A 288,358-nucleotide genomic window follows, 5' to 3' on the forward strand; every position below is an offset into this window, starting at 1 on the left:
GAATGTTGCTGCCAGCCACTCACTTGTTAGATGAGAACTGACTTGGCCATGCTCATTATAAAATTAATTTTTAGGTCTTGGTGGTTTTAACAAAGCATGTGAATTGTAGGTCTCCACAGGAATCATAAACTTTAATTTAGAATGCTTTTGAATCTAATAAAAATCTATTTTTACTTGCATTAAGATAGCAGAGGAAAAAACCTCTGGAAAGGTTCTGGATGCCTCAAAGGAAAATTCAGTTAGATGGTTCTGTGTTTCAGTAACACACATGAGAAACTTCTGAATAATTTGTTAAAATGGGATGATGTGCCCCACTTTTTAAATTGAAATTCCAATGCACTTATCTCCAGGAATTAGCAAAAAATACTTTTCTAATAATAAAAATCATTAACAGCTATTTGACATCATAAAGAATAACTTATTTGAGCATAAAGTTGATCCTGATACAAATATTCGTTTTGAAAATGAAAGCATCAGAAATTCTGTGTAACTCTTTGCTAGAAGAAAGATAACCCTAAGGCTACTCCATAGATATTTTTCTTTTTCATGATATAGAATGAGCATGATATTTTCATTTTAGAGTCACAAGGACCGTTAAGGAGAAAAACTTTTTTGAAATATAGGAAAATATGATTGATTTACACTTTTTATTGGCTCTGCGTATTTGGAGTTCATTGTAATTCCATGTGGATTGGGATGCCATTTCCCTTTGCTATATCTGTGATGAAAGGATCTGTTAAATAAATTCCTGCAGCAAGTAAGGGAGGAGATTTTAAAGCAGTCTAATCATTTTTGTCTGCAAATGGTGCCACTGATTTTGAGTGTCTTTTCTTTCCTTCTTATTACAATAGGCCACCAGGTCTCTCTCCAGGCTCATGGCTTTACCCTCATCTGCCTCGCAAATGCGCGTCTGGCGCACAGGCAGATCCCACAAGTCTATGTATAAACCAAGCGTCTCTTCTTTGCCTGCCTGGAGCAGGCTCCACTGGAGGACTGCCTATTTCTATCAGTGGCACCGTCCCTGTTTTCCAAGCGTATCAGTGAGGAAACCACCTTCGAGTCAAGATTCCTTCTCCCTCATAAGGCCATCCTGGGATTGTCTCCAGGGTCAGTTCTGTCTTTCAACTGTCTCTTCAGTTTTCAGTTCTTCTTCATTCCGTTTCCTAGCCCTTGAGATAGCTCCATTGTTATGCAGTCTTTAAACCCTAACACCTGACCTGACATGTGACTCTCACTCTTTAGACTTGGTTAGGCTCCCTGAACCATCAACCCATCACCCCATTCCTGGATTAAAGCTGTTCTGATCTCATTGGTTTTGCTACTTGTATCATACGTTCTCCACAGAATCATCAAAGTAACTTTTCTAAAATACTTATGTTCATACCATTTTCCTGCTTAAGGACCTACAATGTCTTCTTATTGCATATTAGATAAAATATAAATGTATCTTCCCTACATGTAAAGCCCTACATCACTTGATCCTTCTTTGGTTATTAAATGTTTCCTTTACTAGTTTTTGAGTAGTTCTGAACCAGTCAGGTCATTTCCCTTATCTCTGCCCGCCCCACTCCACCCCCGCCACCCCTTCTGACTCTCTCTCTCTCTCTCTCTCTCTCTCTCTCTCTCTCTCTCTCTCATACACACACACACACACACACACTGCCCTATGCTCCATTCATCCAAATATTGTCAAATTAAAGATGATTTCTTTAAAAGTCGTCTTCTCCAAAAAACTACCTGAGATTAGCTTTTATCCCACAGTAGACTTCTAAATAATCTTGGGACATATAATCTTCTGTATAATCTTGGAATGCCAGAGCTGGATGCAGTCACACCTCCCATCGAGTTTAGCACTAGCTCCCACAGCAACCCTCCAACCCTCATTCTTCCCTCCACCCTGGAGCTGGACCAGCGCTCTGTGATGAGCTGTGGATGCAAAGATGAAACAGGTGCCTGCTCTCAAGAGGCTTACACTCTATCAATAGGGGAGACAGGGGCTTCCCTGGTGGCGCAGTGGTTGAGAGCCCACCTGCCGATGCAGGGGACGCGGGTTCGTGCCCCGGTCCGGGAAGATCCCACATGCCGCGGAACAGCTGGGCCCGTGAGCCATGGCCGCTGAACTTGCGCGTCCGGAGCCTGCGCTCCGCAGCGAGAGAGGCCACAACAGTGAAAGGCCCGCAAAAAAAAAAAAAAAAAAAAAAATAGGGGAGACAGACAAACAGTTCAGTTATAAAGCAGGAAAAGTAAAGGGACAGAAGATTGTACAAGGCAGGGTAGTGACTACATCTGGGCAGTAGGGAAGGAGAGGTGATGCTTGTGCTGTGTCCTGAGGGGTGAGGAGGGATTATCGAGCAGACAGGTCAGAGAAGGCATTCCCAGGAAGGGAGCAGCATGGAATGACCTTTCTCTTTCTGAACTTTGCTAGTACATGTGCATCCAGTTGGCTTCATACCACCCTTGTTTGTATATCACCTGGAAGTCAATTTGTTTAACAAACATCTTGATGTCCTCTAAACAAAAGATACTTTTTAAAAGAATGGTCATGTTTTCTATTGCTTATGTGCCCCTCACATAGCCTAGTAGTATCAGGTGCAAAGTAGGGGCTACTTTTTGTTTTGTTTTAATGTAAAGGGATACTATAGACCTATTGGAATGATGGATTTGCCCTGCTTGTCCGGCATTCTAGATTCCAACCATTTATTCCTCCTTGCCTCTGTCTCTTGTATCTATCCTTCCATTTACTTTTGTGACCAACACTGTGTGCACGGGAGATGACTGGTCCGTGTCATGGAAGAGCCTTTGGCCGTGGAATGAAATAGAACTAGTTGGGCTATGTGGGAATGGAAGCTATGGTCTTGAATTTCCAGATTGATGCATTTAAACAAGTGAGTTAACCAGCCACAGACTGGTGCTACATAGTTGCTTGTTGAATGATTTGCGTAATCCCTTTATAGTAGTCTAGACATGATAAGCTGTGATCATTCTGAGCTTGATAAGTCATCACAAAAGAATTCTTTCCTTATCAGTGATGCTTATTAAGACCCTTAGGTTCTTGAAACAGGCCTGCTTCTGCTCTGAAGCTCCACTCATCACTATCTCCCCTCAAAAATTTTGGCTCTGGTGTGGCAAACTAACAGAATTGAGTACATGAAGATTAGTTTTTTTGTGGGAGAAAAGAGATTTGTGGCAGTTTATCCTTTTAGGTTGGATGTGACAGATGTAGCAGCTAATTGTTCCTTAATATCTGTTCTCCTTTCTTCTGTATTAATAGAACCTCTGATTTTTAGCTGGATATGTGCTTGCCTGCAGTAAATATTCCATTTCCCACACTCCCTTGCAGCTGGTTGTGCCAGTGTGACTAAATTCAGAGCATGGTACGTGGAAGGTGATCTAAGCAACCACTAGGTTGAGTTCTTTAAGAAGGAAGCATGCTCTCCCCTTCCTGATTTTTCTTCCTTCCCACTGACTGGAATGTGCCTGTGGTGGTTAGCTCTCCTGGACCCTGGAGATGTGGGCCACGCCCTCACGGTGGAAGAGCAACAAGATAGAAGGAACCTGGGGCCCTGACTGGGGCTGCCACATGAGCCCCAGCCTGTTTGTGCTTGCAGCTGTTATGTCAAAGAGAAAGAATTGTCCCTGTTAAGCTAGGATTATGTTAGGTCTCTGTGTCAGCAGCTAATTAACACGTTGGGGGTTAAACAGTTATGAAGTTCAAACAGTGTCAGCTGAGTGATATGAACAAGATGAGAAACATACTTTTAAAGGTATTTAATAAGACTTTTTTTTCAAATCAGTACAAAAATTTAAATACAAAAATGATTTGCTATTGACATGTCTCAAATCTATCATGGAAACTCAAAGTTACCAGTCTGTTCACCATTCATGGTATTCTGTAAAATATTTGAGAACAGTCACCCACTACAGACATTCTTTTCCCCTGTAGGATGTCATCCTGCATTAAAACTCTGTATTTAAATAACAATATTGTCAGTTTGGTCCATTTCACATGGAAAAGTTCTAGTTAATTTTGAATTAAATAGGGATTGTAGCACTATCCCTAGACTTTAGAACATGTGGTGGTTTCATCTGCTTTTACACTAAATGTGTTAACATGATGTGCAACATTCAAAAGGGAAACAAAGATACATAGATAATTATTTTAAACTCTTTTTAAATTAAATGGAGTAATTCATTTAGCTCTGAGATTAGCACCATTGTAGAATATACAGTATCTGGCATAGATTTTTCTCCTCCCCTGTCTAAAAGTTAGAAGCATATGCCTGATAATACACACATGCGCGCATGCACGCGCGCACACACGCACACACACACGCAATTGAGTAACAACCAATAAATAAGTTGGAAGGTATTTGAAAAGTGAAATTTGGTTTTGACTAAAGAGCTACTTTCTCTCTTGGTGGAAATAAAAAGCCCATACATGTACAGATAAATACAGTTTTATAAATCAGCTGATCTGACTTGCCTCCAAGTCATTTCAATGCAGCTTTTCAGCAGACAGAGCCCAGTGGATCCATGTGGCTCTCATAGCCATCGGCCCAAAACCAACTCAAAGGATATTTAGCCACATAAATGCTGTCTGCTTTGAAAATGAAGGTTGGGTGGGATATGTTTTTGATGGGAAAAGTTTGTCATATAATTAGCCATGAGTAAGAAACCACGTGGTAATGAACTCATTTCTCTTTTTAAGAAATTGAGAAGAAATGGTGCTTGTATACCATATAGGGAAAAGACAGATATTAGGCTGAGGAGAATATTCTTGATGGTTAAAATGATTCAGATTTGACATAGACACAATTCCATGTGTGTTTATACCGTATTTATTTGTGTATCTTCCCATCTGTACCTATCCCCTCATTTCATCACTCTTAACTTTGAGGAGTAGATACAAGACTCCACCACCATAGCCCCACATTATTCCCCCCAGTGGCTTATAGTGTCAGCAGCAGACTCATAGCCAACTTGAAATGCTTTATCTGTGTTTCAAGACCAGATTTGAATGTGCAAAGCAATTAGTATGTACCTAAATGAAAACCTGGAAAAAATTTACTCTTCTCTTTAAATTTGTATTGACTCCTGTACTTGTGGGGTGACATAAAAAGCATGGGCTGTCATTGCCCTCTGACATTCCAGGTGGCTCTTCCACAGGTTGCTTCCTGCAGTTTTAGTACCTACAGCAGGAAGTAATACATCTATTTTTTAATTTTAAACTTCAGAAATTATTTTTTCAAAAAAATTTATTTTCCTATGTAATTCTGAAACTCCCCCCTCTTTCCCCAAACAAAGGATGGCTTGGATTTAGGAAATTCACTTTGGAACTTCAGATGACACACCGATTTGTATGTGTACTACACAGGGAAATTTCTTTGAAATTCAGTAGCTACTAAAAAGTACTGATATCCCCTTCGTGGGTGAAACCTCGTTGTAGTCATTTGTGTGTGTAGGCAAAGGAGGGGGATTATTATATGCATGTAAACACAATTAAGAACTGCTATTTATAATGAACATTCCGCAAAACTGGAAAGTTATGAGGGGAGAGGGTTACTTTTTCTCTTATGACTTCCAGGTGTTTATATTAGTTGGGTCATAATGGAAATTACATGGAGACAACAAGAAAGAAAAAATAATCACAGGAGAAAAAAAAAACAAGCAAAAAGAACCCGTGAGGAATAAATGAGTTACTTCCTGCTCACGTCTCCCAGCTGGTTTGTTAGCTCCCTACGGGGCACTGTCTTAGGCCCCACAGAAGTGTCTCATCCAGTGCTAGGCACACAGAAGGCACGAGTAAATACACTACAGTTGTTCTTCTAGGGACACTAGACACACAATTCTGAGTAGAACTCTTGTTGTAAAAGACACAGCCTCCGACAGGGGAGAAACATCCCTTGGAGTAAAGCTCTACCCTGGTTCTCTGTCCACGCCTCACTGGGGAAAAGCACTGCAGAGCTCTCCCACATCCCATGGCAAAGTATCTGCACAAATACAGAGGAAATTATGCAAGTAAATACGGTATGTAATTGTTATCATTGACATTTCTTTAAGCCATATTTATAAATATTTTAAAGTAAACAGTATGAGCGAGTGACTTTCATTAGCTATGCTCTTTCATACTGAAATACTTTGATCTGAATAAGCAAGTTATCATGGAAGCACATAACATAAACAGCTAATACGATTCCAGTGGGTACAACACAAGTGTCAGTACTTGATACATAAATCTATCCCATCATTTTCCATCACAAGCTGCTGTGCAGAGCACTAAACATGCATCGTAGTTTTTATATGTACACGATGGTTCAGACTTTCACTTAAATATAACTTTCCAACTGTATAAATGTTTTGAAGCAATTATGTTTCCCATTTGGACTTTTCGGTGCATCCTTTTCTTTTCTTCTATTAAATTTCTCTCTTTTTTTCTTTCTTACATGGGATACAATAAATACCCTGAAAAAGAGGAATGGACGTACTGCCCAGCATACAGTCCTGCAGCCTGTTCAGAGGGCATCTGGAGGAACACCCGGTCTCCGGGCCGGAGCAGCAGCACCGCGCTCCCGGACGCCTGGTCCAGGAAGCCCTTCTTGTACTCGTCATACGTGTACATCATGGGCTCGTTGTTCTTGAACAGAGCAACCCACACGTTGCCCCCCTTGCAGTGAACGTGGTATGCAAAGTAGTAGACCCCAGGGACCTCACAGGTGAAGATGCCCGTCTGCGGGTTGTAGTTCTGTCTGCCGTTATAGAGCAGTTTGTCAAACTTCACTGGGGCCCCCACGGGCGGGAAAGGCGCAGTCAGCTCAGCGGTAAATGCAGGCATCTCGTAGGCTGGCCCTCCGTTCTTGCCTTTCTTAGCCCCATAGGCATGGGGGGGTTTCACTCCGTCAATTCCCAGCCCCATATCTGGTAGATACTCTCCATGGGGTGGTGGTGTCGGGGGCATCACAGCTGGGAGTCCCGGGGGCCCTGGAGGGCCTGGGGGCCCTGGAAGGCCAGGCTGGCCTTGGGGACCAAGGGCACCAGGCTTCCCTGGGGCGCCATGAAGTCCTGCTACTCCGGGCTTCCCTACTCCAGGGAACCCAGGGGGCCCTGGGAGACCCGGTTCCCCTTTGGGGCCAGGAATTCCAGGCGGTCCAATGGGGCCACTCGGGCCTGCAATCCCTGGGATACCTGGGGGGCCTTGTAAGCCCTGTTCCCCTGAAATTCCTGGCTCGCCCTTCTGTCCAAGCAGCCCTGGGGCACCAGGGAGCCCTGGCAAACCTTTATGCCCAGCTTCCCCCTTGGGCCCTATGGGACCTGGCAAACCCCTCATGCCAGGGGGCCCAGCTTCACCAAGGAAACCTGGCTTTCCTGGGAAGCCTTGAAGCCCTGGCTCACCCTTGGGACCTAGTGGCCCCTGTGGCCCCACAGCCCCACCTTCTCCTTTGGGTCCGGGGAAACCGATAGCCCCTGGAGGGCCCATGGGACCTGGGATTCCAGGCAGGCCTGGCTCTCCTGGGGGGCCCCCCAATCCAGGGGCACCTGTTGGTCCTCTCTCCCCTCTTGGTCCCAGAGCCCCAGGAATACCCGCTATGCCCCTGTCGCCTTTGGGGCCTGGGAAGCCGGGTTTCCCGATCCCTGGAGGGCCTGGGGGTCCTGGCAGTCCTGGCAGTCCTTGCTCCCCTTTGCCACCTGGAAATCCTGGCTGCCCAGGGATCCCATCCTGGCCTGGTTTTCCAATTCCAGGCATCCCAGGAGGTCCTTGAAACCCTGGGACCCCTATAGGGCCTTGTGGCCCAGGTTCGCCTGGAGGGCCTGGCTTTCCCAGGGGGCCCTGGGGCCCAGGGAAGCCTGTCACTCCTGGTTTGCCCACTCCTGGAAGTCCGACAGGGCCGGGAGGGCCATGCATCCCTGGAGGACCCTTCAGGCCTGGCAGACCTGGCATCCCGAAGCCCTTCTCTCCTTTAGGACCCTGAAGGCCTGGAGGTCCTGGTGGTCCTTTGGGTCCTCGCTCACCTTTGGCACCTGGTTGCCCTGGTAACCCTGGCCCACCTGGCTTCCCAATGCCAGGAAGTCCGTGAGGCCCTGGAGGTCCTTGTGGTCCTGGGATCCCCATGGGTCCCATCTCCCCTTTGGGTCCAATTTCACCTTTGGCCCCGGGCATTCCCATGGCTCCTGGCTTTCCTGGCATTCCAGGCATACCTGGCTTTCCAATTCCTGGATATCCCTGTGGCCCTGGTTTTCCTTTGATTCCAGGTATCCCTTGACCTGGTAAACCAGGGGGCCCAGGTGGTCCTCTTGGGCCAGGCTCTCCACGGGGACCTTGCTCCCCCCGTAAACTGGCTAATGGTATTTCTGCTGGGAGAGGGGGGAGAGAGAGAGAGAGGGAGGGAGGGAGGGAGAGAGAGAGAGAGAGAGAGAGATTAATATTGATCATCCTTCACTTCAATCATTATTTAGTTCTGACACATTTGCCTATTACTTATCAAGAGGAAAGACTAGGAATAATGTGCTTGTGTTCCAGGACTGTATTATCAGTACTTAATGGACAATCAGGCTGATAATTTCTTTGTCATATTTGAGATACTGTTTTGGGAACTGATATCTGTGGCTGCTTTTATCAGCATTAGTTAAGTAAAACAACTAAAAAGTAATGAAGAAACATTCTTCCTAGTACAAACTTGGAGATATTATGGTGTATTCACTATAAAGAGTTCAAAGAAGGACAAAGAAAAATCAAAGTTGCCTATAAGCCCACTACTCAGGGATAATCGCTTGACATTTATCTGTATTTCCATCTCATGTGTTCTATATTTATGTACATATGTATGTATATATGTGTGTGTGTATATATATATATATTTGTGTGTGTGTGTGTGTGTGTGTATTTTAAACAATGTTGGAGCCATTTTTATTTTTTCCCTATTTAATGTTATACTCTATTTTTCTATGTCCTTGAATTTTAAATATAATATATGGAAAAATAATGTTTCCTCTTGTGCTGAAATATACTGTGATGTAGAGGATGATGGTCATTATCATGTAGACTCAAGAATAGAAGCATTTTATTTTTATTTTGTATGTGGTTTAATATCTTAAACAACAGTCCTCTAGAGTCAAATGGATGTGTTTTAATTTCTTTAATATGCTGTAGGATTTCCTAAGCCTCAAATATTAATTCTTCAATTTAATAAGTTACTTCTCACTTGCAAATTTGGTTTTTAAACAGGAGTAGTGAATAAGGTATTCTAGGATGATAAACAGTGCGGAAAAGGAGTTAAACTGGGATTAGGAGCAGGAAGCTCAGCTTCTCTTTCTGGCCTTGAAATGAGATCTTGACTGGGTCACTTAAGCCATCAGCATCCCTACTTGCCTGTCTGTACAGCAAGAATAATACACCCACACTACAGGATTAGAAAATAGATGTGAAAGGCGTTATGCTTTCTCAAATTGTTATCGAAATACAAAGCACATGTAATTATATTGATTATGCTATGCCTTGCAGAGAAACACAACTCTGGATCTCTCATGCTACTGGGAGTAAGGAATAACATAAAGAAATGAAATTCATGGTCCCAAAGTCTTACATTAACCATTAGTTGCATCTTAATCCTGACCATTGTATTTTTCACTGAGCTACTGTCAGGGAACAAAATAGAACGACGGAACTCATATATTTTCCAAATTCCTCAGTTGCAATCTGGTACCCATCTGAATAAGTACAGGAAGTTTCAAAATAGGCAGGCCATTCAAGAAAGGAAGGAAAACAAATGACTGAGATAATCCCCTAAGTGGAATATCAGCTCCTAAAGGGAAGAAAACTGGAAATACTTCTCTTACGCTAGTAGGATTACTACTGTACAATTAGGGTGTGCTCTTGCTAAGCAGGAACCGTGTAGCTCCTATGTCAAGAGAGCGTCTGGGGCAGGGTCACATCACATTCATCAGGAATCCCTAATGTCTAGCACATGCCTGGAGTATGTTCTGTTCTTCCTTAGGTTTTGTTGAATGACCAACTGTAGCAACTCAAAGTTTTTATGGTACTTTAGCATTTATTTAGTACTTACCTTATGTCATAGACTCTCTCAATAATCCTACTTTACAAGCGAAGAAATGTAGTTTCAAAGAGGTTAAATGACTAGGTTTCTCTCCTTTCTGGCTTCTAGGCACTCAGGCCTATTAGCACCAAATCCAGTAGTTCCCCAGAAGCAGAGCTTCCTGCTTTTGCAGGGACCACTGGGAATGGCCTCCACCGCCTCAAAGGGAATTGCTACTCTGATTGCAATCCCTTTCCAGCAAGTGCTAGGTTTCCTACATTTCTTATAAACCAACTGAGTTTATAAGAAAATGTCTCTCGGGAATTCCCTGATGGCCCAGTGGTTAAAACTCTGTGCTCTCACTGCCAAGGGCCCGGGTTCAATCCCTGGTCAGGGAACTAAGATTCCACAAGCCACGTGGTGTGGCCAAAAAAAAAAAAAAAAAGACTTAAAAAAATTTTTAAAAAAGAAAATCTCTCACAGTGATAGGCATTTTGCTGGTGTTGAATAACTAATGAATATGCCTAGAAAGTAATGGAGAGATTTTCAGGTATCATCATCTCTAGGTAGGTATATAGTCTGTACTCTTCGGGCTCCTTCTGTAGATTTATTGATTGACATGTGTAACGACTTAATTAGAGCAGTCTTAAAAACACATTTATCTGGCACCTAGTTTACAAAGTGCTTTCATATGATTTTTTTAACACAGCAGGTTCTTATAACATTGCTCTCCTAGTTCTGAAGACTGACATCACTTCTTTTTTTTTTCCACTGCTATATCCATTTGATGCTGCTGAAATAAAAAAGCACAACGTACAATAATTTTGTCTTTCTTCAAGACCTGAACTTTTCAAGGATAGAGTTTAGAACACAGTAGGCAGTTAGTGAATGTCAGTCACACATGCTAAAAGAAAAATGTCTAAAATTTAGCTCTCCCCACCCGCAGCGTATTGTTTAGGGGTTTGGAAAGCTGCTGTCTTACAGCAGAACCGAAGTATGTTACCTTTGCCTTTCTTGGGTGCTGCTTCCTTGCCCATTCTTGGTGCCGGCTGAATTTCCTTCATATATTGGGGTAGATGTGGATACTCTTTGCCATACTGCATGTGGGGCAGCTCCTTGCCCATGTGAAGGCCATCTTTACCCAAAGGCATATGAGGTACTTGCTGGCCCAGGGGCTGGTATTGTGGAATTTGCGGTGGAATCTGAGGAATTTGAGGTGGCAGCGGCTTGATGCCATAGTAGGCACCAGCTTGGATGAGCCGGACGGAACCCAGGGAAATGGTAAGCAGTACTCCCAGCAGCTGCAGACGGGCAGGTGGACCAGCCATCACCTGTGGAGGAAGGTACGCACCAACATGATGAAAACCAGCAGGCCAGGTGACCGGAGTTTACTTAAAAAAAGAAGGGAGAAAAAAAGAGAAGGAATCATGGTCTTTATTAGCAGAACTTCATGAGTGGAAGACAGATGGAAGGGAAGATGTCACCTTTCAATAGAAAACAAACAGACAAAACCCAGGAAAGAGTAGGATCTATCAAATGAAGGCAGCTGGTGGGATTGTAAGCTATGGGGAGACTGCTGGTTGTCCCTGAACATGAACTCTGCCCTCTTCCATAGTATTGGCACCCCTGACTTTCAGCTGGAACAGAGCAAGCCTAGAATGAAGACATTTCATTTAGAAGTGGCCACGTGACAAAGTTCTAGTCTGTTGCGTGTAGTTGTAATGGGTGCAACTTCCAAGAATGCTCCTTAAGGGGAGTGAGCATGTTCTTCCTCTTGCTTCTTCCCACTGGCTGGAATGTGGATATATATTACCCGGAAACAGGCCAAACACCATGAACCATGGAGTGAAAGCTGTGCATTGAGGATGGTAGAGCAACAAGCTAGAAGAAACCTGAGACTTGGTTGAACTTGGAGGCGCCATATATTGATATTCATCCTTAAGTTTGGAATTTGTTTATGCAAGAGAGAAATAAAGATTTACCTTCTTTAAGCCATTGTTATTTTGGGTGCCATACATTTGCACTGAACTTAATCCTAACAGATAGAATAGATTCTCCAAAATGAAGCAAACTTAGTGGCAAGTCATACTTTGTTAGTAAGTGCTGAAATTCTATATTCTCTTGTAAATGGAAACAGTTAATAATTTATAGGCTTTATGCCAGGGGCAGTAGTTTTTCATATGTCAGATGTCCTTTGGCTGCTTTGGTGTCATAAACATATAAAGGTTAAAGAGCAAACAAGAACAGCAATAAAAACCGAAGATATCTTCTGAATTGGAAAGAAGGTACTTCATGTGACAGCCCCAAAATGTCATTAAAAAAAAATCACCATCATAATTATGTACATACAAGGATACCATTTCTTTCTTCTAATTATGTACTATGAAGTCATTTGTTCAGAATTAGGTTAATTGGACCTGGAGATCAGTATAGTTTATCTTTGTAGTATTATGAAGAAAGGAGTTTACAAAGCAAATTTGTTGTGTAAATAAGATAGAGATGTTTACTCACAAGAATAAGCTGTTTTTAAGCCTTTTAGTAGCACCCTTTGCAAATTAGTAATTAGTAGAATAAGTATAAATGAGGTTTATCTGTTTGTAAAAAACAGCTTGAGATGGGTGTTTGGAAACGCGCAGGGTTGAAGACCCAACATCCCAGGGAACTGCAGTTTTCACAAATTCCCGCTAGAGGGCAAGTGTGGTACACATCGACGTCTGCTCAATTACCCGGAGGTCCTAAAACTACACATAAGGCTTTGCTCCCACATCTTATAGAGGGACTTAACGAAAATCCGAATCCTAAATGGAGTGTCATAATAATGCTGCAGAGAGAGAGATGGGACGTGGCGGGGTGGGGGGAGGGGGGAATTGGGGGGATGGAGAAAGAAGTGGCAAGTTTCTCACAATTTTTAATGTAAATGTCTTCTGGAAAACTTTGAGTAAACTTGAGTAAATAATTTAATTCAGTAACTAACTGAGTAAATAATTTAAGTTCCATTCTCCTAAGAGTTTGTTTTCTTTGCTTCTGCCTTACTTAATTCTGGATCACAGTTTTCCACTTCTTAGAAAATGTGGGTTGACTTTGCAACATCGTATTCAAGAGTAATGCCAAGAGTATGAACAGGCTACAGAAGAATTGGTTAATAAAAAGCACCTAAGAAAATATTTAGTAAAAATCTCCACCATGAAATTCACTGCATTACAATTTTTCTAAATATACTAACTAATCATTTTTTCCCCTTTGGGGTGAAAATGAAGAAACATCTGTCAGCAAAATGATTTATAAAACTTTCTCCATTTCATAAATCGGAGTAGTCTTCGAGAACTATTTGTTTCAAGTGTACTCTAAATGAGAGAAGGTAGAAAGCTGTTATTTTATGTCCTTATATAAATGATTAATTGTTATAAACCATTTGGAAAGAGCCACAAAATTAATATTGATTTATACTCAATAGTCAAATTTATTTTAAATGGAAAAAGAACATCTGTTGTAGTTTATTGAGTGCTTACGAGACACAATGAGAGACCCACCCAGGGATTACAAAGATGACTATAATATGGTCAATAGGCCCTGTCCTCAAGGAGCTTACACTTCTTTAGTAGGAGTGACAGATGTGTAAACTATTAATGAGTAGCAAAGAATATCGGGGGAAAAAGTAAATTTTCCTCTCACTTCTGTTCTTTAGTATCTAAAATCCTTTCCCTTTGAAGTAACAACATTTCCCATTTTCCTTCATATTTTCCCAAAGATATTCTCTGAATATGCACACCCATTTAAGACAAATTACAGCCTGTTCTACGCACCACTGTTCCTTACTTTTTTTACTCATAAGACCAGAACTTCATCTTAATTTTGTGTATCTGAACAGATCCCTTCAACTTCTTTTGTTAAAAATAAGACTCAGTTGTTCTCTAAGCCCCATCTGTCTCTAACATTCAATGTCTAAGGCAGTCACAAGAGAGCTGACAGTGGTAATATCTGGTGATGTGTAGCCTGGGATTTAATTCTATCTTTGGAGGTTAATGAGTTTCACTATTAAACCCTGAACTTGGAGTGTTAATAGAGAGCATGCTTGGTCCTTCACCCTTCCTTCCATTCAGTGGCTGTGTTGGATTTACTTAATAATCTTCAAACCAGGACAGTCTAATGAAACACTGGAAAATTGGAAGGGGGTGAAATGCTTGGAAGAAGACCAGTTGAATACCAAAGGCCCACTGGGATTCTGCTCTACAATTATTTCCTCTCATAGGCTTGGCCTTTCTCTCCTGAAAACTACCTCTTTCAGTCTGCCATCTGCCATTTCTCTGGATCTTTATTTAAATAAACTTCATTCAGTTTTATCTTGAATGTTTATGTAGGGGCCCTGGTTAGAATTTACCACTTGACTTATCCTTACTCATTTCCCTCTTGTCCCTGAGGATATTTTTGTGATCACAGTGGTGTGGAGAGTCTCCCCAAATCACTCAAAAGACCATCAGATTTGTGTAACACTGTACAAACACCTGGTGGGAAGAAGGAGCCTCAGAATTCCTGCTGGGGAGAAATGGTCGTAGTGGGTTTTCTTGCCTCTTTTTTCTTTTTGTAAGGACGTAGAACACAATAATGCTGTGAGTTCTCTTTGATGTGTTCTTGGGTTTCTCTTTGATAACCGGTATGTGGTGTGTGTGTGCTTGAGTACATGTGAACATAAACATACATACTGTGTGTGAACACTGGATCTTTGCCAGCCAGGCTAGCTTAGTGATGGGTGTCATGTCATACAGGAAGCGCATTGTAGAAGAAACCAAAAGGCAGGAGTTGAGTTGTAGCTCTTCCATTCTCTATGTTTATGACTTTCTGCAAGTCCCTTATCTTCACTGAGCCTCAGTTTCCTTGCTTATAAAACAGAAATTATAATCTCTGACTCTCCCACAGTGCTGTTCAAGGGCACAAATGATACTATGAATTCTTTGTAAGCCGAAAAGCACTCCTCGCATTTGTTATTATTAATGGAGTGTGACCAAAAAGACAAATCAAAACCAACTGAAATGTCAAAGACTTTCAAAGAAGGATACTAGCCAAAGTAAATGTGAGGTTAACTGCAATAATGATAAACCTAACATGAATAAAACAATAATGGCCATTAAAATGTACTTGTTAAAAATGGCAAAAAAAACCCCAGCTGAACCAAGGCAGTTATTCACTCTGGGGTCAGAGTTGCCAGTCCTAATCATTTTGAACAGCCCTAAATGGTTTCCTATATTTGGGCAGGGCTGCAGAGAGTTTCAGTTTCCTCATGTGATCTGTAATGTATATAACAGAGTAATGTGATATATATTATTTTAGACGCTCCTCAGCATTTTATTTGTATGTTGATCCTCATGAGATTTTGGCTTACTGTCTGAAAGAATGTTTAAGTATTTAAACCTTCAATCCTTGCCCTAAATCCAACTTGCCCTTTCACATGGGACAGATTTCCCTTTCCCTTTCCCAGCATGTCTGTATTTGTTTATGTGTGTGCATGTGTGTCCATGTTGTGTGTGGTGTGGACAAGCCTCTCTCATCTGCTGCCGGGTGGCCCTCCTCTGTGCCCCCTACTTGCCCCCTCACACAGAGTTTGTAGTTTCTCAAGGCTTCAGATTCACCACACCTAAAACAAGGGAAAGTCATGCAGTATCCCACTCCTCCAATATTCACCAGAATTGTTTTCTTGGCTTTTCCATGCCTCTCAAAGAAAATTCTCTCCCGATTGATTGCTTTTCTCGGGGAAATTCATTCACTAGATACAGATATTTATGGTATACCTACTAACTGTTACAAACTGTTCTGGGGATTAGACAAAGAGAGGTGAATTAGAGAGGTAAGTCCCTGATCTCATTGAACTCACATTCTAGTGTGGGAAGACATGTAATTAACAAGTTAAAAATAAATTTTGTAATCTCAGATTTAAGTGCTGTGAAGAAAATAAAGCAGGGGAAAGGGCTTGAAAATGGCTTGGGGTGGCAGATGCTGTTTTGGAAGGATGGTGGGGGAAGACCTCTTTGAGGAAGTAAATTTTGGATAGAGGTGTGAAGGTTGAAAGGTTTATTTATCTCTCTTAAGACACAATACTGGAAAAAAGAAAGAGTCTTATTAATGACAATGGTAGCTGTATGTGCCATTCATTAATGTAAACCCCTGTTTCAAGACTCTATTCCTCATCTATGTCAGTCCTCATTTTGACCTCTTTTTTCATGCTATTCTTTTTTTTCTGGAGGATTCTTATTCTTTTTAAACCCCTCTCCATATTTCAACCCTACTGTATTGGTTTGCTGGGGCTGCAATAAAAAAGTACCCCAGGCTGAGTGGCTCAAACAACAGAAATTTATTTCCTCACAATTCTGGAAGCTAGAAGTCCAAGATAAAGGTATTGGTAGGGTGGGTTTCTTCTGAGGCCTCTCTCCTTGGCTTGTAGATGGCCATCTACTCCCTGCGTCTTCACATGGTCTTTCCTCTGCGTGTCTGTGTCCTAATCTCCTCTTCTTATAAGGACACCAGTCATATTAGATTAGGGCCTACCCTTAATTTCCTCCTTAAAGACCCTATCTCCAAATGCAGTCACATTCTGAAGTACGGGGAATTGGGACTCCAACATATGATTTGGAGGGACACAACTCAGCCCATAACACCTACCATTCCTCCAGACCAACTCAATTCCTACCTCTTCTGTAAAGTCTTCCCTACCTACCTCCTCAAACATCATTATTCTGCTAGTACTACTGAAAGTTTAACACAAAGTTAAATATAATTCTAATCAACCTTATGTTTTTCTCCTATTGTTTTTTGTCCATTAGACCTCACCATAATCGTAAGTTTCCTGAGAACCAGGAAAATGTGTGATATTCTTTTGACTTCCTCAACATTTATTGATGAACCCTTACAGTCAAAACTTGCAGTGTTGGTAAGGGCTTTAGAAATATCAAATTCAGCCTCATTCCCCATTTGGAATCCTTCCTACAACAGTTGTTGACAGAAGGCCTTCATATTTCCTACCTGAATATTAATAATGATGGAAACATTCATAAGGCAACTTATGACCTTCTTGTGCAACTTCTGTTGCTGTTTTTATTATCTGAGCAGCTTGTAGGGGAGACCCACTTTTTTGATTCATAAATGGCAGTGCACATGTAGGTTACTTTTAGTGGGAGGTGGGGAAGGGGGTATTAAGAAATATATCCCCCAACTTGGCTAAGGCAAAAGATAGATGGTCACATGATCCTTTATTGCCATGCAAGTAAGCCCACCTTAGGGTCATCGAACTAGGGATATGTAACTTTGTTGCATGATTTATTAGTATTACAGGACATTAACAACTCTATAAACTATGTTGATTAACCCCACTCAGGTTATGGTTTTATTGCCCTTTAGAATGTTAACCAGTTTTGTATCAAACTTAGCATTATCTCAGCATACTTTATCAGCTCATTACAATGAAAAACCCAGATTTTTAGTATTTTATTTCAAATTGACTTTGTCATCATTTAAAACTTTGACATGTTCACTTACAAATGAGAATTGTGTTTTTAACATTTTGAGGATTATGCTTTGATGGGGACACAAACTAAATAAAATCATAAATGTACAGTGTGTTGGATGATAGGGAGAAAAACAAAGGAGAGGGTGGGTAAGGATGTTGAGGTGGTGCTCTTTGAAACCCACTTTACTGTAGAAACTGAGCCTTGTGCGTTTGGATGGGCTGGCACCTGGGTTTTAAAGGAAGATAGAAACAACTCTAAAAAATAGAGGGTATGGAAAGTTGGCCTTCTGGGGGATTCCGGAGGAGATTAAGTGTGATTGCTGTGTGGCAAAGAGTCGGAGAAAAGATCTCCAATGGAGGAGCAGTCAAGAAGGGAAAAAGTCTTTTCAATTGAACTTTTTGTGTTTATAATAGGATACATATTATAAATTCCCTCCTTCATTTCCTCAGAGATGAAGAAACTCTAACTCTTCTGATGATACCTTCAGAAAACCTAATTCTTTGGGGGGAATGGATTTTTTGGGGGTAGGTAGAAGAATGGTTTAGTGCTGTTCCGTATTAGCATTGGGCAAAATCAGTGACTGTATTTAGAAAACCAGAACCAGAGGATGGCTAGGGGAGGAAAGGCAATAAACATCAAAGTTATAATAATATTAGCAACGTTTTTGAGCACTTACTTTATGCCAGCACCATGAACATACTTCAAATACATATGATTAATCCTTTGTCCACTTACTAGGTCTTTTATTTTTATTTTTTTAACACTAAACTCTCTCAAATGATATCTCCCCATCCTGTATTTATACAGTTGATTATTTTACTGAAATTCAAGACTGTTACATTCCAAGTTAGAAATTTTAAATTCTTATTTGAAAAGACAAACATCATACAATATCACTTATTTGTAGAATCTAAAAACTGATACAAATAAGCTTATTTACAAAACAGAAATAGACTCACAGACATAGAAATCAAACTTATGGCTACCAAAGGGGAAAGGGGGGAAGGGGATAAATTAGGAGTTTGGGATTAAAATATACATACTACTATACATAAAATAGATAACCAACAAGGACCTACTTACTGTATAGCACAGGGAACTATGCTAAATATCTTGTAATAACCTATAATGGAAAAGAATCTGAAAAAGAATATATATATAAATATATATGTTACATGTGTAAATTTCATATGTATATAAACTGAATCACTTTGTTGTATCCCTGAAACTAACACAACATTGTAAATCAACTATATTTCAATAAAAATTTTTAAAAAGTAATTCTCATTTGATTATTGTTAGGAGATATCATCAATACATTAGATAACAAGGTACAGATCTAATTATACATCCACTTTTCTCCATCTTGTCCTCCAAATTCCAAGGCTGCCTTTTTCGTTGAAATAAAGAATTTCCCTGTATATAGGAGAAGATCCTGGACTGGATCCCTTACTTTTTGCTTTGTGGACTAGGGACACAAGCTTGGAAGGTATTAAGGAAGTCAAGGTGAATATGCTGAGATGGATCCCAAAGAAATTAAACCATCAGATATTAATCAATCCAGTGAAGGCAGTGGGCAAAAATATCCAATAAGCATTCATTAGTTTTAGTCAGTCTACCCAATTACACCTATTAGGACTGATACATGTATAAAACTGAACTTGAACATGTGCTTCACTGATGAATCCTGAATTTTGCTATAGTTAAGAGGAGCGAACAACCCCACCACCTAGCTATGGGCAGAGCATGACCTCTTGGGACCTACAGAACTTGAGACGTCAATTAGGTTGTGCCCTTGGCTCTATGGGCCACCCACATAACCCCTCTGAAATGGATGGCCAACTGCCACATTCCAAAAGTTCTCCAGAAGAGGAGATTTCACAACATTCCCTGGTAACCAATTGCAGGATTCACAGACCTACATTTCCTAATATCTAATCTGAATCTTTCTTGCTGAAATTTAAGCTCATTTCCTCTTTTCTATTCTCAAAGGAGGTGGGAAACATCTGGAGAATATTTTTCTTAAAATAATAGTTCACATACTTGAAGTCTGCAATTAACTCCTTTTGTTTCTCTAACTGGAATCACGTCAGCTGCCAAAGAGTTTATAAAACACTTGAGAGAATCCCTAAAAGGGAAGTTCTAAAGTGAAACCCTTTTTTCATTTTTAGCTTTTCTTCCCATAATATGAAGGCATCATTGTTTGCAGAGCACAGAGCACCTAAATGCTGGTTCTGACCTAAGCAAGCCACCTACTCTGAGTGGGCATCGGTTTCCTCATCTGCAGAACAGGGACATTGGCTAAATGACCTCAAGGTCCCCTCTAGTTCTAAAATTCTATGGTAGCTGTGAACATGAACAACAAATCCACACTTCATGGACAAATGATTTCATGAATGTACATGCTTAAGCCTTTTGGACGTCATCTCACACTTCCGGTTACTTTTCAGCATTTCACTCCCCCCACCTTCTACAGGTGGAGATGGAGGGAGAAGGGTCTGAACAGCCCCCCTGCAAGTATCCCTCTGATGAAAGAAGCTGTATCTGACAAGAAACCAAAGAAAGAACCTAAATAAGAAATAAAATTTACAGACAAAAACGTGATTTATAACCTCTTTTATACCATATTCAAAGATTGACTAAAAATTGAAGCTTATTGAGAAATCTTTAAAAAGTGGCTACAAATGATAAAACCTCCCGACAATGTATAGGCTCAAAATGTCCCCCAGAGTCATTCAGCAAGTATCGATGCATGCCTCCTGTCATAGGAATGACAAATGAATACAAAGTATGCGCCTTGGGAAGGCGAAGTAGGAAGTGAATAGGATGATGCAGTCGTTTTTAGGAGCTATAATGTTCATTTTTTAAGAAAAATGGAAGATCCAAAATTTAGAGGCAGCTCTATAGTAAAGCAGGCAAAGATGAGGGCTCCTCAAGAATAAGGCCCTCCCCATTCCATGGGCCCAGCGATGTGCATCAAGGCAAATTCCTTCCTGGTGTGACCGAGAAAGGCTGGAGAGAACTCTACCATTCACATGAGCATCTTTCTGCCTTCTTGGCACTACTACAGCTTGTGTAAATGACACAATGTAAAATAACTGTGTTTTCAGGCCTCTGCAAGGGAGAGACGTGTGAGGAAGTCTCATCTAATGTAAATCACTGAACTGGACATTGTAAAAATATATGTTTAGAGCAACTAACTATAATGTATTTTGTAAAATATAAATATTATGGACATGGAAGTATAGACTTCCAGTTATAAGACAAATAAGTGCTCGGGATGTAATGCACAACATGATAAATGCAATTAACACTGCTATATAGTATCTATGAAAAGTCGTTAAGAGAGTAAATTCTAAGAGTTCTCATCACAACGAAAACAATCTTTTCTCTTTCCTTTGTATTGTATCTATAGGAGAAAATGAATGTTCACTCAGCTTCTTGTGGTCATCATTTCATGATGCATGTAAGTCACATCATTACGCTGTACACCATATGTCAGTTATATCTCGATAAAAGTGGAAGGAAAAAAATATATAAATTTCATGGAAAATTTGTTCACTGCAAACACTTTTATTTAATCCTGAACTCTGTGCAGACCAATGGGATTACAAGTGAATTTCAACCAAACAGAATTCAGCCATTTCCTTGTCATATGCATAGTTGAAATTTGGTAGTTGTGGTAGAAGTTGTTCTTAGTAAATAACATGAATGAATTGAATAAAGTAAAATGATAAAATCACACTCATTCCCAAAATATCTAAGGTTGCAGAGACTAGAAAGTTTAAACCAAGTTAGGTAAAAAGACAAAAGCACATAACTTGTTTCCTGAATGACCTTTATCCAGGTCCTGAACTTGAAGAACTTGGGGTCCTAGGGTAGCCTCTAGATGTGGGAGGGAGTCATACAGAGGAGGAGATGGCCTGCCTTTGGACTCCAACTTTTCCTGAGGAAGGCTGTCATATTAGAAGCTCTTGCCTTTTCTACTTTTCTGCAATTCTCTGTGTCTTCTAGATGCTTCACTATTGCTCAGCATCTTACCCAAGAAAAGTTGAGAGATTAGGTGACACTCAAATGAGTTAGTTCTGGTCAAAGTTTTGAAAATTGAGAAAGTTGAAATATAAAGTACAGCAGGCCCAGTTCCCAGCCAGCCTGGGCACTTCCTGGAAGCAGGATGGAGAGCCCTTTGCCACCAGGGATGTTTCTCCCAATATTTTCCTACGATGGTGGCAAGGAAGGACTGAAAAGCACAGGAAGGTCTCTTTTCTCTGTCCCATTCTGATTGGTACTTAGTATTTACTCTATCAGTATATCCAGAAGATTAAGCAAGCAAGCCAACTTCCTGTGCTAGCATTTTCTTCTAATTAGCTGGCTATTATGGCGGGTAGACTCTTCATTTTGGTATTTTTATAGGAAACTGTGAAACAAACCAAAATTCCCTAAACCAAGCAAGAAATCCTAGCCTTTTCCATCTTCCATAATACTAAGATATTTATTAATGAAATTACTGTATGGATGCATATGTGTCTGTGGATTGAAAGGCGAGAGGTAGAGGACACGAGGCTGCCAACTGACATTTTTTTCACTTTTGAACTGGTGATTTGGGGGATTCAGGTGTTGAAGTTTTATTTAGCTAAGATTACTTTGAGCCACATAACCTTGAATGACTTGATGTTAAAAGTCAAGCTCTAGAGTTTCTATCACACATGGGCAAAATATTAAATCAACAGCACTTGGAAATAAAAATAATTAATAAATTTCCTCCATAATTGCTCTCCCCTCCCCCTGCCCACACACAATAATATGGCTAATCTCCAGTCAGAACAGCAATCCTACTAAAGTTACAACATGTACCCCTGAAAATTTCTGAATTATATAAGAACTAAAAAGAAAATCTCAACAATTTCTTGGTCAGTAAAAATGTGAATTTGTTCTTTCTCTGTTGCACGGTTTAAGAGTAGCAGAGATCATTCCACAGGACTGTTCCCAAAAATGAATTTAAATACAAAAAAAATTGAGCTCTCAAGCTGGGGCTAAGCCTAAAATGCCAAGTTGTGATAAACTGTCAGCCACAGAGAGGGCAGTCTGTAAATCCACCACTTTTCAACCACAGCTCCATATAGATAATTAGCCCGCGTGGTAACATCCTGCCCTTTGAACACAGGCAAAGCACTGAAAGCAACCAAACCACAGCTATCTTGGTATTGGAAGTTCTGCTTCTTTCAGGGGTGGAATTTATTTTGAGGGAGAAAGAGATGGATGTGCTGTCTGGGAGGAAAATCATAAGGCTTTCACAGTTAATCCACTGAACATTTTTCAGAGAAAATGGAAGTGGAGAAAGGAAAGGACAAAAATTATGTAATACATGCCAGTTCTTGGAGATGCCTAAGTGAAGGAGGCTGGGAGTGTGGAAGAGACTTTCCTTTTTTTCAGCAAACCTTGCTACAGGGTACAAAGAATTCACAAAAATGAGGAAATGCACTGATAACCATGCTTTATAAATGCTATTTCTTAGGACTTAGTGGGGATAGGAAACTGATTTGGAGATGAGAGACCTGGGGTATATGTAGCTACCTCTCTGTCATGATATACTCCTGTGCTTTTCAGGACCTCCTCTTCCTAAACTATGAGGGGAATGAATCAAAGGGGGAAAGAGCCTAAATACCTGAAGGAAGCAGAGAGACCGGGGAGTGAGTGGAGTCGGCTGGCCAGAGTTTGCAGCGAACTAGGGAGCACTACCCTATCCAAGGGGGTGGTAGTTGAACTACTCACTTGTTTGCCTGGTTTGGGCAGGTTTTCCAATTTTTCGAGAGAAGCCACACACTGGGAGATTTTGTGAAACCTATTCATCATGACACTTGGGGTTGATTTCTTTAAAAATAGTGTCTGGTAGAAAAAACAAATGCCTCCCTGCGGGCAGAATCCAACATTTAGGCTGCTGGGTGCCTTGGTATCAGATGGTTTCTAACATCTCTCTTGCGCTAAAACACTCTAGGGGGAATTCCCCTGACTTTATTTGCTTAAATTTCTAACTAACTCCTGGCATTGTTTCTCTCTACTGTGTCAGTTGATTTGTTTAATTATTAAATTCAACAATCTTATATGGAATTTTTAGGCACTACTATGTTAGTGGCTGGCTATATATAAAAATAAGTGGGGGCTTCCCTGGTGGCGCAGTGGTTGAGGGTCCGCCTGCCGATGCAGGGGATGCGGGTTCGTGCCCGGGTCCGGGAGGATCCCACATGCCGCGGAGCGGCTGGGTCCGTGGGCCCATGGGCCGTGGCCGCTGGGCCTGCGCTTCCAGAGCCTGTGCTCCGCAACGAGAGAGGCCACAACAGTGGGAGGCCTGCGTACCTCAAAAAAAAAAAAAAAAAGTGAAAAACAAGGACATACTCTCAAGAAGTTTCCAGTCAACTATTGAAAGTTAGATCTTAATCTGGTGTAAGTGCTTCAATAAAGACAAAACAGACTTTAACCTGGACGGGGTGTGTGGGTGGCAGGTTGGTGAGACACAAGGTCCTTGAGGGACAGTGTTAGAACTAAGGTTTGAAGAATAAATGGTAATTGCTCAGCAGAGTAAGGAGGGAAGTGGAGGGTGTTATCTAGAAGCAGACATTGGCAGCTACAACAGTTAAAGGGGCAGCTGTAGGGGATAATGGTTAAGAGCAGCAACTCCGAGCTAACCTGCCTGCATTAAATCCTGATTCTATCATGTACTAGGTCTGTGATCTCAGACCTAGTTAAGGTTAAGTTACTTAACCTCTCTGTGCTTCCATTTCCTCAAGATAAGTTGGGGATGATGGTAACATTGTCTGTCTTGTGAAGTTATGGAGGATGTGAAGGGAATTAATACAGGTAAAATGCTGAGAACAGTGCTTAGATATAGTAAGCACTGTATAGGTCGGTGTTAGCTGTTATTTAAAGAGGGAGAAGGGGCTTCCCTGGTGACACAGTGGTTGAGAGTCCGCCTGCCGATGCAGGGGACACAGGTTCGTGTCCCGGTCCGGGAGGATCCCACATGCTGCAGAGCGGCTGGGCCCGTGAGCCATGGCCGCTGTGCCTGCACGTCCGGAGCCTGTGCTCCGCAACGGGAGAGGCCACAACAGTGAGAGGCCCGTGTACCGCAAAAAAAAAAAAAAAAAAAAAGAGGGAGAAGGAGGATGAGGAGAAGCAGTAGCAGTAGAGGGGATTATGGGCACCTATTCCACCACACTTAATTGCAGTCCTGTTTTTGAAGAATTTGAAAGATAATGATTTTTTGTCTTCACTTTGCTCCAGACCTATTATGAAAACTAGGCTGCCGAATTGTCCCCTTGCCTGAGATACCAAAGACAGGTCAGGTATAGGTAGTTCCTACCAGGTGGGTAACAAGTGTAGCATCTGAGTTCCCACCCCTCAGCCCTTGCCCCACCTGCTTGTCGCACGCGAGCACTCGGTTCAAATGCTCCATCTTGTCTCCCCTTTCCGTAGAGAGCTGGCCACTGCAGCCTGTCTTTGTATTGACTGCGAAGGGCTTTGGCTTTAACATTTAGAGAACCAAAGACATTTCTAGGCGGTGATGGCATCAGGTTGGCCTTGTGGGAGCGGCTGCAGGACTTCAGCTATATTTTACTGTTGAAGGAAGTAAGATCCACGAGTAATAATAGCTATACTTTTAGGTCAGAAAAATAATCAGCTTAAGATCACTTTTTTAGAAGCTTGATCTTTTCGTACTATTTTCAGGAACTTGAGGAATAATAATATTGGATAGTTCACATTTATTTAGTGTTTACCATATTCCAAGACTTGTGTCTGAAAGATTCATGTCCCCCTCCCCCCCACCATAGACCCTTGCTTAATTCAAAACTACATTGAGTTTTGTATCTGAAAAACCACAGACTCAATTCAACATATGCTTCTTTTATAGTAAGTGCAAAGTAGTAACCTCAAATCCAAAATACCAAATAAATCCCAAATATTTTTTAGCCACAAGCATTTATTTAAATAGAACATATTAATTTTCCCCCAAGTGAAGCAAATTTGTAATGTATTTTATTTTGAACAATGGTCATAAAATCTACCACTGGCTATGGGGAGCGGGAAGTTCCATATACGAACTCTCTCAAGTGTCTGGAGCCCTGGGGTCAGATCTTTATCTTTGGGAATTCTCTGCACCTGGTTCATAACTGTATACAAAATAGGCTTTATAATTACTTGTTGGACAAACATTGGGTTGGCCAAAAAGTTCGTTTGGGTTTTTCGTAACATCGCACAGAAAGACCCAAACGAACTTTTTGGCCAAGCCAATAAATGAATGGCGCCATATTTTTATCCCGTCTTCTCCCGCCTTTTCTAAATGTTTAAATAAGATCTTGGGTGGTGGGAAGGCTGAGAGAGCATTACGGTTTCTGAATACTGGATCAACGTGCCTCTTCTCTCTGTCCACGGTTTTCATTCTCACTCCTGATTTTGTGTTCTAGTGTCCCCTGCCAACTCACAAGAAGGGAAAATCCTACATATTAGCCTTGCTTCCTTAGAAATCGAGTGCTCTTTTTGCTTTAAAAATAACAAACTTTGTAAGGACAGGGAAGAGTTGACTGAAGGTAACATAATCTTGAGATTGGTGATAATTGTCATTCATCACAGGATGCTTGTAATAGTCTCTATGGCTGCTCTAAAGGTCTTAGACTTGGCCTGAGCTGAATGACAGTATCACGGAGGCATTTTTCTAAATCCCCAGTCTTAATATTCAATTCAGGACTCTAGACCTCAAGTGGAAAATCTCTGAAGTTCTCACCCTCCATAAAGGTAATCTCTGAGACTCCATTTCCTTGTTTGTAAAACCGAGAGTGTCAGATTAAATGATCCTCAATGTTCCTTTCAAGTCTAAAAACTCACTGTCCTTGGCTCTACCCAGTCTAGTCCTTTTTTGTTCTGTCCTAATTATGCCAGACACTGGAAAGAGTCAGGCAATAGGCTGTGGAATCAAGTATTACCATGAAATTGGATGGAGGGTGAGAAGGAGGAGGACAGGTGAACATGTGATGATTTCATACTCATGTGAACTCTTCAACAACACTTTGCAGAGTCCCACGATTCTTTTCTCTGTGATTGCCTGTTTTGTGGGCCACATCCTTGCCATGAATTTCTGTCTCCTCACTGTGGAAACCAGCCAAGGACACATTACGGACCACCTGCTCACTTTCTTACACAAGATGACTCCCCAGACTTATTTTCTTTGCTTTCTCCTCCTGCTGGTTTATGGCTTTCCCTTATGTAGCAATAAAACTCTTGGAGAGTCCTCTTAGGGATGAATTAATGCCACTTAAGTATAGTTCCATTAGCTGCCCTTTGATGATTCTGCTTAAAAATAAAGGGGGAGTTGGGGCAGCTTGGTTCTTATTGAAATTTTCCTTCCCTTTGCTTTAGTATTACCACTGCTCTGAAACTCTTAGTTACACTCCAAGGGAGCTTTGCTAACAATAAAAAAGTGTCTGGGAAATACTGTCAGAAGACAAACTCACCATCTTTCAGTATTTTTTTCCCCATTGGAAAGGTATTTACATTATAAAGAGGCCCAGCCCGGCTTGGGCTTGTATTCCTTTATATATTCCTTGTATTCCTTTAAATATTCAAATTTATAAATAATAAATAGAAAGTATGTCTGAATTCCAGAAAGCAAAGCACTATCTTGTTCTCCACCCTAATAGCAAACAGATTAAGGATTGGGTGTCATGATCCCATTTCAGCTTTGTGTAGTCTACAATTTATTTTTACTTTCCCCACGTTTTGTTTTATATTTTATTAATTCACCTGAATCTTATACTTAATCTGTGTCTGCTCTGGAACAGAACATCCTATGGGGTTCAATTTCCCCTTTTCACAGTCCTAGCCCTGAGAGTTGGAAAACAGGAGTGTCTGGCCTGAGCTCGACACTTGCCTCTGTGTGGCCTTGGGTAAGCCATTCAGCTTTTCTAGGCTTCTAGCTTCTCTGCTGTAAGAGTAATAGAATCTGGATATTGAGGGGAAATAAAATCCCCAAAGAGATGGGGTTTCGGCTACTGTCATGGAAATTACCATTAAAATAAAATATTTTCATTTTTTTCCTTCTTTTGTTTGCTTGAGAAGTGAAGCTGACCAGATAACATGCAGTGAGGATGTTGGGGTAGTGTCACTATGACCCATGACCCATTTCACTGAGCTTATTACCACATACCACTTTAATTTTCTTATTTATCCCATTCAACAAACATTTTGTGAACCACCGTGCTAGGAACCATGAAGGATTCAAGCACAACTAAGATGTCACTTCCACCTCAATGGCAACCCAAGGCAAAGACAAAGTCTGAAAAAAATGCAAAGAAACTGGTCTTGCTTCCTGTTTTGATCCCGCTTCCTGTTTATCCCCTTTTCTCTTATACTTGCTTCTTCCCTTTCCCTTGTCCTTTCCCAACTCTATCCCTAATTCCTTTTCTCTTTTCCAGGTTTCTGATTCCTACCTGGTGTTTACAACCTCATTAGCCCATTTCGAACCTGAGTCTGAATAAAAGCCAATGTCTTCAAGGGCCAGAGTGGGACACATGAACCAAATCATTTTTCCTCTTCACTGGATTCAAGGGCAGGGTCTTTATAAGCAAGGAGGAAATGCCATGTGGGATGACTAGGGTGGTGTTAAAAAGCACCCATCCCTACCTGGTACCAAAATACCTCCTCCATAGGTCTGCTAAGTGCCCACAATTTCTGTTAAAGTTCCAGAACCTGGGAAAGCTAATACATTCCAGAGGTTTTTAATGACAAATGACTGATCTGTAATGTAGAACAGGGCCCAACGCACTGGGACTCAGGCAATTGAGAAGAATGGGGCCTGGGACAGTTTAGGGGCTCTGGGTGCGTTGACCTGGCTGGGAATCGGTAGATAGTAAGATGGAGGTACAAGGTAATAGGTATCTTAGGGAAGTCAGAGGCATGAGGTGGAGGCATGAAGCTTAGCCTTGCCACAAAGAATCTCTAGCAGCTCCTGGGGAGAAGGGCTGGTCATGATGGCATGATGAATTTTTGTCTACCACATCCCCACTGAGAGGCAAGAGCTCATGTATTCAAGAAGGGTCCCCTCCAGTAAAGCTCCATGGAGATTGACTATAGCCCAGCCCTAACGTGCTTGAGATGAACAATCTTGGTCATTTGCAAGACTCAGACCCCAGCCCTCCCTTGCCCCATCATGCCAGGGGAGGGACCAATGCTTCTCAAACATGCACATGGATGGGGCAAATCCTGCCACCAGCTCACTGCATTATTTATCTGGAGGTGCAAGGCTAGCACCCCATCTCCCAGATAGGAGAGGTGCTAGTGCTCCCCTCAGTCACAATTGATGAGTATCCAGGAAGGGGATTGGAGCCAAAGTTCTGCCACGTTGTCGAGCTATTTGATCTCAGCCTCTGATCACACCAGAGGAAGGGCTGGTGCTTCCCTAGTCACACAGTTTAAAAGCCTCACAGGCCAAGGGGAAGCTTCCTCTCCTGGAGTCTGACTTCCAAGCCTGCTGGATCTTTGTGCATGACCCTTGCCTGGAATGTGCCAAGGACAAGGGGGAACCCTCACACCTGCTACTGCTCCTCCCTCTGTAAAATTTCCCTATAAACACTACTTGGTCAATTGCCTTTGTTTGTACAACAACCTCCAGATCCTCCCCCAGTGCTCCACTTGGGGATTGGAATTCTAAGATATAAGGAAGGCAGAGAAATGCTTTCATCCATTAATTACTTAATTCATTGATCCATCCATTCAACAGTGTTCAGTGCTTAGCAAGTGCCAGGTGCTGTAGACACAACACTGAGTGGAGAATGAGGTCCCTGTCCTGCAATGACTCATCGTCTAGAGAGGTTGGCCAGCTGAGCAGTTGACTGCTCAGACTTCTTCCCTGGGTCAGTTTCCATCTCAGTGAAATTAGTCACAGGGAAACATTCAACTCCTGTTCATGTGTGTTGGGCTGACCAACTCACTTGGAGGATAATTGCCAGCATTTTTACAATCTCATGCTGGCTTCCCTCCATCTTCCAGTGTGTGATTGGGCTTTTTCTGCACTCTAGTCCTTGATGTGTATCCACAAAAAACAAACTTATTTTAATATCAGTCTCAACAAGACTTGCAAAGAATGCCAATGGAAGACATTGCATAGCGAACATAACTTTTGAATTATCTCTATGAGCATCTGGCCTTATACAGAAGCATATTTAAAAAATAATGAGTTATCCATGAGAAGTCTGAGTCAGGCAAAGAATTCCTAAACCTACATATTATTTAGCATATAATAATATATTTTGAATTTTTTTAGAGTAATCTGATTCTCACTGCTGAACTCTACTTGTTCCAGCTGCTACCAAAATCAAATGATAAAACATTTTCACAAACGTGAAGAAAATTCCTTTTTATATATGTTTATCATCTACCCACCTACCTATTCATCTTCCAATCTATCATTTCTCTCTCCATCCACCTGTAGTTTTCGATGTGGACATAGTGGTACAGAGACACAAAGGCTGGCTATTTGCTTGGTTCTGAGTTCTGACTGGGTAGAGAAATGGGTATTTCCAGGACCTGTTAAAGGAACTTTTGGATTGAACATAAAAAGTGTAATTGTGGGGCTTCCCTGGTGGTGCAGTGGTTGAGAGTCTGCCTACTGATGCAGGGGACACGGGTTCATACCCCGGTCCGGGAAGATCCCACATGCTGCGGAGCGGCTGGGCCCATGAGCCATGGCCGCTGAGCCTGTGCATCCGGAGCCTGTGCTCCACAACGGGAGAGGCCACAACAGTGAGAGGCCCACGTAGCTCAAAAATAAAATTAAAAATAAATAAATAAATAAATGTAATTGTGTATTACAATTTACATGAGAATTTTACTTTAAAGAGCTCAAGTTACTATAAAGTTAATTTAAAATAAAGATCGTCAAAATAAAGATCTTTTGCGACTAGAAATTATAATAGGTAGCCTGAATTTTAATTTACTTTGTGTCCTGTCAGATTCATGAAACATACAGGTATAGACAACAATCAGAGCAGAAACAATATACTGAAGTTCAGCAGAATCCTGTTAGAGGAGGGTTTGACTCACTCCTGGCTACCACTGACCTTAACATCTGGAATAGTCTCACTGTGAAATGGAAACCAGACATTATTCTTTGCTGCGACACTGGCACTACCAGGGGTTAATTGAAGTCTTGTCATTAATTCATCGAACACATATTTTGTAATGGCTAAGAATGTTTTAGGCACTGCCAATTCTATTTATTTTTTTATTTTTTTATTTTTTCTTTTTGCGGTATGCGGGCCTCTCACTGTTGTGGCCTCTCCCGTTGCGGAGCACAGGCTCCGGATGCGCAGGCCCAGCGGCCATGGCTCATGGGCCCAGCCGCTCCACGGCATATGGGATCCTCCCAGACCGGGGCACGAACCCGTATCCCCTGCATCGGCAGGTGGACTCTCAACCACTGCGCCACCAGGGAGGCCCGCCAATTCTATTATTAATAAAAATATTAAGAGTAAAAAAAACTTGAATAAATGTTTACCAAGTGCCAGACACTGTGCTAGGTGCTTTACATAAATTATCCCATTTAATACAGTCCCAACAGCTATGGAAGGCAGGTGCTCTTATACTCATTTTGCAGGCATGGAAATGAGTGCCCAAAGAAGCAGAGTGTGTGTGTGTGTGTGTGTGTGTGTGTGTGTGTGAGATATATATATATACACATATATGTATATATATGTGTATATATATGTATAGACACATATACATGTGTATATATTTATATGTATATATATATAATCTTTTGTATCTTGGCTTTTGTAAATAAGACTGATAGGAGCTTCCCTGGTGACGCAGTGGTTGAGAGTCCGCCTGCTAATGCAGGGGACACAGGCTCGAGCCCTGGTCTGGGAGGATCCCACATGCCGCGGAGCAACTAGGCCCGTGAGCCACAACTACTGAGCCTGCGCATCTGGAGCCTGTGCTCCGCAACAAGAGAGGCCGCAATAGTGAGAGGCCCGCGCACCGCAATGAAGAGTGGCCCCCGCTTGCCACAACTAGAGAAAGCCCTCACGCAGAAACGAAGACCCAACACAGCAAAAATAAAATAAAATTAATTAATAAACTCCTACCCTCAACATCAAAAAAAAAAAGACTGATAGTACATTTCTTTTTAACTGCTGAATACCACAGTTTATTTATCAATGTTCTCCTTTTAGAAAAAAATTTTATTTTATATTGGAATATACTTGATTTACAATGTTGTGCTAGTTTCAGATGTACAGCACTGTGATTTAACTATACATATACATATATCTATTCTTTTTCAGATTCTTCTCCCATATAGGTTGTTACAGAGTTCAGTGTGCTCCTTTTAAAACCACATTTTTGACTTTCCAAACTTCTCCCCTGACTTAAACTGCAAATGGATTCTGCTAGCAACAACCAGGTAATTTAAGAAACCAGTGTTGGAGGGTGTTCATGACTGACAATGGTGTCATTGGGTTACTCTTCCTGGATAAGACATTTATCTTTTAATAAAGTTCCCATCACCTCAAGGAGGAATCTGTGATGAGGAAGTCCAGGAGCGTGAGGATCACTAGGGAGATCTTTGGGGCAAGGTGGCCTCTTGGTGCCTCTTGGATCACACCAGAAGGGCACCTCATCCCCAGAGAGGGGCAAGCTAAGATTCCTTGAATACCAGCCTAATGCCACACTTTGGACCATTAGCACCTTCACAGTTAGCATACTGGGATTCATGACTGGAAAACACAGAAGAGGACCTGGCTCACTCTCCGCTGTGCAGGATTAACATAAATCACAAACCCAGCTTGATGAGCTAGGAAGGTTACAGCTCAAATATGCCTGTTTTGTAGGATGCACACTAGGCTGAAGGAGTGTTAATTTCAAATAGAGTTTACTTTGCCTGGTATCTGTTTGTTCAGAATTTATTAAAGGATGCTTTTTTTTTTTTTGCCTCACCTGGGTAATGATGGTCATTATGGACCCCTGAGCTACTGAATGTTTCTGAACGGCTCAATCATTACATTTAGCCTAGTGATGCTGAAACTATACTTCTAGTTAGAATTAGTGTATTATGTTATAATTATTTTAAAGTTGATGATCATTGTATGTATAATGTGAGAAAGGAATTCTTCTTCTGACTCCATTTAACCTTATTAGAGTGTGATTCTATAAATATTATCATTGAAAAAAATGTAAATCAGAGCACAGTACTCTTCTGCTGAAATCCCTCCAATGTCTTCCTATTATTCTTTGCATAAAATCCAAACTCCCTTCACTGCTTTCAGACCTTGATCTCATCTGGTCCCTGCCTGTCCCTCATTCCACCTCTACCTCTTGATTAAGGGCCAGACACGCTGACCTCCTCCATTCACTGAATTCACCAATTTGCTTCTGCCAGGGCCTATGCACAAGCTGTTCCTTCTGCCTGAATGATCTTTTCCCACCTCTGCACATGGCTAGCTCCTTTTCGTGTCATGCAAGTCTCAGCTAAATGCCGTCCCCCAGAAAAGCTTTCCTTGACCACTCTGACTGAGGCAATGTTCAAATCTGGTCATTCTCTCTCACACTGCCACATTCATAACATTTCTCAATAACTGAAATTATCTTGCTCATTTATTATATTCATTGTCTATTCCTCCTGCTATGTCTGTAAAGTTTGTGAGAGAAGGAACCTGGCCTGTCTCATTCAACATGCTGTTTCCCAGTGGCTGGCACCTAGTTCGTGCTCAATAAAAATCTGGAGAATGACTAATTGAATGGATGATACCATGGATGGTAATCATCGTTCTCAGGGTATGGTTCTGTGTCTTGTGAGTGTGTATTCCTGCATGTGTACACCTCTTGGGGGAAGCACTTTGCTGTTCTCTCTTTTGTTGTCACCTCTGCTACCAGGTAGCACATGGCAGTACATTGGCTACTTTAATTTCTTTATTACCTAGGGCTTAGCGCAACATTTGGCACATAGTAGTTATTTCATGTTGTCGAGTGAATGGATAAGTTTGTAGGCAATGTGACGAATCGCTTTACAAAACAGCCTATGCCATGTTGGCATATAATTCAACATCATGAGCATTGGTCTTTAGTGAAGCTGAAGTCTCACTAGCCTTCCAAAGTCCCTGCTGACTCATTCTCCTTCTCCAGTGAGCCTAGGAATGGAGGGCAGCCTGCCAAGGAGGCAGATAGCAGGATGGCTGCTCTTACTGAGAAGCCTTGTCGATCCAGCTTCCCTGGCAAAATGATGGCAGTCTACGTCAGGGGTTAGCCCCATGGTTCTACGTTCTGGGAAGTTTTGGAAGAATAGGATAAAGACTGACAGTTATTGAATGCCCACCATGTGCTAGGCAGTATGTTAGGTGCTAGACATATATCATCTTAATCGTGACAACACTACTGTGAAGAGTTGCTTTTATCTTTTAAAATAGGTGAGGAGCCAGAGATTCAGAATATTGAGTTACTTGCCCAACTTTACATAGGCGATCGTGGCAGAACTAGGATTGCAACTTCTTTCTGACTCCAAATGCTGTACCCTTTGTATCACAGGCACCGTAAAAACAACCAAATAGCAACAAAGTCCCCTCCTGCACTATTCATTTGGGTTAATAAAGCCCTCTTCTGAAATGCAAATGCTCTTGGATAGAGTTATCCAATTAAGTTATTCACATATCTGTGTTAATAGATTTGAGAAGATGAACTTTTACCTATCCTCTAACAGAAGTCATTATCCTATGAGAAGGTACAGGTTGGAATGGAGGGCTGGAGAATTTCTGAGAGGGTGACCCCTCAGAGAGGAGCAGACGTGGGTGGGATGAGAGTCTCTGGGCAATGAGAAGGGAAAGGGTGGTGGTCTGAGGACTATGTCAAGCTGGGTCTACCTGACATTTTGTATCGTGTATCTGGAAGGCAGTTTACTGGGAAGTCTGACTGGTAGGCTGACTGGAGGATGGTAAGTGTGAGACAAAGCATGGCAGGGTGGTTACATGTATGGGATCTAAACCAGATGCTTAGGGTTAAATTCTCCCTCTGCGACTCACGGTCTGGGTGACCTTGGGTAAGTTACTTACCTCTCTGCACCTGCCACTCTTTACCTATAAAAAATGGTGATAACTAGTGTTATATATTACACTTGGGTATTGTAAAGAGTAAGTGAAGTTTTCCCGTATACAGTGCTCTGACCAGTGCCTGGAGTTAGTGATTCATCAATGTCAGCCCTTGGTGTGCAACTGCCCATGCCACCTGAAGGCCTCACTCTGCCATCAGCTGATTTTAAACTGTGAGTCTCATGTGGTCATTTTAGTACGTGTAGAATCAGACCAGATGGTTTGGTGCTTGATGGTGGGGACAACTGGGGTTAAAAAAAAAAAAAAAAAAAAAGTCTCTTTTGGAGCTGCTTAGCTCTCTAGAGTTTGGGTTTGTGGGGTTCCTTATATCCAGGAATGTAGTACCTTTCTGGCTAAAATTTGCCCTTGCAACTCTACTGTTAATTTACCTTAATGTCACCAATTACTTTTTCAGTTTGAGAAAAGGAAAAATTTCAACTATTTGAAATAATAATAAGAGTTAATCTCAGTTGAGATGAAATTAGTTATGTGCCAACTTCAATCAAATTTTAGTTATGTGCAGACGAGTTTCCATTGTATCTTACAAATTATGACAATCTCCTTATATCACAATCAAGAGGAGAATGGGGCAACCTTCCTTTCACAGATCCTGGAATTTGAAATTATTCTAGTGTTGGTTTCTCACACTGATTCTGAGATATATGTCTTATTATTATCGTTAATATTATCTTGCTTCTAGCTCCTTTGTTTTGGGACATCTGCTTTGTCTTTTGCAGTAACTTGCACTTCCATACTTTGCACGTTGTGATTCGAGATGCAGTGGCAGGATGCATTATACATTGATCTGCTTTTTGATAATCAACTTAAATGGTGATGATGGGCTGCAATGTATTTGGGTTGGAGCAAAACGTTCATCCTAATGAAATGTAACTTTATGAAAGAAACGCTCCTAATCCTCTCAAGGACTGAGCCAGATCATCACAGGTAAATGGGAGGTATTTGAGGTTTCTTTTCTTCTTTCTTTCTCTTTTTTTTTCCCCCAAAAAAAACATGTTGTGTCCACCAACTGTTACCAAGAGCATTATTAAAAATCATGTCAGCTCAGAGTTATTGCTGTTTCTGAAGAAAATATAAATGTATTTATTTTTAAATCTGGACATATGAAGTTTTAAAAATATTGTTGTAAAGTTCTCCTGGCTACTTTTCCTTAGCTCTTTTCCAAGTTTTGGGCTGGAGAAACTGAAGAATGTCTCTGTGCCAAAGTTAAATATTAAATGAAAACCTTGTGTCTGAGGAGCTCCAGGATTTATAAACTTTGGCAAAATTGGTAAGATCTCAAATCGCCAGAGAAAGAAATTTCTAAAGGGAATGGGGTCGCATTGTAAATGGTGTCAGTTCTGAGCTGTGGGATAAAACCCACAGGGAAAAGATAGACCATGGCTCATTTTAGGCTTGGAGGAGGCACCATCTCTTTGAAGTTATCAAGGTCCTTACTTATTGTTGAGCTAGTACACAAAAAATATTTGAAAGAGTTAAAGAAGTTAGTACTTTACACAAATGTGCAATGTGATATCATAAGAAAGTCTCCCTCCCTAAGAAGACATCATCTTTAACTATCAGTAGCACTGGCTTCCTAAAGTCAAATCCAGTTATTATGGTGAATATTAATTTTAGTAGTACCATATTTTTCCTCAAGATTTATTATCTTCTGTCTCAAGGAAAACACTAGGGGAAATTGAATTATCCATGAAAGATTATACAATGAACCAGGAATATAAAAGTTTAGTTTTCATTTCTTAGTTAATTCTTGTGATAATTTGCTTCCCAGTGATTGGTCGAGATGTTTGAGTTTCAGTTCTTCCTTCCCAAGTGTATTGCAGTGACTGGGGGCCATGTACTGAGAGGGGCCTTCAAGGCAGAGAGAGCCTGTGGGCAGGGGATTCTGAACCACCTGGATTTGGATCCTGGCTCTGCCACTTACCAGCTGTGTAACTGAGGAATCTCCATTTCTTAGTCTGGAAAGTGGGAATAATAATTCTTATTGAGATCATAGTAGATAATAAATGTCTTATAGTGACTTGGTAAGTAGCAGAAACTCAAAAGAGGGTAGCTGTCATGATAAGCATTTATATAGCTTTGCATTCTTGCTATTGCCATAGTTCATAATATCCAATAGGATATTAATATATCTTTTATCAACCAATTATGGTATCTTAGGCACATCCATAAATAAAACCATCCTTAAAAGAAATAATCTGTCCTGGGTTTGTTGAGCTAACATCTGATATTTACATATGCTTGTATTGAATTGTGTTTGAAACACCTTCCTGAAACAAAAATGTAATTTTGATGTTTCTGAGTAGGCATCAGAAGAGAAATCTGTTGTGTTGGATTGAGGATATTAAGGTATTGAGGATATCTAGAAGAAATAAAATGAGATATTAATATATTAAGGAAAAACTATAAGAGGACAATGAGACTGTGTGGAGAAATATACAAAAGAAATAAGAGGAAACTATGAAATGTTAACATTCTTAGACTGGAAGCCAAGAACATGGGTACAACCAAAAGGAGCTAAAGGAACAGCTGAACATTACTCTGGTTACTTTGCCAGCAGGAACCCCTGCCTTATGCTAATGATATTACGATGAGAAGCCCACATGCCAATGAAGTAAACAGTAACTAGAAGTAGTACCGTGAGTGCTCCAAGCTTCACTGTGAAGAACGGCCTGGGGAGGAGTCCGGAAAGGGTTCCTACAGCAAAGGTTAAGACCATGAAGGAAGGAATGTAGACTCCAAAAAGGATTTAAACTGGTGTGTATGCTTTGGAACATTTTGGATATGCAGTCCTGCTGTAATTTCCTCTGGCTTCATTGCATAAACAAAAAAACACATGCTTTAGGGTTCCCATTGAACTATCTGTCCCACTAGATACCCTTTGCTGAATGGACGTGATGTTGGTCTGGGACTTGTGCAGTTTATTCTCTTGGTGTTTGTTGGTGTGACTTTGATCAATTGTGGCAGACTACAGCTAAGATTGTGGTCCCTGCTCCTCAAATTCTTAGAAGGGTGAAGCCTGCTAAGAGTAGGGAGGAAGTTAGTGAGTCAGCTGATTCTGTGAGAGCCAAGACCTTGTCTCTGAACCATATTTTCATGACATAACTTATTATGTTGCTTACACTTGGTGGCTAATGCAGCAGGTATTATATTCTATTATTTCTGGTTTTATTTTGTTAACTATTATTATCAATAACTGTTCTGTTAATCATAAAGAAAAAATATGGTTAACTACTTTATCAATCCCTAAAAATACAACTATTTTATGTGCTGAAAGAAACCATATTTGTTCTTAAATTATGGGATGGTTTGGCATGACAGCTAACATTCATGGAGAATTTACTATTTGCCAGGCAGTACTGAAAACATTTTATATTAATTCATTTAACCACCTTGTGTTGATTAACTTATTTAATCTTCAGAAAATTCCCCCTGATACAGAAACTATTATCATAATCACTCCTATTTACTTGTGAGGAAACTGGGGCATAAAGAGTTTAACAAGTAAAAAGCCCCACAGACAGTAAGTAGCTGGATTGGGATTTGAACTCAGGGAGGCTGCCTCCAGGGTCTAGGCACTTAACTATTATACCATATCACCTCTTTGAATAGGAATTCTGAATATAGAATAGACTTTGGAACATACATAAACTTTCCACATTAATGCCCGCCCACAATGGTTGAATTTGGAATTTTTATGCAAATGTTATTCTGCTCTTTATATTCATTGAGCTTCCAGATTAAAACTGAGGGTTATTGAAGAATATGGCAAAACTTTATTTATTTAAAAACTTCTGAACACCTCTTATATGTAAGGTACTCTAATAAGAACTGAAAATAAAGAAAAGTAAGACAAAACCCCTAATCTTTTGTGAACCTTAAGGACAAGAGAATAAATAAATTTTCAATATACAAAGTTCCTCTTTAAAAAAAAAGTCCCAATAGCTGTTGAGAGAACTTGGGGCTGTTATGGTTTCCTTGAACTCCTTTTTTTTTTTTTTTTAATGATGCAGTATTCAACAATTTATCTTAAAAATGACTTTAATAATTTTGGCATCAGTAAAAAAACCACTGCTAATACACAAATTGAAAAGGGCTTAATACCAAGTCCTTAGTTCCACATTGCACTTCATGGTGACAACTACTGGAAGCTTTTCTCATCCCACAGCAAACAGAAAGTCCCAGGTCAGCCAACAAGACACCCACTCTTCCAGGTCAAACCTCCAACTACTAGGGGCAAATGCATGGTTGCTTGGTGAAGCAGGGCCGAGCAGAGGGTGAGCAATAGCTGAGCTGGCCAGTCCCTGGGTGGTAGACCATCCCAAGAAGTAGCAGAATGTGTTGCTAGTGCACAGACTCTAGTACCAGTGTTCAAATCCCAGCTCTGAATCTTATTACCTACATGACCTTGGGCAAGGCTTATCTTTTTTCCAAAATCTTTTTAGCCTCACTTTCCTCCTCTATAAAATGAAGATAATAATAATAGCTACTTTGTAGGGCTTTTGTGCAGATTAAATAAGTAAATATAGGTAAAGCTCTTAGAATAACATCTAGCACAGAGAAGTGCGATATAAGTATTAGCTGTTTTTATTGTTGTTATCATTACTGACAGAGGCAGGAGTGGATCCAGGGCATTAGACAGGAGGGAGAATCACAGTCTACCTCACTTGAAACAAATGTAAACCCAAGGAACCCACTCTTCCCTCCCTCCCATCTCCCAGAGTACATTTCTCCGGCTCTTACTTGTTTCATATTCTAAGGAAATTTATGACAATGAAATATGTACTTATACTCCCTCCTTTTAATTAAGTTATTTCCATGTTAGATAATAATCCATTGTTAATGATGTCTCCTTTTGAATACTTAACAGATTCTGTTTCTTCATTGGCTTTGGACCATGGAAACTGGAGCAGGAAATCAGATGACTGTACTTGCAATTCAAAGAGCAAACTGAATAATCCTCAGTGATACTGAGGTGGAGATGCCTTGCCTTATGAGAAACCATGGATCTTGAGCCTCTAGTTCTAAATATCCTTCTGAGATGTCTTTCGCTGTTACTTGGAAATGATGGATAAAACATGTCCAGTATAAGGTTGATTCTTACTTAGCCGTTACAATAAAGGGGACATTAAGTCCAAGTACTACCTGGATCAGGCCAAGAGGGGCCTCTGCTCTGACCTTCCTGAAGCTGTGCCCTCTCCACCTGCCATGGGGTGAGGATCCCAGGGATTGTGCTGTCCAGAGCATACTTTCTTCTAGACCATGCTCGGGTACACATACCCTAGAATTCTCTAACCGGATGATCTTGAGTTCTTTCTAGTGACTTCACAGCCTTCTTCTCAGGGCTCAGCCTCCTGAGATGGACTGTCCCCCTGGGGTGTACACCTCTGGGTCCAACATGGAGCCAGGGAGCAACTGTTTGTTAGTGGTTGTGAATGGGGTTGGCTGTGCAGGTGGCGTCTTCACATGCCTGGTTGTGAAACCTCTTGTGGTCCATGGCTGAGCTGGAGGTGGGAACAAATGAGCCAGGGGTAGGCTGGCCTCCCTGCGCCTCTGCATTCCTGTGCAGCACTTCAAGGAATCTGAGAATTCCAAATCTGAATGTGGCCTTTCAGGTTGCTATGAATGTATATTTGCCAAGGCAGAGGATAAAACAGAAGCTATTTAACAGTTTGTTAGCTTGACCCACAACTTTATATATATATATATATATATATATATATATATATATATATATATATATATATTATATATATATATATATTTCTTTTTAATGTGGACCATTTTATTTATTTATTTATTTTTAAACTTTATTTTTGGCTGCATTGGGTCTTCATTGCTGCACGCAGGCTTTCTCTAGTTGTGGTGAGCGGGGGCTACTCTTCGATGCGGTGCGCAGGCTTCTCATTGCAGTGGCTTCTCTTGTTGCGGAGCACGGGCTCTAGGTGTGTGGGCTTCAGTAGTTGTGGCACGCGGGCTCAGTAGTTGTGCCTCACGGGCTCTAGAGCGCAGGCTCAGTAGTTGTGGCACACGGGCTTAGTTGCTCCGTGGCATGTGGGATCTTCCTGGACCAGGGCTTGAACCCATGTCCCCTGCATTGGCAGGTGGATTCTTAACCACTGTGCCACCAGGGAAGCCTAATGTGGACCATTTTAAAAGTCTATTGAATTTGTTACAAAATTGCTTCTGTTTTATGTTTTGGTTTTTCCACCATGAGGCTCTTAGCTCCCTGACCGGGGATCAAAAGCACACTCCCTGCATTGGAAGGTGAAGTCTTAACCAGTGGACTGCCAGGGAAGTCCTGATCCATAACTTTTAAATACTTAAATGTATGGTATAAGGGCCTCCACTTGTACTTTGCCCAAAGCATCACAAATGTTAGGAGTGGGCCTGATTAACATGGATACACATAAAAAATTCCATGCTAAAATGTCCATGATTTTCTTTGCTGACACAGAAGCGCCCAAGAAACAGAGCAGACTGTTCAAAAGCAAAAGCCGAGGAGAACTAACAAAATACCAGGGATGGCTATCCATTACCATTTTTATTCTTTTTTTTTTTATCTTGCAAATGAGATTTCTGGAAAGGGAAATATGATCATAATTAATAAATCAAAACCAATAATGGGACAGTTTCATTGGAAGAAAAAGCAGAATAAAGCAGAGGGAAAATCCCCAGACATCAGTTGTACCAAACATGGTATGTATCTGCTCTCTGTCAGCCAAAGCTTGGTGTCAGAAAATTATTGCTGGGATATTTGGAATCCTTAATTCCAGGAAACCTGGGGGCTTCTGGGCAGCATATATGAAGTTAAGAGGCAAGAAATATTTCATCTTCTGTGAAAGTCACAAGAACAAAGAACAAGGTATTAGCAAGCTAGTGACTAGGTGTGGCCAAGTGAGTCTGTTTTCTTCTTTTCATGTTTCTTATGTTTTCTCTAAATGTCTGAAGCCAAAGCTTTTTGGAGAAGGAGAGTCCATCTTCCTTCTCCCCTCTGAATTCCTGGGGGAAGGTTGCCTGTGCCTACTTGGCGTGGTGGTGTTTCTGGCGTGCACACAGCTGCCAACCACTCCTGACTCATCTTCAACACAGGCTGCTCATTTATTCCTGGGCCACATGGAGGACTAGCAAAAGCTAGTGTAGAAGAAACTTAGTCTTAGATTCTTTCCATTTAGATTTCAATCCTGAGGACCACCTGGGGACTCCTTTGATGAGCCTCTTCATTTACAGTCATTGTGGCCTCTGGCAAATCACTGAATCTCAAGAAGCCTCAGTTTCTTAAGTGTATCATGAGAATAATGACAACCTACCTTAGAGGATCATTGTGAAAATTGCCAACAAAGTGCCTAGTTTACCATAGATGCTTCCTAAAATGTTTTGGAGCCTCTTCCAAATAATGTAGTATTTTAAAATTGGTCTACATTTATATCAGACACATTGTTTCTTTTTGTATTTAAATACAACTCTTACGTAAATAAAATTTAAATTATTATCTAAATAAATTCAAATTATTATTTAAATACTCTTCTACCTGTAACCCTCCTGGAGTTTATTCCATCACTGTCTCTACATACATGTCTGGGGTATAGTTCTAGAGCGTAGGTCTAGGAGAAAGGCCAAAATGAAACTAGAGGATGTCGTTTGATTATTTTCTGCCTGTCTTCCAAGGAACTCCTGAGTTAAAAATTCATCTGGCTCCCATTTCCTGCAGAATTTTGCTTATTTGAAATGTTCAAGAAATCAACTGATCCGACTTCAAACAGACTAGGTTCTGCTGGCCTTGGAAAAGCCCAAACCCCTGTTTGTGTCACTCCCGTCTGGACTTCACAAGCAGCCAGTTCCTTTCATACCTTAGTAGAGGACTTCTTTTTGGCTGTGTACTGTCTGCGCTGAGCCAAGTGTCAGGCTGGGAATTGAGGCAATAAATCTTTGTGAGTCTTCATATTTGGAATTTCTCCTGTTGCTTCTGATAAGGAAATGACAGAGTCTCTCAGCTCTATGCATGAACCTCAGAGAAATTTGTAATCCAAATCATGTTTTGATCACAAAATGGAAATAAAAAGTGCTAAACCTGGCTTTGACTTAACCCAGATGGTGTTGAAGGCCTGGGTAGTGGACAAGGAAATTACCTTTGTTGATTGAACGAGCAAAATTTAAAAATGAAAACAAATTTCTCTCTATCTTTTTAAAAGTTCTTCTTAAATCTTTCTCAATGGGTGGGGTGGATGGCAGCAAGATTCTTGCGAGGTGAAGGTCTTTGCAAAGAATCTTCACCTTCTTGTAGAACGAAGAGACCTCACTGTTGGTTGCATGACCTCCCCTGCCCCTTCCCACATTTACTTTTGTACTTCCAAGTTTCATACTAAGCCTCAAAGACTGACTGAAGTGAGTATGATTTGTGATCAGCAATTTCTCAAAAATGGAAAGATTTTCCCATAATCTATCCACATTCTCTAAGATGACTAATGAAGCCAGCCCAGGTCTGGCTAACTCCCTGAGTGATCATAGCAAAAAGATATTCTCAAAATACAACAAGAAAAACTTTTTTCTTAAATGTTTCTAGTTGATTTTGAATATGTTCTATCCTACAGCATCCCTGACAACATTCATTTCTGGCATTTCAGTGCAAGTGGTAAAAATGACTTGGAACCAAAAGCTTCATTCAGCAGCAATCCCTTGGCCCTAGCTATTGTTTGCCTGAGACCCACTACCATAAATGAAGAGGGGGAGGTTGATTTGATCATCCATGGTCAGAATCCTGCCGGAGTTTGGTTGGCACTGATATGACATCAACTAGCTAGTGGCCTTTTTCAAAGGACCTGTGGTTTTGAGCTATATGATGTGAGAAACCCATTTAAAATGAGTTTCTTTCTCCTGAGTCTACATTCAATTCCTGATTTTGATTTTGTTGGCACAGGGTGAAATGGTCAATGATCCTGACACATTCACCATTTGGAGTGAACTGGTCTACCCATTCTTCTTACTACTGATAGGGATAGAATAGCATAGTTATACAGGTAGTTGTAGAAGTCCCAGTAGGAGACTATAGATAGAGAGGGAAACCTAGGAAACTTTGGGAGACCACTGTAAGTTAATGATCGCTCAAGAAAGCTGTTGGAACGCAGTGGAACAAAGCAGGCTTGCTTAACTATAAAGCCATAAATAAAAGCACGAGATATGCCCCAGGCCATTAGGTGGAAGAAAAATGTCACCACCCTTCTACTGATTTGAATAAGTGCTATGATAATCCTAGTTTGACCTCATAGGGTCAGACACTCTCCTGCCTGATATGAAGGAGGAACTAGTGATGTAAGCCTCATGTCTACTCGAAGAAGGCAGTCTTTTCCCTTCCCCCTTTCCTTTGACTATAAAATTGTAGCCCACTTAATCCTCAGGGCAGAGCTCCTTTGCCTGCCCGCTTGTGTCTCTTACAAGCATCCTACGTTAATAAATCTACTTCTTGCCTATCACTTTGCCTCTTGCTGAATTGCTTCTGTGCTGAGACACAAAGAACCTGAGCCTCAGTAAGTCCAGACACAGATGAGTGATTCTAATTAAAGGACTGTGGGTTCAAGCCCCAATCTGGGTTTAGGCTGGGTTCGAGTCCCGGTACGGGCGTTCAAGCCCAAATCTGAGGTGCAATCTGAGGTGCACGGTATCACTATTGAAGCAATCAGCTTGAGTTTCATTGACTTAACTAGCTCTTTTGGTGTCATGTAGGTACAGCTTTTTAAACTAGTAAAGCAGGCATTATGTGGCTAATAAAAACATTGGTTAATCTAAAAATCATGTACATTTAATCTTGGAATATGTTTTTTACTTATGTTTGAACATGGGTGTGTCTGATGTCCTAAGAATTCATTTCAAAGAAAATATTGCTGCCCTAGAGTGAAAAATCTTCCAGACTTTCCACTTTAACCCTTACTTGGTTCTCCCTTTTTCTCATGTCCAGTCTCTGACTTGGGACAAGGTAGATCAGGAAAGCAGCTTCAGGACATTTCTGGGTTAGAAGTCTTTCTTTCACTTTTTTATACTTATCATAATAAATTTTGGAAGTTCTGAGAGAATGAAGAAATTATATAGCAAACACAACTTCTTTACTTTGCATTTACTATGCGTTTTTAACATACATTCAGTTAAATATTTAAATATTTCCTTGGTGTCTATTGTGAGTCAGGCATTAAAGATACAGTGACAAATAAGACTTGCAAGATTTCTATTCTCGTGGAGCTTAAATTTTAGTGAAGCGAGTCAGACAAAAAAACCAAACCAGATAACTTTAGAGGCAAATACTGTAAAGAAAAGGAACAGGATCTGGCGATGGGATGGGTGTAAAACTGATGCTACTTTACATTTGAATGTAACAAAGGAACCAGTCAGGTGACACTTTGGACAGTGTGCGAGCAGAGTGCCCAGCAAGTGCCAAGGCTAATAATAGTCCTTTATTATGAGGATTAAATGAGTTAATATGTGTAGAGTGCTTACAACAGTCCCTGGCATCCATCAGTGCTCACTGCTTTTCATTCTTTAAATAGTCTTTGAGTATCTACCAGGTAGCCTTAGTGCTAGGTGCAGGGAATTAGAGCTGGAGACAGTCCTGACTTTAAGGACCTTGCTCCAGACTCCAGGGCAGTGATTCTCAATGTGTGGTGTGCAGAACACCTGCATCTTACTCATTGGCCTTCCTTGTTCCCAATCTCCTTCCCCACGGAGTCTGACTAGATAGGCTTGGGAAGTGGACCCCAAACCCAAATTTTCTACAAGCTTGCTCCAGTTGATGGTTAGGCCCTCTAAAGTTTGAGAACTATGACCCTACTGCATAGATTGTGACTCATTGGTTCTCTTCAATACGATACATGTTACAGCATCAAATATGAGCAATTGCCCCAGTGTAAGGAGTACTTCATAGCGCTCGAGAGTAGCTCTGCCCACTCTCCGGAGCCATAAATATCATGGGATTATGTTTCACAGTTAACATCCTGTAATCCCTAGACCTAATTTTTTTTGTTGATCTTGAGCTGGCTGGGGATGTTGTGTGTTTTGGATTAACCTGCTTTTGGCCATGGTGTGGAAGGTTTGCCTGACACTCTTAAGTGTCTTTTAAAACCTGCCAAAGGAAGAAAAAGCCTTTTACCTTTTAGGAAGAATGTGCCAACCAATGTTTGCCAAAGGCTCTTGTATCCTGGAAGAAATTCTATTAGTAAGTAGATTAGCCTAACTGAAATTCCTCCCCTGGGCTCCTCCCCATACCTATTTTTAAAGTATAATGTCACCAAAAAGGGAGATGGGAAAGATTTATTTTCTCTCCTCTTAGCTTTCTAATAGAATGTATCCTATTCATTTTCTCACTTTAGAATGACTTATACACATTTCTAAAAGGTCTTAGGGTCAAGGATCTCAAAGAACATTGGATACAAGAACAGATTCATGCTGATCCACTTGAGGCTGAGTGATAACAGCCTCTAAAATCCAGACCAGATTCCAGGCAAGCCTATGCCTTAGATATCTGAGGCTTCTGTTTTCTCATCAAATACTTTCCTAAAAGGATGTTTCCTTTTTTGTTTCATATTTTTCTCTCTTTACTAGCTTCAATCCTTAGCTACTCAATAGCTACGGCCAGATAGAATGAGAGCAATGGAAAAAAGACTGCCCTTGAGCTTGAGGTCAGAACTGGTAAGGGTGAATGAATTAATGTAAAAAAAATATATTATTTTTAAGAAGACCGAACAGATGTAAATTTAAGGCAAATTAGAATCATAGCATCTTAGAACTGAGTGGGTGGTCAAAAGAAATCAAATTTTGTGGTTGCCAGCCTGTCAATTATTCAATTTTTTGTTTAACTCTTCAGATGCCCCCTTGACAAAGACTATGAAGACTGGGTGAAATATGTAGGCTACATAAAAACTGGTGAAACTCAAGATAAAGATCTGTTAATGCTCAGTGCCAATGAATGTTATAAATATGCAGGGCAATGAGAACCCAGTGCTGACACCAGAGAAAAAGAGTGCATTATACAAGAGCTGCTCCCCCTGAAAGAAAATTTTCTCTTGTAATTTTTATTAGATTTCAGCTGACAATATGGCTTTTTACCTAAAAACAATTAGAAAGAGAAGATTCCTTTCTACTTTCTATTTTTTCCTTTGACTTAGCAATTTATTCCATCTTTTCTCCATTCATTCAACAAAGATTTGCTGAGTGCTAACTGTGTGCCAGGTACAGTTCTAATTGCTGGGGACACAGCAATAAAGAAGATGGAAAGGTCCCTGTCTTTATATGCCATTAGAATTTCATGTCTTCATCTATAAAAAACCATAGCTAATTAGTATCCATCAGACAAGCTAAAATGTTGAAAAGGAGGCATTCTCTGAAAAAGGGGGACCTGACAAAGGAACCACATTTCCTTGGAATTTTGTGTCCCTTCAGTTTTCTCTACATATAAGTAAAATAATTCCTGTATCCATTTTTAAAATACTGTTTACTTAGTTTTGGTTCTATCCATATTTACGGCGATTTTGGCTAAGTCTCTGTACACCCAAAGGGTTTTCTTGCTCTTAGCAATCATATATGGGTGATGTGATGATGGCACTGTCCCCAGATCTCTGCGGTCACACTCAGTACAACACAGCTGCCTGAAAGTTCAAGACTCTGGTTCCCACAAAAGAGCCACTGGCTCACAAACCAAGCACATTTCTCCCCTGTTTCCACTGTAACATTCTTTCCCAAGAGTATAAATCTCAGGCTGGTATTTAACATTCCTTTGAACTGAGTCCTTTGGACTTTTACCTTACTTCTTGAAAGAGTGGAGAGCTAGGCTTCCATTATGCATATTTATAAACATGTCCTAGACAGAAGGCATGATTTTATAATTCTCCAGTCATGGGTCTTTGAAACTATTTTACAAAAGAATATTTCGAAACATCACACTGGATCAGGCTGATTGTCTGGTTCAGAATTCTATCTCAGAGTGGGAGTCCACATGGTGGTGGAATATCACTGTTGCTAAACATGGCTCAACCTTAAAAAGGTGGTGACATATCCCAAATCCTCTTGAATTAAAAACTCCTTTCACTTTAAAAAATTAATTCTGAAATGAAATTAACTAACAGGATTAGAGGATTATAAGTTTTAAAAAACTAATTCTACCCCAGGCTCCCCTATTTTGGAAAATGATATTACCACTTATGTATCTGGTTGCTCAGGCTCAAAGTTTAGGATATGTTCCTTTTTTGGTTTTTTTTGCATCAAAAATTCTGAGACCTTATATAGTCCTTTTAAAATTTAATATTTATTTTGAACAATGCATAATATTTTGAATTTAAGTTTTGAGGGAAGTTATGGTTATATGACATTGTGTAGATCACAAAGAATAATGTTGAAGACTAATCCTATTTCCCTAAAAAATAGTTTCTCAAAGTTACTGCGGTTTTTAAAGTCTGACCTTACTTGGACAGCAAGTCTTTCCTCCTTCCTCCCTCCCTCCCTCTCTCCCTTCTTTCATGGTAGGAACAGATAACATAAGATCTACCCTCTTAAGTTTTTAAAGGTATAGTACAGTATCATTAACCATAAACAGAATGTCCTTCAGCAGATCTTATTCATCTCGCGTAACTGACACTTTTATACCCACTGAACAGCACATCCCCATTTCCCCTGCCCCCAGCCCCTGACAACCACCATTCTATTCCTGTTTGTATGAGTTTGACTATTTTATTTTATTTATGTTTTTTGCGGTACGCGGGCCTCTCACTGTTGTGGCCTCTCCCGTTGCGGAGCACAGGCTCTGGACGCGCAGGCTCAGCGGCCATGGCTCACGGGCCTAGCCGCTCCGCGGCATGTGGGATCTTCCCCGGGCCGGGTACGAACCCGTGTCCCCTGCATCGGCAGGCGGACTCTCAACCACTGCACCACCAGGGAAGCCCGAGTTTGATTAAATACTGAGGAAACATTTTTCATATCAGCAAGTTTTAGGATCTCTCTATAAAAACGTAACCTGAGTCACTATTATTTAGGTACCATCACCTTATTTTGAGGATCTTTATTTTAAAAATAACTTTATAGAAACTTGAGCTCTTTGCAGGAAAATTCTCATGTAAATTGTAATACATAATTACATTCTATGTGTTCAATCCAAAAGATCCTTTAATAGGTGCTGGAAATACCCATTTTTCTGCTCAATCAGAGCTCAGCACCAAGCAAGTAACCAACCTTTGTGTTTCTGTACCACTAGTATTTTGGTTTGATAACCATCCTGTAGTGTTTGGTTTATTGAGGTTAGAAATGGTATGGTAACTGAGAAGTCTTAAAGAGTTAAAAGGCTTAGCAGTGAGCAGGTTTTTAAATCCAAGGAAATCTGATAAAAGAAGTCTGGAGTGAGGGGGGTTGGACCTCAATCCACCAGCAAAGATTCGACTTTTCTGCAGGAGTGCTTTGGTGAGGACTCCTGGAAGGCAGGGATATACAGGGGTGCAGAGTTCACGTGCACAAGCCAAGTGCAGCACTCAGGAAGAGAAGTGAAACATAGATCTCCCTGATTGAGCTCTACTTCTCTGCATTCACCATGAGTGTCATTATTACCACAAGCACGTCTGCATAATAGACCAGGAGATCTAACCTGCTGTTCTGTCTCCTTTCCCATGTGCAGGACAATTTGAGAACAACAAGTATGGTTACTTTCCATTATCTCCCTATTTGCTCTTGTGACCACATTCACTGGATAACTTGAGCAGTTCTCAAAAATTTACCTGGCTTTAAAGAACTTCAAACCATGTGAACTACATTTTAATTTTTTCTACTTTATAGATGAAGAAAGTGGGGCCCAGAGAGGTTAAACAAACTGTCCAAAGTTGCACAGCAAGTTGGAAGTTGATTCCAAGTTGGTGCTGTTTTTGTTGCATTGTGGTGTCTTTGTGTAGGTAGATACATTTCTTTAGTTATTATACATGAGCTGATTTTATTTGGAAGAATCAGAAAAAATTAATTCTTCAGTATATATTTCATAAAAATTTTCAGACCCATATCTGTGAACTGGTAACTATTCACAGTAGTACCCCTTATCTGTGGGGGGTATGGTCCAAGACCCCCAGTGGATGCCTGAAACCTTGGATAGTACCAAACCCTATGTATTATGTTTTTTCCTATACCTACATACCTATGATAAAGTTTAATTTATAAATTAGTCACAGTAAGAGATTAACAACAATAATAATAAAATAGAACAATTATATGGTTTAATGAAAGTTATGTGAATGTGGTCTCTCCAAATATTGTACAAAGTTAATGTCTTTTCCATCTTAATTAAGTACTTATCACACACTGTGGCCATAATGTTTGCAGTTTAAGGTGTGACAGCAAAACTAACATGGATTTCTTTTTCCTTCTTCACAATTTCACAGATAGAAAATTTGTTCTTTCTGTAGATCTTAGAAACCTCAGCATATGATTTTTTTCTTTCCTTATTAAGTCAAGAACTTCCCCTTTTTCATTTAGAAGAAGCACTTTATGGCTTCTCTTTGGCATATCCGAGTTGCCAGCATCACTACTCTGGGGCTTTGAGGTCATTATTAGGTAAAATAAGGGTGACTTGAACACAAGCACTGAGATACTGCCACAGTCGATCTGATAACTGAACCGGCTACTAAATGACTAACTGATAGGACAAAGGGATGATTAATATCCTGGGTGGGTCGGAGCGAGAGGGCATGAGATTTCATCATGCTACTCAGAACGGCATGCAATTTAAAACTTATGAATTATTTATTTCTGGAATTTTCCATCTGATGTTTTCAGATGGTGGTTGACTGTAACAAACTGCAGAAAAGAAAACCATGGTAAAGGTGGGACTACTGTGCAGGTACCAATTGTTTCCATTACCTGTGTATTTAAATTGCTGATATAAGAGAATATCTCTCCAGGAGCTGTCTAGGTTCGATTCCAGCTCTACCACTCTACCTCAGGCAAGTTCCTTAATTTCTTTGTACATCTGTAGTTGTATTTCCTGTCTATAGAGTGGGCATAATAATTGTAGCTGTCTTATTGGGTTGCTGTGAATAACTGAACATAGATACAGTATTAGAACAGTGCCTAGCGCATAGTAAGTGATATACGCCTGTTTATTTCTACAGTGCCTAGGTACAAGTGTAGATAAGACCAGCATACTTTAGAGCTTGTTCTCAGAAGTTCTCATCTTGAACAGTTTGGTAAAAAGTAGTAGCTTCCAAATTAAAGCATCATTTCATTCCGCAGTCTCTAGATGCAGTAATTCAAAGCCATCACTAGATGGCAATTGTGATCCATTGTGACTTCAGAAGCAGTAGGTTTTAACAGATGGTTCAAACCCTAGAATTTGTTTTCTGTGCCCTGCAGCATTGTGAACTCGGGCTGTCCCTTGCCCACAACGTGGGCCTTTAACAGAACTGTCATGGTCAGCAATGTCTGCCTTCTGTGGCCACTCTTGGGACTCACCCAAAGGCACACAGTCTTCCTGATGGCAGCTTCACAGAAGCCAACCCAGGTTTATCTGCCTCCACCCTACTGTGAATTTACTGTCTGCCAGGTGGCAAAAGGACAGTGTCAGGATATCCTGTGTTAGGATTAATCAATCACTGGTTCTCAAAGTCTGGTGCACCCCCCCATAGCAGCCTCAGCATCACCTGGGAAATTATAAAGAATACAAATTCTTGGGCCCCATCTCAGACCCGCTGACCAGGAATCAGTTTTCACAAGCCCACCTGATGGTTCTGATCCCTGCTGAAGTTTGAGAACCACTGAGATGAACCAATGTTTAGCATCATGTAAATGTTAGCACTGAGTGGGTCTTCAGAGAATATTTTGCCCAACTCATTCATTTTGCTAAGAAGGAGAGTGTGAGTCCAGGCAGTTAAATGACTCACTGAAGACCATAAGGTTAGTCTTGTGGCAGAGCCAGGGCCCAGGGCTGCCAAGTTGTATCCTCCAGCTCTCCCACTATATCCTTCACCCCTTTTCCCCTTCAAAACTGAGGCCACTAGATACACATTCTAGCCTGATAACTACTTATGAAGAAAAAAGTCACTTATTTTTTTATATAGGAGTTAGTTCATTCATTTCAATAGGTGTTTCTATAGAGATACAAAAATATGTGTGTGATGCATTGAGTGTGATGCACTTTCAGTTCCATGTGTACATGCGTGCATGTGCATGCGTGCATGTGTGTGTTAGATGGGAGAGGGGGGAAATCAAGTAAAAACAAGTCATGTCTCAATTGCTAGAAGAGGCATATTGCAGGGCACCCTGGGAAATGGGTGAATGCAACTAAGGAGCAGGGATGAGGGAAGACAAGTAAGAGGAGGGAATTTCATAGCTGAACCCTGGCTGATGGGTTCACCAGGGGAAGTAGGGAAAGAACATTTGGAAAGAGGGGTCAGCATGTGCCATGAAAGAGTGAGGGAAATCTCAAGAGTTTGGTTTGACTGAGGGGAAGGGTGTGTTTGGAGGAGTCATCGTGCTTTAAATAATAATATCACTACCAGGACTACTATCTGACACTTAGTGAATGTTAACTGTGTGCCAAGCACTGAACTAAGCACTTTACAACTGTTATTGATTTAATCCTTAAACAGCTTTGCAAGAATCTACTCTTCTTCCTATTTTATAGATGACAGTACAAGTACATGCATTGTCCTATTTTCCTTAAAATCAAGTGTTACTATTTCAGTTTCTTAGACAAATTTAGAAAAAGAGTCTTAATATTTACTTGTTCCAGGACAATCTCCATAATGTATAGTATGTATTTTGGGGGGATGAGGAATATGTTTTTAATACATATAATTTTATTATAAGCATATTTTTCATAAATGCATAAAATCAGGAGGATTTTGACACCCTTTCTTTTTTAACTCAAGTAATGACTGTCCCATTATTCTTTGGTCTATCAGCAACTGTGGAAGTAGCCAGGATAATAGATGATTTGTGTCTGAAAAGTGGCAAAGAAAGCTCCTTTCAATTATTTGACTCACTGAAGAAAGGAAGCTGAGTAATGAGTGAGTGATCTAGTCTGAAATCATTGACTTTGTTATGCTTTTGGTTTTTACTTTATAGGCATTCACTGTGAATGTGTTTTCATATATTATATGAATATTAGCCAATATTAGTATATTTTCTTCCTTGCCCAGGAGTACCCACAACCAAACTATCAAGTTCTGGTAGGATTTGAAATACCTACTCCTTCCTATGAAAGCTTACAGGAATTCCTGGATACTTTGGGATATTTTCAGTGGTTTCACTTTTTCCTGAGAAAATAATTTATGCTTCTTAGTTTTCTCATCTGTAAAACACTGGTATTGGATGAGATAGTCTAGAAGGCCCCTTTCAGCTCTAATGGTCTGTGGATTTATGATTTAATGATTAAATGGCACAAGGAACTCATTTCTGAGTTTTGTTTGTAGTAAAATTTTAGTGTTGTTGTCATAAAAGAAGTTAGCAGACTAAATATTTCTCCATGAATATTTGAAAGAGATGCCTAAAACAGCTCTAGATTTCACTCTTTAGCATCACTAAGACCCTATCCTGCTCAAAGATATGATTATATAATATATTCTCACATGACATTTTATACATCTCAAGGTCTAAGGCCAGTTTTAAGTAGATACTATTAGAAATGATTTATGGTCAGTTTGTTTTACGGTGAAGAGGTACCCTTTACATGATGCTCTGCTTTTCTGATTGCTGCAATAACAACTTTGAGCTTTAAGAGCTCATATTACAACCTTGATCTTTATACTCATGTTCACAACTGAGGGTAAATTGCTTTCTCAAGGAAATCTAGAAAACCCAATCTAGCTTTCACCCTCAATGTCTAGAGAAACTGAGTAGTCCACAGGTTGCTTTATCTTGAATCAAAGGAAGGGCAATAATGACTGGAAATAAGAACCTATAAAATATATTATTATTTTAAAATTTTGTGATTGAGAACAAAATTTGCATTTTATGCTCCCCCCCAAGATAATTTTTGCCTTTCTCATTTGCAATCAATTTTGGAATTGATTACAATAAATTTTCTATTCACTTATTATAAAAGCAATACCTGTTTCTTCTGGAATTATTACAAAAAAGTATAAATAAGTACAGAAATATCTAAAATTCTGCTACCTAGAGTTGGCTATTGTTAATATTTTTTTAAATTTCATTCCAGGTAAGCATGAACATTAAGAAACTGGCAATGTTATATATTTTGAAATCTTTAAAAATATTAATATGTAATTAGCTTACATACACAATTTTTAATGTCAGCCTTCTAAGGTAACATATTATTTTTATTGTATAAAAAGTTATAAAACTCTTCAGTTTTCACTGTTTTGTGATTTTCAGTGCCATTTTGATTTAGATCCCCTTTTTGTTTATTTGGCTTCATTTCTTCTTTTTCCAGAAAATATTTAAGGTTATTTCAGCCTACTTTCCTCCAAGTGCATAGAGAAGAACAAAGCTCTGAAACTCATATTATATAGTTTTGTTTTACATGAGACCTTTGCTTTATAAATAACAGGTAAGTTTTAACACACTGGAGAACATTGCTATAAAGATTTCTATCGTAACATAAAGAAACCTTTAGAAAGTGAAGAGTAATTCCTCCTTCATATAATCTTGTTTATAAGCATGTATTTTTCAAAAACATGTTCACAAGTCTACCAACTTGTGTCCTCTTTGAGGGCAGAGCTCTTCTCTTATTGCCCAATATTCCCTCATATTCTAATACTGTCTCCATAGCTCACATTGTGACTTCAAACAGCATTGACCTAAGAGGCAGTAATGGTTAAAAATTTTTAACCATTAAAAGTTGGTTCTGCTCTCTGTTGCTAATTTTCAAATCCCTAAATGAGATAATCTTGGTCTAACTCTTAGTATAGTGCCTGAGATGCATAATAAATGCCAAATAGATTTTACTTTTCAGTATTGTGGGCTATTGTTTTGTTTTTTTTTTAACATCTTTATTGGAGTATAATTGCTTTATAATTGTGTGTTAGTTTCTGCTTTATAACAAAGTGAATCAGCTATATGTATACATATATCCCCATATCTCCTCCCTCTTGCGTCTCCCTCCCACCCTCCCTATCCCACCCCTCTAGGTGGTCACAAAGCACCGAGCTGATCTCCCTGTGCTATGTGGCTGCTTCCCCCTAGCTACCTATTTTACATTTGGTAGTGCACATATGTCCATGCCACTCTCTCACTTCATCCCAGCTTACCCTTCCCCCTCCCTGTGTCCTCAAGTCCATTCTCTACGTTTGCGTCTTTATTCTTGTCCTGCCCCTAGGTTCTTCATGACTTTTTTTTTTAGATTCCATATATATGTGTTAGCATATGGTATTTGTTTTTCTCTTTCTGACTTACTTCACTCTGTATGACAGACTGTAGGTCCATCCACCTCACTACAAATAACTCAATTTTGTTTCTTTTTATGGCTGAGTAATATTCCATATGTATGTATATATATGTATATATATGTATGTATATACATTCCATATGTATGTATATATGTGCCACATCTTCCTTATCCATTCATCTGTTGATGGACACTTAGGGTGCTTCCATGTCCTGGCTATTGTAAATAGAGCTGCAATGAACATTGTGGTACACGACTCTTTTTGAAGTATGGTTTTCTCAGAGTATATGCCCAGTAGTGGGATTGCTGGGTCATATGGTAGTTCTAGTTTTAGTTTTTTAAGGAACCTCCACACTGTTCTCCATAGTGACTGTATCAATTTACATTCCCACCAACAGTACAAGAGGGTTCCCTTTTCTCCACACCCTCTCCAGCATTTATTGTTTGTAGATTTTTTGATGATGGCCATTCTGACTGGTGTGAGGTGATACCTCATTGTAGTTTTGCTACAGTTGCTTCATTTGCAAATATTTTCTCCCATTCTGAGGGTTGTCTTTTCATCTTGTTTATGGTTTCCTTTGCTGTGCAAAAGCTTTGAAGTTTCATTAGGTCCCATTTGTTTATTTTTGTTTTTATTTCCATTTCTCTAGGAGGTGTGTCAAAAAGGATCTTGCTGTGATTTATGTCATAGAGTGTTCTTTCTATGTTTTCCTCTAAGAGTTTGATAGTGTCTGGCCTTACATTTCGGTCTTTGATCCATTTGGAGTTTATTTTTGTGTATGGTGTTAGGGAGTGTTCTAATTTCATTCTTTTACATATAGCTGTCCAGTTTTCCCAGCACCACTTACTGAAGAGGCTGTCTTTTCTCCATTGTATATTCTTGCCTCCTTTATCAACGATAAGGTGACCATATGTGCATGGGTTTAACTCTGGGCTTCCTCTCCTGTTCCATTGATCTGTATTTCTGTTTTTATGCCAGTACCATACTGTCTTGATTCCTGTAGCTTTGTAGTATAGTCTGAAGTCAGAGAGCCTGATTATTGTTTTTTGCTATATATATATTTTTCTCCTAAATATGAACCCATTTTTCCTGAGGACTTTCACTTAGATTTTTCAAAGCAGAAATAAGCTACTTCTTTAGGGATTATATATAAAATATCTTAAAGAGTTGGTGGGGGAATAAAATATACTCTATTTTATAATAAATTTATATATAGTTATTATTTTACATTGCCTATATCACCTAATAGTCCAATGTCTCATTCACTCATAATGTTTAATGGGAACACATTTTAAAATAAGGTGTGCTACAGAGTCATAAATATAATTTATAGTTCTTTCCAAGGTACTTTTTTTTTTTTTTTTTTTTGTGGTACGCAGGCCTCTCACTGCTGTGGCCTCTCCCGCTGCGGAGCACAGGCTCCGGACGCGCAGGCTCAGCGGCCATGGCTCACGGGCCCAACCGCTCCGCGGCATGTGGGATCCTCCGAGATCGGGGCACGAACCCGCGTCCCCCGCATCAGCAGGCGGACTCTCAACCACTGCGCCACCAGGGAAGCCCCCCAAGGTACTTTTACTCTAAGCTTTTCGATCATTCTACAAGTATAAAATGAGACAATTTAATGAATGAGCAATTTGAGGCATGAACTAACAAAGTCTGACTTTTCTCCTGCCTATAAAAATGGGTAAGAATGACTGAATTATTGTTGTGAATCTACATTGCTCTATGTTTGACAGAGTCTTTGGAAATTGGTCTCAGCTACATCAAGACAGGTGTATAAAGAAGTCCAGGACTGTGAAATCCGTATTGTGGACTCTGAACAATGGAATCCTCTAGTCCAGCTCTGACCAACAGAAACAATGTGGGCCATGTATGTGACTTTACATTTTCTGGCAGTCACATTAAAAAAGTTAAAGAAACAGGTGAGATTAATTTTAATAATATAGTTTATTTAACTCAAGATATCAAAAATATTATCATTTTGATGTAGAATCAATATAAAAATATTAATGAGATAGCTTACATTATTTTTTTTGTTCAAGGTCTTAGAAATTCTGTGTGTAAATTTACAGTCAAGTACATGTCAATTGGGACTAGCCACATTTCAAGTGCTATATCACCCCATGTGGCTCATGGCTACCATATTGGACAGCCCAGCTTTGGAGGTACCATAGCATGGCAGTGTGGCGTAGAGAAAAGGAAACAAAGACCAGCTTGGAATCCTCATATATGTCTGTTCCTGGCTCTGACATTTGATACTGAGATGACTGTGAACAATTGATTTAGTGTCTCTGGGTCTTAGGAGGCTGTGAGTAAGGTTAAATAATATATCATATTTGAAAGTGCTGTGTAAGATCATAAAGCACCATGCATGTGTAAGGCATTATAACCCCCTTTTGTTGTCGATTTACTCTCATGACTTGGACAAGGCCACATTCCCAGTTGGTAGGAGAATCAAGGATAGAATCTGGGGCTTCTGACTTCTAGCCATCTGCTTCAACTATCGGCTGTTCCTAACTTGCTGGCTTAAAAATAAAACCCAAACGTTTTTGTTTTTAAAAAATGAGGAAGGAAGAGAGTGGCAGCAAGAAGTAAATTCCATGTTAAATGGTTAGGGTCTTCTTGGCCACTGTCATAATGTTCTGCAGTAAAATTATACATACAGGATATTTATATACTTATATATCAGCATTACAACCATCAAGGATTGGACTTTATTGCTGTCATATAATACAAAACCCTACGTTCTTCAATGTTTCGAACAACTTCTAAATTGAAGTGTGGTTTCCCCACTCTATTTATCTCCAAAATGTAGTACAACCACAAGAAAGCCCTTCCACACTGGGCTTGATTAATAAAACAGATATGGATCAATTCAGCAGGTTTTCCATGGATATTTTTGGTTACAGATGTAGCTCATTAATCCACATGTGTGAGACACCATCTCTCTAGTGTGAATCCAAGAGACACATTAATCTCTGAATAGAAAGTGGAAATAATTCAGTTCAATTCACCATATTATTTAGTGCTTACTGTGTGTAAGACACATCAGGTATTTTAAGGAGCAAATGGAGCTTGTTTCTCTGATAAACGTCACTTAGAAATATGTTATTCAACTTGAGGATAATATGGAATCTACCAAACTGTCTATGATATATGATTCAGGAATCTATATTTTCAGAAGGTATAAAGATGATCAGAAAGGAAATTCCAGATTATCCAAAAAATAATTTACAAACTTACATTCTTTACTTTTGGAGGGCATACAGAGGATTACTTATTATGATCTATTTCCCTAAATGTAAGTCTGTCATAGTTTTCATATTTAAATTTTTGGGTCATTTTCTACATTTGTTTCAAATGAATTTCTTCCTAGAACTTAAAAACCACATGATATATTTAGTTTTATACTATGTGAAATTAAGCATAAGCCAAGTTCATTTTCACTGAGAAGACATGCATTCAAATTCTTTGTTCCCTTTCGGTCAAAATTCCTCCTTAAAAATGACTTTCATCTGGTTATTTTTTACTAGAAAACTATCGGAATATAAGCTTCAGTTCTGACTGAATTGACTATGTTAAATAAATATGATTTTTATTTTCACTTGCTGAATCATTGCTGTTGACCATTGAATGAAATCGTTTATTGAACAACCTTTACATTTTCTTGCTTTTGCACCCTAGTTTAAAAACAAAGTTTAATTTTTTAAAAGTTCAATAAAATGTATTTTTGATATTTCCATCATAACTTTAAAAGCAGTTCCTTTCCTCTGCCCTATAATAAACACCTTCTGCATTTTTATGATTTAATTTAACATTATTATTGTAATTTTTTACTGGGTGAGCCCATCAATGCCCTTGGCAGCAAGATTTTGTTACAAGAAATCCAGAAGCAGCTGAGCTTTAGTTGGCTGCAACAGTTATACAGTTTCTCTGGATTGAGTTCAGAACCTTACCCTGACATTATGAATGTAACACACGTCATGCGTCCTCCTTCAGCTTCTCCAAAATATGTGATTGGCTTGAGTTCTATAACCTGTTGCTTAAATGAGCATATATTTTTTAATTCAGTGGTTTTGCATTATAAATATTTCATTTGGTTAACATCTGGCCTTGATAGAATTAGTGGTGCCTGTAGTAAAATGTGATACGTTAGGAAAATGAATAATGTATTTGCATTTCTCCAGGAACTCTGAATGGATTAATTCTAGACAGGATGTGGTCACGTGCATTAACTATAGGGCTAGATGCTGTGTTTTTCTTTTTGTTCAAGTGCACCTCCAGCAAGAACACAAAAATGTGAGGAATCTTAACTATTCATTCTTTCAATTACTAAATAAAAGTATGTAGACTATAAAAAGCCATTGTACTATTAAATATTAGGAAACATTGAGTTGTGTGTCCAGAAGTCACACTTAAGACCAGGCAAGGGTAATATGCATAAAATGGCTGTGGATACTATGAGATAATGTCTACTCATCAGAAATGTATGGTATTTTTTTCTGTCGAAGTTCAAAAGTTAATGATGGGGCCTCCCTGGTGGCGCAGTGGTTGAGAGTCCGCCTGCCGATGCAGGGGATACGGGTTCGTGCCCCGGTCTGGGAGGATCCCATATGCCGCGGAGCGGCTGGGCCCGTGAGCCATGGCCGCTGGGCCTGCGCATCCGGAGCCTGTGCTCCGCAACGGGGGAGGCCACAACAGTGAGAGGCCCGCATACCGCAAAAAAAAAAAAAAAAAAAAAAAAAAAAAAGTTAATGATGTACTTTATATTTTAATTGCTTCTACTGAGAGATCTGTTAAGGAATAAAAGAAATTCTGGCATGCTGTTATTATTTTTCACTGTTGATATATTCAATATTGTATATAAATGAAACCATATACATTATATCATGCTCTGTTTCATACATCCTAGATTGTCTTTAGGAAAATTTAATACATGGCACTTCAGTCATCTGAAAGGAATCATTTCTTTTTTTTTTTTTAACATCTTTATTGGAGTATAATTGCTTTACAATGGTGTGTTAGTTTCTGCTTTATAACAAAGTGAATCAGCTATATGTATACATATATCCCCATATCTCCTCCCTCTTGGTGTCTCCCTCCCACCCTCCCTATCCCACCCCTCTAGGTGGTCACAAAGCACCGAGCTGATCTCCCTGCACTATGTGGCTGCTTCCCACTAGCTATCTATTTTACATTTGGTAGTATAGGAATCATTTCTTCATTACAACTCATAAAACTGTAAAGTATCAGCCAGAAAAAAAATTGGCCCAATTAAGAGAAATTTGATAATGGTAGAAAAGCACATACAGACATGACTGAGAGATGATAAGATTATTTTAATTTTCCCATTTGCACTGGAATTATTTATTTTACAAATCTCCAGATCTTTTATTACTTAAAACCATCTGCTGAATCATGAAAAGAAGCTTAAGTTAGCAATTTTCCTCTGCAAAATCTAGCTTCTAGCATCTGGTGAACACTTGGATATCTAGTCAGGTCCTATGGCAATGATTATTTTAAGACTCTATTCAACATGCCTGGGCTTAAAAATCAGCTCGAATCACACTCTGCACATGTATTTTACTCTCAGGGATTTAAAAACCTGGCATTAGTAGCAATGGTCTCAAGGCTTTTGCAGTGGAGATGAAGGTGGGAGATAGGACCTGCAGGCAGGCCGGGTACCCCAGGGTCTGCCAACAGCCCCTCTCTCCCGAACAGCGACAGTGATTCCGCCACCGCAGATGCCGCGCCTGTGGACCACCAGCCCCCAGGCCACCGCGCCCTCAATGGCTGCTCACACTTACATATAGACTCGGCCCGCCTGCGGAATCGAGGACTACCGTCCTTGCTTGTGCCTTCCTGTGGCACGTCTGGGGCTGGTTTCTGTCTCTTCACCTGACGCTACTCCACTTCCAGAACAGCTTCTGAAGTAGAAAAAAAAGAGGATACTTTTACTCAGTTGGAAAGACAACAAGAAGCTGGATTATTATCAAAGTGTATTGTTTGGGGATCATAGGAGAAATTACATTCCAGCAATGTATAAAGACACACTTCAGTAAAAGATGCTGTTATTGACCGAAATGTAAGTGCACATTTAGTTGATATTAGAGGTCTTTGTATGCTGATTAGGAGAGAGAGAGAATAATTATTTGTATTTCTGTGTATGCAAATATGCACTTATTTGTTTTTACACATATACTATATATAGCTTTTGTCCAAATAAACCTTTTTTTTAAGTATACAGTTATTGCTTTTCATGGTTATATTATGTGCTAGGTTCCCATTAATTTAATTTCCATTAATACAGGTTACAGATACTTTAGAAAGGATGTGGGCAGTTGCTACAGAGGAAGGAAATTTATGAGGAAGTAATACCTCAGGGAAAAAAGTTAGGTTTATTTAAGAGAAGTGATCTCTGCCATTAACACATTTCCATCCAATTTGCATACAGTAGTATTTGAGTTAGAAATTATTCTCTATTATGTATCAAATCAGGTCTGGTAGTACTTTAATTCAGCAATACTTTCAGGTTTTCCCCTGAGCTTTTTATTTATTTATTTATTTATTTATTTTTAAATTTTATTTTATTTTTGCGGTACGCAGGCCTCTCACTGTTGTGGCCTCTCCCGTTGCGGAGCACAGGCTCCGGATGCGCAGGCTCAGCGGCCATGGCTCACGGGCCCAGCCGCTCCGCGGCATATGGGATCCTCCCAGACTGGGGCACGAACCCGTATCCCCTGCATCGGCAGGCGGACTCTCAACCACTGTGCCACCAGGGAGGCCCTCCCCTGAGCTTTTGATGTAATTTAGTTGAGTATGCTTTATAAACCATGTGTAATTTAGACTTTTTACGAGTCATATGGGACTTCTCCCCATTTAAACTGAATTTCAGAAATTTAACTCTGTGTTTTGCATAATAGATAGTCTCTATTTTGTTTTGGTATATTTCACAGAGACTTGTTTAGGAAATATTATTTATATTTGTTGTTCAAAAAAGATTTAAACAGGGAAGCTTTGGACACTTAGATAAATAAAAAGATTTGAAAGCCAGGATTGGTCGATTAGGAAATAAGTGCAGAATTGGGTATCTAATTTAGAATTTCTGCAATGTGATATAAGTGATGTATTCTAGAGCAGTATTATTCAGTAAAACTTTCTGTGATAAAGGAAATGTTCTCGTTTTGCACTGTTCAATATGGTAGCCACTAGCAACAAATGGCTATTTAAGCACTTCAAATGTGACTAGTACATTTGTGGAATTGAATTTTTAGTTTTATTTAATTTTAATTAGTTTGGATTTGAATATCCACTTGTGGGTAATGGCTACTATATTGGAGAGTATAGTTCTGGACTTTACCTGTATTCTGTGTTCAACACAAAATGAAGAACTACTTGAAATGGTTCTAGCTGCTGAATGTCTATAAAACATGAGTGTACTCAAACACAAGGCCCAACCTCTGACGTTTACTCGGGCCTGAAGGGTGGACCCAGCAGCATTCTGAACTTTGGCTCAACTTGTGGATATTCAGACATAAATAAAGTTTGGGCTAACCATAGGTGATTTGAGAACCTTTTGTCTCTGGAAAGCCATGGAATCTCAAATGATCTCTCGTAATAAAGTTCAGATGGTAAATGGACTCAAGGGCTTGACTTTTCCAGTCCATTGCTTGTGTGGTATGAATAGCAAGTAGTGGAAACAGATATGGAGGAGATGCTCCACACACATAGCTGCCTCCATGAAAAAGCAACTCTCCAGATTCAGACTAGATCACAGGAAAAGGCTGGTAAATACTTTTGTGCCTCTACCCAAATCATCCTTCACTAAATATTCATTGAGCACTACTATGTGCAAGGCACAATGCTTAGTGCTGGAGATAAAATGTTGAAAAAAAAACAAAAAAGATATGACCCCCGCCCTCATGGTGATTAACTGCATTAGACAATAAGATTTTTTCCAACATTTTCTTCCTCCAATTTTTTTTTTCTGGATATGGTGAAAATAAAATAGGAGAAGGATACACAGGATAAATAGAAACACTGAAGATCACGATTATGTGTGTGTCATACATCTTATTCAATTTAGTTCTTTCTGCACAGCTTTCACAGTTCCATAATCAGAAGACAAAACCAGTTTTTGAAATGCACTATTGGAAACAGAGAAAATAACTGAAAAGATCTCCACTTAAATTTTTAGAGCATGAGATGACCATCATCATTTAGCATTTATTGAGTTTTTACAATATATGTTTACAAGGAGTTCTTTCCTCTCTATTAGCCAGAAGAATATCGTTTAAAATAATTACTAATTAAATGCTGTTATAGGAGGACACCTTTTTGCTTTGTCATTCAGGACACTGTAAGAAAGAGTGCTACAATCACATTTATGAAATGAATCAAATTTTCAATATTTGAGCACCATCGCAACACCTGATGGGAACTACTAGCTACACAGACCAAATGTAGCTCATTGTATTTCAGTTCATTTTGGAAGAGTGAACCAGAAATGTGGCAAAGTACGAAGCAAGAACTATTTAGTCACACTTCTTTTTTTTCCCCTCCACACAGCAACTATATAATTAAATGTATGGCTAACCTGAATTTTTAGATGAGTTTTCCAATGTATCACTGATGGAAATTTAAAGATGAAAATGATTAAGAATTATATTAAATGAATGCAGCCAGAATACATAGTACTTAAAGTATCTAAAGACCATAAAGTCATTTCTCCCAATATAGTAACTGATAATGTCCTTGATTTTGTAGACACACACTTTGAAAATAATTTTTTAAAATGAATTACAAAGCAATGGAAGAAATCACAAAGAAGAAGAAAGATTAATGTAAGTACTTAAAAACCAGTTGCTTACAAAAAACATTATAAACGACTTAAAAGGTGAAGTGGAATTTGTTTTATTCTTTAAAATGTTTTGTACCCTATGGAAGTTTGAAAACATAGTCACAAATTCTTTGGCCCTCCTCTGTGTTCCCTCCCATTGAATGTGGAAGGGCTTGTGACTGCTTTGACCCATAGAGCACAGCGGAGGTGACACTATGTAACTTCTGAGTCTGGGTCATAAAAGACCAGGAAGTTGCTGCCTTGTTTCTGGAATATTGTCTTTTGGAATTCTGAGCCTCCAGTTAAGAAGTCTGAGTACCCTGAGGCCACCGTGCAGAAGCAGCCACATTTAGGTGCTCCAGCTGGCAATTCCAGCGGAGCTCAGCCTTCCTTCTATCCCTGCCATGGCACTAAGCATACAAGTAAAGTCATTTGAGGCCCTTCAGGTCAGCCAATCTACCAGGTGAATAAGCCATGAGAGAGAAAAAGCTCCCAGCTGAGACCCATAAAATTGTGAGATACAATCAAATGTTGGTTGTTTTAAAGCCACTACATTTTGATGTGGCTTGTTATGCAGCAACAGAAAACTGGAGCATACCTGCTTGTACGTGTGATATTTTTATAATAAAAATTGAAAAATTGAATGCAAAAGTCACTCTGGGAATTTGTCTGCAAAAATTGCCAAAGACAGTCTTAATACCCTTCCCAGAGAAAGAGCTCTTACAGATCACCAAGAAAAAAATACTAACACCATATTAAAGAATGAGCACTTATATGAACATAAAATTCACAAAAGAAGAAAAGGCTAAAAACCATGTAAAAAATGTTCAACCTCATTAGTAAGTAAAGGAAATGTGAATTAAACAATTAAATTAAAATTTTGGTTATCAAATTGGCAAAGATAAAAAAATATTAAATATTGGTTTGGGTAAAGTGGGAGTATACACTGCACAAACTTTATGGAAAATAAATTAATATTACATGTCCAGAGTTTAATACAATAAAGTTGGTCATTCACTTAGGCCCTGTTTTCACCCAGGGACAAGAACAAAACAGAAACTTCTATCTCACCCTTTAAACTGGGGCATTCCAACCTATACAATTAGCTGCAACATGTCTCAGCTCAAAACAGGCCTTAGCTTCTGCTAAGTTTGAAATATGGAAAACATATAATGCGACTCTTCTCTTTTAGTCCAAGCTTTTGGCAAGACTGTTGCAGATTTCTAATTGAGAGGCAGAAACATCTGCGTGAGGAAGGCAGCTATTGAAGGAATTCCCGGAGCAGGAGACTGAGTTTGCAGAGCTCAGTGCCATCAGTTTCCTCTTCTACTGATATCTTCTTCCTTCAGAGTAAACTCAGAGATAAGGAAGGCAGGGTCTTCCTCCTTCAATGAACTCGGGTTCAGATCTTGGCTCTGCTTCATCCGGTGAAAGTCCTTCAGGATACCCATCATGTCTGCAAAGCTGCTGGCCTGGGACAGAGAGAGACACAGTAGCTTTGTGTTCTGGTTTGCAAATATCAGGGCTGGCAGAACAAATCAGGAGGACTGATGGAAGCTCAGAGAGTCTACCTGGGTCTCCTCGGCGATGTCACTAACGGCGAAGGAGGTTGTAAAGTGGAATGAAGATCCAAAACAAGGTAAGTGGGGAGAGACCTTTGAACTTTCTGGAGATAAGAAATCTGTTGTTAACGAAGCCGAAACTGCATCAGCCGCCATGATGTTAGCAATCTGGCTGCGCAGGTGGCGCAGCTCATCCTGCAGCTCCATAGGCGGCTTAGGGCCGGCAGGGCTTCTTCGAGGCCAGGAGCCTCTTCTCCATCTCCTGCAGGCTGGGCCCTGAGGCATTGCGCTGCCTGACAATCAGAGGGCTGGGCTTCCAGGGGCTCCTCAGGGGCCGTGTATGCTTCTGACCCGGGCAGAAGGCTCTGCTTCATCTATAGCATCCAGGCGATGTGAGCCAGGGTAGGGACTCGGGGCACAGCCCCCAGACCCAGGTCAGAGATGTTGGGGAGTGCCTCCAAGGATTCCGGGGGACATGGCTTCAGCCACAGGTTGGTACCCATCCTTCTCACTACACTTCGAACAGCCCCCTGCGGCTTGTTTTGCTAGACTGAGATGGTCACATTGGCTTCCATTCCCCGCATTTCAACTGGCTCCTGCACTTGAAGGGCCAGGCGGCCACAGGGCAGCTCTGGGGGCTCGGGTAGGCTGGAGGCTGACTCTTTCACCTCAGGCCGTCTCAAGGAACACCAGGCTTCTCCTCCTCAGAGCCCCGCTCTGGCCTCACTCCCCTCACGGCCCCTCCTACCACAGCGGTGCCCAGACTCAACCGCCCTCACTTCCCCTCCACATTTCCTTATTAACAACTCTTCCATGGTTCCAGCTGCATTAAAAAAGTACCTACTGTTACTCCACTCTTCTTACAGCAGACGTGGTGAACTTTGAAAGAGTAAGTCAGATCATGCCGTTTACCCGCTTAACAGCCCCTCTCTCACATCCAATAGCGCCCCATAGCACTTAGATCGGACCTAAATTGCTTTCCCAGCTTCCAGGCCCCGTATGATTCTTACCTTGCCTACCTCCCGATTTAGCCCCCTCTCCCCCTTGCCCTTTATTCTCCAGCCACACTGGCCTTCTCCTTATGGGAAACATTGTGCTCGTCCCCACTTTCAGGCCTCTGCTCTTCCCGTGCCTGGAATGTTCTTCCTCCAGAACCCTGCATGGCTGGGCTCTTCACTATTTAAATCTCAGCTTACATGTCACTTCCTCAGAGAGGTTTTCCTTGACCGTCTGATCTAAAGTCAGCCACTCATTTTCATGTATCTCTAATCTAATTCTCTTTCATCGCACAGTAGCCCCGATACGTTCCCTACTTAATCATACATTTTATTCATTCGTACATTCATTCAACACCAACCCTTCCTATCTCCCCACTCCTCTCAAGAGCAGGGAACTTGTTTGTTTTGTTCACTGTAACATCCCTTGCAGTTGGAACAAGGATGGGCACGTGGTAGCTGATCCATAAATATTTGCTGGATGCCTTGCAAATACTTCTTGTACTTTTGAAACAAGACCAGACATTGTAAATTATGTGGGCATTTTTCAAAGCTTTGATGGTTCTGATTAAAGTACACTGCTTCAATTTCAAACAAAAGAAAAACCCACAAACAAAATGACAACAACGTAAAATTATTTCAGTAGTGTGATGAGAGCTCCCCTGTCAGATCAGATGCTTTCAAAACTAGACCACCAGTCAACAGGCTCTTTGCTTTGAATTGAAGAATGTGCACCTCCCACCAATATTTTTCGTGTTGCTGAACATGTGATTTATTTACTGGGTAAGGAGTAAACCTTAGTGAAAGACTCCCCTTTCAGCTCTGAAAGTGCTGAAAACAGGGTTTCATCTTTTGAGGCTGGTTTAAAACAAACCTCTGGAATGGGGAGATGTCTTAATTGCCCCATTGAGTAGATGAGATTTAAAGGTGTTCCTCTTGGTGTCATTCACTCTGGAACTGCAGGAACCTTAGCGGCTGGGTCTCAGTGGCCAACTATGACCACAAGATTCTACAGTAATGAGATCTGTTTCTATAAAATTCATGAGAAAAATCTGAATTGCTATTTATAGATATGCCACACCATTTCAGAAATGATATAACATTCAGTCACTCAGGCTCAAGTTTTGATATGTTCCAACATAGCCTATCCCCACCAGTTGTGAACTTCCTCCGCAGCCAGGCAGGCCGCATTCTTATGATTCTTGAAGGGATGGGAAATACACATTTATTAAACACATCCTTTGGGCCAGTCTCTTTGCTAATTGTGTTATCTGTATGGTCTCGTTTAATCCTTAAAACTGTGCAACAAGTGAGTAAAGGTCATCAGAAGACAGATCCTATTCTCTCACACAATATTAAAGAAGATTGGTCAATTAGGAATCGGCAAAACAAAGGAACTGTTTATTCTTATCCCACTGACATTATCCCAGGGTTTAGTTTCAAGTTTTTCAAAGGACACTGTATTTTACTGAACTGATTCATGGCAGTTGTCTGGAGCATGGAAAATGTTCATTGATTTAACAATGTTATTAAATTGGGCACAAGATTTCCACAGGAACTGTGTATTTGAGTTGTTTAGAAATGCCAGGGCATTAGTTAGGTGAGGTACCTTGAGGTTCCTGGAAGCTATTCTTACAGTCCCATGGAGTGGTGCATCTGATTTGGTTTCATTAATAATGTTTGGAGAGCCGGAGCAAGGGGTGGGCAGGCTATTTCCTTTTCTCCACCCATCCGAAGGAACGCCTTCATCCTTCAGCTGATTTTTATAAAAACTTAAGGTTGTATGTCTCAAATAAAACTAGGAGTGTGAAATTCCATATCTACTGAAACCGGGTTAATTCTGAATTAATGACTAAATCCTGATAAACTAGGAGAGAGGAAAAAAATCTCCTAAGGTTGTACTAAGCCACTACTGAGGGTCTGGATTGTGGATAACTGGCCTACTTTTAAGTACATTGCAGTTAGAGAGACACTCATTTTCCTTTATTTTTTAATTTATTAAAAAAAATTTTTGGCTGTGTTGGGTCTTCGTTGCTGTGTGTGGGCTTTTCTCTAGTTGCGGTGAGCGGGGGCTACTCTTCGTTGTGGTGCGCAGGCTTCTCATTGCGGTGGCTTCTCTTGTGGAGCACCGGCTCTAAGCATGCGGGCTTCAGTAGTTGTAGCACGTGGGCTCAGTAGTTGTGGCTCGCGGGCTCTAGAGCGCAGGCTCAGCAGTTGTGGCACACGGGCTTAGTTGCGCCACGGCATGTGGGATCTTCCTGGACCAGGGCTCAAACCCATGTTCCCTGCATTGGCAGCTGGATTCTTAACCACTGCGCCACCGGGGAAGCCCTCATTTTCCTTTATTTTTAAGACCCATATTATGGTCACACAGTTCAAAGGAGCCAAGTATAAATGAACTGGTAGAAGAAAGGATTGAAAAGATCTAAAGATCTAAAGTATATCTGAAATTCCTACCTGTTTGGAATAAGGAAGGATGAAGTGAGAAATTAATTAACACTTCAATATGCAAATAAGTCTGAGAAATAGTGACTTTAGTTTAGAAAACTGGAGAGCAGAAGCTTCAATGGTTGGAATCTAAAATTAGGCCTTCATAATGCAAGTTAAGAAGAGATAATTGAGAGGAAGAAGTCAATGAGATTTTCATTCTAGGTACATCCTCTTGACACTTTTCCAATTGCTAGAAATATATCAAACGTTTCCTAGAAGTTCCTCATCTTTGCTGAGAAATTGTAGCCCTTTTCAAATGAAACTGTTAGATAACTTTCAGACAGGATAAAATAGTAAGAACATAATGGTGATTCAAGGTGTAGTCAGAGATCTTCTAAACAACAGAGTTCAGGAAGAAGACTGAGGCTATGTTTTTATATATAGTCAAGGAGAATCTAATATGGAGTCTCTTTTCAGTTATCCAGATATTTTGCATTATACAGCAATGTTTAAATTGAACCAACAAGTGCAAAGTAAGTGAATTCCTTTGTTTGGACTGACTATATTTTGACATCCTTGCATTCAATCACCTTAGCATTTGCATTATGATCCATTAGTATATTCATCCATATAATTAAATAATTGAGTAATTGATTAAATAAACACTGTACCTCATCTAAGATGACCTGTGAAGCAATTTGTTCTGGGCAAGTTTAAGAAAAATGCTTTGGGTGTGTAAAATTTGATTTGGTTTCACCTCCAGTTAAAAGTGGATTTATTCTTATTGAAGACTAGTTGATGATACTGATTCAGTAACAGCTAACTAATTAAAATGATGCCCCCAAATAATCATTTTATGTACCTTTGAAATAAGTGTGAAAAACTTCAAGTGTATCTTAGTAGTCACTTGTCTGTGGAATAACTTTGATGCAGAACATGGTAGAAGGAAGCAGGAAGGAGAAAAAATGTGCTGTGTGTGTTTGGGATATGGTCAATGTTCTGAAATACTCCAGAATCTTCACAGAGAAAGACTGCAGCTAGACTCTTGGGACATCAGAACGTGGTTGAGCTCCATTTTTGATGGGAAAATATTGACTTCAGTGTTTTTGATGATAGTTTTTTTTTTTTTGCACTTGAATGTGATGGTTCCTCTTACCCCTATAACAATCAAACATATTGTCCATAATCCAAGGTCAAGTTGGATTTCCAGGGAGAGCCTTCACAAAAAAATTGCCCTAAATTAAGCCATAACCCAGTAGCAATAGTAATAGTTATTACTTATTGAGGATGTCTTACTTGACAAGTTCTGTGCTAAGTATATTTACATATATATTATATTATTTAATCCTTACCATGATTCTACAATAAAGCAATCTTCTTATATTTAAGATCTTTTAATAAAATTTTAAATTAACTCATACACACACGTATATACATTTTGAAGATAGAGCTTATGTTTTGCTCCCCTTTCTCTCCTCAGCACACAGTGAGTGGCTCATAATTGGTACCTAGAAAATATTTGTTGAATTAAATGAAATGTCACTTCCTGTGCTTTTCCTGAGGGAGGGGTTTTTATCAATCATTTTGTCCTTTGATGTAACTCTGGAGACACTCAGGGATGAACAGGCACTGGAAATTTTTAACCCAGCTAAGAAACTCTGTCCTCTTGGGTCACTGAGGAAGGCTGGCATAAAGTAAGGTTGAAGGAAGATTGTGGAGGGATTGGTGGGAAGGGAAAAATATTAATTCTGGTGAAAATATCTGGGTTGTAAACATAAAGAAATAAGAAAGTTGAGAGACTGTGAACTTGATAGTTTTCTGTGGAGTGTCTGAAACCTGACAGATGATGCTCTGAAGTGAGAGCACCTGCAAGACTGGGCTTATACACAAGAGAAAGGAGGATCATGATGGTGGGCAAACTCCCAAATGAAGGCAGTCTTACTTTCTGTGCATTTCAGACCCTGGTTTATTAGATTTTCCATTTGCTGATCAGACCCTTCTCCATACTGCTTTGTTCCTGATGGTCCCTGACAGTTCTTATGGCTTTAGTGTGCTGCATATAGGAGGATCATGGGATGACATAGATTCTAAGAACTGAGTCTTAGTCTTCTGCCTCCAGCTTTGATTAATCCATGGAGTCTATTTTTTTTTTTTTTTTTTTTTTTTGCGGTACGCGGGCCTCTCACTGTTGTGGCCTCTCCCGTTGCGGAGCACAGGCTCCAGACGCTCAGGCTCAGCGGCCATGGCTCACAGGCCCAGCCGCTCCGCGGCATGTGGGATCTTCCCAGACCGGTGCACGAACCCGTGTCCCCTGCATCGGCAGGCGGACTCTCAACCACTGCGCCACCAGGGAAGCCCCCATGGAGTCTATTGATTGAGCATCCCGTCATTCCAGGAACCATCGCTGTCAAGCACAGTGTGCACGTGTGGTGTCATGCAAAGTAAACTAAGCAGACTCCATGCCTCGCCTCCAGGAGCTCACAATAAAAACCAGACAATAGATGGGGTGAACACAATGGGGCAAACAGACACACAGCTGTATAAACAAAGAAGTACAACAAATTAGAGAATTTTGGTATGAACTGTGAGTGCAAGTGCTCTGTCTGTGCACTGGAAATGAGGGGAAATTCTGCAAGTTGCAGAGAACTTGCTGGAGTCTGTGTGAGGGTAAGGAGCGAGCAGGTGATGGCATTGGTGGAATCATCCTCCTTCTTTCAATTAGGAGGGAAACACGGGTATTACTCTGAAGGGACATGTATTGCTACTTAAGTCTAGATTCTTCTAAGAGATTTGGTTATAACCAGCCTAAAGAAGGAAAGTAAAAAGTATTAAGCAGGGCATAGCCTGCCAGAGAGATTTCATAAGCCTTCTTTCCACTGGAAACCAGGCTAAAAAGAAAATAAAAACCAGAGTGTATTATAATTGTACATTCCACTCATAACCAGCTAGCATATGCCGATTGATTTTCCAAGGAAATGATTACTTTGGGTGAGTTTTTTTTTTTTTTTTTTTTTTTTTAATAAGGGGCAACACTCTTCGCCATTGTCTAGCACTTGCTGTCTTTGACATCTCGAACATTGTCAGGAATTAATCTAGATTTACAGAATTCAGCTGAAAGCGAATTCCAGGCAGGTCTCTACCTCAACCATCCTAGGCTGATAGTTATCTCTCTTCCATTAAATATATCCAGATAGGAAATTTAAAAATCTCCCCAGGAATCTTTTCCAGGGTTTATAAAACCTTCACTGCCAGTAAGGTCTTTTGATCTAACTTAAATTCCTTTGGTTGTCATTTAAATTCATTTCCTCTTCTTTCCTCATTAGAGAGGAGGGCACTGCCCCCAATAGCTCTTCTTCTGAATACAGCTGTTAAACACACACCTCAGGCTTATTTCTTTCCTGGACACAAAGGATTTTTCATATGTCATCTATTTATACTTTTTTTTTTTTTCCCTTTGACTTCTGACTTTTTCTCAAGGTAAGATAATCTTCTTAGATCCCTTAAAATTGTGAATTTCCATAATTGATTTCATGAGGTTCGTTCTACAAATATTGACATGTCAAGATGTCCCATTTCTCTAGTTCCAATCAGGTCTTATTTATTAGGTCATAAAAATATAAAAGAAATTGGAATTTATATTTCATGTTTTCTTGGAATGGGTGAGATGATAGTCTCAGTCTATTAATGGCCACTTCCTAGCTCTTAATCCCTTGGGAAAGAATTTACCTCTAGATATTGCAATGGGTGAGGGGGAATGTCTCGTTTTTCACAACTATAAAGTGAGAAGATGGACAAAATATTTTTAAGGTTTTATGTACCTTTAATGTTCAGCAATTCCATGACTAAGTTCTAAGTATTCTTTGGCCCAAAAGAGCAGCTATTTTCCCTTAACAACCACTATTCTTACAATAGCAGCAATCCTATGTGTGTCACTGTGTGTCATCCTATGACTGATTACTAAAGCAAGAATCTCTAAACTCTATTTAACATTTTTCTTTGTTGAGGTATAACTTACATATTTTAATATAAGTCCTCTTGGGTACCTACTTCTGCTTATATGATACCTTAATGCCAAAGGGTATGAGTTTTTGCATACGCTAAATCATTTTTCAGTGTATTATTGCCTGAATGTTTTTGCAAGGCCGCTGATATCATATATGACTGTTTTCATTAAATTGCTTTTAGTCCACTGGAAAGGAGCCTGTAATTCTCCGTGTTCTCTATCCACGTGAATATGCTTCCCATCTTTCATGCCCTGGGGTCTTTTAAAGCACATACTAAAACAAGCATATTGAGAAAATGATGACACATAGGGTTCTCTGTAAAAGACAATTCTTTTATTTCAAACACTTAAGTAGCATGGATTTTTTTTTTAATTTACATTATTGAAAGAATTTTCAAAAGTAGGGCACTGAAAAAGTCCATGGCAAAAATATTTTTGGGGTGGATCTCTTTCTCCAAGTGATTATATATTGAGTAATCAGTTTGCATTTCATTTCCTTTTAAACTTCTGCTGAACTTTGAATTAAGCATCAAAAAGGCATATCAGGGTTAGCCACAGCACCTCCCTCACTTAAGAAGCCCAGCGCCTGCTGAAATATTCTAAGGGATTTTATAAAAGGTGGAAACTTTCTTCTGCCCTTTTGTACTTTCATGCATTAGCCTGGTTCTTCCTTGCTTGACTTGAAAGATATTCTTCATCAAACCTCATGGCTAATTAAACAATGGAAGTCTGATTCATTTCTAGATATCAAAATAGGATGCATATTTGTATAAACTTGAGCCGCGGGGCTTCCTTGTGACGCAGTGGTTGAGAGTCTGCCTGCTGATGCAGGGGACACGGGTTCGTGCCCCGGTCCGGGAAGATCCCACATGCCGCGGAGCGGCTGGGCCCGTGAGCCATGGCCGCTGAGCCTGTGCGTCCGGAGCCTGTGCTCCGCAACGGGAGAGGCCACAACAGTGAGAGGCCCGCGTACCGCAAAAAAAAAAAAAATAAATAAATAAATAAATAAATAAAAAACTTGAGCCACTTTTCTTCTATTACCAGGTCGTCAGCAATTTATTTTCTGCCTCAAACAGCAAATCTACGTAGATTTGCAGCATTTCCTTTGCCCTCCTGTGAGCATCATCAGGCCCCTTTCTTCTCCCTCTCAGCCCTCTCCATCTAGGCTGTGATGACAGCTTTTATACCAACTGAGCAAAAAGCAAGTGCCCTGGACCCACTGGCTGGCTGACTGGACAGCTTAGCAATCGGCTGACATTTTTAACAGTTCTTTTCATGTCTTTGTCCCATTTTGTACCACATAACTCACATTGCATGTCCCTGAGTAACATTTGCACTTTCCACCCAATAGGCGTACCTCCTGGCTTGGTGTTGGAGTTGGTGGTAAGCAAGGGGCATGGCATGCCTGCACTCCCCTATCTCTAGTGCTACTCCCTAATTCTAAATGGCTCTGAGAATGCTCTCCACCACGCCTTTCATCTTTTTATCCCTTTCTTTTCATCCATCTCCCCACTCCTCCTCTCCTGCCTCTTGTTTATCTGTCTTCCCCTCCCTCATCCCTCTCACTACACTGAAATCACAAACAAAGCAGTGCTGGAAAAGTAGGGCTAAGAGAATAATGATGGGGTCTTTCCCCCCATTTGTTTTGGTTCTCTGAAATTCCTCACCATCCTTCTCAGGTTTTGACTTAAATTATCTGCCTTCCTCACCCGTTTTAATTTCAAAAACAACAACTGCCTTTTCTTAGCTTATAGTCTAGTACTAGGTTCCAGTTTTCAAACACATAGCCTGTTTTTAAAATTTTCCTAATACCTTAACCACTAAGGAGTTCATTCTTCAATGATAAACCAATTGACACATGGCTCAGTGATGGAAAAGATTGTTTGAATTTAGGTTTTCTCAGGTAATTACGCCAACTGACATGACACATTTATATAAAAGGCTGCTTTTCAGTGAATATAAAATTCCCTTGAAATCTCCTGCTGAAGATCTACATATCATTATTATCCTTATGTAATGTTATCACCTTGAATTCTAGAAAGAAAAATTCAGGTTATCTGGGGGATCACCTAGGAAGTCCAGAGTAACATAGTATACATGCACAGTACAAACTGGCATTAAGAACATGTTAAATGGAAGGTCAGTAGGATTCTGAAACGTTTTTTGTTCCACATCTTGCCACTTATCTCCTTCACTGAAAAGTCTCCACCTGTCATTTAATATTTGAAAATAATGTAAGATACACTCATTCTGAGGTTGGGTCAGCCATGCACAAAAAGTTAACCTGCCTCTTTTGCTATAAGCTTATCAGAGAGAGATTGACTAGGTGAATCATTGTATGGTACTGGGGAAGTAGCCAAATGAGAAGTTCTGGGGCAAAAATAACAGATCCTATTGAATCCATTCCTGATGATAACTGTCCACCCACAGGCTTTGGGTTCAGAAGATTCAAGATAGCTTTGGTCTTAGAAACCACTGTCACAAAGATGGTCAAAAATAGGCCTGGATCTGAAAACCATAAGTGATTATAACTCTAGCAACGTGGACTTGCAAATAGGCAAATGAATACCAAAGTTAATGTAGTTCAAAGCAAATGGGAGAACTCTGAGAACCCAGTGGGATGGAGGAAGCATGGCCCCATTGCCATTAGGATGGAATCCACATCCCTGGTACTGCACTCAGAGCCCCGTCGACCTCAGTGGCTCCTCTCTCCCCATCTCATTTCATCTGTGCTGAATTATACACAGAAAAAGGAACGACCACACTCTCTCGCCTGCTGGATTTGCCATATACTCTGACTTCTAATTTGCAGGTTAACAGATCCTTCACGTCTCAGTCTGGATGCCATTTCTTCCGGAAAGCCTTGTTGTTTCCTTGAGTTTGGATTAGGTGTTCCTCATACCTTCTCACAAATGCCCTGTACTATCTTAACAGAGCAATCAACCTGTATCAGAATTGCCTGTTGACTTGTCTGTCTTCTCTTCATGGCCCCTCTTCCTCCCCACCCAACCTGAAGTTTAGGACATTGTCTTGCTCACTGTGATAGTCTGGGTTCCTGCTTCATTGTAAGGCTATGGCAAAGAGTAAATTATTTACTCAGTGCCTATGTGGGCTAAGAACTCCTCTTGGTGTTTGAAACATATCAGTGAACACACTCACATATCTGCTAAAATATATATAAACTGCTTGGCACAGTGCCTGACATAAGTATTTAATAATGATAGTAATAGTAATGGTAAATAGCTAATCTTCACTGAGTGCTTACTATGTGTTTAAAAACACATTTAAAGTGTTTTTTTCGTGAATTATCTTGTTTTAATCCTTACAACAAATCTCCAAATTAATACTATTATTTTTCCTACTTAGTGGATGAGGAAAGTGAAGCATAGAAATGCTAAGTGACTTGCCCACATGGTTACCAAGTTGTGAACCCAGAATTCAAACCCAGACTGTTTGACTCTTGAATCTGGTCTTTTAACTTTTTTATGTTTATTTAATATTTAATATTCTGTCAGTATTATCATCATCATTGTCATGATGCACTCAATAAATACATGCTAAAAGAAAATAAGCGAGGATAAGAAATCTTTTCCTAAGATGTGCCAGTGTCACTTCATGTTTATATAATGAAGCTGTAGCATTCTGGTACAATTAAGTATGCAATTGATTTTTTAAATGATTTTGGCTCATGGAGGTTCATATTATTCATCTTTCATCACATGGATTCAATAAAACTTTTCTTATACCCCCAAAATGTTCACTTCTAAGGAGTGGACTTATTGCCAGAAATTGATGCTGCAGAAGTGGAAACCTCATTTAAAAACAGCTGTCAGTCACCTGGGAAGTCTCAAGTGGATTTTCTCCACATTTCGAAGAAAGGATTGTAGGATGGGGTTAGGAGCAGCCTATCTGCTGTTCTTCCCTGTCCTCCCTAATTAGTTCTAATTCGTTCAAAACCTCAATCAAACTTGCTGGTTTGAAGTTTTTGTATTAGCTTTTGTGGATTCACAGAAGTTAATCAAGAATGGTTAAAGAAACAAGAAAATGTTTGTTCTCCTCTCTGCCCCCTGCCCCATCAACGGAGCGTTAACTGAATACTTTCTATGAGTTCATCCATCATAGTGTGCTCCTCCACTGCAACTAGGTAAGCCTAAGTCATGGTACTTGTCTTCAAGGGGCCATACGTCTACTTGGGAAGATAATATACACAAGAAACAGTGGGGAGAACATCATACCAGTAATAATTGTGTTCTCCGCTGTGGGCTAGCCTTGGGGACTGTAGGAGTTCCAAAGAAAGGGAGATTCATGACGCCAGACAAGTGAGGGATTACATCACGGAAGAGATGGAAAACTAGGTCTCTCAGAGTGAATAGGAATTGGATAAATAGAGACGAGAAGGGAGATCATTGTGCATATGCGGAAAGGTTTGGCAATGGAATAAATGTTTGTGGGATTGTAAAGAGACTGGTCTGGCTAGAAGAGAAGAAACATTTTGGAGACTGATGAACAATATGTGTCCATGTAGTTAAGGGTCTCCTTGAACAATAATCAAATATTGAGAGCTAGATGAGCTTTTAGAGAATATTTGAATTGGGCAATTCCATCCACACAAAGTGACCTCTCTCAAATTTATCACTGTTTTGTAATACTGGGCAAGTCAAGCTCTCTGAAAACCCACTGTTAGTTAAAAAGTATCAGAATCATCACTGGAGTAGGAGAGGTTTTAAGTTATAAACCTAATTGAGACGTTGTCCTCTTCTGATGTTAACTCGTCACTAAGTTACATGACCTTGTAAATGCTACTTATCTTAGTTGGGCCTCAGTTTTCACATCTGTAAAGAATGAGCTGAACCATTTCATTTCTAATGACACTTTGAGTGTCTAATGACACTTTATGATTCTTTTTGCATTTTTGCACCCATGTGATCTTTTATGGTGGATAAACTAGGATGGATTTTTCAGACTAAACTCAAAACAGCCTGAATTTCTCTTAAATGGATTGTTCTAAGAGGTATCCTGGATGTGTCATACCTTTGTATGGTCATGAACAGTCCAATCATAAGATCAAAGATTTTAAGCCTTGCCGGGCATAGGCTGAAATGGAAAATAGTGTTCAGTCAGTTCCTACCTTTACATAAATGGAATGATGTTGTCGATGATAATAATATATGCTGCTTACTGAATGCTTATTTTGTGCCAGGAATTTTATATGATATATGTATCATTTATATAATAGCCCTTCATGTATCTTCCATTTATTGTGAAAAACACAGAGGTTTGATGACTTTCCCAAAGTCACCTAACTCACCAGTAGCAATGCTGAGTTCAGTTCCAGGGCTGTCCATGCACAAATCTATGCCTTTTTTTTTTTAAACTAGTAATGTCTTCTTGCTCAGTGAAGGATTCAGGGGCATATATTGCTAAAACTTAACATAGGTGCTGGCTCCATATACAGCTGGGAAAATTTGGAGCTCATAGGAAAGGTGAAAGAATTAGTCCCCTTAGATAGGATTTTTGTATTCCCTATTATGTTTAGGCCAGAGAGTCAAATACCAAGGCTGGAATTTAAAAGGGACTGAACAATCTTATGACTAGTAATAGCATTTGTAGTCATGAGGATTGAGACAAAAAGGGAGCAAACGGTAAGCTTTAAGGTCAAACATTCAGCACCAAGGGGTTAGCAAAATACTTTTCTTCCTAAGTTCAAATGTCGCGCAAAGAAACGCTGGGGGTTGACTGCACCTGTGGCTTGTGCCATTGAGAGGGCTTCTGAGGGGAGGTTGAGTCATCTGGTATGACAGGAAGACCACCTACTTACTGTACATTTTCTGTCTGGGTCTCTATTTTTTCCAGCATTGTTGACAAGATGTGCTGACTGAAATTCTTATTATTTAATAAGCTTTCTTCTTGTGGCAACTTTTAGAGCATGCATAAAAAACTCCACTGTCATTATGATTAGAAGAATCTATGTGTTATTTTCACAGAGTTAATGAATTTGCATTTTGGTCTAATCATTCTGACGGAATGTTTGTCTTAGAAGTAATTTTTTCCAGTGCAGCTCCCTGGGTGCTTATTCAAGAGGCTGGTCTGATGGATAAACTTTCACAGGCTTAAGGAATTCAGATAAACAGGGTGCTTCCCAACCAACATGAGAATTAGAATTCTCAGGGAAGTCTTTTGCATATGTTCATGCACCAATCAGTTGTAGTTAATAAGTCTACTAAGAGAATTATTACCCTACTCTATACCAGGCTACTTCTGGCCCTGTAATTCCCAACCTAGGTATGCCAGGGTATGGTATACAGATGTGACATGCCATGTTTAATTTAGATTCTGAAGGGTATCACCTAATAAATAAGCAGTTTGCTGATTGCAGATTCTTCCACCTTTAGATGAAAGGGTTATACTAGTATAAAGTGTTTTTATTTTAATAAAGGCAATTTGAGAAGTGCCCCAGAGTGAATGTATACGACCTTTTTTTTTTTTTTTTGCAGTACGCGGGCCTCTCACTGTTGTGGCCTCTCCCATTGCAGAGCACAGGCTCCGGACGCGCAGGCTCAGCGGCCATGGCTCACGGGCCTAGCCGCTCCACTGCATGTGGGATCTTCCCGGACCGTGGCACGAACCTGTGTCCCCTGCATTGGCAGGCGGACTCTCAACCACTGGGCCACCAGGGAAGCCCTATACGACCTTTTAATTCTGTCTCATAGACTCCATGAAATATGGAAATACAATAGGTTGTTCAGAGAAGCAGTCTCTAGGAATCCACTAATCTTTGCAGATTGTTCTAGAGAGTAGGCAGTTTAGGTCCCTACCCTAACCCTACTTCTAGCATTCCCATTTACTAATGACTTAATCAAGTTGCTCGTTTCAGGAGCAAAGGAGGACTGCAAAATCAGAATGTAAGCCTTTGTTTATTCTTTCATTTTCTCAGATACTGAGGAGAATTATTTTCTTTTTGCTGACAGTTTATGTATCTCTGGCTCCAACAAATTTTTGCTTGTTTTGAGACACATGCAGAAAAGATTTGCATTGAAAAGCTGTCATTACAGATGCCAAGGGCTGAAAGCATAAATAGCCTCTTGCATCTCAAGAAAACAAGGAATAAAATGAGTAACAGTTAACAGGACTCATTCTACCTACCTGAATTAGGATTATTCGGTCTCAGGAAATGGCTCTACCACCTACCCAATGGTGTAAGCCCAGTACTTCAGAGTCATTCTTGATTCTCCACTTTCCCTTATTTCCCGTACCTAAACCATCATAAGACCTGTCAGCTCTCTCTTTAAAATGTATCACTGATATGTTCACTTCTCACTGTCTCCACTACTAGTCCAAGCCACCATCATTTCTCATTTGTTTACTGTAACAGTCTCTTAAATGTTCTCCATGACCACTCTTGAACTTTGTCTGTCTTGACCTTTGCTGTACTTCCAAGCCTAAAATCATGCTCAAATATTTGTTGACTGGATGGATGTAAGGAGAGATGAATACTGGATAGATGGATGGAAAGAGATCCCTGGGACTACTGCCAACAAACATAAAGGGAGCTGTTTACAGGTGGCCAGTAGGATGCAGATGTGCCTTTAAGTTGCAATAGCCCCAGAACAAAGGTCGGTCCCTCAGATAGATTCCATTTCCTCATTATGTCTATTGAAATTTTGGGAAGCACTGGACACCTCCGTCAAGAGCTCCATGAGTCATTTGTTTTCTTGAGAATCTGGAAGGTTTATGTGATTGACTTTAGAAACTGCCTCCTCTAGTCAGCTGGTCCTAATGCTTATGTTTTACTTTCATGGTGGAGGGTGCCCTTGGGGGAAAAAGAATGTCATTTCACTTTGAGGGGGGTCAGGTTTTAGGAAGTCCAGTAAAACACTAAGTCTAAGACAGATGGTCAGGAAACAAAAAAAGACAGCGCCAGTTGCGTTACAACCATGACTGTGTAGTGACGGTCTCTGGCCCTCTAGTGGTAGATACATGTGTTTTCAGATGTGTCCAGGGAGAGAGATGTCAGGGACTCCCAGTTAAAATGTGGAAGTCTGAATTTGTCATCCAAATGTATCAGTGGTTAGACTCCCAGTTGGATGTGTTTTCCATTTGCCTGATTTTAACTGTTAACCTGGAGATACATCCAGACTGCCTTTTTCCCCTCCCCTCTCAGAGCCACAAGCTCCAGCATTCTGTTTTTCTACAGGAAACCAGCTTACGTAAAACAGCTTCTCTCCATAAGATAAATCCTCTAGTGACCAGTCTGGGGCAAGTTGTCTCCTCCTGTGCAACTATACACTTTGTATTTCAATAGAACACTGTTAACATTTCTTTTAATTGTAATTTTTTTCCACAAATCCACTCCCAGAGCCTATAATACTCTTAAGTGGTAAGCCAAACAATTACAGTGGCAACTTTATTCAAACAACACCACTGCTCCTTGAGAGAAGGATTAAACAGGGCTCCTGGGCAGCTGTCTGGCAAGGTGCTTAGCTCACAAGAAGTTGTCCAGTGCCTAGGATCAATGACTGAAAGAATGCTTTAGAGAGAAGGCACTGAAGGCCTTAACTCATGCAGGATGCAAGTAATTTTGCTGTAAGAGTTTATAGCTTGATTCCATAGAAGCTTATGGATTCTGTTTTAGGAGGTGCTAAACCAATTGCCATTTAACAAGCATTAGCTTTACTGTTTTCTCTCTTCCTTAGTCCATTTCTTGAGGGAGCATCTGGCATCTAGCAAGTTCCTGGGATAGCAGACAAAGAAAAGATATGTTCTGTTCTAATTCCATCTTAAAGCTTAAAGAGGCTGTGCATGGGGCATGAGAAGATTTTGAATGGTGGAAAGTGGAAGGGATCAATCTTGGTTAAATTCAGTGTACTTTGTGATATTCATTCTTGCTCTATCCTTACTGTTTGTGTGAACTTGGGCAAGTTACTTGAATTTCTCTGTTCCTCAGTTTCTTTATCTGTAAAATGGGGACTATAAGAAGTAACTTTCAAGGCTGTAATCGGCATTAACTGAAATCATGTTTGCAAAACACATAGCAGAGGCCTGGTGCAAAACAAGGGCTCTATGAATGTCAGCTGCTATTATCAGGGTTTTTATTCCAGTTTTCTCCTTTGCTCATGTTGAGCATTGTTCTCAGTATTGCTAAGATTTTTCTTTCTCAACATTTGTGCCACAAAGGCATCCAAAATCTCCTGCTGGGGTGACCAACTGTCCCAGTTTGCATGGAAGGATGGGCTTCCAGAGATGCTGGACCTTCAGGGCCAAAACCAGGAAAGACCTAGGCAAACCAGGCTGGGGAATCACTCTACCTTTGGAAAGATCCCATGTCTGATTCCCAGTTCCATGAGGTCTTCCTTAGGCTAGGTAGTCCTTCAAAAAACAGTCAGTCTGATGCTCTTTGAAATCCACCTTGTTTCTGGAAAATCTTTAGATCTTTTCCCTTACGTCATCTCTGCAGACATGGGGCAAAAGGCAGTGCCAAGGAGAGTGGGGTTCTCTAGGCATCTTCAGCAGCTTGGTTTTCAAATCAAGACTTATAAATCATGGGCCTGGATGTCCGGCAGGCTGAGAGGTGAACCATGGAAAGGAATCAGGATAAACTGAAATGACTTTTGCCATTGGCTTGGCCAGTACACCTTGCCAAGCAGTTTTTCCCTCAACTTCAAACAGATCAGTGTTATAAGGGGAAATTTTCTACATATGTTACTCATGCCTTTACCCTCAGTTTGCAAAAATGCCATCTTCTCAGAGAGGTAGAGTTTCCAGGAATTGTTTGGGATCTTTTCCTTCCAAGAAAGTACCAATTGAATCGTCACAAATAACTCAGTTTTTCTTCATGGTTCATGGTGGGGATAATAAGATCTGATTCTGTTTTCAGCCCCAAATGGTCCTAAGTGCATTCTCTCCTAACCTTTCAAAATATTTCATTCCAAAGTATAACTTTGGCCCTTTCCAAAGAGTATAGATTTTCTGTTTTGTTCACTTCCACATTTACATGAATTTAATAGAGGTTGACAAAAACCTGACAAGCTCAAGGATTTTTATTAGTGGAAAGAAAGTCACAAACTGAGAGCATTACTTCTATTTATTGATAGCATCAAAATGTTCTGTTTCTTTTTTTAAACCAGCCTCAGTTTGGAGATATAAATCATCATTAAGAAGGTAGATGGGTAGAAAATACTATCCCCACGTTGCTGATTTTTTCCTAAAAAACATTCTGTTAAAAAAGAACCATACTACTTAGCTTATTCTTACAATTCTCTCTATCCCATAGTCTCTCCCTCTACTCAAAAGTAAAATTCACCTGTTTTTCCATGACCTGATCAATTGCCTCTAAGCTCTGACTTGGTTTAGTTTGTCAGTAGTCTAGGACCAGACAGGCCTGAAATTCTCTGTCATTTATCAGTCAGCACCCCCCACCACCACCAGGTATTAGGTCACCTCCATTTGTTTGTCTGGTGAGAACTAGCTTCCTTTTCTGAGACTGGAAGCCAGATTGGTTCAACACCAGAATAGGAACCTGGAACTGACATTGGTTTTGCAGATGTGCAAAAAAAATCCCAGGAGTTTTGAAAAAAAGAAAGAAAAGAGGAAAAGGGTTTTGCGAGAAGAGAAAGTGTTTTCAGAAGGCTGAAAACAGAGCAATTAATCATGTGGTGACTATTACACTTGTTTCTGTTAAAGTGACTCACTTTCCCTGAATTTTCAGACTGTTAATTCAATTTCATTTTTATGTAACTACTGAATAACTGTCACAATTTTTTTCTTTGCTTTCTCTTTTTTGTTGTTGTAGTTTCTCAAAGTCAGAAGGCTTTCAGATTGCTTCCTTGTCCTAAACCAGGAAAGGAAGTGATTTCATATGTGAGATAATGAAGTGAAAAATCAATGCTGGATCACTGTAAACATTTGAAATTGGAAAAAAATAAGTCCAGAAGAGAGTCTTGTAATTTTCATAATAAATTGCCCAGGGCAGCCAAACTTTCTTGGGACTCTCCCCTTCATCATTTCTGGTTTGAGGACAGATTTGCCTTTAGGTACCCAGGTAGAGTTCCAAAATGGCAATTTTTTTTTTTTTTGCGGTACGTGGACCTCTCACTGTTGTGGCCTCTCCCGTTGAGGAGCACAGGCTCCGGACGCGCAGGCTCAGCGGCCATGGCTCACGGGCCCAGCCGCTCCGCGGCATGTGGGATCCTCCCGGACCGGGGCAAGAACCTGTGTCCCCTGCATCGGCAGGCGGACTCCCAGCCACTGCGCCACCCATTAAGCCTCAAAATGGCAAATTTTATCTCTTAAAAGTAAGACCCTGGATTGAGGCAATAAATTACATAAGAAAATGTAGTATATTTTTTCTACCTCACATTCACTCAGTTTATTAAGAAATTATGACTTAATAGCATAAATTTCCAGGTTTTTAACAGTGTAGGCAGCTTGGGTCCTGGATGAATACAGCCCTGATGTTAACTTTACCACTTTCCGTTTGTGATTTGTGTGACTGTGGGCTAGTTAATGTCTCTAACTCTACCATCTTACCTATAAAATAGGAATAATAATAATATCTGTGCTTGGTACAAATGTTATCATACCTGTGCCTGGCACGAACATTATTATTGAAAGTCAACAGACTGACCAGTCCTTCTGACAGTAGCTGACCAAGTGCATTAAACTCTTGGAAAGTCAGTGAAATGCTTGCATTTCCTTGGCTTCAGTTCATTCAGTGCTTTTTGGAATTTTGTTTATGGGGCACTGAAAACTTATTTCAACAATGTCCCTTTTATTTGAACATAACTGAATTCCTTACAAGAGTTATAATTTTATTATTTTTCTGTATTAAATCCTCCTACTGGTGCTTGGAGAACACACGGAGGTAACAGCTCACAGGAGGTAACAGCTGTTTTATTTTATATGTACTGTGGCTTTCCCTTTCTTACAACCTGTTCCTCTCCCATGGATGGCACTGTTCTTTGGGTGGGGTAAGGAGAGAGAATATTTGGGGAGTAGCCCAGCTGAAGTCTGGGAAATATCCCAGTTTCATAGATAACAGTGTTTTACTCTGGGATTCCTAAGTCCTCTTTTTTTTTTAGCTTAACATATAACCCAGAATTTTCTTTCTGGATATAATGTTTTTAGTGAGTTAAATAACCAGGCTTTTCTCACACAAGAAGGGAGTTGAGTCTGTGATTAAAAGGGATTTCCTTATGTATCATTGTCTCTCTTTGACTGAATTTTGATATAAAAGTTCTTTGTGTTTTAAGCTTTGTTCTTGAAAATCTTTCAAAAAACATTACAAAAAAGGCTCATCTTCTGGGCAATAATTAATTATTCATCACCAACAGTGCCTCTGTTTTTATTCAGTACATTCATGGAAATCACACAGGTCAAACAGACCAATGTGAGGTCATATTCAATATGGAAAGACGTGAACATTCTGTGGGTTCTGGTTTTTGACTAAATTCTTCATATAAACTTGTTTTAGGGCTTCCCTGGTGGCGCAGTGGTTGAGAGTCCGCCTGCCGATGCGGGGGACACGGGTTCGTGCCCCGGTCTGGGAGGATCCCACATGCCGCGGAGCAGCCGGGCCCGTGAGCCATGGCCGCTGAGCCTGCGCGTCTGGAGCCTGTGCTCCACGACGGGAGAGGCCACAACAGTGAGAGGCCCACGTACAGCAACAAAACAAAACAAAACAAAAAAACCCAAAAAACTTGTTTTAATTGCTTTATCACTTTCTGCTAAAAGTGGAAACAGATTAATTCAAGAAATTGAGTATTCCTTACAAAAAAATGTTCTGAAAAATTGATTTGCTTCAATTCAGGTCAATAAATATTTAATGAGTGCCTACTATAAGCCAGAAAGTGCCAAGGTCTTAAAACTCAGTTATGTCTCTGACCTGATGGAGTTTATAATCCGATGTAGAGGATAGATATTAAACAAGTCAGTCAGCACTACGATGAGGGGGTGGACAGGGACTATGGGAGGATAGAGCATGGAATTAACTCAGTATAGAGCAGAGGTTCTCAAACTTTCACATGCATATGAATCTCCTGGAACTTTGTTACGATGCAGTTTTCTGGGCCCTGATCATTCCGATGCAAGTGGTCCATAGGTCACACTTTAAGAACACTTGTATAGTGGGTCAGGAAAGTCTGCCTTAAGAATCGAAGCTCAAACAAGGTCTACAGAATGAAAGGGATATGCCTTTCTATCTGGTGGTTGGAAGAAGAGCTGTCCAGGCAGACAAGAGCAGAAAGAAATGTTTTAGAGATGGGACAAAAGGGACACAGAATGACGGGCCACGTTCCTCTGGGGGCCCTAAACCCGATGGGTTCAGGGAATGAGTCCTCCTTCCTTCACTTCCGGGTGTGGATCGCAAAAAATAGCATTTCTTTAGGGTTGCTTTCTCAGGTGAGCACGTAGAAAGCAAGGCAGTTTTCTAGGCAACACTTCCTGATACCAAAAAGGAAAAAAAAAAATAGGGAGAAAGAAAAGGGAAGTATATACCCCATGTCTAATTTCACCCTCAGACTATTCTCACCACTGAAAATGGAGTGGTTGGAAAATGCCTTCCTAAGCAGAATTTGGTGGTATAATTAGGAAATTATCTCTTCCTAGAACATTTTGTGAAATTCTGCCGTGAGGTGTCAACAGGTCTTTGTGGCACTCTCTCCAGCAGAGATCAACTGACATGTAAAATACAGCAGAGTTCCAAAAAAGCCACTGTAAAATCTCAAGTATGTGGAAGGAGTTTGGTGTGCTTGCCAGTGTGGCTTTTCCAAAAAAGAAAAATTCTGCAGAGATCAAAGATGGGCAGAGGAAGTAGGCTCTAGCTTCAGGAGGAAGGTTTTATCATCAGAATAATTCCAGCTGGTGATTTTCTGGCAAGGCAAGTCAATGGGCCAAGTGAGAGGAGTAAACATTTCAGCTTTGGATATGAGGCTGAGCAATGGAGACACAGCGATGAAGGAGAAATGAGGAATTAGGGACAAGCCACTCCCCCGGAGTTAAGTTCCTGACCGCAGACTGTCTGTCATTAAGGCATGTTTTTTAGTTTCCAGTTCTAGGACGGAACTTGCTCAGTGCTTCCTCAGATGTCTGCTCACCACACATCACAGCAGCCGTGTCTTTGAGAAAGAAGTTAGGGGATGACGGACCGGCAGCACAAATAACGCTCCAGGTTTTCCTTTAACATATATATATTTTTTTTAATGGAAAGGAGGTCAGGATAACCCAAGGAGAATAGAAGTTCAAAATGGTGAAGGATGAGGTGAGGTGGATGTTGGGGTTCATAGATGAGAGAATAGCTCTGGAGTGAGACCCTTAGGGTTCAAATCCTGACGGCACCACTTACTAGCTGTGTGGTTTGGGGAAATCACCTAACCTCTCTGTGCCTCAGTTTCTAGGTCTGCAAAAATGCAACTGTGTCTACCTCATAGGGTCTTGGGAGGACTAAATGAATTAAATTGTGAAGCTCTTGGAGTGGTATCTACACATGGGAAGTGCTTGATAAATGTTAACTATTATTTTATTAAACATGTATACATGAATGTAGACTATCAGGCTTTTAATTTAATTACTTGTGTGTTTTTATTTATTTTATATTTTTCTTACTTGATGACATTTTTCTCCAATTTTCTCTCTAGGAATAATGCCTCAAGTTAGGCAGGGCCTGGGTGTGGAATCACACAGATCCTTTGACTTTCCTACACCCTTGCCTAAGGCATCAGGACCAGAATAAAACAGAAGCAAGGGACAGCCCAGTGACCTCTTCCTGAACATGCTTACTAGGCTCATCAGGGAGGTAGTTATGCACTTACCTTCCCTGAAAAATGATGGGTTGTTACAGGCAGAAGAAAGGAGGATAATGTCTAGCTCGCTGAAGTTTTAAAGCTTTTTGGTTTCACCACTAATATAAAGTGAAAGGTGCTCTCCAGTTGGATGTAAAATTGAACTAACACCTGGTGCCATCTTGGGGCTTGAGGGCCTGGTTATTCTGCCCAGATTGCTGCATTGTAACCCTTCTCCTCAGGCCTGCACAGCTGGCCTCAGTGTCAACAAGGGTGTGAACAGTGGGTTCATTTTGTGTGTGTGAGTGTGTAGGGGGTGTGACCATGTTTTCCTTTCCCTGTGGCATGATAGAAAGATCTGGGCCCTATCTGTGACCTGCCTGTAGCAACTATACAGCATGTCATGATGCATGTTTAATGTACACCCTTTCTCCATATTCCATATCACTTTTTTACCCTTAGTTCCTCTTCGATTCATCTTTTTCACTTATTTTTAATCTATTTTTATCTTACTGCATTATCTGTGTCATTATAAACTGACCCAAATCCTTTTGGAAAAAGGAAAGCTAAACATTTAAAAAACACATATTATATAAATCAATCCAAGGCAGTGATCATTCAGCTAGATTGGTACAGATCCTGGCAGCTCTCTTACTTAAATTTAGCTCTCCTCCTTGATACTTTATATAAGAATATCCCTTTGGCAGTGATCCCAAGAAAACCCGATATTACCTGTGAACAGCAAAATCTATATACCTTCCTTAAGTAGTTTCTGAATCTACCATTGCAGAAGTATAAAGGTTGGGTCTGAATTAATTATTTAGAAATGACATGAAAATATGCACATTAAGGTATCTGAATTGAGATAACCTGTGTTCTATAGAAAAGGCAGCTGACAAACTCCAGATTTACCAAACCCAACCAGCCAAAGAGTCCGAACTGTTTATCATGGACAAATATAAATGTCATTTGGTAAGAACACAAGGCCATCCGTCTGAAAATGTGTTTAGAGTTTTGGAGTTCTAACCCTGGAATTCCAACAGGGAATTCTATCCGGGGTTCAGCAATTTTTCTCCATTTTTCCTTGGGAAAATGACCATATCAGATATGGTTGAGCACGTTATGTTTTAGAAAATGACTCTCAACTTCAAAAAAAAAGAAAACACTGTGGAAACAAAGCTGGTTTTCATTGAGACAATTTCCTCTGCTCTTTCACGTAAGATCATGTTAGGAAAATGGAAGACCTGAACTGGAGATTAACATCCTTTCTGACTGTCAAGAGTTCACATGGTCGCTATTTTCCAGTGTTGAGGAGGGCGAGTGCAAACACCAACCTGTGTGATTTTTGAGGCAGGCAGGGTGGGGCTGTCGGGAGGATAAGACTACGTTGACCTTTGCTTTTCTGAAGCCAGTACATAATTTTCCTGACCTAACACTGATTTTACTTGCCACTCAGTTCACTGTAATTATGATTAAGGACCATACAATTTGGACTTTTTCCTAAAATGCCTAAGACATTTATGAAAACGTGGAACAGAAAGAGATAAAAAATATAATGTGTGCTGACAAAAATATACTGACATTTAGAAACAGGTATTACTAATTATTTATCACCATATTCTATACTGGGAAGATGTTAAAATTGGGTGAATGGAATAAATAAATATTCATTTTATTCATCTTTTACTTTGTTTATTATGCCCCCAAAAGGGTCATACCTGGGGGCAGGAGTTTATTCATCCCGCAAATCAAAACAAAGTTTCCCTGCTTCTTAAAAAAAGTGAGTTTTTGACTTCTTCCAATTTTTGAAACATAAACCATGTTCTTCATTTGCAGACTGTTATGTAAATCAAGTGACCTGCCTTGTATTACAGTTTTCTCAACCACTACAGTGATAGATATCTCTTGGGACTTTTATAAAAATGCCATCGCATGAGCTTTTCCCAGCATGCAAATAATTCAAGTACAAATAAAGGGAGAGAAGTAAATAAAATCTAGCAGTGCAGACCTTTCTTCTGAACTTTCACACTGTCCTTAAATTAGGGAAAAGGCAGCATGCAAATGGAATACAGAAAGAATACAAGAAACCCTCTATTTACTATCGGGAAGAGTTCCCAATGGCGTAAATCAGTAGTCACGAACTCAGAACATAGATTGCCTATAGAAACAATGGAGTTAAGGCCCACTTAATTCATAACAGAGGCTCCATAAACTTGTTAAATGAATATATAAGCTCTTGCAGTGAGTCAGTACATCAGAACTACCTCGGGATTCTAATGGAAAACCAAGTTTTGGAATCAAATAACTCTACCATTAACTTGTCTTGTGGGGGAAAAGCAGAATAACATGTAGATAAAGTTGTCCTCTATTGAGTCCTGCCTGTCAAATCTGAAAGCACCCCTCCTACATGCCTTGCCGGGCAGCTCTTCCACATTTCAATATCTTCTTTCCCAAACTCTTGGACATCTAGCACCTTGTTGCTGTCCTAAGCTGCCTCTTGGGTCCCTTGCCTTGGACTGTCACCCTATTAATGGGATCCATGTTTAGAATTGCCTGGATCAACCTTTCTTCTCTCAAATCAATCGAAACTCCTGCTCTATGGGTGTGGGGGCCTTCCACCTGGGTGAGAGGAGAAAAGCCCCTTCACACTCCTAAAAGTGTGTGTATGCACTTTACAAGATTCAGATGGGGAGTGCAGAAGTGTAATAATATGCAGTAAAATGACCCAGGTTGTTGACAGTCTGGAGGGCTCCGAGAGAGAATAGAAGAACTGGCTGGCAGAAGGGAGTGAGAGCTGAGGCAGGTCAAGGCTGCTCGGGAGCTGAGCCCAAGACTGCTCTCAGCTGCCCTGTGGATTCAGCACTGTTATTAACTACTATCTGCATTTTTTCTCCTTCCTGATATAAGATATATAAGCCTTGTCCTTCTGACAAGGTTGTAAATTCTTTGAGTGTAGGAATACCCTATATCTAGTTACTTCTTTACTTTTCCCTTCAAAATGTTAAGGCACTCAGCAGATTCTCTTTGAGCTAAATTGGGTTTGGTGGGAGTCATTTAATTTATTTGACAATCTCTAAAAAAAAATGAATGAGAAAAAACACCATGCCTGAAGTATAATTTTTATTACATAATTATTTATATATATGCCACCACATTTTTACATAATTATTTATGTAAACATTTTACATAATTTTGTGAAAAGATGGCTTTTTACTAATATTACAAATTCTAATTGTGAAAGTTCTGAAACTCTGGCACATCACAGAAGAAGCTAATTTAGTTATGTTTCTTTGTGTTCAAAGATGGTGTTGAAAATATTTCATGGTGATAGCTTTCTCTTTGAAGGTTTGGCAACCAGGTGTTTAATTTTTAAAAGAATTGTAGAGGAGAATTGACATGATTATAATAACAATTTTGTGGAGGATTTCTTTACAAGTTTTAAATGGAGAAACCAGAGTTGTCTGGGAATGAAGGTTGAGAATCACTGATGAGTAATATCAACAGAGGGGTTACAAAAGAGAATCTCAGTCCTTTTCATGTTCTCCTTGACTTTGCACTATTCAAGCAAATAAATGTGCAAGGCCCCCTTCCAGTATTGGAGTTGACAGTTCAGGCACCTGCTACAAATTTACTATTATGTTCTGCTAATAACTCCTATATTTCTGGCTTGTAGTATACTTTTCTTTTTTCTTTTAAACAATTGACATAGCCAGGTATTTCTGACTCACTGTCTACAAAGTGCAAGCCAGTCCATGAAATAATAGAAATTGAACAAGGCAAAATGATGCTTCTTCCGCCAATTAGGACTACCCCTAGTGGTCTCCAGCCAATGATACTTGCGTAACATTTTCTTGCCTCAGCCTTTGACATCTTTCTTGAGAAATGAGAGTGTAGAGGTTAAAAGGATGACCTCTGGAGCCAGCTTGCCTGGGCCGTTATCCTGGTTCTGCTATTTACCCTCTGTATGACTTCTCTATTTTGTCATGCAAAATGGAAAATTGTACAAATCTCATAACTCATGATGCATAACTGAATTAATACAAGCATCTGTTTTTGCCTCTTTAAAGTCTAATCTAAACAGAGCAGCCAGAATGATTTTTTAAAACATGGGTAAGGGGCTTCCCTGGTGGCGCAGTGGTTGGGAATCCTCCTGCCAATGCAGGGGACACAGGTTCGAGCCCTGGTCTGGGAAGATCCCACATGCCACAGAGCAACTAAGCCCTTGTGCCACAACTGCTGAGCTTGTAGTCTGGAGCCCGTGAGTCACAACGGCTGAAGCCTGCACACCCTAGAGACTGTTCTCGGCAACAAGAGGGGCCACTGCAATGAGAAGCCCGCACACCGCAACTAAGAGTGGCCCCCGCTCACCACAGCTAGAGAGGGCCCGTGTGCAGCAACGAAGACCCAACACAGCGAAGAATAAATAAATTAAATAAATAAATTTAAAAAACAAAAACAAAAAAAAACATGAGTCAGATCCTATCACTCTTCTACTCAACACTTCTATAGAATCGCAATCTCCATTAGGGTGAAAGCCAAGGTCCTGGTGATGGTTTACAAGGGTCTGCATGGAGCTCTGTGGTTTCAGCTTCTACCATTCTTCCTCTTGCTTACTAAACTCTAGTCCCACTGGCTTTCTTACCGTTCTTCAAACACCCCGATCATACTCCCTGTTTAGGACATTGGCACCCACTGTTCCTTCTGCTTGAAACACTCTTCCCTAGAAATCTTAATAGCTCACTCATTTGTTTCCTTTAGGTCTTTGTTTGAATGTGACTTTCACACTGGGACCTTCCTTGACTATGTCTATAAAAAAGCAACTTCATGTTCTGGTTCAAGTTGGTGATATAAGGAGATCCTGAAATCACCTCCTCCCACAGACACACTGAGTCTACAGCTGCAAATGGAACAACTTCCTCTTAAAAAATCTAAAGACTGGCTGAGTGACAACTACACATTGGGCAAACGAGAAGAAAACCACATCAAAGCAGAGAGAAGAGGTTGGGACATATCTTGCCATAAACCCTCCACCCCTGGCATAGTGGCCCGCAATTGGAAGGAAACTCAAAACCTGGAGCTTCTCCCTGAGGAGCAAAGGGTTCAGATCCCACATCAGGCACTCAACTTTTAAGACATGCACTTGCGAGACGATCCCCCCAGATACCTAATTTTAAAAACCAACAGGGCTTGTATCCCAAGACTCACAAGATGGTAGTGATCTGGGAGACAGCTCTTAAAGGACGAGTGTACTTGGACTCACCTGTCCCAGAGCCCAGCTCAGAAGTAGCTGATCGTACCCAAAGTGAAGGTAGCTCATCTACTATATTAAAACCTTACATTTCTATGAGCCTGCTGGAACACTCTATGTAGACAGAGTCTGGCAGATGCCATCTTCACAATCTACCTTTGCCATGCTCTAGAGCACCAGTATCTCCCAGAAGGGAGCCTTTACATATGTCTGGTGCCTCAATTTTTGTGGCTGCTGCACAGGGGATGTCTCTTGATCACTTGGCTCTGGAGGCTAGGGGAGCTTATGTTCCTGGTCACATGGGACTATAATAATCAGTGTCACCCAGCAAGGAGTTCATAGCCCTGTCTGGCACCCTGAGTTTTGTGACTGCTGCCAGGGGACACCTTTATATCACCTGGCTCTGGTGGCTTGTGGGTCCCACAGGATTGTAACCTATGGTAGTTCTTAAATAGCTACCACCCACAGGGCACAGCAAGAGGCAACAGACCTAGGAGCTCAGTCTTTCTGTGAAGGAGGTCTATTAGCTAATCTTCATGACTGTGTTCAGAGGGGCAGGTTTCTAATAAAACATGTATCTAGGGGCTGATTGTAATCCTTTCTAGAGATCTTGGAGGGTGGGTGCTATCTTCACTCTCACTCTCTGCTGTGCTCCAGAGGGCCAGTGTTTCCTGGAGGGGAGATTTACATGTGTCTGGTGCCTGGTTTTTGCAGCTGACACCCAGGGGACACCTGTTGATTGCCTGGTTCTGGTGGCTGGAGGAGCTTGCATTCTGGGGTCCCATGGGATTATGGCAATCAGAGGGATGGTTCTTGGCAGGCTTATGATCCCCAGGGCACAGCTCAGACAGCAGACTGAGGCACACCTTTCAGTCTTTCTGTGAAGGACACCACTTTTCTTATCCTGGGGCTTCAGCCTGAGGGGCAAGGTTTAGATTTGGCACATAGTTAGTGGCCGATGGAGCTACTTTCAAGGAACGTAGGCTATGAATGCCATCTTGGCAGTCTCCTTCTACCATGCTACAGCTCACCAGTATCTCCCAGAAAGAAGCTTACATGCTCATCTGGATTGTGATTTTTGCGACTGCAGCCCAAGGAACACCTCCAGGTCACCTGACTCTGGTGGCCAGCAGGACTTATGCTTGTTGTCCCTCAGAACTGCATATATTTGCATATTCTTAAAAGCAGCTGCCTGAGGGTCTGACTTCCTGTCAGCTTGATCTAGATGTTGAGCTCTTTCCCTTTGGGACACCAAAAGGCCTTGGCATGTCTTCAACCACTGGGAGCTATTAAAAATATATTAGGCTGCTTGAGCATAGCACAGGGAGATCAGCTCGGTGCTTTGTGGCCACCTAGAGAGGTGGGATAGGGAGGGTGGGAGGGAGACGCAAGAGGAAAGAGATATGGGGATATATGTATATGTATAGCTGATTCACTTTGTTATACAGCAGAAACTAACACACCATTGTAAAGCAATTATACTCCAATAAAGATGTTAAGAAAAAAAAATATATAAGGCTGCTTGAGAAGCACAGATGTTTGAGAGATGACAAGGAGCTGGGGCAGGACTGAATAAAAAAACTCATTTTCAACAGGAGGCTACTCTTTCAAGACTGGGAAAGGTGGTTGTTTTATCGACTGTGTAGAAACCAACACAGAGAGTCAAACAGAGGAGTATGTTCCAAATGAAAGAACAAGATAAAACCTCAGAAAAAAACTTAATGGAATGAAGGTAAGTACTTTACCTGATAAGGAGTTAAAAGTAACGGTCATAAATATTCTCACCAAACTGGGGAAAAGAATGGATGAACACGGTGAGAACTTTAAGAGAGATGGGAAACATAAGAAAGTACCAAATAGAAGTCACAGAGCTGAAGAATACAATAACTGAATTGGAAATAAACTAGAGGGGTTCAACAGCAGACTAGATGAAGCAGAAGAAAGGATCAATCAACTTGAACACAAGGCAGTGGAACTCACCCAGAACAACAAAAAGAAAAAGAATGAAAAAAGGTGAAGATAGCTTAAGGGACTCATGGGACAACATCAAATGAACTAACATTCACATTACAGGGTTCCTAGAAAGAGAAGAGAGAGAGAAAGGGGCAGAAATCTTATTTGAAAAATTAATGGCTGAATTTTTCCTTCCTTGAATACTTTTAATACCTAACTTGGAGAAGGAAACAGACATCCAGATCCAGGAAGCCCAGAAAGTGCTAAATAAAATGAACACAAAGAGACCCACAACATGACACATTGTAATTATAATGTTAAAAGTTAAAGACAAGGAGAGAATATTAAATGCAGCAAGAGAAAAACAATTTTTATGTACAAGGGAACCCTCATAAGACTATCAACAGATTTATCGCACAAAATTTGCAGGCCAGAAGCTAATTGCCTGATATATTCAAAGTGCTTTAAAAAAAAAAACCCTTAAAATCAAGAATACTCTATGTGGAAAGGTTATCCTTCAGAATTGAAGGAGAGATAAAGAGTTTTCCAGATAAGCATAAGCTACAGGAGTTCATCACCACTAAACTGTCCTTACAAAAAATATTAAAGTGACTTCTTCAAGCCAAAAACAAATGGTGCCAGTTAGTAACAAGAACACATATGAAAGAATAAATCTCACTGGAAAAGTAAATATATAGTAAAGGCACTGAATTAGTTACTTATAAAAGCTAATATAGTAAAAAATGATTATGACTGTAATACAGGCATACCTCGTGTTATTGTGCCTCACTTTATTTGCTTCTCAGATACTGCATTTTTTTTTTTACAAATTAAAGGTTTGTGGCCCTGCATTGAGCAAGTCTATTGGCACCATTCACTTCATGTCTGTGTGTCACATTTTGGTGATTCTTGTGATATTTCAAATGTTTTCATTTTTATAATACTTATTATGGTGATCTTCGATCAGTGATCTTTGATGTTACTATTGAAAAAAGATGACAACTTGCTAAGTCTTAGATGATGGTTAGCATTTTTTTTCCAGCAATAAGACATTTTTAAAGTACGGTATGTACATTGGTTTTTAAAGACATAATGCTATCGCACACTTTATAGACTATAGTATAGTGTAAGCATAACTTTTATATGCACTGGGAAGCCAAAAAATTCATGTGACTCACTGTATTGTAATATTTGCTTTATTGTGGTGGTGTAGAACTGACCACAATATCTTCAAAGTATGTCTGAATTAGTTAAGGGATACACAAGATACAAAGATGTAAAATGTGGCTTCAAAAACATGAAACATGGGGTGGGGGAGAGTAAAAATGTTGAACATTAGAATGGGATCAAACTTACATTGTTATCAACTTAAAATAGATTGCTATTTTATATGTAAGGATAAAACTTGCTTTATGTAAAAATACAACTTTTTATAACTTGTTATATGTAAGCCTCATGATAACCACAAAACAAAAACCTATAGTAAATACATAAAGGATAAAGAGAAAGGAATATAAGCATACCACTAAAGAAAGTCATCAAAATACAAAGGAAGAGAGCAAGAGAAGAAGAAAGGAACAGAGAGGAACTACAAAAACAGCTAGAAAACAATTAGCAAAATGGCAATAAGCACATAACTAACAATAATTACTTTACATGTAAGTGAACTAAATTCTCCAAAAGGCATAGAGCAGCTGAATGTATAAAAAAACAGCACTCATCTACATGCTCCTACAAGAGACACAATTTAGATGTAAGGACACACACAGACTGAAAGTGAAGGGATGGAAAAAGATATTTCATGCAAATGGAAACCAAAAGAAAGCTGGAGTAGCTATACTTATATCAGACAAAAAGACTTAAAAACAAAAATAGTAATGAGACAAAAGTGATGTTACATAATGATAACAGGGTCAATCTAAAAAGAAGATAAAGCACTTGTAAAAATTTACACACATAGGAGCACCTAAATATATAAAGCAAATATTATTAGACTTAAATGGAGATATAGATACCAATACAATAATAGTAGAGGACTTTAATATCCCACTTACATCAATGGATAGATCATCCAGACAGAAAATCAATAAGGAAACTTTGACCTAATAACATGTTAGACCAGATGGACTTAACAGATATTTACAGACCACTCCATCCAAAAGCAACAGAATATATATGCTTAAGGGCACACAGAACGTTTTCCAAGATAGATCATGTGTTAGCCACAAAACAACTCTGAATTAATTTCAGAGGATTGAAATCATGTTAAGCATCTTTTCCAATAACAATGGTATGAAACTAGAAAATTTTCATTTATTTATTTATTTAAAAATTTTAATTATCCTTTAGTTGATTCATTTTTTTACACAATTTTTAAAGGTTACACTCCATTTACAATTATTACAAAATCTTGGCTCTGTTGAAACTAGAAATTAATTATGTGAAGAAAACTGGAAAATTCATAAATACATGGAGATTAACCAACATGTTACTGAACAACAAATGGGTCAAAGAAGAATTCAATGGGAAATCAAAAAATACCTTGAGACAAACAAAAATGGAAATGTAACATACCAAAAGTTATGGGATGCAGAAAAAGTAGTTCTAAGAGGGACATTCATAGCAATAAATGCCTATTTCAAGAAACAAAAATAGTATTAAACAGATGACCTAACTTTATGCTGCAAGGAACTAGAAAAAGAAAAACAAATGAAGCTCAAAGTTAGTATGTGGAAGGAGATAACAAACATTAGAGCAGAAATAAATGAAATAGAGACTAAAAAGACAATAGCAAAGATCAGTGAAACTAAGAGCTGGTTTTTCTAAAAAGATAAACATGATTGACAAACCTTTAGCTAGACTCACCAACAAAAAAAGTATCGTCCCTTTTAGAATGTTTGAATTTTAAGCTAGGACACTGGGAATAGAGTGGTGCCTTGCATGATGCTCAGAATCCCTCATGGTGGAAGCTGTTGGTGTATGGTAGGGCTGGGAGGCAGACAGAGGTCTTTCCATCACACTTGAAATGACATTGTGGGGAAGACTTCCATGCGAAGTTAGTGGCTTAAATCACCTCATCATTCACTTACAGGCACACTCCTTCTGAACAACAAAAGTATGAGAGGGCAGAGGACAATAATGGACCCCAGTAATACCAAAGTGCTTTCCAATTAGTGCTTTCATTCTTTCATGTAAAACTGGTATAATGAAAAGAGCATGGGATTGAGAGTTAGAAGTCCTGGTCCTGTCTCTAATTAAGAAATATTAATATTTCACTGTGAAGGACCTCAGTCACGCATGCATGGGATATGATTTCTCACAGTCTTTCAGATCTGAAATTAATGATTTCTAGAGTTCTATAATTAAGTGGAAGTTGATAGCTGAGAGTTTTTTAAGGGAGGGAAGTTAGGGTGGGCATAAGTTTTTGTGAATGTTATTGGTTAACGGTGTGTGGGATTCAGATGTGGACTGTGTAAAGGATCTGGCAATTCAAGAATAATCATCAAACTTCTATTTAAAGAGGACAAAATTGAGAGGATAATGTGTATCACTTCTGCTTCCTCAATGTGTCCAATTTCCTTTTCTGTACTAGAGCAGGTGGGGTTCCCAAAAGTTAAGGAGAATGAAGATCCTTTGGGATATGTGTTGTATCCTACTGACAGCGAAATACTCTGCTGCCAGAGGATATGCTTCTCTTTTTCTGTTAAGAAGAAATCTCACCCATGAAGTCTATGGGTAAAACTTTCTAAGGAAAAGTTTGTACTGTGTCCACCCATATTATGCTTGGCTCTGGTTAGTACCATTATTTTTCTCCTTTTACATTTTAAATGGGGTGAAATTTGCAAGCAGCAAGGAAAACACAAGCACAAGATCTTTCACTATGTATGTGTTTTGTGAACGGTAAATTGAAACCAAATGAATTCAAGGCTGATATTTTGCTTAACAGACTAAACTAAAAGTGAGTGCCGTTTCCCAGTTCCCTCAGCCAGAGCCTGGCTACGGTTTTAGATGCTCTCCAGTGAGCTTGTCCATTGGTCCTCACAGAGGAAAAGAAACATACTATTATCTGAATATTCCTCTTGTTTTGTCTTTCTTCTTATAAATGAGTTCCTTCTGTACTTCGGAACCGGATGCAAAATCATGAAGTTATGGGGAGGTGAGGAAGCCTCTACATGGGAAGCTACTAGAACTTTCTAAGTGGAAGACAACCCACATGTCTGTAGACATGGGACTTCCAAGTAAGCAAAATGTGGTCCAGATGCCCAGTCTGTTGAATGCTTACTGTAGATCCTCTTCTGTCATCAATTCTGGTGTTTCCCTTAAATGAATGTTTGTATTCTGAGCTGGCCAGGTAGCAGTAGTGCTATCAGTATGGGGGGGGCATACAGTTGGGTCTAAAGAGGGTTATGTGTTAGGAAGTAAAGAACAAATTGCATAGATGTGTATCCACAAATCCTCCCAAAGAAATTGGCCTCCCAAATGTAAGCAGCTGCAATGACTCTTGAGTATCTACAATCTCCTTTGACTCTCTGTTGTCAGTGAGAATTTATAACCCTCATTGTTAGACTTGTGTATTCTTCAAGCTAGAGTCACTCCTAGGTGCTGAAAGATTCTCAAAACACCTCTCTCATGCCAAAGCCTTTTCAGTTAACTCCCTAAAACATGCTTTCATCTCAGTTTCCCCATCTCTTTAGGGAATGCCAGCATTTAAAACAATTTGCTTGTTTTCCTTTTAACTTCCTAATCTGGCTAATTTAATTGAGTCATAAACCTATAAAGTTTATTATCAGATCTAATTATCCCAAAGGTTTCTTCTTAGCAGCTACTCCTTTAACATCTCCTGTAGTTAACAGGAAGCATTTCATACCTGAAAGAGGCACTCAGGTCTTTTGTGTGTGGTTTTAAATTTTTGTCTATTTCAGGCAGAGAGTATGGCAAACTGATTAAATTACTACACGGTAGATTTTTTAAACGAAAAAAACTTTAAAAAAAAGTGAGAGGAGGATGGTGAAAATACGACACATAGATCTGAAGGAGTTATGCGTAAATCTGTCACATGAATTCCAAAATAAATACCCCTATTTCTACCTTGGTTACCACCTTAAGGTCTAGTAGTCATAATCTGGTGTGAGCATGGCTGGGCTGGTTTTAGTTTCTGTTATGGTGGTGGGGTAACCACGTGACCCTGGGCCAGACGAAAGGCTGCTCAGGGTCTGTGCAGGGGAGCCCTCCAGGTCTAGTCTGTGAGTTGCTGGCCGCATGCAAACAGACCTCCAGCCCTTCAGGGTACTGTGCCCCCTGTTTGTCCCCTCAGAAGGATTTTTGGATATTCACTCAGCCTTGCTGTGGATTCCACGTTTAGTTTCCCTCTTTGATCCTGTTTCAAAGGTCCTCCCTGACTGAGCTGCTGTTGGCTACTCTGGGTGAAAATACCCCAACTCTCAGAATCTTTCTCCTTGGTCCAGGCTTCTTGTGGCAGGTACCCCTACCTAGCACAGATCCTTCCTAACCTTGGGGTGGGACTCAGACAAGCTTTAAATCTTGCTAGTCTTGACATTTGGAGGAAGAAGTTATTCTTAAATGCCCAGGAATGTGCTACAGAAGTTGAAACTTTTGATATGTTTACTCTCTCTGCTTTGTTCAATTCAGATGTTAGGATAAACCATATTTAGAATTCTAGTGTGTGTTATGAATGAAAAAAGACCCTTACTTTTATACTGACCTAGCTGATGTTCCTTAATTTGTTTTTTAATTCTTTTAATGAATATTGAGTGATTCTCATTGCTAGGCAGGAGAGGTACTCTGTATATAAGAGTGAACATAACATGATCTATGGTTCCTACTCCAACAGAGCTTATATTCTCCTGAACACGTGTGAAAAGGAAGGAAACCAACAAATAAATGAAATGATTACAAATTGTGGTAGTGCTTTGATGGAATCAAATACAAGTGTAGGGGGAGAGGGGAGAGAGGGAACAGCCAGCTGGTCTTACGATTTTAAATTATCTTTATTTTTTTATGGAGAAACTTGACTACTAACTGCAAATCTCACTCATAAAATAAGTAGTGATGAGAGAAACCTTCAGTTTTCTTTTGAGATTTATTGATACAAAAAGTAGGAGGCTATTATAATTCAATTATCTTAGGGCTTATGCTAGTTCATTATTGAGAATACTTTTTCAATAATTTTTCAACGCTTTTGCTTACAAACCATCCTAACTATTTTCTTCTCCTAATCTTTTTAGATTAACATGGAGACTACTACAATTAATTATGTAAAATAACTCTTTAGTAAATTTTTACTTTGGTTATATGTTGAAATGATAATATTTTAAACACATTGGGTTAAATAAAATATATGACTAAAATTAATTTTACCTATTTAATTCTTAAATATGGCTGCCAGAAAATTTATAGTTACTTATGTGGCTCTCATATTTATATTGAAAAGACTGCTACAGAATCTTGGTGTGAAAATGTGTTTATTATTTCGGATGGATTGTGGTTCATGATGTGTGCCCTTAACAATTATTACTAAAAGAAGAAAATATAGAATTTGGTTGGGGAGCTTGTTAATTATATCCCCATAACACCTGTCTTTTATAAAGATCCACAACAGTTTTTACTTCTGCCAACAGTCAAAAATTTCTTGAAAAGAGGGAGTGTGCATTTTGATCTATTCTTTGCTTCCCATCCACAAGCTAGATATTTGTATTATTTGGCTAAACTTTGTAAATCACCTAATGTTGTCACACTGAATGCTGCTGATCTATCAAAAAAATCTGATAATTTTGTATAAGAAAAAGAAACTAAGAACAAGAATTCCCCCAATTTACAAAGATTTACAGACAGCAAGAAACTAAAGAGCGGGGAAGATACTTGAGATTTATCAAGCATAAAAGAAATACTGAAATTAACTTTTGGTTTGATGCATATGGATTGACAATTCTCAGATGATAATGCTGTGAGGGAGAAGACAAAGAAAAGATCATTTCCAAAGGGTAAACATGGCACCATGCAGTTATATTTTCCCCATTTTGAATATAATACCTGGGACTTTGATGTGAGGCAAAACCCAGAGTAGTCTGGAGGCAAACCCCTTTGACAGTATTTCTACAGCCAAATACAGTGTGCTCGATTGTTCTTTCAGGTGGATTTGCTCTTCTTCTTGACTTTAGAGTCCTATCTCCCTTGTTTTGAGGTCACCATTCAATGGGAATAGTGAAAAGAGGAGTGGGAACAAAATGGCAAAGAAAGATTGTCCCAAGGTGAAAAGAGACACTCATCACTGGGGAACATACAAATGCCCACTATACTCAATATTGAACTAGTGAAATTTGGTTAATGTAACCATATATTATTTATTCTCTCCTCCTATATATCCATCCATTTCTTTGTGGTTACTTGAGATAGATTTGGTTTTCAAGTGGCAGAAGGTTTCAGTTGTTTTAGACAAGGTACAATGCTGGTTGCTAAAGGGGTTATTAATTAAAACTGGACTTGTGAGCATCCTGGATCGTGGACTTGTGGTTTCTGCTGTCATTCGTAATGGAATTACACATTGTCGGCATTGGGTGTGTGCCTGTGTGTGTGTGTGTGTGCGTGCTTGCACCGGCGGGGGTGTCAGTGGTGAAAGAGAGAGGAAATGGGAGAGTAAGCATCTGGCATAAGTCTAGAGGTCTTCCTACCGCCTGGGAGAGGAATGAGACACCCTGTAACTCAATTCCTCTCTAAGAACCTCCAGAAATAAAATAAGTTCATTAAAAAGCAGTCATTTTTAAACTAAAAAAATAATCTTTTCTGAGAGAAGAAAAGCATCACTGTTCATTTGTTATAACATTAACACTGGCAATTTAATCACGTCATTTTGGTAACATTCTCGTGAAACAGTACAATCAACTGCACTGGGAAAACTAATAACAAAACCTATGTTCTGCTACTAATTAGCTGTGTGGTTTCAGAAAATCTGCTTTACCTCCCTGGGCCTCAGTTTCCTTCCCTGTCGAAAGAGAGGGTTTGGAATACCAGAACTGAAAAAAAAAAATTAGTCCTTACTGTTAATTCTGCCATGAGGGTGCTTGGGTGGTGGTGAGGATGGGTAGGATGGGCATGGTCTGAGGTGCTAGGAACTAGTTAGAAAACCAGTGTATAACATTAGTTCATCTAGGAATCTTGTTAAAATGCAGATTCTGACTCAGTAGGTCTGGCGTGAGGCCTAAGTTTCTACATTTCTAACAAGATCCAGGTGATACTGATGCTACTGATCCCTACAAGGTGCTGGATTATAATTTTTCCCAACCTTCTCATTCTATAGATGAAAGTGGGTCATAAACAGGCAGAATGATTTGTCCAAGCTCACCCAACAATCGAGTAGTGTACCCCATTTGAGAATCCTGGGTGTCATGATTGTTGGTTTGATGACAATGTCACTTTCTACATCTCTTGTGTCCCTTCCAAAGCTAAAACTCTGATAACATTTGGGCTTTACATTTCTTAGGAGTCACTCTGAGTTCAATGTTTTGGCTACACTATCTCATTACTTTCACAATTTCATGTCAAACCATATGTAGCAGTTGCTAGGAAAATCAAATTTGACAAATTAACTAATTTCCAATTCATGGCCTTAGTCTCCATTTAGAGTGGCCCTTGCATGTTTATGTTCTGTGCATGGAGAGGAAGTAAGAATCCACTAAGGAAAATATCCTGTTTGCTGTGACAGCTGTCCATTAATGCTCTTCAGGTGATACCAGCTTGAGCAAAGATTGGTTTTAGATTATCAGGGCCCACATTCTGTGGAATTTCATGAGTTAAGATAAAAAGAAGTTATTTGCTTCTCAAAGCAAAGAAGTAGCCAGTATAAACCATGCTATAGCCCCTAAAAAAATTTCTACATTGTCTTTTATGTTTATTTGTCATTCGCATCCAGTAATGTGTTTTGAGTCTCTGGAAGTGCAAGGCAGGGATTAACAAAGTTAATCCAGAAAAGACAGTCTTGCACCTCTAGATATTTTAAAAAAATAAGATAGCATGCATTTAAAAATATCCATTATCCTAGAGTTTGTTCTTCATCTCAGGAAAATAAAATTTTCTCTAATCCAGAGTAAACAGCCTTTCCCAAAATATGTTCCTTCGAACATTTCAGTTCCATGAAATGCTCTTAGGGAAAAAAAGGATATCTGTCATTAAATAAATTTAAGACTGCATGCTTAATGTACATTTCTCTTAAGTTTCACAAAGCACAGTAGAATATGAAAGTTTCTAAGAAGTCTTACAATAAAAAATTATTTTAATTTTGTTTAACGGCATTTCCTCCAATTATTTGACTATAGATCTCTGCCAACCTCCCCACCCCTACATTTTTTCCATGTAATATCTACTGGGATCCTATAGAATTAATGTTCTGTGAAATACACTTTGGGAAATCCTGGTCTGGATTATTTTCCCCAGAGTTTGCTTTTTCTGTGGTTATCTGGCTGATGCCATGTATTAAACATATCAGTACAAACTACCTGGTAATGCCATTTTTTAAGGGCGTATACCTTAACTATTATTATTTTAAAGGAAAATGAAAAGGAAGATGTTTAGGAAAGAGCGTGTAAATAGTAGCCTGAGGTTTTCCCTCCGATTGTGAGAGCTTTCAGCATCTGTGAGCAGTTTGGTTTGCTGTACTTTGGAGATGGTCCCTCACCTGTGAGGAACTTGAGTAGATGGGAAAAACCTCTTTAGATCTAGAAATAAATGTTAGGCTTTTGCTGATGTTGGTTGCCTCCAGGACAATGTTTCTAAAAGTCTTGTGTGTGTATCTAATGGTGAGATACTTTTAAATGTCATGTGGATAAACATGAAACTCTTTATAGTTACATATTTAATTTAGTGCATTTTAGAAAAATTACAGCATTATAGCATTATAAAACATGATTTCACATATATTATTGTTAAAGTAGTATTTATGTTTGAAAACCATAAGTTGAGTTAAAGATAAATACCGAGTAATTAATGATAAAAAGAAATCATGAAAGGGGTATACAAATGAGTAAAGCTTGGGAATCAATGCCTGGGGGATTAGCCAAGAAGTGAGTTCTGGGGCCTGGCCTGTATCCCTTCAGAAACACCATCACCCCTGTGTTTTGAGAACCATCATAGTATAATGTAAAGGTTGCAGGGTGTAGGCTGAGATTATGCTCTGTGGAAAGAAAGATCATAAGATATGGGTCCCACTGCTGAAGAGCTCACAGCTTTTGTAAGACACTGAGTACTAAGGCACCACTCTCAGCCTGATAGCCAAAACACTGAAAGCCTCATAGCCCACACTGGACTCATCACATAGATGAGTTACTTCCATTGAATAAGACAGCTCTGAGTTTTGTGTCTTTTGGACAAATACACTTAGCAGTAAATTTAGCCTACAATGCTGAGATATATGACTCACATTTGCGCCCTTAAAATTAGCCATCAGTCTATACCTCCAAATCTTTTGCCTTCTATGAATTACTGCCTATAAAGAGGCAACTACCATAATTTGGCTGCTTTCTGTTAGATGAGTGGTTCTCCACTGAGGGTAATTTTTTTCCACCCAGGGGACATTTGGCTATGTGTGGACATAGTCTTTGTTGTCACAACTCTGGGGGCAGTGCTACTGGTATCTAGTGGGTAGAGGCCATGGATGTTTCTAAAATTCCCACAGTGCTCAAGACAGCTCCCCCCCACAACAAAGAAATATCTGGCCCAAAATGTTAGAAGGGCTGAGGGTGAGAAACCTTGTGTTAGAATGATGGAGGCAGGAAGAATTGGACACAATGACTGCAAAGCTCAATCACAAAGGCTCAGTGGGCGTATTCAAATGCTTTTTTTTTTAATGTGCCCAATGCATTTTTTTCCCAGAGAAAAAGTATAGATAAAACAGTGAATTATCTGTGGTATGCTGAATACTAGACCCCCCCCAAAATGTCCAAGTCTTAATCTCTAGAACCTGTGAATATATTATTTTACATAACAAAAAGAATTTTCCAGGTGTGATTAAGTTAAGGATCTTGAGATGGGGAGATTATCTTGGATTGGCTGAGTGGGCCCGATCTAATCGCAAGGTTTTTATCTATAAAAAGGGAGGCAGGAGAGTCAGCGTCAGATAGGAGATATAATGATAAAAGCAGAGGTTGGAGTGATATGATTGAACATTGAAGAAGGGGCCATGAGCCAAGGAATGCAGGCTGCCTCTGGAAGCTAAAAAAGGCAAGGATATGGATTTCCCCCTCTAATTTCAGAAGGAATGTAATCCTGCTGACACCTTGAGTTTAGCCCTGTAAGACTTTTTTGGACTTCTGACTGCCAGAACTGTAAGATGTTAAAGTTGTGTTGTTTTATGCCACTAAATTTGTGGTGATTTGTTACAGCAGCAATAGGAAACTAATACACTATCATTTGGTGTGCTTTGAGAACGGATATGTATTTCCACATATAGTGTAAACAGATTTCAGAGTTTTACTGTATTAGAACACAAACTATAGTTAAGCCTACAGCTATTTGGAACTTGTTTTCTCTAGGAGTGTGGGAGGCCCTCTGGGGATTTGCGAGAGGGTGGATGATCATACTGGCGAAGAAGCGCTGGTGGCGTAACAGCTGGTTGATGAAATCTTAAACAAGCCGACTTTCTCTATGCTGCCTCCTTTCACAGGCAATTTATGGGTAAAATAATTCATCAAGTGGTTTGGAAGATGCAGAGTGTGAGGAACTATCATGATAGTGGCTGTACAATTATTCATGAACTCTCCAAAATTATAAACATTTGTTATGCTCTCATGTGAATGGTTTTATTAATTTTTACAACAACCATATTAAATTAGTTGTTATAATAAGATTATGTTTCTCACTGAAGCCTGTCTAAAATATTGCTTTACAGTTTGAACCCTGAATAAGAATGGTATTGGGCTTTTTTCTGGCCCATATCCAGTATGTTTGTAAGCAGTCAGGTGGCATCATCCAGGGTGCAACGTGGAGTCCTGTAACTGTCAACACCTAGTGTGTGTATTCATTGGTGCGCCTGTGTGCACAGCTGCAGCCTCCTGCTCAGGCACAGCTCCCCACATCCAACCTCATCATGCTGAGTGCAGTTCCCTCATCTACCCTCTCCATCTGTGAAATGTGAAAATTTTAGAATTACTTAATAGTACACACATGCACACAGAGACACATGAACAGATAAGGATAACTAACATTAGCAGAGTGCCTAATAGCTCACCAAGTGCTTTTTACCTCTGTTGTCTTACAATCCTTAGCACAGTCATTGTTACTATCAACATTTTGCAGAATAGGAAATGGGAACTGAAGGAGTTTTGGTGATTTGTTTAATGTCAAAAAGGCAGTAGAGGCAGGTGGGACTCCAATTTTCTTTCTCTGACTTGGCAACCACTGGTCCACCTGCTGCTAGGTGGCTCCATGGCATCTGGACTTTCAGAGATGGGCAGTTATAGAGCTTGGCCAAGGTCACTGTGGTGATCATGCTGAGCACTTATATAGCAGGAGTGCCCTATATGTGGCCCATTCAGCTGGTACCCAATGTTCTCCTGCTTTTAAGACTTTATTTTTCTGCCTCTGGGCCTTGGGAGACCTCCTTCTGAAACTTCACTATTCTTATTAGTCTGGGGGAGGGAAGGTATTTCTCTGGCTCCTGGCTGTAGTATAGCCCTCTCCCCAGGGTCCCCTGGTTCTTACTTCATAGACACTTTTATGGATTTACACTCTCTGAAATCTATTTTTTTATTTTATTTTATTTTATTTTTTATTTTTTTAAATTGAAGTATAGTTGATTTACAAAGTTGTGTTAGTTTTAGGTGTATAGCAAAGTGATTCAGATATATATATTCTTCAGATTCTTTTCTTTTATAGGTTATTAGAAGATATTGAATATAATTCCCTGTGCTATACAGTCAGTTCTTGTTGGTTATCTATTTTATGTATAGTAGTATGTACCTGTTAACCCCAAACTCCCAACTTATCCCTCTTGCCCCCCTTTCCTTTTTGGTAACCATAAGTTTGTTTTCGAAGTCTGTGAGTCAATTTCTGTTTTGTAAATAAGTTCATTTGTATCATTTTTTTAGATTCCACATATAAGTGATATCATATGATATTTGTCTTTCTCTGTCTTACTTCACTTAATATTATCATCTCTAGGTCCATCTGAAATATATTGAATAAACTAACATGAAGTGAAATGAATGATTAACTACTTCATTGTTCTCTTTTCTTAATTTTCACATATTGTAAAAAGGTTAGTACTAAATTGAATAAGGTGCACCACTAATATTGCATAATATTGTGGTAATTCTATTAAAAGTTGAGTGCAGGTCTTTGGTCAAAAACGTAACCCTTGATTCTACTATTGTTTTGAGGATGCATTTAAAGTATTGTTTAAATTTATTTTGCTTTGTTTGGGAAATTTTAGGCTCCATTTAGGGCTACATGGTTGTGAAATTTTCAAAAGTAACTACCTTTGGGAGATTTCTGTTCCAGGGTTTGATAAAGAATAGCAATAATATTAAAATATTTATTAGAGGCAAAATTATTTTCTGTAATATTGAAAACAAAAAGACAAAAATAAAAATGCTTGGGACTTCCCTGGTGGTGCAGTGGTTAAGAATCCGCCTGCCAATGCAGGGGACACAGGTTCGAGCCCTGGTCCAGGAAGATCCCACATGCCGCGGAGCAACTAAGCCCGTGTGCCACAACTACTGAGCCTGCACTCTAGAGTCCGCGAGCCACAACTACTGAGCCCACACACCACAACTACTGAAATCTAAGGCCTGTGCTTTGCAACAAGAGAAGCCACTGCAATGAGAAGCACATGCACTGCAACAAGGAGTAGCCCATGCTCTCCACAACTAGAGAAAGCCTGCGTGCAGCAACGAAGACCCAACGCAGCCAAAAATAAATAAATTAAATAAATAAATTTATATTAAAAGAAAATGCTTGTATGGTTGAAAAGGTTGCCATGTCCCTGGCTAAGTACCTCACGTGGGTAAGGTAGCCTGACTATTATATCCTTTTTTTTTTTTTTTTTTTTTTTTTTTTTTTGCGGTACACGGGCCTCTCACTGTTGTGGCCTCTCCCGTTGCGGAGCACAGGCTCCAGACACGCAGGCTCAGCGGCCATGGCTCACGGGCCCAGCCACTCCGCGGCATGTGGGATCCTCCCAAACCGGGGCACGAACCCGTGTCCCCTGCATTGGCAGGTGGACTCTCAACCACTGCGCCACCAGGGAAGCCCTATCCATATTTTTTTAATCGCAGAAAATTGCCTTGGTGGATGAATTAGCACTCTTATTACGAACTTATCTATTACCATATTACAGACTTAAATAAACAAAATCAACATGACCTGGCCATAGGCTTTTAGTATCCAGAGATAAATTCTACATGTTTGGATTGAAAATAAAATTTTTTACTCTATGTGGAAAGCCATCAGAAGAATTATAGATGGAAAACCAAGACAGGAGAATTTTTTAAGACTTGAAAATTCTACAACATAGAGAAAAGGGGAGAAAAATGTATAGTGACATAGGGTATGGTATAGACAGTACAGGGAAGGGTTGGTCTCATTTCTTTTCTTCATACTGATACAGTTTTATTTTGCAGATTTTTAAGTTCATGAGGAAGCGAGAAAGAAAAATTAGCAAAGATGGAAATTATGTACTAATTTCTTATTCACTAGACTATGACTAAGTATTATTTCATGGTTATGCGTATAAAATACAATTCAAGATGAAAGATTGAAATGTGTGGCATTTGAAAGATATTCGTATTTTGGACACACCATGGTTATAAAAAATTCTTATTCTTTCTTCTTACCACTTTTGATGATAGTAAGACTGTGTTAAGGAGCATCCCTTTCCGTCAGCCTTTTATGCTGTATTTTGTAATATTTGCATTTGTTTTCTTACTGATTGAGCTTTCAGTGTAGTTGACTGACATCATTTTTTCCTTAGACTTTTTATTACATTAAGAATAAATGTATTTATGCCTTAGAGTGAGACATTAAACTAGTATATTAACATTTTTTCAAAGATGGTAAAATTTGCAAAATACTCAGAAATATTTTCTTTATGAATAGCATAATTCAGCTGTAGGTATTACTGGAGAAACTGGAAAAACAAATTATTGCTTTTTAGTCTTTCTTTCCTTTTGTAGCTACACCAACAAATAGGATGACAATACAGTCCAAAAATATTTCCATTTCTTTTAAGAGTGAGACCTTGAGGTCCACTTGAATTCTTACACTGTCTCCCCTTCCCAGAACCTTTTTAAATTTTGGCAACTTTTTGCAATTAGGTAATGGAAGCACAATTCCTGTGCAGAAGCTTATTCTACAAGGTGCCAAATTCAGATATTATAAAGAAAATACCCTACTCTACCTTAGGAAATGATTCTATCATTAAAATAATACTGACAATTCACAGATAGCAGAGGGAAACAGGTTGTTGAGATCTGAAAACTCTCCATTTCAGTAGGAAAAAGATGTACAACTGGTTTAAACCAAATGACAAACTCTCATTAACAAAAAAAAAAAACCCAACCAAACAACTCCCCATTCAATAATGCTTTATGTCTACTGGTCTATCTTTTCATAGCTTTTGGGCTCAGATGCTTATAAATGATCAACAGTGTGCCACCCCACTCCTTTAGGAAGGCAAGCAGAGAGAGGCATTTGAATCTGAATCCTGACTCTAACTTAGTAGCTGGACAGTACTGGGCAGTTTGTATAACCTCTCTGAAGCCCTATTTCTACAGATATAAAATGGGAATAATGACCTTTGCCTTCCAGGATTGTTTTTAGGATTACAGATAGTGTATATAAAATGTCTAGTGCAATCGTATTCACCCAGAAGGTGCTCAATGCACAGTGATTAAACTTGAGAAGACAGCACTTCTTGTAAACTCATACTCTAAGTGTGGTCCCCATGGCATGTTTGGCTTACATCACCTGATACTGAAAGCCTGAGTGAATGCAGGACACTCTGAGATTTCAGACCTGATGACATCGTGGTAGGGTCCCAGAACATGAACCTGTCTGACTGTTCTGAAGAGGTTACTCAGTGAATCCACTTAAATAATTTAGCTCATTTAAGGTCTTGGCCCCCAAACCTGGTTTCATGAAATGTTTGACTTTTCAGCCTACTCTTCTGATCATATAGAGGCAAAGTCACGGACTCTCCTAGTCGACATTCACAGCACTTTAGCTTGGCTGAGAGAAGCCACTGATGTAAAAACAGAATGTTTGCAACATGACAATATTGGGTTAAATAGCTGGACTCTTTTTTTTTTTTGAGAAGATGTTGGGGGTAGGAGTTTATTAATTTATTTGTATTTATTTATGCTGTGTTGGGTCTTCGTTTCTGTGTGAGGGCTTTCTCTAGTTGTGGCAAGCGGGGGCCACTCTTCATCGCGGCGCGCGGGCCTCTCACTATCGCGGCCTCTCTTGTTGCGGAGCACAGGCTCCAGACGCGCAGGCTCAGTAGTTGTGGCTCATGGGCCTAGTTACTCTGCGGCATGTGGGATCCTCCCAGACCAGGGCTCGAACCCGTGTCCCCTGCATTAGCAGGCAAATTCTCAACCACTGCACCACCAGGGAAGCCCCGGGACTCTTCTTTTTATATGAGGTTATTTGAGGCACAGTAAGGGTAACTGGAATCATATGATTGGAAGGATTCCTAAGGGTTCATTTGGAATCACTGAATCACTGAAGCTCAGGCTGGAAGAAATCATGTGGTCCTATCCACCTGCTTCCCAGCAGGACCACCCACACTCCCTTTCACAAACCAGAATTTGTCCTATCACTTAAGAGCTGCTGAGAAGGGAGTTCTGGAGGTTTTAAACAATCATCAAAGACGCTTATGTATTGTGCCTAGTTATAGCTCTTCCCACATGGAAATAAAGCAAAAAAGAATTTCTGTTTTCAATGAATGGTCTATCAATCTTAGTATATGAAGTAAGGTTAAATTTATATTTTCTCTCCTATGATTTTATTCTCCTTTTTCCGACCAGGAATATTTATTTATTTAACAAATATTTTATGAGTGCCTACAATATGCTAGGCTCAGGACTTGGTATGGTTTTGGTAAATATGGAAAGGAGCGAAGGATAAACTTTGTCTTCTAGAATCCAGAGTCTCACTGGGGAGAAAGACATGTGAAAGAATAATTAAAATATGATAAGCACTATAATAGAGGTATGAAAAATTCTATGAAATACAAAGGAGAAAACAAATAATTTTAAAAGCTGGTGCTTTCTCTCATCAGCTTTAAAAAGCTGATGACTTTTTCTGGAAAACTCATCCTTCATTCAGAAGATAACAATTCTCTATTCTTTCTTTCTGCACTTAGAAGCATATTTCATAAAACTTAACGTCAGAAAGTTCTTCCTCTGTAGCCTGAGTCCCTGGTAGAAGGGAGAGTGGGAGGGGAACTGGTGCTGACTGAGTGGTAACCATGGCCAGTGGAAGGTAGTTAGTATTTTTCTCGTTTTCAAGATTTTATTCACCATTGAATTTCTGGTGTAATAGATGCTCAATGAATAGTGTTAAATAAGTGAAAGAGGAAACAGCATCAGAGAGGTTAAGTGATATGCCTGAATTCACAAAGCTGGTAAGTTCTTATACATTCTGTGGCCTTTACACATCTCTAAGCCACTTAAACCTTTTCCAATGATTTCAGAGTGTATGGAGATGGAGAATATCAGATTATATTTCTTTGTATTAAGGGTCTTCCTACACTTGAAGGTCAAATCCAATAGCTTCCCTTTCTTGTTGCATAGCCATTGCATCAATCCTAATGGTGAAAAGAGCTGGCTCTGGAGTCCAACTCTTTGGGTTCAAATCCCAGCTCCTCTGCTTGCTAGCTACTTAACAAACAGTAGTCTTCCCGTCGATGAAATGAGAACAACAATAAGGTTTCTCTCATAGAGCTGCCGTACTGATGAAAGGAGATAACCAACATAAGGTGCTTAGTGTGGAGCCTGAATATAGAAGCCCTTCATACACATGGGCTAATATCTGTCTCAAGTGTCAAAATATCCTTGAGAGGCAGTGACAGTCTCCCTTAGTGACTTGTTTCAGAGACCCAACCAGGAAATTCTTCTTTGCGTCTAACCCAAAGCACCACTTTCTGCTGTAATTGAAGGCCATTTCCTCGGGTTCTAGTCTCTGAGGAAATTCAGAGCAGCTGGTCTTTCATATTCTTGATGACTTTTATTAAGCCAGCCACACTTTAGAGTTTTTGTTTCTAGACTAAATACACCCCCCAGTCAGAAAGTCTTTCTACATAAATCTTTTTTTTTTCCTCCGTCTAATATTTCAGTCTTCTTTGGACCCTTAAGGAACAAGGCCATAGGTGTAAAAATTTTGCAGATGGAAAATATAAGAGATTTTCCTTTGAAAATAGAGTCTACAATTGCTGACCTAGAGTTACTGGAAACTCTCAGCCAGGGATATGTGATGAAACAGTTGCTAATGAAATAACTCAGGGATGAAAATTTCCCTGGATATTAAAAATACACCCTAATCCATGTTTATGTATATTTTATCCACAGTAATTCATCTTATAAATGTGTAATGTGTTGGCCTATTTTTCTTACTGTGTCAAATAGAGATTCTGTCTTGGCCATTGCCATGCCAGAAACAGACTGAAACTTTTCTACAAATATAAACCAATTTGCAAAATGAATAGAATAATTCTGGAAAGACCTGTTGAGATAATTTATCTCATGTCTCATGACCATACACCAAGTTAGTGGGAGTGAAGTATTCTGACTTCAAGGCTCTTTATTTGCTATCAAGAGCTGCCTTTTATGTTGATTTCAATAAACAAATAGGCGACTATTGATATATGAAATGAAATTGCCTAATAATGACCCGAAACTATGTCATAGAAAGACAGAGGAAGACTTTCCGTAATGTTTTGAACAAATATAATTTTCTCATTTTCTGGGGTTATAAAGAGCAGATGGTAATAAAATCCTACAAAGACTATAGGTGGGAAGGTTGCTCTCTCATTCTCCTTTTCTTTGTTATTATACAAATGTCACTTCCTATGTGTCCAGCTTCTATCTGGATTGAACACAGAAAAGGGCAGTTGGTAGTAATATTATTTCATATTCTTAAACTGATCTCCCTTGGCTTTTACAATTACCTAATGTCTGTTTTTAAGCACGTTTTAGACTTAGAAGAGTGCAACCTTGGCTCAGAAAGGAGCAGTCTTATTCCTCAGGCTATTTTCTTAAGCTCTGAAAGCTTTAGTGAAATAATGCATTATTATGTCACATATGGTGCTCATCTCAGATGACTGCTAGAAGCTGCTGAGTTCTATATCCATAAGAGATATCCATATGTAGTTAGAGTGAGTTTGTGTGTCAACATTTATATGGAGAATGATTTCCTGTGCATTTCATCCCTCAGTATTTGGAACACTTTATTTGTAGTGGGAGAAAGAAAAATCTAAACATATCTTTAAGTATAGGACACTCAAGTGAGTCCTAAGGAGCTGGTTTTTGAATAAATTATCCTGTGTTTCCTAATGTGAAAAACACTCTCCAGTGGATTTTTGTTATTAAAATGTTCTCTTTCCCAATGAGCTCTCCTCAAAATTATAATTACTAGTAACTGTTTTGATGGAGAATTTGAACAGTTCTGCCACTTTTTATATATATATATATATATATATATATATATATATTTATTTATTTATTTATTTATTTATTGGCTGCATTGGGTCTTCGTAGCTGCACGCAGTCTTTCTCTAGTTGCGGCGAGCGGGTGCTACTCTTCGTTGTGGTGCGCGGTCTTCTCATTGCGGTGGCTTCTCTTGTTGCGGAGCACGGGCTCTAGGCGCACAGGCTTCAGTAGTTGCAGCACATGGGCTTCAGTAGTTGTGGCTCACGGGCTCTAGAGTGCAGGCTCATTAGTTGTGGCACACGGACTTATTTGCTCTGCGGCATGTGGGATCTTCCCGGACCAGGACTCAAACCCGTGTCCCCTGCATTGGCAGGCACATTCTTAGCCACTGCACCACCAGGGAAGCCCATGCCACATTATTTTTAAGCACACAAAGGGAGGAGTGAAAATAGTCTTGAGAGGCAATCTAGTTACAAAAACAACAACAACAAAAAACACCCAGAACAATGGATATCTAGTTTACTATATGAGAGAACTTCTGGATACTCAGTGTTCTGACTTTACCTGTTCTCACATCTTATATTCTAGATGAGCGTAGTGCTGGTAACATATCCTTCTATTGCGGAAGTGTAAAATGACTCCTCTTCCATATTTACCATTGTCTTCCCTTTCTTAAAAGTCTCTTCTAGGCCAATGAGAAAAATTTCATCACAGGCACTTATGTTACATGATGTATCGAGTCCAAGTCATAATGGCAAAACAATGGTTGAGAAACAACCCAGCAGTTGTTTGAGAATATCACTGGCCAGTGACTCAGTCCCCAACATTTCAGACAAATTGTTTTGGGAATTGTATGGCCTCAAGGAGAGAAAGGCAAACTTGTTCACCCACATGTTGCGGGGAAGCCAGGAAGGCAGTAATTTGTTCCCCTGTATAAAGGTGTCCCACCCACTCCTACCCACAAGTGGGAGTGAGCAATGGGGCTTTTGGCCTGAAGGGTGGAGTCACACTTGTCCCCCTCATTTCCTTGTAAGGATGTTGGGGAGACCAATGAGATCATGTCTGTGAAGTAGATTGACTGGAATGTGCTCATGTTGTCCAATGTAAATTATGCCAATAAGAATTTTTTTTTTAATTTCCCATTTCTTTTCTCACAACTCTGACAAACCATTGGCAACCTGTGCAGATTTTCCCCTGTCCTTAAGTTCAAGCCCCTCTGCTAGCACACCCTGGGTAATTCATTTTTGGTCTGTGTGTAAGTGGCCAAATCTTAGCTCTTTGTCCTGCAGAACCTTCCCATAGACAGCTAGATCTGTTCTGAGTGAGGAACTGTACAGAAAAGTACAAAGGAAGACTTGTAGTCGGCCATACTGTCTAAAAAATTTATCATAAAATCACATAATATTGAGTTCTCTAGACCTTGCCTGAGATGGTATTCAGAAATCCTCTATTCAAAACTGCTTCTTTAGACACCTTGTATATTTTCACGTGATATAAGATGTTCTGCATGAGGAAGCTATCTGATTACATGCTTTTAAGAGAACCAGAAAGACCTTTGACCATCATGTATTAATTTATTTCCTTTTGGTACTCTCCCTCTAAAACATAAAACCAATTTAAAACCAGTGGTTTCAATGGAAATTTTCCTAAAGTCCATTTTTATTTTCTGATGTTATCAGGGAATCACTGGTGAATATTCAAATAGCTGTGATATCCTGCTTTTAAGGGATGTAGCAGCTAACAAAAGAGAGAAAGAGTAAGAAAGATTTGAGGGTTGGTTTTAGAAAATTACTATCAATTTAGTTATATTTACATGGATTTTGGATCTATTTTTTTAGCACTTGTCCCATCAGATTATTACTCTTAAAACAGTAATTTCTTTATGTCTACTCTAAATTCCTTTTCACAAACCTGATAAGCTAATGTTTTAAATGCTATTGTAAATGATGTCTTTTTAAAAGTTTCATTTTCTATTTGTTTAATGTTTGCAAATAGAAGTTAATTGCTTTTTGGATATTGGACCTTGTATCCAATGGGCTTGATATATGCATTTATTAATTCTAATAATGAATAACAAAAATTATATTTTTCCCTTTCCTATGCTTATGCCTTTTATTTCTGTTTCTTGTCTTGTGCATTGACTGGGACCTCCAGTATAATTAAAACAAAAATGGTGATACTGGGCATCCTTGCCTTGTTCCAAAAATCACAAGTAAGGAAAATGTTTGTTGTAGGACTTCTGTAAGTACACTATCAGATTTAAAAAGTCCCCTTGGTTTGCTAAGTACTTTTATTATCAATGGGTGTTGAATTTTATCAAATGCTTTTTGAAACTATTACATTTATTATGTGATTTTCTCTTTTTTTCTGTAAATGTGGTGAATTCATTGATTGATTTTTGAATCATAAACCATCCTTGCATTCCTGAAAAAAGTCCATTTGATCATGCTAAGGTTGTTTATGATTTTTGCATCTATGTGTCTGCTATTTTTCTTTCTTATAATGTCCTTGTAAGGTTCTGCTGGGCTGTTAAATAATAGAAAAGTGTCTCTTGTCCCTTTTTCTACTGTCTGGAAGTATTTGTTTTAGATTAATGTTATTTATTCTTTAAATTCTGAGATAATTCACTGGTGAAACTGTCTGGAAAGTAGAGTTTTCTTTGTGGGAAGGTTTATAAAAATAGGTTTAATTTCTTTCATAATTATCAGACAATTCAGGTTTTCTATTTTTTTGGTGTCAGTCTGGTAATAATTTCATATAAATAGTCATATTTACTGGCATAAAGTGTTTCATAATATCTTTTAATAATCTTTTAAATGTTAGCTGATAGTTTACAATGCTATTTCTACAACCAATAATAATGCCAAATACAATGATCATTTCTTGAAGTTTGCCAAGCCATTTCCTATTATCACAAAAATTTACACAATTAAATGAGGTGAAATAATACTGACATGAATCACACACTCTTTTTTATCTCTGTGACATCAAATGTTTACATTTAATATGAACGTACTTCTTCAGCCACAGGGGGAATCAAATGCTAGTTATACTTGTTTTTGGAGACTTGTGGCTTGTATAACCTGAGGTATACTGCCAATAGCTCATAAATATCACTTTTCAGTTGCCTTTTGTTCTTGAGATTATTCCAAGGATGTGTTGGTAAATGCATAGATTCCCTAAATGAAAAGTGTGATGTTCAGTGGGGATGATAAGGAAAGTTTTTACTAAAATATTTCTGGTATCAGTTATTTCAACTTCAAGCAGCATAGGCTAGTAATTCTGTCACAAAATTAAGCATGTTTAGCTTCATTAGTTACTGACTTGGTGACTTGGGTGAGTAACCTAAGTATCTTGTAGTACTCTTTTCCAGGATATGAAGTGGAGTTAACATGATTTTCCCTTTGTGTATCATTGATGCTCATAGCAAATAATGAAATATTGTATGTAGTGCCTTATGCTCCAGGGAACATCCAGAAAGAAGGTCTTAGCCTATGAAGCTGATGGAAGCAGTTCTGATCTTTGATAATTTTTCTCTGGGCCAAAGCTAAAGCAGGAAATGTAGCAATGGAAAGAGATCTCTGAGGAACTTCAAAATATCAGTTGACCATGACTATAGCTCTCTATGCCATTGTGAAGCATCAAATGGAACTGTTCCAGAAACTGATGGTGGAAGCACACTTTCCTTAGACTGTGAATGGAATGATAAAATCAGAAAGAATAACCAAACAAAAAGACATTTCTCTAATTATTCCTAGACTGCCTTTGTAGGAAAAGTGAATTTTGGGCTGGGAGGGACTGTAGAGGTCATTGAGTCTGGTGCCCTAACATTCCCCTAAAAAAAAACCTGAACCCTCAAAGATTAAGTGACACCTAGAGTAGAGAAACTAATGCTACAGATGTGTCTTGCTTTAAGGAAAACCAGATTCCAAAATTCGAAATGTGAAAACAGATAAACTAAAGGGTAATTATTACTTTACAAAGGACTTTTATTATTCAGTAAGTAACCCGCTGAGCATTTATTAAGCAGCAAATTCCCGGTGAATTCAAGAAGTGAGTTAACTTGCAAACACTTGATTTTCATGCAGTTTCAGCAACACATTTGTTGAGGGAAGCAAGGTACGCTAATATTCTTTCTGTGACTGGCCAGTGTGAGCTCAGTCATTTACCTGGGTGTTTGCCAGGGCACACATGACTAGGGACAATTTATGGCATTTTCCCAGGTGGTGAGGTATGTGGATGTTGTTGCTTTTACTGAACAAAATGTGGAGCCTGTGCTGTACAAGCCAGAATAGAGAGGGTGGTCCATGAGCTAGGGCTGGAAGGCCTTTCAAGTCTGAGGCATTGGCAGGATATTGCTTTCCTTCATGTCAGCCACACCTTCAAGACTTTTTTAATGGATACGGTACATTTTATCACAAAGGTATATTAAAAATGGAACAGAAGTTGGGTGGAGTAGCAATACCACAGTTGAAAACCTTCACCTCCAAGTTGACAGAGTGGAGTGAGTAAGGCACCCCTTGCCAAGCCTGTTTATCTTGGCTGACAGCACCAGCAGGGGAGTGTGAGGGCCCCCTCTGGCCACTAAACTGAAGTGTTCTTCTTTTGCCTCAACTCCCTCTATTCCCAAGGGATTTCCTGTCAACAGTCTCAACAAAGGGTTTTGATAGAAAAAAGGAAGGGTTATGTGGGTTCATTACCTTTAAGGCATCCATTCATGAAAAAAAGCAAGTGATTATGAAAAGAGATAGCATTAAGGATAGGTTTTTTAAAATATGCTTCAAGATATTGTGCCTTGAGACTTTTCCATAAACCTATGAAATCATTAGGCTAGATTATGGTTAGAAACACTCTCTTAGAGATGCCTGTGCAAAAAGCCTCATGGAAATTTGAAATATAACAATAATAATTAACATATATCGAGGGCTGTTCTAAATGCTCTCTCTATATTAATTCATTTAGTCTTTATAACACCCTATGTGGTAGGCACTATCATCATCATCATCATCGTCATCATCATCCCTATTGTCCAGACGTGGAAGGTGAGGTACACAGAGGTTAAAAAGCTTACCCACGGTTGCACACTTAGTAGTAAGTGGTGGAGGCTGGATTCAAACTCAACCAATCTGACTGGGAATCTCAACACCTATGCTCTGCTACTTTAAAACTGAACATAAGTCAGATTTTAAAAGAAATACCTGAAAATCAACAGTTGTCTCAGAATCAGGAGGGAAACAAAGGCAGGAAAATAAAATTATAATGAAAAACACAATTTTTTCTCCTCAAGTGGTGTTGTATAAAATTTACTTTCATGTAAATGTTAAGGACAAATAATAGAGAAACTGTTTAATTTAATGAATAATAAACTCAAGTTATTTATACCAAAGGCAAAAATTGTTTTTAAAACTGTTATAAAGAAATATAAAATGATTTAGGCAAATTCATGGGTGGTAGTAGTCTCATAATAGATTTTGAAGGCAATGAGAGTGCCTCTAATATCTGAATCTGAAAATTCACTCAGCCTTTTTTTCACTAGAAAATTCAAGGAATTTTACTCTTTAATCAAGGAGGGCCACCAAGCCCTTTTCCCTCAATTTTTGGTGCCAAAGTATGTGATACTAAACTATGTGTTGCCCATTCAATAACCACATGTAGTAATTTTTTTTTTTTTTTTTTGCGGTACGCGAGCCTCTCACTGTTGTGGCCTCTCCCACTGCGGAGCACAGGCTCCAGATGCTCAGGCTCAGCGGCCATGGCCCATGGGCCTAGCCGCTCCACAGCATGTGGGATCCTCCCGGACCGGGGCATGAACCTGTGTCCCCTGCATCGGCAAGCAGACTCTCAACCACTGCGCCACCAGGGAAGCCCCACATGTAGTAATTTTGATGGACTTATGACCTTGTACCATTTTTCACTACAAAGCGTTTCTTAAATGTTAAAAGAAAAAAAAGTCCACCAGAAATGGAAGCATCAACAGAAGTGAAAGTCTGATAATTCAAAGAAGTGAATCTCTTTCTTACTTGTAAAGCACTACCTTAGTAAGATATCTAGCTATAAAAATCCCCCGATTTATTTATTTCAGCATCAAAATTGATTTCTGGGAAGGTTGGCTCACTAAGCAGATGTAGGAAGCATATCTTCTAACTCGAAATATGTAGTAATGCCAACTATAATATAAATTAAAAAATATTAGCTACAAAGCTAAGTTCAAAAGCCAGAAAGGGAAATCTTTTAAGTAGCAGGAAATAGAGGGAACTTAAATCATTGTAATGAGTGGTGGTTGATGCCATGCGGGCCAAGGATATTAGCATGGATATGTGCTTTAGAAGCTAATGTCTAAAGCACTTTGTACAATGGGGAAATATATTTGGGAATAGCCTGTCTAATTCATACAAGGAGGTAGAAGTCCAGAGGCAGTCTTGGGATATAGCATGGGGATATGGCTTGGAAACAGATCATCTTCCCTGGCCATGGTGGAAATTGGAAGTCCAAATCCAGGCTTCTTGTGGGACCTGAGTTTGAAAAACACAAGTAGTGCAGAAACACAACTAGAGTCTAACCCAAGAGATGGGTTAAACAAAACTTAAGATAAACTGAAGACTTAAGGAAAGCACTCAGAATGAAGACCAGAGAGATAAAGAGATGGGAAATATCAGAGAAGTTAAGAAAACATGGAAGATAGGAAAGAGTAGTTCCGATATACATCTAATGGAAGTACAAAAATCTTCCCTATAAATCAAAGTAATAGTTTTTTTTTTTTCCTTTTTTTTGCGGTACACGGGCTTCTCACTGCTGTGGCCTCTCCCGCTGCGGAGCACAGGCTCCGGACGCACAGGCCCAGCGGCCATGGCTCACGGGCCCAGCCGCTCCACGGCATGCGGGATCCTCCCGGACCGGGGCACGAACCCACATCCCCTGTGTCGGCAGGCGGACTCTCAACCACTGCACCACCAGGGAAGCCCAATAGTTATTTTTATATAAAAGAAGAAGCAATGTCACCTACATATAAGAAATTTTGATATTGAAGCTAATTATTAGAAAAATGAAAATCAAAACTACAATGAGGTACCACCTCACACTGGTCAGAATGGCTATCAATAAAAAGTCTACAAATAACATATGCTGGAGATGGTGTGAGAAAATGGAACTCTCCTACACTGTTGGTGGGAATGTAAATTGGTATAGCCACTATGGAGAACAGTATGAAGGTTCCTTAAAAAGCTAAAAATACACTTGCCATATGATCCAGCAATCCCACTCCTGGGCATATACCAAGAGAAAACTCTCATTTGAAAAGATACATGCACCCCTATGTTCATCGCAGAACTATTTACAATAGCCAAGATGTGGAAGCAACCTAAATGTCCATTGACAGATGAACAGATAAAGAAGATGTGGGACGTATATACAATGGAATACTATTCAGCCATAAGAAAGAATGAAATAATGCCATTTGCAGTAACATGGATGGACCTAGAGATTATCATATGAAGTGAAGTAAGTCAGAAAGAGAAAGACAAATACCATATGATAATACTTATGTGTGGAATCTAAACTATGACACAAATGAGCTTATTTATGAAACAGAAACAGACTCACAGACATAGAAAAAAAAATATGGTTACCAAAGGGGAAAAGGGGTGGGGGAGGGATAAATTAGGAGTTTGGGTTTAGCAGATACAAACTACTATATATAAAATAGATGAACAGCAAGGTCCTACTGTATAGCACAGGGAACTACATTCAATATCCTATAATAAGCCATAATGGAAAAGAATACAAAAAAGATATGTATATATATGTATAACTTAGTCACTTTGCTGTACACCTGCAATGAACACAACATTGTAAATCAACTACGCTTCAATTAAAAAAAAAGAAATTTAGATATTGAAATAGAGAATAGGTTTTCTACCTCTCTTTTCAATAGCTCTTCTGGAAATGTGGAAGTTTAATTAATTTTTCCTGCTCTGAGCTGTGGAGACTCCCTATGGATTAATTTTCTGACTGCCTCTATGGAGCCCTTCAGGTATCAATAGTTCCAGATTACTTGTGTCTTTTCTCTTTAAAAGAGCTCAGGCTCTAAAGTGGATAACTCCATATGATTCAATTAGGATGTTCTATAGAGAAGACAATCAAATGAATAGCCAAAGTTCCCAAAGTCCTGCTTTTTACTTTTGTAGCAGATTTGGGAGAGATGGTCTAGATAATTGAGTACTTACTCCTCTTAAAACTTGGTGTACATAATCAAGAGTTTTAACTTTTCTACTTTAAAACATCCTCTCATCAAAGAAATTAAAAAAAGTTTCTGAGCTGTAAAGTATCTGAAGAATTGTCTTTTCTATAATACTCTCAAAGAAGGTTTTGATATCACATACATCTTAATTATTACCTTTACTTTTTCATATTTAAAAAATAATTTCACTCCTATTCCTTTTAAATCATCTTCCTTCCCCCTGATTCATGCTCCATATTCCTTTTTATTTTTTCGTTTTTCTTTTTTTAGTTTTTTATTTTATATTGGAGTATAGTTGATTAACAATGTTCTGTTAGTTTCAGGTGTTCAGCAAAGTAATTCAGTTATACATATACATGTATCTATTCTTTTCCAATTTAGGTTATTATACAATATTGTGCAGAATTCCCTGTGCTATGCAGTAGGTCCTTGTTGGTTATCTATTTTAAATATATTAATACATGCTCCATATTCTTTAAAATGTTTTTCCTCAGGGATTTTGGTTGCAGATTTGTAGAGAATTGATAAAAAGGAATTACACATTTTAAACACTCCCTCCCCAAGAGTCACACAGACTCAGACACACAGACACAGACACACACACACAGACACACACACACACACACAACAGGAGAGACTGGGTGTGCCACACTGAGAAGTAAAGAAGGGAAACAATCTAGCATCTCCAGAGGCATTGAAAAGAGGGTATCTTCTTCACTGATAGATTTAACAGTCCCCTGCTTTCTCTCCAAAAGCTGGTTCCAAGTGGGTTTACCCATAAGCATGGGACAACAGGATGACTAAATTTGACTAACATTAGGCTAACTTTATATGAATGAAAGAATCGTAAATGTGTAGTTCCATTCACCACATTTCAGGCAATCATACCTGACATGCAACAAGATATATGATGATTATTACTCAAATTCCTCTTTGGTTCAAAAACTTCCTAAAATGGTTATGACTTAAATATATATATATATATTAGGTAACTACTGCTAATGTCAGAGTGATAGTACCTTGGCTTTTTTTTTAACCTCATTTGGAAAATAACCTCTTCAGCTGAAATATAAAACATGTGTATATTTCAGACCGAGGGAAAAAATGCTAGGCCTGATATAAATATGTGAAATATAAGCCATCTCTTTTTTGGATCCTAGAGGTGGTGTATTGTGTTTGAGTCAGAAATTGTATAGAAGTTTGGTAAGTTCAAGAAAAAGACTCTGGAAAACTTTTTTTCCCTTTGGAATGAAGTGAAATAATTAGTTGCAAAAATTTCATTATTACCTATATGTCTGTAAAGCTTTTTTGTTTGTTTGTTTCCCCAAAGAGCTGGCTGGTATCACACCATAGCAATTCCCCTTTTATTTTCACTCTATGAGTAGAAATTAGAATTGAAATCTAACTTTCTGTTTCTTTTCCAGTAGGTTCTGGCTGTCTCTAGAATTCTTTTTACTATAAAACATACTTTTATTCTATCTATCTCCCAGCACTTCTAATTTTATCTTTCCTATTTTTCTTAAAGATATAGAGGTTGACTTATGTGGTTACTGTTTGGGGTATGAGAGTGGAAGCTCATTTCTAGTGCTACAAAGACATTTCATTAATTTGTTCAACATTTACTGAATATCTACCATGTGCTAGACTTAATATCTCTGAGCCTTAGTTGTTCCATCTGGAGTCTTCAACTCTAAAATTTGCTGATCCTAAGCAAAAAGCATCCTTCCTAATTATTTAATATTGTGCCATTCCAACTTACCTACAAAGACATGAAAAATGTACTTTTTAATGCCTCTACTCATTTATAGGCCCTACTTCTGCCTGGAATGACCATCTTTCCTTCTTCATTGATCTGATGACTCCTCATCCTTTAAAATTCAACTCAAATGATAGCCCAGCCTCCTTAGTCTGGTTTAGATCCTATCTCTTGTGCTCCCACTGCCCCTGTGCCTTTCTCTTTCACAACATTTGTCATGTTTTACTATAAAATTCTGTGGTGGATAAACTTTAAGATGGCCCCCAATCATCCCTGCCTCCATCCTGTTAGCAGATTCTCACTGTTGCCTTTTTGACTTACACACTTTGATAAGAGAAGCAACCATGTTGGGGAGATCCACATGGCAAGGTATTGAGGATGGCCTTCAGACAAAAGCCAGCAAGACACTGAGGACTTCAGTCTGACAGACCACAAGGAACTAAATCCTGCCAACAAGCACATGGGCTTGAAAACATATCCTTCTCCAGTTGAGCTTTCAGATAAGACCTCAGCTCTGACTGATGCCTTGATTGAAACTTTGTAAGAGACCCTGAAACAGAGGATCCAGCTAAAATACTCAATTTCTGACCCACTGAAGTTGTGAGATAATAAATGTAAATTTGTTAAGCTACTAAGTGTGTAAGTTACTTTTTACAAAAAAATTTACTTATCAATTTATTTACTTTACTCTCCCATTGGATTATAAGATTCTTCAGACTGAACACCCTGTCTTTTTCACTTTTGAATCATCAAAACCTAACACTACACCTGGCACAGAATAGCTAGTTAAATATTTTTTGAGCAGTGTAATAGTGAAGCAGGCTCATGTCAGCTTTCCACTACTAACTTTGCGATCTACATTTCATTCAAGTTCAAGACTCAGGTTTTCTATGTGAAAAATTAGAGGGTCAGACTTAATATAGCTCAATTCAACTCAAGCAGTTTCCATATCTCAGTTTTTCTCTTTAAAAGTAAGTGTCACTTATATGTGTGAGACCATATTATATTTTAGTAGATGACTTGATCTTCAATAGATTGTTATATTCTGGTATATTTTTAACTGTGATGTGCAAAAAGTAATTATAGCAAGAATAGTGTATCTTTGATGTTTAGAAATGAAGACTCTCATTAAAAAAAAAACCCTAAAGTATTAAATAGTGAGAACACAAAAACTGGATGAACCCATGAAAAATTGAAATCAGTTTTATAAAGGGCATTGATGACATGTAACATGACATTTAGCAGCTTTCTTAATTAAGTGGACTAAAAAACAAATAACACAATTTTAGACAGGAATTGCTTTTTCCATGCTGACAGGAAACCTTTGTTTTGTTTTAGCCAGATGCTCTAAAAAATGCTATTTATAATAGCTTTGCCAAAGTGAAAAAAAAGGTCTACAAATTCTCATTCATTTCTATCTTTTTTTAAATTTGCTGTATTATCTTCTCAAATATTTCTTTCTTTCACTGAGTGTTTAGCTGATAGGAAAATGATGATTCAATTCTTCAAAGACTGATGGAGAAGACATTTTTCCTTTTCTAGGCTAGCACATATGGAGAAGATAATTCTTATTAAACACATTAGATAATTCTTGATGAAATCAGTTAACTATCAGTTGGACCTACCTTTCCTTCCTCTCCACCCTCTTCCTTAAGTGTTATCTCTCCAAGTCCAGAAAACCTAGGCACAGATGATATTGAAATTTTGTTATTTAAAACAAAATTACATAAGACTTGCACTCTTCATCTCTCCATCTATTTTTACTCTGTATAGACAGCCCTTAAAACACTGATTGCAAGAAGGAATTAACATTCCTTGTGGTGTCTCAATACAGTATTTGTATATCTCCCCTTAAGTACATCCTATCCTATTATTTCCCACCAGAGAAAGGGATAAGAAACAATGATCAAATTCACTCTGAAGTACAGACAATAAATTAGAATTGGAGGGAGCCACACCAGACAGAGAAAAACTCTTTTTCCCAATATTAAGCAATAGGTGGTCTTCTAAGGAAGGCTGTATCATCTCTATTTGAGGGAGTCTTTAAAAAAAGAAAAAAACATTTGTTTAGGTAGAATATTTTTGGAAGAAAAAGAAGATGAAGCTACCTGATAGTTCTTTTTTCTCCACCATTCACAATACAGAAGTAGTTACAAAATATTGAGGTATACTATTTTTTATTCTATATAAAGCCAGGAATAATAATTTACCAATAATGCCTCTTGCAATGACGTGAAATGGTTCCATGGCTCAGAACATAGAACGTGAAGGAATAGTTTAGGGCTCTCAGAGCTCATTTAGGTGATAGCATATTACAGCAATTAGAATTAGGACTTTAGAACTAAAGAAATGAGGGTTTGGATTCAGGTTCTATCTTTGACTGGTCAAGCCACATGTTATGCAGATTACTTAACCTTCTACATCTGTTTCTTCATCTACAAAATGCAGATTATAATTCCTTTTATAGAGAGTTATTTTGAATACAAAATAAAATAGTAACATGATAAATGCTCTCCATAGAACCTGCTACGGAATAGACAATAAATGGACAATACATTAGCCTGGCCTTAAACTGGCAGATGAGGAAAATAAAGATTAGAGGTTAAGATCTCCCAAAGGATGTATGGTTAATTACAGAACTTTTGCTGGAAGAAAGGAGATTTCTTCCATAAACTGCAAGTTTTGCTTTACATCTATTCTTCAATTAAATTGCCATAGTATTTGTTCGAGAAAAGTAGATGTCCCTTATTACTGAGAGAGCAAGGAAAGTACAGAGAGGGAAACTGGTTTATATAATGATGGGAGACAAGTTTCAATGGAAAGTTGAAACCAACAACATTAATCTACCCTTCCCAATAACTTCCCGCACTGATCTGAATTTTTGTTCCTGAATGCATATATTACAGAGGGATGCAACTAATGTGATAATTGAGGATCCAAGAAAGCTGGTGAAACTGTGAATGTGAAAGCAAAACCATATAGACCACCGACTTTTTCTGAGTTGTGGCAGAGAGAAAACTCAGTGACAAGGTGCACAATATGAATCGAATCTCAAGGATGAGGATTCCTAAGCATCTGCAATTTGTGGCAAAATATATCTGTTTTGGGACTCTGGTGACATTAGGTTTCAGTAGCCAATGAGACATTTTGAAGCCCAAGATGCTTGCAGCAAACAGAGATAAAAGACTGCCTCATTATCAAATGTTTCTGTTTTTAATTTCTCCCTAAGCATGTATTTAATTAAAAAAATATTGTCCCTGTTCTTTCTTCATATGGGAGATTTTCTGATGATTGGAGCATTTGGGGAACCCCAGCCCTGAATCCTGTAAACGTTTGGAGCGGGGTTTAGAAATTCCTGCATGGGTCTGAAATCTCTCTGGTTTCAACAGGATTTGTAATGTTGATACCCATAAGTTTTTTTCAGCAGCTTTCAAGTTGAAGTTTAGAATTTCTGGTCAACATCTCAAGTACCTCATCCTGTATTAAGAATTTAATAAATATCTATTGAATGTCTCCATAACTGCTACAGAACAAGGCATATACCAGTCCTGGAGAGAGGTGTAAATTTAAAAGATAGACAGTCATTTTTGTAGCAGAAATAACAGGATGTTGATAGGACTTTTCCTGTTGCATTGAAGTCGATGTGTAGGGTCCCAGTTGGAAACAAAAAGGTGGTAAATCTAAAAAGACTCACCAGTTTCTCCTCACACCTCAATGTGGCTTTTCTGAGAGAGACCCCTAAAGTGCCAGCCCCAAGGCAACCATACTTAACATTCCTTATTCCTCCCCCCGACACCCACCCCACTCTATCTGAGAAAGTATAAGAAGATGGGAAGTGTTGGGGACTGAGAACATCAGCCTGTGAGGGAGAGTGTGTTCATGGTGAGAAGCTCTTCCTGGGGGAGGGAGGGAGGTGGTGGGTGCTTTCCACTCCTCAAAGCCAAGTGAGAGGCTGGGGCCAGAAAGGTGGGGGGCTTCAAGAACCTCTCTTATAAAAGTTGAGAATTCCTGCAAGAAGGGAAGCCTGGCACCCTGGATTTCTAATCTGAGAGATGGGAATACCGAGGAGGACGAAAGGACATGGAATGGCTCCCATTTCCATTTTTGGTGGTGAGGATGTGTTAGTTTCTTGGGATTCAGGTGGACTTCATAGAAGGTACCTGTTACCCAGCAAAGATGCTTTAATCAATAGAAAAAGCACTTCAACTGTAGGAGGTTAAGTTAAAAAAAGCTGGTCCATTTCTTCTCCCTCCTCCTACCCCAAACACTTCAAAAGCTAGGCCTCCATAAAGGGGAGTGAGAAAAGGGTGTTAAAACCAGAGCTGGGTCATGCCAGCATCCATAGCTGGGAAGAAGAGTGGAAAAGCAGAGACAGAGAAAGAAAGATTTGTACTGGATTTGAGGTTGAAGTTTTAAACTGGATTGAGCCTTTCCTTGCTGAAAGTGACCAGGAAGTTACAGAATCTAGCCAAGATGTCATCAAAGGATAAAGATGATTCAGAAGAGCCAGTCTGAGAGCTACCATTGGAGAAAAATAACCTTGTTACCGTCATTCATTCAATAATAGTAGTTGAGGGCCTATGTTGTGCCTGGCACTGCTCCAGGCCTTGGGGAGACACCAGGTAGGGAGCAAAATAAAGACCCTGCTCTTTGGAGCTTACATTCAAGTGGGGTAAAACAAATAATAAATAAAAAACAGGCAATAGTATAGTGGCACATTGGATTCTACATAACCACATCCTTTCTATGGTGGAAGGATGTACTTATTCATTCAGTGTGATAGAATTCTACATATATCCCATGGATAGACTGAGGTCTGAGGTTGCTGCTATATGCAGTGAATATTTGGTAATTAGAGGTAGGCCTTTTTATTTTGGAGCCTCCAAATCAATGAACTGTGATGAAATGTCCATTGTATGCAGAAAATTGTGATATAGGAATTTATAGAATTGAGGCACGATTAGGAAAAAACTTAACCAATTGTTTTTTCTTAGATGCATGAGGAAAATTTTAAAAATTGTCCATATTTTAAAAAATTCCAAAGAAACCTGGCTTCAGTAAGGGATACAGGTATATTCTTGTCTGTGGGAAAAAAACCTCACATCTCCATCCCTTTTTTATCAAGCTTGTTTCCTCTAGTGTAGATTTTCCATGGAAAAAAATGACAGTGGGCATTTCTGGAAAATAAGATGTCAAAGAGTCAGACATCAGCTTACACTGGGATTTAGTAAATTTATAGAGCTTATTGCAGTGACAAGACAAAACAAAATATTACCACTACCACTTTGAGCAGAATTCCTTTTAAAAAATGTTACAAAACACAACTGTATATTTGCTTGAGCTCTGCAGGTCAACGTAGAGAAGCCTTATGGGGACAGGAAACGAGAATTCTGAGGGGACTTAGAGAAACCAGAGCCCTATCACCTTGTCATGTGCTGTGCCTGAGGAAACTAGCAAACGCTTCCTCCAAAGACTTTCAGAATGTCATTATAGACTTTCAAAGGGAAACTTTGTGTTTGATGTACTGGTTCGTAAAAGTGAGGAGTGGGCAGTGATGGATGTTGACGCTGATGAGGAAGGAATAAGTATTTCTCATTATGCTCAGGCCTTGCGATCAAATACCTGACCCCTTTTACACCTGAACTTGGCAGAGTGGATTCTCCTACGTTGAGTGAAAACATGGCACCATCCAGGAAGTTGGAAGAATGCCTCCCAGTCAGAGATGCCATTGTTTCTCTTCATTGGGCAGCTGAACAACAGGGGCATGGTTACTCCCTGCCTGAGCCTTGCCTCTCCCCAGCAAACACAGACCCAAATGAAAGACAGAATTCTTGGAAAGCCAGTAGTGGGCAAAATTACCTAACTCATGATTTCAAAGCTGAGTTGATGCAATTCTGTGGAAAGAAGTCTTTGGAAAACTTTAAGTCTGAGTTAGGGGCCCCTAACTCAGAGAACTGGAATCCCTTGAGCACACTGCAATTCCTTTACCAAAACACATTCCACATTGTCTTGTAATTATGTGTCTTCTTGACCTCATTCAGCTGAATAGGGACCTTGTTTATTCTGCCGATCAGTGAATCCCCAGGGCCTGCTATAGTCCTGACTCACAGTGGGTACTTAATAATTATTTCCTGATTGAATGGAGGAATGAAGAAAAGCTGTGAAAGACTGATGTAGATTTGCGGGGTTCAACTCTGTTATATGGGTCTGCAGTGGAAGCTGTCCTTCCCACAGTAATAGCAAAGGGTGGCATAGACATTTTGCAGAGGCAGAGTGGAAGAATCAGGCCACCTGATTATATAACAGATCATCTACATGCTGTCCTTCAAGCACACAGTTCAGATCAGTGGCCTCTGTGTTCAGATCTTTGTCTAGGAGAAGTGATGGTTGGCTATTTTTAGGCTCGGTCAAATTTTGTTGTGACATAAAACATGCATGTATAAGCCAGATAGGAATAAACATAGACCAAGGGGCTGCATATCTGGAATTTACAGAAACATTTAAAGATGAAAATGCAAATGCCAATGCAGTTAAGAACCTAAGGTCACATAGCCAGCTAGTGCCGGAAATGGAGCTCCTTCTGGCTCTCTGGACTCCAAGTACAGTGCTATTTCCACTCTGCCGCTGACTCATAAGCCCTTTTTGGGGGGAACGTATGAGATATTACTGTTTCGCAATTTGTCAGCTAAAAAGTATTCCAACAATTTTGGATCACCTAATTGTAGTTCCCACTTCTCTTCAAGGCAACCTAACTATATACCTTGATGAACACCTATAAGGTGCCTTAAAATCTTATAAGTTGCTTGCTTAAATTTACAATAGTTACACATGCCTGTTGAACATTTTTCAATCAATTCAAAAGTGTGGAGATTAAAAGTATAAATACTGCCCACCCACCCTCCTCACTCCCCACCATTTTCTACAGGGTAACCCCAGTTAGCAGTTTGATGTGTACCATTCAGTCCTTTATATATTCACATATGCATCTACCCACTTATATACACATATGCATATGTACATGTGTATAGCTTTTCTAGTAAGAAAAAAACAAGGTCCTTGTTATGGGTTGAATTGTGTCCCCCCCAAATTCATATATTGAACTCCTAATGCCCAATACCTTAGAATGTGACCGTATTTAGAAATAAGTTTGCTGCAGATGTAATTAGTTAAGGTGAGGTCATACAGGAGTAGGGTGGGCCCCTAATCCAATATGACTGGTGTCCTTATGAAAAAGGGAAATTTGGACATAGAGATAAACCTGCACACAGAGAGAATACTTTCTGAAGACGAAGGGAGGGATTCAGGTAACACATTGTCTAAAAGGGAAGGAACACTAAAAATTGCCAGTAAACCATCAGAAACTAGTAGAGAGGCATGAAGCATATTCTTCCTCACAGTCCTCTGAAGGAACTAACTTTTCTGACATCTTGGTCTTAGCCTTCTGGCCTCCAGAACTGTGAGACAATACATTTCTACTGTTCTAAGTCATCTAGTTTGTAGTACTTTGTTATGGCAACTCTAGCAAACTAATACAGTCAATATCAGCATGTTGCTCTGAAAATTGCTTTTTGACTCAAAACATAGATCCTGGACATCCTTCTAAGTTAATAACTTTAGATGTACAACATTTTTCAGTGGTTGCATGGAATTCTATTCAATAGCTGTTTTCCATTTGAAGGATTTGCATGTTTTCTGTTTTTCATGATTACTGTAACACCATTATTATTATTTTTTTAATTGTGATAAAATACACATAACATAAAATTTACCATCTTAACCACTTTTAACTGTACAGGTCAGTAGTGTTAAGTACATTCATATTGTTGTGACAATCTCCAGAACTCTTTTCATCTTGCAAAACTCTCATTCTATACCCATTAAATAATAACTCACCATTGTGTCCTCCCCTCAGCCCCTGGCAACCACCATTCTATTTTCTGTCTCTATGAATTTGACTACTTAGGTATCTATTTAGGTACATAAATGGAATCATACAATATTTGTCTTTGTATGACTGACTTGTTTCACTTAGTATAATGTCCTCAAGTTTCATCTATGTTGTAGCATGTGTCAGAATTTCCCTCCTTTTTAAGACTGAATAATATTCCATTATATATGTATACCACATTTTATTTATCCATTCATCCTTCCATCGGTGGACACTTGGGTTGTTTTCACCTTCTGGCTATTGTGAATAAAGTGCTGCTATGTAGCAAACATGAATGTAAACATTTATATTTGAGACTGTGCTTTCCATTATTTTGGGTATATACTCAGAGGTGGAATTTTCTGGGTCATATGGTAATTCTATTTTTAATTTTTTGAAGAACTGCCATACTGTTTTCCATAGTAGAGACACCATTTTTCATTCTCACCAACAGTTCACAGGGTTCCAATTTCTCCACATCCTCACCAACATTTCTTATTTTCTGTTTTTTTTTAATAGTTAGCCATGTTAATGAGTGTGAGACGGTACCTCACTGTGGTTTTGATTTGCATTTCCTTAATAATTAGTGGTGTTGAGCATCTTTGTCATGTATTTGTTGGCTATTTGGGCATCTTCTTTGGAGAAATGTCTATTCAATCCTATGCCCATTTTAAAATTGGGTTGTTTACTTTTTGTTGTTGAGTTGTAGGAGTTCTCTGGATATTAACCCCTTATCAACCATATGATTTGCAAATACTCTCTCCCATTCTCACAACAGTGAGAGGCCCGCGTACTGCAAAAAAAAAAAAAAAAAAAAAAAATCGACATAGACATAGACAGTGAAAAGGATATTTTTTAACATAGCTATTCTGTTCTTCATAAAGTAAAAGCCTGTTACATCATGCTTAGCTATTAAACAAATTTGGGTCAAATCATGTCCCCTGGAACTTTAACACATACACACAGCAAGAACCTATAGTTCAGAAATTGGTTCTGCCCCCAGCCCTAGGGTAAAAAGCTTTTACTTATTTTTACTAAAAGCTCTATAATTAGTTCTTTTACATCAAGTGATTTACTTTAATGAATCGTGCCATTTTATAAATTGAGTAAATAAATCTGCTCCAATTCATAGCTAGAGAAATTATAGGAAAAGCCAATGTGCCAGAATGATTCGGTGTGTGCCAAGGATTCAATCTCATCATTCAGAATCCTTCCCAGTGCCAGCCCCACTGCACCAGCATAGGATTCCAGTTTCAGGGGCTGGAAAGACCAAGCAGAATGTTTGACATTAGGAAGAAAGATGGTGGTATCACACAGATTGAGTGGGAGTTGCGTCACTGCAACTGAGAAAGGGACTTGGCCCAGGAGGCTATTTCCTTTGTGGTTATATTTAAAAAAATAATTATAGGAAGATAATCATGGTTTTAGATCTTGGGGTCATAGGGGCACAAAGGCAATGAGGTTCTCCCCCTTAATCTTACCACCTGTATAAAGGCATATCAGGTCCGCACACTGACAGGAGGGAGGTTATACAAAGCCTTGGGGCCCTGACTTATTTCCTCTTCTTTCCCTGCTAGACTTTCTACCTAGAGCACTTGTGAGAGATGAACCATGCTTGTGGATGAGCATTTGTCCTCCTGTGTGATTTCATGTAGGGACACAATTGCCTCACTGTTCCTAAGGTCCTCTACTGCAGTTTATTAAAAACCAGAGAAGTGGAGCCTGGTGTTTCCATAGAGCTTTTCTAGTTTATTGGCTCTATTTGCTTACAAAAATATGTTTTCAATTACACTTAAAACATTTGATTCAAATGACTTTGGGAAAGTCAAGATACATTGTTTTTCCTGCCCACATCACATACATGTTGGTTTATTGGGGACTTAAGGTGCTTTGTACTAACATCAAATGGCTGTGATAGAACAGTCTTGAGAGAAAGGTGAAGAGTAATATTAAGCTATAAATAATAGAATAGTAACAAAAATCAGTGTTTATCCTGGACTCATTGTGAGCATGACAGATTACAGGCATGACCATAAATGATAAAACTATATGTAAAACCCAAAGGAAAAATTGAGACTGCTTGGAGCACAAGATCAAAACAGGAAATTTGGTTTGAGGTGAACTTCTTTTCCTCAGATAGAACTTTCTAGATGTTTTTTTCAGTCATCCATATCTAATTATTTTTCTTTGACAATAATGCAGAATTGGAAAGGGTTTTAAAACCACAGGCTTAGTGGGGCTAAAGGGGACATTTTTGTTTTCCTCAGAGGAGTGATAGCTTACAATGAATTCTTCATAGTTATTATTATTATTAGCCCTTTGTCCAGGTCATGGACAAAGCAATATTGTTTTATTGAATGTTGGTTAAATATTCATCTGTCCAGACAGAATGCAGAGATGGATTATACTGGGCCATGCCCCAAATAGGAGAAGGGAGGCCACAGTGAGAAGCTAAGTGGGAGCTATGACTAAAATGCTGTGAAAGGACCACCCCCACCCAATGCACATGACCCTTGTTGGAACTTCAAGGGTCAACCATGGACCAGCTGTGCAATAGCTCATTATGGATGGACCAGGGCAAAGGTATCCTTATCCACGAGTCATATACCACATGGAGAGCAACTGGGGGCTCACGATGCTGAGCTAGGCACCACCAGGGAAGGGTGTTTTCTTCTCACTCTTGTTCTGTCTACTCAATCAGCTATTGTGATTATCCCCACTTCCAGCCTAGGACCTTAAGGTGCATAAGTATCCCTTGGGATTCTGGTTGAAAGTGCAGATTTATGGCCCCAGCCCACGAGATTCTGAGTCAGTAAGGCTAGCTGGGGATGCAGACTCATGATGCACATAGTTCTCGTACCACACATACTCTGGGGAACTTTGCCCAGGATGAGCATGAGAGGGAATGGCTGGGCTTTGTGACTATCAGATTTTGCTTGCTGTTATTGGTAAGGGCCTGTCTTAGACCTTTTCTTCCCCACTTGCACTGTTGGTTGTTAAAGACTTCTTGATTTCTGACTTCTTTGACCAGACTTTTGACCACTCACTTTTTCTAGAACCCTGGTTGATTCTTGAATCTGCTGCTTTGTCTCTGATATCTGTGCTTCTCTGGTTATCATTTGTGTATCTTTCACTCATTCTTTCATTCAACAAATATTGAATATCTGTGCTTGGTTTTAAGCTCAGTGCTGGCAACACACTGCTTAGTAAGACAGACTCAATTCAGACCATCATGGGATTTATAATGGGGCCAGAAGGAGAGATAGTCAGTTAATTAAAAAGTTATGGTGAGAGTGTTAGATGCCATAGAGGGATGTTGGGGCAATGTCTGAGCATAGAGCAGGGCCACCTAATCCAGTTCTGGGGTTCAAGGAAGGCTTCTGGGAATGCTTAGGGAGTTGGGAAGTGATGAGAAGGTGGAGTGTTCCAGGCAAAAAGACAGAACAGTGTGAATGAATGCCCTAAAAGACAAGAGCTATGGTACTCTCAGAGCAAACCGTGGTTGTGTGTAGAGTAGGGTTGGTGACAGCAAGTGGTGTGGAAAGGAGTGGAGCTAGAAAGATGGGTAGGCCGAGACCATGGAAAATAATCCTTGTAAATCCTGTGATGGAGTTTGGACTCTAATTTGAGGGTCATGAAATATCTCTGAAACGTTTTAAATGGGGTGAGTCACAGTCCAATCTGCGCTGAGAAAACACTACAGCTGCAATGGGCAGATAGTGCAAATGGCTCAGAGTGAAGTCCCCAGAAGCCAGGAGAGGTGGGATGAGGAGCACAAGAGACTATGTTAGGGGATAGACTTAGGAAGACAAATGTCTGTAACAGAAGGAAAGGCACAAAGGACAGAATGGCCTGCAGGTACAGTGAGCTGAGAGTGTTTCTATAGAAACTTCCTCCCAGGGACATTTTTCAGATATGCTTAGAGCACTTTAGGCAATGAGATTTTAGTACTGAGATAAATTCTTCAACTGGGTGATATGGAAGAACAGCCAACTGCTCAATCTTATCAGCTAAAGAATGACACCAGCCATTAAGAAATGTACCAAAATGAATATGTATCTTTTTCAGATTGTGAGTGTCTTTAAGAATTAAAACAAGAAACAAAACACAACTATAAGATACTGGGAAGTCAGAGGCATACCAAGTCTCACAAATGAATTAACATACATGAAAGCCCTTCATATACTATGAAGTTGTATGTTAGATTGTGAAAGACTTTAAGAAAGCAGCCTCTAAGAAAACAAAAAGCATGACATCTGCTCAACGTTGGGATGTAATAACCAATTTCAATATCAGAAGTCTCTAAGTGAAGACCCTCAGTGAACCTGCAGCTTTCTAAACCATGTAGAACTTTTTTTTTTCCCCGAAGAAGGATGGAGCCAGCTTTTCTAGGCTGAAAGCTACACCATTTTCCCATTTGTCCTAAAGGCAAGTTCAAACTGAGAAACCATCTTAAGGCTTGAATGAGTAAGATATGAAAAAGAAACTCGACTCAAGATTTCATTGAAAGGCAAAGTTCAGCCCCTTCTTTTGTCAGAAAGTTCTAACAACAGAAAAGGGCTCCAATGGGGGCTGCATGCCCAAGCGGACATTTCTCACAAACGCATAGCACTGGACAAATTTGGGCAGATGTGGAATGTGCCCTTCTTTCTGCTAGACATTTTCCCACTCTTGGCCTTCCAAAACCCAGAGTTCAAAGCTTCACGACTACTTTTTTATGCGGGAGCAAATTGACAACAACACGATTAGAAAAAGGCGTGAGTCAGAGTGTTTGGCTCTTTGTTTCTTTGTTGTGTTCTTTGGAAAGATTGTGGGGAAAGAAAGACTGACTTCCTTTGCATCTTTTTTTTCAACGGTGTTTACTTAAAAAATAATAACCCCAAACCAGGGTATTATTGGGATTTACATTAAACATTTCCAGGTTTTGAAATGGGAACAGTCCACCAGACCCTTGTGAGCTAAGCTTTTGTTTTTCTCATTATACAAATAGATAAATGGAGTCACTGAGCAGTGAAGTAATTTCCCTGATCTCAGTTGTATTACATGAAAAGAAAGCATGAACCCAAGGTTTTGGATTCCAGGTAACCACTTTGATCATGCTTTTATAGGAAGCTGACAATCAAAAAGTTAATAATCCATTATACTGCATGTTAGGAATTCTATCGTAACAGGAATTGTACTTCATATAATTTATATACATGTGTGCATATGTGCATGCATACACACTCATATGTAGTAGAATAACATCAACTTTCCTGAGTCTTTAGGGAATGAGACATTTTGGATAATTAAAATTTTCCTAATAGCTGATGTCTTACACCCATCAGGACCGAAATACTCTTGTTTTGATATTATTTTGATACTTTTCATATTATTTTGATATTTTTGATGTTATATATTTGAAATATAGAATTTCCTTAATTCTTAAAAGATACTACTCAATATGTCAATATTTATATTCAGCTGTGATTCATTGGTTCCCCCAGCAACTTCCTAAGGCTATACAACAACCTATCTCCTCAATGAATGCTATACGCCTTAGAAATTCTTATCATTTTATAGCTTCTTTTCCTCCTCCTGTATTGCTAGGCTTCTACGATTCTATTTCTTCCTGCTGTTAGTGCACTTACTTATTGCATCCCCTTTCCCTTTTCAAATTCGATACTTCAAGTTTGCTATGTTCTCAAGACTCAGAGAACTAAGTTTGTTAGAATTATTTGCAAAGTAGAAGTAAATAGGCTTGAAGCGAGGACTCCTTGTAATTGCTTATGAATATGAACCTTAATGACCACCATCTTTTCACCTCTGAGCACTTCTGACTTACTTTTTTGTCCTCAGTTGCGTTCTGTAGGGTTGAAGTTTTCAGAAATTGGAATGCTAGATAAATGAAAAGTTACCTTAAATATATTTTAATTCTGAAACTCAGCTTGGAATAACTTATTTTTCTCCCCAGTGATTCAGATAGTATTCATCCAACCAGCATTTATTGGAAAGCAAAGTGCCTGACTCTGTTCCAGGGCCCTAGGATTTCTTAGTGTCTTGGGGTCATCCCTAGGACACTCACTATTTATTTTATCTTGTTGGCAACAAAATTAAGAAGATTTCATAACAATTTTAGTTGAAAGAATACCATAAAAAGATAGTTTACTGTTTTGTACATTTTTATGTATGTGTGTTGAATGTCTGAAGTGTGTCTATTAAGGTACTGACTTGTTACATTTTTGGCACCTAGAAAGTGGGATGGGGCTTGAATCCTTGACAGCCGTTGAGTGAAAGCCTTTTGCTGAGTGATGATGGGTGTGTTGTGAGAGGACACTGGCCCCTAGGAAGGCTCAGAACACATGACCAGCATGAAAAAGTCACAAAAAGTGGCTTCCCCTTTGAAGAAAAAGAAAAAAGGAGTTCTCACATTCCCTGTGCATTTATGCTCCAAGTGGCTTTTTATTGGTTTCTAGGCCTTTCAGCTGCTAATCATAAGTGCAGGTGAAACAGTCCTTGATGGTGTCTAGCATAGGACTTGGCACATAGTAGGTCTCCAAAAGCTATATGTCGAGTGAATGAGTAAGTAAGGTTGAGATTGAAGTCCTAAACAAACAAAACTAGGGTAATTGAACTTGAGAGACAGTATTTTAAAACTCTTATGGCCCCTTTTCCTTTGTCTTTATGAACTAAAATGCCTTCACTATAGCTTGCAGTTTTTCTTATTCTAACATTGGGCTTCTTAGAGCCATTTATTGAGGGAGACTGGATTGAAAGTTTTCTTGATAATTAAGGCACAGAGATTAAAAGGCTAGGGATTTTTAAAATAGGAAAATGGGATTCACGTAAGACAGGATTCTGATGTGCTGACATTAAACATTGTAGGGAGAATGGGCATGGCTTAAGAAAGTATATTACTTCTGAAAAAGAATATTTACATTGAATATATATATGAATCACTTTGCCATACACCAGAAACTAACACAACATTGTAAGTTAACTATACTTCAATAAAAAAAGAAGGTATATTACTGCATCAAAGTGAAGGGATCAAAATGCATTTGGGATGTCAGCAGCCTCAAGGGGAGTGTACAAGGCATAGCAGCATAAAGCTCCAGAAGCCCATGGGATGAGCTAAGACCTTAGATAGGCACCCAGGATGGCCATCTTTTTTCTGATGATACCACAGTTGCCTGTATGTGATATACATTGCCAAGGTGAAGGGAGGGATGTGGCCTTGAACTGGAAAGGGATTATGCAATCACAGAAACCTCCATTGGGGAACTGGTGGGGACATTGATGTAGTGCCATTTAGTGCAAGCAAACAAATAACAACCATAGCAAAACAAAAACAACCCTCTTACACTCCAAAACCAAAAAAACCTCAGAAGACCAGAATTACAGATGAGCCTATAAATAGCCCACACTGCCACCATGATGAGCTCAAAGAAGCACCCTGGAGTAGGAGTCCGGAGTTCATCAAATGAATTACAGGGCAAAGAGATCCTTAGTGCCCTTATTCTCATTATGTAGAAAGCAATATTTCAGTAAGCCCTCAATAATTCTTAGTCATTATTATCAAATAACTTTTACTGAGTACCTAATGAGTGCCAAACACTTCTCACGTTATCTTATTGAACATTGTAACAATCCTGAGAGGTAGACTTATTTTAGAGCAAAGAAAACGAACACTGGATGAGACCCACTGTCTCACCCAGGGTGTCTGTGTTGCTAGGTGGCAGAGACAGTACCTGACCCGTGACTTCTCATGCAAAATTTAGTGCTTTTATTTATGACAGTGGCTTCTCATCGATGATTTAAGATGTTTCATTTTTTTCTCCTGTAAATGACATGCATTTTGGCATTAATTAAAAGGGGGATTTAAAAATACCCTTTACAAATTACAGGCAGGTTTAAAGTGAATTGGGTGTTCTTTAAAATCATAAGCTGTACAGAAAACAACCTACAAAACTATTCCTGCTGATTATTAATGGCATTTCCTAGGTTGCTGGTCCTTCTACCACTGCAAATCTGTTTGTCCCCAGATTATTAATAGGGTGTTGTGAATGTCACTGATGTCACAAAATGTCAATGATGTAGCAGTTAAAGAGGAGAGCTCAGGAATCTGCTCTACGGGTTTCATATTCTGGTTAACTTTACTTCTAGCTATGTGACTTTGAGGAAGTTATTTAACCTCTCTCACATCATTTCCTGTCTCACAGGAAAGTGATCAGGATAAAATGCAATAATACATAAGAAAAAAAAAAGCTTTCAGCATTCCGACTGGCACAGAGTAAACCTTCAATACACATTAACTGCTATCATTGTTGGGAGTTTGGGTTCTAACTTCTTGAAAAGCACATTCTCTATCACTGAATCTGATAAGTAACCCTTAAAGATCATTTTGCTTTCCTTTGCTGCAGTTTCTCATTTATGCTGCCAGGACCATTCCTGGATGTGACACTGTTAAGTCTCAGCCTAGGTTAGTAGAAAGAAGAGGACTTCAGGCTCATATTCCAGCTCCAACACTTAGTATCTAAATGATGTGAAATTTACTTAATCTTTCTAAGTCTCCACAGCCTCATGTGTAAAATATAGATAAAAATCTCTAATTCAAATAAAGGAAAGTATATAGAATATATGTCATAAACTGTAAATTTCTCTACAAAGGTTAATTATTTTTATCATATCACTATCTTCCTGTTTAAAAGGCCCCAAATTAAGATACTCACTAACACTCTCTTGCTCATGTGGTGATAATGAATTCTAGTTTATAAAAATAAGATACTAAACCTCTCCAGAGTTCTTACTCTATTACAAAGGAGTCATGGATTCTTTCTTTAGCCACTGGCTCCTGTCTGCAGATGAGAATTTTATTTATATATATTCAAATGTGATTTAAACATATGGTGATTCTTTTATGGCTAAATGTAAAAAAATTTACAATTGAAATGTTATTGCTATCTTAACCATACTCTAAGGCTTGCTTATCCTACAATTTGTAAATATTTTACAAGGCAGAGGAAAATACACACCCATAATTATTTCTTGACGTTGTCTGGCTGATGATCGCAGGGTAAATTCTTTTATTTTATTATTTTAAAAAAAGGTTTGCGGGGGGCACCTTCAAGATGGCGGAACAGTGAGATGTGGAGATCACCTTCCTCCCCACAAATACATCAAAACTACATCTACATGTGGAACAGTTCATACAGAACACCAACTGAATGCTGGCAGAAGGCTTCAGACCTCCCAAAAGGCGAGAAACTCCCCACATACCTGGGTAGGGCAAAAGAAAAAAGGAAAAACAGAGACAAAAGAATAGGGACGGGACCTGCACCTCTGGGAGGGAGCTGTGAAGGAAGAAAGGTTTCCACACACTAGGAAGCCCCTTCACTGGCAGAGACTGCGGGTGGCGGAGAGGGAAAGCTTTGGAGCCACCGAGGAGAGCACAGCAATAGGGGTGCGGAGGGCAAAGCGGAGAGATTCCCACACAGAGGATTGGTGCCGACCAGCACTCACCAGCCTGAGAGGCTTGTCTGCTCACCTGCCGGGGCAGGTGGGGACTGGGAGCTGAGGCTCGGGCTTCAGAGGTCGGATCCCAGGGAGAGGACTGGGGTTGGCTCTATGAACAAAGCCTGAAGGGGGCTAGTGCACCATGGCTAGCTGGGAGTGTGTCCAGGAAAAAGACTGGACCTGCCTAAGAGGCAAGAGACCATGGTTTTGGGGTGCATGAATTCAGAGCACCACTTAAACAACCTCCAGAGACGGGTGTGAGCCGTGGCTATCAGCGCGGACACCAGAGACGGGCATGAAACACTAAGGCTGCTGCTGCAGCCACCAAGAAGCCTATTTGAAAGCACAGGTCACTATCCATACCTCCCCTCCCAGGAGCCTGTGCAGCCCGCCACTGCCAGGGTCCCGTGATCCAGGGACAACTTCCCCAGGAGAACGCACAGCGCACCTCAGGCTGGTGCAATGTCATGCTGTCCTCTGCCGCTGCAGGCTCACCCCGCATCCGTACCTCTCCCTCCCCCTGGCCTGAGTGAGCCAGAGCCCCTGAATCAGCTGCTCCTTTAACCCTGTCCTGTCTGAGCGAAGAAAAGATGCCCTCAGGCGGCCTACACGCAGAGGTGGGGCCAAATCCAAAGCTGAACCCCAAGAGATGTGTGAACAAAGACGAGAAAGGGAAATTTCTCCCAGCAGCCTCAGGAGCAGTGGATTAAATATCCACAATCAACTTGATGTACCCAGTATCTGTGGAATACCTGAATAGATGACGAATCATCCCAAAATTGAGGCGGTGGACTTTGGGAACAACTATAGATTTGGCGTTTGCTTTCTGCATCTAATTTGTTTCTGGTTTTATGTTTATCTTAGTTTAGTATTTAGAGCTTATTTTCATTGGTAGATTTTTTTATTGATATGGTTGATCTCTTCCCTTTTTATTTTACATGTATATATATTTTTTTCTTTTTTTCCTTTTTCTTTTTTTGTGAGTGTGTATGTATATGCTTCTTTGTGTGATTTTGTCTATATAGCTTTACTTTTGCCATTTGTCCTAGGTTCCTGACTGTCCATGTTTTGTTTTGTTATTTTTTAGTATAGTTTTTAGCACTTGTTATCATTAGAGGATTTGTTTTTTGGTTTGGTTGCTCTCTTTTTTCTTCCTCTTTCTTTTTTTTTACTTTCTCATTTTTTAATTTTTAATAATTCTTTTCTCTTTTAATAACTTTATTTTTAAATTGTATTTATTTATTTTCTTTCTTTCTTTTTCTCCCTTTTCTTCTGAGCCATCTGGCTGACAGGGTCTTGGTGCTCTGGCTTGGTGTCAGGCCTGAGCCTCTGAGGTGGGAGAGCTGAGTTCAGGACATTGGACCACCAGAGAACTCCCGGATGCACAAATATCAAACAGCGAAAGCTCTCCCAGAGATCTCCATCTCAACGCTAAGACCCAGCTCCACTCAATGACCAGCAAGCTACAGTGCTGGACACCCTATGCCAAACAACTAGCAAGACAAGAACACAAACCCACCCATTAGCACAGAGGCTGCCTAAAATCAAAATAGGGTCACTGACATCCCAAAACACACCACCAGATGAGGTCCTGCCCACCAGAAAGACAATATCCAGCCTCATCCACCAGAACACAGGTACCAGTCCCCTCCACCAGGAAGCCTACACAACCCACTGAACCAACCTTACCCACTAGGAGCAGACAACAAAAAAAATGGGAACTGCAAACCTGCAGCCTACGAAACGGAGATCCCAAACACAGTAAGTTAAGCAAAATGAGAAGACAGAGAAATACACAGCAGAGGAAGGAGCAAGGTAAAAACCCACCAGACCAAACAAATGAAGAGAAAATAGGCAGTCTACCTGAGAAAGAATTCAGAGTAATGATAGTAAAGATGATCCAAAATCTTGGAAATAAAATGGAGAAAATACGAGAAACATTTAACAAGGACCTAGAAGAATTAAAGAGCAAACAAACAATGCTGAACAGCACAATAAATGAAATTTAAAATTCTCTAGAAGGAATCAATGGCAGAATAACTGAGGCAGAAGAATGGATAAGTGACCTGGAAGACAAAATAGTGGAAATAACTACCACAGGGCAGAATAAAGAAAAAAGAATGAAAAGAATTTAGGACAATCTCAGAGACCTCTGGGACAACATTAAATGCACCAACATTCGAATTATAGGGGTCCCAGAAGAAGAAGAGAAAAAAAAGGGACTGAGAAAATAGTTGAAGAGATTATAGTTGAAAAGTTCCCTAATATAGGTAAGGAAATAGTCAATCAAGTCCAGGAAGCACAGAGAGTCCCATACAGTATAAATCCAAGGAGAAACATACCAAGAAACATATTAATCAAACTATCAAAAATTAAATACAAGGAAAAAATATTAAAAGCAGCAAGGGAAAAGCAACAATTAACATACAAAGGAATCCCCATAAGGTTAACAGCTGATCTTTCAGCAGAAACTCTGCAAGCCAGAAGGGACTGGCAGGACATATTTAAAGTGATGAAAGGGAAAAACCTACAACCAAGATTACTCTACCCAGCAAGGATGTCATTCAGATTTGAAAGAGAAATTAAAACCTTTAAAAATAAGCAAAAGCTAAGAGAATTCAGCACCACCAAACCAACTCTACAACAAATGCTAAAGGAACTTCTCTAGGCAGGAAACACAAGAGAAAGAAAAGATTTACAAGAGCCAACCCAAAACAATTAAGAAAATGGTAATAGGAGCATACATATAGATAATTACCTTAAATGTAAATGGATTAAATGCTCCAAACAAAAGACATAGACTGGCTGAATGGATACAAAAACAAGACCCATATATATGCTGTCTACAAGAGAGCCGCTTCAGACCCAGGGACACATACAGACTGAAAGTGAGGGGATGGAAAAAGATATTCCATGCAAATAGAAATCAAAGGAAAGCTGGAGTAGCAATTCTCATATCAGACAAACAGACTTTACAATAAAGACTATTACAAGAGACAAAGAAGGACACTACATAATAATCAAGGGATCAATCCAAGAAGAAGATATAACAATTGTAAATATTTATGCACCCAACACAGGAGTACCTCAATACATAAGGCAAATGCTAACATCCATAAAAGGGGAAATCGAGGGCTTCCCTGGTGGCGCAGTGGTTGGGAGTCCGCCTGCCGATGCAGGGGACACGGGTTCGTGCCCCGGTTCGGGAAGATCCCACATGCCGCGGAGCGGCTGGGCCCGTGAGCCATGGCCGCTGGGCCTGCGCGTCCGGAGCCTGTGCTCCGCAACGGGAGAGGCCACAACAGTGAGAGGCCCGCATACCGCAAAAAAAAAAAAAAGGGAAATCGAGAGCAAAACAGTCATAGTAGGGGTCTTTAACACCCCACTTTCACCAATGGACAGATCATCCAAAATGAAAATAAATAAGGAAACACAAGCTTTAAATGATACGTTAAACAAGATGGACTTAATTGATATTTATAGGATATTCCATCCCAAAACAACAGAATACACTTTCTTCTCAAGTGCTCATGGAACATTCTCCAGGCTAGATCATATCTTGGGTTACAAATCAAGCCTTGGTAAATTTAAAATCATATCAAGTACCTTTTCTGACCAAAACACTATGAGACTAGATATCAATTACAGGAAAAAACCTGTAAATAATACAAACACATGAAGGCTACACAGATATAGAGAATGGACTTGAGGACACAGGGAGGGGAAAGGCTAAGCTGGGACGAAGTGAGTGAATGGCATGGACATATGTACACTACCAAATGTAAAACAGCTAGCTAGTGGGAAGCAGCTGCATAGCACAGGGAGATCAGCTCAGTGCTTTGTGTCCACCTAGAGGGGTGGGTTATGGAGGTTGGGAGGGAGACGCAAGAGGAAGGAGATATGGGGATATATGTATATGTATAGCTGATTCACTTTGTTATACAGCAGAAACTAACACCCCATTGTAAAGCAATTATACTCCAATAAAGATGTTAAAGAGAAAAAATTTTCATTGAAGGTTTTTCCAGTCACTCCAAATAAACTTAGCTGTGAATGGAAAAGATGCAGCTGATTGGCCTGGCTTCGTGCGTCTCTTCTGCCCTTGTCCCGCTCTTCACTGAGTCAGAAGGAAGGCATGTGGTGTGGCCGACCTCCAAAATAATAAAACATCTCCTGTAAACGGTTGCTGTTAGAGACACATTCTGGTTTATCTTCTGAAAGCTTATTAATAAGTCAGAATCTAATCTCAGCCAGACAGTTTGATCACTTTGCTCTTGGCTTTGCCAGGCATGGGATTTTATTGGGTGGTTGGTCTGTTGGCCTGATGATTCCTGAGGGGCCGTCGGTAAGCCAGCAAGTGTCAGGGGCACATCATTCGAATTCCAAAGACCTGTGACCTCCATTAACCTGCTGGTAGAGGTTTAGCCTTCTTCAAAGAGGCTCAGGTTGTTCACTAGACATAGAGACAAGAATACTCTGGGAAAATCTATGATGGAACACCACCTTCCTTCAGAAAGTGATGGGGCTTCAGGGGGAGAGAAAAGCAAAAATCTGGTGGCTGAGCTTGTTTCAGGTCCCTGGGGATAGTCTTTTTCTGTAGAAAAGGTCATATTGAAAGTTGAAGCAATTCTATGTCTTAGCAGGTCTGAAACATATTTAGAAAACATTTAAAATATGTTTCCCCCCCAAAGGGGAAAAAATGAGATAGTAATGAATAATTGAACTTTCTCTTTCAGAGACTCAGTTCAAATCATTCTTCATCTCATTTCTTTTGTAGAGTGCTAAAGGATCCAGGTAGTGATACAGTACCATTCTAAGTGAGTTTAAACCATTAAAAAAAAAAAGCAAATACAATCTGTGCTACTTTATTAAAATTATATATGTAGGGGAGAGGACTTCTTTAAGAGACTATAGCTATTAGAGATAGACCCAGTAGCCAGTAATGCATTGAACACAACATTTAATGAATACTACTGTGGTCATGACATTCCCTGGGGATACAAAAAAGCATCTTATTCAATTTTTTTCAATAGTTTATATGCTCATCGAGGATACAAGACATAGCACATGAAAAGTTAAATATTCTGTGTTGTACAGTACAGTAGCCACTAGCCACATGTGGCTATTTAATTTTAAATTTAAAGAGGTTACAAAAACATAAAATAAAAAGTCAGTACCTCAGTTGCACTAGCCACATGTCAAGTGCTTGGTTGCCATATATGGCTGGTGGCTACCCTAGATGTAACACATTTCCCTTATTGCAGAAAGTTCTAGTGGACAGCCCCGGTTTCTTCAATACAGGGTATAGGCAACACGTAGGTGACATTTATAATAACTGCTTGTCAGTTGAGAATATGGGAAGATCAATGCAAGTGGCAATATTTAGGAAGACTTTAATAGGACCTTGAATTTATGGTTATTTTGACAAGCGTAAAGGACAGTAGGGGATATTCAGTAGAGAAAAGAGAAAAGAATGTTTAGGGGAAGAATAGTCCATCTGGCTTAGGTCAAATTTCTGGTGTAGGCTGGGAGGGATGAAGATGGAAAGCTGGATTGGGGTGAGAGAGACAGAGGGACTGGCTGGCAAGCTAACGTGTTAGTCCTGTTTCCTAATGCCACTGAATGGTTTTGAGTAGGGTACTGACAGTCCTAGGACAGTGGCACCACCCAGAAAATAATGTTTCCTCATGTAATTTGGTACACAGATGGCTTATAGTTAATATTAGCCTACCAATGGGAGTTCATCCTGTGCTTCACGGTTAGCTACAGAGTTGAGCCTAGTAACATCATGTGTGCGTGCATGCACAGCAGTGTGCATGAGAATGTATCTCTTGGAAAAATTTATGGGGATAGAGAAAAGCATATTTAGAGCCTTCTCATTTACCATCACTACATTTTGTTCCTGCATCCCTTTTTTTCTTTTAACATTTATTAAGCTCCTATTGTGTGCTAAGCATTGTAGGCACTGAGATAAACAAGACATGAATCCTGCAAGGAGCTCACTGTCTCATACAAAAAATTAGCCAATGCCATTACAGCGTGAACATGGCCGTGACATGGCTGTGCAAAGAGTACTAGGGTGCCTGGGGAGGTTCACATGCAGACAAGACAGGCCTGGTATAGGCAGGTCTTTTCAGAGGGGTAGGTTCCTGATCTGAATCTTGGAGGAGGAGTACAAATAAATTCAGTAGATCAAATGGGGAATGCTCCAGGCAGGCAGGGAAGATCAAGTACAAAAGCAAAGAAGTACGTCAGAATGTGACCACATGGAAAGCGCTGGGCCTTGTTTCCTCTTTTGTCTTTGGCACAGCACAAAGGAGGGGCTCGAAGTATATTATTTTCTATATACAAGCTTCCCCTGCTCTCCGAAATCAGAGCATTCCTATGAAACCTTTCATAAGGTAAAATGGTGTAAAGCGAAGAAACAAGTACCTTGGAATACATCTTGTTAATGGATGCAAAATATAAATCCAGATGAAGCACAGGTGCTCCCAGACACAGTTCAAAACCATGGTGGCTTGATGCTGAGTGTAGTTCCTGAGGAAGGAGCTTGGCGGTGCTGCAAAAGGGATGCTGGATGCTATTTTTGCTTTTCGCTTTTTTCCATGAAAGTGAAAATCCTCTTTGGGTTTCATTAGCGAAAACAGGAACTAATGTAGGTCTTTCGTAAAACTGAAGTGGAATAAAGTGAACTCTAAGAAAGTGGGGGACACCTATACAAGCTCAGACAGGTTAAGCTGTCGGTGTAGACAACACAGACTTTTACCTAGGTGACCCACGTGGCTTGGGACCTCAGTTAAGTTGTCTTCACTCTCATCACCTGGGTATGGAATATAGTAAGAGTCACGCCAAAGAGAATGATATGGGGAGCTGGATTCAAGTTTGTTTAACAGGCCATAGTGCCTTTGTTCTCGTCTGTTTCTGATATAATCATGGGGATTTCTCCTGCCTGAGGAATGACATGCTAGCTTGTCACTCTTTTTCCCAGACTCATGCCAGGCAACTTGGGGATCACTTGGGGAGAATTTATGGAGAAACCTTAGCCCTTATAAATCACCCTAGGGAGAATTGATAGCTTTTTTTGTTTATTTTTCTAGTCACACAGCCCTTACTTCTTTGGCTCTGAAATGGCAGCATGCTTTTAGGAAAAAAATACAGAAAAAAAGAAATTAAAATCACAGTATTAAACAAAAAGCAGAGCCGGTTGGCAGTGTCTAGGAACAGAGCCACTGGAATTCTCTCACTTTATGAGTCAGAGGTAGTGACAGAGGGAGTCAGTATTTTTTCTTCCTTTTATGATATGACAAGACCTCATGAGAGGCACCACGAAGAAGCAGAAAAACTATGAGCTTTGGAGCATGACCTGGATGGGAGTCCTGGCTCTGACACTTCCAGCTGTGTGACCCTGGGCAAGTTGTTTGACCAAATAGAGGCTCCATTTTTCTCATCTTTCAATTGGGAATGTAATTCCATCCTTGTAGGGTTGATGTAAGGAACAGAGATAATGAGAGCAGTACATTACTAGATAGTATCTATTACTGTAACTAGTAATGATGAGTTTGAGTTTCTCCCTTGGATGACTGTGGGCTACTTATTTTCTTAAAGCAGAGGGTGCTATACCACACTGCCTTTGGGATACTGGCCTCCAGGCATTATCTTTGTAAAGGGCAAAGAGAAGTCCCAGAGTAGGGCCCTAAGAGAAATAGTCAATTTCATGGGGGCAGGAGGTCTGAGTGTCATAGGTAAACAAATAATCTCCGATGTAGCAAGATATACTAGAATATCAGTGTGTTCCTATTCCAGGAATTAGCTCCCTATTGATGGTGAAGAAGTAAATGCTCAAGAAAGATGTTTGGTTAATGATCTTGGTTAATTAGTGGTGGTTATGATGAAACCGAATTCTCAGCTCAGAGATCGTTGAGCTAATTCATGAAATTATCTGGGCTTCTTGTTTACTGACTTATTGCTCATTGTTGGCCATTTCTCTATTTGTAACAATATCCAGACACGGGGAAAGATGAGGGAAGGAAGAGATCATTTCAATCTATCCAATATTCTCCCTCCCTCCTTTCCTCCCTCCCTTCCTTCCTTCCTTTATTTTTCTTTCTTCCTATCACTCCCCACCCCCCTTTTTCTCTCTCACCTATTGTATGTAACGAACAAATTATTCTGACATTTCTGCGGTTATTATTATAAAGAACTGAGCCATGGGACCAAGACATAGTCATCTGTTTCTTTTGTTCCCTTTTCAGTTGGGTTTGGAAATCACACTGGGCTTGTTTCTTATTTTATGGTTTGACATAGCACATAATATATACTGACACTCCATGTGTATTACATATTAACTAGCGGCACTGAACATACCATGTCCCAGTAGATCTTGAAATAATGAAGTAGGACAGTGATTCCTAAGCTGTTCCCAAGCTGTACCATAGAATACCAGGAAGATGCTCTCAAGTTGGGAAGATTTGTCATCAAACAAGTTGAGGGCACACTATTTACTGTAACTTTTTTGAAGAATGAAAATATACAGAGCATATTAAGCTCTTTGTGAAATCTTGCAGTGAATAAAATTGGTCATATTATTTCATTGAGTATTTCTAAAATTTATTTGACCACAGAAACTTTTTCTGTATAAACGCTTTAATATCCCAGGTATTACTGTTTTTGAAACACACTTTGGAGAATGTTGAAGAAGTGGCATTCAGAGATTTTATACAATGTAACAGTCATTATTAAAAATATCTTTCCCCAGTTAAAATAGAATTTTTAAATCACAAAACCTTTTTTTCTGTATGAGGAATTATCTGTTGACTGGTGTCAAATATGGATAAGTGAACATATAGGCCTCTTGAGACTCTTTAAGTCATAGTTTAATTATTGTTTCTTTTCCTTTTTCTACTTACCCTTGACCTTATCTGGCCCCTTGAGACATGCAGAATTGTTCTTGGTACTCTAAGAAATAAAAATGCCCTTGGTACATCTTGGCAAGTTGCGTGCTTATTTGGAATTGTATTCCCTTTCGACTTGATTCTAAATAAATACCAAGAGCCATCTCCAGGTATCGTGAGTACAATCCATTTACTATGTATGTATGCTTAAGCAGCACCATTCTGTAAAATACTTGGCAAGACCTCTAGTGTCTCTAAATGGTAAAGAGAGTGGTTATTTGTGAATGGTTCTTCTATTTAAGATAAATAAATTAAGGCACACAGATGATCAAGGCCCCAGAATGAGTCAAAGTGTTCTGGGAATTAAAACACTGAAGATTTTCTGAAACAGGGGATCCTCAGGCCACATGCATACGAACTTCACAGCTGCATTTCTATTGAGATCAGTAACAGTCTTAGAGAGAGGACTGCTCTGTTTTCCTGTGAATGTCATACTTTTTTTTTTTTGCGGTACGCGGGCCTCTCACTGCTGTGGCCTCTCCCGTTGCGGAGCACAGGCTCCGGACGCACAGGCTCAGCGGCCATGGCTCACGGGCCCAGCCGCTCCGCGGCATGTGGGATCTTCCCGGACCGGGGCACAAACTCGTGTCCCCTGCATCGGCAGGCGGACTCTCAACCACTGCGCCACCAGGGAAGCCCCAATGTCATACTTTTTACAAAGCAAGCAGCCCTTCCCTGGTGTGCCAAGGATTTTTTTAATGGTCCTAATTGATCTCTATCCTCCAGAGGGTTCTGAATTACGCAGTTGTCTCAAGTCTTAACAAGCCATCCCCACACCGCTGCACAATGGAAATGTTCAACTGAAGGGTATTCACTTCGATCTAGGCAACGCTCTGGCTGCTCCTGGAGAGACCAGGATCCTGGAGTGCAGGTTCTGGGCCATCTCGATTGGAGAAGCCTGTTTGGCCCATTTCCGCCTCCATCTTTCTTGCATTTCCCTTCCCCTGTCCTGGTGACCAGGGGCTGGTCCTGGCAGGACACTGGGGCTTCCCTTTGGAGCCCATGAGATCTTCTCGGCTCTCTGCTCTTTCTGCACTTGTCTCTCACTGACTCTCAGCTGCTGTGGTTTATTTATTACTGAACTGAGCATTTAGTCTTGGCTGGTGGTGGCCTTGGAAGGAACATTTTCTAAGATTGCCTTGGTTTTCTTTCAACTAAACTTCTACAAGCCTGGACATTTCTGGCATTGCTGAAATGCAGGTGATTTATTTGCAGAGGCTTACATTGGGATTATTATTATTATTATTTTTTAAAGAAAACCAACAATGTGATACACTCCCGTGGTACATTTTAGCCACTGGTTGAAAAGGACACCTTGTTCTGCCTTTTATCAGAAAAATGCAAATCTAAAGGCTCCCCCTGGGAACAAGTCAGTTTTCTATTCTGAGACACTCAACCCCCTGGCTCCCTCTACTGGTCATAACCTCCCTCCCCACTCATTTGAACAGCAGGGGACTGGAATCAACTGGGAGCTAGATGGGGAACTAGACAAGGTGTTAGACTAGGGGTTGTGACTCCAATAGCATATTTTTACTGCAGATCCCTTTTCTTCCCTCATTGTTCCAACCTCAACAGTCTTGGCCGCCTCAGACACAAATTCTTAGCCCCACCTAGCGTCTCCCTTCATGTAGTCCTTGGCATTATCTTGTGTCTGCCCTTTAACAAGAGGCCACTTGTTTGCATTTACAGCACTGATGAACGCCATGACTTTTGGACTTTAAGACAGGACAATTGTTAAGTACAGACCTTTAAAGAAATATAATAATGTGCAGCCATCACTTTGAATTTATGAACCAAATTTAGATTTATCTTTAGCGTGCGCATGGCATGATAGAGGAACACACTAAATGGGATGAGAGCTGACAAAACATCTCCCAGCTGTCCTGGACAATGCCCTTCAACCAGCTCTGAAGGTTTGCTGTCCTCCTGTTGAACTGAGGACAGCTGTGGCTTAGCCACTCTGCTGCTGGGTAGCGAAATATCTGCATAAACAAGCCATAGTTGCCCTAATACATGAAACCTTAATGATGGCCCAGAATTTCTGTTTTATCTAGCTAACAGAGAGGACTGGAGAAGCTCCCCAACAGGCTGATACATTTTATTTCCTGGAGAAGCCAACAGCTGACACCCACACCCAGGCCTATTCAGTTGGAGTTGGAAAAGTAGTACATGAAGTGACTAGTTGTCTTTAATCTCAGCACATCAAATGATGCCAATGGCTAAATATCCTGAGATGTAAACTCATCAAGAGAGCTTAAGAAAGACAGTCTTCAAGAAAGACTTACTTAAAAGTATGTTTTCACAATGATGCTTAGTCATAGACCATGTACATTTTAACACACAATAAATCAATTTCAGAAACACAGTGACTGTTTCAAAGATACGCAATTGTCAGGCATGCTTTACAGGAAAGTGAACAAGCATCTGGGGTAACATCTGTCCACAGGGTAAATTCTTTCTAGAAAAGATACAAGAATATTCTTTTCTACCTTTATCATTTTCCACATTGGAGTAACATTCCTAAAAATTGTATTGTTATCTTAGCACAGAACTTTTTTTTTTTTTTTTTTTTGCAGTACGTGGGCCTCTCACTGTTGTGGCCCCTGCCGTTGCGGAGCACAGGCTCCGGACGCGCAGGCTCAGCGGCCATGGCTCACGGGCCCAGCCGCTCCGCGGCATGTGGGATCTTCCCGGACCAGGGCACGAACCCGCATCCCCTGCATCGGCAGGCAGACTCTCAACCACTGCGCCACCAGGGAAGCTCCAGCAGAGAACATTTTGATGACATGACATCCATGGAGTTGGTACGCTGGGTCAGAGTCAGGTCTACAATGAGGTCTCTTTTCTTTCTTAACTGGAAGTCCAGTTAAGGGTTAAGAAGAGTTTTAATAGATGAAAAGCATATAAAGCTTTCACCAATGTAAGGCAGTCCTTGAATGGTGTTACGCCAAAAGAAGCCTGACCCAAATAGGATTTCACCTCCCCAACATTTGAGTAGGTCTTAGCTCAGATGATCGTATTAAAAATCTCTTTTCTAGCACCTCAAAACTCTCCAGAGTTTCTCCCTCTTCTGTTTCAGAGGAATGGACCCTCTTAGCTGCACTATCCTCTCTCTGTACTCTTGGCCCGTTGATGACCCCTCCCCTCTGTCATAACACTTCTCATGCCTACACCCCTCAACCAGTATGTCCCTCAAAGTTTCCTCTGATGGTCCATTATGCATATCTTGCCCTTTCTCTCATTAAAGACCTGGGGAGATGCTAGGTGGTTATATTGGCAACACACTGTCAATGTGGTAGGAGAGGAGGAAGGTTATGCTGTAAATCATCACATAAAAATAATACATTTTTTCTGCCACGTAGAATTGGAACTCGATCTTAAGCCTGCTGCAAAAAACAGTACTCTTTCTAGAAGTCGGGCAGATGTAAGGACTAGTGAAAGCACTGCAAGCAGGGAAATGGCTTAGCCATTGATAAGGCTAAATGAACTCTCCTACATTTCCTAAAGCACAAGGGAATCTTAAATTTGATATACTTGAGATTTGAGTCTCTATAAGTCCCTATAGACTCATAAGGATTTTTATGGAAGGAGTTAAGAAATATGGATATTTTATACTTAGGCTTTTTGGGTTTTTTTTTTCATTCATTCACCCACACAACACAGATTTACCAAGCAGCTATTATGTATCAGACCCTGGAATGAAGAAAAACACACAAGGTCCCTGTGATGGTGACAGTGATTTCACTCTTCACACGGGACTGTATCAATCAATGTTTCCAAACATTCTGTAGAGGTATAGTTGCAGCCCCAAACCTCTACCAGGTTGTGGTTTCTTAGAACCCTATATTTTATGTTCTAGCAGAATTCTTGGCATAGTTAGAAACATCTTAGATACTCACTATGTGGGGAAGACACATTATAGTTATTCAAGATAGAGTGCTGATCAGGGAGTCTGGCTATATGAACTCCAGCCCTGCTTCTCCTACACACATCTGGGTGATCTTAGGCAAGACATCAGCCTCTCTGACATTTCTCATCTGTAAAATTAACTTTAGTTAAAATTAGCTCTGAGGATCCTTCCAGCATTTATACTGTGTGATTCCCTAAATAAATTTTTAAACCCCACGAAGTTAGAATAGGGCCTAGATAAATAAAGTGCTTAGAAACTTCATTTCAGTTTGGAGGCATGTAGCAAGTTTAAATTACCTCTCTTCTAGGTATATGAATTATGGTTTAGAAAAATGTAAAGCCTTTTTATTTGTTGGAGTGAAAATTTACATCCTGTTTAAGAGAAGTATGAGACTTTTGATAATGAGGAATGACACAACTATGAGTGGTACTCCAGAAACTTGATCTATAAGAATTGAAAAGAGATTTCTTCCACTGAAAGAAAAAAAGGAGGTAGCACAGAGGGGCATGACCACATCTGCAAACCCTGTGCTGAAGGAGAGAAGGACAGCTTTTGTTTTCCAGGAAGGGCAATAGAAGTGAGCCCAAAATTAATAGAGGAGATTGAAAGTGGACCATCTGTGTGTTTTAATATTTTACATAGTCAGCTATGGGTGTCCTGAGGTGCTTTGGCATTTTGTTACATTGAGAAGTTAGAATTCATTATTATTTTAGCTGATTACTCTATGATCAGTTCTTGGGAACATTTTTGATTCAGTCACTTCAGTCTGATTCCATGCAGTTTCAACTGCTTTGTGGATTTGTGTTCACAGGGCCCCCAGATCATAGACATTCCGACCTTGTGTGTGACTCTCTTTAGACCTCTTGCTGCAAATCCATTTGCTTGAGGATAGACTGTAAAGAACCTCCTTCCTTAAACAGCAAACCTAGTTACCAAAGCGATAGTGGAATGTCTAATTAGTGGCTCCTCTCTTGGTGCTGAAATGTGGTTAACATTCTTTCCCAGTTTTCACTCCTTGGGTCTCTGCAAAGGGGAATTCTAGCAGAGCTCTAATTTAGTACTATGGTGCATAAACTGATGTCAATGACTGCCAGGTCATTGGAAGATCTTTTTCATTATATCCTTAGCATTTTGTAACAACCTGTAAACTGGCCCTTTTTTTTTTTCAATTTAAATTTCTAGATGCTTTGGGTAGTAAGCGGTTCTTTTTACACAATGTTAAAATGAAAGATTCTCTAAATTCCATAGGGCATTCATTCTTCTCTTAACTTCCCCTCTCTCTGTCTCTTTTTTTCTTTCTTTTTACTCAACAGCTAGAACAATGAAACTCTCAGAAGAGTGCACTCTAGTCTGAAGATCTATACCCTCTTTGAATTATGCATATGTACGTTTATGGGGGCTGGTGGAAGAGAAGAAAGCCAAGGCCTGAAGAAAGACTTGATTTTCAGAGGGTTACTTGGAGGACCAGAGGTTGGGAAATATGGCTGCATCTCAATAGCGCTGCAAGTTGCCATATCAAAGTGGAAGACCATGGATAGGAAGGAGTAAACTGCTGCCTGTAACTTCTAACTTGTGTGTAGTAGTTACTGAACATGGGCCCCTTTGGGAGAGTTAGGGGTGGATTTGTTGATGTGAACCACCCATTAGTTAAAAATATGTTCTGAGGTTTTTATATTCATAATGTAGCTTTTAAAATTATAACTGGCAAAGTTCTATGGGTTTTAATGTGGGGCAGACCTGAAATCATTTTGGTCTTTAGAACCGAGCTGTTCTCTTCTGTTCGAGAAGGGCATAGTAGAGATGGATCTTAACTTATTACTGGAAATACTCTCACTGATTTAAGGAAAAAAACAAGAGCAGATATGGATTTTTGCTCTTCAGTGTTTCCCCATATTCCACATAAATAAGAGCAAAAAGCAGTTGCATTTGTAACAGAGATTCTGATCTTTCTCTTCCGGGGTACTTCCTAGGAGTGATTCTGCCCAGCTTCTCTCTCAATTCTCTGCTCACCCCCATCCTCCCCTCCTTGATTTTTGTTTCACAAATGGAATTAAGGTGGGATATACTTTCTGATCATTGAAGGAATATTGTTTTACAATTTTGGGAATAGCAGAAGATCTAAAATGTGTGTCTCCCTAAGTGTAGCAGGCTCTCAAAATCAACGGAGCACTCTCCCCGTGTCTCTAGGGAAACAGGCAGCTGCTTATCTTTTCTTTTATGAGAAACATTAAAAGAGTCATTCAAAGCCTGCTGGAATGGTACTGGGTAGGTATGGCCATGAAGCCGATCCGGGGGCAGCTATATAATGGCATAGATGAGACTCATGTCTCCACATCCTGTGCAAAGGGAGAGACATTGGGGTAACTCCATGAAACCCCACCACTGATTTTTCTATAAACTTAAGAAGGAAAGTGTGGAGAAAGCATCACTTTGAGTGTCTGGTAAAGACCCCTGGGAAAGTTAGATCATAAACAGGCTAGAATGATCTCACCCAGTTATTTAGGGTGTTGAACGTGATGGCACATGGGGAAGGCAGTTACGGTTAAATGGTTCATAGCCGGTAGAGTGGATTAACTGCCAGGAAAAGCAGAAGCAAACCGTGGGAGAACACTTTTCATCCCCAAATTTAGGAATAACAGGGAGCTCTTTTACGCTAGCAGCACTTTTTTTTTCCTCCCAGAAAAGATAACTTTCCTCAAGGGGATCTGGTGAATGAAGCAGTGTATTTTCACCCTTGTGATGATGGGTGTGAGTCCGGCACTAACATAAAACAGGAATTAGCTTGGACATACCACACACTTGGTTTGGCTTGGTCCCATACCTGTGCTCTTGTCATGGTTGATTACCCACTTACTGCAAATATGAAGCAAGCAGTCTGCACTGTGGCTCAAGATAAAAGGTATTTTAATATGCTCAGGTCACTTATTATCATGGCCAATAGTAATTTTATATCATTTTCTTAAAGGAAACCACACTCCTAGCAATAATTTTTTTTCCAATGAAGCAAAATTTCACATGACAGAAAGTTTTACAAATAACTCTTTCATTTGAATAATAGCATTGAATCCTCTCTGTGCCAAATCGGCATTTAAAATACCTTTATTATTTCTTTTGATATGCAAACAATAAGGAGGAAAGGTTTGGAAGACCCTCAGTTAGACTTATAATGATTCTATTTTCTTTAATAGTGAAGAATTTTTTACATCTTTGGAGTTTTCCCCTTTCAAGTGAAACAATATAAGCAAACCAAAAAAAAAAAAAGTAAAACTTTTTCTCTCTTACTTTAAGAACCTTGAGGGCTGAAATAGTGGTTTGGTTTCCTGACTGCCAGCTTTGGTTTGCTGTCTCTAAGCAGTCTTTTGCAATTCCCCAGAGGAAATATTTGAAGAGGGTTTTTCTCCCACATGAAAGGGTTTCATCCCACACAGCCCGCAGATTCTGATGGCAGACTTCATGGACCAAATGTCTGGTTTTCCAGAAGTAGCTGCAGAAGACGTTTTTCCTTTCACAGGTGCACAACACTCATTCTCAGACTTCAGAAATCAGAAGGTAAAGACTGAAGTCTTTAAAAATGAGAGTAGCTTAAAGACAATAACTCTGCAAGAATCGGGTGTCAATCAGGTCCATTTTTACTAGAGGAGGGAAAAGAGGGTGACAAGCAGGGATCAAACTTCCAAAGGCTTCTTAGCTAATCGTTCTTTACAACCCTCTGGTGTCAACAGAAGTATTGGATAATCTGGCCTGTATTCTTCTCTGACTGTGGAACACATTGAAACGCTTTATGTTCAGGTGTGTGTATAGAAATTCATGAAGTTCTTTTATACACTTATTGCAACACAATTCTCATTTTAGGATGTCTTGAAAAGATAGCTATGCGCTCTCACACTGTGCCCCAGCTTGTCAATTTGGATTTGTTCTTTCCTATCTACCAGCCACCTGATTACCGTCTCTGTGCAAAGGGCACCCATTCACATAATTTTTTCCAAGCACTTAAACCTGGAAAGATATTTTTTTAAAGGGCTCACAGAAGCTGTCTTGGGGGTTTGGAAAACATCGCAAAATTGTTAGCAGACCTTTGACTGTGCTATTTTTAGGAAACTCATTGTGTTCTTTTAAAGTACATTTTTGACAATGGGACAAAGTTTTCCTTGCCCCACTGATATGTGAAATATTTACAATGAAAAACGGCCAGGAAAGCACCCTAACAGATACACTTTAACCTCCGCAACAGCCGGCAAAAGGGGAAAAGTGATTTAGAAGGAGAAAAGGTTTTTGTAATATTTATGCTGCTGTTTCTGCCCCGAATGAACTTTTATTCTACCGTTCAAACAGAAGTTTGTTTTCAAACCAGTTGCTGGTTTAAAGGAGCAGCTGATCTGGAATCCATAAGAATCAGCTCTACCCAAACAGTAAGCATGTTGACCAGAGGAAATTGATTCCCCCCGAAGCAACCCCTAGTAGGTCAGATGCCTGCAGAAGTGTTATCTTACCTTGAGCACGTAAGATCCAGAGGAGAGGCCGGGGGCTCCCACAGGAGAGGACCGGGAAAGTGCTCTGATCCGCTGCTGGTAACATGCACTTGGCTTTTATGCGCAGGTGGGAGGAGCTGCCCCTCACAGTAGGTGGGCAGAGAAGGAGCGGCGGGCGGGCAGCCCCGGGGGGAGCTGGACACTCTTCTCTGGGGAGGGGCGGGGAGGGCAGAGCCAGGAGCCCGAAAGAGGGAGGAGAGACGGGGAGGGAGGGAGAGAGGGGGGTGCAGGAGTGGAGGAAGCAGTGGAAACGGGAGGGGGGGGAGAAAGAGAAAGAGAGAGAGAGGGAGATAGAGACAGAGAGAGAGGACGAAGAGAAATAGATATAGACAAAGGGATGTAGCCCACAGACAGGGAGAGGGCTGCGGAGAAAATGAATAGGAGACAGAGACAGTCAAACAAGCAAGATATAGAAGGAAAGGGGAAATGGATTATTTTCCATTTTGTACGGCATTTTTTTTTTTTTTTTTGGCGGTACGCGGGCCTCTCACTGTTGTGGCCCCTCCCGTTGCGGAGCACAGGCTCCGGACGCGCAGGCTCAGCGGCCATGGCTCACGGGCCCAGCCGCTCCACGGCATGTGGGATCCTCCCGGACCGGGGCACGAACCCGCGTCCCCTGCATCGGCAGGCGGACTCAACCACTGCGCCACCAGGGAAGGCCCTGTATGACATTTTTGATGATGGGGACGGGGTGGGGGGAGTCGTGGGTGATCGTGATAACAAAAGGTGTTTTCTGTGAATTTGAAAAGCTAAATAACGGTTCAGGGCTACTGAAGAGTTCATAGGCGAGGGAAAGGCGGGGAAGCTGGCCGTCGGAGTGGCGCATCCCAGGCGCTGGGGGACGCGGAGCAGGCGGGGCGCGGGGCAGAGGTCTCCCCCGCCGGCCGCGATCCCGCCGCCCGCTGCGCCCCCGAAGCCCCTGTCTTCCACCGCCCGCTGGTAAAACCCGGCCCTTCACTCAACACTCCTGGCTGTGCTTTTTGACAAGCAAGTTCTCCTGGTGCTGCCGGCACTGAGCAGCATCCAGAGGCCCCTCTTGAGACTTCTCTGCAGCATTAAGGCAAATCCAGAAAAGGTTGGAAAGGATCAGCGGAGATTGGCTTTTGGAGAAAGGAACCTCAAAACCAGCCCGGTCCTCCAACATCTGCTTATGTAACAGGATTTCAGGGCTCTCTGCCCTCTGGTTATTTTCGGTATTTCAAAAACTCTCATTCCTAGCAATTGGAAAACGTCTTGGTGCCATAGCTCTCTCTTTGTGTGTCTTAAACATTAAGAGAGGATTCAACCAACAGGAGGCTGAAGGATCAGGCTGAAATTCTTAAGAAATACATTCAGAGAAAGAAAAACAAACTCCTTTAGCTGCTGGGTGGTGACTCACTTCCTAGCCCAAGCTTGATTTTTGCCACCAACGGACTTAAGGCATTTTGAAAGAGAGAACCTGAGGGATGAGAACCCTCAGAGAACCTTAGAACCCTAGGGGATGAGGGACACTGACAGGGGGAAGGGAGGGACAGGGAGATGGATGGGTGGGGCTGAACAGAATAAGGGAAATAACTTTTACTGAAAATATTGATATATAACTATACAATATGTATAGCTATATATATGCATATATAAAACTTGATTCAGTGTTCACCACACCTTATGAGGTTAGGTATGGTTCATACTGTGTAGATTTTCTTTTCTCTTTTTTTAAGAAAGGAATTTCAAAGGGTTAAGCAACTGGCTTAGGATAACAAAAGGGGGAGCCACAGCTGGTGAGCTTGCAAAGCACGTGCACTCCGCGCATCAGACCACCATATAGAACACCTAGCCCGGTCACAGGTTAGATCCTGATGTCTTTGTGTGTGTAGAGAGGGGGTTTGGGGGGAGGGGGTGTTACCAGACTCCAAGAGAAGGAAAAATGATGGCCAAGAGCAGGATTTGTTGAACTGGGTACTACTGACATCTTGGGCCAGATAATTCTTTCTTGTGAGAATCTTTCCTGTGCATTGTAGGATGTTGAGCAGCTTATCTGGCCTCTGCCCACCAGATGCCAGTAGCACCCTTCTCCCTGAGTTATGAAAATTGAAAATGTCCCAACACTTAGCCAAATTGGGGTGGGGGGCAGGAGGCAAAAGTCCCCCCCTCCCTTTAAGAACCATTGGTTTTAAAAGTCCACAACTATGTAAAAGGATTTTAAAGAAATCCATTAAGAAAATACCCCAAAGTGGCATTTGGATAATAATAATATTAGCTGCCATATGTGCTAAGGTTACACTGGACATAGTTTTTACATATTCATATTTCCATCTGTCTGCCTCTAGACTTCAAAGCCTCAATTGCTTTCTTTGTAACTAAGCTTATTCTCAATTAGATACACCTGGGAGTCATAGACTCCCATGTGCCCAGGGTATGAAGGAGGATTAGTGATATATGAGATGAAAATTTTAAGTTCTTTGTCATAAACACAAATTTGATGTTAGAACATTTATTCGAATGTTACTCATGATGTTTCATGACATTAATTATTTGCCTTAATAGGTATAGTTTTTCATCTCTAGACCCTCTTCAGAAATAGTATGTTGTGTTTTGAGAATGTGGCTAAATCCACTGAAGGAAGTCTATGAAATGAACAACCCTTGTAACTGGACCTAGAAATAAAACTGCATTGACTATTCTGGGGCTGACCCCTGAAACCAAATGTGATTTTACAGGGAAGGTACCACTTCTGGGACTTTATAATTTAGCAAAGAAATGTTTTCTGGGCAAACTAAATAGGACCCAGTTACAGGCACGTCTGGGTGATAAACATATTAGTAGATAGCCTCATCAGGTTATAGCAAATCGTCTTTTCAGTTCTGATTTAATGCCTCCAAACATTCCATTTCAATCACATAGTTGTGAAAAATAGAAACAGAGAAGGCAAGAGAAGCACGTTCAAAGGGAAGGCAATTGACGGCTGTATTTTCTTTTCCTTTTTCCTCCATCACTTCCTCCTTTCAAACCTGAATATCCAGCCACTATAACAAAAGAGCTCCTTTCATTTTGTTTGGATGGTGCTAATGATTAGTTCGTTTCTCCAGTTCACACTTGCCTGAATCTGATTCAGTAGCAGATCTGGACAACAAGTCAGAAATCCAGGAATGTGATCTCTTTGCTGACTCTTAGAGTGCCTTCTAGAATCTCTTGAAAGTGACTTGGGTTTGAAATGACCTAGTTTGGTCTTTTGTGGAAAGAAAGGAATCCAATGACAACATATTGGATGGCTCTGAAGTTTCCATTGTGTGAATATAATAACAACTAGAGATGATTACCTTATTTTAAAGAGCTTTGAAAATGGAAACTTTTTTTTTCTTATTTAGAATTATTCAATTAACAAATATTTATTAAGAATGGATACAGGCAGTGTGGGGTATTCAAAGCAGAGGAAAACAAGTATGTAGATTTACTCTCATAGAAGAAAAAATAGCATGAAATTCCTGAGAGTTGCATAGCAAAGAGACTTCAGGGAGGAGCTGGCATTTGAGCTAACTGTGGAAAGTAACATTGGGATAGATGAGTGATGAATAGTACAACAAGGGAGGAAATGTATACAACTAGGGAAGGCACAGGAATATGTGGGCGATGGTGAATGGCCGGCATGACTTAAGTGAAGGGTCTGTGTAGCAGAACAATGAAGCTAAGCAGCAGGAAAGGAGAGATGGAGTCAGCCTGTGGAAGGCATTAAATGTCACCTCGTAGTCTGAACTGTATACTGTAGGCAATGAGGAGTCATTGAAGACTTTTGAGCAGTAGAATGGCATGATGGAAATGGCATATTATTAAGAATTTACTTTTCTTTGAATAGGCTCTTTATAGTAGCTTTGCATATAAATGCTTGCCAGTATGTCCAGGGCCATTAGCATACTTAGGAACAGAGAAAACAGAGTGTCTGTGTCCCACAGACTTGGAAGTCTGGGTGAGGTGGCAGAAGCAATGGTGGTTCTCACCCAGACTGTCCCTACAGTGTCCTGGATGACAGTAAGAAGATGGGAAGGCAGAATTCTCCCAGGGTGTGGCCAGGATGATAGATGGGATTAATGTGAAGGGTGGTGCTGCTCTGTGTGTCAGAGGAGCCAGTCTTTTCTTCACCTGTTGTAGCTTTAATGTTGTCAAAAAGTATCAGTCCCGAGATAATAGTTCTGATGTAAAGATCCTTGCGTTTTCAATGTTCCTGGATTAGGAAACAATGGACCCTGGCATTAAAAACTATACCATCACATCTATGGGGTTTTTTTTTTAATACTTTGAATTATTTCCTATATGTTACCCTTGGCAAATTTCAACGTCCAATTTTTCCTGCCACTCCTGAGGGCATCAAAATGCAAATGAACATGGCTTTGGGGCTAAACAAAAATCACTGATGATTTGAAGTTCGCTGTACAGAAATGTACTCACCATCTATCAAATGACCCATCAGTCAGCAGCCTAAGCTTCTGCTAAGTATCACCAAATATGATCTTGGACCACAAGGCACTTACAATTGCCAGCTCTCCTAGGACATTTAAAGTAGGGTTTTATTTACAAAAATTGAAAAAGCTCACAGCACAGAAGAAAGGCACACCTCTCTTGCATTCCAAAGGAACTTTGGATTCTGTGAGTCACTGTTTCCCTGTTGGCCCAGATGGTGGAGAGCTGACTGACTCGGGTGATCCCACAGATGACTGCCTCACAGCTCCCGCTGGCTTTATAAAGAGCACTGGACACAGAGTCAGGAAATATGGGGTTTAGTCCCAGCTGGGTCACTAACGACCCATGAAAACTTGGGGCAGATGTTTTATCCTTTTTGGATTCAGGGTCTGTATGTAAAATAAGGAGGCTTAACTAGACGTTCTCTAAAGTTCTTTTCACCTTTTAGATGCCTGCTCTGTACTAGTTGGTAGATGCTTCTCTTACTCAACATCCCCATGAAGCCAACCTGATATTCAGTGATACACGTGCTCAATTTTAGGCACAGGAGTAAGAACTCATAATACATTAGTCCAGTGTTTGCTACAAGGGGATCACACCCCAACATTAAACCTTGTATGTATTCTAGATAGAGAATCCCCAAAGGTGGAATATACCATTGTCACTTAACAGTAACCATTGTCTCTCTAGGTCTAGGACTTGGCAGAAGTCTCCCAGATTTAGCTATCAGCCTCTAAACCTTGAGGCCTTTTAACTTTCTTCTTCTGAATCAAGTAGTAATTCTCCTTTTGATTGATGTAAATGTAACCAGACCACATAGAGCCTCAGATTCTGAAAACTCTATTCCTTGTGCCAGATTTGCTTGAGGTCCAAATACATTGATGTGATTTCTTAAGAAGCTCTCTACTCTTCTCCCACTGTGAATTCTTCCCTGTCCCTTGTGCTTCACCTCTTTATTTTTTTAGTTAGGAAAAATTTGATTGCCCTTTTCAATATAGACTAAATTATTGTAATTCTTTGTAGTTTCTCAAACTAATAGACTTTTACTAGGATCTCTGAACCTTTTCCCAGCTCTTACCCTCCCCATAACCAATGACACCTAAAGTCACTCCATTCTTTTCCTGTTTCTTGAAAAATTTCATTGTAGGAATTCTCTCACGGGGACAGTGCAATGAAGAGGGAGAAATATAATCCAGGGATTTTTTTTTTCTTACTCAAGAGTGGAAAAGTAAAAGCTTTCCAAGGTAATAGAGAAATGTAGTTCACTCTTACCATGTGCCATCTTTGATCCTATCTAAAAAATGGGAATGTCTTGACCCTAGACCCCCCTTGCTGAATAATTCATAATTCTGCTTTATTTTCTAACTTCCACTCTTTCTAATTGTGGTTTACTCTCTTATACTGTTATTAATATTTACCTCATGTTCAATTTTAATAAATCTCAGAGTTATATCTTATACAACCTAAGATTTTCATGAAAAACTCCAATTTGAAAGGCAAAAATGTTTGTCTGAGATAAGAGGGCTAACAGTTTTCCTGACCTTAGACTGGCACGTCCTATCCCCAAATCACCTGCCTGTTGCTCCCACAGCAGTCACCCTAAACCCAGCAATGATTATGTCATGTCTTCGTTCAGATACCTTTAGTGACACCACACTATTTATAAAGAAATCCATATATTATACAGCACAGGGAATATAGCTAATATTTTATGATAACTATAAGTGAAGTGTAACTTTTAAAAATTGTGAATCACTATGTTGTACACCTGAAACTTACATAATATTGTAAATCACCTATACCTCAAAAAAAATTCAAATTCATCTTCTGGCATTTAAGACCCCACTCCAAGATTCAAGCCCAGTCTTCAGTTACAATTTCATTTATATACCCTGTGCTTCAGCTAGGGGAAAAATTTTGCTTTTCACAATATCCGTGCCCTCAGCTCTTCATCTTCTATGTTATGGTCGATGGAGCACCGGTTGCCAGATCAATATGGACAATTGCCCAAATCCTTTATTACTTCAGAACCACCTTCTTTAGGAAATGTTTTCTGATCCTTTTTCTGAACCTCCCAGGGAAATTGATACTTAAGACATTTTCCACTGTTTACTATTTTATTACATATACTCACTTATTTTCTCCTCAAATTCATTGCTCCCTCCTTGAAGGCTTAACCTTTTCTTCCCCTGAAAAGAAATATATATTGACTACCTATGCTAGGCCTAGCGTAGCATAGGTAGTCAATATATATTTGTGAATTGTAGGACATTTTTTGAAAATTAATCATTAAATCCTTTCCTATCTTTCTCTATTCCTAGCCCCTTTTACTCCATTTGACTCAAAAAATTTTTTAGAGCTGTTAGTATGTTTCCGGCAGGGTCATAGAAACCGGGGTTCAAAAGACCATTATAGCTTGGTTCCCATTTTTGCGGAATTTAAACAGTCTTGTTGGGGAGACAGAGATAACTAGGCAATTTCCATGCAATATGGTCAATACTATGGGTGAGCTAAGTTCTGGGCACCGCAGGAGCTCAGAGAAGGCCCTTGCTCATGAGGGCAAGCTTTGGTGGTTACTCTGAATGCTAGGATGGCATCAAGGACACAAAAAAGGAAAGCTTGGTCCTTCTCTGTGCCTGCTGGGGGGAAAATACAATGATATGCTTTGTGTTTTTGGTGTGGGACCAGGAGGATCAGTCTGCATGTTGACCTGAACACTGAGCCTTCCTGCCTGGCAATTCAGTCAACGTGCAATGCTTATTAGAGTAGATGTGTTTCAATATTGCTTTGAAATAAAAGAAAAAGGGAACCTGAATACACTCTTCTGGTATACACCATCATACACTAAGAGTTTTGACTGGCTAAATGAAGGAATAATAGGCTGCACCTCATGCTGAATGCACTTAAGAATTGGTGCTGGACTTCCCTGGTGGCGCAGTGGTTGAGAGTCCGCCTGCCGATGCAGAGGACATGGGTTCGTGAACTGGTCTGGGAAGATCCCACATGCTGCGGAATGGCTGGGCCCGTGAGCCATGGCCGCTGAGCCTGCGCGTCCAGAGCCTGTGCTCCGCAAGGGGAGAGGCCACAACAGTGAGAGGCCTGCGTAATAAAAAAAAAAAAAAATTGGTGCCACTTGTCCTTGGATGCTCTCTGATGGCTGGACACCACGTCAGGGTGTCTGGTTCCCATCTATTTCCTTTAAAGGCAAACATCTTCCAAGATAACCTTAGAGAGTCTCCATGACAACAAAGGAAACAATTTAGAGTTCTACGCCGGCTTCTGTATTATTCATGAATTTATTTCCTAAATGTGGACTTATAATGGTTGGCCACTGTAATTTCTGCTTAGGGCCACCACATGGTTTTGTGAGCACACTCAGTGTGCCAATATGAGATCTCTTCGTATCTGGTAGTCCACTCATTTTCCTAGAAGGAAAGTCACAATCTTGGAGTTTCACTCTATGTATAAGGAAATAGGCAAGTCTATTTGCAAGATAACATTAAAAACACCACAGCTATTGACATGTGGGTAAATGGGCTTTAGATCACTATGTAAGGGAATGGGAAGACAAGTGGCCTGTTAAAAGTGAGGTAGTAGAGCCAAGTTCAGGACAGTGGTCCACCAGAGACCTCACAGCTCCATGTAATATCAAACGGTGAATGCCCTCCCAGAGATCTCCATCTCAATGCTAATGCCCAGCTCCACTCAACGACCAGCTACAGTGCTGGAGACCCTATGCCAAACAACTAGCAAGACAGGAACACGACCCCACCCATTAGCAGAGAGGCTGCCTAGAATCATAATAGGGTCACAGACACCCCCAAAATACACAGCCAGATGAGGTCCTGCCCACCAGAAAGACAAGATCCAGCATCATCCACCAGAGCACAGGCACCAGTCCCCTCCACCAGGAAGCCTACACAACCCACTGAACCAACCTTACCCACTGGAGACAGATACCAAAAACAACGGGAACTATGAACGTGGAGGCTGTGAAAAGGAGACCCCAAACACAGTAAGTTAAGCAAAATGAGAAACCAGAGAAACACAGAGCAGATGAAGGAGCAAGGTAAAAACCCACCAGAACAAACAAATGAAGAGGAAATAGGCAGTCTACCTGAAAAGGAATTCAGAGTAATGATAGTAAAGATGATCCAAAATCTTGGAAATAGAATGGAGAAAATATAAGAAATATTTAACAAGGATATAAGAGAACTAAAGAGCAAACAACAATGATGAACAAAACAATAAATGAAATTAAAAATTCTCTGGAAGGAATCAATAGCAGAATAACTGAGGCAGAAAAACGGATAAGTGACCTGGAAGATAAAATAGTGGAAATTACTACCACAGAGCAGAATAAAGAAAAAAGAATGAAAAAACTTGAGGACAGTCTCAGAGATCTCTGTGACGACATTAAATGCACCAACATTCAAATTATAGGGGTCCCAGAGAAGAGAAAAAGAAAGGGAGTGAGAAAATATTTGCAGAGATTATAGCTGAAAACTTCGCTAATATGGAAAAGGAAATAGTCAGTCAAGTCCAGGAAGTGCAGAGAGTCCCATAAAGGATAAATCCAAGGAGAAACACGCCAAGACACATATTAATCAAACTATCAAAAATTAAATACAAAGAAAAAATATTAAAAGCAGCAAGGGAAAACCAACAAATAACATAAAAGGGAATCCCCATAAGGTTAACACCTCATTTTTCAGCAGAAACTCTGCAAGTGAGGGAGTGACAGGACATATTTAAAGTGATGAAAGGGAAAACCTACAACCAGGATTACTCTACACAGCAAAGACCTCATTCAGATTCGACAGAGAAATTAAAATCTTTACAGATGAGCAAAAGCTAAGAGAATTCAGCACCACCAAACCAGCTTTAAAACAAATGCTAAAGGAACTTCTCTAGGCAGGAAATACAAGAGAAGGAAAAGACTTACAAGAACAAACCCAGAACAATTAAGAAAATGGAACATACATATTGATAACTACCTTAAATGTAAGTGGATTAAATGTTCCAACCAAAAGACATACACTGGCTGAATGGATACAAAAACAAGACCCGTATATATGCTGTCTACAGGAGACCCACTTCAGACCTAGGGATACATACAGACTGAAAGTGAGAGGATGGAAGAAGATATTCCATGCACATGGAAATCAAAAGAAAGCTGGAGTAGCAATTCTCGTATTAGACAAAATAAGCTTTAAAACAAAGACTATTACAAGAGACAAAGAAGGACACTACATAATGATCAAGGGATCAATCCAAGAAGGAGATATAACAATTGTCAAGATTAATGCACCCAACATAGTAGCATCTCAATACATAAGGCAAATACTAACAGCCATAAAAGGAGAAATCGACAGTAACACAATCATAGTAGGGGACTTTAACATCCCACTTTCACCAATGGACAGATCATCCAAAAAGAAAATAAATAAGGAAACACAAGCTTTAACTGATACATTAAACAAGATGGACTTCATTGATAGTTATAGGACATCCCATCCAAGCACAACAGAATACACTTTCTTCCCAAGTGCTCATGGAACATTCTCCAGGATAGATCATATCTTGGGTCACAAATCAAGCACTGGTAAATTTAAGAAACTTGAAATCACATCAAGTATCTTCTCCGACCACAACGCTATGAGACTAGATGTAAATTACAGGAAAAAAAATCTGTAAAGCATACAAACACATGGAGGCTAAACAATCCACTACTAAATAACCAAGACATCACTGAAGAAATCAAAGAGGAAATCAAAAGATACCTAGAAACAGTAAAGCAGAAACTAACACACCATTGTAAAGGAATTATATTCCAATAAAGATGTTAAAAAAAAAACAAGAATATGTAAGAAATGAGACCAAAAAAAAATTCCTAAAAACAAATGACAGTGAAAACACGATGACCCAAAACCTAGGTGATGCAGCAAAAGCATTTCTGAGAGGGAAGTTTATAGCAATACAATCCTACATCAAGAGACAAGAAACATCTCAAATAAACAAGCTAAACTTACACCTAAAGCAATTTGAGACAGAAGAACAAAAGAACCACAAAGTTAGCAGAAGGAAAGAAATCATAAAGATCATATCAGAAATAAATGAAAAAGAAATGAAGGAAATAATAGTAAAGATCAATAAAACTAAAAGCTGGTTTTTTGAGAAGATAAACAAAATTGATAAACCATTAGTCAGACTCATCAAGAAAAAAAGGGAGACAACTCAAATCAACAGAATTAGAAATGAAAAAGGAGAAGTAACAACTGACACTGCAGAAATACAAAGGATCATGAGAGATTACTACAAGCAACTATATGCCAATAAAATGGACAACCTGGAAGAAATGGACAAATTCTTAGAAAAGCACAACCTTCTGAGACTGAACCATGAAGAAATAGAAAATATAAACAGACCAGTCACAAGCACTGAAATTGAAAGTGTGATTAAAAACCTTCCAAGAAACAAAAGCCCAGGACCAGATGGCTTCACAGGCGAATTCCATCAAACATTTAGAGAAGAGCTAACAACTATCCTTCTCAAACTCTTCCAAAATATAGCAGAGGGAGGAACACTCCCAAGCTCATCCTACGAGGCAAACATCACCCTGATACCAAAACCAGACAAAGATGTCACAAAGAAAGAAAACTACAGGCCAATATCACTGATGAACATAGATGCAAAAATCCTCAACAAAATACAAGCAAACAGAATCCAATAGCACATTAAAAGGATCATACACCATGATCAAGTGGGGTTTATCCCAGGAATGCAAGGATTCTTCAATATATGCAAATCAATCAATGTGATAAACCATATTAACAAAGTGAAGGAGAAAAACCATGTGATCAATCAATAGATGCAGAGAAAGCTTTTGACAAAATTCAACACCCATTTATGATAAAAAAACCCTCCAGAAAGTAGGCATAGAGGGAACTTACCTCAACATAATAAAGGTCATATATGACAAACCTACAGCCAAAATCGTTCTCAATGGTGAAAAACTGAAAGCATTTCCGCTAAGATCAGGAACAAGACAAGGTTGTCTACTCTCACCACTATTATTCAACATAGTTTTGGAAGTTTTAGACACAGCAATCAGAGAAGAAAAAGGAATAAAAGAATCCAAATCAGAAAAGAAGAAGTAAAGCTGTCACTGTTTGCAGATGACATGATACTATACATAGAGAATCCTAAAGATGCTACCACAAAACTGCTAGAGCTAATCAATGAATGTGGTAAAGTAGCAGGATACAAAATTAATGCAGAGAAATCTCTTGCATTCCTATACACTAATGATGAAACATCTGAAAGAGAAATTAAGGAAACACTCCCATTTACCACTGCAACAAAAAGAATAAAATACCTCAGAATAAACACACCTAAGGAGAGAAAAGACTTATATGCAGAAAGCTATAGACACTGATGGAAGAAATTACAGATGATAGAAACCGATGGAGAGATATACCATGTTCTTCTATTGGAAGAATGAACATTGTGAAAATGACTCTACTACCCAAAGCAATCTACAGATTCAGTGCAATCCCTATCAAACTACCACTGGCACTTTTCACAGAACTACAACAAAAATTTTCACAATTTGTATGGAAACACAAAAGACCACAGATAGCCAAAGCAATCTTGAGAAAGAAAAATGGAGCTGGAAGAATCAGGCTCCCATACTTCAGACTATACTACAAAGTTACAGTAATCAAGAAAGTATGGTGCTGGCACAAAAACAGAAATATACATCAATGGAACAGGATAGAAAGCCCAGGGAGAAACCCATGCACATAGTCACCTTATCTTTGGTAAAGGAGGCAAGAATACACAGTGGAGAAAAGACAGCCTCTTCAATAAGTGGTGCTGGGAAAACTGGACAGCTACATGTAAAAGAATGAAATTAGAACACTACCTAACACCATACACAAAAATAAACTCAAAATGGATTAAATACCTAAATGTTAGGCCAGACCCTATAAAACTCTTAGAGGAAAACATAGGCAGAACACTCCAAGACATAAATCACAGCAAGATCCTTTTTAATTCACCTCCTAGAGAAATGGAAATAAAAACAAAGATAAACAAATGTGACCTAATGAAACTAAAAAGCTTTTGCACAGCAAAGGAAAACATAAACAAGATGAAAAGACCACCCTCAGAATGGGAGAAAATATTTGCAAATGAAGCAACTGGCAAAGTATTAATCTCCAAAATTTACAAGCAGCTCATGCAGCTCAATATCAATAAAACAAACAACCCAATCCAAAAATTGACAGAAGACCTAAATAGACGTTTCTCCAATGAAGTCATACAGATTGCCAACAAACACATGAAAGTATGCTCAACATCACTAATCGTTAGAGAAATGCAAATCAAAACTACAGTGAGGTATCACCTCACACCAGTTAGAATGGCCATCATCAAAAAATCTAGAAACAATAAACGCTGGAGAGGGTATGGAGAAAAGGGAACCCTCTTGCACTGTTGGTGGGAATGTAAATTGATACAGCCACTATGGAGAACAGTATGGACGTTCCTTAAGAAACTAAAAATAGAACTACCATACGACCCAGCAATCCCACTACTGGGCATATACCCTGAGAAAGCCATAATTCAAAAAGAGTCATGTACTAGGATGTTCATTGCAGCTCTATTTACAATAGCCAGGGCATGGAAGCAACCTAAGTGTTCAGCGACAGATGAATGGATAAAGAAGATGTGGCACATATATACAATGGAATATTACTTAGCCATAAAAAGAAACGAAAATGAGTTATTTGTAGTGAGGTGAATGGACCTAGAGTATGTCATACAGAGTGAAGTAAGTCAGAAAGAGAAAAACAAATACTGTATGCTAACACATATATATGGAATCAAAAAGAAAGAAAAAAAATGGTTCTGAAGAACCTAGGGGCATGACAGGAATAAAGACGCAGAGGTAGAGAATAGACTTGAGGACATGAGGAAGGGGAAAGGTAAGCTGGGACTAAGTGAGAGAGTGGCATGGACATATATACACTACCAAATGTAAAATGGATAGCTAGTGGGAAGCATCCACATAGCATAGGGAGATCAGCCCAGTGCTTTGTGACCATCTAGAGGGGTGGGATAGAGAGGGTGGGAGGGAGACGCAAGAGGGAGGACATATGGTGATACGTGTATATGTATAGCTGATTCAGTTTGATATAAGGCAGAAACTAACACACCATTGTAAAGCAATTTTACTCCAATATAGATGTTAAAATAAAAATATCCCTCCTTTCGTGCTGTTAGCATACCTTCTCATGAGGGAAAAGAGTTGGCCACTTATTTTTGGACCCACAGTGATGACTGGATACCTTAAGCATTTGGTCCAGGTCTAATTTTCTTTTCCCTCTGAATAATAATAATAATAATAATAATAATTCTCTGTGGGACTCTGGTGCCTTGGAATATTAATAGGTGTTATATGTATGAAAAAATACTTCCAATCCATTTATGTTTCAGAAATTCTGGTTTATTAAAATTAGATAGAGTTCTTTACAGCAGGGCTATTCCAAGCTTCCATGGCTAATGTGCTTTTTCAAATTCTAAAATGTAGATATTATACATAGTGTTTTCTAAGACTATTTGAACCTACCCACACTGAGCTACTCTTTCCCCACCTTTTCCAAGGGACTTCTCACAGAACTAGTGCTCTGTCGGCCCTAAATTGGGAAATCCTGTCAGAGGAATTGCCACACCTGCACCACCAGGACCAACACATACCGACACCACCACTCCCTCTTAAGTACAGATAGCACTTGATGCTTTTCGGAGCATTTCCACATGGATTATCTCATGTCATTTCCATTAGCTGTGATTAGGGTAGGAGAAGTATGACTTCATCAACCTAGCAGATGAGAAAGGAGACACATTATCCCAATAGTTCCTGCCGTAGTGTGTCAGAGAATTCCTGAGTTGCTTAGGGGTAAAGAGAACACAGGTCCATGTCTAGAAAGTCCTTGGAATTATAAAGAGTAGGATTTTCCTCTGTTTTTTTTATTTTGCAAACATTTTGCTCCCTTTCAGCGCCCTGCCCAGAGGAAACTCTTCTGCTGCGTGAGGTGATATCCACATGATTTGAGACACTGTCCCATGTGGAGGGTGATACACTTCAGATGGTTTGACTCACTGTCAGTGTGCCAAGTGCAGTTGCCTATGTAAAACAGACCGTAATACAATTGGGAGAAAATTGGAGGAAAAGGTTGAAATTTGACCAAAGCATTTCATTCAGAGCAGAGAATTTTATACAGATTTGTTAGAAATTCTGAACACAGACCACTCATTGGGATGCTCTAGAAACTTCCCTCTGGCCCCAGTTTGTATTTGGAAATTCATATATATATATATATATATTTTTTTTTTTTTCTTTTTGCGGTATGCGGGCCTCTCACTGTTGTGGCCTCTCCCGTTGCGGAGCACAGGCTCCGGACGCGCAGGCCCAGTGGCCATGGCTCACGGGCCCAGCCGCTCCGCGGCATATGGGATCCTCCCAGACCGGGGCACGAACCCGTATCCCCTGCATCGGCAGGCGGACTCTCAACCACTGCGCCACCAGGGAGGCCCTGGAAATTCATATATTTTTGATATGTGTAGTCTGTACTAAATTTCCATAACTGTTTATGATTTTCTCCATTTGACACTAACATGAAGCTACTTTCACTGGGTGGGTGTAAACAACATGTTGTGGGCAAGCAGAAGTTAAATAGCAATTACCTAAGTCTATAGACTTAGTTTAGTAACCAGAGTTTTTTGTTTCTTGTTTTCCTTTAAAAAGACATTTGGAGAGAGACAGAGAGAAAAGGGCTTGTGCGTAATAGGAGTGAGTCTTCCAGACAACATTTCTCTAAAAAGGCATTCCTCTCTATACCTAATCCATTTTTCCTGTTTACATCCCTCTTCCTTTGAAGCAAAAGCCATTAGTATTGTATAAAGGCAGTGAGTGGTATCAAAGAGACTCATTTCCTGATGTCCCTGAATGGCACAGATTTAAGCAAAGCCATTAACAGCAGAAATAAAAGAAATAACCAAAGTGAAAAAATACCTAAGGGCAATAGAGTTCTTCCACCATAGTTTAGGCAATGACCTTTGAACACTTGCAGGCTGAGTGCCTACAAATCTTTGTAGAATCTGCCCTGACACCAAAAAGAGACAGTGCAGTGTGGGATGCTGAAGGGCCAATCTAGGGCAGGGGCCCTGACATTCTATAGATCTCCTCTATGTCCCTGCTGGAGGATCAGGGTCAGCTTGGCTATGATGCTTGCATCATAATCAGTGGCAGGGTAGTGGGCCAAGGGGCCCCCTTGAATCTTTCAAGACTGAGGGGGCATACCTGGATGAACCAGGCTAAAGGTTGATCTGTTAGTGAAAGCTGTGGGTCAAACATTGGTGTCTTGCTCTCCAATATAGTTTCAGTGCCTACCATGGTTCAATAAATATTTATGGGAAAATATGGATTGATGAATGAAAATGACAAGGGCACCAGGTAAGAATACCAAGTCTGATGGGGAAAGGCAAGTTGGAAATCGAGGTGTTGTGCTAAGAGTCTGAAAGGGCATTAAAGATGAAAAGACAAAAGCTCATGGTGCCAGGTTTTGGATGGATTAAAAGTGATATAGTGTTGGAAACAGAAACAGAAGGAAACCAAGAGTGTGTTTAGAGTGTGGCCCTAGCCACCCTCATTAAAGGCTAAATGGATTGGTGGTAAACTCCAGATATACATTCTCATGATTTTATGTTAGACGTATTGCATGCCGGCATATACTTGTTAACTATTCCACAGTATGGGATCAGTTCTTCCTGACTGATGTTTATAAAATCCCCAATTATGCAAACCCTTTAGATACTGATAAAAAAATTAACAAGATCCAATGGGAATTTCAAATCTTGTTTCATTTCCTGTGTAGATAGTGTTCCTAGGTAAGCAGCTCTCTCATACACAGATCCACTGTCAGCAAGAATGTATTGCATGGCAGGGAAAACCAGCATAAATTTAAAGTTTAACCAGAGACAATTTACATTAGTAGGATATTCATTGTGGATATCTGGAAGAACTCATAATGCAAGTGGCAGGCTGAATTGATTCTTTCTGGTCTTTATCGATGTTTGTCAAGTCCCTAGGGTAAGCTTAAAGAAACAGGAGGTTTAAGACTTGTGTCATTCTCGTCAACTATCATATTGCATTAGTAGTGGTTATAGCTCTGGTTTCTATTTATACCATGGGACTGATTTTAGCAAACTCAACACGTGGCAGTTTGCCCACTATTTACATGTTGCTTTGAAGCATATTGGTAATGGAGAATGAATGGCTTGATTTTCTGGAGATGAGAGTAGAAATGTCTGTGTTATCATGAGACTGACCATGTACACACTTCTCTTGTCACCATCTGATTAAATCAATTTCCAAAACGGAATTGCCAAACTTCTTGGCATGCACATCTATCGTCCTTATATGGGAATCATTAGACTATGTAAATTCTGCCTTTTTGTAGTCATCTGTACTTTACGTTCTTGCGTGGAGTTACTCAGTAATATAAATAAGTCACAGACAAAGTCTTAGACAAAAAGTTCTTTGGACTGGGGAATAATAAAAGTTTTTTTTTTAATGTGTTTGTTGCTTCCATATGGCTTTTTGTTTATATTCTGGATTACAGCCATTGCCACCATTGTGCAAAAGCCAGAAAGAAATTTAATCGGGTGTTGCCCACAGGGGGTGTGATTTATTATAGTTTTCAGTTTCCACCACATCTTACTAAGTCAAGGGACCCAGATGCAGCATACCTAACTGGAGAGATCTAGGGCACACACGTTCGAAAACATCGTTTCGTAATTAAAATATGGTTCTATCTCTTTAGATCTCTTTGAATATAAAATCTCCTTTAAAAATGATCCTACTCTCCTAATTAGAAGTTCCCCCAATTCTTTTCCACAAATATTATGTCTAGTTTTTGGTTTCCTGAAAAATATCTGCCCAATAATCCTTTTCTAAACGTATATTTAATATAGTTTCTTAAATTTCTCAAGCTTTACATCTATTTGCCAGTATGTTTACTCCTTCAGCTTTGTAACAGAAATTCTGAAAAACAATGAAATTTCAGAGCACATTTGGGAAGAAATCCCATGTAACGCTCTTCCATGTTTTCCTCAATGTCTAGTCTTGCCCGTCTCCTGGCCGCTTCCTTGGTTGTCAACTTTTTTCATTCTTCTCCCTCTTTATCACCTTTTGCATCCAGACTGTTGTCAAGTCTTGTTTATTTGGTCAACATTTCATTCACCCACCATTCAGCTTGTATTTATTGAGCCTCTACTTTGTGCATGCAAAGGGTTAATCTCAGGGCATCGTGGGCACTGCTGTCTACAACATCCCCTACCACAAGCAAAGTACAGGCCTAATCATTTCTCATTTAGACCACTGAACTTACCCTTTAGGGGTCTCAGAACAAGAGCCACTGGACACAGGGCTGGCCTGCTATAGTTCAGAGTACATTAAAATGAAGTCATTGTCCTGCCCAGTCCCACACTCTTGTTTCTTGATACCTTGACTCTTCCTCATTCTTAATAGTTGGCTACTGTGGTAGGCAGAATCATGGCCTTCCAAATATGGCCATGCCTAATCCCCAGATCCTGTGAACATGTTACCTTTTGTGGCAAAAGAGATTTTACAGATGTGATGAACTTAAGAAAGTTGAGATGGGGAGATCATTTTGGATTATCTGAATGAGCCCAGTATAATTACATGAGTCTCTAAAAGCAGAGAACCTTTCCTAGCTTGTTTAGAGAAAGAGATGTCACAAAAGAAGGGTCAGAGGGCAGCGACCTTGCTGACTTTGAAGATGGAGGGAGGGGGCCATGTGCTAGGTAATGCAGGTGGCCTCTGGAAGCTGGGAAATGCAAGGAAATGGATCATCCCCTCGAGCCCCCAGAAAGGACCTGCTGATGCTTTGATTTTAGGCAGTGAGGTCCAGGTCAGACTTCTCATTTAAGGTCTGCAGGATAATAAATCTGGGTTGTTTCAAGCCACTAAATTTGGGGTAACTTGATATGGCGGCGTTGAAAACTAATACAGCTCCCTTCACAGCCATGGGCTTTTGTACTTCTCAGATTGGCTTTTGGCATCTCCTGCCTACTGGCCCCTCTACACTGACCTCAGTTGACTGCCTTCAGCCCTTCTTGGATCTCAGAGCGAGGACATCATCCATGCCATGATATCTGCTACGAACTGTGCATTCCTTAGCTTTTAGTTTCCTTTCTGACAATAGTTTCTCTGGACGTAACATAACTATTTTCCCCTCCTATAGTACTTTCCTCCTTCAGTAGACCTTCTACACTAGACTAGGTTTCAAAGCTTTGGATTATCTGATCCCAAACTATTTTTCTGATCATATCTCCTCCAGTTCCTCATGGTCAAGCCTATTCCAGTTAAATTGTACTTCTCCCTATTTTTAGCGTGTAATCTTGACTTTAGAGACTTGAACCAATCAGGACAGGGTAGGTCATGCTATAGAAACAAAAAACCCTCAAAATTTTAGTGACGTATAAAATGCCCACGTGCGTGTATTGAGAGCCCTGCTCCACAGTTCCTCATGTGCCTGATGGAACAGCTACCGTCTCAGCACTTGCTGGCCGCTATGCAGCGGTAAGGAGCTGCACAAGAGGTCAGCAATTATGCCTAGTCCAGAAGTAACACCTGCCCCTTTGACTTTCAGCCTAGCCATGTGGTCTCACCCAAGAGGGCTATAGAGTATAAGCCTATCATTTATGAGGAAAATGCCCATTGCCATCAGTCTATAATCCTCTACCAGAAGGACTCGGGAATGACTTCACATCTGTTAAGTCTGTCCACAGCTGTGTTCTCCTGCAAAAGAGGATTCTTGGGTGCACCTGGCCATGGAATGGTAAAGTGGTTATTTTACTGTGTCCTCAGCTTACACCTCCAGTGATTATAAGAACTCACCACAATCATGCCTTGAACCCCACTAATGCAAAGTACAGTTGAGTGCTTGGGAACTATAACGATGAACTAGACATCCTGCAGGGATACAGTATCCGCTGGCTATAGGCAGAAGCTCTGGGGTAAACTGCTCTTCCCAACTTTGGCAGTCATGCAGGAGGTGGTCAGGTGGCCAGGTAGTCAGGTGGGACAAATCAGGGCGTGCATTGGGCCTATTAATTTTGTCCAACATTTGCATAGGCTTTTGAAGATAAGTCTGTTCTAGTTTACTTCACAACTTCTGAAGGAACTTACAAGTATGAATTTTATGGAATTTGAAAACCATCTAAGGAGTTTTGTGCTAGAGTGAAAAAAATATGCTTTGGAATTAGGCTTCTAAACAGGATTCCCAGGTCTGTTCTCTATTACTGTGTGATCTTGGGAAAATTACTTAACTTCTCTGAGACTTGGTTTCTTCATCTGTATAATGAGTAATAGATTCCTCAAAAGATTAATGAGAAAACAGGAAATGCACTTATACTGGTATCTGGCCCACTGAGGTTCTTAAACACTGGTTTCCTTCAGTCTCCCTCATGAGACTCAATGGGTACTAATATTTCATTTCACTTTGTATTAGGTTATATACAGCACCATTAAAATTTGTTTTTATAAAGATTACTTTGTGTAAGTTTGCCATTTTATGTGGTTTGCTTCCTTTTTGTATTTTTCATTGTGGTTTAATCCACATACCATAAAATTAATGGTTTTAAAGTGTACAGTTCAGTGATTGTTACTGTATTAACAAAATTTTGCAACCAATACCACTATTTAATTCTATAACACTTTATCACCTCCAAAAGAAAACACATACTCTTAGCAGTCACTACCCATTTTATCCTTCTTCAGGTCCCTGAAAACCACTAATTTACTTTCTATCTCTGTGGACTTGCTTGTTCTGGACATTTCATATAAATGTAATCATACATATGTGACCTTTTGTGTCTGGATCCTTTCACTTATCATAATGTTTTCAAGATTCATCCATGATTTAGCATATATCTGTACGTCGTACTACCTTTTTATTGCCAAATAATATTACATTGCATGTATGTACCACTTTTTGTTTACCACTTATCAGTTGATGAACATTTGGGTTGTTTTCACTATTTGGATGTTATGAACAATGCTGCTATGAACATTGATGTACAAGTTTTGTGTAGTAACATGTTTTCATTTCTCTTGGGTATATCCTAGGAGTGGAGTTTCTGGGTCACTTCGTAGCTCTATGTTAACTGTATGAGGGACTGCCAGACTGTTTTCCAAAGTGGTGGCCCTATTTTACATTCCCACTAATAATGGATGAGAGTTCCAATTTCTCCAAATGCTAGTCAACACTTGTCATTGCCTGTCTTTTTTTTATTATAACCTTATTGTCTGTCTTTCTGATTATAGCCATCCTAATGAGTATGAAGTGGTATCTCATTGTGGTTTTGATTCGAATTTCCATAATGACTAATAATGTAGAGCATCTTCTCACTTGCTTGTTAACTTTTGCATATCCTCTTTGGAGAAATGTCTATTTAAAGCAGTTTCCATGCTTTTTACACCATTTCTTCTTGTTTTAAGTTTTCTTTTTTTCTTTATACTGCTAGACTTTCTGATCCCAGTTGGACACAGAGGTGGTGTTTGAGTGAAGTGCCTATTCCTTAGCTGCAAGCCAGTGAAGGCAAGAACACAACTGTGAGCCTGAGATCTGGGACCTAGCCCTGCTTTGCAGCACCTGTCTGTGAGACCTGGGACAAATAGATGTAACCTCAGCCTCCTCATCCTGTTCAACCAGATTAATTCTTCTCAATCTGCAAAACACAGTAATGAGTACCAGCTATACATCAGATGTGGTGCAAAGTCCTGGGAAACATAGCTGAATAAGTTTTGGTTTCTCTGCATGGTACCCCTTGACATCTAGCTATATTTAAATGGATATTACAATATAACAGGTTGCAGTCACAGGGAAGAGAATCAAATACTGTGGAAGCTCCAACAAGGGGGCAGCTGACTGTCCCCGAAGCCATCTGAAGATGCTTCAGGGAAGAGGGTCTCTGAAGTGTCTTCCCACATTAAAATTTCCTGAATCTAAGACACCCTTCCCTTTCAGTGTACATGTTTTATTGTATTAAATGGAGAGGTTATATTTACCAAAATTTACAGAACTATAGTAATGTTTATTGAGTTTATTAGAAAAACTAATAGAGTGCTTGCCAGTTCTTGGTACTCTGGGGTGGAACCAGGCTTTATTTGTCTTTGCATCTCAATTCCCAGTGTATGTTGGATGAACGAATCATTTTAGAAAGAAGGGGAATTTACAAACGACATTTTGGATGCCTCAACTATAATTTTTCCCTTTATACTTGAAACCCCCAGTAATAAAAAGATTTGCTTTTAAGATACTTTAATCCTTAGTGGGAAAAATTCAGCTTCCTAATGGAGAGTTCTGTAACGCTCTTTGTTAACAAGTAGTTACCACTCCCTCTTACCTGGTTCCAAAGTCCTTTACACATTTAGCCCACCTGACTACAGGTCTGTTCCTTTTCCTCCAGTGTTACAAGGTCCTTTTAGATTTAAAGATTTAGGGAGTCTGTAGATGGAGGGAAGCTTTGGGATCTTTTAAAATTCCAACCCTTAATTTTATAGAAGAGGAACCGAGCATGGGTTATGTCAAATGATCTTGGCAAGTCCGAGTCCAGGCTCCAGGCATTCAGTCTCCCCCTCAGTAGGTTTCCTTTCTTTTTCACATCTTCTTTCTCTCTTTCAAAAAAATCAACAAGTTAAAATTAAATAAGTGGTCTGAACAAAAATGAATCTGTAATATATTTTAAATTGATTGGAGGTGTGCAAGAAAGTATTCTGAGCTCCTGAATTCCTTGATAGACTTCAAAATAGTATTCCTTAGACTAATTGTATTGGTCAGCTAGGGCTACTGCAACAAACTGTCATAGAACTGGTGGCTTTAACAATAGAAACTTATTTTCTTGCGTTTCTGGAGACTGGAAATCTGAGATCAGGGTGCCAGCATGGTCAGGTTCTGGTGAGGGCTCTCTTTCTGGTTTGCAGATGGCTGCCTTCTTGCTGTGTCCTCACATGATGCAGTGAGAGATCTCTTTCTTCTTCCTCTTCTTATAAGGCCACTAATCTTATTGGATTAGAAACCCTCCCTTATGATTTCATTTAACCTTAGTTACCTCCCCAAAGCCCTATCTCCACATACAGTCACCTGGGGGGTTGGAGCTTCAATATATGAATGGGGGAGGCAGGGGGACACAATTCAGTCCATAGCACTAATGGATTTATTCTTTAACATTTTTCTCCCTCTGAACCTCTCTCTAGCTCACCCTTTTCCCCTGACTTGTAGGGAATATTGGGAGTGAGGTAATTATAATATTTTGGAAGAATTTTTTTGACTGAGAAATATTTTGTGTGTGTGTGTGTAATAAGTAAAAAACATGTTACTATTCCCTAATGAAAGTTTAAATATTGTTTCCAATCATCCAATCACCCTTTGAATTGCTAACATGGAAAAGAGTTAAAACAGGGACCATGAAATGTATTATTGGAGTTACTGAACACTGGATCTATTATTCAAAATATTGAAACAAGATCTGGCTTGGATGAAGATCTGTCAGGGATAGGTCAGAGGAGATTCCAACACTGGGTGGGAATTGGGAAAGATAACTTTGGAGATTACTTCCAATTTTAATATTTTATTATTCTCAGTAGAATATTGGTTTTACCTCCTCTTTCCTACTGAACACCCTTGATGCAGGTGCTAACAAATAGTTAAATACCCCCACACGCAAGTAGCAGGAGGGTGCAAGGACCAAAGCGAGGCTTCTGGTAAATCCACTATCAAAATTGAGAGCTGGCTGTATCATTAATGTTGATTGATGAGTAATGTTGATTATGGAATATTAATACACTAGCATTGGAAAGGGAAGCTACTACTGCCACCCAAAGAGCAATGGTTAACAAAGTGAGAGTAACAGAGAAACAGCTGCTGATGAAAGAGGGCTTTGTGTCAAAGGGATTGCTAACATCTTTTATTGTATTTATTCAATATTTTGATATAAAGTAAAGGTAAGGAACATTAAAGACCATCTTTGAAACAAGTAGCAATGGCCATCCTCCACATAAATGATAGGCTTATACATTTCCAAAATGGTAGGTGTATATTATTTCATAAATCTATGAAGTCCTTGGGAAGGGGTGTCATGTTCTAGGAATATTTCTGTTCCCAGCATGTAGCACAATGCCTAGCACATAGGAGCTATATGGTAGCCACTGAATGAATTATTTAATGACTATATCTAAATAATATGGGTTACTTTATTTCCTATATTTATTTTAAAAATTTCCTTTTCTTGGGTGTATTTTTGAGAGCTTTACTTAGTTATAATTGACTACAATAGCCTGCACATATTTATAGTGTATAATTTGATAAGCTTAGACATGTACACCCTTGAAACCATCATCATGATCAAGAGAGTGAACATATACATCACCCCAAAAAGTTTCCTCGTGCTCCTTTGTAATCCCTTTCTCCTGCCTCTGTCCACATACCGTCTCCCCAGACAACCACAAATCCTTCTGTTCCTATCATTTCATTTTCTAGAGTTTCATATGAGAGAAATCATACAATATATACTCTTTTTGTATGGCTTTTTTCACTTGGCATAATTATTATGAGATTCATCCATGTTGACTTGTTGCATGTGTCAGTAGTTCATTTCTCTTCTTTTTTTTTTTTTTTTTTTTTTTTTTTTTTTTTTTTTTTTTTTTTTTTGCTGTACGCGGGCCTCTCACTGTTGTGGCCTCTCCCGCCGCGGAGCACAGGCTCCGGACGCACAGGCCCAGCGGCCATGGCTCACGGGCCCAGCCGCTCCGCGGCATATGGGATCCCCCCAGACCGGGGCACGAACCCGTATCCCCTGCATCGGCAGGCGGACTCTCAACCACTGCGCCACCAGGGAGGCCCTTCTCTTCTTTTTTAATTCACTAGTTTTTATTTCTGAGTAGTACTTTGTTATATGGATATACCAAAATTTGTGTGTTTATTCACCTACTGATGATTTGGGTTGCTCCTAGCTTTTGGCTCTTACAAATAAAGATACTGTGAACAAAGTATCTTGTTCACAGTGTACATAGTTCAATGAGACTTGAACTACATACAAGTCTCTGTATGGGTCAGTATGCTTTCTTTTCTCTTGGGTAAATACCGAGGAGTAGAATGGCTATATTTTATGGTATGATGTTTAAATATGGTATACTTTTGAAGTTTTAAGAAATTTCCAGGTGGTGCAGTGGTTAAGAACCCACCTGCCAATGCAGGAGACATGGGTTCGAGCCCTGATCCAGGAAGATCCCACATGCTGCGGAGCAACTAAGCCTGTGTGCCACAACTACTGAGCCTGCACTCTACAGCCCATGAGCCACAACTACTGAGCCCACGTGCTGCAACTACTGAAGCCCACATGCCTAGAGCCCGTGCTCCCAACAAGAGAAGCCACCACAATGAGAAGCCCACGCACAACAACGAAGAGTAGCCCCCGCTCGCCGAACCAGAGAAAAACCCGCGAGCAGCAACGAAGACCCAACGCAACCAAAAATAAAATAAAATAAAATAAATTTATAAAAAAAAAAAGAAATTTCCAAACTATTTTCTAAAGTGATTGCACACCATTTTACATTCTCATCAGCAACAGTTTATGGGTGTTGCATTTTATCAATATCTTTACCAACACTTGGTATGGACAATCTTTCTAATTTTAACCATTGTAATAGGTGTGTAGTGGTATCTCATTGTGGTTATTTTTCACTTCCCTAATGTTTAATTATGGCAAACATCTTTTTATGTGCTTATTTGCCATCCATATATCTCCTTGGTGAAGTATCTGTTCAAATCTTTTGTCTATTTTAAAAAATTTGGTTGTTTTATAAATTGGATCAGAGATCTTTCTATATTCTGGATACAAGTTCTTTATCAGATATATGCTTTATCAATATTCTATGCAATTTGATTTGTAAAGTTATGAATATAGTCCTAAGCACTTTATAAATACATAAAACATAATTAATAATACTTCAAACTAAGCTTATAAAAATAATTCTGAAGAAAATGAAGATTAGTGCTATCCTAAGCAGATAGAGAATCAACAGGGGGTCAAGTTAGGCTTTCAGGTTCTCATTTGATTAGCTTTGGTTTTCCTACTTGCTAAACTTTGCTCATATGTTCCTTCTTAGCATGTTGAGAATTACCTGTACTACCTATACAGGGCAGTTATAAATGTAAAACATATTTTTTGTTATCACAGATTATCTCATTTTCTTAATATAATATTTAAATTTTTACCATGGTAATGCACACACATGGTTAGATAATGCAATATGTATAGACAAGGCTTATAAAGATCATCAGCAATTCTCTGATCTATCCCTCAATCATCACCACTCTCTGAGACAACACTTTCAACTCTTAAAAAGATACTTCTTCTGGTAGTTTCTTCTGTGTTCCTAAATAATAGTTCTTATATAGGGTTATCTATTTTAGCCTTTATCCATTGATTTTCTTTTATGATAAAGGAAGATTTAGATCTTTTACATGCCTGCAATTTTAGTTAAATCAATAGACAGTGGTCACACCAATAATAACACAAAATAACAATAACAGAAAATAATGCAAATATTTCCACTGTTCTTTTACAATGTATTGTGGGTTCATTTACTTTCTTGTGCATCTTTCTATTTTTCCTTAAGTTAATTATGTATCTTTATTTTATACTACACAGTCTTCTTGTACCTATTCTTTCTATTTCTCATTTGTTCTATCAGATTGGTCATATACTCATCAGTATATTTTCTCAAATGATGAAACATTTTGATTAACATATAATTTTTTTTCCTCTTTTGGGACCTTTCTCCTTGAGGTCTCTGTACTTCTGTTCCATTCTAGACTGATTATTCTTCAAGCCTTCTGCATAGCTGTTATGCTGGGTTTTACCTCCATATTAGTTTTTCTATGTTCAATGTCCATGTCGTGCATCTTGTCTTTTCCTATTTGGCTGGAGCACGTGCCCTAGCAGTTTCCCGAAGAAGGATGCAGGGAAGGCAGAATTTATTTTTCTTCATCCTTAATTGATAGTTCAGCTAGATGTGGAATCCTGGGTTGAAAATAATCTTCCCTCAGGACTCTGAAGGCATTTTCTCACTGTCTTTCAGCATCTGATGTATCACTTGAGAATTTGAATACAATTCTAATTCTTTTGCATGTACTACACCCCCTCCCTTTCTTCTCTGGAAGTTTCTGTACTCTTTATCCTGGATGCTTGTGGATATTTGTGATGATACGTGCCCTATAGATCTATTCATTGTGTGAGCATTTAGTGAATTTTCTTAATCTGTGGACACATGTCCTGCTGGGGAAATTTTCTTGAATTATTTCAGTGATAAATTTTCCCCTAATCTGTTCTGTGTTTCTGGAACTCTCATTTATCAAGTATTAGAATATTCTGAACTTGTCATTCTATCTATTCTATTTTTCATTCTTCAATCATTTCATTCTTTTTAACTGAGGTATAATTGACCTGCAACATTATTTTAGTTTCAGGTGTACAACACAATGATTAAATATTCGTGTATATTCCAAAATGATCACTACAATAACTCCAGTTAACATCTGTCACCATACATAGTCACAAAAATTTTTTTCTTGTGATGAGAAAAAATATTTTAAGATTTACTCTTAACAACTTTCAGCCCATGTAATGTTTTTCATTTTATTTTTGAGAGATATCCTTGATTTATCTTCTAATCCTTCCACTGAATTTAAAATTTTGTCTATCACATTTCTACTTTCTCTGAGTTCTTTATTATTTTTGGATTGTTTCTTTTTTTTTTTTTTTTTTTTTTTTTTTGCGGTAGGCGGGCCTCTCACTGCTGTGGCCTCTCCCCCTGCGGAGCACAGGCTCCGGACGCGCAGGCCCAGCGGCCACGGCTCACGGGCCCAGCCGCTCCGTGGCATGTGGGATCCTCCCAGACCGGGGCACGAACCCGTGTCCCCCGCATCGGCAGGCGGACTCTCAACCACTGCGCCACCAGGGAAGCCCTGGATTGTTTCTTTTTTAATGCTCCCTTTCTGGTTGAATAAATGCCATTTCTTTCTTACCTTTTTGAGAATTTAAACTTTGTGATGATTCTTTTTTTTTTGTTCCCTGTGTTCCCTAAGGACTTGGAGTCCTTAGCCTTTTGGGGTTTTTGAAACATGAATCGGCTCAATTTTCAATTCTTATTGACCTTCCTGTAACAGATGCTGTAGGTGCCATGCCAGATTCCCTTTAATAGATTGGTGCTTGCATCCCCCAGCTTCAGGGGGTGTTATTTTGTTAATGGCTTATATCTGCAGTCTTCTTTAGATGCTGCTGGCCTGATAGAGCACTGGAATGACCTATTTTATTTTATTTTTATTTTAATTTTTGGCTGCATCAGGTCTTAGTTGTGGCATGTGGGATCTTCGTTTTGACATGCAGGATCTTTTGTTGTGGTGCATGGGTTTTTCATCATGGTACTCAGGCTCTCTAGTTGAGGCACGTGGGCTCCGTAGGTTGTGGTGCATGGGCTTAGTTGCCCCACGGCATGTGGGATCTTAGTTCCCTGACCAGGGATCAAACCCACATCCCCTGCATTGGGAGGTGGATTCTTAACCATGGACTGCCAGGGAAGTCCCTGGAATGATCTCTTGATGCCACAATTTAGGGACCTGTTGACAACTGCATATGGTGGACACTGTCCTTCAGGATCCAGTATTTGTCCTAAACTAGTGATCTTTATATGTTGCATTGTCCCTAGCAAGTAGCCTATAAGCATCTGGGACATACAGGATGTATGGAAAATCCAGCTCACCATCACTATGCAACTCTTGGTTCTGTGGGTCTAGCGATCCTGGTTCCTGGAAGGGGAATTCTTCCACCTGGGAATATAATAAGAATCTAACTTAATTTAAAACTACAGAGGCCACATTATGGCATTCTGGGATCCCCATTCCAGTAGACCAGCGGGCAAAGGAAGGAACTGCCATGCTGGCAGTGGTAATACCTCTACTGATATTTTAGCACATTTTTGGAGAGAAGAGTTATATGCATATGGTCAACCTTATAAGGAAGTTTAAGCTCTTGGTATATAGAAATTCAGGTTTATTCTTTATTTTCTATTTAGTGTGCTATTTCCACTAAAGATATTAAAGATTTCATTAAAAACTATTTAGATGAAAAAACAAAATTAGAAATTTTAATTCTCTAAGTTTTAAAAAAGATTGTCAGAATTTCCAAGGAACAGTGTGTTGGGGTGGAGTCATCCATTTTGCTCTTAGTTTAGTGTTTCTAAGAAATATTTTATTTAATAGAAGGATACATATGAAATGATTTGAACAGGTTTACTAATCTCTGCTAAAACAAGTGCCAACAATTTTATTAATGAGATAAAACAGTCATTAGGGTTATAATTATATGCCTCACTGAATTTTCACCAAGTTTATCCAGTTCATTATTGTTTTCTTAAAATATTTAATTACCATGGTCATACTTCTTGACTTGTAACATGTGTGTGTGTGTATGTGTGTGTATACATATCATTTATATCTATGTGGTGTATGTATCTATTTGTGTATGTCTTATCTCCCCTACAGAGTTGAAGGCAAGAGCTGTTTTCTTTATCCTTCTTTCTCTGCAGAGTCTGGTACTTGGTAGATGCTCAAGTGGATATTGGTTTAAAACAAAATAAAACAAAACAGAAAAACCTAGCAAATATTTCTGTTTGAGAAATTTCCTATAGTCACCAATGACTTGCAAGTTAGTTGTGGTATCTCTCAATCTCTAATCTCCTGCAGGTAAATAAATTGTCTCCCTTGCATCTCCTAACACTTTCTTGTTGCAAATAAAATTGGATCTGAGAGTGTGCATAGCTGGTTTGAGTACCAGGTACAAAAGCCCAACTCAAGTGAAGTCATTCTTGGTGCAGCTGTCTGGTTCACAGTCATTCAGTTTCACTTCACAGAGGCACAGTATTTATGTTCTTCCTTCCACATCTGCAGAACTCCTTTTAGAGTCAATGAGAATTACAGGCTTTTAGTTAGCACACTGGAGACACCGTATGAGACTTTATTTTGTGCTTATGTTCTTTTTTTCCTTTTATTGCCAGAGGACAGGATTAATATTTTGGTGATATTTACGATGTGACACAGTGTTACAGAATTCACATAATCAAATAACTTTACAGTTGGAAGGAATTTAAAGTGTCATTTAGTTGAACACCTACCAGCCTATTTTACACATGAGAGAATTGAAGCTTAAAGACCTTAAATTACTTAATTAAGTATAGTTACTGGTTGATGCAAGATTAGTGATGTCATCTCAGTGCAGGCATATTTTAGGGAACTGACATTCAGCTCTCAGACACAAAAATCATTTAACAAATTAGGTTATACTAGATTTCCACTGTATTCAATATCTTAAAATATTTTAAATATTTAATCAATGTTTATGTTAAATATTTAAAAACTTCAGTTAATTGAAATATTAGAAGTTAGTGTTGTCCATTTAATTAGTTTTTGCTGAAAAATTAAGGGGCCAAACCTTTTTTTTTAAAACTTTATAGGTTCGTTCCTATTGAGTCATATTTTATTATTTATTTATTTATATATTTATATATTTGGCTGTGTTGTGTCTTCATTGCAGTGTGTGGGCTTCTCATTGTGGTAGCTTCTCTTGTTGTGGAGGCGGGCTTCATTAGTTGCGGCACACGGGCTCAGTAGTTGTAGTGCACGGGCTTAGTTGCTCCGCAGCATGTGAGATCTTCTTGGAACAGGCCTTGAACCCGTGTCCCTTGTATCAGCAGGCAGATTCTCAACCACTGTGCCACCAGGGAAGTCCAAGGGGCCAACCTTTTGATATTAAAAATTATTCCAACACTCATCAATGTCTGCTACTACTTTATGTCTGCACAAGGTCATGTGGCCATTTTAATCTTAAATCAATGAATAAAAGACTATCGTTGCTCTAGGACCGTTGGTGTGAGATTCTGGAATTGAATATATAGAATGCAAAAGCTCATTCTGAATATATATTGAACCCAGGACATACATTTAGGGAGAAAATTTTTAGACCAATACCTTACGTAAGTTTGTTAACTTTTCTAACAAAAGGCTGAACATGTTAAAAAAAATGTTTGGATCATTTGAAAGTAACAGTTAAGCAGGTTCTGCTAATTTACTAGCTGTTCTAAATCTTAATAAATTACTTTTTTCTTTTGCGGTATGCGGGCCTCTCACTGTTGTGGCCTCTCCCGTTGAGAGCACAGGCTCCGAACGTGCAGGCTCAGCGGCCATGGCTCACGGGCCCAGCCGCTCCGCGGCATGTGGGATCTTCCCGGACTGGGGCACGAACCCGTGTCCCCTGCATCGGCAGGCAGACTCTCAACCACTGCGCCATCAGGGAAGCCCAATAAATGACTTTTGATCATGCTTGTGCCCCAGAAGGTTTTATCCACAGCCTGATATTCTTTTTTTTTTTAACATCTTTATTGGAGTATAATTGCTTTACAATGGTGTGTTAGTTTCTGCTTTATAACAAAGTGAATCAGTTATACATATACATATGTTCTCATATCTCTTCCCTCTTGTGTCTCCCTTCCTCCCACTCTCCCTATCCCACCTCTCTAGGTGGTCACAAAGCACCGAGCTGATCTCCCTGTGCTATGCGGCTGCTTCCCACTAGCTATCTATTTTACGTTTGGTAGTGTATATATGTCCATGCCACTCTCTCGCTTTGTCACAGCTTACGCTTCCCCCTCTCCATATCCTCAAGTCCATTCTCTAGTAGGTCACAGCCTGATATTCTTTAAGACCTCACTAACATCTTCTGTTTGTCAATATTAATCTCTTTCTCAAACATCAGAAATAGAAGATACTGGAAAGTCAGAAAGGCACTAGCAATTACTGTATCAAGAGCATACTGTGTCAAATTCAAAGAGAGTAAGAAGGTGTCTTGTGTTAAAGTCAGTAAGAAATGGGGGCTACAGAGACAGGGAACCCAGGCCAGGAAAATGAGAGACCTTTAAGGGCTCAAGGGTCCCGGCAGTATCAGAAGATACAGTATTAGTAATACAAGCCAAAGGTTTGTACAAGAGATTAAGGATCTGACTCAATAGATCTGAAAAAGTGGGACCACACATACCAGAAGCAAGAATGAACTTCAGCATAGAATAAGTATTGAAAGGAGACATTTGAAGTAGAGGCTGCTCTTCATGTGTATCCTTCTCAGCACCTGGGATATATCTACTCCAAGTCAAATGATGAGACACCTGGATGAAGGCAGGTGTGTTTGAGGGCTGAGCAAGATGGCTTCGAACACGGGGACTGTGCTCTCATTTCTTCTCTAAGTCCCTCTATTCTGCACATTGTAGTTGTTCTACAAATTCTCACTAAGTGAAAGTTGTGTGGATGAAACACACACATGTATGCACACACGCATGTGCATGCTTGCTTTGAAGGGACCTTGGACCAGACTTAAGGCACATGTGTTTAGCAGTGAATGGATTAGCTTGGATTTGACTGCATGCTTTATTTGCCTAATTTACCAGAACTGTTACTGATCAGAATAAGAGTTACCATCTTTCAATTCTTGTATACAATTCTGAGGCTTCCTCATCACAGACTTCCTGTCCAATGCAGCTCTGTATTGACTAAGGTCCCTGCTGACTTGTGTGTTACTTTATGACTCTTTTGGGACTGTTGATAGGGAAGATTTCCCAGGACCTATGAGGTGAGTGAGAATTTGAACCATGAAAAGAATATAAGAATTCATTAACTTTCTCTTTAGAGTTTGCTTTTGTGGAAAATATTAGGGAGATGAGGCATCAATAAGCATTTTCAAACAGCATAGAATTTTTAAACTAGAGGGGCCTATGTAAGTTCACATGGAAATGTTTTGGGGCTATGATGTTATAGAATTTAAGTTGTCATTGCAGCTTAGTTGGAAGCCCCATGAACATGTGAAAACTCAGCAGTTGTGATAAGAACTGTTTTCATGTCCTAGTCCTACCACAATATTGTAGGGTGACTTGAAAAGATTATTTTACCTCTCGAGATCCCCATTTCTTTGTATGAGACATGACACTTTTAGAGTAAACCTGTAGTGTCTTTTTTAGCTCTGTTCATGATATATATTTTGTTTATCTAACAAAGTTTGGGCAAATAAAGGTAAATACTTACTGACTGATCCTGGCCCTCACAAAGCCATCTGGTTCTAAGAGACAGAAGTGGTCTCATGGGTTGTATAAACAAGAGGAGAAGGATATGGGTGAATAAATCTACACGTTGAGCATCTTGCTGAAGTGTATCGTAAAGATGATCTGATGGGCTCTGGACATCTGATTGCATACACAATTGCTTTTTACAAGTAGAATTGCAGGTGACAAAAAGTTATGTCAATATCTGAATGAGGTGTAGATTAGCAGTACCTAATTTCTTAGGGAGAGCTGATAAATGATACACAATGGAAATAAGGCCAATAGGAAGGGCATCCAAGTAAACTGGAGTAAAGTCCAACCTACAGATTGTTCCCAGCAGAGGTGTAAGAGATTCAGTTGTAATTGGCAGAGAAAGTATTTGCTCTCTACATGAGAAGAGCCGGCAAGAACAATGCAAGGGGGCTGACAAAAGAAATGAGACACTCCCAAAGGATGCAAATACTGCTCTGGTCATGCAGCACAAACCTACCCCCTCCTATTATGTTTTATATTATCTCACCTCTTATTTTCTCAGAAACAGTTTTCTTCTTCTTTTTTTTTCTCTTCCTTTTGTCTTCCTTTCACCTCTTGAAAGACTTGAGATTTAGTTTATAGCCTCTGTATACCAATGAAAACTGGTACTTGAACCCTTAAGTTGGAAGATTCTTACTCAGAGGCCCCTGAGAGATTCTCACGACAGAGCTGCTTCTGGGGACTTGGGAAATGACCAGTCTCTCTGATTTCCTGGGGAAAGCCACCACAACAAAGTCCTCAAGGTCAAAGCTCAGCTTTACACTGCACAAGAAATTGCAAATTTTGACTTTTAGGTGGGTTCACAGAGAGGTCACCAGGACTAGTTCCTGCACACATTGCCAGTAACAACAGACTTGTCCACAATGAAAAAAAAGAAAAAAAGAAAAAAATTGGAATAATGTTGCAAAGTCTCTGTGGATGAATTTAAAAGCTTGATGAAATGATTGATCAAGTGGCTATACAGTTTGATTAAATGGATCAAAGAGTGGCTTGGAGTGTAACAGCAAACACATAAACTTAGGTGCAGCAAGGCAAGATTTCTCATTTCTGTGACTTTTGCAACATTAAACTCATAGGCTTCTTGTTGTTTACCAAGGAGATGCACAGTTGTCTGAAGCCTCTTCCTGTGTCCCCTTTGCCCCCAAATGTGATTTGGTGTCCTTCTGCTCTCTTGAATCTCTTTTCACTCTTCCCCTTTATTTCAGGCAATAGTCTCAATGAACCTTAGAAACTAGGTCCAAGCCTGCATAGACAGACTGTCTGCAAAGCTCATAATGTTGCTGCCAGTCCAGGTCATCACTGTTAAACACGGGCTCTCTCTAGATCTGGCAAAGCATCACAGCTCTCTCTGTGTTTGGAGAACCAAGGTTGTCTGAAAGGAAGCATTGTTCATCGACAGCACTCTGTCCAAAGCATCCTTACTTGGGAAGGCTGTACCAGGGGTCACTAGACCCTTTCCAACTACAACTCTTTGGCAGGAGGGTAGAAGTTTCCTAGGTAAGAAAGTTAACGTTTCACCCTAGAAGAAATTCTTTATCTTCTAAAAATAAGGTGACACGTTAGAAACAAAAGAGACTTTTAATTCAAATACAGCTGGTAAATATAGTTTTAGAGTAGTGAGGAGAACTTACCAACACAAAACTAAGTCGAAAACTCTTCTTGGATTGGAAAGCGAGCTACCTATGAAAAAGAGCCTGTGTTCTTTCATGTGGCCTGATCCCCATTGGATAAAAAGCCCTTCTTGCCTCCCAGTCACTTTAATGTAAGTTATGGGGGAAAAAAGTCTTTGCACTTGATCTCAGTTTTCAGCCTTGGTGTTTAACATGTCACTGTTCTTAATGCAAACATTTCAAAAAAGATTGAACCCTGTTTGAGACCCTGGAGCTGTGAGCTCATTTTGCATGGATTAGTGACTGAAGACTGTGAGTCCTTGGTTTTGTTTTTCCTTTTGGTGAAGTTGTGGTAAACTGTTCTCCATAGTTTGGACTTCGGGAGTTGGCCCACTGAGCTCACGGCAGATAGCACTGCTGTGGAATGCACGGGACCGCTGAGAACCAGGCAACCTGCAGAGAAGGTCCTTCTAGGGTCAGTTTGGAAGGAGCCACAAGAAAAAAGGGTGAGGGTTAATGACTCCTTTCACAAGGCTTGCTGGCAATGGTACTTCACCTCAAATGGAAATTTTCAGAAGTTTCTGTACTGCTCACAAGAGCCTTCCTGGAGTTGAGTAGCAGAAAGCTAGGCCAAGCATAACATAGTGACTCTGCTGAACACAGCTCTGTCTCTAGGAACTCATCATCATCATCAAACATCATTTATTAATAGCCCACACGCATATGGTGCAGAACAAACCACATTAAAACAAGTAGGGTTGAGTTGCTGTTCCTCTGGAGGGCCACAATTTAAAACACGAAAAGATCAACTCTTGCTTCTGTTAAGCTGTGTTCTGACAACCCAAGAACACCGAGAAAGGAGATTGCTTACACAGTGACTAATAGTAACACAAATAATAGTAATTCGTACACTAAATATAATCCTAATTAGTATAGGTATCATTAATTAAGGGCTTTCTTTGTGCCAGGTCCAATGTTATTTGCTTATGCTATTGCAAAATGATCTTTACTGCAACTCAATGAAGTAGGTATCATTAATATATCTAGCTTATGAAAGAGACAAATGAAGTGTAGACAAGTTAAATGATTTGCCCATAAAAACAAAGTTACAGGATAGCAGAGCCAGGACTGAGGTTTATTTAAATCCAAAGACCAGGCTAGGTCATACTGTTGCAGGAGAATGGGACGTGAGAGGATGGTCACAGCCCCGGTCTCTGTGAGTCCCTGGAATGGGCTGCCAAAGTGGGAGTACTTGGCTTCACTTAGGAAAGAATTCAAGAGCAAGCCATAATAAAGTGAAAGCAAGTTTATTTAGAGAGAAACACACTCCATAGATAGTGTGTGCCATCTCAGAATGTGAGAGGCGGCCCCGGAATATGGGGTGATTAGTTTTTATGAACTGGGTAATTTCATAGGCTAACTAGTGGGAGGAATAGTTTAACTATTTGGGAGGAGGGGTGGAGATTTCCAGGAATTGGGCCACTGCCCACTGTTTGGCCTTTTATGGTCAGTGTTGGAAGTGTCATGGCTCCTGTGAGTGTGTCATTTAGCACGCTTATGCATTACAACAAGCATATAATGAGGCTCAAGGTCTACTTGAATTTGAATCTTTCACCATCTTGAGCCTAGTAGATTCTAACCAGTTTTCGTTGTATCCTTTTCTTCTCCATGGATGTGACATTCTTTTAATGGCTGTACCCTGCCTCCTTCCCTCCTGTCTCAATATTACCAGTTCTCATGAGAGTTGAAAGTTGGCCTTGGGAGGATTAGTAGAATATTTATATTTACAATATAATAGTTTTATATTATATATATATATATATAATTTTATATAATTTTTATAGCATGATAATTTATCTGTGACTTTAATAAAGTTCAGAAACCACCTCATTTGACTCTTTTTATTTAAAATGGTGTTGCTCCTACCATTAACGGGGTTAAGAATTTTCTTTGTCAGGAGAAACAGAAGTGGGACTGGTGGGTCTTAAGAGTCTCTAAATAGAGTAGTTTACATGCCAAACTGGATGAAGAAGACTGATCTAGATAACTGGTAAGAATAACCCAGGCCACAGAATTATGAAAAGCATGCTTCTGAAATCAAGCAGGGCCTGTGGGTCCCTCCTGGGTACAAAAGCCTTTCTGTGTCCCCTGTTTCCTGTTTGTAGGGAAAAGGCTTCAGTCCTCCTAGACCTTCCCTGCATTCCATAGGGCAGATTCAAACAGTTACTAATCAGGCAAATGAGGGAATGCAGTATGCTGATTAATAACCCTCAGATGGTGGATGTATGTATATGTATAGCTGATTCACTTTGCTGTACATCTGAAACTAACACAACATTGTAAATCAACTATATTCCAATGGAAAAAAAAAACCCTCAGATGGGAGGGAGGAGGACTCAAGTAATTTCAATCTCTTTTCTTTGGTATTGATCCAGCTTGGTGTTCTCTGAGCTTCCTAGATCTGTGGTTTGGTATATGACATTAATTTTGGGGACATTCTCATCATTATTGTTTCAAACATTTTTTCTGTTCCTTTCTCTCTTTCTTCTCCTTCTAGTATTCCCATTACACGTATGTTACACCCTTTGAAATCGTCCTTGGATATTCTGTTCTTTTTTTTAAGTGTTTGTTCTTTGCTTTCAGTTTTGGAGGCTTCTATTCAGACATCCTCAAGCTCAGAGATTCTTTCCTTACCTAAACCCATCAAAGGCATTCTTTCTTTCTGTTACAGTGTTTTTTTTTTTTATCTCTAGCATTTCTTTTTGGTCCTTTTTTAGGATTTTGCTTACATTGCCCATCTGTTCTTGCATGTTGTCTACTTTATTCTTGGAACCCTTAGCATATTAATCATAGTTTTAAATTCCTGGTCTGATAATTCCAACAGCCCTGCCATGTCTGGTTCTGACGCTTGTTCTGTCTCTTCAAAGTGTGTTTCTTGCTGTTTGGTATGTCTTGTTATTTTTTCTTGGTAGCTGAACATGACTGTAACAGGTAAAAGGAACTGCTGTAAATAAGCCTGTAGTAACGAGGTGGTGAGGCATGGAGGAGGGGAAGCATTCTGTAGTCCAATCACTAGGCCTCAGTCTTTTGGTGAGCCTATGCTTCTGGACTGTGAACGTCACAAACGTTTCTGTTTTTTTTTTCTCCTTAGGTGGGACAGGATGGCTAGAGTGGGCTGGAGTTGGGTATTTCCCTTCCCCCAAGTCAGTTAGGTTTTGTTAATACCCAGCAGGTGAGGCTCTGGTTAACTAGTTTCCCCTGAGGGCAAGCCTATCAAGAACAGAGCATTGTGGGATATTTCAAAATGGTTCCTTTTCTCCTTCCCTCTGCTGGAAGCACGAGAGGATTTTTCTCTGATGTTTTATGAGGGAATCTGGTCGGGTTCCTGAAGGTAAATCCCCCTGTTACTGGATTTCCGTGGAGATTTTTAACTCTCAGACTTGTCCATGCTGAACCGCCATCAGTTCGTCAACTACAGTTCCCGGCTTCCTGCCCTGCACTTGGTTCCCAAAGGTAATTCCTTATATTTGCCTGTCTCTCTAATCTTGGCGGCAGTGGTTTGCCCTGTGTCCTCTCCTCTGTTATGGATATAGGATGAGTTGTTGATTGTTGTCTTTTCAGCTTTTCACTTATTGTTAGAAAGGGATTATGGCGTCCAAGCTCCTTACACGAGGAACCAGAAACCAGACCCCATCCCCCAGGCCCTCATCATCCCACTTAAAGCAGAGAGCTGACTGAATAGTGCTGGTTGGTGTAATTGCACAAAACAATATCCATTTGGAAACCAAGACCTCCCACCATTACTGCTGTTCCTGCCTGTGGGGCTGAGCACAGCTAGTAGTAGCATGGAAGGAAGGCAGGTGAACATTTGTGTAGATGCAGCACAGCAACTTTAAGATGGAGATTGATTCAGGGGTGGGGCAGTTGTGCAGTTTCAGAACACATCTTGTGCTTAGGAGAGTTTATCTCTTAGCCAGTGTTTGTTTGGCCCTATTTTTACCTACTGGTGGCTATCTAATATTAATGTCTCCATTTATAATACAATTAATTCTTCTACCTGTTCCTTATGATGATTTTTATGAACATCTTTCCGGATCATTTTAATGTTAAAACTCCCCTTTTGCTTGAACTTATTGACTTCCCCATTTGTAACATCATTTTTTCTCCTACCTGATCATTATACTGACCTTCATGAACATCTTTTCCAACTACCACTTTGTTGTTGTTGTGGAAGTATGTAGTGGGTGTTGTAGTGTGTCACCCAGATTCTCCCTGCAGGTCTGTGGCCCCTGTTCCCACACCTGCAGGGAGTCATGGCTGCAGATACCTCACAGCTGAGTATCTCTTTGGAAACTGCTCTAGGATAAAGATAGCTTCTTTGCTCAAGGTTACACCCACTCCCTGGAGACAGCTCACAATTAAGTAATTGGTCTACGTGGGTGTACCTTAAAGACTTGGCCTCCTTGCCTTAATTCTAGAAAACTCTGAAAGACCATTCTAGATCCAGGGCTTCCTGAAGGATTGGCTGAGGCCCCTGTTAGAACTGCACTGCAGAAGTTCAACTTCTCCCTTTGCTCAGTCCTCCTTCCTTACTCCTTTACAGGTGTTGTTCAGCCTTAAAATCTGTTTTCTGGGGAACCCAACTTAAATACTAGTTGGTATCAGGAGTGGTCTGAGGATCCAGACTGTACAGTGGGATTTTGGAGCTGGATTACCTGCTGGAGGGTAATGAGAACCCCATCCCTGGTAGAGGGATGCCCTAGCAGTGCATTTAGAAATTTCACAAGTGGTGAACCAGGGTAGGATCCAGTGGAAGGGAATGCCCTGCCAGGTGCAATATCTTAGGCATTTGAGAGGTTCTGGTAAAGTAGTAATTATCAGACAAATGCAGTCAGATGGCTTTTACTATGTGAAAGCAGTGCATTGGAGAAAGGCAAGGGCTAAGAGGTAATAACTCATTAAAGGTAAAGTATGCAAGCCAGAGGGTCTTCTTGATAGAATACAAATAAAATTTTATCTCTTACAACTAGAGGAAGGAAAAGTTGAAGATCAAGCCCAGGGGTTGATTATGAGGGTAGTGGAACTTCAGAGAAGGTTGAATTTTCGACCCCAGCAAGTCTGGTATACTGAGATTAGGGCCCTGGTTAGAAAGTAGTAGGACTGGAGACTTGAAATGGGGACATCTGTGTTTGTCTTCCAAAACCTTGAGTCCTCAGATTTCCTAAAATTCTGGGCCTACAGAAGTGGCCTACTCCACATTGTTAGATACTAGTCCCCCTTGCTGCTTGAAGATGACACACAGACTTTGAGAGACAACACACACTCCTTTCAGTGCTATCCTTACCTTCATTTCAGGACACTGGCCCAAGACCTAAGGTTAATTCACAATATAAAGCGGTCAAGGAGTGCTGCACCTGCTAAGGGAGCAAAGAGGCTTAAACCCAAGGAACTATTTGGCCAGGCTAATATGTATTGGCAGGAACCAGGAGTGTGTGTGTATGTGTGTGTATCCTTAGGGTGCCGGATCAAGGCAAAGAGGTAGACCATTAGGCTGGATAAGGGAAAATCTACCTCCATGAGAGCACTCTCCCAGTTTACGGGATTTAACACCCTATCAAAAATGCAGGAGATGGGGCGAATATGCTCCTAAGATGGTTCTTGGAGGCTTGGGAGGAATGATGGCCCACGTGAAGTGAAGTGGAAATGTCAGGACTTCTATGGCCGATGGAGGAGGCGGGATCAAAAGGCTGGAAAGGACAGGGCCAGCAGGGTGGACATCTAAGTTAGGCTAAACACCAGCTGACTGTGTTCCATGGGAGAGCCCGAACAACATGTTATTTACCTAGGTGATGAAAAATCTGCTTGTGAGGTGTTATCTGCATGGTTGAGAAGCTAATTGGTAGCTGTCCTCTTTAAGCAGAGGCTGGTAAAAAGACCAGGTGGTAGCACTAACCATAATAAGCAAGGTGGGTGCAGTTACCATAATGAATAGCACAGTCATCATGGCAGCCAGGGACCCTTACCTGCAGAGGGCTCTGGCCCCGGTTGAAAAACACTCAGCGTTCCCAGGGGCAGAATAGATGGGTAGCAAATGAGGATATTATTTAATTTACACAAATCAAGAATGAGTGATCAAGATGCCAAAGCAGACACCTGAACAAAAGTTGTGCTTCCTGGACACACGGACACAGGGAGAGGCCTGGTCTCTATAAGGAAGAACCCTGAAACACCATGGCAAGTGTATATAGCAGTAATTCCCTCAGTCCTTCCCCAAAGGAACTTGACTATTTACTCAGATAATTTCATTGGGAAAAGGGTAATAACCAGACATTTTGAGGTCTAGTGGACACAGGGCCCAAGCTGACACTGATACAAAAGGGTCTGAAGAATCATCATGGTACCTTGTTAGAATGGGATTATATAGGGGATGGTAAGAGCTGGAGTCCTGGCTCTAGTCTTGCTCACATGGACTCACTAGAGCCACGGGCTCACCCCATTGTTAGTTACCCCCATCCCTGAATGAACAGCCATACATGGTAGATGGCAGAATACACATATTGGGTTCTGAGCCTGCGTTTAGAACAGTGAGACAAAACAATACACATCTCAGGTAGAGGGGTGTGTGTGACAGATATGAATGCCATGATTAGAGATTTAAAGAATGCAGAAGAGTAGTTCCTTATCACATCTTCACTTAATTCACCTGTCTGGCCCCTAAAAGAAAGAACTGGATCCCAGAGGATGGCAGCAAATCAGTCAAAGGGTAGTTCCAATCATAGCTTCTGTATCTTTGCTAGAGCATATTAACAAAGCACCTCATGTACAAAGCAAGTAACCACTGATCTGAGAAATGCATGATTTCACATACTTATTAAGGAGGATTAGAAGCAGGTCTCATTCACATGATAAAAAACAGTATACATTTGTGGCCTTACCCCAGGGCCCTGTTAGCTCTCCTACCTTCTGTCATGATATGGACCAACAGGATCTGGACCACCTGGATGTTCCATAAAACATCACATTGATCTATTGCTGATACCATGTTAATTGTACCAGACAAACAAGAATGCTGGAGGCCTTGGTAAGATACACGGTAGGAAGTAAACTCTGAAGATTCAGTGACCCAGCACATTAATGAGGTGACTAGGACACTCTCAAATGTGAAGGAAACACCTACCATTACGAATGAAGCATAATGCCTGGATGGGCTCCTTGGTTCTGGAGGCAGCATATTCATAGTTGGGTATACTGTTCTGACCCACTTCCTAGCTCACACAAAAGACTGCCAGCTTGGAGTGAGGCCCAGAGCAGAAAAGGCCTCTGTGGAAGCTTAGGCTATAGTATAGCAGCCCTGCCAATCGGGCTTGCAATCCAGCAGACCTTCTGGTAATAAAACTATCTGTGGTGAGAAAATATGGCATGTGGCAGGTATGAAAATCTTCAGTAGGGGAATCACAATGTAGAACTCTATGATTTTGAAACAGGGCCATATCATCTGCAATTATTGTAATGCATCAGTTATTGTAATGCATCTGTGCCAATGAGCTATAAAGCATTTGGAAAACAGCCCTTGGCTTGCTACTAGGGGTGAGTGGAAGTGGGGTATATTACCTTGAGACACAGGGTGATATTGCGGCTAGAGCTGCTCATTGTGAGTAGAGTATTGTCTGACTTGCCAAGCTACAAGGTCAAACAGCTATCAGTAAACTGTTAAAAGAAGGGAGTGTCACACCTAAGGTCAGGCAAGAGCAGGTTTTTAAAAAAATTTATTTATTTATTTGGCTGCGTCAGCTCTTCATTGTGGCCTGCATGATCTTCATTGCAGCATGTGGGATCTTTCATTGTGACGCTTGTTTTGGTGCCCGGGCTTCTCTCTAGCCGTGGCGTGCAGGTTTTCTCTTCTCTAGTTGTGACGCGGGCTCCAGAGCACGTGGGGTCTGTAGTTTGCTGTCACTCGGCTTCTCTAGTTGAGGTGCATGAGCTCAGTAGTTGTGATGCATGGGCTTAGTTGCCCCTTGGCATGTGGGATCTTAGTTCCCCGACCAGGGATCAAATGCGCATCCCCTGCATTGGAAGGTGGATTTTTTTTTTTTTTACCACTGGACCACCAAGGAAGTCCCAAGAGCAAGTGGTTTTGTATTCACTTGGCATCTAAAACCAGAGCCTCTCATTCAGTTTCCAATCATGGGGGTTCTTTAAAATCAGCCAATAGTGGGAGGAAAAAAGAGTTTGTTTCATGTAAGTGTAGGCTTGATATATAGGGGCAAGTTAGAAAAGGATTACTGCTGCACTGAAGCTCCACTTGGGATAACCCTGAAAGACAGTAGTGAGGGAAAATTCAATGAGCAGAGCTTTAGTCATCTACTTTATGTGGAAGGAGAAGCAGCTTGAGGTAAGAATATACATGGACTCCTGAGTTGTTAATGGTTTTGTGGTTGAACTAGGGTGGGGTAGGTGTGGTGAAAGGAGAAACATTGGAATATTAGAAGGAAGTCTGGGGAAGAGGCACATGGATAGATCTATGGGGTGGGGAAAAAAGTGCGAAGATCTCTTTATCAGATATTCATTCTTACCAGGGAGCATCAAACACGATGGTCTTCCTAGTGCTGGCCGTTATGTATGAGCCCAAGAGCGTGGGCTCCCACTCACCAAGACTGATAGAACTCCTATCACTGCTGAATGTCCAAAACCCCACCAGGACACTTCTTTCTTATATCCTCCAAAGGCTTAATTTATGTGGGGGGTGGGGGCAGGGAGGAGGGCACTGGTAAAAAGCGTTTGCATCTGGGGGAAGTGAATAGAAAAATATCCTCTATCCCTGAGGGCGGGGCAGGGACACTGAGGATAATACACGCTCCAGATCCAGGGTCAAAGTGCATGTCTAACACTGATTCTTAATCAGAACAGAGGCTTCCACCCTTTTCCACCCCTTCACACACGTACACACACACACACACACACACACACACACACACCCTAGGCCAACAAATGTCAAGTAACAAATATTAGTGGAAAATTCCTGGGGGAGTTTCAAGAGTGTGGGACCATATTTTCTCTAAGGTTAACGCAAAGGGAAGACCTAAGACTGAGGGCAGATTAGATGTTGAGAAAGCCCATCTGGGGAAACTATCCCCACCGTAAACACAAAGTAGCTCTTCAAACCTCACTTTGAAGACTGAGGTACACTGAGGGTAACCATAGCAACAACAACCCTCTGAACCCACTCTTCTCCAAAGAAGATTATGCAGATGGTAAATAAGCACAAGAAAAGATACTCAACTTCATCAGTCATAGGGAGATGCAAAATAAAACCATAATGAGATACTACTTTATCTATTGGAATGACTGAAAAAAAAACAACAGTACGAGGTGCTCACCAGGATTGGAGCAACTGGAACTCTCAGGCGCTGCTGATAGATATGCAAAAGTCGATTGTTATTTGGAAAACAGTTTTATATTTTCTTATAAAGTTAAACATATACTTACCACATGATCCAGAATTTATTCTAGGTATTTATCCAAGAGAAATGAAAACTTATGTTTTCTGTATGGAAATGTTTATAGTAGCTTCATATTTGCCTCAAACTAGAATCAACTGAGAGGTCCTTCATCTAGTTAAGGGATAAACAAACTGTAGTACATTCATACCATGAACTACTACTCAACAATGAAAAGAATGAACTATGATTCACAATAACAAGGATGGATCTCACATTTGCTTTGCTAAGTGAAAGTAGCCAAACCCCAACGGTTACAGCTTGTATGATTTCATCATATGACATCTGGGAAAGGCAACACTACATGGATGGAAAACAGAGCAGTGGCTGCTGGGAATTAGGGCTTAGCGGTTGCTGGGAATTAAGGCTTAGTGGTTGCTAACAATAAAGGGGAGCAGGAGGGAACATTTGCTGTGATGGAACTGTTCTCTATCATGATTGTGATGGTATCATTGGGCTCCATTTCTTTTTTAATACCTACAGAACTGTACACCAAGAGTGAGTTTTACTGTATGTAAATTGAAAAATTAAAAAGAAATCCTCAAACTGTAAACAAATAGAAGTGACCAAAGGAAAACTGGCAAATCTCATTAGATAAAATTTTTAAACTTTAGTAAAATTCTCTAATATTATAAAACCTCATAAAATAAAAAGATGAACAATAAACTGTTAAAATACTTGCAGTAAATATAATAGACAAAGGATTAGTACCATTATTTTAAAGTTGAATATATCAATAAAAGGTATGATACAGAACCTGAAAATTTTCAGAAGAGGATAGTGAGTGGCTGTTAAACAGGATAAACTATTTTATTATTCAAGTAATAGAAATGCAAATTATGAGAACATGTAATATTTCAAACATCAAATTAAGATAGGTTCACAAAAGATAATATTAACATCTGGTTAAGGCTGGACTTGTGGAACTGTAAATTTTTTGAAAAGGAATTTTACAAATTATGTCATTAGCCTTAAATGTATTCTTTATGTTGTTTGAGAAATTCTTCTTCTTGGAAATTATTCTAAAGAAGTAATTACATATAATCATTTACATATGACTATAATATATATATAAAAGAAAGAATCACATATGTATTTATACATACAGAAAAATACCAGTGGAAGAGAGAGAATATGTTTGAAAACAATATAATTTTTAACAATAGAAAAATGTCCAGGTAAATTATAGTACATTGTAAAATGGAGAATTATGCAGGTATATAGTGTTAATAAGCAGTACCTTAATGATAATGATGACATGAAGTAGTCAAGATAAACATTACATGATGTCATAACACACAGACATAGCCCACCAATATATTAAAAATGCTTATCTCCACTTGGTAGAGTCATAAGTAAATGTTATTTTACCTCTCTCTTTTATGTAGTTCAACCTTTTTCAAAAGAGATTTAAAAAAATTTCTTTTTAAGTACCTGGGGGTCTGAAGAATCTTTTATTTCTCTCCCTTAGCAGCATAGACAGAGGTGAAGCGCAGGTAAATAGGAGTAGCTTTCTTCCCTGATTTTCCCAGGAAATGCCTGGTCCTTTAAATTAACCATTTGGCTGCTTTGGCTAGTGCAAAGCAGAATCCATGGTCTCTTCTTGGAAGTCGGAGAGTTGTTATCTCAAATTGGGGAAGAAATGGGTGTGGAGTCTGGGACTGAATTGTTTTCTCTGAGGATATGAAAATAGAAAATATCTTAAAATTGTTAAAACTGATTAGGATGCAATCTGACAATATCTAAAAACCGACATAGGGCACAAATCCTTCAACCCATCAAGCTCTGTCTTGGAAATCTAACCCACAGGAATGAAAGCACTGGCATCTAAAGATACCTATTCAGTCACTTCTGCTATAACACTTTACTCTGAAAATGTGAATTTGTTCCAATGCAATTGATGTATTAGGGAACACTGAGCATAACATGAGTTTCTCTTTGGCTTATGCACAATTTCCTTTGCAAAAAATACTAAGGGATGGCAGGAAACTGTACCCAGCTGAACCCAGCTGCCTGGGAAAACACAAAATACACCTCATACATCTCCAGTTACCTTAGTTCGCTGTGTGTGTTAGGAGCTACACCCGTCCACATCTGGCATCATAACTTTCCATCTGATTCCAGATAACCCTCCTTCCACCACTTCATGATAACTCACAAGCAACAACCCTTCTGATGCCCATTTCCTAAAGCAGATTTCAGGTCTTTTTCAAGGTTGAGTGACATATCTATTGCAGTATTTATATATTTCTTAACCATTTATCATGTGTGAAATAGTGCTACCATTTTTTAGGGTACTAGTTTTCAATATGTTGCTTTCTGGGGGAAGGTTTTTGTACATTGTGCTCCCTAACCCCATACTTTGAAGAAGCCCTGTGGTTTTTATTGCAGTTTTGCATAGTCAGGTGATTTTTAGGGATGCATATATCATGCTATAGCAGAACTTAGTGTGGAAGGCTGTTTATTGCAGCATTTTTTTTTCTTTCTGTAGTGGCCAAAAACTGGAAACAAAGAACTCTCAATAGGGACATGACTGGATAAAGTGGTTTATTCATACTATGGAATACTGCACAGCTTTTAAAAGAATGGATTAGTGTTATAATATCACCTTAGAAAGATTTTCACAGTATTGTAGAGCTATATTTTTTGAGCACATGCTTTATGCCAGGCATGATGTTATTTTAGTTCTTAATTTCCCTAAGTGTAGGATACAAAAATAAGTGCAATGGGAGCTTTTAAAAACAACAACAACATAAACAGACAGAATGGTGGAAAATCAGCAGACTTCCTAATTTGTTGCAGGATCCAGATCCATAAATAATTCACTCTGATACAAATCAGATAATGACTTCCAAAGGGCTGATGGGTTTCCCCAAAAGACAAATGTATTTTAGGAGTATAACTGAGGGAGAGGCACTGTCCTGACCTAAACTGTAAGTGTTTTAGACACAGCAAGGCAGATGAAATGCATATATGAATAACAGCAATACAAGGAAGTATGTAGCAAATGCTAAATAAGAGGTGTAAGTTAGGTATCCTAGGGCTTAGAAAGTTCCCTTTCCAGCTGAAGACTGCAGGAACTCATGGAGGAGATTGATTTAAGATACTCCTTAAATTATAGGTGAGACTTTAATTTTTTATTTTAATTTTTAAATTTAATTTTTTTTTTTTTTTTTTTTTTTTTTTTTTTTTCTTTTTGCGGTATGCGGGCCTCTCACTGTTGTGGCCTCTCCCGTTGCGGAGCACAGGCTCCGGACGCGCAGGCCCAGCGGCCATGGCTCACGGGCCCAGCCGCTCCGCGGCATATGGGATCCTCCCAGACCGGGGCACGAACCCGTATCCCCTGCATCGGCAGGCGGACTCTCAACCACTGCGCCACCAGGGAGGCCCTAAATTTAATTTTTAATTTTTTATTGAAGTATAGTTGATTTACAATGTTTCAGGTGTACAGCAAAGTGATTCAGTTATACATGTATTCTTCTTTAGATTCTTTTCCATTATAAGTTGTTACAAGATATAGTTCCCTGTTCTATAGAGTAGGCCCTTGTTGCTTGTCTATTTTTTTTTTTTTTTTGCGGTACGTGGGCCTCTCACTGTTGTGGCCTCTCCCGTTGCGGAGCACATGCTCCAGATGCGCAGGCTCAGCGGCCATGGCTCACGGGCCCAGCCGCTCCGCAGCATGTGGGATCCTCCCAGACCGGGGCACGAATCCGTGTCCCCTGCATCGGCAGGCGGACTCCCAACCACTGCGCCACCAGGGAAGCCCGCTTGTCTATTTTATATACAGTAGTGTGTGGGACTTTTTTTTTTTTTTTTGGTGATGGATGTTAATTTATTGTGGTAATCATTTTGAGATATATATGTCCCATCATTATGTTGTACACCTAAAACTAATAGTGTTATATGTCAATTTTATCTCAATAAAATATAAATTATATATATTTTTTTAAAAAGAAAGAAATCACTACCTATCTGATCAACTCTATGATGGTTTTCTATTTCTTGATCCAAACTCATTCCTAGAATAGATACAGTGCCCTACCCAGCACTTAGCAAAATGCCTTACAATGAGCAACTTGGAGTCAAAACATAAGAAACCAACTTAATGGCAATCATTCTAAAACATGCTACTCCAACACCACTTGGCTTCCTGAACTTTAGCACCATGTACCACACTACCTAAGGGGTATCACTCAGCACCTCAAACTCTTTTTGTACCAAACAGAACCCTTTTTATCCTTAAATCTGCCCCTTTGAGTTTCTAATTTCAATTAATGGCACCATAGTCCCCCAGCTGTTGAAGTTAGAATGCAGGCACCATCCTAACTCTGTACTCTGTTGGGCTTAAACAGTTTTAATGTCTTCATCAGAGACTGATAACTCTTCCAGAGTATTTTATTTTTAAATCTGGAGACTAGTCACATAGTAAGTTGAGAAAAAATCCACAGTGACTTGTGGTTCCCTCATATCCCAGAACCAAAAAGAAGAAGAAAGGAGGAGGAAATGGTCCACACCGTGCCCAATGGCTCATCCTGGTGCCACCAGGTCCTTGACTTTGGTGAGAGGAATCCCTGGAGAGGGCAGAGAGGGGCCAAACATGCAGAGTTGTCAAAAGGCAAGAAGATGGGAGAAAAACTTTCCTCAGGAAGAAGCTATATGAGGACCCGAATATTAAATATGTGTCATTACGGGTTTTTTTCCCCCAAATTATACAGCTTAATTCTACCCACAAGGGCATTAACATAGGTCTCTCCCTTCATTCCTCAACAGTAATTAGGACTCTTTAGTTGGAAGACCCAAACCAACCAGCTAAAGCTAACAAGGAGAATGCTTTGGTTCACCTAAACTGCTCATGATAAAGGTGGGAGCAGAACTGGCCCTAGGGCTGACTGGAACCTGGGATCAAAATACCCAGAACACACTCTCGCCGTCCCCTTCATTCTCTCAAAGCAGTAAGCCTGCTTCACACCATGGCCCTGGACCACCAGCTTCTCAGCTCAAGCCTGGTGGGGAAAGGGAGGCTCTTACCCTGCCTCAATTCAAACAGATCCCAAGGAGACAGTAGGAGTTTTCTGGGTCCTTGAGGGCAACCTCTGTGCTCATGAAGGACTGATTGCAATGACTTGGTTTGTAAGATATTCAATATATTGAAGCAATGAAGTATTTTTTTTCTTTAAGCTTTTAAGTTCAGACTACAAATCTTATTCTATCTATAAATCTAATATTTTTTTTCACAACTCGTATGTGGGACTTTTATGTCAAAGTTTTAAGAGCAGGTTTACAGAGTTTGAGGGAACAAAATAAATATTTTTAATAGTAATAGTCTGGAGGAGTTGGAGTTTAGGCTTATTTTATAAACGTGAGTATCAGCTCAACATGATAGTTGAGTACCAACCAAGAATCACAGGTGAAAAAGTCAATTCAAGTAAACATATAGGTCACATTCTGATTTCAGGAAGGACAATTAATCACCTGACCTATGTCCTCTCACAGAGCTAGTCAGAAGAGCGACTAGAGAACTCCAGTAGCTTGGCCTTCAGAGTTCTAGTTAGGAAACACCCTTTATTGTCTGTGACATTGAGCAGGGCACTTCACCTCTCTAGGCTTCTCATCTTTGAAGTGAGGATTTTGAACAAGATGATCTTGACCTTTAGGATTCTGCAGTTCCTTGACAGATAAGCTTCTGTCTTGTTTCCAAGGATTTGCAGAATCATGCTGTTTTGTATCTGCCCTTCAACTTTACTGAAAGGTGTGCTTTTCAGATCTGGATTTATTTGGCGTAGAAGAATAGTTATCAAATGGAGTCTCTTCTTTGGGTGAAAGGAACTCCATGAGCTGGCACATTCTAATGTATTGGCCCATGTTTATGAATATAATACATTCTCTTTGCAGGAAGAGAGCACAACCAGTTGGTGTAATTTATGATACATTCACTATAACTATTTAGGTATCTGGGGACTTTTTCTCCTTGAAATGTCACAATGATTTCAGCAGTGAAAATTCTTTACATGCAGCCATGAATACTTGTCATTACTTTCTTCCAATGGCCACAGAGAGACATCTACTCAGATTTCCTTTGTGCTCATGATATTTCTACCCCCCACCCAACATTTCCCATACACAACTTTGAAAAAGACCTTCTAAGGGATGAGAAAATAGAAATAAAAATATATGAGAATCAGAATTACAAAGAACTTGCTGAGTGTACACATAGCTTCTTATATTAAGGGAGCAAGTTACAAGATGTCAAATCTGAATTCTTTTTTGGAGTTAGTGGGAGAGGAATGGAACGAGCCTTTAATGGAAGAGCAAGATCCTGCAACATGTTTTAAAAGGTCATAAGCAAGTTGCTAATAGATTTATTTTCTATTTCAGTGTGTCATGTTGAAGGTTAGGATTTGGCTTATTAACCCAGTTTCCTTTTTCTATTGGGGGATTGTAATCGGTGGCCTCCAAACCCTTTAGTTTATCAGGTTTATGATTCTATGCTCCTAATGGACCGTTTCCTTTCAAAAAGTCATGAATTTGTAACAGATGGAATACTAGTATATATGTGAACAGATAATTTCTTCAAATAGCTTTCAATTTAGAAATCTAGGAGCTGTATAAATTTTGGTTTTACATACTTTAGTTTGCCCGGAATTCTTATATATATATATATATATATATATATATATAGATACACACACATATATATATATACACACATATATATATATATACATACACATACATACATACATACATATATATATACATACATATATATATATATACATACATACATATATATGTGTGTGTGTATATATATATATGTATAATTTATTTATTTATTTGGCTGCGTCAGGTCTTAGTTGTGGTGAGTGGGCTCAGTAGTTGCGGTATGTGGGCTTAGTTGCCCCGTGGCATGTGGGATCTTAGTTCCCCGACCAGGGACCAAACCTACATCCCCTACATTGGAAGGCGTGTTCTTAACCACTGGACCACCAGGGAAGTCGCTGCCCTGAATTCTGTACTTTGCCATTCAAAATATTTTCAAAATGATCCCTCCGCTGAGGAAGAATTTATCATGAAACACATTGCGAAGTAGACATAAAATTACACCTATGCTGTAACAAATGTTGTTGAAAGGAGGGAGCAGTATGTCTGAGCTAATAAGTTAGGATTTTTACTTTTATTACTATCATTTTTAGAGACTTACAATTGATTGCTTTGACATTGTTATTTATGTCTTTTTCTAATTCTTAATTTATTAGGATACTTTTTGAGGGAGAAATAGTCTCTCAATTTTAGAATTAAAAGCCAATTTCTAATTATGCAATGTTGCCATAAGAGTTCATAAAGTTTGAATCAAAACATAAGAATATGTAGCAGTAGCCTCAAACCACATAATCCTCAAAATTCCGTCTCCTCTTGTCATTGTGCCAACTTCTCATCCCAGGGTAGGAGAATGCTGGGATAGCTTACTTTCCCCCTATGATTTCTCTGGTCCTTTTTTTTTTTCTTGGGCTTTTCTTCAGTACAGAAAATATCCGATTTCACACTCTGTTGACTCTTGTTCTCATTTAAATGGAGGTTGAGGGTTGGCTGCTATTTCCCGTGGGACCCAGTGCACGAGGCAGCAGTTCCATTTCAGACTGAGTCAGTTGACTACACTGGTGGGAAAACTAGAAGAGGGAAGGACACATCACCCTGGGGTCTGCTGCCTCATTCAAGGAAGAGCGCCCCTCCTCGGATATTTTATATTGCAGCTTAGTGATTTGCTCTGTCCAGGCCAGTTTGGAAGCATCTCATGACTCCCTTAATGTTTGTTTTGATTTATGTTGGATTGAAAAACATGTTGAAGCTTCTAATTGTTTTCTGTTAAATGGTTGCGTTTCAGAGTTTTACTGTCAGAATTGTCATGTAGCCTCGGCCAAGGTTATTTGGTTCTATTGGCTTTTGATTTCACTCATGCCAATTAGAGGGAGTTCCAGTAGCCATTGTCTTGTTTTTAAAAGCAGTTAATTGTGTGTCAGAGCTCTGATCATGACTGGAGGAAGGTCTTCTAAGGCAGCTCCAGAAAACTCTTGTAAATTTGGAATTTGGAAACATCAATTCTGTCTCTGGACTCAATCACTGAATGTTCTGAATCAGAGTTTCCTTTTTCTGCCTCAGTTTCTCCATCTGGAATATGGGAATGTGGTGAAATATAGGGATGGTGTTGTAGTAGACGATAAATTTAAAATAATTAAAAGGCCTTGGCAAATCCTTCATGGTCCTTTTTATAAGATGCACATTTAAAGCTATACTTAAGTAAGAAAAAATTATTTGAGAGATTCATCCTGAAAAAGCACCATGGGAATGTATAAGCCAACAACCATGCCTGAAACATTATCCTAAAACAGCCAGCAGCAAACTGTATAGAAAACATAGTCGAGTATCATGCACATGAAGAATTCTCATCAGACAAGTGAATTAAATGACAGATGGATGTATAAAATCTTGGTATGTGGGGAAATTTAAAATCTAGTTGTTCACATTTATTAATTCTAAGGAAGGAATCTTGTGGCTAAAATTTTCATTGATTTGGATTAGTGCAAACATATGATACCTATGTTACTCTGCTTTTCCAGTGTTTCTAATACAGATAGGATATTTTGTCTCTGATATGAACAGAAGTATATTAAATTTGGGGCTAGAAATTTGGGCCTCAATTTGGGCCTGAATTCTTTACAGGAGTTCTGATACTCTTTTGACTATCTCTTTTGCATGTTCTTCAGTTTCATGAGCCTTCCTGCTTCTTGATCTGACCTTTTCAGTACCACATTAAACTGTCAGTTTCTAGTGCTTATTTGGAACATTTTCAGAGTGAGCATATGGATTTTATAGTAAGACTTTATAACACCATTTTGGCTCCTTGGTAACTTTTTCTCATCATCATATTATTTGCATTATATTGAATCATGTATATTTTGCTGGGAATGAGATTAGGATGTAATATAGAGAACGTGTTTTAAAACAATTTATGTACAAATGAGAATCTGGATGAATGCCATTGCAGTCTAGCTATTGACTGGCAGGATATGTAACATACACTGCTGGTGTGGAACATAATTCAAAATGGTTTAAAAGGAAGAATAAAACATCTTTACTGAAATCTAAGGGCAAAGGAATACTTTTCACAAGAGTTTTCTAGAAGTTGAACAAAGAACATGAATATTTATGTACATTCTTATGAAATACATAAACATATAATTTAATTTGGGCTCTCCAAAAATAATTTAATAAAATACATGAAACAGACAGTTCCCTACAGTTTAAGGACCTAAACTGATGTAATTATGACTTCCCTTCCAACACTTATCTTTGAAAACAACTCTAGAATTCTAATTACCAGGAGATCTGTCAGGAACAAGGAGAACACAGATTTTGGTCTCAATTCATTCATACCCTACTCGGTGCTGTATTTAGGCAATGGAGGATCGGCCCAAGGACTGGATGGTGGTCATGTCGGGACCGATCAACTGTTGAATGGTTGGTGGAACTCAAGTAAAGATCATCAGAGGGCCCCCGCCAACAGATAATCCATTTAATACAATTTCTTGTGACGTGCTTTATAATTGACAAAATGCTTTCACATCCACTTCTCCTTTTGAGCCTCACAAAGCCTCTTTTGTCTAATTAAGGCAGATAAACATATTCCAGTTTTGTAGGTGGGGAAATTCGGGCTCAGAGAGACTACGTAACTTGCCCAAAGTTACAAGGTACTAAGTGGTACTGGAGCTTAGTTACAGTTCTTGGAACTCTAAGTCCAGGGCTTGACCTCTAGTGCAGTGGTCCCCAGCCTTTTGGCACCAGAGACTGGTTTTGTAGACAGTTTTTCCATGGATGGGGAGGATGGTTTTGGGATGATTCAAGCACATTACATTTATTGTGCACTTTATTTCTATTATTACATTGTAATGTGTAATGAAATAATTATACAACTCACCATAATGCAGAATCAGTGGGAGCCCTGAGCTTGTTTTCCTGCAACTAGATGGTCCCATCTGGGGGTGATGGGAGACAGTGACCCCCAACGTGTGTTGCTTATGTCCAGTCTACTCTGTAATCTCGTTTTGTCACTGGTTGCTGTCACTGCAGAAAATCCTGCTTCACAAAGATATGCTGTTGGAAACGGAAGCAGGCTTTTCAGTGCTTTTGTGGCAATCTCAGGATATTTCATTTTGACTTTAACCCAGAATGCATGGAGACTTGAAGTTGTCTCAAACATGCTTTTAAAGCCACCGTCACTTGTGATCTCAAGCAGTTGATCCTTTTCTAGCATGGACAAGTTGATTCACCGGGCTTATTCACAAATGGGTCGTGGATCCATTCCTTCCCAGTTCAGGAGTCTTTTATCATTGGGAGGTAATGCTCAGACTCTTTTGAAAGCTGAGATAGGTGATCATGCACCAGCTGGGAGAAAGAAGGCCCTGGCTCAGTCTCTTTCAAAATCTCTGCCAATGTTTGATGCATGTCAAAAATCCCAGTGTTCACTCGTTGCCCCCATAATTCCAGTTTGGCTTTGAATGCAGTCACTTTATCTGCTGACTTGAACACAGTTGTCGTTCTCCCCTGAAGTGACAGATTGAGTTCACTGAGCAGGTTGAATATGTCACACAAGTAAGCAAGTTTTGCCACCCATTCTGTGACACTGATATGTGCTGCCAGTGGTGACCGTTTTTCTAAAAGAAATCTCTGAAGCGGCTGTCATAACTCAAAAACTCTGGCCAGTGATCTACCTTTAGAAAGCCATCTCAGTTCTGTGTATAAGAGAAGACATGTGTGCTTTGTGTCCATCTCCTCATAGAGCTGCACAAACAGACGTGAGTTAAGGGCATGTACTTTAATGTGGTTGATAATTTTAATCACATCCTGCAAAACGTTGTTAAGTTCAGGTGACATTTTTCTGCTAGCCAGCACTTCTCTATGGATGACACAGTGCATAGATTCACATTCAGAAGTGACCTCTTTGACCCGAGTAGTGAAACCAGAAAGCCATCCAGTCATGGCTCCGTGTGTGCACATACCGACACAAAATGACCAATTCAGTTTTCCTGAGATGTAATCATTCAAGGACTTGAATAGTTCTGCAGCTGTGGTGTTGGCTGGCAACAAAATTGCACATAACATATCCTCGTGCACATCCTCCTGAAAAATATATCACACAAAAACAAGCATTGTTGCTTTATTGTCAGAGTTGGTAGACTCGTCAACCTGGATTGCGTACCACGGCGACTCATTAATCCTCTCTAACAATTGTGCTTCAGTATCCTCTGCTACTTCATCAGTTCGTCTAGTTATGGTGCTAGCTGAAAGAGGAACACGTGCCACCTTTTGAACTGCAACCTCTCCTAAAAGTTCACGACAAATGTCCTTAGCAGCAGGCAGCATCGACTCTTCAATGATAGTAAAGGGCTTCTTAGCTTTAGCAATGCGGTTAGCCACTAAGAATGATGCTCTCAGTGCAGACACATTTGATGAAGTGGTGGCCTTCAATAATTGCTTCTGTTCTTCGTGTTCACGTTTTTTTCTTTTGAAAAACTCCAAAGGCTTGTCTTTTTAAAAAAAATTTTTTTAAATAAATTTATTTATTTTATTTTTATTTATTTTTGGCTGCGTTGGGTCTTTGTTGCTGCGTGTAGGCTTTCTCTAGTTGCGGTGAGTGGGGGGCTGCACTTCGTTGTGGTGCGTGGGCCTCTCATTGTGGTGGCTTCTCTTGTTGCGGAGCAGGGCTCCAGGCGTGAGGGCTTCAGTAGTTGTGGCACGTGGGCTGAGTAGTTGTGGCACGCGGGCTCTAGAGCACAGGCTCAGTAGTTGTGGTGCACGGGCTTAGTTGCTCCGCGGCATGTGGGATCGTCCTGGACCAGGGCTCGAACCCGTGTCCCCTGCATCGGCAGGCGGATTCTTAACCACTGCACCACTAGGGAAGCCCAGGGCCTTTAATTTTAATTTAGAATAAAATGGGCTTTCCCCATTCCTGAGATTCTGAGATTCCCCAGACTCCACCTATAAACAGTACATAGCTTGGGTTGTAAATAATGATGCCAACGGTATGACAACTTGTTAAACATATTCGTGCTTGAAAACTATCAGCACAATTACGTATTTTTGTCAGATGAATAAGTGCTCATACATCAGCTTATTTTGGTAATAATAGCAACAGTAGGGATTTCCACTTTATACACAGCGGGGCACTCTGGGTTTGATTTGCAAAGGAGAAGATGAAAAATTCTGGGAGTAACTTTGTTCTGGAAATAGGTCTCCCTTGACTCAGAATACTTAGCTGGGAGTGACGGGGCAGCCAGCTTTTCCCATGTAGGTTCTTATTAATTTCAATTCACCTCTCCTTTTGCAACACAGGTTGTCAGGCAGTGAAAGCCATTATTTATGGTAGTGAGCTAACAAGGGTGTTAAATCAGGCATATTAAGGCTTGTAGGCAGCAAGTAAGATGGAAATGTCATTGAAACCACTTAGAATCCATGCAGTGATTTACATCCTCCAAACGGGGGTTCCAGCCTCCATGGGAGAAACTTGTATTCCAAATCACTTAGTTGTTTTGGGCCGGAGCTCTGTTTCTTCATTTCTTTTAAGAGGGACTTAAGCTGCTTACATGTTTTTGGGAGTCGGGGTGTAAACGACTAAAATGATTTGAAGTGTTCTGAAAATACAAACTTGTTTCAGAAGCATGGAATAATTACAATTATGGTGCTCCTAATAATCTAGTATGTTTAACTGCATAACATTTACTTAATTCTATCTTTTTCACTAAAAGAGCGACATGGACAGTGGTCGGGGGAGGGCTGCGTGGCTGAGTCGCCCGTGGGGCACTCATTTTGATAGTGCCCTTTCCTCTCTTCATCCATGGCACCTTCCAACTGAGTGGTCTGAGAAGAGCCTAGTCACGGTGTGAGCAGGATTTGGGGAAGCCGTGCAGCACCCCGAGGCGAGCAATTGCGGGGAGCCCGTGTCCATCTCTGCACAAGAAGAGCAGGGCGGGGAGCTCTTCGGAGAGGGCTGTCCAGGGAGCCTCAGGTTGGTGAGTCAAGTGTCCACTGCAAACTGAGGGTGGGAGCCCGGGGCAGAAATACCTGACCTCACGGCCGCCCCTTTTCCAGTCTCCTGCCACTGTCCCCACTTGGCTACAAGCATCTGGACGCCAGGGACAGCAAGGAAGCCCTCTGACACGGTGTGCGCAGGTCAGCCCAGAGCACAGAGCCCCAGCAGGGGGAGGGCGTGGCGCTGTCCAGGGCGTCAGACAGAACACACCTGGGCTCTCGCGCCAATTCCCATCCGCGGGAAGCCAAATCTCGCGATGGGCGCATGTTGCCGACGGGATCCTGGCTGCTGAGACCCGTGGTTCTGGTTGGCGAGGTGGTCCTTCCCGCTCGCTGCGGCAGACGTGTGACCCGCCGTATTAAGGTACCAGACATTCTCCCTACTTGCATTTGCTGAAGAATAGTGAATTAAAAAAACCCGAAGATGGCAGTTAATCTAACCAATCTTGCCGTTTCTTCTAGTCAAGCAGTCTTACCTTGTTCTCTCACAAATCTTGACACTGATGAGGGTTCCTAAGTCTTCAGACGATAATGTTGCTTTTGGGGGGTCTGAGGTCTTCTGCCAGCGTTCAGTAGGTGTTCTGTAGGAGTTGTTCCACGTGTAGATGAATTTCTGGTGTATCTGTTTCGCTCTCGCTCCCAAAGGCTTGTCTTTTAACGCAGAGTGCTAGGTCTCCAGGTGGCGAAGCAGTTTTGAAGGTTTCATGACTTCGTTGGATAGCCAGTCGCCACATATTATACAGAGCAGGCTTGGAGAAGGTGAATCACCTGTTGCAATGAACTCGTAATTTAAGTAGGACTCTTGGTATTTTCTTTTTTTTTCTTTCTTTTTTTTTTTTGCGGTACGCGAGCCTCTCACCACTGCGGCCTCTCCAATTGTGGAGCACAGGCTCCGGACGCGCAGGCCCAGTGGCCATGGCTCACGGGCCCAGCCGCTCCGCGGCACGTGGGATCCTCCCGGACCAGGGCACGAACCCGTGTCCCCTGCATCGGCAGGCGGACTCTCAACCACTGCGCCACCAGGGAAGCCCTCTTGGTATTTTCTTAAATGCAGCTTTCTTTTTGTTGGCAGTCTTAGAGTCTTCTGCTGTCTCATTATTGGATCTTTCCCCCTTTTCAAAGAAGTCCTACAGTGACATTTGTTTTTTTACTCATTTCGACTAGGGTTAGCTTGTGGGCTTACCAAAACTGTGACTGAGACCAGTGCACAGTGTGGGAAAGAGGCTCAGATGGAAGTGGTAAATAAAATAATGGGTGGGCTATGTGAGGACTAAAATAAGTGTCAGATTCTGACTTAAAGCCTGCCACCAGGTGCAGCCGTACAGTGGAAGTACATCAACTCCCTTGCCACTATAAAGCCTGCCACTAGATGCAGCTTAATTGCCACTCACTGATAGGGTTTTGATATGAGTCTGCAAGCAATTGATTTATTATGGTCTCTGTGCAGTCAAACCTCTCTGCTAATGATAATCTGTATTTGCAGCCACTCCCCAGCATCACTGCCTCAGCTCCATCTCGGATCATCAGGCATTAGATTCTCATAAGGATCACACAACCTAGATCTCTCTCATGCCCAGTTCACAGTAGGGTTCTCACTCCTATGAGAATAATGCCCCTGCTGATCTGATAGGAGGCGGAACTCAGACAGTAATGCAAGTGAAGGAGAGCGACTATAGATACAGATGAAGCTTTGCTTACTTGCCTGATGCTCACCTCCTGCTGTGCAGCCCAGTTCCTAACGGGCCGAGGACCAGTACTGGTCCACAGCCCAGGGGTTAGGGACCCCTGCTCTAGAGGATACAAGTAAGATAAGAAGGGGAATGCATCTTCAAATTGTGGAAACCACTTCATGTTTATCTGTGCTTAATAACAGACCAATATATTCTGGGCCATCTTAATTACTTAAATACTGAAGATGCTCAAAATTCTCTTTAGTGCTGCCTACTGATGTGGCCACTTTTGCTTTGTTTGAGGAATTGGAAAAATCTCTCCATATTCCAGGTCATTAGTAACATTGTATGTGCTGGGAAAACACGTGGTAGCTTTCAGCTATAGAGTGCAACTCTTAGGTGAAAATGGCCACTGTTGTGTTTATCTTTCATACGAATTATGGGTTGTTGCTTAGTTAAGGGAACATATAAGGGAGATAAAAGCTTTTGGCATGGCAAGCTTTCTTTAAGCACTTACCCTCTTCCTGCCCTGCCTCTTCTCTTATCATCTCTCCAAAAATTCTGGGCATGAAACAAAATGGGTAGATTGGTAAATGCTGCTTGTGGAGTCAGAATTTCTTCCCAGATAGCTCCTTAAATCTTTTTTTAAAAAAATAAATTTATTTATTTATTTTTGTCTGCGTTGGGTCTTCGTTGCTGTGTGCGGGCTTTCTCTAGTTGTGGTGAGCGGGGGGTAATCTTCGTTGCAGTGTGTGGGCTTCTCATTGCAGTGGCTTCTCTTGTTGTGGAGCACGGGCTCTGGGTGCACGGGCTTCAGTAGTTGTAGCATGTGGGCTCAGCAGTTGTAGCTCGCGGGCTCTAGAGAGCAGGCTCAGCAGTTGTGGTGAACAGGCTTAGTTGCTCCACAGCATGTGGGATCTTCCCGGACCAGGGCTCGAACCTGTGTCCCCTGCATTGGCAGGCAGATTCTTAACCACTGTGCCACCAGGGAAGCTCAGCTCCTTAAATCTTGATCATTTCTGCTTCAGCTTTTGACTGCTTTAACCTTCCTACTGTAATCTTGATTCCCTCCCATGACCACAATTCTGACTTAACCACCTCAAAATGCCATTCCATGTAACATTGGAAAATAATTCTTAAAGTTCAACTATTCCTCAGAGGAATCTTATCTCTACCCCTCCTGGTCAGTTAGCATCTTCCTCTGGTGGGTGCCTCACAGAAAGTAGGAAAGCCACAGGCTTCTGACCCAATCTGAAAGGGAAATTTCCCAGGAAGACTTAATGAAGGAAAGTGAGCCAGGAAAGAGAAAGAAAATAAAAAAAATGACTCTAAGTGACAAAAATAACCAGTTAACAATTCTGTGGTCACACAGATAGTTTTGGTCACAGAAATTTAAAGATAAATATTGTTCAGTTTACAAATATTGGTGTGTATATATATATATTTTTACAGAAAAGATCTTTATGAATTTTTGAAACCCTTCTCTTTTAATTACTCATGAATCAATAGTGCAGAAAGTTAAAATATATGTGAAGGCAAAAGTAATTGATTTATTTTTCTTGGTCATCCAATTTTTATTACCTAATTATTGGTCTACTAAGTGCAAACCACTGTGTACTTTGCTGGGAAGGGGTGGTTTAGGGGGAGGGAGGACACAGGCTGGTTCTAACCCTCAAGGAGCTACATTAAAGGAAGATAAGTATAAAACAGATTCATCTAAAACAGATTCAGACTAAATTCTGTGTTAAGGCTGTGAAATTTTACAGACCAAGAGAAGGGAGGCAAGTTTCTATAAAAAGAATAGGCTTTTATTGAACTCTAATGAAGTTTATGAAACTGACCAGAGATGGCCATTTTCCTCATTTCATTGAGTCTTAAACCCTTCCATATTTTCCTTCTGTTTTTGTCAAGAATTATTTTCAAATAAGGGTAATTCTTTAGGGTGTCTGAAAGGGAAGGTAGAGAAGATTCTGCCCCTTCAGCTGAATAGGTGTCCTGAATGCCAGGCAGCTGAGGGAGGCTTCTGCTCTGATCTCTGGTCAAGCTGGATGAGATATCACTTATGATCACAGTTGAGGAGATAACTCCTTAGGACCCATGTTTCATTGAGTTCTTGTCCACAGTCATGCTGGGATTCTCAGAATCAGCTGGATGCCCCAAGTATAATAACTGAAGACAGCTGGCCACATAACTTAGACACCCTTAGGAAAGCAGAGACTTTTTCCGTTAACTTCCTGCTTACATTTTGTAGGCTGTTTTCAGTACAAATGGGTATCCTGGAAGTTATGAAGACATACGTCAAGCTTTGGAGGCTCCCTTTTCATTTCAGCCAATAGTTTGACAAAGTTTTTGTTCGGTTTTTCAAAAACATCAAAGGTGAGAAATCACTTGAATCACTAAGTCAATTAACTTAGCATAACTGGAAGTTACTAAAATGATCTATCTCTAGGTACTTCATCCTGTCTCCAGAGTGATTAATTAGTTGTTATAGACTCCATGCATGTTAAAAATGTGGTGGTTATTTTTAGGACTTTAGGATTCTTTTAAACAAAAAGACTGTGAATTCCCTCAAGTGAGAAAATAATAGAAAATTGGAATTGTCTTTCACTTCTTAATTCTTTGACTTGTGCAAGATATATTTTATACCCAACAACAAAGATAACCAGAATTGTCTTTCTGTGTGTACGTACATGTGTGTGTGTGTCTCTCTTTGTGTGTATCACATACACCCCCAAAATTCATTATGAGGAAAGAAAAGAATGCTGGTCAAATAGCTACATAAGAAAATATCAGGGAAAGTTTTTGTTTTCTTTGGGTGGGGGGATGCACATAGTAGCCTGTTATATAAATAAAAAGAATGCTTAGACCAATGACTTTTTTGCTAATCTTTATCTGCCTCAGAGGAGAGGAGGACTTTCTGAGTGCAAACATATTTTGTGGGGTCTTTGTTGAAAAAACAAAAAAACAGTGGAAAGAATGGGATACTTGGAAAATACATATTTTAAACAGTTGGACAAAGACAGCAGTTCATTTTTTTTCTTCTTGCCAAGCCATTTCCACTTAGGATTCAAAAAACCACAGTTTGATATTGGATTTAGAATCAAATTTTCAAAGAAACATTGCCAGGGAACATGCATGGAATTCCCACTGATAATAGCATAAAACACAAAACGATGGAATCTGACCATCCAGTGTGATCTCTTCTGTCATATCAGGTAACTAGCTGACAGCTATCTTTGTGCATATTAAATGTGTTGTTAGATTGTAAGCTACTTGTGGATAGGTGCTTGATTGATTTCTCTTGTCCTTTCTAGCAACTCAGTAAAGGATACTCAACAGATACTCAATAATCATCTATAAAATACTATATTTAAGACAAATTTCAATGAGACTGCCATGGCCCATGTTAGTAGGGTCTTCCAAGAGGCAGATCTGTCAAAACGTAGACACCAAGGCAGGATTAAACTTGCAAGAAAAATTTAGGGGAAATGCCTGTGAGCAAAAATGGGGAGGAAGCTGGGAAAGGCTGGGAGAGACATCAGAGTATAATGCAGGTCTGACCCCAAATGAGAGAGAGAATAAGAAGGAAGGAAGGAAGAAATGGAGGGAAGGAGGGAAGAAGGAAGGAAAGAAGAAAGGGAGGGAGGTGGGTGGAAACACGTTAGACTGAATTGCAGTTCTAAGAAAAGTTTGGTGAGGCCACTGGGGAGTCCTGAAGCCAAAGTTGCTTATCAGAGGAATTCTCCATCTTCTAGGAAACGGTGTGACTTAGTATCCTACTTGTACTCAGTCGTTGAGAGTAGCTGGTGGGAAGTGTGATCTCGGAGCAAAGGCAGAGTTGAACATTTTAGAGTGTGGCCCCTGGAGCTCTTAGTCAGTTACACTCCCTACACAGGGAAATCCAAGAAGCAGATTCTCATGGTCACCACATAGTCCTTGGTCAAAATTCGTAAATCCCTTCAGTGACAAGGGAAGGTTTTTTTCTTGGATAAGATCTGTTGGTGGCTATGAAGATTAACTGAGATTATGTAAAGGGCTTAGCATAGCACATAGTTTTGCATAATAACAAGCAGCTCTTTTCTTACCATCATTAACAGCATTGGGTTGACCCAAAAATTCATTCGGGTTTTCTGTAACTTGGAAAACCTGAAGGAACTTTTGGGTCAACCCAGTATTACCTGCCTGAATTCATTGTGTACTAAGCACAATGATGGGCACTTTATATGTAGTGGGACATCCTACAAAGAACAGAATGGAGTTCAAAATCATGATGGGATACTTATTAGCTGTGTGACCACATTGAGCAAGTTATTGAAAGTCTCTGAGCCTCAGTTTCACATTATGTGAGATAGAGATAAAATACGCACAGTAGGGGGTGGTAAAGGGATTAGAAGAAATAAAGTACTAGTGCCTGGTACATACCAGGAATGACGTATATGGTTCTTGTTATAATTTCTAAGCTTCACAACCCAGCAAAATTATTGATCCTGAGAGGCTGACCTGTATGGATTCAATCAAGAGGGTTCTCCAAGCCCTCAGGCTTTCTTTTGTCTTTGGCCAAAGGAAAGCCCTTGCAGGAAGCTGTGTGAGGGGGTTGACAGTGAGCTCAAGGACATATTCCCTTGGCCCCTTCCCTGTGAGACCAAACTGTGTGCTGCTACCAAAAGTCACTGTTCTTCACAAGGTAGACTCCACCCAGCTCTCTTTCCTTCTGGATTCTGATATGGCTTCCTCCCTTTTATCCTCAGTCCCACTGGTGCTAAAATCTCAGCTGCCTCCAGGTCATTGCACTCACCTTTGTAGCTCCCCTAAACCCACACATTTGTGAATCATGCCTCTGGAATACAGCCTTGCTCTGAATTATCCTATTTTGAGTATGTCTCCACTTTCTTTTTGGGACCTCCAAGGGATTTTAGTCCCTCTTCCTTCAACCCTATACCTTTTCTCTGTGACATATGAGCACTACATGTTACTTCAGTTAAAAAAAAAAAACCTTTTAAATAGGGAAGATGAAAAAGAAGAGGTGGTGAAGTAGTCCTTTATTTGGTATCTGGCACCAAGATAATTGGCTTAATTTAAGAAAAACTTACAAGCTCTTTCAAAGAAAATTCTGTTTGTAAACAAGCAACCTGAACCTTAGGGAGAGGACCGTGGACAAGAAACCCTTGATTGCTGAATGCCTGGATGATTTAGGGCGTATCCCTTACCCTCTCTGACACTTAAATCAGAATGTAGGCAAATGTGTGACTGGGACCATTTTGGCTGTAGCAATACTGGCCAAAAAAATATTGTCTATGGGGCTTCCCTGGTGGCGCAGTGGTTGAGAGTCCGCCTGCCGATGCAGGGGACACGGGTTCGTGCCCCGGTCCGGGAAGATCCCACATGCCGCAGAGCGGCTAGGCCTGTGAGCCATGGCCGCTGAGCCTGCACGTCCGGAGCCTGTGCTCCGCGGCGGGAGAGGCCACAACAGTGAGAGGCCCGCATACTGAAAAAAAAAAAAAAAAAAAAAAAAATATATATATATATATATATATATATAGTCTATGGAGGGATATTTCATCTTTTGATTCTTGGAAGAGGCTTTAAAATTCTTGGTCAAAGGACAAATGTATAGAGGCAGATAATTTTGTCTTCAATGTGTACTTGGATTTCACTTGGAAGGATCATCTGGCTGACGTTGGGGACGTTGCCAGACAAGATCATGATTCCTGTTGAGCCTGTAAGGGTGGTGGGCGGGCAGGGGAAGCCTGGTGCCAGACAGGACGGTTTTCCTGTTTTTCCAGCTGGTAACAGCCCTAAAATAAAATGGTTTAAAATCAGCAGCCTCAGGTAGAAAAACGCTATTAAAGAAAAGAATGGAAAATCAGACACTATCGGTGAGAGTGTGAAAACTCCAGCCAGCAGACAGTTTCAAACAGATTTGCAGAGGATTTTTCAAGAGCTACTTAGATGAAATTCAGTGTTTTCTTGGACCTCAAAGACCAGACATGGGGTCCAGATGATACCTATGGATTCAAGACAGATGACCTGTTCTCACTCTCTGCTTTCTGACATTGAGAACAAGCAAGGAGAGCTTTCTCCCTGGGTGGGAGATGTTTTCCTAATGGTTAAAGGGAAAGTTTGGGCTCCTGGTTGGGTGGGAGGTGGCCACACACCACCCTGCTTAATTACACTTTAAAGGATGTGAGTGAAACTATGTAATTGAAGAGAAATTGGATTGGCCTTGCTTTTTTTCTTGGGGAAGAAACTCAAAAGTGCTCAGCAGCTGAAACAATAGATGCCAGGAATTAGAGGAGAGTAACAATATAACTTATCCCTGAGAGCTCTGAATGGCATGAGGTCTTCCTTACTTCTTTATACATCCCTGGCCTGCTTCATCCCCTGCTGTCTTTCCTTCATGCTGCTATTAGTCTCCTTTTCTAAAGAAAAGACAGATTGCAGAGCACAACACACTTCCTCATCACCACAGTCCAGTAGCTGTCTTTAATCCCGGGTTCCAAAACCACTGAGCACAATGTCCTTTCTAGATAAATAGGAGGCCAAGTGGGGAGGGGACCCCATTTTCCAGAGAGGTTGTGTTTAGTATAAGAAGAAATAGAGAATTTAGATCAGATATTCTTGTTCAGTGCTTACTAGCTATACTATTTTGGGTAAGTCTCTACCTCTCTGAGGCTCATCTGTAAAACAGGCCTGTTGCTAACTCATCTTGCATGATCGCTGTAACGAATAAATGAAATGATGAATGTAGACATACTTTGTAAACTGTAATTACTATGTAAATATTAGTTGTAATTAATATGATCCATGTAAGAAAAACACCTCTATTCATTTTGAATCTGTTTCCACTTTGTCTTTTGGATAGTAATCACTTGGGGGGGATTTACCTTTGTGAGACTCATCCATTCATGTTTATTAAGCATCCGCTTTGTGCAAGGCTTTGTGCTACATGCTATGGAGGATATAAAGGTTACTAGAACATGGTTCTTGAGTTCCTGGATCATACAAATTAGTCAAGGATTTAAGACACTCAAAAGTAACCACTTTTCCCATCGCAGCCTTTTTCTCTGCTCCAGGTGGCTTTAGTGCAGTTGTCATTATGGAACTCTCTCCCCTTTCCTCCCTTTGTCTGTTCTTAGGATATTAGTTGGAGTTCCTAGATTTTAAGCAAAAGAAATGAATTCTTGCTGAGGTGAGCAAAAATTGTACTTTGGCTGGGGCATTAGGCAATCAGCAGAGTTAATAGGAAGTATCTTAATATCTGCTTCCCTAAAAGCAGAGCCTGAGATAGAGATTGAGGTGCCCATGATTCATTGAGGGTTTGCTGTTCAGGAAAACGTGTAAGGAAGAAGGAAAACAGTATAGGTAAGGGTGAGGATGTAAGCAAGCATGTGGTCTCAGGTAAAGTCTACTCTTACTTTGGAAGTGTGTATTTTAAGGCAAGGAGGCTGAACTTTTGCACCTCCCTACCAGTCCATTATTGGCTGCCTTGGGGTAGAGGATACTGAAACCTCCCAGATATCTCTGAATGAGGTGTCCCAGTCAGCTAAGGGCGATGCTGTGGAGAAAGTTGCAAATAAAAGCTGCTAGATGCAGTACACATAGCAGGTGGGCAATGAATACACTGGCTGGTAAAGGGGATCTGGTTAGGGTACCACAACATCTACTAAAGGAGGGCAAGGAGGTAAGACTCAGAAAAGATCAAAACCCAGAGTGCTCTGGAGGACATAGTGGTTCTCAGTATCAAGAATGAATTATTATGGTATTGGAATGAATGAGTACCAGCGATTTTGCCATTATTGGAACACCCTGCTTACATCCAAAGTCCAAAAAGAGGGACTCTGATTGGATATCAGAATAGAGTAGTTCCCTTTTTCTGTGGGTCAGTAACCTGAGAAAGTACAAAATTGGAACTGATGGAGATCAACCTGCAGTAGGAGAGAATGAAGCAATACGTAGGAGGGTACAGAGCTGAGAGATGGAGTCTGAGGTCTAATGTCTTCACGCAGGGATCCATCTATGATGAAGGCAGCATCACTCCTAACTTCCCAGTTAGCCAATACATTTCCTTTTGGCTTAAACTACTTGGGGCAGATTTATATCACTTGCAATCAAATGAACTGTGGTAGGCAGAATTTTGGTCCCCCTGATGTTACTCCTGTGAATATGTTATGTTACATGGCATAATGGGTTTTGCAGATGTATTGAGCTTACTCATCAGCTGACCTTAAACTAAGGAGATTATCCTTGATTATGTGGTCAAGCCTAATCTAATTACATAACCCCTGAAAAGCAGAGATCTTTCTCTGGCTGGAGCAGAAGAGGAAGTCATAGATTTGAGGTGTGTTGTTGGCTTGAAGATGAAGAGGCCATGTGTCAAGGAAATGGGGATCCCATTCCTACAACAGCAGTGAACTGAATTCTACCTCAAAGTAGGATCTTCCCCAGAGCTTCCAGATAATATCCCAGCCCAGCTAACACCATGATTTCTGCTTTGTGATCCCTGAATAGAAATACCTTGAGACATGTTGTGCCCGAATTTCTGACCCACAGAACTGCGAGATAGTAAGTGGGTATTGTTATAACCCACTAAGTTTGTGTTTATTTAGAAAATGAATACATGAGCCAAATTAGTGGTACTTTTTAATTCAGTGACGTTTATGGAGCTCTTGCCTTGTGTCCAGATGTCTAGAGCTACATGGACACAAACACGAAATAAATACTAAAAATAAGTAATTATACAAGGTTCCTCTCAGAGACTTAATGGCCTCTGTATAAAGAATGTTTGCTCCAATGGCTAAGACCATGTCTTATTCATCTCTCTGTCTCATGAAACCTTCCTGGCACACAGTTGGTACTAACTCCTATTTGTTCTACTAAACTGAATAGCTTTAAAATACACTTGGCTGAACAGTACACAGTGCTAGGGAGTAAAGAACTAAAGACTTAAATGTGGGCTGGAAGTTATACTTTAGAGAATACTTTCTGATTCGTGGTTTGGCCTTCAATTTATATTATAAGTGAAGATGAAAAAAATCCTTTAAATGCTTAGGTTTTTTTTTTCTCCATTTAAAATATGTAACTCCTATTTTGGTTCTGGAACTAAGATTAATTATGAGTCTTTGTGGCTCATGGTTCAAATGCCCCAACCATCAACATATGTTCCAGGTTGTAAGGCTGGGAGCAGATACAAAAATCAGCAAACTCAGAAGTTATTTTATATCTGCTCAAAAATTTAATGTAACTATTCTTAACTAGTGCTTTTCCCTTAGTGACTTGTATGAGTGTTCAACATATAGTTACCAAATATTTGTTCCCCTGTAACTGTTTGAGATTGTACAGGGTGCCCTGGTCCTGCCTTTGCATTTTGATACTCTAGGGTGAAGTTCCCCCATATGCCAGGCAGGTGTCTGAAGCCTGCTTCCTCATTCCTTTGATCTCCACTGGTCCTAGTTATCAGTTTCTCTCCCTGGGCTGGTTCTGGGAACCCACAAATGACTGATCCTGTATAGTTTGCACTAACTCCAAATGGTCTTCTGACTGGCTTACTTCCCTTCCTTTTACTGCTTATCTCTAGGCTGGGAACGGGGATGCACCCTAAATGACCCCAAGCTTCATGTCCCTTATGATTCCTGTACTTGTGAGGAAGTATCCAAGTACTCTTAAATTTTGATAGGATGGCTAATGACCATTTCACATTTCAGAACTGGGAGAGTTTAGGGTTTCAGTAACTTTGATCCATATAACATATCTGGTCAAAACCAAATAAACAAATAAAAGAACTATTCTATCATGATTGATTCTGTTTCTACAGATGTGCCACTTTTGAAGTACTGCTGTCCTTGGAACCAGTGCTTCACATCTGAAGAGGGGCAACAGTATTAAGTAACAGCTTGGGTCTCTCTTTGACATCTTCCCCTGAGAAGCGTTAAATGTTGCCATCATGCTGACAGTTCAAAAGCTAGTCATGTGGTTGATATTTTACGAATGAGATAAATGTGGGAAAATGTCACTTTTCCTCTAATTTGATTTGTCAGTACAAACTTGGCAAGAGATAATACTAAGAAGATGTTGGCATTTAGGCATGTTCATATTTACTTTTGTGATTTAGGATTATGATGACTTTCATGTATCCTTACAGTGACCCTGTCTGGTTTAGAAGTTCTGAAATTATAGTGTCAAACCTCTTTCCTATTCCTGCAGACAGAGGCAGCAACACTCACCAAACACTGGAGTTTTGATCAGATGCAGCCACAGAGCGATGAAATACATTTTAGTTTATATTAACCAATTGATGTTAGTGACTTATGTGGAAAAATGGGTCTTTGATTTTCTTTTTCTAGAAAAGATTTTGCATAATTTGATCTGGTTTTTTTTTGCTGTTTTTTTTTTCAGTTCTTAACTGTGTTTTGCATGATCAAAAGTATTGTTTCAAACCTAAATAAAGGGAGCTGGTTCTTTTTCCTGTCTTATGATTAGAGAGCCTTGGAATATATGTATGGCCATGGCTTTTTACTTTTCAAGTTCAAATTACTCAAATTCAGGACTTAGCCTTGGCATTCTGTTAATAGAAAAACCAGTGAAGAATTAGTTCCTTACTGATTTAAAAACATCTAATTTCTTTTCATGTATGATGATTCCATGAGGGAAAGAAGGTAACAGATATGTTGGTTAGGCTCGGAGAATAAGCTATAATAATAATAATAGCTACTGTTTATTGAATGCCTAGTCTATGCCTGATAATTACATGAACAATATCACCTTTTATTTCTGATAATATGGTGGGCCAGGCATTCAGTCCAACCCTCCCATTGAAAACTACTAAAAATGCTATGTAATTGTACTTAAAATCATCAATGAGTAAGCAACAAAGAAAGGAATTATCAGGCTAAAATCTTGGTAGGTGAAGACAGAGATCCAGAGTGCTAAGCTAGCTCTAAATTTCACTTTAATTCTGAGGACATTTGTGGTTTTTTTTGTTTTGTTTTGTTTTTTTATACTGCAGGTTCTTATTAGTCATCAATTTTATACACATCAGTGTATACATGTCAATCCCAATCGCCCAATTCAGCACACCACCATCTCCACCCCACCGCGGTTTTCCCCCCTTGGTGAAAATAAACTTTTTTTTTTTTTTACTTTTTATCATTATTATTATTATTATTTGGCCGCACCATAGGGCACGTGGGATCTTAGTTCCCCGACCAGGGATCAAACCCATGCCCCCTGCATTGGGAGCTCAGAGACTTAACCACTCGGCCACCAGGGAAGTCCCTCTGAGGACATTTGTTGAACCTAGTAATCTTCAGCTTCAGTTTCCTCATTGAGTTATGAGACAGGAAACAAAACTCAGGTGTGGAGTCTAATAAAGGAGCCTCCTCCCAGAAGCTGGGACAAGAGCACTCTACCCTCAGCGTAAAGATGAACTGTAGATGCTGCCCCTCCACTCAGAGAGATGAATACAGGGAACATATGAAAAAGATTAAGAGACACAAAGGAGAGAATGAGATATTGCACAGAAGTGTAATTTTAGTTTCATAAAGAAATAATAAAGAGAACGGGAAGCAATATCCAAAAAGATGATGGCTGAGAATTTTCCAGAATTATTGAAAGACATAAATCCTCAGATGCATAAACCCCAAAGAATCCAAGGCAGATATTAAAAAAGAAATCCTAACCAAAATGCATTAGCTTGAAACTAGAGAACATGAAAAATGAAAAAAAAAAACTTTAAAGTAGTCAGAAGGAATAAACTGCCCACCTACAAAGGAATGGTTGACAGCTGGTTTCTTACAGCAGTAATAGAAGCCAGAAGCCAGTATAGTGATATCTTCAGTATGCTAAGCAAAAATAATTGCCAGTTAGGAATTCTAAACCCAGTAAAACTATCCTGTAAAATCAAAGGCAAAGTGACATTTTCAGGCAAGCCTGAACTGAGTTTACTTCCAAAATATTATCACTAAACTGATTTCTAAAGAATGTATTTCCAAAGAATGTATTTCAGAAATGATGAAAGTGATCCTAGATGAAAAACTCTGAGCTTCAGTAAGAAATGGTGGGCAAAAACAATGGTAAATTTAAATAAAGATGGGAATGAGGAGTAGGTTAAAACTGAAATACTGAAATAAAGGGCAAAACTAAAATATTGGAAATCAATAGAACTACAGTTGGGAAGAAAGTAACTGAAGTTGAAATTGTGTTGTTTGAAGCAGGAGAAAACCAGCCTGGCACTCAACTTTTGGTGTGGATAAAAAATTTTTAAAATTCTATTAAAATATACATGCAACAAAGTAAAAAAAAAAAAGAAATTGTACTGTTTGAGAGGGAGATAAAAATGTTGATTTTTATGGTATACATGCTATAATTTATAGGAAGACAATTATAAGGATAAAAATAGGGTATACAACTTCAAAACTAGTAAAGGAAAATAAGAACGAGGAAAATAATTTTAAAAGGACAAGAAATGAGAAGAAATAGGAGTATGGAAAAGGCAGAATAAATAGAAAACACCAATTAAGATAGTAAATACAGGGCTTCCCTGGTGGCGCAGTGTTTGAGAGTCCGCTTGCCGATGCAGGGGACACGGGTTCGTGCCCCGGTCTGGGAAGATCTCACATGCCGCGGAGCGGCTAGACCTGTGAGCCATGGCCGCTGAGCCTGTGCATCCAGAGACTGTGCTCTGCAACAGGAGAGGCGCTCCGCAATGGGAGAGGCCACAACAGTGAGAGGCCCACATACCACCAAAAAAAAAAAAAAAAGATAGTAGATACAATTGTGAAAGTCAATAATTACAAAAAATGTAAATGAAATAAATGCTTCAGCTAAAATATAAAGATTGTTAGATTGGAAGAGGATTGAAAAATGTATCAGGCAAGTGTAGCCAAAAGAAAAATTCTGTAGCTATTTTAATATCAGCCAAAATATGCTTTAAAGCAAAAAACATAATTAGATAATCTCTTCTTAGTGATAGAATATTTAATTCATGAGGAAAATATAATAATTTAAAATTTGTGTGTACCTCATATATCTCAAAAGGAATAAAACAAAAACTGATAGAACTAAAAGAGAAATGAGTCCATAATTATAAAAGGAGGTTTTAATGTACCTCTCAGAAACTTAGTGATGGGACAAAAAGAAATCAGTAAAGAAAGTGAAGATTTAAATAATGATTAATAATCATGTCCTAATGGGCATGGATAGTAACATGTCCCCACAACAGAATATGCATTCTGTATAAGAACACAAGGGACATTTGAAAAAATTGACCATAGAGCAGTCTCAATAATTTTTAAAGTCCTGTATTGTTCTTTGAACACAGTGCAGTTAAGCTAGAAATCAATAACCAAAGACACTCCACATATTGAGAAATGAAGAAGTATATTTCTAAGAAGATCATGAATCAAAGGAAATATCATAATAAAAGTAGAAAATATTTAGAATGGAATGATTGTGAAATACTACTATCAAAACTTACGAGATGTAAATAGAACAGCAATTAGAAATTTTAGGTTTTAATGATTATATCAAAACAGAAGCAAAGATTGAAAGTCAGTGAGTGATACATTCCTCTTCAGAGGATAGGAAAAGAACAGCAAAGTAAACCCTAAGAATATGGAAGGAAGGAAATAATGAAGACTTGGGCTAAAATTAACATAATAGAAAATGAGCATTGAATGAAAAGGATGAACAAAAACAAAATTTGGTTGTTTGGAAAGACTAATAAAATTGACAGATCTTTGGCAAGATTAATCAAGAAAAAACGAGCTGTCCCAACCAAACAATGGGGAATGAAAAAGGGGATAAAACTGCAAGCATTAAGGAGATAATAAAAGGATAGTATGCACAGCTTTGTGCCAGTTAATTGGAAAATTTGTATGAAGTGAACAAATTCCTAGAAAAATATAGCTTACCAAAACTGATTCAACAAGAAATAAAACACATGCAAAGTCATCTAACCATTAAGAAAATTGACAGATAGTTAAAGGTCTTCCCACAGAGAAAACTCCAGGCCTTACATGGTTTCACCATGGAGTCCAACCAAACATTCAAGGAACAAATAATTTCAATTTTACGGAAACTATCCTGAAGTAGAGTAAAAGAGGGAATATTTCTCAACTCATCTTATGAGGCCAGTATAACCTTGATACCAAAAACCTGATGTGGACAAAACAAGAAAGGAAAATTGCAGGTGAATCTCATTCAGGAGCATATGTACAATAATCTTAAAATATTAGCAGAGCCAATCCAGCAATGTCTAAAAAAAAAAAAAATACATCATACCCAAGTTGTGTTTATTTTAGAAATGCAAGGTTTTAAAAAGCAGTATAAAAATCAACTTTATTCTCCACATTAACAGATCAAAGAAAAAAATATTGTTGTCAATAGATGCTGAAAAATGGCTTGATAGAACTCAACATCCATTCATGAAAAAAACTTAGCACACTAGAAATAAAAGGGAGTTTGTTAACTTGATAAAGAACAACTGTAATTTAAAAAAGCCTACAGCAGATATCAAACTTAAATGTGAAACAATGTTTTCAATATTAGCAATAAGACAAGTGTGCCTATTTTTACAATTCTATTCAATGTTGTACTGAAGACTCTAGAAAGTAAAGTTGAAAAAAAATTAAAAGATATTGGATTAAAAAGTAGTAAAATTATCAGTAGCAGATATGATTCTTTGCATAGAGAATTTTAAAAACTACAGGTAAAATATTAGCATTAATAAAAACTTAGCAAGTTTGCTATATATAAAGTTAATTGCATTAATTAACAAAAATAAAGTTTAAAGGTACCGTTTATAGTAGCATCAAAAATATAACTATCTAGGAGTGAATATAATAAAGATACGAAAGGCCTTTCTTGGAGGAAATTATAAGGATATTATTATCATTGATCAAAAGAGTAAAGCAACTTACATAAATATCACATGCTGGAAAGTGGAGATGGATATGTATGAACCTATCCCTGTCCAACTCCAAGATCTGTGTTTTCCCCAACACAGTGGCCCTAATTTGGGGGCCTCCCATGTGTGCTCAGCTCTACATGACTCCTGGGCCTTGTCCCACTTCCTGGCTAAAGAACAGTGACAACTTGTGTCCTCTCCAGGGTCTTAAAGACTGGCTGCCATGACCATCCTTTCATCTCAGGTTGTCTCAGGCTCCCTCAAGGATGAGATATGGGCATCAGCATCTGGTCCATGGGCAGGTACCCCACCCAGCTACCTTAACACCTGGTCTGACCTTACTGGAAGAGGTCAGATGAACTGGGCGACATAATCCAGAAATGTAAGGGAGTTGAAATGGGGTGAATTTTGACCAGTGAGAGACTATATATGAGAAGGAGTTTACAGTTAATAGCTTGCCTTCCTCCTACACCCTCTACAAAGGACTTTTGTATGCAGATATTCTGGAGATGTCTCTCCTTTGTGACCAAGCAACCAGCTGTGTTTTCTTACGAAGCTTTGGCCAAGTCAGTAATGTACCACTTTATATGTGTTCCTCCTTTTCCCCTGACTCACTTCCTTTTCCTCTCACTCTTGCTTTCCTGAGATAAAAACTCTCAAAGCACTAAAGCTTTTCCTTGGGGCCTGATTTCCAGGGAATCTGGACTTTGATACCCACTAAGGCTTAACAACTTCTCCAAAATTCAAATAGGGATCACAACCTATTAGTAGGCTATAAAATCGTTTATAACGCATTGCTATCAGCATTTGGAAACACAATGAAATAGAGGAGAAACAAATCATCAGCATGTACCATATGTAATGAGAGTAAGTACCCATTTCCTGAATCTGTTATTTCAGTTTATCTGTGTGTTTTTGAGGATGTGCATATGTGTATTTGAATTGTGATGTTAAATTTGTGTTTTACTGTGTGTCATGGTCAAAAAAGTTTGAAAGGCAGTGGCTACATGGAGTAATGAGCTTATGTTACAACTGTGACTTCTGTTTGCACATTCACAAATGTCCTATCTGTGGCAGTTTTTGGTCATTTAACTCCTTACTTCAACAAGTATTGAAATGTATAAAGAACCCTCATATGATTTCCTTATGTATGGTCAATTTACATTTGCAACTGCCATGTTGGAGAAAGAGTATTTTGAAATACTACTTCTTTCCTTGGAAGCTAGATGGCATGCCTTATTTAGAAAAATAAAGAGGATTATCTAGTGAATGAAATTTTATTTAATGTTGCTAGATGCCTTTGTGAGACTATGGTTATACAGGCAGATCCATTTTTCTAGTATTGATAATAGTCATTGATTATCCAGGTAACCAACATAATACACATTGTATTTTCCCTTAATGAAGTTTTTTTTCTTTGAAAACTATACCCACTCTTCCAAGCACAGTGACCTAATTGATCTCTTTGGAACATCTTGATTTGGAGACTCCTGTGAGGAAAATGCAAGTCTCAAAGCTGTGCATGTACTTTCTGACTTTAAAAACAAACACCCAAAGCAGGTTTTAGTTTACATTTTGTGTACTGACTTAATCTATTAACTGAGAACAGCTGCTGAGTTGTACTTGGTGAAGTATTCTGAGATAAAATTCTCTGGTAAGACACATAAAGGAGAAAAAGAAGAAAGTTTATGAAGACACAGAACAATCTTTAAGGTATGATCCAAAAATCAAAGAAATGGCAAGTTGTGTCTTAATTCCTCTGTGATTCTATGAAATCTGCAGAAAGGCAATTTGAATAAATTCATACTCTGTTCAGAATTCAAGGATATGGTTAGTTGCCAAGACCCAATTGAGTTGCTTTTAATTTTATAATAATTCCTGGGTAGCCAACTGATAGACCCAGCTTTCTCCTTTGGCAGTCATAACACAATTATTTTTACAATTACTGCCAAACCTACTGAGAATTTAATGCATTTGGAAGTCTCTGAAGAGAGATTTTGACGTTCATTCTCTCCACACCCCTATGATCAGACCGTTAAAGCCTGGCAAAGGCAGAGAGGCTGTTTATTCCTTCTGCATGTAATTATTGTACAATAAGTAGTAAGCCCCCTCTACATCCAGATAATAACTGATTTGTTATTCAAAGTATTAGTGATATGCTAATTCACAAGTATTAATGATATTGTAAGTGAATTTAAAGAATAACATTTAAGGAGAAGAATGAACACTAGTTTCATTCTTATAGAGCTATTTCAGAAGGTATACATTGACCAGAGGAGATTTGATTCAATATTCATTATTCTTGCTCTGGAGTCAGTAGTAACAAAGGTCAATATGTGAGGGGAATGTATTTTGCAGAAGGAACCCCACCTAGGATGACAGGTCTGTTGGTCATCTTCACATCTGTGCAGAAGTCCCATCATGGTCTCCTTTGCATCTGGCATGCTTGTTGATCACCTTTGTGGCAGATCACATTACCTTCCATGCATTCATCTAATTTGCCATATGACTGTTCAGTTTCTCCTATTAAAGGTCTACAGTTTATTTTCCCACCCCTTGAGTTTGGGATTGGCATTGAGACTTGTTTTGGCTGATAGCATCAGGTGCAAGTCCACTGTGCCAGTTCTGAGCTTAGGTCTTAAGAGACTTGCTGTGTATCCACTTGTTCTCTTGTGCTTCTGCTATATTCGTGAGAAAAACATTCCCAGACTAATGCTAGTCTCAGGAGAGAATTGATAGACATGTGGAACAGAACCATCCAGCCAAGTTCAATCTGGATTAGCTAACCTCCAGTCAACCAACACTGCATGAGCTAAGTAAGTGCTTATTATTGTATTGCACTGATGTTTTGTAGATGTTTGTTAGGCAGCATTATTTTAGTAATAATTGACTGACAAACCTTCTAAATCCACTTGTGGTTTTTCAGAAAAACTCTTGGCCCTATCAGATTTTAGAAGTTTATCTTTGCCTTGTGGATTAAATAAGGAATTAAATTGAAGCTCTGGCTTTGTTCTTGAGCTCTCAATCCATGTATACACTCCTTCTGGAGCTTCTAGGGACTTCAACTAGAGGCCAATTCTAGCAGAGTATCACCTGACCTCTACACACTAATAATTCAAAAGTATGCTACTTTGGCCAAGACTTTGTCTGTAGTTAGTCAGTTTCCAAGGCTCATACCTCCACTATTTCTTTTGCTCCCTCACCATGCCTGAGGTTACAGGAGGCTTCACTTTGAAATCCAGCTGAGCTATGAGAGCATTCAAAGACACCATTACCTCAAGTAACTTTGACATGTATAGGAGTTACTGTTGGGTATGTGGAAAATGTTAAAATTATTAATACAATTCTTGCAGGAGAAGCTGTTTCCCTAAGTATTCTTTCTGGAATTATCTAGGAGTTTATTGAGTAAAAATCTAGGATCACAAACACTGTGCTGTGCCCTACCTTATAATAAGTTCATGACTTCTCACCAAAGGAATTCACATGTGAAAGCATATCTTATCCAGCCACAGATAAAATACTTCAGTAAAAGTGCCTGGAAAGGTCCTTCTTCATCTCCTGAGATCTCTGTAGCTGACAGGCTGCTCCTGACATTTTCTAGAACACAGTTCACCTCTGCTCTCTCATCAAACAGAGGTGAGTGAGTTTAGTGGTGGGATAGGATATGTCTTGGAGTCACAATGGCCCCACTTGAATACTTGGGGAATATCTATGTCTCAATTTGATTTGGTATGTTGGAGCCCAGAACAAGCTCTCATCATCAAGACAATGTAAAGATATAAAACTAGGGTAATTTTATTATTATGGATGCCTGGAAATTATAGAGAAATTTGTTCCTTAGACTCGGGATGGAAAAGGCAATGTCATACTCATCATCCAAATGACGTGCCCATAAAAATTCATATTCCCTACCTGTACTTGAAGCAGTCCCTTGAACATAGGTTTTCAAAGGTCTTTGGTTGCATTCAGACAAGCTTCTGGGTGTTCTTGGAAGAAGAGTTTGTTCTAGAGATGGCCTAAAGAGACCTAAGCCAGTGCCCTGTACTCCTTTCCCATGGAGACCAATCTAATCATGCCCCTCACTCTAGGACTGGAGCCCAATTCAGTTACATCTCTGGAGGTTTTAGTGCAGTGGTTATCAAATGACAGACTACTTTAGATTCACCTCATAGGGTGCTTGATAAAAAGTTCTAATGCCCCACTCTAAGAGATGTATTGAATCAGAATTTGGGGGTAGAGGTTCTAGAACATGCATTTTAACAGGCTACCAGAATGATCTTGATGCACAGAATATTCCCTGAGACACAGGCCTTATTTATCTGGGTTTCCTGAAGCCTTAAGCCTCCTTTGACCATATCGGTCAAAGCTTATGGGGCCTTTGAATTGTGTTTTGGATTGCCACGTCAATCAGTCAACAAACATTTCTGGGCATTTACTATGTTCTGGCATGTTCTAGGATCCAGTGATTCAACAGTAAACAGCTGAAGCAAGGACCTTCCCTCAAGGAACTTAAAGATGAACATGTACTGTCCCTGCAAAATGCCTTGATCCACCAGTAGCAGTAATTTCTAAATACAGATCCAGAGATTCCTTGGAGTCCCTGAAATTAATAAAATGGACCTCCTCCCTCAACCTAGAGATGGCCAAAAAAGGCCCATTCTTTTAGCTGGATTCATATCACTGAGTCCTTGCAACTGTAACTACACACTCACTTATCACTCTTGCACAGATGGACCTAGATTCTCATTTTCTGAATTCCTCTAAACGCACTCACTTAACTGAATCTGCTATTACACTTGAGGGCAAGTGTCAGTCTGCTCACTTAGCATTGTCTTGCATAGTCTCAGCTGAACACATTGAATCTGAGAAAGCCATTTGTTGTAGAAAGTGTTTTTAGCCTAAGACGTCCATACCAGCTGAGCTCTTGCTTACTTCCCCCTAAAAATATATACAAAGATGTGCTAGACCCAAACATGAGAGTCAGTGAAGAATCAAGTGTTTTATTATTATGTTAATAAAGGAGAAATATATGCTTAGAATTCCATTTTGGCAGGTCCTGAATTTCTCTGTGAGCAAGGACAGGTAGTTTGAAAAATCTAGTGACTGCCCTGCCACAATTCAATACTCTGTGTTATACCTGGAGAAACCAGTGTTCCCAAATAAGAATACTTTTCAGAGTACCTTCTAGTACCTATAGAGTCTTACCTGGCTCCTTAAGCTTCCCCACCATACATGGACTCTGCAAAATGTAACATTCCTTGTTTTTGAACGACATTCCAACTCAGTCCTCTGGATGCCCACAGAGGACTTCTGAACCTGAGATGGTAATCCCTGAGACAGTCTAAAATATCTCAGAGAACATGTCCTGAAATATGCTCAGATAACTCTAGAACTGCTAGCTCAAGCTTCCAAGGTTTGTCCACATAGTGCTGGAACAGTCAGTCTGTCCTCTTGGAAGTTTATGGAAGCATCAAGAGAAGTTGGTGAGGACCTAGAGGCAGTGAGGTATTCCAGGAGTCCAGCCTAGCAAGTTCAACTCAGGTCAGGATGGATTCTGAAATGCTGATGTGGAGTTGTTATTCCTTTCCCACCCCTTCTGTGATTCTGAGTGTACCCAGCATTTGAGATTTATTAGATTAACAAATGTCAGTGAAGAGTCTTTGATTTGCAGATGCTAAGACTGGATATTTCCTGTGAATCTCTATTGACTCCATTTATCTACCATTGGACCATGGGAGATCTGAAAATATTGCAGAAGACAAATTTAACGGTTCAGCCAGACTCTGATACTAAAAGCCATGATGAGGGTGGGAGAGCAGAGAACCTCCTAGCTACCAGCTACAGTCCTGCAGTAAGACCACAACTGGGAACCAGGCTGGGAAGCCCCAGGGAAAGGAGCTGTCCCTAGTTTTGGTGCTGACTGCCCACAGCTCCTTTGCCCTACAGTGAACAGGAAGAAGTTGTGTGTTAATAGGCTGGTGGTCTTGGTGAGTCCTATCTAGAGACACCTGAGGAGAGAAGAGACTGGGAGGGGATGGGAAGAGAGAAGAAAGGAGTGAAGAGGAACAATATAAAGATATAAATCTGAACTGGGTAAAGATGTCTAGTTTGGCTGCTGTTTTTTAGCCCCTTTGTAGGTAATCAAGAGAGAATCCCAATACGAATTTGACTGTATGAAGGAAACCAGATACAACCTGATCCTGGGATTTTTTGCCATGTATCCAGTAACCCATTGAAGAAAACAGCCTTTTAGAGAGGTCAGAACCATGGTAAAACTAGTTTAGTTACATCTCCACAACCTCAATCTGCTGCTTTGCTTTAAGAAGAGGGGTGAAGGTTGTACAAAAAGATGCAGACACTCAGAGGTTTAGAAAAAAGCCCTAAACCAGCATAATCTTTTATGTCTTAATTGGAGCCATGAGTCATGCTTCTATTAAGCAAACTCAGCCAAGTACATCCAGACTGGTATCTTATGTCTGCAATCATCAAAAAGTGCTAATCAGTGGAAACAAAGTATAAAATCTTCTGTTGTTGATGGAGGGTGGTCTCAACAAATCCTATGGATGGTGCCCTGGAATGCATGATACCAGTCCTTGCTTTGATTTGTCTTTCTTTAAGGTTTATAGCTGTCTTCTGTGTACCAAGTCACTTTCCCCACCAATCAGACTTAGGATTCAGGGCAATACGGCGGCATCTCTTCCCACATATCTTGTAGCTGAATCCTTACCCGCATGTCTATTCCCTGTTTTGAAGCTTCACCTTATGAGCACTGGACACCAGATAGACGTGGGTCCCCCCCAAAGATTCTTCCAGTCTTTCCTGCCTCTTAGCCTACTTTCTGGTGTCTATCTTTGTACGGACATATCATCCATAACAGCAAGTACTGCCTCTCTGTGTCCTAATGTTGACTGCTGCCTGGCATCATTTTTGCTATATCCTCTTCTTTTTCACCCACTGACTAATTCCTGTCACAGATTTAACTCCCATTTCAAACAGACCTTTCAAAACAAAGAACTTTGCAAGGTAGTTTTTTGTAGTGGTTAGGAGGACAGACTCCAGAGCTAGACTGCTTGGGTTTAGATTTTTGTCTGTGGCTTTGATTAGCTGTGTGTCCTTAAGCAAGTTACTCAAGCTCTCTGTGCTTCAATTTATTTGTCTATAAAATAGAGATGGTAATAATAGAGCTTACCTCATAAGACTGTTTTGAGTATTAACTGAGATCCATTTCCTCCTTTATAAACTAGGCCAACAAAAGCATAACACATGTTTGTATATGCTAATTGCCTTATGATATCATCTCTTTTGATGCTCACAACTCTCTGAGGTATGGCCATTTTTATCCCCATTTTATACTTAAGGTCAGAGAAATTGAATAACATTTTAAAGACTAAACACCCGTCAAATTGTATAGCTAGGACTTGAACATAAGCCTCACTCCAAAGACTGAACTTTTTACTTCATGTTACATGACTATGTGTTGGCTAATTGTCCCCATCCAGGCCCATTTTTGCATCTCAGTTGGACTCTCAAGCCTTTATATCACCTAGTCCTGGTTTGCTCAGATTCCTGATTAGCCCCCATATTGTGTGACTTACTTTGTTACAGTAGCTTAGATAGAGGGCATTGATCACAGCAGAGTGAACATTATAGAACAATATTCCTTTTGTCTTTCTTTCCTGCTGAATTCAGCTCATTCAGAAGAGTAGTCACCTAGATGTAGTCTTAACTATATGGGGCAAGAGGGCTTCTACTTCACCCAAAGAAATCCAAATGGGTGCATGAAGGTGCCATCTTGTGTGTGTAGTGATGTTCCTCCAGAAACATAATGGGAGTGTGGACCAGCAAAAAAGGTACAAGAAATTAAACGGGGAATAAAGGAGATTTTGAAAGTCAGAAAAGAGTTTTAACTTAGTAAAATGCAATGAACCACTTTGAAAACATTCTATTAAGACCTGAATTAGCACAAGATGTTTTAAATATAAACTTCATTTTAAGGTCAGAATAAAAACAAAAATAATTATGAGGACACTTCCTTGCAATGAAATCTAAAGGATAGGCAAAGACTTGTCCTAAATCTCTGTGAATTTTTTTAAAAAGCTGCAAGATGTGTGTGTATGTGTATGTGTTACATGCTGAATGTTTTGTCCCCTGCTCCTCCAATTTGTGTGTTGAAACCCCACCCTCCAATATGACGATATTAAGAGGTAAGGTCTTTGAGAGGTAATTAGGATTAGTGATGAGGTCATGAAGGTGGAACCTTCATGAATGCGATTATAAGAGACCCCAAAGAACTCCCTCACCCCTTCTACCATGTGAGGGCCCAGCAAGAAGTCAGCAGGTTGTACTAGTCCCTGACAATACTGGCACCCTGATCTGAGATTTCTCAGTCTCCAGAACTTTGAGAAATAAATGTTTGTTGTTTAAGCTACCCAGTTTATGATATTTTTGTTAAAGCAGCCCCCCAAAACTACCACTGTGTATGTGAGTGAGTGTGGTTTGTTTTTTTAACCCCCTCCCTCACAAAGTGGTGTGAGAAGCCAGTTTGAAAGTGACAATGTGTTGGTTCCTTTAACCCAAAGGAGGTCCAAAATTGCTAAGCTATTTATATTGCTTTTTTTGGACCTCACATTGGAACTTAAGTGCTTTAGAAGTGTTGAAGGAAAAAGAAAACCTTCAAACTACTCAAAGATTTGAACTGCTTTGCTATCTAAAACTGTACTTAAGAGAGACATTTATAAAACAGGAAGAGGAATTAAAACCTTCTACTAAAAAAAGAAGCAGGCAGCTAAAAATAAAACTACCATAGAGAATAAATAGAACTCTTCAGATTAAATGAGTCTTTCCGGTTCCTGACCACTGAAGCACTCTGAGAGAATGTATAATTCTGTCATTATTACTGTTATTATTAGATAATTGCTTCAACTTAAAAAGTTATTAATCTTTTGTCCTGTACAAGATGTATTACTATATAATTAAATGGCGTAATACTATGGATACATGGTTGCTGGTTCACAGTGTGGCTTTACATTAATTATTTCATGATGAGTTATTCAAATGAAAGAACTAAAGCTTTTCAGTGAATAATGTCTTCCTCCTGAATTCACAAAAATAAATTTGTTACTACTTTTTGATATTTGCATCTCCATGAAGAGCAACGTTGATCTATTCCATCTTAGTGTTTTCTTCCAAATTTTTGAGTTAGGAGAACATTGTCTAAAATACTTCCCACCTCTTCTTTCTGCACCTCTTTCTTATTTGGATCCACCCCCTTCCTCCTTAACTGCCCACACCTGGCTCCTAGAGTGTCCCTCAATTTCTGGCACCTCGGTGACTGTATTTGATTCATCTGAGGCTATTCTACTTTATGCTGGTGCGGCATAGAGCGTCTTGCTGGGAATCAATCTCCTACAGCTATTTCCTCACCTTCTCTTTCTTTAAATTGCAGACGCTCCTTACTTCTCCATGTTCTCAACTGATGACCTTTCTTGTTATGTCACTGGTAATAAAGAAGCAATCAGAGCAGGACTTCCTCTCTTTTCTACCACCACATCATATCTGCCCCAGTGTTTTCTGCCTTTCCTCCCTTCCAGGTTAACTGTGCCAGCTCTGTTCTAAAGCTAAGTCCTCCACTTGCGCATTGGTCCCGGTTTCTTTTGTCTAACTCAGACTGTTCTCTTGCAAATATCCCATTTCTCTCCTACATGAATTCCTCCATTTCTACTGGATCTTCCTATCGGTATACAAGCTTGTTGTCATGACTCTCATCTGAAAAACCAAAAAACTCCTCCTTCAACCCCCTCATCCTCTTCCAATTTCTTCCCCATTTCTTTATTCCTTTTGTAGCAAATTTCGTAGAAAATTTGTCTATTTTTGTCTCCCCTTCCTTTTTTCTCCTTTCCTTTGAACTCACTCCAATGAGGGTTTGTCCCCATCATGCCAGTGAAACTGCACTTCTTAGTGTCACCAATGACCTCAGTGTGGCCAGATCCCATAGGTAATTCTCAGTCTTCACCTTGTCTTTTCAGGAACAACTGAAACAGTTCATCACTCCTTCCTTTTCCTTTTTTTTTTTTCTTTTGTGGTACACGGACCTCCCACTGTTGTGGCCTCTCCCATTGCGGAGCACAGGCTCCATACGCTCAGGCTCAGCGGCCATGGCTCACGGGCCCAGCCGCTCCATGGCATGTGGGATCCTCCCAGATGGGGGCATGAACCCGTGTCCCCTGCATCGGCAGGAGGACTCTCAACCACTGTGCCACCAGGGAAGCCCACACTCCTTCCTTCTGAAACATTTTTATCACTTGGTTTCTAGGACACCTCAATTTCTGGTTATCCTCTTTCATCAGACTTCTTTGCCTGTATTACTTCTTTATGGGAAAACATTCTTTGCTGTTTCTTCTTCCACTACCCACTTTGAAACACTGGAATGCCCTAGGGCTTCCTGGACCCCTTCAGTTCCCCATGTGTACTTATCTTTTGGGTGACCTTATGGTGTTCAATGGTTTTAAGTGCATCCACTTCTATCTCCAACCTTAATCTCTTCCCTGAGCTCCAGACACTTTTATTCAACTGCTTACCCAGCATTTCCATTTGAAAGACCAATATACAGCTCAAATGTAACATGATGAAGACAGAATTTTTAATTTTCCCCACTGAATCTGTTCTTCCCTGAGAAGTCACCACTATCTACCAGGAGGGCTTAAGACAAAAACCTAGGGGTCATTCTTGAGTTCTTTCTTACTAAGTATACTTATCCAATCTTGAACCTTTTCTTATCACTTCTACTTTCAAAACATCTCCTAAATCCATCCATTTTTCACTGTTTCTATTGCTATTGTCTTAGTCCAAGCCACTGTCAACTTTCTCCTTGGTCTTACCTCTCAGGCATCCATTCATTTAGCAAATACCTCTAAAACCCCAATGTGTGCCAGTCACTATTCTTGGTATTGATTTTGCAGCAATGAACAAGCCAAATAAAAATCCCCGTTCTCAAGGAATTTAATTTCTGTCTTAAGGAGATTCCTCCTTATTGGCTTCCCTGATCTTTTCTTTCTCTCTCCCCTCTCTTTAGTCTGTTCTTCACCTAACAGCCAGAATAATCTGTTTAAAAAAATCTAAATAAGATCAGCCCTCTAGTGGCTCCTCTGACCTCACCTCCACTGTTCCCCCTCACTTAGTTCATGCAATCCCCCCTTACCTCCGCCAAAGCACACTAAGTTCATTCCAGCTCCCTGGATTTTGTACTCACTCTTCTCTGCCTGGAAAGTTCTTCCCTCAGCTATCTGTGTGGTTTGCAACCTCACTTTATTCAGGGTCTGATCAAATATCACCCTGTCTTAAATAGCTGCCCTTTATCACTCTCTGTCCTTTGACCTTTGTCTATTTTCTTTGGAGCATTGACCATTACCTGACATACTATATATTTATTTCTTTTTCTGAATTTTGTTTTCTCCCCCTAGAATGTGAGCTAATTAAGGTAAAGATTTTTGTCTTTCTTGTTTCCTGTTTTTTCCAGCACTCAGAATATTGCTTGCAATATGGTGGGCTTTGAAAAAAATATTTGATGTATAAATGAATTCATGAATGAAAAAATTATATGTTGAAGTGGAGAAAAAGCCCACTAAACTTGGAATCAGGAGAGCTGGATTAATAACCCTGGTTCTGTCATTGTCTAGTTATGAGACATTTGGCACACCATTTTGACCTCCTTGGGTCTTAGTCTCTGTATAATGAGAAGTCTGGTCTGTGAGCCTTAAGTTCCCAATTCTAACATTCCAGGTTCTGTGTGTGTAGTGTCTTCACTCTAGAGACCAACTCCCACACCTCATTTCGCCCAAACAGGATAGATGGCATTTTTTCTAGAGCTGCTGGGAAGTAGACATGGGCTTTATCTTTTCCTTGTATTCTGTCAGGGTTGAGATCCCTGCCAGGAGGGGAGTCACAACATTTGCATCTGCACAAACATTTCAGTCAAGAACGTCCCCAAGTTGCCTACTGAAGGGAAGGAGCCAGAGTGGGGAATATCACAAGGGAAGAGATTCAATGGAGATTTGATCAGAAAATTTATTACATTTGCTTTCGATCACAATGCATACTCAGGTCTGCAATCACTTACTCTGTTAGGCAAAAATCCCACTGGGAAAAAATAGCATGTGTGCATGACTCCATCTGTGTGAGCCCCTGCCAGAAACATTTATGAATCACTTGTCTCCTGATAGACAACTTGCTTTCCTAGTTTGCAATCATATTTCCGACAGATGTTGCCTTTGAATTAACCATTGTCTCATTTTAAATATTTTCTCCTATCTGAGACCATCATATGGGCAAATCTCCCCTACCATCAAAGCTGGAAGTACTTGCTCAGCATTAAAGGAAGGAGACATATGGGGCCAGCCAGGGATCTGGAATCCAGAATCAGGGATAGACACTTCTCCACAAGTTGGGAGTTTGGTATTTCTCAAGTTCTGGCATCAGGGATGTTTACTCTCAGGTTATGCAAAATCCTAACTTGGGTTCTGGAAAAAATGAGCTGACTACTTTGCCTGAAAGGAGTTTCTTCCTAGTTCCTGGGGACATCTTGCTTTTATTAGGCCATATCTGTTGTTGTGTTGTCTACGCTGAGCAATGAGGGTGTTACTCACTGTATGCAACCTATTGCTATTGTGGCCTTTATTGTATGGTGATTTGTATTCTGTTTTACATCAAATCTGCTTATAACCATCTTGTCTGGATCTCAAATATTACTGAGAAAATTTGGAAGGTAAATAGATTTTCTTTTGGGCATATTTAGAAGTCAGCACCCTATGTTTACAGAAATTATTATCTTCACTTTTGAGTCACTCTGCCATTCAACCTCTGTTGATTCTTCATGAACTTCAATTAGATTTCTCTTCTCCTTTTTTCTTTAGAGATAAAATATTAAACAAAACCCTATAAGGCAAATTTTATTCCTTTTTAAATACCATGTCTGAATGTGCCAATGGTGTGTCCAATTTTGGATACAAGAGCCTGAAGTCAAATGCAAATTTTAATTTCCTTTAAAAAGGAGCTGATGAAAATCCATTGTGAAAACGTTATGAGAAAAATCTTATCTTATAATTGCAGCCAAGATTCAAGCCATTATTTAAGACATGAAGCATTTGGCAACAAAAAGATTGTTGTCACTAAAAAGGAAGCCTAACACATTACTCCTGGGCCGAGAAAAAATAATTTAGCTGTCATTGTTACTGAAGGAGCAACACAGGAAGATGGAAGAAATTAAAATGAGTAGCTTTATCTGGAATAATGTAATATATAGTTTTTCACCTAAGAAGCAGAGATAAACATTTGGTGATTGGTTTAAACCTCTCAGACAGAGAGAGAGAGAGAGGGAGAGAGAGAGAGATTCACTTATTGGTTAGTACCTGACATTTAGCTAAGTTTGTATTACCCTAATGCATATAGCTAAGAGAAAGCCAGTAGAACTTTACCACAGTGGTAGTAAAGAGATAAGAAGTTCTTTTCTCCTTATATTATTAGCAGCCTGAGGTCTGTAACTTAATAAAATTGTTGCCAAATTGTTAGATATTCTTATAAAATATTCATTTTTGGAAAGAAAGGTTAGAAAAAGGCCACTGAGGTCATCCTGGCTGGGCTTACCTTAGCCTGGATGAAGAGGGAAATGGGCACTGGAGATTTACACAGGTAAGTGTTTGGAAGGCTCTACTATTTTTGGATGCTACAGAAAAGTCCAGTGTACCTCTCATCAACTCTTTCCAAATAGTTCCTCCAATTGTTCCATCCCTTGATGGTTCTCCTGAATCACTGTGTAAAATGGTTCTAGCTGTCTCTTTTCTCATCTCCTCCCAATGCAGTGTTATTTCTCTCTCTTCTTGATATGAAAGAAAAATTGATGGACATAACCCCAAAGATGTTTTCAGCTGGGTTTCTTATTCTAACATATTATCTCATGAATATACCTTTTCCTTGTCAATTATGCTTGCTCTAAACTTGAATTGCACTTCTGGGTAACTAGATTGTCTTTTTCCATTTTGTGGTGGTGGGGGGGGGTGGCGTGAAGAAAGGGATGTCACATTGAACTTAGGCCATAAAGGAGCGATTAACGGAGGGGCTATTTTCAACGTTGTGGGCAAAGTTAATAAAAACCAACCAGGGATGGGGAAGCACCTCAGTCTCACTGGTTTCCTATCCTCTGATCTACTGGTACCTCCTGTTGACCACAGTCAGTTGGAAGCCCAAGGGAATGCCTTGATGCAGGTTAACCTCTTAAGCACAGAGCAAGGTGGATAAGATTGATGTGTGTATCTGGATGGACATATAGAGAATACTTAGCACTTGAATTACCTCTGGAAAACTGTCATTTTCCTCCTTTGCTAGTACTCTTTGGGGTGCTTTCTTATCCTGTTAGCTGGTGTCCTTAACAATCCAAAACTAACACTTATGTGAGTGTTCAGATGAATCAGGGAGCTGACACATGAAGTAAAGGAAAAGAATCAAGGGTTCTAGTGTATTCACTTTTCATTCACAAACTTAACAAACCTAACCAGAACATAGGAAAGTAAATCTGCTGCACTGTACAGTCTTCTCTTGTGGTACTAAGTGTGGTATAAATTGGGAATAATGAATAATGAGTTGTGAATTCTTCAGGCCAGAGGCAGGTAACTGAGAGCTCATCATATTAAAATTTTTATTTTCAATACTGTGGTTCTATTTCATTTAAGGTATTCCTTCCTCTTCTATATTTACATCCCTACCCCAATCATCTTTTTTTTTCTATCTCCATTTTATCTTCTCATATCCATTTAAATGAATACCTTTTTTTTTTCTGACATTGATAAAATCACTGCTGTAATTAGCTGAAAAACTATCAGTGTGTTTCCTTCAGCCTCCTTCCAGAGTAAGGGAGTTATAGGCTAGTTTCTTAAGCATGTGGGAATTCTTGGCTAAGTAAGGGAAATATTTTAAAGATGAACTATATATATTCATATACATATATTCACATACATGTGTGTGTGTGTATGTGTGTGTGTGTGTGTAGGTGTATAGGGTCCTATATAACCACTCCTCTGAACCTTCACCCTGGAGTAGATTATGGAAACCTCGGAAACCCCCTTCATCTCATGGAGGATGTAAATATCCTTCCAAGTTTGTGAATGACCCCGTTTTCTGCTCTCTAGATTCTCTCTTCCCTGAGTCCTCATGCCACTTCTTTATCAGATGATCTCTAACATTCTGTCGGGTTTCATCTAAATGTCATTTCTTTTCAGGGAAGCTTCCGCTGATTCCCAAGGCTAGGATGAGTCCTTTGTTGTGGAACTTACTATACTATAAATAATCTCTTATATCTGTCTCTGCCTCTAGTTCATAATCTCCAGAAAGGCAGGAACAATAAATGTCCTGTTCACCACCATATCCCTCAGCATCAAACATGCAGTAGGCACTCATTAAATACTTGCTGAGTAGAAATTGAATCTGATATAGCCAAAGACCAACCAAGCTGCAACCAGGGTGGTTTGGAAACAAGAGCTTTGTCAGTCACATTAGGCCACCCCACACTGTCAGGCTTTTCAACAAAGTCTTCTTTCTTTTCTTTTTTCATAGCTTTTTTGTTTATTTTTTGGTCAGTAGCAGGTTTAAAAGTAGAATTTTGCATTTAACTGCTAGTATAGTGGAATTGCAACCTTACTGTAATTTACAAAAGCTCCAGAGTCTGGCAAATATTTTTGCCTGCTGCATTTTTGTAAGTATTTATTTTGGGAAGAGGCTGCAAATTTAACTTTCTTTTCATGGTCCCTTTCTTGCTTTATTTTTGTCTGAAATGAACTGGAAACTTTAGCATTCTCTTTGTTCTTTAACTATATTATTAAAACAATGTGGAAAGAACACTGGACTTGGACTCAGAAGCCCCAGATTCTAGGCTCCAATCAACCATGTTTAATCATCTGTAAAACTGAGATAATAATAATAGCAGTTGCATAGAGTTGTTGTGAGGGTTAAATGAGATGATCCACATAAAACATTTAGTGTAGACCTTGGCAAATAGTAAGTGCTCACTCTACTGATAGTAGAGGTGATGGTGGTGGTGATGATAATGATAATAGATGCTAAATTAACATATCTGAATACTTGTTATTGTATCTACATCAAAGGATTGGGGAGGTCACGTAAGAATGAGAAAAAATATGTGAGAACACTTTGTAAACTACTTTAATGTACAACATTAATAATAGTAGGAATGGTAGTGGTAAATAACGGTAAAAATAAATGTTGTGTGCGTATTTAACCCCTATTCCAAATAGCATTCAGTTCTGTTCTGAACATACTATTCTGTTTTTCTTTCTGTTTCCTTGGGGAATCAAGAGTAATGATTGGGAATGGAGTTTAAATGAGCTGGCAAAACACTCATTAAATGCTTTATCTTTCTAAATGTTGATGTATCAGTTTCAAAACCTGAAAAGTTAATTTCACAGGCTCTTTTACCTACAGTGTCATGAATGCCAAGAAAACTGTTGATCTAAATTTACATTTGTGAAAAGTAACACTTAGTTGGCAAACAAATACTGAACTCTTTCTGAACTGAAGGAGATAAGCTTGCTATAAACTTGCAAGTCATTGCTTCTGGTTTTGTTTTGTTTTTCAAAGAAAAAAATGTTGTTTGCTTTCATTCTTATCACAGATAACACTAGTATCCAGATTGCCAGCTGCAGTGGGGTCCCTAACAAGAGAGGTTCATTGCATTCTAGACCATCATTTTCCTTCCCGGATGCTTTTGCAAGGAAGCTTTAGGCTTAATAGAGTTTTAACTATAGCTAACACTTTCTGTTGAAAGCCACCGAAGAAAGGTATTTTCAGAGAATTTAAGTATGGACAATTCTGTGGATAATCTCAGAACTTCAACTTCTGATTTCATCAAATTTGACTTGAGAACTTCTCTTTCTTTCCTCTTTGATTAGCAGTATTAATGAGAAATGAGTATACGATAAAAAGAAAAAAAGATAAAAACACAATATGGAGTACTGAGAATTTATAATCAGCCTTTGAAGGATTTTGATCCTCATGTTATTCAGTAGATGCCTTCTGAAAAGTCGTTTGCTAATCAAAGTCATAAAATATTAGATCTAGAAGGTGCCTTGAAGTCCATGAGTTAATAAGTTCCTTCCTCTACCAAGGAGGAAACAGATACTTCAGTTACTGACAGGTACCCCTTATGTATGAATGTTATATTTACTATGCTTTTCTGCATCTCTCTTGTTTGGTCTTGGTTATCATATAAACATTTACCAGCAATGAGTATAATTAGTGTTGGCAAAATATAAATGTTAATGCCTTTTAATCAGCTAAGCTTTTAGAAAACTTGGGCGGAAAGCTTGCAATAATCCTACTTAGCTCTAGAGATGAATGGTGCAGCAAGTTTTAAGAATTTTTTATTCTAATTAATGATGGTGATAGAAATGGCAGTCACATTCACAGTGATAAAAGAAACTGCAAAGTCATGTGTTGTGTGTGTGTGTGTGTCCTGACCTCACCACGTTTCACATTTCCAACTTTCTTGTTACATTTCCTTCTAGCTTCTGTATTATTTAGCAATAAACCTGGGTGAAAGGCAATGTGTTGACTACCAAATGTTACTGGAGCAAATCAACCATATCACTGTAAAAACTGATCATATTTCCTTGGTACATGAGGAATTGGGCATCTGTACAATCTACCCTTCCTGGATGCCCTAGTATGGCTTGAAATTGACCAGTTCTCTCTCATAACTAAAGCTTTGGCCATGGGCCTAACTCCATTCCTTCTATTTCCTTTTACTGCTTTCTGATAAGAACTATGGGATTTGGTGCCCTGAGGACTGAGAGGGTTAGGATACTTCTACTGCTGCAATTTAGATCAAAATAGTTGGAACCTAAGCATTTAGTTTTTTTTAAAAAAGTTCATTTAGCCACTTAGCCATTGATTTTTTAAAAAAAATATTTAATTAATTATTTATTTATTTATTTTGTCTGTGTTGGGTCTTCATTGCTGCGTGCGGGCTTTCTAGTTGCAGTGAGCAAGGACTACTCTTTGTTGAGGTGCACGGTCTTCTCATTGCAGTGACTTCTCTTGCTGCAGAGCAGGGGCTCTAGGCGCGCGGGCTTCAGTAGTTGTGGCTCACAGGCCTAGTTGCTCCATGGCATGTGGGATCTTCCTGGACCAGGGCTCAAACCCGTGTCCCCTGCACTGACAGGGGGATTCTTAACCACTGCGCCACCAGGGAAGCCCTAGCCATTTATTTTAGAACAAATTTGTCATGAGTAATCAAGGTGAATATTAAAATGGATTTTAATAAATATAAGAAAATACTTGCATTTCAAGAATTATGGTCACATAATATCTACTTTTTGGATTTTAGAGTCTTACGCTGGAGCACATACCAGTGATTGCCCTAAAAACCTTTCCATGGACAGATACATGTCTATGATACAATGAGCACTGTAGATACCACTGTCTAGTTTCACCCAGGTTCTTCTGCTGGGGCTTTCCCTTACACCTCCAGAGCCTTTCCGCATGACAAGAACTCTACCAGACTCTCTTTAAGAGGAGCTTACAGTATCCTAGGCTATAGAACATAAAAAAGAATATGTGTGGTACCTTTGGATGGGGGGGCAGTAAACTCCAGGCATGGGTGAGCTTCATTTTGCTGGATATGCCCAGTGTGGCCTACAGCCAGCTCTGGATGGATGGCGTGTTCTAAGAGAGAAGAGTGGCTAGTATGACTCCTCAGCTTAGGCAGCGTGGGGAACTCACTCAAATGACCTTGAGATGTGAGGGAAGGCGTGGTGGGTGGGCTGCTCTGGCCTTTAAGAGGGACGTCTGTACCAGACAAACAGGAAAGGTGTTTTCTAATATGCCTACTCTTTCTGGTCATGTGCCCCTTCTCCACTTCAAGTTTCTCCCCAGGCTTGCTTAATTGCTGTTCTTTGAGAAGCATTCGTATTTTTCTGAGATTGTGACCTTTTCCCATTTTCAGTGTTAAAATGCATTTCTTTAACAAAATGATGGTGATAATAGATGGTATTTCTAGTTTTTGATGGCCCACTGGCAAAATCGGCTCTTGGCGGCCTTCTGCCAGTTTCCCACATTGTTTTTGTGTTTGTTTAACTTACTGGTCACTGAACTCCCAGTCCGGAGTACAAGGGTGTGCAGGCTCTCAAGGGCAGGGGTGGCCAGGAAAGCTCGTGGAGAAGGAGGATCTTTCAGACACTGTAGATAGCGTGGTCAAGGGTATTGAGGGCCAAAGGAAGGGGGAGGAGCAAGCAGGTACTTGACAAGAAGGAGGTTAAGACAGAAGAAATGAGGTCAGGCAGCAAGGAGTGGGCCTTGCAAACTTCAGAGCATAGCAGGTAGAAGAGAAGCCAGCTTTGAGCCAAGGTTACACAGCACAGGTGCATGCCGATCTGCGGGCAGGGCTCTTTCCCTGAAGCACGTGGGTGGTCCCAGACCTTGAATGGATACCACGTAGGTCAGAAGCCTGAAATTCCCCCCAGCCTTGTCACAGCAGCAGAGAAATGAGTATTGCTAGGGACTCCTGCTGTGGATAAATCTGTTTCAGTAGAAAAGGAACTCAGATTCAGTGTTTTCCTTCAACTTAGAACACACATGGAAGGGCAGGCTGTGGGATTTTGTGGGTTGGCAAACTGAAGGAGCTGTGATAACAGCATCCCAGATTGCCAGGACAAGGGGAAGCTGGCACCTTCCCCAAATGTCCTGAGAGTTAAGAGAAAACAGGATGGTTAGAGAAGAATATGGTTAATAAGTAGTTACTATTTCAACTGACTGCACCCTCATGATCTACTTTTTAGTCGAAATGTTTTAAATTATACAAGGATAATCTGAGTATACTCTTATTAGAAAAGATTAAGATAACACAGAAATACATAGAGTCAAAGTGTGAGAGAAAGTGCAGGGAAAATAGGTAAACATTTAAAAATATTATCTTTCATACTCATTTAAATTTTTTCTTTCTATGCAAAATGTCAAATATCCTTCTAAATGGAAAGTGTCAATTTCCTCTAAAAAGTCTTACCTGGTGTCAGTCACAATTAATAGCACCTGAGAGAAAAGCCCATTTACCAGCCTCTTCACCTAAACCAGGTATTGTTACTCTTTGTAACTCTTGCATCCAAAAGTGATGGATGAAAAAATAGATAATACATTGCTGTTTAAATGTGCATTTTCCTGATATTAGTAGGGAGAGATTCAACACATTTTCTCATGTTCAGAGTCATTTGTACTTCTCTTGACATTGCCTATATGAAATTGACCATTTAGTTTTCTGTTGTCTCATGTAGATGTCAGATCCAGGTAATTAAGTTTTATCAAAGAATAGAATACGCCCCCTTTTTTTGCCTTTACTTATCTCCCTACTTACTCTGAGAGATCTTGATCTTGGATTCAAAAGCCTAGTTTCAACTCTTGGCTTGCTGCTTACTGTGTGACCTACCTTTTAGAGCTTCTTTAGAACTTATTCCATAGAGTTATTATGAAAATTTAGTGAGGAAATTCCATGTACAGGGCTCAGTACGAGATTTGGCACATTATATAAATGGTAGTGATGGTATTTCATAAGAGGGATTTCAGATAATTATAAAGACCAACTCCCCTTCTCCACTCCAGTCACTACGCTTCCTCCTCCTTAGCCTCAAACTCACATCAGGTATAGATACTCTGGGACTCTTCTTTTGAGTTGGCCTGGATTAGCTGCAATTCCTTTTGAGATATTTCTGCATATTAAGTGCTTATTTTGCACTTTTGTAAACAGTTTAGAAATTTGAAAATATACTACGAAGTTAAAAGGTTTGGCCATTTTTACTGTGTGGGATCTTGATAGAAGAAAAGTACAGAATTAACCAGAATCACAATAATTATTCTGGGTTGTAAATTATGAGAGCAATAGCTAAAGTGAATGAAGATTTGAGTATATAAAAAAAGAGTGAAGTTCTACAATTTTCTGCTAGAATATTCTGGAGAATTATTTGTCATTATTGTCAATAATTTTAATAATATGGAAATAATCATATAATTAAATATTACATTTATAGAATGGTTTATGGCTAAGGTCATTTCATAAAAATAGAAATTGGTAATTTCTCCTAAGAATTCTATTAAGAAAATATGCTACTCTGCATATTATGAGAGAAAATATACAGTGTTCTTTCTTTTTCCTCTTATTACTGAATTATAATGTGCAAAACTGTAAAACATTACATAAAGGACTTATAAATGTCACTCCAGTCGCTCTTACCAATACTTTGTATTTTATGAAACTTGAATTTCTATTAAAATGCAATAGGTAGAACTAGGAATTTACAATACTAATCTTGATAGCACCATGCTCCAGATACTTTTCTCCCCTTGATCTCCAAAGCTTACATGGGATTTTTGAGAGAAAGCAGATGTTATGTCCTCTTGGCGGATATCCATTGCATGTACTCATGAAGGGACTTGCGTAAAAGCACACAGAAGCCAGGCTGGTATCAAAATCTAAATCCCTCAGTTCCCAGAATTGGACTCCTGGAGCTCAAACAAAACCAAGGTTTGAAGCAGTTATGTTGATGATTACCTCAGCTGCCCAGCTTCTTACATCTCTAAATGGTGCATCCATCATCTCTAGAAAAATAAGCAATTATAAAAGTGTTGGGATTCACTTCTATCTCTTACGGAACTTTCCTCATTATAATCACATATATTATTGTGAATTGTTTAATACCTATTAATCTTCAAATTATTGTAGTATGAAGGGGATCAAGTAAACAGACAAGTTTATTCTACAAGGAATTTATTTTCTAGATGGGAATGGGGTGTATCACCCCAATGGAATGATACACGTGGACAGGAACATGCCTAGTATCAGGCCAGCACTAAGGGAAACCAGGCATCTGTAGGCTAGATGGACAGGAAATTAGTGGAGACAAAGCTTATCTTAGTGGTCTGACACCATGAGGATCAACCCTCCTGGTTTGGGGATTGGTGGTTCAATTTGGATCACGGGATGAGGTACACCATGGAAATCAATACAAGCCTTTGCAGCTCCATTGTTGCACCAGAGTTTTGACTTCCTCTCATATGTGCTGCTGTATCATAGATTTGACAAGCTCCATGAAAATTAGACGAAATATTATTTATAAATTTATTTATTTATTTTGCCACGTCGGGTCTTCGTTGCTGTGCCCGGGCTTCCTGTATTTGCAGTGAGCTGGGGCTACTCTTCATTGCTGTGTGCGGGCTTCTTGCAGTGGCTTCTCTTGTTGCAGAGCACGGGCTCTAGGTGTGCAGGCTTCAGTAGTTGTGGTGCACGGGCTTACTTGCTCTGTGGCATGTGGGATCTTCCCGGACCAGGGCTCAAACCCATGTCCCCTGCATTGGCAGGCGGATTCTTAACCACTGTGCCACCAGGGAAATCTGAGATATTATTTAAAAAGAAAAAAAAAGGATGCAGAAAAAGTATACAGAGGGGAGTGTGTTAAGAGAGGTTTCCTGGACGAATATAGTGAATCTTGCTACTCAGAAAAAAAACAACACCACCACAAAAAGCTGAAATGATTTTAACTGAAAGATGCCTTTTAGGTAAGTGTCTTAGAAAACTCTTTGTATTATATAAGAGCACAGAATAAATGTGGTCATCATGTGTGTTTGACCCAGGGTGTCACAAGTGAATGACACAACTGTAAGAAAACCAAACTTCCACACATTCATCAAGGTCTCCAGGTGATGGTGCTGGTAACAACTATAAAGAGACTCCAGGACACTTGGTGCCAGGCTTCCAGGGCACTGCATTGCATCTTCACTGCAGTCCCAGAACCCTCACCATGGGCTGGGTATAGCAAGCCACTTAACGAGATCTACTGAGGGTGGGACAGTGCAGCATTGTAGCTAGACAGCATGGAACAATGGAAAATGGAGTATGCATAGAAGACCTGGGTCTCAGTCTCAGCTTTGTCCTTCAGTAGCTGTGAGATTATGAATCAATCATTGTACCTTTAAAAAAAAATTTTTTTTTTAGTATCCTAGTTTCGTTGCTTGTGAGACCAGAGGATGAGACTAGATTATTTCCAAAGTCCCGTTTTAGCTCTAAAAAATTAATGATTTGCTAGTTTTTGTTTTGTTTTGTTTTGTTTTTTGCAGTACGCGGGCCTCTCACCACTGTGGCCTCTCCCGTTGTGGGGCACAGGCTTCGGACGTGCAGGCTCAGCGGCCATGGCTCACAGGTCCAGCCGCTCTGTGGCATGTGGGATCCTCCCGGACCAGGGCACAAACCCGTGTCCCCTGCATTGGCAGGTGGACTCTGAACCACTGCGCCACCAGGGAAGACCCCGATTTGCTAGTTTTGACAGGCAGTAATTACCCTCTTTCTTTTTTCTGGAAAGACATCTATGCTGTTCATTTTAAAAGTGGAGGGTTTAAATATATCATGTTTTCTGTTGGTTTATTCATATGTACTTTTATTTCAGCAAATGAAGAAACACAGTTGGCATTTAAATGTAACATTATTGCAGGTATAGTGTTCATCTTTCTTGAGGCTACAGTTCTGTAAGAATAAAGAATATTTTTAGATATCTGGGATATGACCAAAATTCCTCAGAAATAGGACAGAACTGTGCTTAGCCTAGTTGCCAGAAGATTGGCTTTCATTAAATGCGTAATATTTCTGGTGTTTTTGATCTCAGCTCCACCCTGCTACACAAATGCAATTTGGGCCAAATACCACATCCAGGGATGAGGTAAATTTAATCTGTTTTTGTTCTGGATGAAATACAACTGATATATTTTTTACTATTTTGGTGTAGTCTTCAATGGGAATCAATATCCTATTTAATTGACTATATTTTTCAAAACTGTGTTGGCAGTAAAGATGGTATCATAAAAATGATATCTACCAAAGTAAATCTTTCTAATAAATAGTTGGCAGATATAAATTATAATGAGAGCCTCTAATTTATTTTGAGCCCCTAATTTATTAAAAAATGCTTTAAAGAGATATCTATATTATATTTTGCTATTTTCCCTTAAGTCTACAATCTGTGTCAGGCTTATTTCAGTTAGATTGAAGCAGAATTCCTTCTTCCCTTAAAAAATGTAGTGTTCACAATCTTCTCTGCTCCCATTTAGGCACTTCACCAAGTGTAATATTTATGTTTTCTGTGAACCCACAATCGCTGAAAATCCTCTCCATAATAAAATAAAGGTACATGTGCATAATATGGTCACAGATAATCATATATGGACATCGCATGATACATAAATACACATGACTGAATTTACTCACTTATCAAATAGTGACTGAATGTCTGCTCCAGGTCAAGCACTGTACTAGCACGGGAGATACAGCAGTTGTGTTGGTAAATTTTATGCGCCACCTTGGCTGTACGACAGGGTGCTCAGATTAAACACTACTTCTGAGGGTCTGTGAGGGTGTTTCTGGATGAGATTAGTGTTTGAATCGGTGGGCTCAGGAAAGTAGCTTGCCCGTCCCAGTGTTGTGGGCGTCATCCAGTCTGTTGAGGACCTGAGTAGAACAAAAAGGTGGAGGAAGGCGGGATTCACCCCTTTTGCTTTCTCTCTGTCTGATTGGATGGGGATGTCAGTCTTTTGCCCTTGGACTGGGATGTGTACCATTGGCTCCCCTGGTTTTCAGGCCTTTGGACTTGTACTAGAATTACATCACCAACTTTCCTCCAGCCTGCTGAAGGCATACTGTGGGACTTCTCAGCCTCCATAATTGCATAAGTCAATTCCTCATAATTAATCTCCATATATATGTATGTACATATTTCAATAGGATATATATATGTGAACTATACATATGTATATATATACCACATACACGTCTGCTATTGGTTTTGTTTCTCTGAAGAACCTTAATACAGCAGTGAACCAAAGAGACAATTCCTTACTCCCAGAGCTTATTATCAACAGGAGATTGGTTGCTCCAGTGGCAGAGTAACTCCTTTCTCCTCACTTTCACACAAGCCTGGGAAGCACAGTGAGTATTCTTGCTGCCTGCTGTGGCACAGTGATGCAGAGTCTGTGAAAGAGAAGAAGCCCAAAGATGCCTTCTGTACCTTTTAGTTGACCTGTGTGCCCAATTATGGAGTCCAGAAGAGAAACTGGATATTACAGATTCCTGTGGGAGTAATTACCAGTACACAAAAATCAGGAGGTTGTTAAACCTCTGAATTTGATGTTTATTTCTTTGTTTGGCTTTGTAAGCTTTAGTAAGCATGAAAGGCACTATGATCTAATGGCTAAGAATCTGAGTGTTGGAACCAGCCTAGATGGGTTCAAGTCGCAGCTCTGCTATTTTTGGTTCTGGGACCTCAGACATATGACATGCCAGTTCTCTCACCTGTAAAATAGAGATGCTACTGATATCTAACAACTGATTTATTGTGGCTTATTGTGGGGATGACATAAATTAATACATATAAAACACTTAGAGTCATTTGGCACATAGCAGGCACTCAACAAAAATTAGATATGTACAATAAAAAATCTACCTCCCCTAAGAGAGATACATTTGGGAAGTGTTTTCTTTGTCCTTCTGTTATAGTACATTATTTTGGAGTCTTTCTTTTCCCCCTTTTGGTATTTAGAGGAAATTTTGTCAAGAATGAAAAGCGTGACCTAATTTTGGTAAATAGCAAGATGGGGGATGTATTTTGGGTGCTTCACTCCCTAAAGATTCTTCATGGCTTTGTTCCTGACCTGTCGCTTTTGTTCTGAGGGTTTCAGTTTCTCTATGCAACGAAACTACAGAACAGATGTTAGGAGGCCGAGTTAATGGTGGCCCGTAACACCGAACACCTTGACTGATAGGTTCTAAAGCTTTCTCTTAGCAATTCAAGAGTGCCAGGAGTGAGTGAGCCAAAAAGTAGAGTTATGGCCCTTTGCAAATGCATGAGGAGTAGTTCTCAGTCTGCGCTTGACAAGTCTGAGGGTTTAGAAGACCGTTTTGTGGTACAGCTGAATCCCAGTGTGCTGTGTTCCCAGGGAAGAAAACCAGTAACAACAGATCCCACAACTCATACCATTTGCTAAATGGGCTTCCTCACAAGTGGGACTCTGGGAGGAATCTCACAGTTTCCTGCCACTTTGTCTCTGAAGGGTAAGAAAGGAGAATTGTTCTCATTTCAGCTGCTTTCATTTCTTGAGACTGTGGAGAGTGTGGAAATGTCTTTCTTTTCATTTTTGCTTCCAATCCAGTGCTTGCTTTTATTAGCTTTATCTTTTTTGTTGCCTAACAGCCTTCAAACTTGATGTAAATTTCAAGTCAATTTCTACATTTCACCGGTTTGGGGTTTTTATATGGAAAAATTCTCATAGCCATCTTTCAGTCTCTAAGAATACAGAATAGTAGAGGAGTCATGATGACAGTGACCAAGAAAAGGCAGGGCATCTCCACAGCCAACGTGTTGCAGAAATACTGTAGATTCATATGGTTCACGCCAGTCTCCAAAGAACGATTTGTTATCTGATTTTTATTAACACTAATATTTTTTTTCATGAAATGTGCTTTCATGTGACTCTAGAATAAACAGAGTTTAATAATTCTCTAGAGACCAGATTCTGGTTTTTGACAGGATTTTGCAATCAAGTCCTTGAAACAAATTCTGTCTGACAAACACTGGTGTTCTAAACACCTAACTCACCCCATTTTTGAAGTTTGAGATGGCCCAGTTTCATCATCCAAAATGCAGGAGTTGATATTCAGTAAGCTCTTGACCCTAACCAGATGACCTTTGATGTTAGTTTTAATCTTTTGGAGTCCCATTCATAGTTTGAATGAATCCCTGTGGCTTGTCAGTTTACCCAGCAGGGAAAATACTTGGAGGCTGAAAGACCTGAACTAATAACTGTCTTGTCCTTGGGAGTGTAATATTAATATCATGATTTGAGTATTCTCACTTCTTAGATAGCTAGTGTTCTCTTCCTGATTTAAGAAGTGACTGAGTCACCATTTCTAAGAAATTGGGGTCATTATGTAATGATAACACTGAATTTTAGGGGAATTCTTTATTCTTAATTGAAATACATTTGACATGTAACATTATGTAAATTTAAGGTGTACAGCATGTTAATTTGATATTTATGTACAGTAATATGATTGCCATTGTAGTGATAATTACTACCTCTAGCATGCTATATAATTATGCTTTCTTTTTAGCAGTTGGAATAATTAAGTTCTAGTCTCTTTGTAAGTTCGATGATTATAATATTGTTTATATTCACTGTATTGTGCATTAGCTTTCTAGGGCTTATTTACTACTCATTGTAAGTTTGTACCCTTAAACAACATCTTTCATCTCCCCATGCCACCATCCTTTGGTAACCACCGTTTTATTCTAAGTTTTTATGAGTTTGGCTTTTTTAGATTCCACAGGTGATATCATACTCTATGTGACTTCCTCTACTGACTTATCTCACTTGGCATAATGTGTTTAAGGTCCATCCATGTTGTTGTAAATGGCAGGATGTTCTCCTTTCTCATGGCTGGATATCTTACATCTTTTTTTATCTATTCATCTGTTGATGAGCTTTTAGGTTGTTTCTATATCTAGGATCTTGTGAACAAAGCTGCAATAAATGTGGGAGCGCACATATTTCTTCAAAATATCACTTTCATTTCCTTTGAGTATATATCCAGAAGTGGAATTGCTGGATCATATGGTAGATCTATTTTTAATTTTTTAAGAAACTTCCGTACTGTTTTCCACAGTGTTGAACCAATTTACATTTCTACCAACAGTGTACAAGGGTTCCCTTTTATCCTTCTTTTCTTTCTTCTTGATGATAGTCATTCTAACAGGGGTGAGGTGATATCTCACTGTGGTTTTGATTTGCATTTCCCTGATGATTAGTGATGTTGAGCATCTTTTCATGTACCTGCTGGCTATTTGTATATTGTCTTTGAAAAAAATATCTATTTCCTTTCCCATTTTTTAATCTTTTTGTTATTGAGTTGTATAAGTTCCTTACATATTTTGGATACTAACCCCTTATCTGATATGTATATGGTTTGCAAAAATTTTCTCCCATTCTGTAGGTTGCTTTCATTTTGTTGTTTCTTTTTCTGTGCAGAAGTTTTTTTTTTTTTTTTTTTCCATTACGCGGGCCTCTCACTGCTGTGGCCTCTCCCGTTGTGGAGCACAGGCTCCGGACGCGCAGGCCCAGCGGCCATGGCTCACGGGCCCAGCCGCTCCGCGGCATGTGGGATCCTCCCGGACCGGGGCACGAACCCGTGTCCCCTGCATCGGCAGGCGGACTCCCAACCACTGCGCCACCAGGGAAGCCCCTGTGCAGAAGCTTTTAAGTTTCATAGTCCCATTTGTTGATTTTGCTTTTGTTGTTTGTGCTTTTGGTGTCATATTTAAAAAAAAAAATTGCCCAGACCAAAGTCAAGGAGCCTCTTTGCTATCTTTTCTTCTAGCAGTTTTATAGTATCAGGTCTTAGTTTAAGTCTTTGAACCATTTTGAGTTTTTTGTGAATGGTGTAAGATAAAGGTCCAATTTCATTATTCTGCATGTATTTATACTGTTTTCCCAACACTGTTTGTTGAAGAGATCGTCCTTTTCTCATTGGGTGTTCTTGGCTCCCTTGTTGAATATTAGTTGGCTGCATATGTGGGAGTTTAATTCTGGGCTCTCTGTACTGTTCCATTGGTTTATATGTCTATTTTTATGCCAATACCATACTGTCTCTATTATTATAGGTTTGTAGGATAGTTTGAAATTAGGAGGTATAATACCTCTGGTTTTGTTCTTTTTTCCTCAGGATTTCTTTGGCTATATGGGGTCTTTCATGGTTCCATACACATTTTAGGATTGTTTTTCCTATTTCTGTGAAGAATACCATTGGTATTTTCATTAAATTGCATTGAATCTATAGATGGCTTTGGGTAGTATGGTCATTTTAACAATATTAATTCTCCTGATTCATGAAAATAGGATGTCTTTGTTTGTATCTTCTTCAATTTCTCCCAGCAAAGTTCTGTAGTTTCATTGTATAGATCATTCACTTCCTTGGTTAAATTTGTTCTTAGGTATTTTATTGTTTTTGATGCTACTGTGAATGGCTAGTTTTGTTTGTTTGTTTGTTTTTTTGTGTTTTTTTTTGCAGTATGCAGGCCTCTCACCATTGTGGCATCTCCCATTGCGGAACACAGGCTCCGGACACGCAGGCTCAGCAGCTATGGCTCACAGGCCCAGGCGCTCCACGGCATGTGGGATCTTCCCGGACCGGGGCACGAACCCGTGTCCCCTGCATCGGCAGGCCGACTCTCAACCACTGTGCCACCAGGGAAGCCCAAATGGCTAATTTTCTCTACTTCTTTTTCAGATGTTTCACTATTACTGTATAGAAATGCAATTGATTCCTATATGTTGATTTTGTATCCTGAAACTATACTGATTAGTCCCAACAGTTTTCTGGTTGAGTCTTTGGGGTTTTCTTCTATATATGAAATCATATCATCTGCAAATAGTGATAATTTTACTTCCTCCTTCCTGATTTGATGCCTTATATTTCTTTGTTGTGCCAAAAATTCTTATTATTTATTACTCAGTATCTGAGAAGGACTAGAGAAATGATCCTGAAAATTTCTTCTTTCATTAGGTGAAAAAACCAAGTCAGAAGAGCCTTTCATAATGATGGCAATGATACTTTTTTTTTTGGTATTCCTTAATTATATATTTTTAGGGCTTTGAGATTACCAGGGGAAAGTTTGGTATCAGTAAAGGATAAGGCATATTTGGAGAAAAAAATGTTATAGAGGAAATAAGGAAACATAAGGATATTAATAAATCCAGTGTAAACATAATATTAGGGCTAGGAGAGGAAGAAAACATGGTTGCATGAGACTGAAATCTCTAGACAGGAAAGTGACAGGCATTTGGGTCTAGACTCTAAGCACTGATGGTTCTTGACATAGGATTACATAAAATTATCTGAAACTCTGCCCAGTGATTGGTGTGTTCTAGGTGTTCAATATACATTTGCTACATTCCTCTTGTTTTAACACTGCCGTATACCATCAAACACATTTCTTGCTTTTTATACATGCTCAGAAATGCTTGAACTGGGGGAGAGGGAATGGGTAGAATTTGAATGGGCAGATTGGATGAAGAGGATGTTGAGAATGGTATGAGCACAGAAATGGGCAAAAACCAGGATATGTATGGGTAAGAGTAAATATACCAGTAGGGTAGGGAAAGGGAGAAATATATTTGGAGAAACCACAGATTCTAAAAGAAGTCAAAACTGCTTTTCGGTTTCAGAAACTGAGGGGCCTTGGAACTCTGAGAGCTCTGGGATTCTCTAATACTGTGTTATCTACGTATTTCATGGATGCACGTCCATTAACTGTTGTAAATATGTGTAACTCTTCAAGACATGAATTTAGCAAAGTCATTTTTATCCCATTAGTTTTCATCCAAGATCTAGTGTTTTTTAGATTCCAGAAGTGTGGAGGTTCTGCTGATTTTAACGTGGTGTAAAGAAAGTATACTTCCTGAGGGGTGGAGTGAAGGTAGCGGTGTGGGAAGATGCAGAATTCACATATCCCCACAACTAGGGCACCTGCTGGATGCTGGTGGGGGACCTTGATGCCTGGGAGGAACCCCCAAGTGACCAGGTAGGACGTTGGGGGACTGAGGGTGGGGAGAAGGGGAGGCCAGACAGGACCAGCACCCCTGAGGCATGGCTTGGAGAGGAGAGGGGTTCCCATGCCTGGAGGGACCCTCGAGGGCTTGGAGCAGGGGGGACTGCGCCTAGCATTTCCCTTGCCCAATCAGCCCGTGAAGGCTGCCTGGCTCCTGGGCCAGGTCCTAAGCCCTTCGAGACCCCCTCAGAGCTGCGTTGGTCCTAGGGTTGGAGGAGGGAGCGGGGGAAGAGGAGGAGAGGCGGACGGTGGGAGGGGAATCCTCCAGGACCGCACCATCAGGGAAGGTGTAGCAGGCATTTCCCCCACCCACTCAGCTCCGGGAAGCCTGCTGGGCTCCCAGGCCAGGTCCCCACCTTCCAAAGCCCCCTCCGGGCCATGTGGGTCCTGGGGTTGTAGGAGGGAGGCTGGGGGAGAACAGGAGAGGCAAGTGGGAGGGACCCTCCAGGACCAGAGGAGCAGGAGAGGCACGGAGGGCATTTGCCCCCTCTACTGGAACCTGGGAAGCCTGCTGGGCTCCCAGGCTGGGTCCCCTGCCCACCAAGGCCAGAGGCACACCTGGGCCTCTTATGCTGTTTTGAGCCTAAGCTCCACCCCCACCCCCTGTAGGGCCTTTTCCAGTGCTGTGGTCCTAAGCATAGGCCCCACCCACCACCTAAACCCCACCCCTGCCTAAGCTCCGCCCCCACAGCCAAGACCATTTCCGCCCTTTTATTTTCTCCTCTTTTTTACTATGGTGGTTCTGTTTTATCTTCCAGTTGTTTCATCTATATATATATTTTTTTTAATTTAATTTTATTTTATTTTATTTTTTTTGCTTTATAACAAATTTAATCAGTTATACATATACATATGTTCCCATATCCCCTCCCTTTTGCGTCTCCCTCCCACCCTCCCTATCCCACCCCTCCATGTGGTCACAAAGCACCGAGCTGATCTCCCTGTGCTATGCGGCTGCTTCCCACTAGCTATCTACCTTACGTTTGGTAGTGTATATATGTCCATGCCGCTCTTTCACTTTGTCACAGCTTACCCTTCCCCCTCCCCATATCCTCAAGTCCATTCTCTAGTAGGTCTGTGTCTTTATTCCTGTCTTACCCCTATGTTCTTCATGACATTTTTTTTTCTTAACTTCCATATATATGTGTCAGCATACAGTATTTGTCTTTCTCTTTCTGACTTACTTCACTCTGTATGACAGACTCTAGGTCTATCCACCTCATTACAAATAGCTCAATTTCATTTCTTTTTATGGCTGAGTAATATTTCATTGTATATATGTGCCACATCTTCTTTATCCATTCATCCGATGATGGACACTTAGGTTGTTTCCATCTCCGGGCTATTGTAAATAGGGCTGCTATGAACATTTTGGTACATGTCTCTTTTTGAATTATGATTTTCTCAGGGTATGTGCCCAGTAGTGGGATTGCTGGGTCATATGGTAGTTCTATTTGTAGTTTTTTAAGGAACCTCCATACCGTTCTCCATAGTGGCTGTACCAATTCACATTCCCACCAGCAGTGCAAGAGTGTTCCCTTTTTTCCACACCCTCTCCAGCATTTATTGTTTCTAGATTTTTTGATGATGGCCATTCTGACTGGTGTGAGATGATATCTCATTGTAGTTTTGATTTGCATTTCTCTAATGAGTAAAGATGTTGAGCATCCTTTCATGTGTTTGTTGGCAGTCTGTATATCTTCTGTGGAGAAATGTCTATTTAGGTCTTCTGCCCATTTTTGGATTGGGTTGTTTGTTTTTTTGTTATTGAGCTGCATGAGCTGCTTATAAATTTTGGAGATTAATCCTTTGTCAGTTGCTTCATTTGCAAATATTTTCTCCCATTCTGAGGGTTGTCTTTTGGTCTTGTTTATGGTTTCCTTTGCTGTGCAAAAGCTTTTAAGTTTGAATAGGTCCCATTTGTTTATTTTTGTCTTTATTTCCATTTCTCTAGGAGGTGGGTCAAAAAGGATCTTGCTATGATTTATGTCATAGTGTTCTGCCTATGTTTTCCTCTAAGAGTTTGATAGTGTCTGGCCTTACATTTAGGTCTTTAATCCATTTTGAGCTTATTTTTGTGTATGGTGTTAGGGAGTGATCTAATCTCATACTTTTACATGTCCCTATCCAGTTTTCCCAGTACCACTTATTGAAGAGACTGTCCTTTCTCCACTGTACATTCCTGCCTCCTTTATCAAAGATAAGGTGACCATATGTCCGTGGGTTTAACTCTGGGCTTTCTATCCTGTTCCATTGATCTATCTTTCTGTTTTTGTGCCAGTACCATACTGTCTTGATTACTGTAGCTTTGTAGTATAGTCTGAAGTCAGGGAGCCTGATTCCTCCAGCTCCATTTTTCGTTCTCAAAATTGCTTTGGCTATTCGGGGTCTTTTGTGTTTCCATACAAATTGTGAAATTTTTTGTTCTAGTTCTGTGAAAAATGCCAGTGGTAGTTTGATAGGGATTGCATTGAATCTGTAGATTGCTTTGGGTAGTAGAGTCATTTTCACAATGTTGATTCTTCCAATCCAAGAACATGGTACATCTCTCCATCTATTTGTATCATCTTTAATTTCTTTCATCAGTGTCTTATAATTTTCTGCATACAGGTCTTTTGTCTCCTTAGGTAGGTTTATTCCTAGATATTTTATTCTTTTTGTTGCAGTGGTAAATGGGAGTGTTTCCTTGATTTCACTTTCAGATTTTTCATCATTAGTATATAGGAATGCCAGAGATTTCTGTACATTAATTTTGTATCCTGCTACTTTACCAAATTCATTAATTAGCTCTAGTAGTTTTCTGGTGGCATCTTTAGGATTCTCTATGTATAGTATCATGTCATCTGCAAACAGTGACAGCTTTACTTCTTCTTTTCCAATTTGGATTCCTTTTATTTCCTTTTCTTCTCTGATTGCTGTGGCTAAAACTTCCAAAACTAGGTTGAATAAGAGTGGTGAGAGTGGGCAACCTTGTCTTGTTCCTGATCTTAGTGGAAATGGTTTCAGTTTTTCACCATTGAGGACGATGTTGGCTGTGGGTTTGTCATATATGGCCTTTATTATGTTGAGGAAAGTTCCCTGTATGCCTACTTTCTGCAGGGTTTTTATCATAAATGGGTGTTGAATTTTGTCGAAAGCTTTCTCTGCATCTATTGAGATGATCATATGGTTTTTCTCCTTCAATTTGTTAATATGGTGTATCACGTTGATTGATTTGCGTATATTGAAGAATCCTTGCATTCCTGGAATAAACCCCACTTGATCATGGTGTATGATCCTTTTAATGTGCTGTTGGATTCTGTTTGCTAGTATTTTGTTGAGGATTTTTGCATCTGTGTTCATCAGTGATATTGGCCTGTAGTTTTCTTTCTTTGTGACATCCTTGTCTGGTTTTGGTATCAAGGTGATGGTGGCCTCGTAGAATGAGTTTGGGAGTGTTCCTCCCTCTGCTATATTTTGGAAGAGTTTCAGAAGGATAGGTGTTAGCTCTTCTCTAAATGCTTGATAGAATTCGCCTGTGAAGCCATCTGGTCCTGGGCTTTTGTTTGTTGGAAGATTTTTTATCACAGTTTCAATTTCAGTGCTTGTGATTGGTCTGTTCATATTTTCTATGTCTTCCTGATTCAGTCTTGGCAGGTTGTGCATTTCTAAGAATTTGTCCATTTCTTCCAGGTTGTCCATTTTATTGGCATAGAGTTGCTTATAGTAATCTCTCATGATCTTTTGTATTTCTGCAGTGTCAGTTGTTACTTCTCCTTTTTCATTTCTAATTCTATTGATTTGAGTCTTCTCCCTTTTTTTCTTGATGAGTCTGGCTAATGGTTTATCAATTTTGTTTATCTTCTCAAAGAACCAGCTTTTAGTTTTATTGATCTTTGCTATCGTTTCCTTCATTTCTTTTTCATTTATTTCTGATCTGATTTTTATGATTTCTTTCCTTCTGCTAACTTTGGGATGTTTTTGTTCTTCTTTCTCTAATTGCTTTAGGTGCAAGGTTAGGTTGTTTATTCGAGATGTTTCCTGTTTCTTAAGGTGGGATTGTATTGCTATAAACTTCCCTCTTAGAACTGCTTTTGCTGCATCCCATAGGTTTTGGGTCGTCGTGTCTCCATTGTCATTTGTTTCTAGGTATTTTTTAATTTCCTCTTTGATTTCTTCAGTGATCACTTCGTTATTAAGTAGTGTATTGTTTAGCCTCCATGTGTTTGTATTTTTTACAGCTCTTTTCCTGTAATTGATATCTAGTCTCATAGCATTGTGGTCGGAAAAGATACTTGATACAATTTCAATTCTCTTAAATTTACCAAGGCTTGATTTGTGACCCAAGATATGATCTATCCTGGAGAATGTTCCATGAGCACTTGAGAAAAATGTGTATTCTGTTGTTTTTGGATGGAATGTCCTATAAATATCAATTAAGTCCATCTTGTTTAATGTATCATTTAAAGCTTGTGTTTCCTTATTTATTTTCATTTTGGATGATCTGTCCATTGGTGAAAGTGGGGTGTTAAAGTCCCCTACTATGAGTGTGTTACTGTCGATTTCTCCTTTTATGGCTGTTAGTATTTGCCTTATGTATTGAGGTGCTCCTATGTTTGGTGCATAAATATTTACAATTGTTATATCTTCTTCTTGGATCGATCCCTTGATCATTATGTAGTGTCCTTCTTTGTCTCTTCTACTAGTCTTTATTTTAAAGTCTATTTTGTCTGATATGAGAATTGCTACTCCAGCTTTCTTTTGGTTTCCATGTGCATGGAATATCTTTTTCCATCCCCTTACTTTCAGTCTGTATGTGTCTCTAGGTCTGAAGTGGGTCTCTTGTAGACAGCATATATATGGGTCTTGTTTTTGTATCCATTCAGCCAATCTGTATCTTTTGGTGGGAGCATTTAGTCCATTTACATTTAAGGTAATTATCGATATGTATGTTCCTATTCCCATTTTCTTAATTGTTTTGGGTTCGTTATTGTAGGTCTTTTACTTCTGTTGTGTTTCTTGCCTAGAGAAGTTCCTTTAGCATTTGTTGTAAAGCTGGTTTGGTGGTGCTGAACTCTCTCAGCTTTTGCTTGTCTGTAAAGGTTTTAATTTCTCCATCAAATCTGAATGAGATCCTTGCTGGGTAGAGTAATCTTGGTTGCAGGTTTTTCTCCTTCATCACTTTAATTATGTCCTGCCACTCCCTTCTGGCTTGTAGAGTTTCTGCTGAGAGATCAGCTGTTAACCTGATGGGGATTCCCTTGTGTGTTATTTGTTGTTTTTGCCTTGCTGCTTTTAATATGATTTCTTTGTGTTTAATTTTTGACAGTTTGATTAATATGTGTCTTGGCGTATTTCTCCTTGGATTTATTCTGTATGGGACTCTCTGTGCCTCCTGGACTTGAATAACTATTTCCTTTCCCATATTAGGGAAGTTTTCAACTATAATCTCTTCAAATATTTTCTCAGACCCTTTCTTTTTCTCTTCTTCTTCTGGAACCCCTATAATTGGAATGTTGGTGTGTTTAATGTTGTCCCAGAGGTCTCTGAGATTGTCCTCAGCTCTTTTCATTCTTTTTTCTTTATTTTGCTCTGCAGCAGTTATTTCCACTCTTTTATCTTCCAACTCACTTATCCATTCTTCTGCCTCAGTTATTCTGCTGTTGATCCCATCTAGAGTATTTTTTATTTCATGTATTGTGTTTTTAATCGATGCTTGATTCATCTTTAGTTCTTCTAGGTCCTTGTTAACTGTTTCTTGCATTTTGTCTATTCTATTTCCAAGATTTTGGATCTGGGAAATAGAATCTTGGATCATCTTTACCATCATTATTCTGAATTCTTTTTCAGGTAGACTGCCTATTACCTCTTCATTTTTTAGATCTGGTGGGTTTTTATCTTGCTCCTTCTCCTGCTGTGCGTTTTTCTGTCTTCTCCTTTTGCTTATGTTACTGTGTTTGGGGTCTCCTTTTTGCAGGCTGCAGGTTCGTAGTTTCCGTTGTTTTTGGTGTCTGTCCCCAGTGGCTAAGGTTGGTTTAGTGGGTTGTGTAGGCTTCCTGGTGGAGGGGACTAGTGCCTGTGTTCTGGTGGGTGAGGCTGGATCTTGTCTTTCTGGTGGGCAGGTCCACGTCTGGTGGTGTGTTTTGGGGTGTCTGCAGACTTTTTATGATTTTAGGCCACCTCTCTGCTAATGGGTGGCGTTGTGTTCCTGTCTTGCTAGTTGTTTGGCATAGGGTGTCCAGCACTGTAGCTTGCTGGTCGTTGAGTGAAGCTGGGTGCTGGTGTTGAGATGGAGATCTCTGGAAGATTTTTGCCGTTTGATATTATGTGGAGCTGGGAGGTCTCTTGTGGACCAGTGTCCTGAAGTTGGCTCTCCCACCTCAGAGGCACAGCACTGACTCCAGGCTCCTCAATTTGGGATGATGTGTTGTCTATTCATGTATTCCACAGATACAGGGTACATCAAGTTGATTGTGGAGCTTTAATCTGCTGCTTCTGAGGCTGCTGGGAGAGGTTTTCCTTTCTCTTCTTTGTTCTCACAGCTCCTGGGTCTCAGCTTTGGATTTGGCCCCGCCTCTGTGTGTAGGTCGCCGGAGGGCGTCTGTTCTTCGCTCAGACAGGACAGGGTTAAAGGAGCAGCCTCTTCGGGGACTCTGGCTCACTCAGGCCGGGCGGGAGGGAGGGGCACGGAGTGCGGGGTGAGCCTGCAGCGGCAGAGGTCGGCGTGACGTTGCACCAGCCCGAGGCGCGCCGTGCGTTCTCCCAGGGAAGCCGCCCCTGGATCCCGGGACCCCGGCAGTGGCGGGCTGCACAGGCTCCCGGAAGGGCGATGTGGGCAGTGACCTGCGCTCGCACACAGGCTTCTTGGCGGCGGCAGCAGCAACCCTAGCGTCCCACGCCCGTCACTGGGCTCCGCGCTTTCTGTCGCGACTCGCGCCCGTCTGTGGAGCCCCTTTAAGCAGCACTCTTTTTTTTTTTTTTTTCTTTTTGCGGTATGCGGGCCTCTCACTGTTGTGGCCTCCCCCGTTGCGGAGCACAGGCTCCGGACGCGCAGGCCCAGCGGCCATGGCTCACGGGCCCAGCCGCTCCGCGGCATATGGGATCCTCCCAGACCGGGGCACGAACCCGTATCCCCTGCATCGGCAGGCGGACTCTCAACCACTGCGCCACCAGGGAGGCCCTAAGCAGCACTCTTAATCCCCTCTCCTCGCGCACCAGGAAACCAAGAGGGAAGAAAAAGTCTCTTGCCTCTTCAGGAGCTCCAGAGTTTTCCCGGACTCCCTCCCGGCTAGCTGTGGCACATTAGCCCCCTTCAGGCTGAGTTCTCGCCGCCAGCCCCAGTCCTCTCCCTGCGCTCTGACCGAAGCCCGAGCCTCAGCTTCCAGCGCTGCGCGCCCCGGCGGGTGAGCAGACAAGCCTCTCGGGCTGGTGAGTGCCGCTCGGTACCGATCCTCTGTGTGGGGATCTCTCCGCTTTGCCCTACCCAGGTATGTGGGGAGTTTCTTGCCTTTTGGGAGGTCTGGTGTCTTCTGCCAGCGTTCAGTAGGTGTTCTGTAGGAGTTGTTCCACGTGTAGCTGTATTTCTGGTGTATCCGTGGGGAGGAAGGTGATCTCCGCGTCTTACTCTTCTGCCATCTTACCCGGAAGTCTCTATATTTTCATTTTTATATTCTTTCTAACATATCTGTTAGTTTTCTAGTCTAATTTTATTTTTTACTCTTTCTTATTGTTCTCCTTTTTTTCTTTTTTTTTCTGCCACCACACACGGCTTGTGGGATCTTGGTTCAGGAGCCAGGGGTTTGGCTGAAGCTCCTGCAGTTGGAGCTCTGAGTCCAAACCACTGGACTAACAGAGAACCTCAGACTCCAGGGAATATTCATTGCAGTGAGGTCTCCTGGAGGTCCTCATCTCAGCACCAAGACTCAGCTCCACCCAACAGTCTACAAACTCCAGTGCTGGAAGCCTCAGGCCAAACAACCAGTAAGACAGGAACAGAATCCCACCCATCAAAAAAAAAAAGAAAATGAGACAGCAAAAAACTATGTCACAGATACAGGAGCAAGGTAAAAACCTACAAGACCAAATAAATGAAGAGGAAATAGGCAATCTACCGGAAAAAGAATTCAGAGTAATGATAGTTAAGATGATCCAGAATCTCAGAAATAGAATGGAGGTATAGACTGAGAAAATACAAGAAATGTTTAGCAGAGATCTAGAAGAACTTAAGAACAAATAAACAGAAATGATGATAACAATAACTGAAATGAAAAATACACTAGAAGGAATCAATAACAGAATAACTGAGGCAGAAGAATGAATAAGTGAGCTGGAAGACAGAATGGTGAAAATAACTGCCAAGGAGCAGAATAAAGAATGAAAAGAATTGAAGACAATCTCAGAGACCACTGGGACAAATGCACCAGCATTCGGATTATACTGGTAAATGCATCAGCATTCGGATTATACAGGTCCTAGACGAAGAAGAGTAAAAGAAAGGGTCTGAGAAAATATTTGAAGAGATTATAGTAGGAAACTTCCCTAACATGGGAAGGGAAATAGTCACCCAAGTTCAGGAAGAGCAAAGAGTCCCATACAAGAAAAACACACCAAGACACAATTTAATCAACCTAACAAAAATTAAATTCAAAGGAAAAAATATTAAAAGCAGCAAGGGAAAAGCAAAAAATAACATACAAAGTAATCCCTATAAGGTTATAAGCTGATTTCTCAGCAGCAACTCTGCAGGCCACAAGGGAGTGGCAGGATATATTTAAAGTGATGAAAGAGAAAAACCTACAACCAAGATTACTCTACCAAGCGAGGATCTCATTCAGATTTGACAGAGAAATCAAAAGCTTTTCAGACAAGCAAAAGCTAAGAAATTCAGCACCACCAAACCAGCTTTACAGCAAATGCTAAAGGAACTCCTCTAGATGGGAAACACAAGAGACGAAAAAGACACACAAAAACAAACCCAAAACAATTAAGAAAATGGTAATAGGAACATACATATCAATAATAACCTTGAATGTAAATGGATTAAATGCCCCAACCAAAAGACACAGACTGGCTGAATGGATACAAAAACAAGACCCATATATATGCTGTCTACAAGAGACGCACTTCAGACCTAGGGACACATACAGGCTGAAAGTGAAGGGATGGAAAAAGATATTCCATGCAAATGGAAATCAAAAGAAAGCTGGAGTAGCAATACTCGTATCACATAAAATAGACTTTAAAATAAAGAATGTCACAAAAGATGAGGAAGGACACTACATAATGATCAAGGTATCAATCCAAGAAGAAGATATAACAATTATAAATATTTATGCACCTGACATAGATTGGGTAAATGCTAACAACCATGAAAGGGGAAATCAACAGTAACACAATAATAGTAGGGGACATGAACACCCCACTTACACCAATGGACAGATCATGCAAACAGAAAATAAATAAGGAAATACAAGCTTTAAATGACACAAGAGACCAGATAGATTTAATTGATATTTATAGAAAATTCCACCTAAAAGTGGCAGAATACACTTTTTTCTCATGTGCACATGGAACATTCTCCAGGATAGATCACATCTTGGTTCACAAATCAAGCCTCGGAAAATTTAAGAAAATCGAAATCTTATCAAGCATCTTTTCTGACCACAACGTTATGAGACTGAAAATCAGTTACAGGAAAAAGACTGTCTTTTTTTTTTTATTTAGTAGCACACTGTCTAAACAGTGTGCTACTAAATAACCAAGAGATCACTGAAGAAATAAAGAAATACATACAAACAAATGACAGCAAAAACACTACAACCCAAAACTTATGGGGCACAGCAAAAGCAGTTATAAGAGGGAAGTTTATAGCAATTCAATCCTACCTTAAGAAACAAGAAACATCTCAAATAACCTAACCTTATACCTAAAGCAACTAGAGGAAGAACAAAGAAAACCTAAAGTTAGTAGAAGGAAATAAATCATAGAGATCAGTGCAGAAATAAATGAAACAGAAACAAAGAATACAATAGCAAAGATCAATAAAACTAAAAGTTGGTTCTTTGAGAAGATAAACAAAATTGATAAACCCTTAGCCAGACTCATCAAGAAAAAAAGGGAGAGGACACAAATCAATAAAATTAGAAATGAAAAAGAAGAAATCATAACAGACACAGCAGAAATACAAAGGATTATAAGAGACTACTACAAACAACTATATGCCAATAAAATGGACAACCATGAAGAAATGGACAAATTCTTGGAAAGATACCATTTTCTAAGACTGAACCAGGAAGAATTAGAAAATATAAACAGACCTATCACAAGTAATGAAATTGAAACTATAATTAAAAATCTTCCAGCAAACAAAAATCCAGGACCTGATGGCATCACAGGCAAATTCTATCAAACATTTAGAGAAGAGCTAACACCGATCCTTCTCAAAAAACTTCAGAGGGAAAAACACTCCTAAATTCACTCTGTGAAGCCACCTTCAGCCTGATACCAAAACCAGACAAAGATATCGCAAACAAAATTATAGACCAATATCACCAATGAACAGATGCAAAAATCCTGAACAAAGTACTAGCAAAGAGAATCCAACAGCATATTAAAAGGATCATTCACCATGATCATGTGGGATTTATCCCAGGAATGCAAGGATTCTTCAATATACACAAATCAATCAATGTGATGCACCATATTGACAAATAAAGGAATAAAAACCATATGATCATCTGAATAGATGCAGAAAAAGGTTTTGACAAAATTCAGCACCCATTTGTGATAAAAAAAAAACTTCCAGAAAATGGGCGTAGAGGAATCTATCTCAACATAGTAAAGGCCATATATGACAAACCCACCACAAACATCATACTCAATAGTGAAAACCTGAAAGCTTCTCCACAAAGATCAGGAACAAGACAGGGATGTCCACTCTCGCCACTCTTATTCAACAGAGTTTTGGAAGTTCTAGCCATGGCAATCAGAGAAGAAAAAGAAATAAAAGGAATATAAATTGGAAAAGAAGGAGTAAAACTGTCACTGTTTGCAGATGACATGATACTATACATAGAGAATCCTAAAGATGCCACCAGAAAACTACTAGAACTAATCAATGGATTTGGTAAGGTTGCAGATACAAAATTAATGCACAGAAATCTCTGGCATTCCTATACACTAACAATGAAAAAATCAGAGAAATTGAGGAAATAATCCCTTTTACCATTGCAACCAAAAGAATAAAATATCTAGGAATAAACCTACCTAAGGAGGTGAAAGACTTGTACTCAGAAAACTATAAAACACTGATGAAAGAAATCAAAGATGACATAAACAGATGGAGAAATATACCGTGTTCTTGGACTGGAAGAATCAATATTGTGAAAATGACTATACTACCCAAAGCAATCTACAGATTCAATGCAATGCCTATCAAACTACCAATGGTATTCTTCACAGAATTAGAACAAAAATTTTACAATTTGTATAGAAACACAAAAGACCCCAAATAGCCAAAGCAATTTTGAGAAAGAAAAATGGAGCTGGAGGAATCAGGCTCCCGGACTTCAGACTATACTACAAAGATACAGTATGGTACTGGCACAAAAACAGCAATATAGATCAATGGAACAGGATAGAAAGCCCAGAGATAAACCCACGCACATATGGTCACCTTATTTTTGATAAAGGAGGCAAGAATATACAATGGAGAAAAGACAGCCTCTTCAATAAGTGTTGCTAGGAAAACTAGACAGCTACATGTAAAAGAATGAAGTTAGAACACTACCTAACACTACACAAAAATAATGTCTAAATGTATTAAAAACCTAAATGTAAGACCGGACACTATAAAACTTTTTGAGGAAAACATAGAAAACACACTCTTTGACATAAACCACAGCAAGATCTTTTTTGACCCACCTCCTAGAGTAATGAAAATAACAACAAAAATGGGACTTAATGAAACTTAAAAGCTTTTGCACAGCAAAGGAAACCATAAACTAGATGAAAAGACACCCCTCAGAATGGGAGAAAATATTTGCACATGAAACAACAGACAAAAGATTAATCGCCAAAATATACAAACAGTTCATGGAGCTCAATATCAAAAAAACAACCCAAATAAAAAATGGGCAGAAGACCTAAATATACATTTCACCGAAGAAGACATACAGATGGCCAAGAGGCACATGAAAAGATGCTCAACATCACTAATTATTAGAGAAATGCAAATCAAAAGTACAAGGAGGTATCACCTCACATTGGTCAGAATGGCCATCATCAAAAAATTTACAAACAATAAATGCTGGAGAGGGTATGGTGAACAGGGAACCCTCCTGCACTGTTGGTGGGAATGTAAATTGATACAGCCACTATGGAGAACAGTATGGAGGTTCCTTAAAAAACTAAAAATAGAGTTGTCAAATGACCCAGCAATCCCACTACTGGGCATATACCCTGAGAAAACCATAATTCAAAAATAGACATGTACCACAATGTTCATTGCAACACGATTTACAATAGCCAGAACATGGAAGCAACCTAAATGTCCATTGACAGATGAATGGATAAAGAAGATGTGGCACATATGTATAATGGAATATTACTCAAAAACGAAATTGAGGTGGATGGACCTAGAGTCTGTCATACAGAGTGAAGTAAGTCAGAAAGAGAAAAACAAATACCGTATGCTAACAGATATATATGGAATCTGAAAAAAAAAATGGTACTGATGAACCTAGTAACAGGGCAGGAATAAAGACACAGACATAGAGAATGGACTTGAGGACATGGGGTTGAGGGAAGGGGAAGCTGGGACAAAGTGAGAGTAGCATGAACATATATACACTACCAAATGTAAAATAAATCGCTAGTGGGAAGCAGCTGCATCGCATGGGGTGACCAGCTCGGTGCTTTGTGACCACCTAAGTGGGTGGGATAGGGAGGGGGGAGGGAGGCTCAAGAGGGAAGGGATATGGGGATATATGTATACATATAGCTGATTCACTTTGTTGTACAACAGAAACTAACACAAGATTGTAAAGCAATTATACTCCAATAAAGATGTTAAAAAAAAAAAAAGAAAAAAGGGAAGTATACTTCCTAATGTCACCTTGCATGCTGGTCTTCTGCAGACTGAAATTGAGAATGTTTGAGTCATTGCCATAGCTGATGGTTACTTTCCAGTTTCCTCTCTAACATGTGGTCATTAATGTGCTGTATGCGTCTATAGTTTAGCATGGTTGCTTTTTATTAAAGAATGCAGGGTGTCTGAGCATACCTCAAACTTCGCAGTACATTATGGTCCCACACTATATTCCTGCCTGGTTTCCTCTTACTATCCATATACATTACATTCCAGAAATTATACTAATCTTTCCCTTTTTTTCTCCAAACATGCCTCAGTGCCTTTGCACCTGCCATTCTCTCTTCCTTAAATACCCTTTTGCTCTTCTATGATGGGGTCTACATCGTATTCTTCAAATTTTATTTAAAATTTATCATATTGGGCCTCTCTGGTGGCGCAGTGCTTGAGAGTCCGCCTGCTGATGCAGGGGACACGGGTTCGTGCCCCGGTCTGGGAAGATCCCACATGCCGCGGAGCGGCTGGGCCCGTGAGCCATGGCCGCTGAGCCTGCGCATCCGGAGCCTGTGCTCCGCAATGGGAGAGGCCACAACAGTGAGAGGCCCGCATAATGCAAAATAAATAAATAAATAAATAAATAAATAAAATAAAATAAAATAAAATTTATCATATTATTTAGAAACTTTCCTGACTTTCTTGGGCTAAATTAATGAAATGCTCCTTTGGGATTACCAACTCTCTATCTTCACAGTATTTTCCTAGCTTTTCTAGCTCAATAATATGCCATTGGAATGTATCTAAGCTGTCATCTTTCCTTAATGGAGATACTTATTTAATGTGTTATTTCCAGGGAAAACACTGTATTTCATGTAGACACAATTTTTAAACCAAGAATATTTTATTGTTAAAAGCAAATCTACGTTACCACTTTTGTTCAACATCTCAAATTGAGTCTTTGCATTTTTCACATTCCTAGTCTAAAGATTCTTCAGGATTACCTTTGTCCTTTGGCAGTGGTGTTTAAGAGCATGACAACATTGTTTTTCATAATCCATGCTGGTAATTTAGGCAGTTTTACCTTTAGAATTGATAAAAATATTTTGAGATGTGTTGAAGCGTACCAGAATTTCATCTTAATTTCCTATTTGATTAAATTTTGGGTTTTATTATTAATTGAATTACGTGTCACTGGAAATTAAACAACTTCCTTCAGAAGTTGTCTGAAAGCTTTAAAAGGCCAAATGTTCATAATTTTCCTGATAGTCTGTTGAGATCTACGTGTTCTCAGTAAACTCTCTTAGCCTTGAAAGTTCTGTGATCTCTTCTGAAATTTGGCAATTTCTACTGTCTTAATCACATGGTCTGTTGACTACTGTTGACTGCATATAGAACTTTTATTTTAAGGCTGCGTTATAATTTATTCTTTTTGAAGAACCAACGGCAATCCAAATTTATGGTATGACAGTCTCTAGCTTACTTCACTCAGTGTGACGTAAGTCAGGCAGAGAAAGAGAAATATATGATATCGCTTATATGAGGAATCTTAAAAAAAATGATACAAATGAACTTATTTACAAAACAGAAATGGGCACACAGACTTAGAGAATGAACTTATAGTTACCAGGAGGGAAGTGTAGGGGGGGATAGTTAGGTAGTTTGGGATTGACATGTACACACTACTATATTTAAAATGGATAACCAACAAGTACCTACTGTATAGCATGGGGAACTCTGCTCAATATTCTTAACAACCTAATTGTGAAAAGAATTTGAAAAAGAATAGATACATGTATGTGTATATCTGAATCACTTTGTTGTATACCTGAAACTAACATGACATTGTTAATCAACTTTAATATAGAAGAAAAAGTTTAACCCCCCCCCAATATTTATGGTATTGTTCAACAGATTCACCCTCGTGCTCTCTGACCAATATTCTGTTCTTTTAATTTCTTTGCTGGGAGGACATTTAAAGAACCTATAGTGCTTCACAAAGATCAAAGGGAAAATACAGGGATTACAGAAAGAGGCCAATGTAAAAATTCTAAAATATTAGGGAATGAGTTCCCAAGATTTCTTCCCCTTAACTCTGAAACTTATTTAAAAAAAAAAAAAGGAAAGGGGGTATTTTTTGTTGTTGTTCTTTGTTCTTGAAAATGTAACAGCAAGAGCTGAGAAGAGTAGAATTTTTAAATTTTTGAGAGTGGGATAGACACCCTCATTTTAATAAGGAGGAAACTGAGAGCCACAGAGATTGAGGCCTTGTCCAAGGTCATCTAGCCAAGCTATCCACAAAACCTGAAAAATTTCAGAGGCAAGTGCATTGGCTTGGCCAAAACAGAGAGGATCAGGTTTTATTTAGTTTTGGGAGCATAAGAACATTGGTATGTGCTATTGCCTTGGGGGTAAAGATATGCATATTGGTTACATCTGCATGTCCTTCTGAACCCTCCCATACATGTGTGTATGAATCACAAGTAACATCCATTATGAGATATATATGAAATGAGCTCGGTGTTCCAGTGACTTAATTTTAAATCCCATATCCTACTTAGGTTCTACTTTTAGCCGTATTGTCCCTGGCCCAACATGTGCTTACTGAATCAGATACCAGACATGTAAAGACGATAGCCAAGAAGTTTTATCAGCATTCCTTCACCTTTATAATATATTGTCCATAACAATGAAAACCTGGAAACAGCTTATTTCTTCGTCAAATGGAGACTTTAAAAAATGAATTATGACAGGCTTCCAATATACATTGTTAAGTAAAAATGAAACCAGAGGAAGAATAATATTTATATTACGCTTGTGGGTATTTAAAAATATTCATATGTATGTATGAAAAATTTCCACAAGTATATACAAAATAATTTAAATGGCCTCTGTGGAGAGAAACTGCAGGTATAAAATGAAAGAGAAACTCACTTTTTATTACATATTATTTATACAGTGATTTATATAGTATGCCTTTTTTTTATATTTAAAAATAGTTAAGTAAGCACATGCACTGCCTATAACATATTTCCTAGTAAGAGCCTTTAAGTGAAGTACGGGAAATGGAGCTAATTTTTTTTCTCTTAATCTTTTTTTTTTTTCTTTTTGTAAATATTTTGGTTACTGTGCTTAGTCTTTTGTCTATTGGCTTTCAGGTCCACTTCTCCCTCTTCCTGTGGATTTACCATGACCATGTAAATCTTGCCAGTTGGCTTCCATTTAAGTTTGTCCAGTGAGAGGCATAGGAAAGATAACGAAGGGAAGGAGTGGGTAAGAAGCTAGGGGGGTTCTCCCATCCTTGTGCTCCTCCTGGTGGCTTCAGCTACCTTTTTAGTCCTAGCTTCCAATAGGCAGTCCTGTCAGAGTTTCTGTGTCCTTGGGGGGCCTACATCCTGGGCTCGAGGAACACCATTCCCCTCCCTTTGTCCTTCCAGCCTATGGTCATTAGCAGCTTTGTGCTATTACTAATTTTTAGGCAACACCATCCCCTGTTTGCTCTTTCAGCTATTCTAATACCTTCACAATTTGTTCTTTATTAAATTATCTGTATTTGATTATATGACAGGATTCAATTTTTGCTAGCTGGGCCCTGACAAAATTGCTATTGAAAACGAGATTTTCCGTCTCCTATAATTTCAAGTGAGTTGTTATTTGTACATAGGACAGGAATTAATTTCATATATAAATGTTATTATATGTAACCTTATTTATTTCCTTATTTTATTTTTGAAGCGATTTCTAAAGGCTTTAACCTGGTGGCCTTGCCTTGCATATTGGAACCAAGAACCTTCAAGGTCTCAGTCTCCTGATCTGGCTATGTCAGTTTTGATTTCCTGTTTAAGTGTTTGAAAATATCCTATCTGTTTGTGTCAGCCTTAATTTATTATTATTATTTTTAATTGAGATATAATTGACATCTAACATTATATAAGTTTAAGGTGTTCAACTTAGATTAATTTTTATTATAAATGTCTAATGTTGTGCACTGTGGTTATAAAACCTTGCCTATGCTATATCACATTGGGGAACTTACTGAGATTTTCTTTTGGGACTATTACACTGCCAAATTTAATACATTTTCCAAGTGCCTTTAAAATTTACTTCCTTCAATTTTATGTGGGTATATATACAACATCCACATTATTATTATATATTTTTTTCTATATTGGTACTTATTTTATTTTATTATTTATTTATTTTTACAACTTTATTGGGGTATAATTGCTTCACAATGGTGTGTTAGTTTCTGCTTTATAACAAAGTGAATCAGTTATACATATACACCTGTTCCCATATCCCTTCCCTCTTGCATCTCCCTCCCTCCCACCCTCCCTATCCCACCCCTCCAGGCGGTCACAAAGCACCGAGCTGATCTCCCTGTGCTATGTGGCTGCTTCCCACTAGCTACCTACCTTATGTTTGGTAGTGTATACATGTCCATGCCTCTCTCTCGCTTTGCCACAGCTTACCCTTCCCCCATCCCAAATCCTCAAGTCCATTCTCAAGTAGGTCTGTGTCTTTATTCCTGTTTTACCCCTAGGTTCTTCATGACATTTTTTTTTCTTAAATTCCATATATATGTGTTAGCATACGGTATTTGTCTTTCTCTTTCTGACTTACTTCACTCTGTATGACAGACTCTAGGTCTATCCACCTCATTACAAATAGCTCAATTTCGTTTCTTTTTATGGCTGAGTAATATTCCATTGTATATATGTGCCATATCTTCTTTATCCATTCATCCGATGATGGACACTTAGGTTGTTTCTGTCTCCGGGCTATTGTAAATAGAGCTGAAATGAACATTTTGGTACATGTCTCTTTTTGAATTATGGTTTTCTCAGGGTATATGGCCAGTAGTGGGATTGCTGGGTCATATGGTAGTTCTATTTGTAGTTTAAAAAAAATTTTTTTCTCTTTGATTTAAATGTTTTATTATTCAAAATTTCAAATACATTCAAAAGTAGAAAGAATATCATAATGAATCACCAGGTACCCATCACTCAGCTCAACTACTATTAACTCATGGCCAGTCTTGCTTCTATATGCCCATCCACTTCCCCCCTCCATATTATTTTGAAGAAAATCCTAAGTATTGTATAATTTAATCTATAAATATTTTAGTATGAATCTCTAAAAGATAAAAATAATTTAAAATGTATTTATACAATTTTAATATATCACACCAAAAAACTAACAACAATTCCTTTTATTTTTTCCTCTCTTAATTCTACCAGTGGGTAAAATTTTTTATTTATACATTACTAAATATTTATCATTTAGTTAGTATTACTCAAGTTAATTTATTTCAAAACTATGTACTTATAATTCAAAAAACATGTTTAAGTGTATTCCTAAATATTGACATTTCTTTCCTGTAAGGGCTTTCATAGTTTGTTTGTGTGGGGGCAGGGGCAGTTGAGAACCTTATCAACTGTGGTACACTGCTATCCCTCTCTCTAACCATATATGTATCTGTATCTCTCTATACATATGTATAAATGCCTATATATCCATATTTATGTATCTGTGTATTTATCTATCTATCTCTAGATTACGTGAGTGAGAATAATTTCATTCTGTGAAACTACATCTATATAAACTTACTAATAAAATTAAGCATGCACATTCACACAATAGATGTCTGCACTGTGTTTCTGGTCATGATCTATACTACATCTAAATGGGCAATTAATAAAATACTAGTTAGGAGTGTCTGATTTCTACCCTGGTCTTCATCTACCCTCATTGCCCTAGTATTTTTATCTTCTGTGGTCCTCTTCTGGGTCTCATACTTTTAAAAAATGTCTATGTTATTCAAGTTGATTAACTCCTTCTATCAGGAATAAAATATAATTGGCAAAAATTTGCGATCTCTTGCATACGCTCAAAATAAAAATTTTACTGTACACAATATTAAAAACTGGACTCATGCAGGTCTTGCTGTGTATCCCCATTTGTTATTGCATGGAGACTCAAATATAGAACCTAACAAACTTCTGTTTCCCCTGATGTGTTTGGGCTCTAAAAATTGCCTGCTGCTGTTGCCTGTTTTTTTGTTTTGTTTTGTTTTGTTTTGTTTTACATCTTTATTTGAGTATAATTGCTTAACAATGGTGTGTTAGTTTTTGCTTTATAACAAAATGAATCAGTTATACATATACATATGTTCCCATATCCCCTCCCTCTTGAGTCTCCCTCCCACCCTCCCTATCCCACCCCTCCAGGCAGTCACAGAGCACCGAGCTCATCTCCCTGTGCTATGCAGCTGCTTCCCACTAGCTAGCTATCTTACATTTGGTAGTGTATATATGTCCATGCCTCTCTTTCGCTTTGTCACAGCTTACTGTTCCCCCTCCCCATATCCTCAAGTCCATTCTCTAGTGGGCCTGTGTCTTTATTCCTGTCTTACCCCTAGGTTCTTCATGACATTTATTTTGTTCTTAGATTCCATATATATGTGTTAGCATACGGTATTTGTCTTTCTCTTTCTGACTTACTTCACTCTGTATGACAGACTCTAGGTCTATCCACCTCATTACAAATAGCTCAATTTCGTTTCTTTTTATGGCTGAGTAATATTCCATTGTATATATGTGCCACATCTTCTTTATCCATTCATCCGATGATGGACACTTAGGTTGTTTCCATCTCCGGGCTATTGTAAATAGGGCTGCTATGAACATTTTGGTACATGACTCTTTTTGAATTATGGTTTTCTCAGGGTATATGCCCAGTAGTGGGATTCCTGTGTCATATGGTAGTTCTATTTGTAGTTTTTTAAGGAACCTCCATACCGTTCTCCATAGCGGCTGTACCAATTCACATTCCCACCAGCAGTGTAAGAGTGTTCCCTTTTCTCCACACCCTCTCCAGCATTTATTGTTTGTAGATTTTTTGATGATGGCCATTCTGACTGGTGTGAGATGATATCTCATTGTAGTTTTGATTTGCATTTCTCTAATGATTAATGATGTTGAGCTTTCTTTCATGTGTTTGTTGGCAATCTGTATATCTTCTTTGGAGAAATGTCTATTTAGGTCTTCTGCCCATTTTTGGATTGGGTTGTTTGTTTTTTTGATATTGAGCTGCATGAGCTGCTTGTAAATTTTGGAGATTAATCCTTTGTCAGTTACTTCATTTGCAAATATTTTCTCCCATTCTGAGGGTTGTCTTTTGGTCTTATTTATGGTTTCCTTTGCTGTGCAAAAGCTTTGAAGTTTCATTAGGTCCCATTTGTTTATTTTTGTTTTTATTTCCATTTCTCTAGAAGGTGGGTCAAAAACGATCTTGCTGTGATTTATGTCATAGAGTGTTCTGCCTATGTTTTCTTCTAAGAGTTTGATAGTTTCTGGCCTTATATTTAGGTCTTTAATCCATTTTGAGCTTATTTTTGGGAGTGATCTAATCTCATACTTTTATATGTCCCTGTCCAGTTTTCCCAGCACCATTTATTGAAGAGGCTATCCCTTCTCCACTGTACATTCCTGCCTCCTTTATCAAAGATGAGGTGGACATATGTACGTGGGTTTATCTCTGGGCTTTGTATCCTGTTGCATTGATCTTTCTGTTTTTGTGCCAGTACCATACTGTCTTGATTACTGTAGCTTTGTAGTATAGTCTGAAGTCAGGGAGCCTGATTCCTCCAGCTCTGTTTTTCTTACTCAAGATTGCTTTGGCTATGCAGGGTCTTTTGTATTTCCATACAAATTGTGAAATTTTTTGTTTCAGTTCTGTGAAAAATGCCAGTGGTAGTTTAATAGGAATTGCATTGAATCTGTAGATTGCTTTGGGTCGTAAAGTCATTTTCACAATATTGATTCTTCCAATCCAAGAACATGGTATATCCCTCTATCTATTTGTATCATCTTTAATTTCTTTCATCAGTATCTTATAGTTTTCTGAATACAGGTGTTTTGTCTCCTTAGGTAGGTTTATTCCTAGGTATTTTTTTCTTTTTGTTGCAGTGGTAAATCGGAGTGTTTTCTTGAATTCACTTTCAGATTTTTCATCATTAGTGTATAAGAATGCCAGAGATTTCTGTGCATTAATTTTGTATCCTGCTACTTTACCAAATTCATTGATTAGCTCTAGTAGATTTCTGGTAGCATCTTTAGGATTCTCTATGTATAGTGTTATGTCATCTGCAAACAGTGACAGCTTTACTTCTTCTTTTCCAATTTGGATTCCTTTTATTTCCTTTTCTTCTGTGATTGCTGTGGCTAATACTTCCAAAACTATGTTGAATAAGAGTGGTGAGAGTGGGCAGCCTTTTCTTGTTCCTGATCTTAGTGGAAATGGTTTCAGTTTTTCACCATTGAGGACGATGTTGGCTGTGGGTTTGTCATATATGGCCTTTATTATGTTGAGGAAAGTTCCCTCTATGCCTACTTTCTGCAGGGTTTTTATCATAAATGGGTGTTGAATTTTTCCCATTTTCTTAATTGTTTTGCATTCGTTATTGTAGGTCTTTTCCTTCTGTTGTGTTTCTTGCCTAGAGAAGTTCCTTTAGCATTTATTTTAAAGCTGGTTTGGTTGTTCTGAACTCTCCCAGCTTTTGCTTGTCTGTAATGGTTTTAATTTCTCCATCAAATCTGAATGAGATCCTTGCTGGTTAGAGTAATCTTCGTTGCAGGTTTTTCTCCTTCATCACTTTAAATGTGTCCTGCCAGTCCCTTCTGTCTTGCAGAGTTTCTGCTGAAAGATCAGTTGTTAACCTTATGGGGATTCCCTTGTGTGTTATTTGTTGTTTTTCCCTTGCTGCTTTTATTATTATTTTTATTTATTTATTTATTTATTTTTTGTGGTATGCAGGCCTCTCACTGCCGTGGCCTCTCCCGTTGTGGAGCACAGGCTCTGGATGCGCAGGCTCTGCAGCCATGGCTGACAGGCACAGCCACTCCGCGGCACGTGGGATCCTCCTGGACCGGGGCACGAATCCTTGTCCCTTGCATCGGCAGGCGGACTCCCAACCACTGTGCCACCAAGGAAGCCCTTCTTGCTGCTTTTAATATGTTTTCTTTGTATTTAATTTTTGACAGTTTGATTAATATGTGTCTTGGCATATTTCTCCTTGGATTTATTCTGTATGGGACTCTCTGTGCCTCCTGGACTTGATTAACTATTTCCTTTCCCATATTAGGGAAGTTTTCAACTATAATCTCTTCAAATATTTTCTCAGTCCCTTTCTTTTTCTCTTCTTCTTCTGGAACCCCTATAATTCGAATGTTGGTGTGTTTAATGTTGTCCCAGAGGTCTCTGAGATTGTCCTCAGTTCTTTTCATTCTTTTTTCTTTATTCTGCTCTGCAGTAGTTATGTCCACTCTTTTATCTTCCACGTCACTTATCCATTCTTCTGCCTCAGTTATTCTGCTATTGATCCCATCTAGAGTATTTTTCATTTCATTTATTGTGCTGTTCATCATTGCTTGTTTCATCTTTAGTTCTTCTAGGTCCTTGTTAAATGTTTCTTGCATTTTGTTTATTGTATTTCCAAGATTTTGGATCATCTTTACTATCATTATTCTGAATTCTTTTTCAGGTAGACTGCCTATTTCCTCTTCATTTGTTAGGTCTGGTGAGTTTTTATCTTGTTCCTTCACCTGCTGTGTTTTTCTTTCTTTTCATTTTGCTTATCTTACTGTGTTTGGGGTCTCCTTTTTGCAGGCTGCAGGTTCGTAGTTCCCGTTGTTTTTGGTGTCTGTCCCCAGTGGCTAAGGTTGGTTCAGTGGGTTGTGCAGGCTTCCTGGTGGAGGGGACTAGTGCCTGTGTTCTGGTGGGTGAGGCTGGATCTTGTCTTTCTGGTGGGCAGGTCCACATCTGGGGGTGTGTTTTGGGGTGTCTGTGGACTTATTATGATTTTAGGCAGTGTCTCTGCTAATGGGTGGGGTTGTGTTCCTGTCTTGCTAGTTGTTTGGCATAGGGTGTCCAGCACTGTAGCTTGCTGTTCGTTGAGTGAATCTGGGTGTTGGTGTTGAGATGGAGGTCTCTGGGAGATTTTCGCCATTTGATATTATGTGGAGCTGGGAGGTCTCTTGTGGACCAGTGTCCTGAAGTTGGCTCTCCCACCTCAGAAGCACAGCACTGACTCCTGGCTGCAGCGCCAAGAGCCTTTCATCCACATGGCTCAGAAGAAAAGGGAGAAAAAGTAGAAAGAAAGAATTAGTTGGTGTAGAAAGAAAGAAAGAAAGAAGGAAAGGAGGGAGGGAGGGAGGAGGGAAGGAAGGAGGGAAGGAAGGAAAAAAGAAAGAAAAAAGATAAAGTAAAATAAAGTATGATAAAATATAATAAAGTTATTAAAATAAATATAATTATTAAGGAAAACAAAGAAAAAAAATGGACGGATAGAACCCTGGGACAAATGGTGGAAGCAAAGCTGTACAGACAAAATCTCACACAGAAGCATACACATACACACTCACAAAAAGAGGAAAAGGGGAAAAAACCATAAATCTTGCTCTCAAAGTCCACCTCCTCAATTTGGGATGATTCGTTGTCTATTCATGTATTCCACAGATGCAGGGTACATCAAGTTGATTGTGGAGCTTTAATCCGCTGCTTCTGAGGCTGCTGGGAGAGATTTCCCTTTCTCTTCTTTGTTCTCACAACTCCCGGGGCTCAGCTTAGGATTTGGCCCCGCCTCTGCATGTAGGTCGCCGGAGGGCGTCTATTCTTCGCTCAGACAGGATGGGGTTAAAGGAGCCGCTGATTCGGGGGCTCTGGCTCACTTAGGCCAGGGGGAGGGAGGGGCACGGAGGCGGGGCGAGCCTGCGGCAGCAGAGGCCGGCGTGACGTTACACCAGCCCGAGGCGCACCGTGCACTCTCCTGGGGAAGCCGTCCCTTTATCCCGGGACCCTGGCAGTGGCAGGCTGCACAGGATCCCCGGAAGGGGGCGTGGACAGTGACCTGCGCTCGCATACAGGTGTCTTGGCGGCGGCAGCAGCAGCCCCAGCGTCCCATGCCTGTCTCTGGGGTCCGCACTTTTAGCCGCCGCTCACGCCAGTCTCTGGAGCTCCTTTAAGCAGCGCTCTTAATCCCCTCTCCTCGCGCACCAGGAAACAAAGAAGGAAGAAAAAGTCTCGGCTCTTCAGCAGGTCCAGACTTTTTCCTGGACTCCCTCCCGGCTAGCCGTGGCACACTAGCCCCCTTCAGGCTGTGTTCACGCCGCCAACCCCAGTCCTCTCCTTGCGCTCCGACCGAAGCCGAAGCCGAAGCCAAAGCCGGAGCCTCAGCTCCCAGCCCCGCCCGCTGGGAGCAGACAAGGCTCTTGGGCTGGTGAGTGTGGGTCGGCACCGATCCTCTGTGCGGGAATCTCTCTGCTTTGCCCTCCGCACCCCTGTTGCTGTGCTCTCCTCTGTCCGAAGCTTCCCCCCCACCCCGCCACCCGCAGTCTCCGCCCGCGAATGGGCTTCCTAGTGTGTGGAAACCTTTCCTCCTTCACGGCTCCCTCCCACTGGCACAGGTCCCGTCCCTATCCTTTTGTCTCTGTTTATTCTTTTTTCTTTTGCCCTACCCAGGTACGTGGGGAGTTTCTTGCATTTTGGGAGGTCTGAGGTCTTCTGCCAGCGTTCAGTACGTGTTCTGTAGGAGTTGTTTCATGTGTAGATGTATTTCTGGTGTATCTGTGGGGAGGAAGGTGATCTCCCCGTCTTACTCTTCCGCCATCTTCCCTGGAAGTCTCCAGGTACTTATTTTAAATCATCTGTAAAGGACTGTGTATACAGTTTTTTATTACTATTAATTTATGTCTATTTTTTTATTTTTTCAGTTTTTGCCTTGTGCATTTTGATGCTATAT

The 288,358-nt window shown here is 39.7% G+C and overlaps 1 protein-coding gene and 1 pseudogene across 4 annotated transcripts; both read right to left on the minus strand.

Moving 5' to 3' along the window:
- Nucleotides 1-3,944: 3,944 nt before the first annotated feature.
- Nucleotides 3,945-159,411, minus strand: COL8A1 (collagen type VIII alpha 1 chain). Of its 3 annotated transcripts, none has more exons than XM_082626194.1 (5): nucleotides 159,248-159,411; nucleotides 126,100-126,154; nucleotides 60,830-60,949; nucleotides 11,032-11,359; nucleotides 3,945-8,349 (listed from the first exon to the last, which is right to left on the minus strand). In XM_082626194.1, the coding sequence occupies exons 4-5, from the start codon at nucleotides 11,354-11,356 to the stop codon at nucleotides 6,440-6,442; spliced, it is 2,235 nt and encodes a 744-aa protein (XP_082482320.1). In that variant the 5' UTR covers nucleotides 11,357-11,359; nucleotides 60,830-60,949; nucleotides 126,100-126,154; nucleotides 159,248-159,411; the 3' UTR covers nucleotides 3,945-6,439. The 3 variants fall into 3 exon arrangements, with proteins under 3 accessions (XP_082482320.1, XP_082482322.1, XP_082482321.1); XM_082626196.1 differs by having other exon boundaries at nucleotides 3,945-8,346; nucleotides 159,248-159,409; XM_082626195.1 differs by lacking the exon at nucleotides 126,100-126,154.
- LOC309807020 (mitochondrial fission regulator 1-like) lies at nucleotides 65,150-66,007 on the minus strand (annotated as a pseudogene). Its single transcript has one exon. The product of its transcript is annotated as a mitochondrial fission regulator 1-like (transcript).
- Nucleotides 159,412-288,358: the final 128,947 nt, after the last annotated feature.

This window comes from Mesoplodon mirus (genome assembly GCF_964341445.2).
Source record: "Mesoplodon mirus genome assembly, chromosome: 6".
NCBI classification, from domain to species: Eukaryota; Metazoa; Chordata; class Mammalia; order Artiodactyla; family Ziphiidae; genus Mesoplodon; species Mesoplodon mirus.

Excerpts from the sequence above, each read along its gene's own strand:
- COL8A1 (XM_082626195.1), bottom strand. The coding sequence starts at position 11,356 with ATGGCTGGTCCACCTGCCCGTCTGCAGCTGCTGGGAGTACTGCTTACC. Across the intron at positions 8,350-11,031 it reads AGCACCCAAGAAAGGCAAAG|CAGAAATACCATTAGCCAGT; the intron begins GTAACATACTTC and ends CCCCTCTCCCAG.